The following is a 230,330-nucleotide window of genomic DNA, read 5'->3' as shown; positions in this document are numbered from 1 at the left end:
TGTCTACAGCCTATAGTACGAAGTTACTTATCGTACAAGTGTCATCAAAGTGAAATGAACCTAATGGACCTTCTTATAAGGCTTTAATTTCAGTAACTAAAAATCTGTAATACTGTGAATGAATTTGAGCTTTAAATCAATGTTCATTAAGTCTATTTTGCTTTGACGTATTGATAATCGTGCTATCAGGTTGTTGAAGAATTGTATGCAGTATTTGAAATTCTAGGGTTGCCTATTAAAACTGGCCTCAAGCAATGGATGTCTTCCGCAATGGAACCCATAAAAGCAATAATATAATAAATAGTAGATACTTTGCATTTACTTTGTCATAGGAATTCGGTGATTCAGTGTATAGATTGTATATTTACAAGAGTGTATTTGTGAAAGCTAAGTTATCTAGATTTAACAAAATTTTATGGGCTGAAAAACTCATAATAAAAACACTTTTAATTTACCAAAGTTAACATTACTGAAACTTGTTAAGATTATTTTGGAATTAAGATATTAGGGTTGTTAACGTTAGAAATATTTAAAAAAATACTTTAAATAAATAATAGTGTTGCAAGCCTGGCAAAAAAGAGTAGAAATTAATAGAGGCACCAATATGGCAACACGAATACGAGAAACGTAAACGTAACCATAACAACATAACCTTCAAAGCCGGCACTTTTGACAGCATAAACACTAACAACTGACAAGTTAAATAGTGTTGTAAGAGGTAAAAAAAGTTAGTTCCGTTTCTACACGTAGATGACGTTATTTATATGTAAGATATCAAATAGCTGTCAGAGGAAACTAAGGTGGCCTACTAAATGTATTTTTTTTAAGATAAAACATTAATTCCAATACCATTACTAGATCACTTAACTTTTCACAAACACATTCCTTTTGGTAGCAAATTAGAATAAATGTTGTTTCCCGATCCCAATAGTAAGAACTATGTTGTCACTTTGAATCACATTTTGATAGATAATTTTTGCCATAGACAATACAGGGTTGCCATATACTTAGCAAATTAATGACAAAATGTTAATGTTTAGAGGTATCTTTTTTCTTGCTTTCACCTTAAATAATGCGGATTGTAGTAACAGATAAAAAATATGTAAACGATAAATGGCGATGGCAGATACAAATGTAATTTAAAAATTATCCATTGCCAAATTGTACACAGACAGAGAAGGCATTTATAGGTTGCAATTATGTACACCTTGTGTCGCAGTAACCTTTTTTGAAAATTGTTTTCTAATCAACAATTTGTGTCTTCAATCCGTAAAAAATACTATAAAATAATAATATAAAAACTTTTATTAAAATTACAAAAAAGTATAAATTAACGCGAGTGTTGGCAACTCTGGATCGATTGGCAACGAGAGTTGACAACTAAGTATGTAGAATCTAGAATTTCAGAAAAAGTGACATAACTAAATTGATGTTGCATTTTTTCTGTTACTTTGTTTATTATATTTATCGATTTCAAAACTGAATTTCTCTATAGTGTACAGAAATACTTTTGTTCATAGACAAGAAATACGAAGGACCATATAATGTAGTTCGCGGATTGAACACGAAAATTTTCAATCAATTTTTAATAAATTTTTAATCCTCAAGTGAGTAGTTCTGAAAACAAAAACCTAAAAATTGATCTGAATGTTTTCTGTTATAAAAACAAAATCTTTTATTGAATAGGAGTTTTTAAAATGAAATCTCTACCAGTTTTAGTTATAATTTATTTTATTTACATTTACACCTGAAGTACAATTTAATTGATAAATAATATAATGTGTCCTTTATAATCTGTGTGACAGAGACAGCAATAAGTAAAAAATTGTAAAAAAAAAAAATATATTTATATGATAACTTATTTGTATGTGTGATGTTAGTATTGTGAAATGTATTGGTATAATTACCCGACCGCACCAGAAGGAGGGTAATGTTTTTATTGTAATGTTAGGTCGATACGCACAAATTTTAGAGTAGCGGTTATTGTGAATTTAAGGATATGTTTGGGGCTGTAGAGGGGTTAAGATTTGTTGTGTAGGTGTCTCAGACCAATTATTGTAAGGACCTGCCTCGCTAGGCGTTAGTTTCTGTAAGTTATATGATCTACGATCTAATGGGATTATAAAAACTTGTTTGTTCATCGGTTAAAGAGCTTGAATGGTGTAAAAAAAAACGGGAAAGCACTTCTAGTTTAGTATGATATATACACCAAATCTAAGCTCGTTTTTCTCAGAAAATGTAGGACAATTTTGTTCGTGAACATGGGTGCGATAAATTGGTCTGAGGTTGGTTCTACAGGCGAATTGAATAACTCAGTCCTGTTAACGTCATGTCATAGACAAATCATATACATGACACACACACACATATAGTGTAATAATACTTATCACACTGATAAACTCTTCACGTAATTGGCTATTACGGCACGTAAGTGACGATTTTTCTGGGAGCCAACCCATAAATTTGCCATTGTTATGCCATTGATGGGGTGAATGACGATAAAGGGGGCATGAGTTATGGAGATATTTTGAATCGGACGCAACATTTCTTACCCCCAATGCGGCTTCCTATGCAATTGGGTTTACCTCCAGTACCATGGTGTCAAACTAGAGTATTTGATTGATAAATGTATACATAAGTACCTAATATGAGCTTCACGGTATTTGACGCCGTAATCTATGGGGGTCATCTAAAAATCACGTTACATGTTATGATAGGAAGGAGGAAACGATTAGACAAATTTAAACCACGTGGTAAGTAGAGTGGATATCATATATACTAATCTTTTATGACAGACTAAAGTAGAGTAAATAACATTCTATATAGATAAAGTTATGGTATGTGTCTATTGCCTTTTATTTTGTTACCTCCACGCATTTCCGAAATAAAGGCCTTTGACAGACAGACAGAAAAACGGACAACAAAGTAATCTTATAGGCGGTCCGTTTTTTCCTTTTGAGGTACATACGTAACTCTAAAATTTTAAAAAAAAAGCCCATGAAGTAGAGGTTACAAAAATGTAATACCACATAAAGTAGAGTTTACACTGTCATTGTCATGCTAATGGTAAGGCCCTTGTAGAACCTCCAAAAACTATAGAATTTGAGTAACGTAATTCATAGACGGCCCCTTTTAGCCCTATTCAAGGGTAGTTTTCTTGATGTCAACCAATTTATTAATTAGAATGTTGATCAAATCAGAACCATTACTGATGTTCATTACGATTCAGTGTTCTACCGGACTGGTTGTGCGTTTGAAAAAAAATGTCATTTGTTCCAACCAATAAAAGGGTATTTAGAAATACCCTTCTGATGTTCCAATGTAACTGGGTGGGTCTAGAGTGATGATTTTTAACCCGGTTTGGTAGTTGACATAAAAGTTATTCGTAAGTTGGTTTTGAAACAACATAGTTTCCATCAAGAAAATATATAATTTTACAAACTAATTAGACATTTGTGTTACTTTTTTAATACATGAATATATCTTATTTTTGTTATTTTTCAATATTTTATTATTTGTTTATTGGCAAAAGTACTTATAGTTGGAGAGATGGCCGACATTTTTGGGTAGGTATTTAAGGCAAGCTGAGTTGACTAACATTTTTTTACAAAAATTAACCTGTAGCGTTTTTTTTTTGCAAAAAAACATCTTTTAGGCAATCTGAAATGTTATATCTTTAAATAAAAAATAAAAAAACTAAATAACGACAAACAATTAGACAAAATTTTTAATTTTTTTTAAATTTTTAAAGTTTTGTCCAATAAATTTTTTAAATTTTAAAAATTTACAAAATTTTTTTTTACCTACCCTCAAATGTCGACCAACTCTCAGACCATTATTTCTAAAAAATAATTTTATAATTATCTGAATACCCGCCTGATTTTATGACCATATAAATGCCATGTTTGAAAATATTTGTATTATTTATGATTTTACAATATAATTGCCTAGTGTTATTTGCAAATAGGTTCATCTAGTCATTATTACTTAAGATGTTGGATTGTCCTGATGTATTTGACTAATAAAACAGTTTTGAATGTGTTACTCGTATTAAACATTTTTTTTACAAAATATATCTTAAATATTTTATCCAACTGTTCCAGTTGTCTATGTTTTATTTTATGTTATTTAATACGGATTAAAACTTTTGAACGCATTCCATAAAAACAACATAAATTAACTCTACTGTTGACAATCAAAAATCGATAGAAACACTTTTCATTACAAAATGACTGAAGGAAGGCGATTTGGCTAGCGTTTATTCAAAGAATTTCTAGATAGTGTTTTGTTTTTATGCATTTTTTATTTATTTTATTTCTGCAAAAATATTAAAAATTCTATTTTACTAGTCAAATAACTTAAGTAAAGGGTAATTGGTTAGTGGAAATAGATTATTATTATCAAAATGGAACCAATCCTCGTTGTTTCATAAGCAATGCGTTTTTATACTGTTCTTCAGTTACCAAAATTCCACAAAAATGAATAAAATATTAGAATGTTTCTTAGAAATTTTATTTTTTCCTTTGTTAACAATCTGATTATATTTAGTTTTAACATATTTGTGTATACAATGCAATATATGTGCTCTATAATATGTTGAAGTTTTTTCTTTTTATATATTACATTTATATAATTACAACATAAGATTTCCGCTTATAAGTTTGTTTTATTTTATTGTTATCTTAATTAAAATCCGTTTTAATAAAAAAATAAGACGAACGCATTTAAAAGTTACGCTTCGAAACATTTAATAGTATTAAATTAGTAATCCCATAGACATTTTAGTGTACCATTGTGAATGTAGTGGTTTTAACAATAATAATATTATTAATCGTAATGTTAATACATTATGTTATTTTAAAATAAGTAAATTTTGTTCTTGTAATAATAATATTTATACTCAAGAGGCACAATTATTCGCCCTAGTTAATATGACGCGACTATATTAAAGTGGGCGGATAATTGTGCCTCTGAGTATATTATGAGAACATAATTTAACAATATTCAATGACTAGCAACACTGAGAGAATTTTTCAAGTGAGTCTGGACTTTTAGAGTTTGGCTACTGAAAGTACTAGAGTCTAAATTGAAATCACCCGGCAAATTAAAAAAAAACTCAGAGGGAATTCACAAAATTATAGTGCAAAGATTGAAATAATTCAGTTTGATACTTATACTGATGTGCAAATATGCACATCAGTTTTTATCAAACATTAGTAATTTTTTTTTAATTTGACGGACGATTTTAGTAATTACTTTCAGTATCCAAACTCTAATTCAAAATTAAGTCGGGATCATTATTAAATTCGGAATATTATAATTGAGTATTTTTCACCATTCTGTTTCGGATTTTGTATTCCAGGAACACTTGGAAAAATCGACCTGTGTATTTAATTTTTTATATGTAATTATTTATAACACCAAACACTAAGTACCTTTTTGTATAAAAAATCGTATAAGCGCAAAATCAGATACACGTAGTGTAAACTGTGATATCGGTTAAATAATACCATTAATATTAATTAATTACTTAAATCGATATTTCTGAATTTTAAAAAGAGATTATTAATTTGGCACGCTTGTTTTGGGCATTCCAAATAAACAAGGAAAAAGATTCTATAAAAAGAAAAACATGTTATAAAAAGTTATTTATTATTTCTAGCGTCGAAAGTCGGTTTTGAATATATATATTTTCATCCCGTTCTTCTTTCATGAGAAAGGAGTTAAAAAGAAGTGTTGCCATAAAAATACTTGACCCATAGAAATAGACAGAGCTATGGGTTGAATAAAAAGTAATTAAAAAAATACAGTAGTTATGACAATTCTGATATATGAATATGAATTTAATGTTTGCGCTTTTACGGTATTATATAATATCTTTTTTAATTAAATATGTAAGTAATGTGTAGAGGTTTTGTTGAATAAATGTCTTGTTTAAAAGCGTTCAGATTCGTTTTATTCAAGCATAATCGTATAATTTTTTTACCTTCGGCCATAACAACCTAATGGTCACGCAAGTGAATTCCATACATACTCCAAAAAACCAGCACTTGAGTTGAGTACTGACGGCCTCAGTGGCGCAGTGGTATGCGTGGTGAATTTACAAAACGGAGGTCCTGGGTTCGATCCCCGGCTGGGCAGATTGAGATTTTCTTAATTTGCCCAGGTCTGGCTGGTGGGAGGCTTCGCCGTGGCTAGTTACCACCCTACCGGCAATAACGTACCGCCAAGCGATTTAGTACCATACCATGCCGTGTAGAAACCAAAAGGGGTGTGGATTTTCATCTTCCTCCTAAAAAGTTAGCCCGCTTCCATCTAAGACTACATCATCACTTACCATCAGGTGAGATTGTAGTCAAGGGCTAACTTGTAAATAAAAAAAGAGTAGCTCAGAAACCAATGGTTAGGTTAGGTCCTAACCTTGATTGTAAGGACATTTTCATCTATTTATTCATTTATTTATTTACGTACACTTACAATATACATAAAGAGATACACAAATAATATATAAATAGCTCACATTGACTTATACGTACATCTATGACAAGTGCACACAACATTCACTAAAAAAAACATGTAGGTAAACAGTCAAATATCACACAAGGAACAAAAGAACAAGTATAACTTAACTTAATTATTATAGGAAAGAACTCACCGACAGATGATCGGTGAGCTTTTTTAAAGACATTATAAGAATTAAAAAATATGTCGATGCCAGCTATAGAACGAGATAATTCATTATATTTTGCGCATATACGAGCAACGGGGGCTTCTAAAATCTAAATCGGTTCAGTCGTTGAGATATTGTTAGGTATGTCTAAAGTTCTAATATACCTCACTGAAATTACAAAAAACAACAGGTTAGTAGGTACTCGTGGGTTGTATAAAATTAAATATTTGTTATACCTTAGATCCATACGCAAACTCGGAGTTATCAACATATAATTATAGGCTATATACGTAGGTATGCTACGTATAGCCTAAGATTATATGTTGTTAGCATGGTTACAGTGTATCATGTCGAGTGTGCGTTATGTCTGCCATTATTCCTGTAATATTTCGCACTAACAATACAGACCATAAACTTGGATTTAATGGACGACAGCCGGCATCTTAAAGCTTTGTGGCCAACCGGTCGTTGAATCCCAACAAGGGCGTATTCCACGTTTTACTAAAATATTATATAGTTTCCAGTAGGTACATAGGTATTACAAAAATAAGTTGATACTTATACTTACGTTCTCTAGTTACCACGTTAATATTATAAAGACAAAAAGGAGATCATAATTTTAAGCCATTTTGAAAGTGTCGGCTAACAAAAAAAATGGCACGATACGTTAGAACTAGTAGGTTTTTTTTTTTAATCTATAAGTTTAAAGGGACTTTTATTATAAATAACATGTCAGTCCCATCGTACCCTAATTAACAATGACAATGACAATAATAAAAACAAAGCTACTTAATTTAAATACGACAATCTTCAGTTGATATTACATAATATATAAAAAAAAAACTAATATTTCTAATCTTAATTAAAATGAAAATTTATCTTAATTATAATCAATCACGAGTTGGAGTACTCAAAAGATTATTTATTCAGAAATATCTCAAAAGATTTGAAACTTTCTGATGTTGGTTGACAAAGAAAGCTCACCAGGGCTCCAACATCGAACTTACTAACTCGATATTTCTGAATAAATTCTTCTCTTTCTGCGTTATACTTGCCACATTCCATTATTATGTGATGGACATCATCTATCGTATCACAAACTTCACATATGGCGGAAGGAACCTTTTTCATTAAAAATGCAAACTTCTTAGACGGATAATGTCCCGAACGCAGCATATGAGCTAACACTATGTATTTTCTGCTTAATTTAATACCGCCAAACCAGGGGAACCGAGGAGGCTGATATTGTATAGAACTAGTAGGTACTATTCTACTTCTACTACTATAGCCCCAAATGGTTAGTTCTAACGATACGTACCGGATATTTTTATCTGCGGGTACTTTTGAAAATCAACAAAATGTATGGAAATTACGAATTGTAGAACCTGTATAATTTGGTTTAGACCCATCCGGCAACTTGTGCCATGTTAGCTATTACTTCATATGGCGAGTTCTAACGATTCTCGTTCAAATTCAAAAGTTCGTAGACTGACACATAGATAGAAAGAAAGAAAGAAAGAAAAAAGCTTTATTAGAGAATTATGCCACACAACACAATTTGATAGCAGTTTTTTATTTCGGAAAACTATTATTGTGGGATTGGTGAAAAACAGGTTACTAATAAGTATAAGTATCTACGAGTACGTATCTAAAATTATCTTTTTCCATTCAAACATCGATATCTCAGCGAGAAATGCTCGTATCGAGATTTAAAAAAAACTAAATTAAATCTGAATAAACAAGCTATCCGGTCCATATGGAGGTTGAGTCGAAAAAATTTTTTCCACGTTCGTAAATTAAAAAAAAAACCCAAAAAAATTTCGAAAATTTTTTTTCGGTGGTTTTCTTATGATTACTCGAAAAATATTTTCAAAAAAAAAATTTCAAAGACAGATCCAAAAACTAAACACTTAGAGCTACAATTTGCTTTTTATTTTTTTGCTGTACGACCATTTTTGTATAAGTTACAGCCTGTTGAAAATCCCCCAAAAATTTGGATTTTTTTTCTGCTCCCTTAATTTTTGTGCATAGTATATATAAAACATAGTTGGGATAGCAACACCATTTGTAATGATGTTATAGCTCTCCAGTTTCATGAGTTGACCACAAAAAAGATATTATAAGGAACTTGCGTTTCCTGTCATCTAGGTATAACTAAAGCCAGCCGAATGTTCGACGAGTAGATAGATGTATTACTAGCATTGGCCCTGTGATTTTACTCGCTTAATATGGAAATAAAAAGTAACTAAATGTCTATTTCAGTTAATAAGCTCTACATTTTACAATGAACAAACACTGACTCCTTGATATAGCTGAATATTCCAAAATAAGTAAACGAATAAAATACTCTTTTAAATGTTGGATAGAAGCAAGCGTTACTACAGAAGTTAACTTTCATTAACAATTAATTATAATAATAAATATAATATTATACTATATATACTATAATTTTATTGAAGTTGACCTAAAAGCTCATTTAACAGTTCTTAAAAAATTTTCTTCTTATAAAACTAAAAAGTTCAGAAATAAACCGAATTAAGGATTTTTTGTTTCATAAATAGGAAAATCATGGACTACCTATTTCCATTCCACGCTTTATAGTTCTGATCAACTGAATTTATCTTAGTCGACTTCAGCAATATTTCAGACATTTAAACTTTCTCGTTCATAAAGCAACAGTTTTGAAAATGTATTCAAGTCGTAATGGGTCCGAGAGCATTAATTTCACGACTCTCGAGGGTTAATGGCGGGAAAAGCGACCTGTTGCGTCACCCACAAGTTCTAATACCATCCGTCCGCTTCAGTACATCAAACGCCATCTTGGATATCGCACGTCTCTCCGCTATGCGATACGCGACGAGAATCGCGTTAACTTCGATTTTGAATTTATTGAATGCGTATCATGACAGAGTAATTTTAAAAGTATAAAGAATTATACTCGTATCGTGATTTGGGACTATTGAAAAATACTCGTATCCGTAAACGAGTAGAAATTAATAATATTTCAAATATCACATTGACTGTTTTTATGAAAACTTTTTTTACAGTCACCCACTACAAAATTTATTACAAGTAAAGTTTTATTTCATTACAAAACTTTATTCATTAAAAATATACTTCTAAAAATCCTTGCGAGTCTTTTATTTGAGCGTGCAAAGTAAACGTTTCCTGAGCTTAAAAATGCTCTTAGTAAAGTTGTCTCGCCTCGTGTTTTTATCGTGTCTACTATCAGTTTGCGTTTCCAAACGCATTGTGTACAAAGTGGGGGTACTAATGGCGTCTAGGTTGGACTCCCCGTTCGATCTGGAACGCTGTGGCCCAGCCGTGGACATGGCGCTGGAGAAAGTTAACGAGAAGTTCCTCGCTCATCATAATGTCGAACTGCAAAAGGTGCAGGGCAGGTAAGTCTTTCAAGGACTGTTTAATCTTCATCATCATCATTATCAGCCGATGGACGTCCACTGCTGGACATAGGCCTCTTGCATGGACTTCCAAACAAAACGGTCTCGAGCCGCCAGCATCCAGCGGCTCCCTGCAACCCGCTTGATGTCTTCGGTCCACCTAGTGGGGGGTCGATTATTTAATCATTATCATCATACCAGCCGAAGGACGTCCATTGCAGGACATAGGCTTTTCGTCCGCTTGGAAAGTTACCATAAAGAAGGTGAATCAATCATAATAAATAAATATTTATTAGTACTGTCGCTGACTTTTTTTTAGAACTCTTAAAGAGGAACATTTCCATGATTTAATTTTATTATTTTTGCGTAACTGTAACTGTTTACGCAGTGGACGTAACGGAAACTTCTAAAGCAATATTTTTTTTCCGTTTTTGCTACATTTTTACTAATGCTTCGCTCCTTTTCAGGGATGAAAGTAACCAATGTGTTAATCCAGAGTAAAATCAATTTCCATTTCAAATTTCAGCCAAATTGGTTCTGAATTACGAAGTTAAAGAGCAACAAACATCCATACAAACTTTCGCGTTTTTAATATTAGTAGGATAATAATAAATAAATTATTGTAGTCAAGCGCAGGTTTATTTAGAATAAAAAAACACAGTTGTTTTAAAATCACAATAGTTCAGTAAATATACCTACCTACTTAGAGTTGTATGGAAAATACAAGCGAAGCTTTTTATCGAATCTGTATAAAGAAATGCAAAATATCGCCGAACATGTTTTGCGTTATATTGTGACATCCAAATCCATTACTATGATGATGACACCGGATAGTTTTATGTAAGCTTGTAAAAGCCTTGTTTGCATATCATTCGTCAAGTTTCCTTCGCAGTTTCCTTATACTCGTAGGTCGGTACTTTATCTGTAGGGTAGGTACCCCGTTTTTGTGTTTTATGACATGACAAAGAGATCATTATGATCAAGTCATAATGATCTCTTTGTCATGTCATAATATGTCATGATAAATTTTCGTAGATTTTAAACTACTATCAACTTTCAACTATACATAATCAGTACGTACAATATTTAATATTTATCTACCTTTACCTACCATCATCATCAACATTATCAACCCGGCTCACTGCTGAGCTCGAGTGTCCTCTCAGAATGAGAGGGCTTAAGCCAATAGTGAACCACGCTGGCAGAATTCGCACACGCAGAGAATTAAGAAAATTCTCTGGTATGCAGGTTTCCTCAAGATGTTTTTCCTTCACCATTTTCATTTAATTTCTTAAAATGCACACAACTGCAGGTGCATGCCCCGAACCGAATTTGAACCCACATCCTCCGAAATCGAAGGCAGAGGTCATATCCACTGGGCTATCACGGCTCTTATCTACACTAAATCCAAACTCGCCGTGCAATATTTATCAAAAACAAATTAAAATTAAAAATGAGGTCTTAAATCGCTAGTCGTTTTGCACCTAATAATAATTTTAATTAACTTGTTAATGAATTAATGTCAATTTTTAATCGACTTCAAAAAGGAGGAGGTTCTCAAGTTGACCGGTATGTTTTTTTTCTTTCTTTTTTTTTGATAAAAAAAATTATATTAATTAAATAAACATACAGGTTTTTCAAAGAGATGGAATTTTAGTTGACTGGTTTCAAATAAGATATCACATGAAATGGCTACGTACAGAACATTCGGTGGGCGAATGCGACTCGCACTTATCCGGACAGTGGACACACTAAAAAGGAATTATAGTAAATTCCTAAATGTGACTTGGGTATCAAATCCAGGACCTCCTGGTTATAAAACAAAGTACCTATACATAAGTTTTCATAAGGTCGTAAAAGGAACTGCATTTTTACGCGCACTTTAAAACAAATGACTTTCCATCTAACTTTGAAGGACGGTGGACATAAAATGTATGGAAGATTTTTATTCGTTATATTCGAGTCACGGCTTAACCTGCTCTATCTTTTAAGACACGTTTTACTCTTTTAGATTACGTTGCTTGCTTTACTTGTTTGTGATTCTATACTTCAGCCCTATCGAGTAGAGCTGTAGTATAGAAGTAATCTTATAATGGTTCTGTTTTTGTCCTTTTGTGATACGGAACCCTAAAAAATTTGAAATCATTGTCATTGTCCTTTTGTGGTACGGAACCCTAAAGAATTATAATACTTTGTTCTTCTGTCTGTCTCTTCTTATCGATGTTTTTGGAACACCTGGAAGTATTGAAATGAAATTAAAACCATATACCAAGTCAAAAGTCCTTTAAGCAGTGAAAAAATCAAACATCTAAGTTAACGTAAAAAATAGGGTTCGGAAGCCCTTACAAAAAGCCTGTCCAGTTATGGACGTCCATCGGCCTGAAAATGATAATGATATCGCAGTATATATTTTTTTCTCTGTTGTTAAGTACCAATTTGGTACTTCATAAAATTACGATCTAGCCTACTTATGTGACTAATTAGTAATAACTTTAACCTAAACTTATAATATATTATTATTATACTAAGATAATGTCCAATAACCTAATCTTAGTCTTTCACTAACTAAATACGTAAAGTCTTTAGGTCACTTTGTTCACGTGATCTTCCATGTTGCACTTAACACTACACTGTCACTAGTCACTAATCATTCATCATCATTATCAACCCATATTCGGCTCACTGCTGAGCTCGAGTCTCCTCTCAGAATGAAAGGGGTTAGGCCAATAGTCCACCACGCTGGCCCAATGCGGATTGGCAGACTTCACACACGCAGAGAATGAAGATAATTCTCTGGTATGCAGGTTTCCTCACGATGTTTTCCTTCACCAATTGAGACACGTGATATTTAATTTCTTAAAATGCACACAACTGAAAAGTTGGAGGTGCATACCCCAGACCGGATTCGAACCCACACCCTCCGGAATCGGAGGCAGAGGTCATATCCACTGGGCTATCACTGCTCTTAGTCACTAAACACTAACTCAAATGGTTTGGTCCGTTTATAATCGATTTTATTATTTCCGCAGCTACCCGACATGTTCTGGAGCCATAGCCCCAGGCCTAGCGGCAGACATGCACTTCAAGGACGACGTGATTGCCTTCGTAGGCCCGGCCTGTGCCTTCGCTCTAGAGCCCGTCGCACGGCTCGCGGCCTATTGGAACACACCCATCATCACTGGCATGGGGGATCAGGTAGGATATAGTTTTAAATAAACAAGAATTAAACACAAGCTTACAATCACTTTTCAAACGTCAGTTTATGTTATGATAATATGGTTATTAAGCCCAGTGGATATGACCTCGGCCTTCGATGCGGATGGCGTGGGTTCGAATCCAGAGACGTACGGCCAAGCGATTTAGCGTAAGATGTCGTGTAGAAACTGAAAGGGGTATAGAATTACATTCTTTTAAATCCATTAAACAACACGGTAACTAAAGTGTTCCTATAACTCGATTAAAACTTTGTCAAAGGATAAACTTTAATGTGATGAGGTTGTATTCAATTATAATATCAATCTATCGCGCCTTAGAGGCAATTTCTTTTTGAATGTTTCACATTTTAGAAGTTTGGTTTACGCAATAAAATTGATAATTTTTATTAAATAATAACCGATAATAGTAAGTGAATTTTTAAGAACCCTAGCACAATAAATCTAAACATATATAACTCAAAGGTGAAACATAAGATGACCGAAATAGTGATCTATGAACGCACAGCCCAAACCACTGAACGGATCAGGCTAAAATTTGGCACGCAGGTAGATGTTATGACGTAAACATCCGCTAAGAAAGGATTTTTATCAATTCTACCCCCAAAGGCATAAAATAGGGGATAAAATTTTGAATGAAACTTTTTCAATTTAAAACTGATTTAGCTGAAATTTGGAATGGAAATAGGTTTTTCTCTGGATTACTACATAAGCTACTTTTCATCCCGGAAATATCCGTGGTTCCCGAGGGATTCCCGGACGAAGTCGCGGGCGTCCGCTAGTATAACATATACAGCATAATTATAAACTTATTTAATGAGACACTGTGTTACCTAGGCCTGCCTAATTTACCCTGGAATTCATAGTCGTGTAGTGAACAATCCCCCACAAACCAATATTCAGTATTCACCCAGGGGCTGACTATTGAATCATCCTTCATTGCATTTCATAAACAAACTACTGGAGAGCCCCTAGGTGACTGGAGTTTCAAGCAAATGTTGTCTATGATTTTACATTAGATCTTTGAAAATTCTGTGACACAACCACAGAGAGACGTATTTTGTTAATTCTTTGACATTTTACAAAATAATTGAGTTTCTAATATTTTCATTTACTTTTTGTTTTTATTTATCGTAGTAAAATTTAATTCGTTCAAGTGTACAATAGATCAATTTTATCAAAAAGTTTCTTTCTCACAAGAAGGAGTTGTTTGAAAAATATTGAAGTTATGTGGACGAACATGATCATATACAAAATTATCGGCCGATGGACATCCACTGCTGGACATAGCCGTCTTGCATGGACTTTCAAACACAACGGTCTAGAGCCGCCAACGTCCAGCAACCCGCTTGATGCCATCGGTCCACCTAGTGGGGGTTCGACCAACACTGCGATTTCATCGGCTCTTCGAACTATGTGGCCTGCCCATTGCCACTTCAGCTTCACGACTCGCTGTGCTACCTATGTCAGTGACTTTGGTTTGTCTGCGGATCTCCTCATTTGTGATACGATCACGCAGAGAAATCCCAAGCATACTATTTACTATATAAGTAGTTTGATATTTCATACTTTTGTAATGTGGAATCCTACTTGAAATAAAAAAATTATTGTAAGAGGAAATTTGTTTATTTTACTCAAAACCACCTATAATTACCTGAAATAATTACAAGTATATAGGTACTATTATGCTGTATTTTCTTACAATTTATAGTAAGTGCAGTAAATAAATATAAGTGTAGCTTATCCTTAGGAATAGTGGTAAAATTGCATTTCACAAAGCTTTAGATCACATAATATTATACATTTATGAGGTAGGCTTGGCCCGGTAATGGGCTGATAATAATGAACCACACAGTACTTATTGCAATTCTAAAATCAAACCTATATCCTTTTGATACAAAGTTTAATTAATAACAACAATAAATACATAATTTACATATAACTTATTGTTATTATTGTATATTTTTATAGGGCCAGACTTAAATGAAAAATGCAGAAGTAAACATTTAATAATTATCTTTATTAAAGATGTGAATCAATAAATTTCATTCAATTAAGATTTGTATACATTTTCTATTGTTATGGACTTCAGAGTGAGTGACCACCTTACAACATACTGCACTCACTCCTACTACCTTGATATTAAATGCTGCTGACTTTTCAAGGTATGTGGGTCTTCCAATTACTGTGATCTGAAAACTCAGATTTTCAAGAACCAAAGTATTCTCAGTATTCTTGGTAAAACAGTATTCTCAGAGCTCATCACTGCTATTCTCTGCCATGATAGCCGGTTTCTTTAAATCTGTGTATAGGGTCCTCCGGGGTTGTTTATATGTATACCTATGCGTGACATCAATACAGCTTGACTTTTGGCATTTCTGTTATTTCATAGAATGCTTGATGGACTGCACCTGCAGTCTGAAAATAAACATTATGTTAGTTACATTTATGTAGGTTATATATTTCCTAAATCAAAACTAGATAGGTATACCTAACATTTATATAGGTTAGATTACAAACAAACAAACTAATTAAATTCTTCATCATGAGTATGTTAAGCATGAGTCTCCTCTCAGAATGAGAGGGATAAGGTCCACCACGCTGGCCCAATGTGAATTGGCAGACTTCACACATGTAGAGACATTGTTTTTCCTTCACTGTATGAGACATGTAGTATACATTTAAATTCATAAAATGCACATAACTGAAATGATTTGGAGGTTTCAGACAGCATTTGAACCTACACCCTCCGAATAGAAGGCAGAGGTCATATCTACTGGGCTATATGGATTTTGACCTACTCCTAATTTATCTATACTAATATTATAAACAGGAAAAATTTGTTTGTTTGTTTTGAATAGGATCTGTAACTACTGAACTGATTTGAAAGATTCTATCACTGTTGGAAACCTACACCATCATAATAAAAGGCAGAGATCATACATACCCACTGGGCTAATTGGTTTTATATCTACTTCTAATTTATCTTTACTAATAATAGAAACAGGAAAGATTTGTTTGATTGTATGTTTTGAATAGGCTCTGGAACTACTGAACCAATTTAAAAAATTATTTCACTGTTGGGAAGCTACACTATCCCCGAGCTCTATAGGCTATATTTTATCCCCATATTCTTACGGAAATGGGAACCACACAGGGTGAAACCGCGCGGCGTCTTCATGAACAAAAAATTATTGATAATGAACAAAGGTACGTACCTGATAACATCCCGTTTCATAGAATCGAAGTGCTGCTAGAATGTATAATACTAGCGGTATTGGTATTCCTCTTTTGGTCTTCTGTGTTCATTCTTCATCAAACAGAGGCATATTATGCCTAATATGAGAATCTTTCGTACATTCCATATCGCCATAGTATTATACTGGGTTTACGCAATTGCGAATATATATCTTGGGCACTGATATAACTCGCTGTTTATAACTTCACTTATAACGATCCGAACGTCCACTTTCTAATAAATAAATCACGAATAACAACAAAAAAAAATGCCAGGGGATGGTTTGGCTGACAAATATCGGTAATTCAGCAGTCAGCCGCCAGCTCCTGTCAAATGAGGGGTTTCTTTTGTCTATGAAACGCGTAGGGGTTGAATTCGACACATAGCGGCTGAATAATCCCCTTAGGGGCCCCCTACTACGACTATGAATTCCACCGTTAGTAAAAACTTAGAGCATTTATGTTTATTGTAGAGGTATGTAGCTCTGGCGTAGCATGTCTACGATTGGATGCTACGTGCGTAGAATTGCTACAAAATATCTACGAGTTATTTACTTTTACATTCCGTCGACATTCTAAGAAAATTCCATAATTAATAAGAACTTTTAAACCCTTTGTCGGTTAATTTATTAATTTCCCTCGGGCGTTCTAAATTTATAAGCCTAGGGTAGGAAGTTGAACGGAGCTTAACTTTGTGAATTGTTAAATTTGAAGAAAGTAAAACTAATAAGATAAAAACATTTTTTGACGACGAGCTACACATGTTAGTGACTGTATAACGAAGATATAATCTTTCTATCTATAATCTATAAACTCGTATTCCTCCGCCGTGTCTATCCGTCTGTCTGTTCGTGATAAAGTGAAAGACAAGTTTCATACAGTTTTCACCAATACGTAGTATCTCAGTGTGTGTTGGTTTTATGTGAATTCCTTGAAATATGTATAATTTTAGGAAGAATTGGAAATGGAGACGTAATAAAACAATGCATACTGGACTATTCCGCTTTATTAAAGGTCTAGCGGACGCTCGCGACTTCGTCCGCGTGGAATTCAGTTTTTCACAAATCCTGCGGGAACCATAGATTTTTCCGGGATGAAAAGTAGCCTATGAGTTAATCCAGAGTAAAATCTATTTCCATTCCAAATTTCAGTCAAATCACAAACATACTTACACACTTTTACACTTACACACAAACTTTCGCCTTTATAATATTAGTGTGATTCCATGCTGGCGAACTCGCAACCGTCTACTATAGCTTGGCAACTTCGTTCGTAACACTCCCGATGGTCCTCGCGGGCCGGAGCCGTGTAGCGATGAATGAGAAACCCAAGACTAATGCATCTCACTTCCCCACACGCAAGATTTCACCCGCACAGTCTTTCCCCCCGTCGCCCGCATATCATAGGAGTGTCATATTGCCAGACTATAGTATGATATATTTAAACTTTGCCTTCTAAATATTAGAACGTGTGGTATTATCTGTGGTAGCTTTTTTTTATTCTTTACAAGGTAGTCCTTGACTCACATGATGGTGAGTGATGATGCAATCTAAGATGTAAACGGGCTAACTTATTAGGAGGAGGATGAAAATCCACGTCCTTTTCGGTTTTTACACGATATCGTACCGGAATGCTAAATCGCTGGACAGTACGTCTTTGCCGATTGGGTGGTAACTAGTCACCCACCCAGTCACATTTGCTATCGACAGATCACGTGATCAAGATCAAGTTCATACAATTTTCTAGTTTTCGAAGCGTTAGCGATCGTAGAAAGAGAATCGACCTGCCATTTGGCTAGGGGGTAAATGCGTGCTGGCAGCACTTACTTGTCAGCTTTAATTACTATAAAATCTTTGCTAATTGAGTCCCGTGGTTCACATCCTAATGCTGATGAGAAGCTCGAGATTACTGTAATTGCTCCACAGCACAGTCGCTCAAAGGTCAATGCTAATGACATTTAACCTTCTAGAAACTTCTACTTTGACATATTACGGAGAGAGACAGTGTGTAAGTGAGTGATCTACATCTTTGATCTAGTAGTTAGTATGTGACTTCAAATAGGGTTGGGGTCTAGGTTCGGGGTAAATCTATGACGTAGATAATAATTGTTTATGCCAATGTCATGTAATGAGGGTCATTGTCGCACTATACTACAGCCTTTCTTGATGAGTACTGTTCACTAACAAACTTTAAAATTAGGGTATAAATTACTAGTCATTTCACATCTAATAATAAATATAATTAACTTGTTCTTAAACTAATGAAAATAAATTTAATTAATAAGCTTAGATCAATTAGATAAGGTTAATATATTTTAAATAATATTTTATAAACAAATTATACATAATTTAAAATAAATAAGTTATGAAACGACATGCATTTTATACCTTCATTTCTAATTTCTTTGTTGTTAAACAGTACTCATCAAGAAATATAGTGATTTTGTGCGACCTTCAGAAATGAATATAGCTTTGTAATGGTTTGAGGTTTTATATTGAGTAGATTACGAAATATAATAGAGAGCCGTGATAGCCCAGTGGAAAATACCTCAGCTTCCGATTACGGAGGTTGTACGGTCGAATCCAGTCCGGGGCATGCACCTCCAACTTTTCAGTTATGTGCATTTTAACGGCAATATATACGGTTGAATTAAGAAACCTCCTCCTTTTTTTGAAGTCGGTTAAAAACATCGTGAGGAATCCTGCATACCTGAGAATTTTTCTAATTCTCTAGGCGTGTGAAATTTAGCGTGGTAGACTAAGACCTATCCCATCTCATTCTGAGAGGAGACTCGTGTTTAACAATGAGTCGAATATGGGTTGATAACGCCTTTTGTATGCTGATCTCTTCCTAATTTGTTTTTATTTCACTTGTATTTGTCTTTGTGGTGTGCAAATAAAGTATATCTATCTATCTAATGATGATGAGATTACGAAATGGGAGTAGAAAAACCTTTTTACACTACTGCACCACCGTGTTCCCTCGAGTAAGTCGTTCCGCCACCGCCCGTGGTCAAGGGTACAAACAAATCAGTGTGAAAGCTGAGGAATGTTTGTCACAACGAACTTGGCATTGGGAGGAAATGAGATTGGATCGAAGTGTGGTGCACGAAAACACCTTGGATTGTATTTCAAGCGAATGACTTGTTTTATTTGCTGGCAGCTTCTCTGTTTACCTTTTCTAACCGACGATACACAACAATGTACGCAATTTAATTTAATGGTTTAGAACGCGCCTGAGACAGCCAGACGTACCTACAGTTAGGAGTTCCTTGAGTACGGATGGTATTTAAATTAATTATTTATTAAGCTATTGCATAGTTTTTATCGCGGGTTTTGAGAGCGGCGACTGAATCAAGAAATCTCGTAACGAAAATAAACCTAACACCCAAGCCGTGCATCAAGTTAACACATTTCGACGATAACCTAACGACTCTACTACTCTACTGTACAAGTGGTGTGAAAATAAGGGGCAAAATATATTAAACCAGAGTTCGATTCCAGCTCAACGGAAAGACATTTGTTATTATTTTTTATTTATTTATTATTTTCTAAAGAAAAAAAAATCTGCATAAATAAAATAAATAAATAATTATAATTGCATAAGTTGATAAAAAATGCTATGCAATAGTTTTAATAGCTTCAAAAAAAACCTTGGCTGAGATTTTTGTGGACTCTTCTCTGGCCTTCTTTTTGGAACTTTAATTTTAAGTTTTCGACTTCAATTAACACCATTAAATCATGAGATAACTGGACTTTTCAAAAGTGCTTGTAAATTAAGCCTAATCGAAATAAATGAAATTTGAATTTGAATTTACCGGGGCAGTCCCCGAGTGCCACACGTATTTTTTCATTATAAAAGGAGGTATTTCTAAAAAGTTGTTATGACAGCGATAGTATAAATAAAAGGGTAATTGTTGATATCAAGTTATGTCTTTGTTAGGCAGCGTGAACACTGTCACGCTGCTAGTCGCGTATTTTGTGCAATAATGTTTAATTATTAATCATAAATTGTTGTGTGGGTATGGAGAACATGTCAGGCAGCAAAGTAAATGTGAGTTGTTAGTTTGTTTGCATGTAGAGTTTAATTGTTATTTGTATTTGAAACAGCCGCCTTCGGAAGGGGAGTTGGCCGCTCCTGCGAGCGTCGTCAGTCGAATGCATAAACTGAGGAATTTGCGAAAAGACACACAGGTGAGTAAGAAGAATTTATAGCTTTTACGCAGTTTAGCAGTAACTATAGAGATAGAAAGCCTGTAATAGTCAAACCTTCGTGACTGCTACAGACTACTATTTCAGAATAAAATCTGAAAGTTTGTCCGCCCATGTTGCTACCTTTTTTTTTCTTTTAATCAGGGGGGGGGAAATCTCTTTGTGAGATACCCGACTTACTGGGGGACAAAACGGGTTATGTGGGACTTACCACTAAAACCCTGCATATTGTGATGCTCCGGGACCTCAGCTAAACTCGCCGGTGCAACCGCCTACTACTACGCCTTTAGTGCTCGTTTAAGAGTAAGAATATTTTATTTTATTTCAACATGTTTCTACCTACTATGGAATTTGGAACAGGTGACTTCGGGAGGTTTTTCGAGGGACTACATTTGTGAGTGTGTGTGTGAGTTAAAGATTAAACATTACAAGTAGCTTATAAAATAACGAAGGTCTGATCACGACATGCTCTTAGTCCATTAGGTCAAGTCTGCGCTACGTAAATAAGGTATTATTTGATTCGCTCTAATGAACAAAAACAACGTTGCATTCTATAAAGTTTCTTTATCAGTCTTTAAGTAGAGAATACTCTTTTAAAGCGATACGACAGTTTTAGGTACGATTTACGAGTAGAATGTTTTAGTTTACTTTATTTTGTATCCGTAGTTGGTTAAATACAATACGTTTTTGTGTTTGATGCTGGTACCTGCAGCGCAGTGTAGAGTTTTAACTGCTCATGACCCTCTTATTAATCAGGCGGATTATTTAATAATTACTAATTTTATATCCAATTAGTAGTCTAAAAATCTATACTATAATATCTTAAATGTTCTTTACTCTAAACAACATTCAAAACCAAAGTCTATTCTTCATCTGGAATCAATTAAAGAGTATGTATAAATGGAATGATCTTTGCAATTAGACATGGTATTTATTAGAAAGGGCCTACGACCTACGTATACGACATCTAGAGCTTTCATATAAGGCGCGCAAATCTCATATGAAAATTGTTTATTGATTAAGTAACGTAGTATATAATTTGTCTTATGGGTTATGCCACACATCGCAGGATATTGTCCAGTCATATTATTTAATATGACAATATTATGATATTATGAGCAAATTGTGTTGTGTGGCATAATGCTGTAATAAAGATTTTTCTTTCTTTCTTTCTTTCTTTCTTTCTTAGCCGCAAACATTGTTCAACGACAAGGGCAAGTACCCCACGCTGACGCGCATGTCGTACTGCCAGTGCCGCCTGCCGCGCGTCTTCACCAGCGTGTTCGAGCGCTTCGGCTGGACGCACGTCGCTCTGCTGTTGGACAAGTCGGATCTGTTCTCGCTTACCGTTGGTAACTATGCATGCAGATAATAACATTTGCCTTAGCCGCAAACGTTGGTCAACGACAAGGGCAAGTACCCCACGCTGACGCGCATGTCGTACTGCCAGTGCCGCCTGCCGCGCGTCTTCACCAGCGTGTTCGAGCGCTTCGGCTGGACGCACGTCGCTCTGCTGTTGGACAAGTCGGATCTGTTCTCGCTTACCGTTGGTAACTATGCATGCAAATAATAACATTTGTCTTTGAATCAAACGCGCGTTGACAGTATAGAGTAGTGCACGCGATTTACGCGCGTATTTTGAATTCGCGCGATGCTTGTGGACGCGATGTATTGATGTCTAGTACTTTGACAACGCGCGTATGAATTCGCGCGATACGACTCGCGACGAATTCGCCCATTCTGGACAAGGACTTAGCCGCAAACGTTGTTCAATATTTATATATTAGCACTTATTAAAATATAATTCTTCCAAAAGTTAGTAATGTGTAATATTAGTACATATATAATGATATATTTTATCTTATTAGGTAAAAGCCTAGAGTGGGGTCTGCGGAAGGAAGGCATTCTCAAAGCAGTTCGTGAGCTGGACGGCAATGAAAGCGAGTCCTGCGAAGCGCTGCTTAAGGATGTCAGCATGTATGCCAGAGGTAATAAAACTGAAATCAATTAAAATGTACTAGCGGACGCCCGCGACTTCGTCCGCCCTTAGACCTCCATAATCCGGCCCTATCGCAAATATATATTATATAAATATAATATAAACTACCTCCCTGCCAAAATTTATCTTTGTAAATCAAGAGGTCTTCGAGATTTCGTAATGAATGACCTTTCGCATTTATATATCAGGATGTAGGTATTCCACCGTACTATCATAACCTAATATGCATTGATACTTAAAAATATATTTGTATAACAAGCTAATGACGTGCTCTAAAAACAAGTATATTGAATAATAAATTAAAGTAGTGTTAGAATAAAACTTGTGCGTCTTCCAAATAAGTCCGCTTCCATCTCAGCTTTCATTCAAGATGATTAAAAAAACAAGGGTCACAGAGGACGCCTGTGTCAGCTAGTTTAGAAATAAATTGATGAAAACGTATCTATCTATTTCATTGTATTATAATAAATCCTCTTTAGTATTCCTACTTGAAACAATTTAGTTAAATTTACAATTAAGTTCATTGTTTACCTGAAGTAAGGTACGCTAAATTGAATTGTCTTGTAACCATTGTTTACAAGTCGCTTTTCAAAAGATAGACTGAGTTTTTGAATTTAATAATTTTGCTTCCAAACAGAACCTAGCTAACCAACAAATCCGAGTGTGCGTTAATTTAGGTTTTAAACGCTAACCTCTTGGAAATACATTTTTAATTTTAGCTCTACTAACGCAATACATTTTGTAAAATATAAAATCAGTTGAACATTAGACGGAGATCGGTAAACAGGATTTTCTTTACACCTTCTACTACACACGGCAAAAGGCAAAAGGTAAAAGGCAAAAGGACGACGGTAGGGTAGGGTTAGGGAAGAAGTAAATTAATAAAAGTCGAAGCTTGACTGGATTCACGAGTCGCTTATATAGGGTGCTCGTAAGTATTTCCCATAACTTCAAGGTTTTGACAAATCCACTTATAGGAGCCGTACTGCAGACTAACTTTTGTTTTTCAACTAAAAAAAACATTTTATGTTTTCATACAACGTAATTCAAATAATTCCGGTTTCCATGTGACACATCTATCGTTGCATTTTTATCAATGAATAAGTTTGGCTACGTCATTACTATATGGATGCTTTTAAGGGACTCATTTTAAGATTTGCAAAAGAAATATTATTTACTCCGAAAATATTCATTTTAGAACACATGTTCCTTGAACATTTTAAATAAATTTTTGTTAAAGAAACTATGACTAGACTTATGGGAAATACTCCCGAGCATCCTATATATAGAAGTTTATAAGTATTTAACGCAAAAACTACTGGACCATAATGTACATAAAACGTCTAAGGAAAAATCAAGAGCATTGGAAGCAAAGTTCAAAGTCAGCCCGCTCACTGGGTCGGCTATAATTTGATATGTTTGACGTGTAATAACTTTCATTCTTTAGTAGACAAGCCAATGTATTTGTTGTATTTTGATGAATCTTATAGTAATGGAATTACATAAATAATGTAATTACATAAATAATATGCCTTAATTCTCTGCGTGTGTAGGTATATGCAGAGAATTAAGAAAATTCTCTGGTATGCAGTTTCCTCACGATGTTTTTCCTTCACCGTTTGAGACGCGTGATATTTAATTTCTTAAAATGCACACAACTAAAAAGTTGGAGATGCATGCCACGGACCGAATTCGAACCCACACGTTCCGGTATCGGAAGCAGAGCTCGTGTCCACTGGACTATCATGGTTCTGCTATAATAATTATTACTCGTATAATTTTATTACCTTTATTAGAATTTAAGCTATCGTGAGTGTTATTCATATTAATTGATTATGAACAACGGCTAAAACTCACGTGTATACAACGTTGGAGTATGCCAGACTAGTTTCGAACGGGGCCCTTAGTCATGAGGTGGTTCTTGCAATGCCGTGTTTCTTAATCAATTAATATTTTATTTTTCCAATATCAATTTTTAACAAACTTTAAGAAACCCGCGTGATGTAATTTAGGTGCCTAGTTGCTTTTGTCGAGTAATACCAGTTTCTCCCGCAGTGGTAATACTAAGCGTCCGTGGATCTTTGGTGCGGGAGTTCCTCCTCGCAGCACACTCGCTCGGCATGACTCGTGGAGACTGGGCGTTTCTGGATGTTGAGATATTCCAGGTTTGTGTCCTCCTAGTACATAAACCACAAGTTTTAGACGGAATTTAGTTCTCTATCCTTGTAACTAAAATATTTGACAAACTTGCTTTGAAACTTCTTGACGCCAAAAGCCTCAATAGCTCAACAGTAAAGGTGCCGGACACACGCCAAGAGGACATGGGTTTGAAGCCCGGCTGCTGGACTAGTGTCGTACCCACTCCTTACATAGATTTTCCGACCTTGAGTAAATATATAGTGTTTGAATAAATGGCAAATATTTTTTTTAATAAAAAAAACTTGACGAAATGTGATGAAACGTATTTAATTTTCTATGATGACTTTCTATAATCGGGATCTGTTAAAAATTCATTTTTTAATTTTGATTTTTAATTTAATGTTGCTTAGTGTTGCTACCAACATTTTTTTCCATAAAAACAAAATTTGCCAGAAATTTATTTAAATATTGTCATGTTTATTTTTTCATTGAAAAAGAATACAACAAGAATAATTCCTTTCTCTTCCAATTAAGTGTCAATAGTAGGGCCTAGGATTCAATTTTCAGTCCACATAGTTTATTTAGAAGTTATCATAACTTTACCTCACTTGGGATGCCCGCGGAGCAAATAATTTCATTTGCTTGCTTTCCTGTAGGGATGACCCACATTATTAATGAACGAGTTTTTGATGACTTTCATTCCATACCTTAGAGACCAGTTACTATTTCCGTTATACGTTCTATTATTGTGTCGAAAATAAACCATAACTTGTCCTAACTTTTCTATTTATTTTTAATTTTATTTTTTCCCTGTAGTTCGTCGTCTTGTCTTAGCCGATTCAGCAACAGCGACTGTGACTTATGTACCCTTTTTTTGCGCGTAATGGAGCATAGATGGAATCCTGGAGCAGACAGGATAAGTTAGGCAGTGATCCTAGTTTTAAACACACATAGGACTAATGTGCATGTTTTAACTCTAAATCCTTTAGCCTGCAGGAGGAAGAACTGTGTCTTGGCATGGTCTGTCAGGGTCATGGTTGATCGCGAGAAGCTCTTACGAGGTTTTACTGCGAGTATCGCTCAAGCTGCCGACCGGCGATCCCTTAAACGAGTTTGTGGACATATAATAGAGGCTACGATTTTGTCAAGGATTAGGTATTTGTTTATCTTAAAGGGATGAAAAGGCTGCTCAAAATGACTGGGACAAGGATTCCGATGCTTTACTTATTTTTTTATTTAGCTTTGGTTATATTTATTTACAGACAATATGTAGGCTGATTTTTATAAAGATTATTTGTTTATATCAAAGGGTGGTTACTGGGCTGAGACTGGATGGGCAGTCGGGGACGATAGAGACGCGGTCGCGAGAGCCGCTTACGAGGCTTTACTGAGGGTCTCGCTCAAGCTTCCGACCGGCGATCGCTTTGATGAGTTTACAGACAATACATACCTAGGCTGAATTTGATAAAGATTATTTAATTTTGTTTATATCCAAGGGTGGTTACTGGGGTGAGATGGGATGTGTAGCTGGGGACGATAGAGACGTGGGCGCGAGAGCCGCTTACGAGGCTTTACTGAGAATCTCGCTCAAGCTGCCGACTGGCAATCGCTTTGATGAGCTTACAGACAATACATACCTAGGCCAAATTTGATAAAGATTATTTAATTTTGTTTATACCAAAGGGTGGTTACTGGGGTGAGACGGGATGGGCAGCCGGGGACGACCGGGACGCGGCTGCGAGAGCCGCTTACGAGGCTTTACTGAGGGTCTCGCTCAAGCTGCCGACCGGGGATCGCTTTGACGAATTTGCGGATACTGTAAGGATGCGCGCCAAGCAGCAATATAACTACACGTTCTCGGACGGAGAAGAGGTAACTAAATAACCATAAATCGAGTATTTTTTAACTTTATGTTGAAAGCAACAAAAACGCTTCACAGGAAACCTGCGACAAGCGTAATTTTGAACAAAGAAACTTTCATGAAAAATTTGCATTTTCTTTAGCTTTTAATTGTAATAATGTGTACCTACACATAATATGTAAAGTCACTAATTAGCAAATGTAGTTTTTTACTAACAATAAACCTATATGTATTTCATCCAGAAAAAATGTGCTTTTGTAGACCAGCAAAACTGCCGGTAAAACTTAATAACAATATTTTATTTTGATTTATACAATAATAGATTGTTAACGTAATTTTTTGTAAGAACAAAGCATTAAGCGTAGAATTTAATAAAAAAATATATTATAGCATTGCTTTATTATCGATAGGTGAACTTCTTCATCGGCGCATTCTACGATGGTGTATATTTATTGGGCATGGCGCTAAACGAGACCTTGACCGAAGGAGGCGACATTAGGAACGGACGAAACATCACTAGCCGCATGTGGGGACGAGATTTTCACGGTAACTATGATCATCTAAACATAATTCATGTGTTGATTAATATCTAGACATATATAAAAGCGATTAGGTCACTCATCACGAAGTATCGAAAAACACTTTCGAGTCGAGTAGTAGTTTAGGAGTCGTCCGCTAAGATCGGATTTTGTGACAGGGCCAGAATAAGGAGGTCTAAGGGTGGACGAAGTCGCGGACACTAGTATAATATAGAGATTTATTATATAACTTCCTCGTTAGTCAAATGGTTATCATATATGGTCTTGGATCATAAGGTACTGGATTGGATAAGAAATTGTCAGTAGCAGCTTGACTTCCCAAACTTGGCGGTGTCACATTCCCATGCGGAGAGCACGTTAAGGCAGGCGTCCACAGATCCTTATCGTTCGCATCGGACATCGCATCAAACGGATTTTAGCATTCTTTGTATAGGAAGTCATACAATTGCAGTGCGTCCACTGATCCGCATCGAACAGATTTTATCTACCGTAAAATAAAAAATCCATCAATCAACCAATCATCATTGATATGATGCGTCCGATACGTATGTTGCGGATCTGTGGACGCCTGCCTAAGGTTGAAAGTGATTTTCAGATGTTAATGATAATGACCGAAACCAACCGGCTATACAAAGTTAACCATGATCACCTTGTACGACAGCGTGGTGGGTTTGTGGTCTAAGTTTAATCTTTTATACCGAAAGAAGTACTATATTGGTGGTAGTATCGTTCAAATTGGTTGATGATGATATAATTGTTTTCATTGTTAGGCATCACCGGCCATGTGCGTATTGATTCGGTCGGCGATCGCGATGCTGACTACGCCATCTTTGATTTGGATCCTGTCACAGGAAAATTTGAGGTGAGAAAACGTTTTTAAATAAAAAAAGTACTATGACGCAATTTGAGGCAAACACAGACAAAAACTGAAGGCAATACATATTAACGTTATGAATCGTCCCTCAATATCATGTACTAACAGTTTAAGTGATTCGAAAGAGGTATTTAAAATGCATTTTGTGCCTGTAACAGTTTTTAGGGTTCCGTAATCCACAAGGAACCCTTGTAGTTTCGCCATGTCCATCCGTCTGTTCGCGGTTTAGCGCAGAGACTATTAATACTACACAGCTGTAAATTAGCATAATTATGTACATAAAAATGTGAACGAAGTCGTAAAATATAAGCTTGATAAATATTTTTTTAATCTCTCCTACATGTAAAGTGGGGATGATTTTGAAATGAATGAACAACAAATATAAAAAACAACAGAAAAAATAAATATTTAAATTAGACTCTCGTACAACAAACGTGATTTTTTTCCATTTTCATAGATGGTACAGAACCCGACGTGCGGGAGTCGAGCCGCACTTGACCGATTTGTTTTACAAAAAGGAACTAAGTTTCTCACAAAAATTATTATAAGTCTATTTATACGGTTGAATTTTGAATCCTAGCCTAGCCTTTTTTCCCTAGGTTGTGGCTTTCTACCACGGCCTGAACAGCAGCTATAAAGCTGTCCCGGGGAAGGCGATCCACTGGCCGGGGGGCAAGCGCGGTCCACCCCCGGATAAGCCGCGTTGTGGTTTCCTTGGAACGGACCCCATGTGTCAAGGAGGTAGATTAAAAATATTATATTCATTTGTATCTATAGCAAACCAACCTTCGAGACCCTTCGAAAATCACTATTAAAGATAAAAATTCAAAGGTGTCTGGTGAAGGTTTACCATTTTTTGGCTAACTGAGGAGATAATTTCTCCACATTATCCCAAAAATTATACTACAAATACGTCAACAATGGTCAAGTATGATTGGTGGACTTTTCAGACTTGATATCCTTCACCAAACTTCTTGGGCTCTACGGTATTTATTGTACCTATAGTAGGTAGTAACTTTTGGTAAACTCCCTCCTCCCAACTTGTATCAATAACGAGGTTATTAGAAGTTGTTACTAACTTACTGTTTTTTTACTGTTGCTTAATTAATAGTTATACAACATAACAGCCACAATGTCTTACGAATTGCGTTGTACATTGCCTCGTTCCGACGCTCAGAAATTTTCATTACCTAGTAACCCTACCAGAATCAAGAATTTTCGTAAATAAAAAAGTTGAGCATCTCATCAATATAAAGCTACTCACGAAAAACTTGTTTAGTAAATAATTGTAAAAATGCTCCACGGATCCTGGGCTAAGGGGTTGACATACTTTTGGCTCGAAGACCATTACAATTTTCAATTAAACTTTTGTTCTATTCACCTAGTTTACCTTTGCTTATCAAAGGGACGCTTAAAAGATCAAACCGTAATCATAGGATTTTAAAATCCTTTGTGATATAATTTAGGGACCTTGTTTTTGAATCGGTCCATACCATTACCGTTTCATACCTTTGCCAACCTTGAAAACTCTTAATGGTATTACAAAATTCACTTAATATCCCATTTCGTACAATATTACGGGACAAAAAGCTATAGAGAAGAGTGCGGGGTGTAAATTGAAATTTATCATTTCACGCTGCTCAGAGGCGCAGGCCGTTTTGATATATTGCTTTATTGGGCTGGCTGTTTTCCTCACTTTGGCGGTGACTGCCGGATGCGTTGCCTACAAGTAAGTATCTGATGTTTGTATTAAGGTTCAAATTACTCTTATAGGTTGTGGAGGAAAAAAACATGTTTGTATCTATACTTAGTAGACTGAACTTTTTTTAAAATTATTCTTTATGTAAGATCTCTTTTATTCTTTTAATCTTTTTAACACAAAAATGGAACCGACTTCAAAGACGTTTAGTTATTTTGATTTTATCAAACAAAAAATAATGTTGAAAGAAAACAAAAAAAAAGAATTTTCAAAGTTGGTTAATAAATGATGAAGTTAAGAGGTAACAAACATTACGTTAGAGGTAAAAAGACATACTTTTTCCTTCTTTCTAATAATAACATAATTCAACCTATACCTACCTCAACTGGTGACAGAAGAGCGGGCTCAAATTTTGCGCAAAGGATCAGCCTGGCTGTCCAACGCTGACATGCAACCAGTATTCTTCCCATCATTCCACGGCATGATTTGTATAGTAAATAGGACAAGTTAAGCTTACGTTTCCTATTGTATGCTTACTTACCAATAAAAATATTAAATTTTCGATTCTATGAGCAAACCGTAGTCCGCTCACACATCATAATATTGACAATAAAGTAGATTAAGGTTTCTTAAGTTGTCAGGGTACGACTTACGCCGTAGTTAGACTTTCTGTGATGACAAAAAGTGCGTTTTAAAATACATTTAAAATATTTAGATTATTTTAAAATAAATTATATTCGTAATTTTCAAAGGCTAATTAATACCAAAATGTAACACAATAGTTTTAGAACCTAAACACTGGTTTGGAAAATAATTTATTTTTTTTAAATTCCTAGACATTTCAATTTTCAGACATGTGCCCTTTTCGAAATTGTATTAATGTTCAACCAAATTTAATATCAATAGAAGTTTGATGATAATATAAGTGATATTACCGATGTGCCAGGCAAGTGCGTATAGAGGCTGAGCTGAACAATACGGCGTGGCGGGTGCGACCCGAAGAAGTGCTGGTGGAGGTGGGCACCGGCCTCGGTGCCAGCCCTGCGCTGCACAGCATCAACGAAGTACTCAAAGTGAGTATACAACACGGCGTGGTGGGCGCGGCTCTAGGCTGTAGAAAGTGAAGGGAGCACGGGCTTGGAGCAAGTCGATGTCGCTAGCTCCTAGGCAACAACACCCTTGTAAAAAGAGAGATGCCTGGCATCATTATCATCATATCAGCTTATGGACATCCACTGCAGAACCTAGGCCTTTTATAGGGGCTTCAAAACATCACGATCCTGAGCCGCCTGCATCCATCGTAAAACCTGCGACTCGCTTGATGTCGTCAGTCCACCTGGTGGGGGGTCGACTAACACTGCTCTTTTCTAGTGCGGGGTCGCCGTTCCAGTACATTGAGACCACAATGTCCATCGGCTCTTCGAACTGAACCCTGAAACATAACAATCGACATAGTGAGGATTGTGCTGTACGCGATCTTTGCTTGAAAAATTTCAAACATAATATAACTTTGTCGTTAATTGTGCAAACATGAGAAGACGACTCAGTAAAATAATGCTTGTTTCTTATCATGAAAAAATCCCCTCGCCAGAATCTATACTATATATATAATATTATAAAGCTGAAGAGTTTGTTTGTTTGAACGCGCTAATCTCAAGAACTTCTGGTCCGATTTGAAAATTTCTATCAGTGTTAAATAGCCCATTTATCGAGGAAGGCTATATGCTATATATTATTATGTAGTATTCTTACGGGAATAGGAACTACGCGGGTGAAATCACGCTGTGTCAGTTAGTTATACCAATATTACAATTATGGACTTTTATTTTTCGGGGAAGTCTTAAACAATTACTCATTTTTCATTCGAATTCAGATCAAAGAAAATGAAATCCATCAACAATGTTTTGTTAACATTTATAAAGCTCGACTTCGATGCGTCGTTAATTAATTTGGCGTAATTATTGTTAACAGTAATTAAGGTAATTGACTCGAATACGCCGTAAACAGTGTTTTTATTGTTTTTCGTCAATTAACCGGTCCGGCTTCAGCGGGTTGCGATGAAAAATGGCTTTTATTTTGCTAAAAGTATTGTATTTCAGTTTGTATACTCTCATTTTTAATTAATAAGGAAAATGCTTTATAGAATGTTTTCCGTTTCATAAATCCAGTAAATATTATTAGGAAACAGATAAAGTATCTTGTTTAGATTTAGGGAGGATAATGGAATAGTTAATTATAAAATACTAGCAACGTTTGCGACTTTGTCTACGAGAAAGTCAATGTAAGATCATTTTTTTTTAATTTTATTGTTTTACATTAGGTACAACATTTGAACAATAGTCACTAGTAAATAGTTCCATACAAACTTTCAACCTCTTCTAATAAAAGGGGGTGTCCCTTTTATACACAACAAAAAGTATCTTGTGTTCTGCTTGATAATAATTATGAATCCAAATTGTCCAAGTTTCATTTGAATTAATTCAGTGAAATAATAACAGACAGACAGATAGACAAAAATAAAAAGAAATTATATAAATCAGTTATTTTAAACTGTAAACATTTTTTTATGTCTTCAACGTGCAGAACTAGTCCGGTTACAGTTTTATTTTATTAGACTAGCGGATCCGGACTTTGAAAACTGCGGAATGCTTCATGCAAACTCCACCCAATCCACCCCCCCCCCCATTTTAGGGAAGTAGGGGGTTAGAAAGACACAAAAAATTGCCTATGTTACTCTCCATCCTTTCAACTATCTCCACTTAAAAAATCACGTCAATCCGTCGCTCCGTTTTGCCGTGAAAGACGGAAAAACAAACAGACAGACAGACACACACACTTTCACATTTATAATATTAGTATAGATCCGCTCGAGCGCCGTTCCTTTCTTTTCTTTTTGGTGATCCCTATCGTTTAATACCTTGAAATTAATTTCACCGTCAAATTCATCTTATAAATGAACTTCTTCATAACGTCTGGTCATTTGTATCTACGCAGTACTTATATGTTCTGTCCCCGTCACAAAAGGTAAAACTGGTTGAAAATGCCTAAAGGCATTCAGTTTCACCTTTGTACAATTTTCTTTTGTGAAATTAAAATGTAAAACAAACAAACAACAAAGGTTTGTTTTTACCAGACGTTCTTGGCGACCTTTTTGGTGCAGTTGGAACTGCTTTCCATTTTAGCCAATAGGTCCGGTATTTAAACTAGTAGGTAAATTTAGGATTTTATATTTTATAATTTATATGCCTTAGAGTTTTAGACTTTAATCTTGGCTATCTACCTACCGGTAAAGGCAAATTGACAAGCGATGTTGCGTAATACCAAAGAGCGAGTAGCTCTTTTAGCTCGTATCATATCAGATTTATCAGTTGACATCATCAGATATAGCAGTCAACACAAAACAGAAAATGTTAAAGCTAACGCTTAATAGTCGTGGCAGTCAATGAGTCAAGGGATAATTTTTGTGGTTGCATAAATAAACGCACTAGGGATAAAAGTAAGCCTGTTTTGAGTTTAAATCAGTAGTTTAGTCTCTCTGTATCTCCCTAATGTGGATGCTCTTTTATGACTTAGGCACCTTGGCTGTGATAAGTCATTGGCCGCGGTCGCAATAGCTTAGGTTAATCTGCAGTCAGATTTTGGCCAATATTCATGTTTCTTTTCACTCACGCACATACCACGCAACGCGAAAACTATACGTAAGTTGATCGATCAATCGTGCCGATGTTCATATGATTTCTTTAGACTTTAGTTAACTTGCGTTAACTAAGATCGTTGCGGCTACAGAAAGAGAATCGACGTGCCACGTGGCTACAGGCCCAGGTTGTGGCTGCCTTATTTGCTCCATCACAATACTATGTACTAGCGGACGCCCGCCCTAAGATTTCTTTAATCCCGCCCTTACCAGTATCGCTGGAAAAATTGAGTAACTTCTTCCGTTTTCCCAACATTTCCTTTGACTGCTCTGCTCCTATTGATTGTAGCGTGCTGAAAAATATACTATAACCTGCCCAGGAGTATGAAGAATAATTGCACCAAGTTTCGTTAAAATCCGTCTAGTAGTTTTTGTTTCTATAACGAATATACAGACAGACAGACATAATACTGATTGCATTTTTGCCATCAATATCGATCACTAATCACCCCCTGATAGAAGATAGAAGAAGATTAATAATTTGCTTGGACTGTTTGCAACCAGCTGTCTCTAGGTTGGAGCGCTCGCAGCTCTGGTTCTCTGGGCACGCCGGTGACCCTGACCCCCTTCACAGTCGGCCTGTACAAGGGCAACCGCGTCGCTGTCAAGAAGATACACAGGAAGAAATTGGATTTCAACAAAAAGCTGTTATGGGAGATAAAGCAGGTTTGTTCATATTTTTACATGAATACCCAAAAAAAAGTATTCAAGTTTAACGTTCGAGTATGACCAACATTTTCAAGGTTTTATGACCCTTGCTTTAGTTATTAAACTGTAATATACTAGTTATAGTTTGTCCGCTTTTTTTGATACAAAAATTTCATCATCATCATCATTAGCCGATGGACGTCCACTGCTGGACATAGGCCTTTTGCATGGACTTCCTAACAAAATGGTCTCGAGCCGCCTGCGTCCAGCGGCTCTCTGCAACCCGCTTGATGTCTTCGGTCCACCTAGTGGGGGGTCCAACACTGCGCTTTCCGGTGCGGGGTTGCTATTCCAGCACCTTGGGACCCTAACCTCCATCGGATCTTCGAGCCTGCCCATTGCCACTTCAGCTCTCGCTGAGCTATGTCAGTGACTTTGGTTCGTCTGCGGGTCTTCTCATTTCTGATTCGATCACGCAGAGAAACTCCAAGCATAGCTCGCTTCATCGCCCGCTGAGTGACTTTGAGCCTTCTAAATTCCATAGTTAGAGACCAAGTCTCTAAACACAAAAATGTATTTATTTGTTAATCCAGGGAAATATGTCTCAATTCCAAATTCCAGTCAAATCGGTTTAGTACTTAAGGCGTGAAAGTGTAACAAATATTCACAGTTACACTACCATCAAGTTTATAATATTAATGTGATGATGTGATAGTTACGAATGAAGTTAAAAGTTTTGCCTTAGAAGAGGCAAATTCTTCGAGGACTAAAGTTTGACTAATTGCAATTGCTCACAATTATTAGTTAAACTGGGACGGAGAAAAGCATCCATATCCAAATCCAAAGCCCTACGCGATCAAGTAGGGCTGTAGTAAAGCTGAGAAACCTTCGCCAGTGGTTCAATAAAAGCACTCCGTCGCTATTTAGAGATACTGTATCCAGGATTCAAGTTACAGAATGATCACCGATCTTCGTTAGATGTAGCACTTTAAGAAGAAGATTAATTTATTAAATTGTTTGTCGTAGGCACGCAACGTGTCCCACGAGAACACCGCTCGGTTTATCGGAGCTTGCGTGGACTGTCCCCTCATGTTCATCCTGACGGAGTATTGCCCCAAGGGTTCGCTGAAGGACGTGCTAGCCAACGAGGAGTTGCAGCTGGACTGGAACTTTAGAACTTCGCTGGTCCATGATATTGTGCAGGTAGGTGCATGTTTAGTAAACCATTAAGAAAGATCAGAATCAAATATTTATAAATCGCCTTAGCCGTTAAAAGATAAACTGATAAACAGGCAAAAGAAAATTTTATAATTATTCAAAACTCCTTAATGTATCTACAGTAACTTCCGTGCAAGCAAATATAGAAGATAAGTTAATTCTACATTTAGCAAGTTTTACCACGTTTTGATAAGTGTCGAATTTTTTATCAAATACTTATCAATGAGCCAGACAACCGTTGGTAGAAATTAATATTAAAATTGCATGTTACGAGTAGTTGAAGTTTCACAATGTTTACCAAATATGAGTATTACACATGTAATAAGGGTCATCGTCTATTAATAGAGGGAGAATCTCCAATTTTGAATTTGGTAAAACTGACAAAGTTTCTGTAAGACATAGTGTGACTTGACGGGTAGCAACGACAGTGACTGTAGCATTATTTTGTGGTAGAGGAAACACCTCGTGCAGGTCCCAGGACTTGTGACCTTGAGAGTAGGTTTAAAGGATCCTTTCAGAATGCATTAACACTCACCTTCCCTGCCCGACATGTTCTCCATGCCCACACTAAACTATTTATGATAAACGATAATTACAAAACAAAACATTATCAATTATTACAACACAAAACATTAAAGCACTTACTTACACTTACGCGACTGGCAGCGTGACGGTATCTACGCTGCCTAACAAACAACTGCGCTTAAGTCATCCCTCCATCCATCCCCAAATACCCTCTTACCTACTAATACTGATACCTCCCCTCTAAAATAACATAAATAATGCATGTTAATACCACCTGTAATCGACGAACTTTTAACATTAGGTAGATAACTGGTGTGGACAGCTTGGAAACTTGCATTTAACTCCTTATTGGACGTTACTGATATCAGCGGACCTCTCAGTTGAAGCTTATGCCTGTCACTCCGAAGATACGACATGTTAAGCTTTGTATCGACCTTTAGAGGATTAAAGTCTTAAACTATTAAACTAAAGCTGGAAACATGTGACATATTTCCATATAAGTACTTTGTTAACTATGAAACAATTTTGTCCTAGTACAAAAGCCCAGTGAGTATGAACTCTGACTTCGATTCGGAGGGTGTAGGTTTGAATCCAGTCTGGAATTCAGCATGTCTACCAATCCCCATTGGGCAAGCGTTTTCTATTAGCCAGAGCCCTCTCAATCTAAGAGAAGAACCGTGCTCAACAGTGAGCCGAATATGGGTTGTTAATGATGATGATGAAAAATTTTGTAGAGCAACAACCCGTGGTTGCCGGACCTTTGTCTTAGAAAAGCAGAAATTTTGACATCCCAAGATCCTACCATATATGTAATGAAAAGTCCAAAGTATCAATGCATCCTTTACAAGTAAATAATTAAAAAAACAAAAAACCCGACTGCCTAACCTGCTCGCACCTAGTCTTCTAGTTTACTGAAAACTTATTAGAACAAAGAAAGGTCACTATTTCACGAAGCTCGTGATGCGGCCTGTATCATTATTATGTATATATATACATAATAATGTATCTCAGTGTGCAAATCGAACAATAAGACACTAGATCGATTTTCGTCATATTTTCGTTTTTGTGATCATCCAACATAGTTATTTCTACGAAATGACCTTGACTACGCCATTTTACATCAAGTAGCAATGATGTTTTGTTTTAACATTCATCTAACATGAATATTTAAACAAAATTACCGTAAATAACAGTTTTTAGTAAAAATAAGGTTAATACTTACTACTTCCACTACTATACTAATGTAAGTTTACTTAAAATGACGATAATTATAAAATTTCGTTGAAAAAGCAATGTTAGATATTTTCAAAAACGAAAATACGATGAAAAATGATATAGTGACTGATTATTATTTATGAATAGTACACCGAAATACATAATAACCCTACTGAATAAATAATCTTTTGAGTACTCATGGTTACAATTAAGATAAATTTTCATTTTAATTAAGATTAGAAATTGTTTTTTTCTTATGTAATATCAACTGAAGATTGTTGTAATTAATTTGAGTAGCTTTGTTTTTATCATTGTCATTGTTAATTAGGATACGATGGGGCTGACATGTTATTTATAATAAAAGTCTCTTACAACTTATAGATAAATAAAAATACTGAAGCCACATGAGCTAGCCACTGGCCTTACGAGCCAATTGAATATAATACACATTCAATTACCAAGTATTTGTAATAGCTAAATAAACATGTTTGTACAAGATGATTGGCAGCAAATCTCTGTTTAGTATTTGTTATCAAAATAACCATGAACTTCGCGTTAATCCGTTCCAATCGCGCTCAAGGCTGGATTACATTGATTTTGTTGTTTGCTTATTCCTTTTTTCTCAGTCAACTTGGAAAATTGAAAATCCCAAGTTGATTTGAGGTGCTTAGTAATATATCACTAATAATAGTAATAATCAGTAGTACTAATAGTAGTAATAACAGTAGTATCAGTAATAGTCACTCCCATGATATGCGGGCGACGGGGGGAAAGACAGAGCAGCGTCGTACGTGCGGGGTAATGAGGTGCATCAGTGTTGATGAGTTCATGAGTTTTTCATTCATCGCTACACGCCCCCCGGCCCGCGCGGACCATCGGTAGTGTTACGAACAAAGTTGCCAAGCTATAGTATTTTAAGGTCAAAAATTGTTCATTATCGTTCCACTAGATTGAAAAGAATTTATCATATAAATATTTTTTTGACATTACGAGCTAAAACGCTGTCGGCCATGATTTTTACTACAACAAAAGCTAACCGAACTCAGGAGCTCTGTGTTAGAAACAGATGCATTACCGATTGTGCAGAAGAGGTACCTACTCGTAGTAAGGAACGTCTGAACGTTAGGGATTAGTTGCGAATTTCAGCGGTTGTGCTCTATGTCGTTTCGTGATTTTTAAGGTCAATTTTTACCACAAAAAAGCTAACCGAACCCAAGAGATCTGTGTTGTAAACAGAAGCATTACTGACTGTGCCAGAGGGGTCATAAGAAATGTCTGTACGTTAGGAAAACGTGAATTTAGGGATTACTTGCGAATTTCAGAGGTTATTACTTTATCTCATTCCGTAACCTTCGAGTTAATTATACCATGAAAAGCTAATAGAACCCAGGAGCTCTGTGTTAGAAACATAAGCATTACCGACTGTGCAGGAAAGGTACTAAGGAATGTCTGAACGATAGGGAAACGTGAATTTAGGGATTAGTTGCGAATTTCAGCGGTTGTTACTTTATCTCGTTTCGTGACCTTTGTGGTAATCCTTTTCGAATCAACAGACCGCCGACGCTCGGGTACCAATTATCTTTATGTTTTGGATTAATTGTTTACTTAGTATTTCCAGACTTAGTTTTGTTACTGCCTCCATTCAATCTATCTGCTTCCTTTTTAGTAATTATCTATACTAATATTATAAAGAGGTAATGTTTGTGAAGTTGTAGGTGGTAATCTCTGTATCTACTTTACCGATTTTGAATTTTTTTGTACCATTATTTGTGAGTGTGAAAATGAAAGCCCAATTTTAGTGCTTCGGTTTCTCTAAATTAAATTTACTTTATTAATTAATTAAAATTAGGTAAATCTTTACCAGATATTTTTATTTTATTTTCCAGTCTGTCATTTTGCTAACTAGGTTATTTTGGTCTAAATATTATAAAGCCTTGATTATCGTAAAATAGAAAACATTTGTCGTAATTGGTTGTTTTTATTATTTTTATTTAAGTAAATATTAATATGATGACATGTTTGTCTAGAAATCATTTATTGATAATATTCTTTAAATTAAATCCCAATTTTATTCCTACAACTTTTGTACGTTAGCTATGTTTTTACCCGACTACGGCGAAGCCAAAAGGAAGGGTAATGATTTTGGCAGTCTCTGTTTTTATGTATGCGTGTATGTTCCACCGTAGCGCCTAAACTATTGAATCGATTTAACTGAATGAGGTGTCAAAAGATTCGTAATAATTTACATATGTTTATAGTACAGTCTGGCAAGTTAGTTAGTGGTAGATGACACTCCTATGATATGCAGGCGACGGGGGGAAAGACTGCGCGGGTGTGAAGTCGTGCGTGCGGGGAAGTGAGGTGCATCAGTCGCGGGTTTTTCATTCATCGCTACACGCCCCGCGGCCCGCGCGGACCATCGGGAGTCTTACTTACGAAGTTACCTATATTAAGAATCTGGCCTATATTTCCTTCAAGAATTTTATAATGAATAATCATTTCCTATTTATTTCTATACCACATCAGCTTGAAATTAATAATCTTCTGTCTCTTAGGGCATGTGCTATTTACATAGCGGGTTAGGAGCGCATGGGAAGCTGCGTTCCTCGAACTGCCTCATCGATGGACGCTTTGTGTTGAAGATATCCGACTACGGACTGAACACCCTCTGCACGCCCACTGACTTGATTAAGGACGACGCCTACTATTTCAGTAATTATCCTAAATGTGTTTGTTCTTTAGTAGCAATTAGCTCAAGCTGTACGGTTAGCTATTTGAAAAGGTTTCGATGTTACATTTCCCTGATTCAGTTGAAATTGTCCGAGAAAATTAACAAATTCGACGAATTGTTATTTGGTAGCCTACTTAATAACGATTTTTGCTTTTAATATATTTTTTTCTAAACAGACTCCCAATAAACATTAATTTACGAGGATGTCAGTCAGAAGCCGGATTTATATTTGTCTGACGTGTCGTGTCGTGATACGTCAGAACAGAATCATATTATCGCCGCGTTGCAACGACTTGTGGTACGGACGGCTTCAGTGTGCTCGTGGCGTTCGAGCCGTCCACATCTCATGGGATAGGCGGGAAGAGTGACTTGAGTGGAAAAGGGGAATGTTAGATATCTGTCAAAGGCGCCGTTAACCCTACACACATCGTTCACAAGTGCGTGACGTCACTCAAGGTCATTCTCTGCCATTCTAGGGTCTTATTTTGGTTACAGTTTGATTTATTAATTAAGTTGTCCTGAAAAATGTGAATCATAAGCTTTGTTCGACATTAGTTTTGTGTCTCTGCTAAAAATCGGTATGATACAATTTGTATAGTAACATTTACACATAGGTGTTGTGACATGTCGTGATAGCTTCTGATGCGTTGCATACAAAATGTATGAAACCGATTCTGTTCTGATGCGCCAAAATATATACGGTCGAATTGAGAAACCTCCTCCTTTTTTTGAAGTCGGTTAAAAACACGACACGACACGTCAGCTAAATGAAAATTCACCTTTACTCTTACTTGATCAAAATTGGTCGACCTCGACCTATAAAAACAAAATATTTATTTCCTAAAACTAGAATCTTTTATTTTGTGAAGTTGGTCAAAAGTAAGGATCAATTTCAAAACACAATTCCATTTCACAAAGTTAGTTTAGCTCTCGAATTATCCATGCTTCTATCAAAAATGGCAGTGGATAGTTTGTTTAGCGATCAACCCAACGATAAAATCTTTGGATCAACCAATATCGGGAGGATAATTTACTGAAGATGAAAAAGTGGTTTTCTAAACGATAGCTTAGGTACAACTTTGTTTTTTAGAGAGTATTATTATTGGACTGAAAGCCACATAAACAGATATACCACATTTTATTGAGGTTCAAACTTTTTTTTTATTCCTTTACAAGTTAGCCCTTGACTACAATCTCATCTCATGGTAAGTGATGATGCATTCTAAGATGGAAGCGTGCTAAGTTATTATCCCTATTAAGGGAATGACAGATCTTAATCACGTGACCTGTCGATAGCAAATGTCATTTCTATACATTTTTCTAGTTTTCGAAGCGTTTGCGATCGTAGAAAGAGAATCGACGTGCAGTACAGCGTGTAGTACAGGGGCTGCGCTTATATTATTAGAAACGTTGATGCAAAACGTCTGAAAAAAAATGAAAAAAACTGGATGTCGACAGCATAGGGTTGCCATTTTTCACGACGTCTTGCGGTTCTGTGGTAGAAACGGAATAGAGGAACTAGATTGTAAAGTTCCTGTAAACACTCTCCAAAGTATATACAAAAGCATCGATCGTAGATCGTTAGATGGGCCCCGAAGCGTCGCGGAATTGTCATTGGTTTCACAAATACTTACGAATGAAAAGTAACAACTTTCTCATTATTCGTCGACTTGTGTTTTTACACTTCCAAAATGATCACAAAGGCATAATTATGGGACTAAACAAGAAAAAAAGCAGTAAAATATTTTTTTTAAGTCACAGCATGCGCTTGTTTCATACTAAGTTAAGATGTGCCTGCACGTCTTTGAGTAATGACGTTCTTTAGTATGTAGGGGCCCATGTAACGATTTATATCGATGGGTAAAAGTATATCCAGTTTTATTCTATATCGAACTTATTTCTAAACAAGGATTGAGATTTTAACCTCAGATTTCTTTAAAGTTAAGTCAACTTTAAACAGTAGTGATTAGGTCCTCTTTACTTTGAACAAGTTTAAATCTTAATCCATGTTTATGAATATGGGGTATGTGTTTTTAGGGTTCTTAGAATACTGTAAATCTTTTTGTATAGAACTCCTATGGACTGCTCCTGAGTTGGTAGCAGGCAGCGTCTACCCTGGTGTGGTGTCGTCCCTTAAAGGCGATGTCTATAGTTTTGGCATCATTCTTGAGGAGATTGTATTACGTGCTGGACCGTTTCATCATTATACTCCTGCTATGACGAATAAAGGTAAGTGCAACATAACAACTATTTCTTGTTTTGTTAAGTTAGGCCTTGATTTATTTAAATTAATTAATTCATTTTTATTATTATTTTACATAATCTATTTTCAAAAAACCCACGCCCACGTTGCGCTATGGGTGTTGTATGGGTGTATTGGGTAGTTTTTTTTATTCTTTACAAGTTAGCTCTTGATTACAATCTCACCTGATGGTAAGTGATGATGCAATCTAAGATGGAATCGGGCTAACTTGTCAGGAGGAGGATGAAATCCACACCCCTTTCGGTCTCTACACGACGTCGTACCGGAACGCTAAATCGCTTGGCGGTACGTCTTTGTCGGTAGGGTGATAACTAGCCACGACCAAAGCCTCCCACCAGCCACAGGGTAGTGACCCTGCTTTGTGCTAAGACGATTATGGATTCGATTCTCTCAACTGGAAAATAAATATAAGTTGAAAATAACTTCCCCAATAGAAATAGTGACTCGTGTATGTGCGCGCGAATCTCCACCATTTCGCCCAGTTGTGGGACTCGGAGAAGTGGGCACAGCGGGCGGCGCGGCGGCTGAACTGCTGGAGCTGGCGGCGCGGTGCTGGGCTGATGCAGCTGACGACAGACCCTCGTTTGACACCATCAACGCTAACTATATTAAGTAAGTTCACGGTATAATATCATCATCCTTATCGTGATCGTCATTAACACCGTCTTTGCCATCGCTATCGTCATCGTCATCGTCATCGTCATCGTCATCGTCATCGTCATCGTCACCGTCACCGTCATCGTCACCGTCACCGTCATCGTCATCGTCATAGTCATCGTCATCGTCATCGTCATCGTCATCGTCATCGTCATCGTCATCGTCATCGCCATCGTCATCGTCATCGTCATCGTCATATTCATCGTCATCGTCATCGTCATCGTCATCGTCATCATCATCGTCATCATCTTCGTTATCACTTAAGCCAATGGACGTACACTTTAGGACATAGACCTTTTAAAGGGACTTCTAAACACCACGGTCCTGAACCGCCTGCATCCAGTGACTCCATGCGACTCGTTTAATGTCATCAGTGCACCTGTTCGACTAACAACGCGTTTGCTGGTGTGTGGTCACTTTGAGGCCCTATAATTGTTACGAGTATTTCATCATACCAAGGTACTGGAATGACGACCCCGCACTAGTAAGCACAGTTTGGTCGACCCACCCACCAGGTGGACTGACGACATCAAGCGAGTCGCAGGGATTCGCTGGATGCAGGTGGCTCAGTATCGTGATGTTTGGAAGTCCCTACAAAAGGCCTATGTCCTGCAGTGGACGTCCATCGGCTGATATGATGATGATGATGATGATTTCATCATCAAACAACCTTCAAACAAGAGCAACGCTGCTTGGCAGCAGAATAGTATGACGGTTGTCACAAAGCATATTTTTCGACGAATGCCATGCAAGTTAAGCAATAATGTAGAAGAGGTCTCCCGCCATCGACGTTTCTAAAATATGTTGAATTTTAAATAAAAAAATGTTGGTTGGCACGTGTTATTTGCTATTCTAAACGTAAACAACGCGAGGGAGCTAGCTATCCGCTAATCCGCGCCTCGTGTATGTACGGATGTTTACATTCACTTTTACTGGAATGAAAATTATAAAATTATTATTCTCAAATCAAATCGAATAATTTACTTTGTCATACATTTTGGCTTTTAAACCGACTTCCAGAAAAAAAATCTATTATCCGCCGTATACTATGTATCGGGAACATTCATCGCATTCAATCAATTAAACGTCTTTCGGCGTTAGATCCGTTAGGTATGATAAAGGTATATTTGCAGAGGGTATTGCGATAATTTGATGGACGACTTGCTGCGGCGCATGGAGCAGTATGCAAACAACCTTGAGTCACTCGTCGAAGAGAAGACGGAGCAGTTGTCTTTAGAGAAAAAGCGATCAGAGGAATTGCTGTATCAGGTCTTGCCAAGGTAACTATAATATAATATATATAATCTTATCTCTTTTAACTTATCCACACGTTAATGCTTTTTATTTATAAGCAAGCGCTTGGCTCCAAGGTTGACAGTATGCGATGATGTAACCGATGGTGGAACGCGCTTGCCTAGAACATGGTTGTTCGCTTTTGACAAATCAAAAAATGTAGGTGGTAGGGTAAACGGACGCCGGGCATTTCATAACTTCGAAATGTGGATTAGGAATGAAGAGCCAAAACGCTTCGTACGCGTCCAAGAGACATCAACTACGTATGGATGCAGACCTCTACTATGCCTCGCAGTTGGTACGCTATGTTAAAGGTGAAGAAGGAGCTAGATCAAAAAGATCCTGGGCGCATTCCGAAATAGATCCTGTAGAAAAACGACAGACAGGCAATTTTACAGCGATACTTACTATAGTATAGTAATGTATAATGTAAAAGAGCAATGGTTGAGTTCATTGTCGGCCAATCTCATTGGTAGAGTCCGAACCATTGGTAGAGTCAGTCACTACAAACAAACCAGCCGTTTCAAAAGTCATTGTAAAGTACTGGAATTAAATGAATTCTGAATTTTGAATTTTACGAGTATTAACCGATACAAAATAGATCAGGAGTAATGTTCACACCATTCACCAGGCCAGTGGCTGAACAACTAATGGCAGGCGAAGTGGTTCAGCCGGAAAGCTTCGAGTGTGTGACGGTGTACTTCAGTGACATCGTGGGCTTCACCGAGCTATGCGCTGCCTCCACTCCCATGCAAGTGGTCGACCTTCTCAACGACTTGTATAGTACTTTCGACAGGATTATCGGATTTTATGACGTTTACAAGGTAGGCATTTAGATTTTTTTTAATCATCTGATTTACTAACCCACTACTGCTCAGGGATATAAAACATTTGTTATTTTTTGTTGAAAATTAACAGAACTTATGGAGCGGGATAAATCGTTACAACAGAAGAATAAATAGAAATATAGTCCACGTGCAACAAAATTTTGAGAAAGGTGTATTATTTTTGCATAGCAAAATTGCAGTTCTTAGAACATAAAAACAAAACCCTAACATAGGGTCTTGGCTTTATGACGATAACTTACTAAGTGTGCTACTATCGATTATATTCTTCCTTCCCATTGTAACGATTATTATGAGCAGGTTTATTTTTCCTTGACTACGCTGTTTTGTAGAAAATTTACATAAGCTAGTTTTTTTATTATTGTTTGGCAAATCTTTGTTAATAATTACGACGGTGGCGATTTAAGATAATCGTATATCAACATTAATTTTGGTCACAATGATTTTTAAATTAAAATATTTCGTAATGAAGGTGGAGACAATTGGAGATGCATACATGGTGGTATCGGGGTTACCAGAACGTAACGGCGATTTGCATGCCAGGGAGATTTGCCTGATGGCGCTAGCTGTGGTGGAGGCTGTACGTACTTTTGTGGTCAGGCATCGTCCGACTCATCGGCTCGAGGTTAGTAGAAGCTTATACATTATACAGCAATGTCAAAGCAGTGTAAATACTGAAGAATCTGATTTAACCAAGGTTGTCTATTAGGGCCACTACTTTTTAAAGTTTATATTAATGACAACAATGTAAAATTTAAAGAAAAATTACTAATATATTTTTATATGATGTTTTTGTGTTGGATTTTTTTTTGGAAGTTAAAACATACTTTTCACGTTAAAAATAAACATACGCAATTTGTTTGATAGAAAATAAAATTATTATATTTACACTACTAGGTGCGTGTGGGCGTCCACTCTGGGCCTGTGTGCGCGGGAGTTGTCGGAGTGAAGATGCCACACTACTGTCTGTTCGGAGACACTGTGAACACAGCCAGCAGGATGGAGTCTACTGGACACCGTAAGACCTGACGCTACACTATATAAAAAAGACTATTAATAATGATAGAAAAATTCGTATTTAACAAATTAATTTCCATGCCGAGATAGCCACACCGTGAGTAAACCTGCATACCCGTGAATTTTCTGCGTGTGTGAAGTATGCCAATCTACTTTGGGCCAGCATGGTGGACGATTAGTCTAACCTCTGTCTGAGGAAAATCATGCTCAATAGAGTCAAATACTGGTTTTTAATGATGATGTCAGTGAAATACAAAATGTTTCACATTGAATTCCTTTCCAGCTCTGAGAATTCATCTAAGCGAGAATACGCGAGCTCTTTTGGATCAATGGGGGACTTTCGTGGTGGAGAGGCGGGGAGAAGTGGAACTAAAAGGTCGTGGCCGCATGCTGACGCATTGGCTGCTCCATTGTTCGGAGCCCGAAGCACTTCCTATGGCTCAGAGTCCGCAACCAGCTCCGCAATATCCGATACTCTTCCCGGCTATACCACAGTCCACTATGACAATACACACGCCGTATTTAGTTGTGGAACCGCCCATTTTGGCTGCGTAAAATATCACTATCTATTGTATAAACACGTCACAATTAGATAATTTATATATATAAATACTGGCTGAACAGAATAACTGTATCCATATATCGCCTTTAGACTACTACTCGTATTTTGTTTATTTTAAACGCAATTTCATCATACTATCATCGATCATGTGTTTATGCCAAATACCGATAGTAAATTAAAGTCAAAGTCATTAAACGAAAATGCAAAACTTTTAGAAACATTTTAGAAACTATTAAACGAAATTATGATTGAAATACGAAAATAAGAGAAATATGTTCCAAACGATATCTAACAAAAAAATTAAATAAAGTAAAATCACAGGATAAACTTATTCTAGATCCTAAAGAAACTGGCTTTTTATCTTCCAAGAATATTACAACATCAAGCTTTTTATAGATTGCATTAAGTTACATAGCTCATTTACTTGTTGTAGCGCCTTAAGGCAGCGTTAATTAAAAATCTAACGACACGCTTTGAAATAAGATAGTTAGAAACAACGATAAAATCTGCATTTTGCAGCCTGCGAGCAGGAATGCTATCAATTAATCACTAGAAAGCAACGTTTAGTATTCCGGCTTCGGTTGTAAAGATGGAAAGGTTTGTTGGGTAAATATATCGTTGTTTGATTTATATAAAAATTTATATATCCATGGGCACAAATAACTAAATGATATGTTCCCATAATGTATTATAGTCAGGGATTCGTAGAACATTTTGTACTACTGATTACTATGTAGTAAATTCTTCGTAAGTCGCTTCATCTCGATAATGACGATCAACTTTTTTTCATTAAAATAAAAAAGTAGTAATCAGTTTTAAAAAATGTTCTACGGACCCCGGACTATTATGGTTTAAAAAATAAACCTCCAATCAGTTTTTGATTATTTTCAATTGCTTTACCTGCGAAATGTTGACGCATTTGTATGGGATTTTTTGTTATATACTTTATAAGTTAGCCCTTGACTACAATCTCACCTGATGATAAGTGATGATGCAACTTAAGGTGGAAGCGGGCTTTTATTAGGAGAAGGATGAAAATTCACATCCCTTTTCTTTTTCTACACGACATCGAAGCGGAACGCTAAATCGCTTGGCGGTACGTCTTTGCCGATAGGGTGGTAAAATAGCCACGGCCAAAGCCTCCCACCAGCCAGACCTGGACCAATTAAGAAAACTATAATCGGCCTAGCCGAGGATAGAACCCAGGATTTCCGTCTTGTATACCCACTGCGCAGTGGGCATGCCACTGCGCCATGGAGGCCGTTGTCGTTATAAATACATTAATGAAGGAACATGTACCTACCGTATATATTTTAGTCAATTCTAGATCTTTGTTGTTACTTTATGTGAAGCATAAAAGATGTACATACCTATATATTGCCTCGAAGATTCTGTCTGTTAGTTAAAAAAATAAAGAGTAGACAGTACCTATTAGTTAAAGTATAGTATGAACATGCTTTACTGACTATTTTTGTAGAGGTGAATTAAACTTTAGCTATTATATCTTCGATATTGTATTAAGAAATATTGAACAAAAATATTTTTGTATAAATATAAGAAATCATAACATTATTATTGTGAAGGAATTATACCAAGTTAAATCAAATCTTAAATAAATAAAAATAATTACTGTGCAAGGAAATGTATTATAAAAAGGTTAGAAATTATATATTTTGGATTGTATTTAATTATTATTTATTTGTCAATTACTGTCTTCGTTTTATTAGACTGTAGGAATGTAGATTGATGTGAAATAAACTACCCATTCTGTTATGATGTGATTTTATTTAACACTAATAAAGCCTTATAGTTTTAGCGAAAAATTAAGCTTCAATACAATTTTGTGGTAAGCAAATGTACAAGCAAAAGCACAGTATTTGCACTACATGCCAGGTACTAATAGAGCGGGAGATTAAATGATGGTACCTTCATCATTCCGAAGTCCTACCTTATGTAAGTATGCTAGGCCTTATGTAAGTTTTCACAGGCCATCAAAGGCTCTACGACTATAACTTGCAGTAAATTACATAAAATGCATAAAAATAGATAGATACAGCTTAGAATCAGCCTATAAAACTGTCAGTCATTACGTCATTGTCTTTCATTTGTTTAGTTTTAAACCTTACTATCTCTATTACAAAAACTATTGTAGACAATAGGTATCCAAGGAAAAGACAAAGCATACAACTTGAGACTTGATCAATAGTCAGCGGTGTACAATCAGTTGTTTTTAATATACTGGTTACAGGGACTTTCAACATGTCCTTCTCTATCAAGCCGCTTTCAATGAGACGTATCAGCCAAACTTGCAAAGGTCTTTTAAATGTAGAGTTTTTCCTCATCCAAATCACTAAGGGAATAGTCATTATGGAGTCCGGAAGCACAAAGCCACATTCATTGTCATTAATTCCCTGCGACATACAATATGCGTACACATATTCCAGAGGTATTGCGAATATAAATTTTTCCTCCCCTGCTAATACTGCACGAAACAAATCTTCATACTCAGTCTCGGGTACTACAACAAAGTTATCTCTTATGTAAGGATCATTGTCGAAATGGTCCAAAACGCCTGCCCTGCCACCGAACTTATAACCCTTACTGACTGCTTCTTTCAAGTCGCTGAATTGTTGTACATTGACCTCGGATTTTAAAGCTCCAATTAGAACACTTTGATATGCACTCCTAACAACGAATGTAAACCATATCCATAACGCTAATATATAAAAATCCCTAAATCGCTTCGGCTCGACCCGTATCGGTTGCCCCATTAATACAGCCCAAATTCTTATCACAACTCCATGTAATTTATCTGCGTTTCTAAAATTTCGATAGCAAAATTTTTTCACCGGACCGATATGCATTATGAATGGTATTGATTTCACAATAAAAATAACCAGTAAAAGTACTAGCCACAAGTATCCATTTAACGGTGACAAAAGTCTCCACCATATCGGCTCAGGTCGTAGAGGTGGAGTCAGCCACGCCAAACTAATTCGAAAATATGGTATTGAAAAATCCAATACACCAGTTCTTTCCATCCCAGGTAAGACTGTGTACATTGAAATATTTGAAAATCCTTTTAACACATCATCTAACGTGCCAACCGATTCTTTATTTCCATCAGAATCAATAGTTAGAAAATCTCGGTAGGATACTATTGGTGTAAAGTTTATTACTTTTCTAAGTAATCTTATTATAGATTTCTTAATAATTTCCAATGGAATTTTCTGCTCCGATGCTGGGTGATACAGTTTATTAGTAGATATATAGAGAGGACACCCTTGCATGTTACCCATTTTATCAGGGAATAGATTCTTCTGAAGAATTCCATTGTCATCCCAGAATCCAATGAGATTGGGTTCCATATTCTGACAACTTAACGGATTTTTGTATGGAAAGTAAGTGTACAGAGCTACCTTTTTGTTTTTGGTAGAGACTATAATTACAACGTTGGTAGCGTAGTAGCCCCATAGGAACCGATTAATACGTTCTAATCTATGCGGATAAGATAATAAGACGATCAGATAATAAGCCCCGCTGTGAAGAAACGTTCTTCCTTTTAAATCTGGTTTCAGTTTTCCTAATATCCTTATCAGAGAAAAGTATGATTCTATTATGAGAACAACTTGCTTCGGCTGAAATCCATCTCTCTTCTCCATGAGTACTGTACCTCCGAAAGATTTAATAAATTTACTCACAATTTCTTCCTCAACATCCTTCGATACGATAGCAGTTTGTATTCTGAAGTTAAAATTCTGATTCGCTATTTCAATTGCAGCTTCGATGATATGATCATATTTTATATTTTCATCGTCTTTATAAATAAGTTTCATGTTAATGCAGTTAACATATAAAAATATTGTAAATATTTTAATTCCAAGGGAGAACATGTCAGCTTTATAGGTTTCTGATTTAAACTGTACCAAAGTCAGAAAAATAACCATTAGGTAGAGTTATCATGATGGAAAACCGCAGATTGACGTTGCATTAGTGAAACTTATAAATCAAGCTTTGTTTTCGGAAAAGCTTTTTAGTCAGAGTAATTTGGCTTTAACCTTAATGGATGCAAAGTGGATGCAAATGACGTTGCATAGCTTGCAACTATTAAGATTAACGTAGGTACTAATAATAACTCATATTCGGCTCACTATTGAGCACGAGTCTCCTCTCACAATGAGAGGGGTTATCCTAATAGTCCACTGCGCTGTCCCAATGCTGATTGGCAGACCTTACACACGTAGAGAATTAAGAAAATTCACAGGTAAACAGCTTTACACACTGTTTGAGACACGTGATATTTAATGTATTAAAATGGACATAACTGAAAAGTTGGAGGTGCATGCCACGAGCAGATTCGAACCTACAACCTCCGAAATGAAGGCAGAGGTCATATCCACTGGGATATCGCGGCTCTATTGAAATAACGTAATTGTTTTTAAATTATATGATAAAGGAAGCTTAATTAAAAAACACAATTTAGTTAGATTAATAAAAATAAAAATAAATAAGCCTTTTATTCGGACCTCATTAAGGATATCTTACAATAGTATATACAATACAAAATATTTCATACATTTAAATACTATATCGTTTATACATTTAAAATTTTTCGTATATTTCGTTTTTATTTACTTTCTGTAGGTCCGTTTGCCAATCGGCAAAGGCCTCCTCCAACCTTCTCCATTCAGTTCTTTCTCTGGCTACTCTAGTCCAGGTTTTCCCAGCAACCTGTCTGATATCATCTTCCCATCTTTTTTGTTGCCTTCCTCTGTTCCTTTTCCCTTCTCTTGGATACCACTGTGTAATTATTTTGCTCCACTTGTCCTTTCCTCTGATCATGTGTCCCGACCACTTCCATTTTAGCCTTTTTACTTTTAAGGTCACATCCTGTATTTTGGTATTTTTCCTAATATTACTGTTTCTTATTCTATCTGCTCTTTTTACTCCCAACATGCTCCTCTCCATTGCTCGTTGGCAAATGGTAAGTCTATTGGCTATGTTTTTCGTTATGGCCCATGTTTGACTTCCATAGATTAAGATTGGTAGGACGCAGACATTGAATAATTTGCTCTTTGTTGCTATGTGTAAGTTTTTGTCTTTCATTACTTCCCGTAAGCCCCAATATCTTTTCCAACCGTTTGCTATTCTTCTTTCGACTTCTTTGTTTACATTATCTGTAGGTGATATCAACTGTCCGAGGTATATATATTCTTCAACATAGTCAATCTGTGACTCGCTTACTATTATGCTGCTTTCAATTTCATTGGTCATTACTTTTGTTTTTTCGGGATTTAATTTCAGTCCTACTTTTCCGCTTTCACATGCTAGGTCATTTAACATTATATTAAGGTCTCCTGCTGTTTTTGCGAATAACACAATATCATCAGCAAATCTTAAGTGTGTAAGTGTGCGGCCGTCGATATTAAGACCAAGATTTTCCCATTCAAAATTTCTGAAGATCATTTCTAAGACAGCGGAGAAAAGTTTTGGAGAGAGCGGATCTCCTTGTCTTACTCCTTTTTGTATCTTAAATGGTTCTCCTTTCTTTTCTAGCTGAATGCAGGCAGAGCTGTTTTTGTAGACATTTCGGATCAATCTTATGTATTTTTGTTCTATACCTTGGTCATTCAACGCCACCCAGATTTTCGTATGTAATAGCGAGTCGAAAGCCTTGCTATAATCGACAAATGCTATGTAGTATTTAAGTTGATATTCCCCATACTTCTCAATGATTTGTCTAACAGCATGGATATGATCAAGAACCGAGTATTCTTTTCTGAAGCCTGCCTGTTCTACTGGCTGTTGTTCATCAAGTTTTCTTTCAATTCGTTTGAGTATAATTTTAGCAAATATTTTATATACGTTGGACATCAGACTTATAGGCCGGTAGTTTCCGATATCGTACTGATCCCCTTTTTTGTACAAAAGGATTATATTAGATTCAGTCCATTGCTGTGGAATCGATTCTGAATTTGTGATATCATTGAAGATTTCTTTGAGAATAGGTGTTATTACCTGTTTTGTTTGTTTTAATAATTCGTTGCTTATTCCGTCTGGTCCCGGAGCTTTATCGTCTTTTTGAGTTTCTAGAGCGAATTCTACTTCTTCCTGCATGATACTGGGTACGGTTGACATTTCTAACATTTCTATTTCTTCTTCCACTCTAGTACATTCGTATAGTTTCTTGTAATAAGATGTAGCGATTCCTAAAATTCCTTGTCGTCGGTTTTCTTTCAATCTATTATCATCTTTCATCTGTACGATCCAGTCCTTTGTGTTATTTAGCTCCTTATTAGCCTTTTTTATTCCTCCTGTCTGCAAAATGTGTCTCTCCATTGTTTCCATTCTTCTCTGAGTTCTGTCTTTTCTTATACTTTCTTTTATTTCTTTGCTGAGTTTTGCTATTTTCTTTCGTCTGTCGTTAGTACTTTTTCCATTGATTAGGTCAGCTCGTTCATTAAGAAGATTGGTAGTTTTAGCAGACTTCCACTTGTCAGATAGGTCTTTGTTATTAGTCCTTTGTTGAATAGATGATTTGATTGTTCTTTCTAACCAGTTGTATTTTTCTTGCACTTGCATGTTTATTGTTTCTCTATTGTAGTCAATCAGCTTTGGCATAATGAAATTGGCTATTTGAGCTGTTTGGTATTTGGTCGGTTTTGTAAATGTCATTTTATTTCTCGGTCTTGGGTTTTTTGGCGGGTTTGTCAATAGTTCTGCTCGAATCATTCGATGGTTGGTATTGAAGTTGAAATTGCTTAAAACTTTCATGTTTGCGAAGTATCTGCTTTTATTAGTCATTATAAAATCTATTTCATTTTTTGTTTTCCCGTCTGGTGATATCCAGGTCCACATTTTACTTTTTTTCTTCTTAAACATTGAATTCAAGACTCGCAAACCATTTTCCTGCGCAAAGCTTACAAGCTTCTCTCCGTTTCTGCTTCTGGTCTTTTTTCCATATCCAAATGGTCCCAATACTGTGTTTTCTTCTGGTTGCCGTTCTCCAATTTGGCCATTGAAGTCTCCTAATACAATAATACTATTATAAGCATGGTCTTGGATTGTTTTATATAAATCTTGATAGAATGAGTCTACTGTTTCTACATCAGATTGTTCCGTAGGTGAGTATACTTGTATGATGGTCTTTGTACCCCGGTAGCTTAAGATTCATTAACGCTATGCGCTCTGATACTCCTATGAAGCTCTCCACGTAGTTTGCAAGGTGTTTTTTAATAATGAATCCAACTCCATGATGACCTGGGGTCGTTCCTATATGATATAGAAGGAATTCTGAATGGGAAATAATTCTTTCTCCCATTCGCCTTATTTCACTTAAGCCAACAATGTCCCATTTAATGCGTTTTAAAGCATACGTCAGTTCCGTGAGATTTTCTTCATTTTTAAGGGTAAGTACATTGAGTGCAGCGATGTATATTTTGTGTTTATGATCTTTTTTGTTATAAGTGGTGGAATTGTTATGTCTTTGTGTTGGAGGGTTGTGGTCTTCTTCCCCCACGAGGACCAGTCGGCTTGGGGGAGGTTTGTGCATTATTTTTTCAATATTGCCAGTTTTTCCGTAGTTGGTTGGGTTTTGGCGTTTGCCGATTGGTAATTGTTATTGTTTTTTGGTAGTTACATTAGAAAAAGAGTTCGATCTCGACCTCATCACATCGAAAGCATTCGTCCTGTTCGACTTGATTGAAGAAACTGTTTGATATTTTTTTGTTTGGGTATTGTAAGAGGAGGGTGAGGCAGATGATTCCCTTTTGTCCTGGCTATTTTTATTCTCTTTGACTATTAGTTTGTCATATTTCAAATAGGCTATTTTTCCATTCTTCCTCTCTTCAAATAGCTCTGCTTTTAGTTTTCTCCTCTTTTCTAATACTTCCTTTGAGTAATCTTAGTTAAAATTTAGTTAGATTACTATTTTTTTATTAATGCTTTATGTATATGAAGAGTCGATTGGTAAATTAGAAATGTATAGAAGAGTATTATGAAAATAATGTTGTTCAATTATATGTAATCCCGTAGGAGCTTACTGAGTATGAATCAAAATACAAAATAATCCAATAAAGCCGGTTTAGTAGATATCTCAGCAATGATTGAAGAACGAATGAAGAAAATAAATTAAGATAAATATTATGTATGGTATTTAGTGAAAGATAACATAATAAATTGTGGGTAGGCATATAAATGCGCCAGTTTAGTTTTATAAGCTACATAGCTAATACGAGTATATAATAAACTCTGACGAACTTAAGTGTTTTGTATATAATAACTCAGACGTAATGAGGTATCCGTATACCTCCGTATATACACAAAAAACAAGGCATCATAGAGGGATTTTTATTTAAATATTTAATATTATTAATAACATAAAGCAACATGAATTACAGGGTAAATCCTCAAGATTATATTAATTGAGTTTTTATTAGATTGTCTTTCCCCCATATATGTTTCCAAGCAACGCACAGCCAGGAATTACGTAAACAAACGACTTCCCATGCCTCGAGCCGTGTTATTGCGTTTAATATGGAATCCTCGTACTCTTTCTTATGAATTCCGTTCTTAATATACGTTTATTTCGTACGTGAATAATACAATTTTATAGATTAAGGTATTTATTTGATTGGATCATCGCATTATTGTGATACACGTGTAATTTGTTTGTTTGATATCGTGTTTTGTGAACTATAGTGGTAATATGAAAAACCTGTGATAGATTTAAGCAATATTCCGTATGAGATTGGATGTTAAAAAGATAAGTTGTACAATTTTATTAGTGTTAACGTCTTAAATATAAAACTTATGTCATGTACAATGTTGTACATTTAATAAATATATCGTGAATAAACCCACATTAAAATGGGTCATGATTAAAAAAAATACATCCGAGCAGTAGGTATGTCAAACGTACTTACAGTATGTAAAATTTACATATCATCAATTTAAATTTTTATTGAGGAATAAGAAATTCACAATAGCTATACAACTAACAAATCATGCCCTCCAAGTGGAAGGGACAAGAACGCTGTCTTCATTTCCGAGTTGGACGGTCAGCCTGGTTCTAAATATTTATGAATTTTATAAATGCATGAATTTAAATTGTGATCAACTATCCGTTTAAATTTAATATACTCGAGAAACTTAAGCAAACTTATCCTAATATCGACAAATCATCCCGACGTGGAATGGTGGTAAGGAAGGTTGTATTTCCACGTTTAATCGATCGACAAGTTATTTTGATGATTATGTTTTGATGAGCTATTTGAAAAAGTAGTTACTTTATGCTTCCGTATTGAAATTATGAAGAACTTGTGAAGTTGAGAACTTGGGAAACAGTTTTTGAACTATGTTGTTGATTTTGTTCCTGCTCAACGGCGCGAATAGTTATAGATTGCCCGGCAGCTGTGCGCTCGGCTACTTCTATGAGCCAAGTTTGATGGATTGCCTGGCTTGCCCGGGTAATACTTCGTTAGTTACAGCAGCTGATGGTGAGTTGATGAGTTTATATATGTAGTTAATTAAATAAATACAACAAGCTATTTGACGATGTAGACGTATTTGCCTTGTCCGAAGCCCAATATAAAAAGGCCATCTCAATCACTCTTCAAAAATTAAATATCCCTGTATCTAAGTAGTGATAGTGTCTTAAGTCTTGTCATTTTTTTTTCTTACCTATTTGTGTTTCGTGGATAGTATCGTTGTTTACATGTTTAAACTATTTTTACGTTTACTTTTAGATTTAAGAAATAATATGTAAATGTTAACTATCCCTAAGAAATAAAAATAAAATAAAAATAAATAAAAATAATTATGTATATATGTATTATGTATATATATAGTTTTCAAATCAAATCAAATCAAATCAAATATTTTGTGACTGTAAACATCTGGAAGTGAGTGACCAAAAAATTACCACTTTTGATTGTTTCTAAATTAGTAATATTTCGTATCTATTGACTGACAGCGAGTTACCCAATTTTTGTAGAATTACCCATATACAAATATTGGTGATTTATAAAATACTAATATTTGTTGCAATAAGTATTATTTATTAAAACTGATTGAAGCCATTTTTGAAAGGAGCAAATTGTTTTTCCTCTGAACAATAAACTTGAAATATATTAATTAATTAAACAGTACTAATTGATTAAAGTGTTAAAGTTATATAACACCATAAATAATATAGCCAATGTATATAATAATTATCTTACGAGTATTATTATTTAATGCCACGTTTAAAAGATATTTATGGAAAATATTAATTCTCCCTAATATGTTTTAAACATGACTGTAAACTGCTACTTAGCGAATAACATTATATCTAACCCAACTTAACCTATATATACTACATCAGGAGTAACTCTAAAATACCCAAAATTATAGTCTACATACGGCCTAAATTTTACAATCTATACTACAGCCTTTCTTGATGTTCTGTTTACCAAGAAACAAATTAAGAAATGAGGGTAAATCACTAATCATTTCACAACTAATAATAATTATAATTAATTTGTTCTTAAATTAATGAAAATAAATTTGATTAATAAGCTTAAAACAGTTAGATATGGCTAACATATTTTATATAACATTTTATTAACAAACCATACATAATTTATAATAAATAAGTGATGAAATGACATGCGTTTTTTACCTTCATATCTAATTTCTTTGTTAGTAAACAGTACTCATCAAGAAAGGCTGAGTATAGAATATAATTTAAATACCTTTTACTGCCAAAGTGCTGGAAGGTGACTCAGTATCGCTATGTTTGGAAGTCCCTACAAAAGGCCTATGTCTTGCAGTGGACGTCCATCGTCTGATATGATGATGATGACGATGACCTTTAACTACTCTTTAAGGGTTTGGCTGTTCTTGCGAGGAGCACAGTATACCGGTTGATGTAATCAGATGCAGGCCATGTAATATCACAGAAGTAGTTGCCTCTGATGGAAGGTCGTGTGTGCCAAGGCGTTGCCAAAGCTCTGCTGGCAGGATCTCCTGCAGAAAATGTCCTCGGGATTATATATCAGGTATTTGAGGTTATTTTTAGCTTTTTGAAATAAAACTTGTTTACGAAAGTTTGACTTGGGGAGTAAGCTTACGAAAAGAGTAATCGGGTGAGGTGAACGGTTTTGGAAGTTTTACTTCTGTCGTGTGGTTTACAGGTTTTTTTAATACACAGCCTTTGGTTAGCGTATTTTTCTGCAAGACTTAAGGTCTTGCTTCTCTCATGTCAGCTTGTTTGTTTCTTTTTTTTGTGTACAAATAAAGAAAAACAATTTAAATGCATTTAAAAAAAATCTGTAAGCCTACACCCAGTGGCGTGCACTCCATAGATGCAAAAATTCACTGCCTGCCCTATACAAACCTATGTTGGACCACAGATGTAACTACGTATAGTTAGACAAGTAATTTTCTAATTTTACTTATATTGCATACCCTTGTTAAAAACCTTGTGCACGCCACGAACCTGCTCGAGATGTTACAACATGATGATCAAAATCATGTCGTTGCTGCCTTCGATAATGAGATGATTTGTGTCTACAGGATGAGATGAAGGAGCTATTTGATCTCTACCATAGTCATGCTTTAATCTACCCATACTTCTTTTAAACAAACAGAATTTGTAATTTACTTTGTAGTTACACAAAATTTCGACGGTTCCCCAATGAAAGAAGTTCAGTGCATAAAATGCTCACGAGGTTTCAAAGCAGTCGACAACAGATGTGTGAGATGCGAGGCTTGTTCGTGTGCCAAACACGAGGTTATGGTCAAAGACAAGTGCATACCCAAGAAGTATGTAATGGACCGGCCAAAATACACTGAGAACCGTTTGCATCCAGATGAACTGTTGGAGATTGTGAAGCTGGAATATCTGTGTACTGTAAGTTGTCTCTTTAATAATTAGGTATAAAATAATAATAAAATAAAAAGCCTTTAATTTTGCACATAAGTAAGTGATACATCGTAAACTTATAGTAGATAATATGTAGAACTAGGTTAAAATTGTGCATTATAATTTTGATACAAAATGAACAAAAAAAATTACATATTTATTCTTTAGTTGCTTTAGTTTATAAATAAAATAAAAATAAAAATAGTGCGAACCCCTCTATTTAAGGGTGAATAATAGAATTCCTCCAGAGATGATCAGTAGTCTCTCTATCTTTGGCTTTTTCCTCCACTGTTTTCCAGCCGTCCTTTCAATGTCGTCTACCCATCTAGTTCTAGGTCTTCCTCTTATCTAGTACATACAGGCCCTGTCCATGCCGTCAGCTGAGCCGAGCCGTCTCTTTAATTATTATCGAATTATTATCAGTTTTAACAGCTCGCTATATAACGCCAGGCGATATGGAGGTTTACCCACCACGCTGTTCCAATGCTAGTTGGCAAGCTTATGGTGATAATGTTTGACTTGAGCCAACGCCGCGCGGTTTCACTCGCGTGGTTCCCGTTCCCGTAGAAATACGGGGATAATATATAGCTTATAGCCTTCCTCGATAAATGGGCTATCTAACACTGAAAGAATTTTTGAAATCGGATTAGTAGTTCCTGAGATTAGCGCGTTCAATCAAACAAACTCTTCAACTTTATAATATTAGTATAGATTTGGTCTATATTAACAACCTTTTAAAATAAACATCAAATCACTGAGAAATGTTACCTACAGTATGTTATCCACCAAGTAGGCACCGGATGACATTTGTTTCATAGAATCTCAATCTTCCTCTTTGCATTGTCGAAAGTATTCATTATCATCACTATCAACCCATATTCGGCTCCCTGCTGAGCACGAGCCTCCTCTCGGAATGAGAGCTGTTAGGACGATGCGGATTGGCAGATATAACACACGTAGAGAATTAAGGAAATTCTCAGATATGCAAGTTTTCTGACGATGTTTTTCCTTCACCGTTTGAGACACGTGATATTTAATTTCTTAAAATGCACACAACTGAAAAGTTGGAGGTGCACGCTCCGGACCGGATTCAAACCTACGCCCTCCGGAATCGGAGGCAGAGGTCATATCCACTGGGCTATTACGGCTCGGTATCGAAAGTATTACGAAATTTTAATTATAGAATGTTTCTTTCAAGAAATTAATTTTACATTTCTAAATCTTTTAAGTAGCATTTAAGTTTGTATGTAGTAAAATACATAAAACGTAATAAATGTTGATAAAGTTTGTAATGTTTTAGCAACAAGACATCAGAGCGTGTCGATCTCTAGCGAGTTGGTGTGTTAGAAACTTTTACACGCCAGAACTTACAGGGCCCTGCAGACTTTGGCTACAACCTAAACTGATTCATTTTAAAGGTAACAAAAGCATGTTTTTGATACTCGTACAAGTAGTACTTATGTATTTGCATACGTTACGAGTACCTTTTTGACGGCCTCCGTGGCGCAGTGGTATGCGCGGTGGATTTACAAGACGCAGGTCCTGGGTTCGATCCCCGGCTAGGCCGATTGAGATTTTCTTAATTGGTCTAAGTCTGGCTGGTGGGAGGCTTCCGCCGTGGCTAGTTACCACCCTACCGGCAAAGACGTACCGCCAAGCGATTTAGCGTTCCGGTACGATGCCGTGTAGAAACCGAAAGGGGTGTGGATTTTCATTCTCCTCCTAACAAGTTAGCCCACTTCCATCTTAGATTGCATCATCACTTACCATCAGGTGAGATTGTAGTCAAGGGCTAACTTGTAAAGAATAAAAAAAAACGTATCTACGGTTAGGACTAATTCACTGAAACTGAAAAGTGATGAGGAATTTTCATGCACTTTTATAATTAGATATCATTATACATAATTGTACTACAGAATAGTTTTAACTTTAGTTTAGCTTACTTTTATCTTGAGAACGTCATCTTTTCTCAAATCAAATATTTATACTAACACACCTAGGATAAAGTCGAGAAAATTAGCGGACCACATTAGCGAGTTCAATCAAACAAACAAACAAACAAACTCTTCAGCTTTATAATATTAGTATAGAAGTATAGATAATATTTCAAAGAGCTCAAGGAGCTCAAGAATATTATTGAAATCGTATTTCGCGAGGGTGACACCAAGGGCTTAAAATGCTTCTCAGAAAAAAAGGATTTACAATCTGCCATTTTTTCTGCTAAAAGCGAATAAATATGCGACTTGGGAAAAGGGATATAAAAATATTATGCCAACCGTTCTTCAACCCTAAAATATTAAAAGTTGCCCGGGCTATAGGAGCGACATAAGTCTGCTTTTAGGGAAATAACTTTTCTTGGAGGGTTTTGTCCTGGCAAATCAATAATTAAGTTAGCTCAAATTTCTAACAACATTTTTTTCCTGGAATTTTTACTTGAATAAGTAGGTTTAAGTTTAAGTTTAAGGTTTAAGTTTAAGTTAAGGTTTAAGTTTAATGAACAACGCGGTCAGTTGAAATCTACCGAACGGTATGTATCATACAATTTATGTAATTCTTCATAAAATACTTTGAACTCAACAAATAGTAAATACCAACAGTATTTTTACAGTAAAAGTAAACCAAACCATTTTTTACAACAATTTATAAAAAACTGGCAGACGCCCGCGACTTCGTCCGCGTGGAATTCAGTTTTTCACAAAACCCGCGGGAATCGTGGATTTTTCCGGGATGGAAAAGTAGCCCATGTGTTAATCCAGAGGAAAATCTATTTCCATTCCAAATTTCAGTCAAATCGCTTCAGTTGAAGCGGCGTTAAAGATTAACAAATATACATCTATGTATACAAACTTGGTTGGTAGGTAAATAGATACATTAAATTTCATTGTTTAAGTTTACATTTTATTTGTTTTTTAGTGTTTCCTGTATTACGGATCGGTAGCACAAAACAGAAGGATTTTTCCTTAGAACCAGGTCAAGTAAGTATTAATTATATCATTAAGGGTGGTTGTGTACGCCATTAATTTAGCACACAAAATATTTTACGACTATCATTAATGTGATTTCCGATACATTAAGGAGGTATAAGGATACTTTCTTATATAACATAATTATGTCAATTACTTTATAACGATTATTAATAAGTAAACCTAGGTATAAAGGTCAAATACTTAACTATACTATAACTTAACTTGTTTAACAATTTAACGGTAGGTAGATCAGAAGATAACAAGGTAACTATTAACCAACTGCCTAACCTGCTCACACTTAGTCATCCTCCTCGCGTTTTGTTTAGCGATTAATAAATAACATTTTTCTAATTGTAGGTTTTTTTAATATGGATATGATATTATACCATTTTCCTCTTGATGAGCCCTTGAATTTGATACTGATATTACGATATTCAAAAAGAAAATCACCTCGAGTCTTTAGCGCCTTACAGTCGGGTTATTAAGAGTAAGACAAATCTAACGATTATTAGAATTACGTAAATCCGTTAAGCGGTTTGGAAGATATGAGGTAATAAATAATATTACATAGGTACATACATACAGTCATAAACACATACTTGCATACATACATAAATATATACAAAAGCGCGAAAACATAACCCTTCTTGCAGTCGGGTAGTAAAATGTGGTCAAGTTTTAAGAATCGCTGCTTTCTGTATCCGACCCTTTATCCAAAAGTCAAGCAAATGCTTCTTTAAGTATTGGTTGAAGCTTTTCGCTATAAGACATTGACTGTAACGACTATCGGAACAATAACGGTTACCTCAACGTTTTACATGACGACAATCTCGTGAGCAATGTCCAAGTATTTTGATACTTATTGCTTTTCTTCAGGACACGCTAACTATTGCATTGGCGAAGCACACATATGATGGCGGATATCAAATTCTAATCGATCCACAAAAGACATTAAAAGCATGTCTTCCGCCTATTGAAATTAGAGTCGGTATGGATTTGTCGTAAGTTAATTTTTTTTTTTTTTATAATAACGTCTGTGTATTTGTAACCGCAAGTGCTGGAATGGCGACCCCGCACTAGTAAGCGCAGTGTTGGCCGACCCCCCACCAGGTGGACTGACGACATCAAGCGAGTCGTAGGGATTCGCTGGATGCAGGTGGCTCAGTATCGTGATGTTTGGAAGTCCCTACAAAAGGCCTATGTCCTGCAGTGGACGTCCATCGGCTGATATGATGATGATGATGATGATATAACTACTTTGATTGGCGTCTCTCGCGTACCTCCAAGTAATATAAGTTATATACGACTACAATTACGATCTTCTTTTATTACGATTAATTTATTAATTTTTAATTACGATTTTTTTTATTCATTACAAGTTAGTTCTTGTCTACAATCTCATCTGATGGTAAATGATGATGATGATGATGATGATGATGATCTAAGATGGGAGCGGGCTAACTTGTTAGGAGGAGGACTAAAATCCACACCCCTTTCGGTTTCTACACGACGAAACAAAATTAACTTAGTAAAAACTGTTACTGAAGTAAGTGTCCTACTTAGTAAATTAGTCGTATGTGAGCGTACATAAATATCGATCTGCAAACAATGTCCGCTAATTAAAAAAAGCTATTATTGTGATTATGTTTGTAATAGTTGTATATTTACTCATAAAACATCAACTTTAAACGTTGTATCTAATTGTTTTGTTATTTTATCTTTGTAGTACTAGATCCGGGGGAAGAAGTATACCCTAATCTGTTATATTTAATTGGTGAAATAAATGATGTTGACATCCTCTGGTCTTATGATAAACCTTGTATATATAAACTTTTTTCCTCTTTTATCCTAATTAATGATATTAAGTTGTAAATACTTTTAGATGTACAATTTTTTATGTAAATATATGTTTTATTGTATTGAAAATAAATGATTAGTATTTAATTGTAAATATTCAGTATAAGTATTCTATTTTATATTATTTCCTATCCTTTTCTGACCCTTTCTAAAATTCCCGTACCTTAAAAATTTCGAGTTTTATAATTAAACAAGTTTCCTCGTTTTAAATAACGAAAAAAAAAACATTTGTTACTGGCTCAATCGCTCGACGCGCGGAGCCATAGAACCAAGAAGAAGAAGAAGAAATAAATGATAGAAATATTGACATTGACACAATGATTGAAACATTGAAAAAAAAAATCAATTTATTGAATCTCCTTCCCTCATTGGTTAATTAAAAAAAAATGTACACTAGTTAATAAAATATACCCAAAATAATTGAAAATGTAAAGATTGCATGCTTTCACATTGCAACTGTGGAGTTGCAATGTGAAAGCCTAATACATATACCTAACCTCATCAGTTATTTAGTCGTCTAACATGTCAAGTGAAAGCTTATTTTATGCTTAAATTAACTGTACTAGGTTTCTTTTGATCAAGTTCATGGTTTCTTAGATTTTGTGTGAAAAATACACACTGTGAACATTTATGTCATAGAGCTAATAAATAACAGATGAGGGTATATATTTCTGATGCCGGATCTTAGAGCATTGTATTATGTCCCAGGAAACGAATTTATTTATCGTTACTATGAATTCCGTTACAGGGAATATAATATATCTACCCATTATATTGCCTTGTTGATTTCTATGGCTGCGATATATTATTGTATGAATTCTATTTCAGGCGCAATTGTATATATAATATAACGGAAATAAATACATCAGAAACCACTGATACATTTGAGTTGTATCTTTTGTCTGAAAAAACTTTAAGCCCACTTTCTGTTTCATTACGAAAGCCGAATGGTTATTACGTTAAGGTAAGGTGATTAAGTATGCTATTAAGTGTTATAAGGTTTATCTTTTCTATAAATCATAATAGCACGTAAAAGCGAGATTATTATACTCTGGAAAGTTTGTTGATGACACTCCCATGATATGCGGGTGACGGGGGGAAAGACTGCGCGGGTGTGAAATCGTGCTTGCGAGGAAGTGAGGTGCATCAGTCGTGGGTTTTTCATTCATTGCTACACGTCCCCCGGCCTGCGCGGACCATCGGGAGTGTTATGAACGAAGTTGCCAAGCTATAGGCTAGTATTATATTTTGTTCTAAGGTTTTTTTCGGTATACTCTTATACTACATTTTATACATATACTAGCCGACACCCGCGACTTAATCCGCGTGAAATTTAGTTTTTCACAAATCCCGCGGGAACCATCGATTTTTCCGGGATTAAAATAGCCTATGTGTTAATCCAGAGTAAAATCTATTTGTATTCCAAATTTCAGCCAAATCGGCGTTAAAAAGTAACAAACATCCATACAAACTTTTGCGTTTATAATATTAGTAGGATTATTATGTATACACTACGTTTTTATTAAATGTCTTCTTTTTCAGAACGACGCGTGGTCTACGGGTGGATTTAGAAAGTTCTTTCTTCTAAACAGATTTCTTTCTACAACGACAAATACGACCAGTGTGGTTTACCTGCGGACTTTAGATATACGTGTAATGTAATACAACTTTATCTTCATTTTACATATCTCAGTATTATTTTTACTTACATAAATCAAATCAAATCAAAAATCATTTATTTCAAGTAGGCTCAGTTTACAAGCACTTTTGACACGTCAGTTGACTATTTGTAAAGATTCTACCACCGGTTCGGAAGGCAGGTTCTGCTGAGAAGATACCGGCAAGAAACTCAACAGTTGCTCTTTTGAAAAGTCATACAGTATTATAATGTACAATTGATAACAATTACAATTTCTTATAGTTTTATTTCCTGTGTGAAGGTGGAAGCTGATCCAATGGCCTCCAAGCGCTTTTATCTTATTACCTTACATAAACCTCATTGATATTATCTGCGACATTGTATGTAGTCAGTTTTTGTTACTTTTTGTATCCCTCGGATGCACTTGGGAGCGTGTGTAAGAGTTTCGTATTCGTTTCTACTTCTCTCTATCTCTATAGTCTGGAAAGTTCGTTGATAACACTCCCATGATATGCGGGCGACAGGGGGAAAGCCCACACCGGTGTGAAATCGTGCGCTCATCATGTTTTTCATTCATCGCTACACGCCCCCGCGCGCAACATCGGGAGTGTTACGAACGAAGTTAGCAAGCTATACTTAGTATTTTGTTCGACAGATACTTGATAGAGACAAAACCGAAATACACTGTCTGATTGTAAGAAAATAAAATAAACTAATGCAAGTTTAAATAGATTACCTAGGGTCACTTATTCAGTTTGTAGTCAAAGGAAAATTCTATACATTTTTTTTTCATATAAGCTACCAAAAAGATAATCGAAACCACCAGATTAATGACATCGTATCTTCGTGTAGATACTATATCATTAATCTGTGAAAACAATTGCCGTATTCAATTTTCAAAATAAAGTAAATTTCTTTTTTTTTTAAACATTAATAAGTCGAGGTTATATGCATGAATCCACTTATGAATAAAGACTTATTTCCGATTTTATGAACTTTTTAGTAACAGATAAAAAAAATACTTTTTACGCTTTTTTCCCCTGCAGCTTGAAATGCTATTTGAATTTCATCCTCGCTTTCCAAGAGAATAGAAAAATATATTTGTTATAATTTTTTTATTTGTTTTAGTGTAAAAAGAGATACGTCAAAAGTAGGTTACCTTCGTCTGGGGTTGGCTATAGAGGCACAGTACGACACACCAGATTCTAGTATTTTAACTACAACCCTGAGAGTTGGACACGATATGCCAGAAGCAGGGGTGACTCAGGGACTGCAAGTAAGTTCATCCAGCTCATATTTTTTAATTAGTTACTTGGGAATGTAGTAACCTCGATGGTTCAGTGGTTATTTTATGTAGTTTCGCATAAGATCCTGCGTTCGAATTCTGTCGCGCTAACATGCGTTAGCGTTATTTGTTTTCCAACATCATAATCGTCATTTTGCCTCTTTCATGGACTTCTAAACGACACGGTCTTGAGCTACCAGCATCCAGCGGCTCCTTGAAACCCGTTTGATGTGTTCAGTCCTCCTAGTGGGGGCTCGACCAACACTGCGCTTCCCGATGCGGGGTTGCCTTTCCAGCACCTTGGGACCCCAATCCGATGCGGGGTTGCCTTTCCAGCACCTTGGGACCCCAATCCGATGCGGGGTTGCCTTTCCAGCACCTTGGGACCCCAATGTCCATCGGCTCTTCGAACTATGTGACCTGCTCATTGCCACTTTAGCTTCGCGACTCGCTGAGCTATGACAGCGACTTTAGTTCGTCTGCGGATCTCCTCATTAATGATTCGATCACGCAGAGAAACTCCAAGCATAGTTCGCTCTATCGCCCGCTCGCTTTTCAACATCATAATATTATAATGCTTGTTATTCCTTTTGTATTCCAGATATGGGGAGGAGTTGTAGGAGTTCTCATGGTGTTATACGGTTTGGTACAATGGCGCGGAGTTGTAAGAAGAGGGGGTTCTTACCTTTCTCTCGTTCCTCTGATAACTAGCTCTGTGTCTGATGCTTTACATTTTGTAAGTTTTTTTTATTTTTCAATGACAAGTTCTTTCGTGATTGCGATCTCACCTGTCAAATTCAGTTTTTCGCAAATCCCGTGGTAACCACAGATTTTTTAGGGTTGAAAAATAGCTTCTAAGTTGCTCACTAACCTCCTCTATCTAACAGTCGAAGTCCCATTTAAATCGGTTCAAACAGACAGACAAATGTTTTATTTTATAATCACAGACGGACACTTTATTTTTATATATATTGTATTTTTTGTTCAAGGCGCCGTTATTAGCGACGCTACACGCATTGACAGCTGAAGCCGGCACCCTCGGACTGACCTTGCCCTTATCACAAGCAGAAGAAGAAGTGATTGCAGCACTGGTCTACACTTGCGTATCATTGAAGGCACGTTTAGAACGTCGAGTTGACACTTTTCCGCTTTGTAGATGATAGTCTTTTTATTGCCAAAATTGCATATGACTGCGAACATTCTATATTCGTGAGGAAATCCCCATGCATAGGTACTGCCTTTTCGTCGCAGGGAGGGATTTTTCATCCCTAACCCCGATCACAGATGTTATGTCATTAATCTCACCTGTCCCTGTTGCCAAGTGGCACTCTTTCTACGATTGCAAACGCTTGTAAAATTAGAAAAATGTATGGGGATCTTGATCACGTGGCCTGTCGATAGCAATAGTCATTTCCATACATTTCGGAGAGTTTGCGAACGTAGAAAGAGAATCGACATGCTACATGCCTACGGGCTGATCTAGCTAAAGTTTATCTAAGCTCTTAGCAACTTACCTCCTATAAGCCTATGTGTTTCTCATTTATAGTACTAAAGATGTCTATAATAAAATTTCAGAGCCTCAAAATCCTCTGGATTAATTGGAACCAATGCCAATGTGATATATTCTTTGTTGACTGGTCCAAATATAATCCATCCATTGAAGGTATGAACTATGTTACATAAAGTAAACTTGTTAGTGGTTACTAACTATTAGATATCGACTTCATAAACATTAGGTACTTTGTAATTTTCAAGTTATCTCAGATGTTAGTGAAATTACTGCAATATTCTACTTATCCCAGCGGAAATATCCCAGCGGAAATAACCTTACTATATCCCAGCGGAAATAACGTCCGCCTTAGATTTTGAGGGCGTAGGTTCGAATCCGGGCCAGACATGCACCTTCAACTTTTCAGTTATGTGCATTTTAAGAAATTAAATATTATCACGTGTCTCAAATGGTGAAGGAAAAACATCGTGTGGAACCTGCATACCTGAGAACTTTTTTTAATGTATAGAGTCTGCCAATCCGCACTGGACCAGCGTGGTGGCCTAACCCATCTCATTCTCAGAAGAGACTCGTGCTCATCAGTGAGCCGAATATGGGTTTCTATTGAAACACGGGAAAAATTGTAGTAAATATCGTTTATTTTATAGAAACATCACTTAACGAGAAATCAAATGTATGGAAAACAGACCTGTTATTGAGAGAATGGATGTCTTTGCAGACGAAACGTAGAGTTTTACCTGGCTATACCGTTACCTGCACTTTATTAGTTTTACACGTAAGTAATATAAATATCGGAACAATGGGGATGATGACTAGGTTTCAATATATTGATTTTTATGATACATTCGGGTAAATAGGGTCAATGTTAACTAATTTATACATAAAAAGCAAAGATTGTCTGGATATTTGCAAAATAAATGAGATTATAAAATTTCAAAATCTATTAAAAATATTTTATCGTAATTAGATGAAAATTCATACAGTTTTAGCTTCCTTACATTAAATGTGACATTTTTTAATAAATGAACTATAAGCATAAACGCACAAATAACAAAGATATTAGTAATTTTGTTTGAACGCGCATACAAATCTAACGATCATTACATTGCCTATGACGTCATTATTTCGAGCCATTTTGTATGGGGCGTTTTTCAGGGATCCGCGGCAGCGCCGCAAATCTGACTCTTTAAATCCCTGTAGCTCCGAAAGTAACGATCGCAGATACCCGGTTCCTTTTACAAAATTGCTTTACTATTAGTATACTCTTAATTTATATACAATTAAAAAAAAACTGTCATCATCCCTATTCTTTTTGAACTCCTATTTCGTAATGTACTCAATATATAACCTCAAACCATATAACAAAGCTATTCATTCCTAAACAAAGCATTAATTCAATAAAACAATAATTGGAATTATACATTTAATTTAAAGTTTCAGCTGTTCTTGATTAATTAAGTTTCGAAGTTCTTTAGAAGTAATGAGAAATAAATCTGCGTCCAGTGTAAGTTTTCCTCAAACGAATCTCATTTATATAAACATTATATAAATATCTTCAATTGATTCAGTTTGTGTTTATGAAATATAGCCGACGCCCGTAGATTCACCCGCGTAGTTCCCGTTCCCTTGATAATACGGGGATAAAATATTGTCTATAACACTCACAAACAACCTGGCTTTCTAGTGGTAAAAGAATTCAAAATCGGTTCAGAGTAATCCAGAGATTAATCCATACAATACCACAAACTTTACATCTCCAATATGAGGATACTCGTAGTTGAGTGTATTTATTACTATTATTAGATATTAGATAAACAATACCACAAAGTGATACCATTTTATAATATTAATCATATATTATGAGTGTTTTTAAAAAAAAAAAAAATTTGCTCTGAATAGTCCAGTGGATATATGGCCTCTGCATGGTTCGAATCCGGTTCGGGGAAGCACCTCTAACATTTTAGTTATTACCATTTTAGAAATTAAATATCACGTGTCTCAAACGGTGAAGGAAAAACATCGTGAGGAAACCTGCATACCTGAGAATTTTCTTAATTCTCTTCGTGTGTGAAGTCTGCCAATCCGCACTGGTGGTGGACTATTGGCTTAACCTCTCTCATTCTGATAGTAGACTTGTGCTCAACAGTGAGTCGAGTCTCCGCTCAGATGACGCACTGAATATTACGTGGAAGAAAGAAAACCTTAGTTTTTCATAGACCCGGACCCAGGACGTGAACCCAGGACTTCGCGATTCGAAGTGACATAGACTAACCACTCGACCAAAGAGGTAATTTCTATAGATAGGCTGATGACAATGTTTTGTTTCTTTAGTTTCTATCACCCTGGCAGTCTTCAATACCAAAAAGTGCAGGCTATAAATGGGTTGTAGCCATGGTCACTTGGTGGTGTTCCTACACAGCTCTCCTTTGCACGCGGATATTGGTTGACAGATTGGTAGAACCATGTTCAACCAGGCTGGTCAAAGTGTGCACAGACCTTGAAATGTCGGTGCTGGTCTTCCAAGAGGAGTGTTATGCACATTATATTAACGGAAGGTGAGTAATTAAAAAAAATGTGACAAGCGTAATTTTTTTATAATTTCCACGGCAAAATACAGGGTGCTCGGGAGTATTATAACTTCAAGGTGTTGGCGAGTTCACATAAAGGAGCCGAACTGCATAACTTATATTTTTTACTAAAAAATAAAAACTTTATGTTTTCGTATAAAGTACCTAATTCAAATAATTCCGACTATCCATGTAATAAACGTTTTTATCTATCCTTGCATTTTAAAATAGGTAAAACTTGACTTTTTTTTTTTTATTCTTTACAAGTTAGCCCTTGACTACAATCTCACCTGATGGTAAGTGATGATGCAGTCTGAGATGGAAGCGGGCTAACTTGTTAGGAGGAGGATGAAAATCCACACCCCTTTCGGTTTCTACACAGCATCGTACCGGAACGCTAAATCGCTTGGCGGTACGTCTTTGCCGGTAGGGTGGTAACTAGCCACGGCCGAAGCCTCCCACCAGCCAGACCTGGACAAATTAAGAAAATCTCAATCTGCCCAGCCGGGGATCGAACCCAGGACCTCCGTCTTGTAAATCCACCGCGCATACCACTGCGCCACGGAGGCCGTCAAAACTACGTCATAATTATAAGGATGCGTTTATGGGACACATTTTAAGATCTATTTGCAAAAGAAATATTATTTACCCCGAAAATATTAATTTTAGAACACAATCATGTTCCTTGAACATTTTAAATTAATTTTCGGTAAAGAATATAACCCCAGAATTCATGGGAAATACTCCCAAGGACCCTGTATATGACAAATCTTTTCGCCAGTCACTAAGCCTCGCGACAACTCTATGAAAATCCAATCTTATTTAATTAATAGCTATTAGTAAGTGCGGATATTTAGATTTTACTTGTAGTTTTTGCTTTGTTTTATTTCAGAAACGAGAATTCGATGGATTTAAGGTCAATGACTCATCCCTTATCTTCATGTCGTGTCGTATGTGCACCTCAAGTAAGGTGCGTAAATATGAGCAATTAAAAAAATATTGAGTAGTCGTTTGGATTTTTTTTTAATTTTAACAATGTCAGTATAATTACACTATTAAAATTTTTTAAAAAAAGTCCCTCCCACACAAAAAGTCACTGCATTTGACATTTGAGTGCCCAAGCAACCGGTGGTCAGGGCTCCAGAATGAGGAACCTCCTCACTCCGGAGCCTTGCATTTCTTTTATTGTTATACCTAATTGACCATTCCCAATTTAGATAATGCAACTGATGTGTATCTGCGCATACGCCGCTAGCTTCGTTAGTAATAAACCAGTCGCAGTACGGGACGGTCTTTCATTTATTACATTGGCGACGAGGATAGGTTAACGGCACGTAAAGAACGCATCCTAAAAAATGTCCATCAACCTAAGAAGTAGGCGTTAAGCCTCATTAGCCTGTAATTACAACGGCAACCATTCCCTTTAGACCGGAAAACAGCCATGCCGTTTGCATGCAGCAGAAATATAATTTAGGGCGGCTTACCTTCATCTAAATTCCATCCTTCGCCACTGATACGCATGGTGGTAATACTTCCCCAAATGCTCTGTCTAAAAGTTCTACTACTGTTACTAAATAATTAATATCGGTATTTATTTTCAGAACAGTTTACAAAAAGCTCACAACAGCAGGTAAGTTAAGTTGGAAATTCGTTGTTAGCATACCATTGGCAGGAGGGTAATAATGTAATAATAAAAGGTATAGCCTAGAACTAGATCACTATTATAACTTTGTCATTAACTATGGGTCTCTTAAGAAGCCTCAGAGCAAACTAAATAAAATATTGATTCTTCGTGAAGAACGTCCGCAAACTAATTCAACAACCCTAAACTTTGAATTTATTTCAGATGATATAACAGAAGGGCATTCAAATCGAGAGATATTGACCCAATTTTTGGCTGCATTTTTTGAGAGAGTAAGAAAAACTTTAATTCGTTCGTTATTTTTTTTTTATTAAATGAAACGTTATTCTTTGTCGACATCTTTGCCGATAGTGTGGTAACTATAGCTTGGCAAGTTCGTTGATGACACTCCCGTGATATGCGGGCGACGGGGGGAAAGGACTGCGCGGGTATGAAGTCGTGCGCGCGGGCATCGCTACCCCCCTCCCATCCCGCGCGGACAATCGGGACGAACGTTGTTATGAACGAATTTGCTAAGCTATAGCTCCCCGGTCACCGCCAATGCCTAGCACTAAGCCAAAAAAATCCTATAAATTATAATATCGATTATAAAAACTTCAATCATTTTATTAATTCAAGGCACTAGATGGCTTAAACTGGGTTGCCAGTGAAAGAACAATATTGGAGAAGTTATTGGATGTGGAGTTCGTTGCCAGAGAAGGTGGCAACACTAGCATTCTTCTTTATGACGCTGACGTCACAACTCCTTCGTGCTTGGCTGTGACGTGGTGGGTAAACTCTTCAATTCGAAATTTGAATCTATGATTTCTAATGCTGGTTACAATAACCATTTCTTTTAAACTTCCATCATGATTATCAACCCATATTCCGCTCACCGCTGAGCTCGAGTCTCCTCTCAGAATGAACGGGGTTAAGCCAATAGTCAATAGCCAAGTCAATAGTCCACCACGCTGGCCTAATGCGGATTGGCAGACTTCACACTCGTAGAGAATTAAGAAAATTCTCTTTTGTTTTTCCTTCACCGTTTGGACACGTGATATTTAATTTCTTAAAATGCACACAACTGCAAAGTTAGAGGTGCATGCCACGGACCGGTTTCGAACCCACACCCTCCGGAATCGGAGGCAGAGGTCATATCCACTAGGCAACCACGGCTCTCAATACTCCCATACTAACATTTTAAATGCGAGTGCGTAAGTTTGTTTCTGTTGCCTTTTTACGGCTAAACCACTGAACTGATTTGGATAAAGTTTGGTATAGAGATAAATTGTACTTTGGAGTAGATCTTCTTTTTATCCCGAAAATCCATAGTCTATACCAATATTATAAAGCTGAAGAGTTTGTTTGTTTGATTGAACGCGCTAATCTCAGGAACTACTGGTCTGATTTGAAAAATTCTTTCCGTGCTAGATAGCCCACTTATCGAGGAAGGGGAAACGGGAACGGGAACCACGCGGGTAAAACCGCGCGGCGTCAGCTAGTAGATTTATAAAAAACAGATTTACACGCGATTTGAGTAGCGGGCGTCCGCTAATAAAAATATTACTATAAGTACCTAAGTTCTATTTTTTTTAACACAATTAAGATACTTTTCATTACAAAACTTTTTTTCAGGTGGGGTGAAGAGTGGATGCTAGCACCATTTGACGCTATGATATTCGGTTGTGTTCTAATGGCTTCAGAACAAACACTTTTAGCCGGTCTAGTTACATTGATAGTTTGGAAGGTAAATGTAATACCAGTTTTTGTCAAGTTATATAATAGGCATCGGCGAAAGGTTACCTATCTGTGGCCTGCAAATTTTCTTTCAGAGAGAACGCCCAGCCTCTCTAACCAAGCGGCACGTCGATTCTCCTTCTACGATCGCTAACGTTTCGAAAACTAGAAAGATTTATGGGAATGACATTTGCTATCGACAGGTCGCGTGATCAAGATCCGTCATTCCCATACATTTTTCTAGATTTTGAAGCGTAAGCGATCGTAGAAAGAGAATCGACGTGCCACTTGGCTAGAGGGGCAGGTTCTTTTCAATCAAGCTTCATCCTTTATCGTAGAACTCCCAAGCATTGTAGTAATCCACACTCTGTAGTTGATGTCCTTTGGATGCGTTTTAGCTTTTGCGAGGTTATGGAATGCCCTTACCTACGGTAAGATATCCCGACATTGATAGTGTAGGTAGGGAAAACGGTTTTCTCTACCTACAATATTGGTTATATTATAATATCGAGGCTGCTTGTGCCTACCCTGAGGAGCCTAAATCACAGAAGAAATTTTCCACTTTGTATAATTTGTACGTGTACTGCATACCCTAGTTAAAAAGCTTGTGCACGCCACTGGTCGTGAGTGATGGACGATAGTCACCTACTAGACAAACTTCCATCATTATTGCAGCCTTGGTATACCTAGTATGTAAAAATACTCCTAGATACTTAGCCCTAATAATACTTACCTATACAGTTAAATTAGTCAATGAAATATTTATACGTAGCACATGTTTCTCAATTAAATAAGTTTGATATTGATTTTTAATTATTACAGGTAATGGATTTTACACGAATGCTGTGTGGAAATTGGAATGTAAAGAGAAAAATTAATTTAACCAGTTGAAATAACAATCGACGTACCATAATGTAGGTAATAAAAATACATACAGATTGTTCAAATATTAAAAAAGTTTGCTCTGTAAAAATGATTATAAATATTTTAGTATCTGCTATTTTATTTATTGTGGTAAGTGGTAGTCGAGAAGATGTGACTAGTAAAGCAAAAGGTTACGATTATGATGAATCTGATAAGGAAGTATTTGATGCTAGTGAATATTTAAAACCAATTATAATACAAAGTACCAAAGCATTGCGACCAGAAATGGCAGGACCACTATATGATTTCATCGTCAATATTTGCGAAGTAATACTACAAGATTTTCAAATTCTAGAATACCAAAATATTTGGATATACTAAGCCGTAGTTTGAGAGGTTTGGGATCAGGGTTTTTAATGAAGAGAATGATCAAAAAATTCGCAAAAATGTTGTATAATCTAAGTCAATATAATGGTAAAGTTATAAAACCTAAAGTCGAATACTTTTTAGAAGTTTTTAAAAACCCTATGCCTAAGAGAAAGGAGTTAATTAAATTGTTAAATAATCTCTATACGGTAAGGGATGATATAAAAATGGACGTTTATATTTACCGTTTGAAACGATATGGTCGTAAGGAAAAAAGACGTATTAGCAAATTTACAACAGATATCTTCAAGGAATTAATATTTGAAACTATAAAAAATCAAAAGGAAGATGTCAAACGCGACCTTAAATTAAAATTTGCACTATCAATAATTGAATATTATGAATCACGAGTTTAGCTGTATAATAGGAAAACATGCTAGGAATAAAACGCCAGTAGGTAGGAATACTTTTCACGTGATTAATGTTTTAGTACTGAAATCTTGTTACGGGGTTATCTACCGTGAAATTGGAGGAAACAATTTCAAAGAAAAGAAAAAAAGACTTTGTGAAAATGATTGAAAGTCTAAAAATTATCGGTGTAATTTTACTTTTAACTGTAAATTATAGCGCTCATATTAGCATCACAGGAATAATTGATGTCCAACATCCTAACGAGCCTTTGTTAGTTCTTCCCTTTATGAAAAAAACTAACTTGAGAACGGAAGGGATTTTCGTGAGATTTCTACGTAACCTGTTAGAATTGCTGACGACAACGTTCCCTGAAAGAAAACTTCCGAAATACTGCCGAATTGTGAGTCATTGTGTAAACAAGCTAGAGTATAAGTACTCGAAGAAGTTAGCGAAGCATTTGTATCGTATGTCTCGAATGTATCGTGAAGAGGTGAAAGATGAGCTGATATTTTACAAGCAAGAGCTCGGAAAGGAACGGCATGCCCAAATGGAGTTTCTAGAAGCAATGGACAACATATTTACTCTGCAGGAGCACATACGATTCGATGATTACATTTATGAACTTAGGAATTATGGAACGGATGATATTTTATTCATAGACAGAGAAACAGAAATGGTCGTGAATAACGTAATGAAAAGTATCATGAGAATAAGTTCCAAGGATCGATTTGAACTGCATAAAAAATTGAGGAACGCTGTCAAAGAATTTAAGTTGGTAATGGAGTGAATTAATAAAACAATAGTACGTAATTACTTCAAGTAATTAGTTTTATTCCGAATCACTAACGGTAAAAAATCTAAATCTTTTCACCTCCTTCGAATCTACGCTACGTAGAGTTATAACGTAAATAAAAAGTAAATAACCTTTTAAAATCTCTCCTGAGTACAATCTCATCTGATGGTAAGTGATGCCATCGATGATGGAAGCGGGCTAGCTCGTTAGGAGTAGGATGAAAATCCTGATCCCTTTCGGTTTCTACACGACATCGTACCGGAACACTAAAGGTCGTGGCTAGTTTTCACCCTACTGGGTGGTAACTAGCCACGGCCTATGCCTCCTAGGTCAAATTTCATCCAAATCGGTTAAGCGGTAAGTACCTATAGCTATGAAAAGTTATAGACAGATGGACTACTTACGATCAACGGATACGAGCATAGATAATATGATACTACGTATACGAGAGACTGTGTAATTGTGAATATAGAGATACCTACAATTATCTCTGTGATTCCCCGAGCACAAATAGGAAAGACTAGAAGCTGGAAAAAATATTGTATACTTCAGCCATATCCAAATAAGTCTGTGGCTAACTTATCCTTGAAAATGCATGCCACATGGCATGCCATATATCTACACCAAAGATTTATCGTTCGGACTGCTTTAGTATTTTAGTCGAGTACGAACTTTTTGGATCTACCGCCCAAAAATTGTACGTACTTGACTGACAGGGGCAGCACAGATTATTAGGGCAGCTTAGCCACAATCATAGAGTACACACTTTTAATATTTACACAGATTAACAAACACATCGCATACACTCGTTACACAGAATATTCGATTACTTGATCGTTGTTTTGCTGTTCCGTCTGAAGAATCGATTCCTTTTAGTACAAAGATGTAATTAACTTACAAATTAAACGTAACTTTGTTGTTTAGTAAACTAGAAGTTATTAACCGTTTTTTATGACATTTAACTGCACAAACCGGCATTTTAAGAGAGCTCTTTACACGATGAAAACGATTACAATATTAAAACATCGATTCTATGGCGACAGGTTATAAATACGCGATAAAACATTGGTTCTTGATCTTTGACAGAGGGTTAACGTCTAGCGAGTCAGATCCTTTTGTAATTGGTCTGAACCCGCGAACCAAATTTATTAGACGTTGCCTGATTTTATACAGTTGCATATTTTATGGGCGATACCTACTTAAGGATAAACACTGTATGTTTCTCATTATCTAACTGCAGTCTGAAAATCTATTTTAATAACAACTTTTAAATTATAAATTATATGAAGATCGATTGAATCGTAAATTATACAGCCATAGACAAACCCAAAGTATGTTGGCAACATTAGCGTTATCGACAGAACAAATGAAATACGGCAACGTCACGCACAGCGGACCACAGAGTACTTTTTGCAGCGGAGCGGACTCATGAATCGGAAAGAGTGATTTACACATTCGGCGTTACAAATAATTTATTAAATTTAAGAAATTTAACTATATTTAGTGAATAAAATGGCAGATAACAAAAGGTGAGACTTCCAACACGTAAATTAATAATAAAATTAAGTGGTGCATGTATAAAATGTGGTTTTTTGTTGATTGTTGTAAGGGGACCAATATTCGAAAATTGGCTTGTCATCATGTCTTACATTACAGATCGAGATGATTTTTATGATTATTTTAAACATTATTATGATAAAATATAATCTGTTTATCATAGTATCAAGATGAAATTAAAGTTTTAATAATTTTATTTTTAAATTGACCTTTATTACTTACTACTGTTTTAACACCGGGCGTTTTAGTTAATTCCGGTGTATTTTGTGTAGCCCTGATGATCTTTCCACTGCGATCCTGCGTCGCAAGGACAGGCCCAACCGTCTGATCGTCGAGGAGGCTGTGAGCGATGACAACTCGGTGGTCGCTTTATCACAGGTTTGTTCTTTGTCTTTTTTCCAGCAATTATTACATCTTACATTTCGACCTGTTAAAATTACAATTGTGAGCGTGACACATTATAATTATGCTTCACAAACCGTACAAATTATAATTGGCTATTCAAACTGCATACTTTACCCATCATAATCTGACATTATAAGGCTACTAGCGGGCGCCCGCAACTTCGTCTGCGTGGAAATGGATGTAAACTTTCAACACCTATTTAATCCCCTTGATTAATCAAAATCCTTTCTTAGCGGATACCTATGTCATGACATGCCAAATTTCCAGCCCGATCCGTCCAGTGGTTTGTGAGTCAGTCACCTTTGAGTTTTATATATTTAGATTTTAAAGGCTCACTACAGGGTGAGAGGATATTAGACCTACCATGATACTCCAATGCAGGTTGGAGTGATAATATTTCATTCTTTCTTTGAGGCAGTGATGTAGCATCATAGACTTCTCCGCTCTGGACTGAGATATTAGATTTTTTTTTTGGACTCTGTTTTATCCCTTCCATGGACAATATGAGTCGAAGCCACATGAATTTCTTACTGATCACTTAGCTTAGCTGAGCTGAAATGCTTACGGAGCTGAAAAATTTTATATTGCATAATAATTACTAAAGTATGAATATTACAACCTTTTGCATAATTATCAGCAAGTAAACCATATAATACCTGCTTACCAGAGAATTTTTTTAACTCTCTGTGTGTGTGAAGTTTTCCAATCCGTGGACTATTAGCCTAACTCCTCTAATTCTGAGAAAAGACTCGAGCTCAGCAGTGAGCCGAACATGGGTTGATAATGATGAGAAACCTAATATTTGCAAGTAGAATTACAAGCCCATAAAACTACAATTGGCAATTTAAATGTCTTCTTTATCAAGTTGATATAACTTAGGATATTTGGAATCAACATATGGGACACTATGAAAAATGTCTTATTTTTGGAGGACATGTTAATTAGATTCTAGCTATTATCATTGTATTAGATGAAGTGGGTAGCCCTGCTTTCTGCATCTATTGCTGTGGTGTTGATTCCCACAACAGGAAAAATATGTGGGTCTCACTAGTGACAGTCAGTTAGACCCTAGAGACAGAAAACACAGCAAATGACATCAACCAACAAGATGGGCAGTTATAAAGCTAACAACAGGAAATCCTGGAGGAGGGTAACATGAGATTGAACAGAGTGAAACAAGACTGTAGGAGGCTAATGCCAATAGGCACTCTGAACTACTAGACCAATGGTGCTCAACCTTTTTCTGAAACGGGCCAAAAATACATGTCATGGTGTTGTGGGCCGCAAAAAATATATAAATAATTTCTTAGGTTTTTGCAATAGGAATGATAATAATGTTTTAAATTGTATATAAATCAAGAGTATTCTAATAGTATTGTCTCTGAAATCATCTACTACAGTGATAAGTACACTGAGGCTTCAGGGGAGCACTGTGTGTTTTTAAAATAGTTTAATTAATATCAGATGTCCTAGATGGACCAACAACAAAAGCCCGGGGGCCGCAGGTTGAGTATAGCGGTACTAGACATAATCTGGGAAACCTAGATGTATGATATATGATACTTGTAAATTTCAGAATAAAGGGCATATTATTTTTATATGTTTATTTTTTTAATATTATTCATTATTAATATCTGATAGTGATCTTGATTCAAACAGTAGAGTACACAACCCACATTAGAGCAGTACATCCTGTAAATTAGAGATAGATTAGTTAGATTGCAAAACAATTGAATTTATTTGAATTTGATTCTATGAGAAATCATATATTTGTAGGTTCTCTACATGCATTTTTTATTAGAAGTTTTTTTTTTGTTCTAAGAAATCTCAATACAAATAAAAAAGACATGTAATTTGTGGAACACCGTCATTAAGCTATGACATATATCGCCATTCCCAGAGAATAAAATGGTAACTGCCATTATATATGTTTTAGTATTATTTCATTTTTGGTATTACATCTACTCAATATTTTTCGTAATTTTTAAGCAGTTATTATCGAAGTTACAAAACATTACAATAGTATTCCAAGATATAGTCACTGGCATAAAGGTATAAAAATAAAATGGTAATATAATACATACTATGCCTTATATGAGACTATATGAAGAATTTTCGTGATAAGGTTGAGGAACTGTCATACATCGCCATTCCCAGAGAATAAAATGGTAACTGCCATTACAGATGTTTTATTTACCATAATGTATTCCTACTTCTTAGTATTGTAAACAGCCATACAATTGTCCTCCTGTACTCAAAATTTAAGACTTGATTATGATAAAATCAGTTACCATTTTATTCTCGTCCAAAATCTTCGGTTGGTGGCGCGTAATTCATCACCACTTGCATTTTATTTACCGTTTGTATCTGTAGGTTTTTAACCTACAAAATTATTGATCCATTCATTGGCATCATATATACATTTCCTCCATTGTCTATAACGCTGGTTTTTCTAGGATCAACCTAGGAAACTGATGGATTCTCACGATTTCATTTTCCTTTTTATAAGCATTTAATTGTCTTTGTAAAATCATTAAAATATAACCTTTCATCACCAACGTTAAGGGGATGCTGTAAGTTTGACTTGTGTTTTAGGTATTGTACCTTCTAAAAAAAATGGACCCATTATAATGTGCTTTTTTGTGTTTGGTAACTTACATATTTGATTCTCTAACCAATGAAGATCTGATAAGTCAATCTATAAATCGTAGATATTGGTGATTTTTATTATGATGAAAAATATCATCTCTGTATTATTGGCTGAGTTTCTGAATTTTTTTTTTAGGAGTCTCTATATTTAAAAATAAGCATTGGCTCTATCTCGACAGTACCATTGTGTGTGTGGGGGACCATTCATACACCTTCTGAGAAGTGTTGATGTTATGTTTACCGTTTTCGAGTGTAGCATAGAGATGTTATGTAGACACATACAATGTACACAAGGACACTATTATGTTACTTACTGTTATAGACTGACCTACTTTTCGCGGAAATCAACCAGCTTTTTCTGCTTGTTATTTATAGAGCTTAATGGATGAATATAATCTCGTAGTATGAAATTTAGACGCCAAAAACTGATAGGTCTTTCTACTTTTTTTCCCCACTGATAATTTCCGCATTATTTGTAAGTCTTCCTGCACACAATCTATCCATCTTCTTTTAGGTTTTCCTTTTAGTTGGTCTCCATTTTGTCATCACTTTTGGGCCTTTATTCAACATCCTCTGTATATGTGCCACTGAAGCCTTTGGGGCTTTTCAATGTCTCAAAATTGTTTCGCCTTTCACTAGCTTTTATTATTTCTAGTTCATTTGATGGCAATAGGTTCAATCTGTACTTCCTAGTGGCCCAAATATTTTGAGCGCACTGCTAATTTATTTTCTTATGTGAGAGACCACATTCACATGCATAATGTTACTATTTAATATGTCATAGAAAGAAGAATTTTCGTCTTATGTTTGTGGAACTGTCATTCAACGACTACTGCAGGCCACATAAAAGAACTTGGTTTCAATAACTATTAGACGCATTTTAAACTTATGTTTGCGGCGTGAACTGTGAGTTTAAAGATGGCGTAAATTCACGCTGTGAGTGTAGTTTGCGCGTGTTTTATAATTTGTAGTTATGCAATAGGTTCAGTTAGTAGTCACTTCCTAGTGGCTCGAATATTTTGCGCGCACTGCTAGTATATTTTCTTATGTGAGAGACCACGTTCACATGCATATGTTACTATTTATGCCATATAAATAAAGAAGGATTTTCGTCTTACAGTCGAGGAACTGTCACTCTACGACTATTGCAAGAGCTACGCATAAAAGAACTTGGTTTCAACAACTATTAGGCGCGCTTTACAATCTTGTCCGCGGCGTGAATTGTGAGTGTAGAGGTGGCGTGAATTCACGCTGTGAGTGTAGCGCGTGTTACTCAATTGTCTTATCTTACAGGCCAAAATGGAGCAGTTGCAACTATTCCGCGGGGACACGGTGCTGCTCAAGGGCAAGCGGCGCAAGGAGACGGTGTGCATCGTGCTGTCGGACGAGCACTGCCCCGACGAGAAGATCCGCATGAACCGCGTGGTGCGGAACAACCTACGCGTGCGCCTCAGCGACGTGGTCTCCATCGCGCCGTGCCCCTCCGTCAAGTACGGCAAGAGGGTGCACATACTGCCCATTGACGACTCGGTGGAAGGCTTGACTGGGTGAGTGGTACATAGAAAATGTTATGTTTTACTTCTTAATTGAGTGCCTCTCTTGACTAGGAACTTGACTTGATGGTCTAGATCATTGATTCCCAGGGGTCTACAGACGACTCGGCGGGGGTCTACGTTGGTGTGACATAAAAATGGAGTTTCACGGTTCTTAAGCGGGGGTCCACGAAATTTTATGTAGTTTCATACTGAATGGGGCGTTTCCTTAATAAAACAAGTTTTATGGTAGAGGTAGTTAAAAGTTTACATCGAGTTATACGCGGACGAAGTCGCGGGCGTCCGCTAGTTTTTATATAAAATTCTCGTGTCACAGTGTCAGTTGCCATACTTATCTGAAAAGGACCAATATGACTTATCTTAAGGAAGAGAAAAGGACTTATCTTGACCAATTTTAATGAAATTTTTTGTTTGTTGGTAGCTCTGAGATGTTATCTACTTTTCATGGCTTCTCTGTTTTTCTCACTTACAAACTATTTTTATTCCAATTGCTGGTTAGCCTATGTTGCACAGCACTGGCTAACATAAACAAAGTACTGAGCGTTTATTTCTTCTAAGAAATATTTAACAAAAACAATTTAAATTAAATTCCAAATTCCAAATTACTTAACTAATTAAAAGTATGCGGATACTTGTAAAGTAGAATCATGTAATCATTTATTTATTTATTTGGTCCACCAGTGACTGTCGCAGCATTTACACAAATACAATCTAAAAAAAACACAAACACAAGGCTCTGCACAATCAAATGAAGGTAGACACGGCATGCACATTTCCGTAATATTAAAATAAATTGACGATTACATTAAATCAGTTTACATAAGAAAAAAAAATACATTTATAACAAGAAAAGGAAACATTTTACAACTACTATTTGAATATACTATATAATACAAAAAATAAAATAAAATTGGTAAAAACAATAATAATAGATAGATACAACAATAATAATCATAATTAATAGATAGTTTGAAAAAATCGCTCAGAAAATCCTGTAAATTTTACAATGTCGATTTGCAGAAATCTATTTGAAGTGTACCTGAAACCGTACTTCATGGAGGCGTACCGGCCCATACACCGTGACGACACGTTCATGGTGCGCGGCGGTATGAGAGCTGTGGAGTTTAAGGTGGTGGAGACGGACCCCGCACCATACTGTATCGTGGCCCCGGATACTGTTATACACTGTGAAGGAGACCCCATCAAACGTGAGGTGAGTGTTTATCGTATTTTTTTTTTTTTTTTTATTGTACATTTATTGTAAACTTCAAGGGGATTGCAAGTGTTACCAGGGTTGGGCACAGATGCTCTGCCAGCAGGGAGTCCTTGATGATTAAGGGAGGGGTGCAAATGACTAAGAGTCTCCTATGAGAACCTCTTAAAGGAGGGAACCACTAATGACCACCATAGCTTGCACCATTACTTGCCACCATTTGCTCCTTTGCCAGCATTAGTGATGCGTTGGCATAAGTAACAAACAAAAAAATCGTCTAAACTACTTATTATTTGTTGACTACTTATGTGCATTTTAAGTAATTAAAAATCAGTCTCAGATGGTGAAGGAAAAACATCGAGGGAAATACTTCATACATGACGATTTTCTTAATTCTCTGGGTGCGTGAAGTCTGCCAATTCGCATTGGGCCAGCGTGGTACATTTTTAGCCTAACCCGTCTCATTCTGAGAGGAGACTCGTGCTCAACAGTGAGCCGAACATGGGTTGTTAATGTTGATGATGAACACTTATATCTGTTCAACATTCTCTTATACTGAAATCGGGGGACCTTATTAATATAAGCTTTATTATATACAGGAAGAAGAGGAGGCCCTGAACGCGGTGGGCTACGACGACATCGGCGGCTGCCGCAAGCAGCTGGCGCAGATCAAGGAGATGGTGGAGCTGCCGCTGCGGCACCCCTCGCTGTTCAAGGCCATCGGAGTGAAGCCCCCGCGGGGCATCCTCATGTACGGGCCTCCGGGCACAGGCAAGACCCTCATCGCGCGCGCCGTGGCTAACGAGACCGGTATGGACTACTATTATTTTTTTTTTAATACTCTTTATTTGTACACCACAAAAAATAAAAGAAAACAAGCAAAACAGAAACATAAGAAAAAGTAGAATACAAAAGGCGGCCTTATCGCTTAGTAGCGATCTCTTCCAGGCAACCTTAGGCTTAGGAACTTATTAGGACAACTGTAGGTGGTGTGTACGTAATAATAATGTACATTATACATACATACAAATAACTACACACTAATACATAAACCATAATACACAAATTACACAATAATTATAAATATAAAATAAACTAATATATATAATATATCATTATGTCGTATGATAAATATTCTAATAAAATAAAATATGTAACTAGTGACTAAGATAATATGTCTTAATGGATTTTTTAAACATGTCAAGGGATTTGGATTTCCGAATGTCGACTGGGAGTGCATTCCATAGCTTAATAGCACTATTGTCTAGTCTAGAAAACTAGTTCATTTGTTTAGATTAGGGTACAATCGCAACTGGCATAGCTCAGTGAGTCGCGAAGCTGAAGTGGCAATGGGCAGGCCACATAGTTCAAAGAGCCGATTGAAGTTGGGGTCCCAAGGTGCTGGAATGGCGACCCCGCACCAGCAAGCACAGTGTTGGTCGTCCCTCCACTAGTTGGACCGAAGACACCAAGCGGGTTGCAGGGAACTGTTGGATGCTGGCGGCTCGAGACAGTTGTGCTTGTAGGTCCATGCATAGGCCTCTTGCTCAATGCCGCCGCCGCCTTCAAAGTGATCAGAATGTAGCACGTACGATGTTATTTTTCGTTTTTTAGTTTATTTTCTGATTTTGAAGTCGACAGTCGACTGCCGTCGCCTGCCGCCGAGACGTCACCGACTGCAGTTTACTGCGGTCTTCGGTAGAGTTGCCGCTCGTGTAAATTAAGCCTAACAGTGATCTCTTCCTGGCAACCTAAACATAAATAATCTAAATATCCTGTGAGACGGGATTATGTAATCGCGTTTCTTGTAACATTATAGGTGCATTCTTCTTCCTGATCAACGGTCCGGAGATCATGTCGAAGTTGGCCGGCGAGTCTGAGTCCAACCTGCGCAAGGCGTTCGAGGAGGCGGACAAGAACTCGCCCGCGATCATCTTCATCGACGAGCTCGACGCCATCGCGCCCAAGCGAGAGAAGACCCACGGCGAGGTCGAGCGCCGCATCGTGTCACAGCTGCTCACGCTTATGGACGGTGAGATAATGAATCACAGAACATCTTTACAACTTATAATATTTTTTCTCCCATTACGGGAAAAATCCTCATGGACCGGCTTTCTTCCTTCCTTTTGCCTAAACAAACTAAGCGTATAGTACTTGTTGAGCTTACTTTGTCGTGGGAGACTAACATTCCAAAGGACCACAGTATAATAATAAATATAATAAAAGGTTTTTTATTCCCATTTAGATAGTACTTATCAGTATTTTAAAACTATTGTAACTTATCTATATATTAAATAATTAATTATGTTATGTACTAGTTAATAATGGGCCCCTTTGGGAATAAGCCTCCTCCATCTTTTTCCATTTGTCCCTTTCTTTTGTGAGTTCCATCAAACCTTGGCCAGCCACTGGCCTCCATCTTATATGGAGATGATAAAATGATATTTTAATAATGATCTGATTAGAAAATTGGCTAAGTAAAAGTATGTTTCTATAAGTAATTCTTCTAGGGCAAAATGTTCGTCGGAACATATGAATGTTTGTTACTCTTTTACGCCTCAACTACTGAACCGAATTCGCTGAAATTTGGTATTAAGATATATTATAGCCTGGATTAACACATAGACTACTTTTTATCCCGGAAAAATCCATGGTTCCCGAGGGATTTGTGAAAAACTAAATTCCACGCGGACGAAGTCGCAGGCGTCCGCTAGTAAATAAATAAATGTCTTCCCCAGGTATGAAGAAATCGTCCCACGTGATAGTAATGGCGGCCACCAACCGGCCGAACTCGATCGACGCGGCGCTGCGTCGCTTCGGTCGCTTCGACCGCGAGATCGACATCGGCATACCCGACGCCACCGGCCGACTCGAGATACTGCGCATCCATACCAAGAACATGAAGCTGGGAGACGACGTTGATTTGGAGCAGGTATGTTAGTAGCACCTAACAAAGCAAGTCTTAAATTGATCTAGTAGTACATGAATTTAAGACTTGCTTTAATCTATGTACTACCACCCACGCACAACGGCCAATCACAGTGCGGAAACGGCCCAGAAGAAAGAAGAAGAAGAATCTATGTACTAGATTGAAAAAAATTATATTGTTTTGAAATGCGATTACATGAAAATTTAAATTTTTTTAATACAATACGACAATATGATCCAAAACGCTGTCAGCCATGACAGTCTATATTTTAACCGTTTCAAGTTATGTTATCTAATCCTTTGACAAAAATATAAGTTAATAATTACTTTGACATTCAGTACATACAACAACATTGTGTCGTCACAAAATGGACGACATCAATTTTCTTTTTTTGAAAAATTTTTAAAAATAAATGATTTTTAAATTAAGTTTTATAAGAAATCCTTAACTTTATTATAATGATATCGATGTATTTCGGACCCTTATTCCATGTACTAAACACCGAGCAGAGTCCTGGATTCCTAATTTGGTCACAAGTCCAGGACTCTGCTGCTGTCTGCTCTGAGTTTTTCTCTATCATGGAATGGACCCAGACTCAAAACGGTGAATCCATGAAATGTTCGTACGTTCAGAATCCATTCGTCTCAGAAATTATTTTTTTTTATTGTTTATATTCAATTTGATAAGTCAACTGCCCTATTCAACGCGAATTGAATGTTTTCTGCTGTATATATTTCAGAAAACGAATAAATAAGACCCCTTCCATCACCAGATCGCAGCGGAGTCCCACGGCCATGTAGGCGCTGACCTGGCGTCCCTTTGCTCCGAGGCGGCGCTGCAGCAGATCCGTGAGAAGATGGACCTCATCGACCTGGAAGACGACCAGATCGACGCGGAGGTGCTCAACTCGCTCGCCGTCTCCATGGACAACTTCCGCGTGAGTTGATTTCTTTGAACGATCATCATCAAAGCCATTTTCTACATAAGGAGGCTCATCACAGGACCATGCCTTCCTCCTTATAGTTTGTGGATCTATATTTCAACAAAATCATCATAACTATTATCATTTTAACATTTTATGATATACTATTGTTGGGAAAATGTATTCAGAGAAAATGTCTATAATATAAGAAGGCTTAGATCTAAGGTAGAGCAGGTGTCCAAGGCTACTGGCTAAAACCCCTCCTATCGCCCTGTTAGCCGTGTACCCGCCTTTCAGCCTATAACACGGTAACATTTTTGTCTGTCTTAAGTTCTTGTTATTTTCCTCCTCTTTTCCTCCTTTTCCTTTTCCCTAATAATATCCTCAAGGAAATTACTGATAACATTCCAATTTTTATCAGATTCCAGCATTTTAGTTACCAAATTTTGTACACTAATATCGCCCACCTTTGCAGAAACTTCTCGTCTTTCATGTTCCCACTTTACGCAGTGGAAGATGGTGTGCATCGCATCATCTGTATTCTTACAGTACATGCATGTGGCATCTGGTCTTTTACCAATACCTGCAAGATAACACATAAAAACGCCATCTCCAGTAAAGCACTGTGTAAGTCGATATGTCATTCGGCCATGCCTCCTGCTGGTCCATTCTTCTATATCAGGAATAAGGCTGTATGTCCATCTACCTTTAGAAGATCCTTCCCATTCCTTTTGCCATCTCGCTAGGGTTTCTTTTTCAAGAGTTCCTGATTTTTCAGCGCTATTTTTTGTTCTTCGAGTTCTTCGATTTCCTCCCCTTTTTTGTTAGTCTTTGTCCCGCCCCAGCATGGGTGTTTAGCATTGAAGTCGCCTGTAATTATTACTCTCTTATTTCTTCCTTGTGCTTCAGCTATATCCTGATGAATCATATTTAAGTATTCTTTGAATTTCTCCACCGAACACTTGTTTGGGCTCATATATACGCTGTAGAGAGTAAATTCTGCGGTATCTATGCAAACAAAAGAAGTAGCTGTACGGTATGACCTAACTTGATACTTTTTACTGAAGTTTAAAATCATTGTATCAGAATTAACATCACAATATATATGCTTTCCCCTACGCTTGCATATATTTGCGTTCGGTTCACTGATAGCAATGAAATCACATAGTCTTTGAGCTGCGACAACATTGGCAATATCATGTGCGCACACACTCCTGTTCGCATTTAATTGCAAGACTGTGAATGTTCTGATCGTTTTCTACGGTCTATATCTCTTCTACAAGATTTAAGCGCATTTAGAAAGTGCTTGCATCTGCTACTTCCGGCAACGTGGCCCTGTTGTTTACAGTGTGGGCAAAACGGGTTTTCATTGCAGTCCTTGGCCTTATGATCAGTACCAGCGCATTTGCGACATTTACCACTCCTGTCTTCCCCTTTGCAATGAGATGCCTTATGATTGAAGCCCCAGCATCGGTAGCACCGTAAAATCTCAATTCTTTCCTGTACTTGGCATATGTTAAGTCCTATTCTAAGTTTTTCCCTGCCCAGAATTCTAGTAGAGTCCGTCTCTTCCAAACATACTGTGGCTATTTGGTTTCCATTCCTCATTGGTCTCAGTGATTTTACTTCTAGTTGTTCCTGATAGCTTATTTCATTTGTATTTACTAATGCTTCCTTTATGTCAATTTCTTGGGCGGCGGCGTCTATATCTCTTATATGTAGGATTTTCTTTTTTTGATTGTTATGAGCTGCAATTTTGCAGTTTTCCATTAACCCTTGTATGACTTTATCTTTATTAGACTTTTCTGAGAGCTTTATCATAATTTTTCCCGAATTTGTCTTTTTTACTCCTTTTATATGCTCTAGTGTGTCACTGTTCTTTAGTCCATCGTTCAATTTTTTAACTGTTTCTGCATACGTTGCTTCTCCATTATCTATAACTATTATATTTTCGTTAGCTACCTTTACTTTTTTTCCTTGTTCTCAGCGTTATCCTGAATTCCGTATCATGAAATATAGATTCCAGAATTTTCTTCATATTTTCTGTTCTCACCGCTTGGGGAGCGACTACGGTTATTTCCCGTACGTCATAGTCTATACTTCTCCTTTTCATTTCCTGGCACAAGTGATACACATCGCGTTGGGTTCTTCCATCTTGTTTGGTCGGATCATAGAAGAAAGCTGTGATGTTCTTTTCTCTGAATTTATCGCCATCGTTGGTACTAAATGTAGTGCGTTGCTTGACGGAAGTGAAATATCCTCCAACGCAATCTATCTTAACTCCCTCTGTAAGTTCAGGATGTCTGTTCAGGATCCTCTTACCCATCCTTGTCTGCCTTTCTTTTAACTCATCACAGAAGTATATAATATTTTCAGCAGTATCTTTCAAGGGATCTCCATATTCAGTCCGGGTATTTTTGAAGCTTTCATCAGTCCAAGTTAGGTCGACCACTTTTTTGAATTCTTCGTAGTTTTGAATATTTACCTGATTTAAATTAAATACATGTCCTTCTACTAGGCATTTAAAGCACTGCTCTACATTGTCCTTTCCTTGATCTTCAAGTTTTTCTTCGTACATTGTTCTAAGTTCCTTCAGTTCATTTTCTAGTTTCGCATATCTAGCATCTTGAGTCACCTTGTATTCTTGAAGTTCCTTTTGTAGTTCCTGAATTTTATGGGTATCATATTTTTGTCTTGTAATCGCTTGCTTAACTAGGCTAGTTATCTCCATTGAGAACTTCTTAACTTCTTTATGAACGTTTTTGTTGCTCCTTATAAAGTTATTAAGCTCATCTGTTCTTGCTTTTAGTTTGACAAGTTCTATTGAAGGCTTGATTTCTCCTAGTTGCTGAGCTATGGGACTTGACAGCTTTTTCCTTTTCTTCGGACGATCATCTAATGGCGGTGTGTCTCTTGTACAAGTTGGTTCATCATCGTCTTTCACTTGGGTTTTTTTATGCTCTGGTAGTATCTGCTGTTTTATAGGTGGAGTTCTTCTAATAGAGTCTCTCCTAGCAAAAGGGTCTCCAATGTTTTCTAGTCTTTCATTTTCCGTGTCGAAATCGTCTCTTTCTCTTTCTTCCATAAAGCGATAGCTGCCCCCCCCCAGATACGGTGGGGCTGACTGAAAATTCAGTGAGGGATTCTCCGCAGCGTAAGGCCGCTGCGGTACCCTCCTGGGGTACATATTTTTTACCATTCGCTTCCATTTTTGGCTGAGCTACAGCTTACTTTTTCTGTCGGGGTGAAGTCCCCTAGGCCGCGTCTTACTGGACTTAAGGCACGCCCATGCCTAGGTGTCCAAGGCTGCTCTAGTGGCATCTTGACAGGTTTGGCTGGGTGGGGAGAATGGCTTGAGCTAAGAAGGGGAGTGTTGACTAGTTTTAAAGAATGTTTTTAACCCTATATCCATCATTCACAAGCCAGGGAATTCGGACCCGGATAGTGACACATCCAATAATTGTGTTTTGTAAATCAACTATACATTTAAATAAAAATAGCCTTTATTCTCTGACTGCTTAATACATATGATATACCTAATACTATTATTTAATTTATACACCAGAGCAATCAGGTTGTCCTTCGACATAGGCCTCTCCAGACTTTTCCACTATACTCGATCTCTGGCCTTTCCTCGCCATCCTTTCGGCAGGTCATCCTCCCATCTCTTATGTGGTCGTCCTTGCCTCCTTTTCCCATCCCTGGGGTACCATTGCATGACCTCTTTGGACCATTTTTCTTTCGAGGATCTCAGCACATGTCCGGTCCAGCGCCACTTCAGCCTTTTTATCTTTTTAAAAACATCTGTAACACCAGTGGCTTTTCTATATATATACTATATAACTATACATTTATAGGTCATTAAACATATGTTTGTTTCCCTAGTACGCGATGACCAAGTCGTCGCCGTCGGCGCTGCGCGAGACGGTGGTGGAGGTGCCGAACGTGACGTGGACGGACATCGGCGGGCTGCAGAACGTGAAGCGCGAGCTGCAGGAGCTGGTGCAGTACCCCGTGGAGCACCCCGACAAGTTCCTCAAGTTCGGCATGCAGCCGTCGCGCGGCGTGCTGTTCTACGGCCCGCCGGGATGCGGTAACTTTCCATTATACACCATGAGGTTTCCTTTGTTAAACAGTCGTCGTCGTCATCAACCCATATTCGGCTCACTACTGAGCTCGAGTCTCCTCTCAGAATGAGAGGGGGAAGGCCAATAGTCCTCCACCACGCTGGCCCAATGCGGATTGGAAGACTTCACACACTCAGAGAATTAAGATAATTCTCTGGTATGCAGGTTTCCTCACGATGTTTTCCTTCACAGTTTGAGACACGTGATATTTAATTGCTTAAAATGTACACAACTGAAAAGTTGGAGGTGCGTGCCCCGGACCGGATTCGTTAAACAGTAGCCTGTCAATATATATATAACAGTATAGTCTATGTAAGACAAAATATTAATTTGTACAAACGAAAAGGAGATTTAAACCCACGTCTTACTAGACACAGGCATAAGTTAGTTATTTCTGCATATCGTCTCCAAAGAGTAAAAATTTTTTTTTACGTTTGGGTGTACTCTTCTATAATAAGATCCCCAAGACTGTGATGGACCTGCCAATGCATAGCTTTAAGCAATGTGTCAAAAAACATTTACTTAGTCGAGGGTACTACAACATTGATGAGTTCCTTAAAGATAAAAGCGCTTGGAGGCCATTGGATCAGCTTCCACCTTCACACAGGAAATAAAACTATAAGAAATTGTAATTGTTATCAATTGTAAATTATAATACTGTATGACTTTTTCAAAAGAGCAACTGTTGAGTTTCTTGCCGGTATCTTTCTTTTGATTGATTGATTGGTTTCTTAAACAAAAATCCCACATAACGTATCCAATGTATATTATACATTAGTGTTATAATGAAAAAAAAAAACAAATTACAATTAAAGAAGTTACGATTGTAACAAACTTCCATATTATCAAACACCTACCCATTTGCCGTGATGCTGCTGTGCGGCTCGTGAGTCCCTTTAAGGTCATTCACTTTATCCTAAACTAGGTCAAAGTTCAATGACTTCATACTTACGAAACAGAATTAAACAGGATGTTTAAATTATTTTTTGTTTGCGTGTGAATTAGTTTGAGGTAATTTTTAATGTTACTAAGGGTTTTCTTGTATTGGACTGTGTTTCCATGATGTACTCATGTAATTTGTCTTACTTGTTATTCAATATTTGGTCCATATAACAGTTATTTAATATTTCAACAGGTAAAACGCTTTTGGCCAAAGCTATCGCTAACGAGTGCCAGGCCAATTTCATTTCTGTGAAAGGCCCCGAGTTGCTAACTATGTGGTTTGGTGAATCTGAAGCCAACGTGCGAGACATCTTTGATAAGGTAATTTATGGTCAATTATTTCACAAAGTACATTATACAATAATAGAGCAAGAACTTAAGAACTTATTTATAATGTGACAACAGTCATCACATGACACAAAACAACATTTTTATTAAAAATAATACTTGAGAGGTGTTAGACACACTCACCCAAGTTATCGCTATTGCATCCCATCCCATCCCATACCACCAAATCTTCGAACATTCATTAAAAGGAACTTCGTTCCAAGGGTTCTTTTGGGTTTAGGGGGTCTTCTGAGGTCAGGGGGCCTTTTGGGGATGGAGGGCCTTTTGTTTCCCCCACTAGATCACCCGTGTCTGGGAGACTTGGAACAAGAGGACTCTGAAGCTTACAACTACATATTATATCAAAAGTAGGTGGGGTCTACCCTACCCTTCCTCAAGCGAGATTAAACCCAAAATACACGCAAGCGTTAAAGTTGTATGTGCGTGTGTGCGTTTACCTTTTCTTAGTTTTTTTGCCAGTTCACTATGCTGTAATCAGTATACGAGTAAAAGAACTTAGTAAATAGCAACAAGTATTTCTGTACATTTCCAGGCCCGGTCGGCATCGCCCTGCGTGTTGTTCTTCGACGAGCTGGACTCCATCGCGAAGTCGCGCGGCGGCTCCGTGTCGGACGCGGGCGGCGCTGCCGACAGGGTCATCAACCAGATCCTCACCGAGATGGACGGCATGGGCGCCAAGAAGAATGTCTTCATCATTGGTGAATAATTAGCCTACCAATACTGTCCAATGTGGGGTGTCCATGAGACAAATATTTTCTTCGAGACTGGCTCAGTCTCACTCTGCTTATAAAATTAATGACTAAATCTAATAAATCCAAATTCATTTATTTTAAGTGGCTACAGTTTGTTTTGTTCTGTCTTTTTTCATGATAGCCTAGTGGATATGTTAGAATCCGGTCCAGGTCATGCACCTCCATGTTTTCAGTTTGCATTAGATAAGAAGAAGATATAAGAAATTAAAAATTGCAAGTCTCATACAATGAAGAAAAAACATCGTGTGGAAACCTACATGAGGTTTTTTTGGACTGGGACCTTGGAAAAACCACAGTGCATGGCCATGAGAATTTTTTAAATATTAATGTGTGTGAAGTCTGCCAGTCCATATTTGGCCGAAATGGACTATGGCCTCTCATTCTGAGAGGAGACTCGTGCTCAACAGTGAGCCGAATATGGGTTGTACTGATGATGATGACGTCTGTTTTAGTCAGTTCCGTTGTTAAGTACAAAAATATTATCTATTTGCTTTTTTGTATTGTCTTTAGAAATGTTTGTTTCCCACTGCACAGTAAGCGTGTCATCATCATCATCATCATCAACCCATATTCGGCTCACTGCTGAGCTCGAGTCTCCTCTCAGAATGTGAGGGGTTAGGCCAATAGACCACCACGCTGGCCCAATGAATATTGGTACACGCAGAGAATTAAGATAATTCTCTGGTATGCAGGTTTCCTCACGATGTTTTCCTTCACCGTTTGAGACACGTGATATTTAATTTCTTAAAAATGCACACAACTTAAAAGTTGGAGGTGCATGCCCCGGACCGGATTCGAACTCACGCCCTCCGGAATCGGAGGCAGAGGTCATATCCACTGGGCTATCACGCATTCAGTAAGTGTGTGTGAGTGATATATAAATACGATTGGTCAGGTGCGACAAACCGGCCCGACATCATCGACCCGGCGATCCTGCGGCCGGGGCGCCTGGACCAGCTCATCTACATCCCGCTGCCCGACGAGAAGTCCCGCGAGGCCATCCTGCGCGCCAACCTGCGCAAGTCGCCCATCGCCAAGGACGTGGACCTCACTTACATTGCTAAGGTGATTATCACAAATCGGCCCGACACATAGAGGAATTAGAAAATGGAGATGCATCGCAATCAAATTCACGAACAAACAAATTTTCTGTCGTTTTTTGAGGGGGACGAGGTAAACTCACGCATCGAAAATATTTAACAACATTAAAAAATTTCTATGTCCATACACTACACACAACTATAAATTTGACTCGCAATACACACACGCGTAATTTTTACACAGACTAACTAACAAACACATTGACTGACTGAATGACTATCCACAGATTAAATACACAGAATATTCGATTACTTTTTACACGACGAAAACGATTACAACAATGAAACACCGGTCGGGATTATACTAGCGGGCGCCCGCGACTTCGTCCGCGTGGAACTAAGTTATTCACAAATCCCGCGAGAACCATGGATTTTTCCGGAATGAAAAGTAGCCTATGTGTTATAAATCTATTTTCATTCCAAATTTCAGCCAAATTGACGCAAAATTGACAATGTTTCATACAAACTTTTATCCTCCATTTTATCCCCTTGGGGGTAGAATTGATCAAAATCTTTTCTTAGCAGATGCCCACATCATAACATCTACCTAAATGCAAAATTTCAGCCCAATCCATCCAGTGGTTTGGGCTGTGCGTTGATAGATCACTATGTCAGTCAGTCACCTTTGAGTTTATATACCTATTTAAATGTAAAGAGATTGGATTTCGTGTTTATTTCAAATTATCGTTATATATTCGTAGTTTTACACTAAATAATTATAGTCCACATGGTAACATTTTTTACATAAGTAATTGTAATTAGTGAATGCTGTGATAATCTGTAATTAGCTGTGGTTGGTTGTCCTCATTAAAGAAATAAATAAACACTAAGGCGTGTGTGTGTGTGTGTGCAGGTGACGCAAGGCTTCAGCGGCGCCGACCTGACGGAGATCTGCCAGCGCGCGTGCAAGCTCGCCATCCGGCAAGCCATCGAGGCGGAGATACACCGCGAGCGCGCGCGCCAGCAGCAGCAGCCCTCCGCCGTCATGGACGTATGTATCTTTATTATTATCAGACTCAGACTAAATACATAAGGACTAGTATCGCACCCAAAGTCACGAACAAAATTTTCTGCCCTTTTCTAAGAAAAACGAGCTCAGATTTCATACATATCTTATACTAAACTTGCAGTTTTTGTTCGTTTTTTACACCATTCAAATACACAAAAAAGTATTTTTACGGAGCTCTTTAACCGACGAACACGATTACAAATATAAAACATCGATACTATAAAGACAGTTTTTATAATTGCATTAGATCATTGATCATATAATTTGACAAAAAAGTAACGTCTAGCGAGGCAGGTCCTATACAATAATTGGTCTGAGATCAGAACAGCAATACATTATTATCAGCCCACTACAGAGCCAGATCTCGTCTCCTTAGGATAGGAGATTTGGAGCTTGGACCTGCCACTCTCCTCCGGCTTTGCGGTAATAATGTTAAATTCATTTGAAATCATTAATACATTATTTAGCAGACTAAGGTTCGAGTTCACCGACATTCGTTTAAACATAATCAACCGTTTAAATAAGTTAAACGCCGTTAAGTCCAAATTTCCTGTTCACCACAGCTCATATGCCGGTTAAGGACGTAAATCGGGTGTTTATCTTAACCGAGCGTGGATACCTCGGTTAAGACGTCTTTGACAGACATAAGTGCAGGTTATGTTTTTGTAACGCTTGCTATTTTCGCGAAGATTACTTTCTCAACTACCAAAATGCAAAGGATTCGTAAACTTATAAAAGAGTTTATTTTTCATTTCAGAAATAATTCAGTTTCTCTCATAAATAAATCACTTCTTAGCTTTGAGGTTTTATGCCATTGGATGCAGGCAGCTTCGTTTTCGAAACAAAAAAATATAACAAAATGACAATCATTTATCAATTTGACATGGTACATAATAAATCGGTGTTGCCAATACGTATTTTTCTAAATCCCTACAAATCGAAGCAGAAACTCCCCAAATTGGGGAAAGAATATACCGCAATTTCCCATAAAACCCCCGCCATTTGGGGAATTCCTCGCAAGTTGGCAATGCTGTTATAGATAATAAATAAATTGTTCATAAATCGTTCACTCGTAGTTCTCCTTCGCTCGGTTTACAAACCAGAGTCAAAAAGCGTCTGGTGAACAGGAAAAAAACGCTCCTTGTTCAAACTATGTTTAATATTTGACGGGCCGGTTCTGCAAACGCCGTTTATATGAAAGTCGGTGAACTCGGGTCTTAGAAGTGGATTACAAAAAATAAGAAAACCAATGTCAAAATTCTTACAATATTTGCCAAGACAACTTAACTAACAAATCAAACTGTAACAAAAATAAGACCCCAATGGCAGAAAATGACTTGTGAGTGGAGTCACGCACTTGTGAACGTTGTGTGTAGGGTTAAAGATGTCTGATAGTTAATCAACACTCGTCTTTTCCACTCTAGTCACTCTTCCCGCCTATCGTAAGTAACCAACCAGTATAAAGAATTACACAACAAGAAATGCGGACGGCTCGAACGTCACGAGCAGACTGAAGCCGACCTTAAAACGAACGCCTTATTTCGCAAGTCGTTGCTGTTGTGGGGTATTGGGGAGACGAGTGAAACGCACGACGGTTGCCGCCAACCGATCGCTACCCCTCTCTAACTGGCAACAAGACGCGCCACCTAGCGTCGGTACGAGCCAACACGAGATCGAGCGACGTCATATCCGTCTCAGACTATTATTTCTTACTCATATGTCAGTATAAAAGTATACGATGGTCACTTCAGATGGACGAGGAGGACCCGGTGCCGGAGATCAGCCGCGCGCACTTCGAGGAGGCGATGAAGTTCGCGCGCCGCTCCGTGTCCGACAACGACATCCGCAAGTACGAGATGTTCGCGCAGACGCTGCAGCAGAGCCGCGGCTTCGGCACCAACTTCAGGTACTATCTCTTTGACTAGGTTTTTTTTTTATTCTTTACAAGTTAGCCCTTGACTACAATCTCACCTGATGGTAAGTGGTGATGCAATCTAAGATGGAACTTGTTAGGAGGAGAATGAAATCCACACCCCTTTCGGTTTCTACACGACGTCGTACCGGAGCGCTAAATCGCTTGGCGGTACGTCTTTGTCGGTGGGGTGGTAACTAGCCACGGCCAAAGCCTCCCACCAGCCAGACCTGGACCAATTAAGAAAACCTCAATCGGTCCAGCCGGGGATCGAACCTAGGACCTCTTTGTCTTGTAAGCCACAGCGCATACCACTGCGCCACGGAGGCCGTCTTTGACTATTCTATTACTACTCGCTTTGACTAAATCCTGAAGTGAGACGAGTAACTTAGCGAGGCGCTTTGTGTTGGAACTTCGGATCTACGGCCTACTAACTATAAACTACCTCCCTGCCAACTTTTTACGTCATGCTGTTTACGAGATTTCTTGGTAAGTGACCTTTGCTTTTTATACAGGGTGCTCGGGAGTATTTCCTATTACTTCAAGGTGTTGATGAATCCACTTATAGGAGCCGAACTGCATAACTAATATTTTTTTTAAGTTTTCATACAAAGTAATTCAAAAATTCCGACTATATAAAGGTGTGTGTTAGATACGCCTTTATCTATCCTTGCATTTTAAAATACGCAAAACTTGGCTGCCGTTAATTATAAGGATGTGTATAAGGGACACATTTTAGGTTCTATTTACAAAAGAAATATTATTTACTCCGAAAATATTAATTTTAGAACACATGTTCCTTTATTATTTTTAATTAATTTCTGTAAAAAATATAACCCCAGAATAGTACCGAGCAACCTGTATATATAGTACTCCGGTAGTACATTGTATTCAGACATTGTTATGAATATATTTTTTACGACATTGCTTTGAATGTTAATTTCTTGATTACAGATTCCCAGCATCAGGAGCGGCGTCAGGCGGCACGGGCACGTCGGGTGGGGACCAACCCACCTTCCAAGAGGAGGGCGGTGACGACGATCTCTATAGTTAAGTGCCGCGACTCCCCCCGGCAAGCTATCTGTGAACGCACCGGACGCTCGCTGCAGTTTTAGAACTGACGTTATTACATAAGAATTATCTTATAAAATTATACTTAGGAATATGTTTTGGGGCCCGTACGTAAAATACGACGCGTTTTTTGTTTATCAAATACGGATTATTTTTGTGTAAACTGAAATCGTAATTTCGTATTGAGTCCTCCATTTTCGAATATTTTAATTCAATAATGATCGATGTATACGTAAGTAAGACATATTAAAGTGTACTCACAGCCAAGCTGGACAGAAAGGTAATTATAGTGGGCGCAAGATAAGTTTGTGCGTGGCCAAAATCGGAACTATTCAAAAGTGCCGCCATCTTGTCGTCTATCTCTATCTATCTCTTGGCGGGTAAAAGAGATAACTAACCCTGGCAACATTATAACGCCGCCCCTACTTATCTTGCGCGCACTTTACTTGTTTCAAAGAGCTTCAATTTAATTAATTATTGAAATTGATTTTAATTATTTTATTTTTAAAATGAGATAAGTGGCACAAAACTATCTGAAAACGGCAATTATTAGCAGGTCTAAAACTAAAAATTTAATGAGCGTATTTTACGGACTGCCCCTTACGAATACATTATGGGTGTTTAGGAAGAGGTATCGCAAGCACTGGGCACCGTTTTGAAATTTATTTCATAGACAATAGAGGGCGGTAGTTTGACTGCAGCCTCGTCTCCAAATGAATATGTAAATGTATTTATTTTATAATACAATCATAGTTTGATTTGCTTATGTTTTGTTGTATTGTTTGGAAGGTCCCGCTCGGCCGGGTGTACTATAATATAAAGTAATTGTTACCTGTAATTGTCAGATCGTGTGCGCGACAGTCGGTCTGTGCCGACGTTACACAATACCGCAGTGATTTTTATTGAATAAAAGATTTTTTATAGTCCATTTGTGATGTTTTATTTAATTTCTCCTAGTTCCTAAATCTGACACATAAGTTGTAACCCTGTAACCCCCCTCTAGCTACGCCACTGCTTAGCTTAGGGGTTATAGTTGGGGCATGCGCCCTGGCAGCATACAAAACTGGCGACGGCAAGTGCCTTGAAAACGAAAAAAATGGACAATTCAAAACTCAACCGAGTAACTGCTAAAGTTAGTGTTTTATTACACTACCGAGAGTCCGAGACATAAATCTATGTTCCTATTAGACAGCTGCAAAATGTAGCACAAAAATGTGCCAATGCCTGTTGGACTCTCTCGGTTGCTCATTTCTTCTCTTACAGTGGAATTCATAGACGTTCGCGTCTAATTCAATTTTTTTTTTAATTTTTAGTTTAGTTTTAATTAAAACCATGGATTTTTCTGTGATAAAAGTAACCTATGTTCTTCTCCAAGGTTTAATTTGTCTCTATACTAAAATTCATCCAAATCGGTTCAACAGTTTAGTGATAATATTGAAAAATAAAATTAGTGCTTTAGATCACACGACTGAAATAAAATTTCTTTAGTTCTTTCAACGCCCGTTCGCCAATCCCGATTACACTTTTCGTAACGCATTCACCAGCTTACTTCCCAAAGAAGTTTTACTTTAAAAACTGCTCCAACTAAACTCTTTGAATGTTTCACTATGATTGACTTACGTTGACTTACCCAAATCAGGGCCCTGTCACTTACAATGGATATTTTTTGACATTGGATTTGACGATACACAATTTATTATTCATATTTTATTTTATAAAAAATCTAAAACGGCAATGCTTAATTTAAGTGAAAATTATTATCTCCGAAAACATTACTTAGAAAATGAGCAAGTTCCAACTCAGACTGTTATGAAAGAGAGGATGACACCAGCCCTCGCCAACGTATATTTTAAATCCATGACACCAAAACTTAAAGTACTTGCTGGCCTAGAACCACCACTAAAAGGTGGTGGTAGTGACTGGTTTATACCCCCAGAAGACTTATTAAAAGGGAGAGCTGTCATGAAACCTATAAAGCATGAATACCTTAGCAAGTTAGGATTCATCAGCATTGACAGGTTTGGCGACAAACTCGTTCAAGATCACCATAAGGCTATGGAAGAAGAGAAACGCAGGGTTCTTCAAGAAAGCGACGCTCAATGGAAGCTAACTGTAGAGGCAAGTTGTAGCAAACAATGGGACGAAACATCGAGGGATCAAGCTAAACAAAATACAGCGAAAATCCAACAAGCTTTCCATGAATTTAGTATGATATATACAACATCCATAACCAGTATAGAAACATTACTTTTTGATGCTGCTATAAAAGAGATTCAACGTGTCGAAGAAGAGACGTTTATTAAAATGTCTAATCAATACGCAGAACTTCTTAAACAGCAAGCAACTATGTTGTACGACAGATTCGCTATTAAAATGTCGAAAGAAAAAGCTAGACAAAAAAAGCAATTTATTAACACTGTTGAAAATGCTCGCACCGAAATGAGTACTAAAATTCATGTTATTAATGTCGAAAAACGTGTTGCTGTTGAAAAGTTGCGGATGCTTCTAGAATACCAAAACTTAGCATGCCAAGTATATGTAGCATTAAAAGAACGGGAAGAGTGCAAAAAACACATGGAACATTCCAAACACGAACATAAGAAAATTGTTAAAGTTTTAACAAAACAAATTAAAATGCAAGATTTCGAAATAAGACTTGAAAAGGAGAAGGAAGTAAAAAGAGAAGATTTCATTAAAGTATGGCAAAAAAAGATATGCCATGTTGTAAAAAAATTTCAACTTTTCGTTAAGTATTGCTTAAACAGTTTGCCAGAATACGCAGATTTTTTCTTAAATATGGAAAAATTAATGCTTTTACAACTTAGCGAGGCTATGGATAATCCTAGATCCGAAAGTATTTTTGTCCCTCAGGAATCGACGTTTCATGCTCCCGTTCCTAAGCCACATCCATTTTTTCTTTTCTGTGATAAAGGCTATAAACCGAAAATAGATCAAGATCTATGTCCAGAGCATTGCACATCCAGTGCATCATTGTTGCCAGTTATCGTCGTCAACAAACGATGTTTATACGCGGCTTGCGATAACCTTGAAACTTTCACTGAAAAAGTTAAACAATTCCTCGATGGCCACCGCGGAGATGACGATGACCTAGTTGATGATCATGACTACAAATTTGACATTCCTGTCAAATGCACATTATCCAATCAGGCACAAGAACTAAAATTAGAAAGTTCTTTGATGCAAGTATTGCAGAATGAATTGGCAATTATGGAAAACATGCGAATATGCTGTCTCTGTAGTATGTCAGTATGCAATTGTAAATATGAATATGAACTTGAAAAAGAACCTACGACTTCACTAAAAGCATTAAAGAATGATACGAAAAAGGCAAAAAAAGTTATAAAAGACTTGACAATAGCCAATGATTATGGTGAAGAAATTACTGAGCGAGAGGTAGAATTGGAACACGAACGGGAACCGAAATTAGAAAGTTATCTAGATTATATAATACCTAAACGTTGCAGGTGTCCAAAAAGAGCAAAAAAACATTTAGAAGAACATTTACCAGTTTACATGCGAAATATGTCTCCATTCGAAGAGATTGATCTACCTTATTACAAAACCTGTCCAGTTGATAGACTTAAAACTTTAGTGAAGACTGCCCAAAGGAGGCAAACACCATTACCCCCACCGAAGATTGAAACCAAGACAAGAGATAAGAGTACCCAATATTCAGAGCAAGAATGCGATTTTTTGTGTACATGCTTTTCTGATGAAGAGGTAGACAAAATATTCCAGAATGTATTAAAAGATTCCAAATTATTTGACCAAGGTAGTGAAAGTAAATTTACTGTTGTGGATGCATCACTATCTCCAACACACCTTCAAAAAAATGTCAGTTCATTCGTTCTCGACAGAGCACGTTCTCTGAGACGCTTGATGGGAGACACGACAGATTTAGGAGAAATATTTAAAAAACAAAAATGCGATTTTTAAAAGGCATTTGATTAGTTATATACATGTTAAGCATTCATTAAGTTTTGGAAATATTTTATGTAATGATTTAATTTGGAATCACAATAAAAAATGTAATAATTAAAAAATATTTACTTTAATATATAAAATTATAAATACCACTTTGCTTAACAGTGTTAAATTCATTTGATGTATAACTATGTCACTTCACTGACTGCCATTTGTTGTAAAAGACTCATAACATGACATAATCTCTCTTTGATTTCTTTCGTAGTTCTATGCGGCAATAACTCCCTTATCCTAATAAATACGAGTTCAGAGCCCGGTTCTCCTTTTAAAACTTCTAACATTGTTTTATCTTCATCGCGAGTCCAACTTTTATTTTCAATTTTTGGAACTTCTTCTTTAACTTGCTTTAGTTTTAAATCGTTAATTTCGACTTTATTTTGTTTAACTTTATGTTCATAATCTTTTTTAACACATGCATTTTTGTTTATACTTTCTTTTTTCTTCTGGGTTATTTCCTCTTTTTTAATTTTAGTTTTTTGATATTTTGCTTTAACTTTAGCATTATTTAGTGGAATTGTAATACACTCTTTTTTAGTGTTGCCATTAACGTCTTTGACATTTTTTGTGGGAGATTTGAGTTGTTTCCTCGATCTTTTCTGTGGAACTTTGCACGCACTTTTGATGTTTCTTTTGGGCGATGCGTGTTCAGAATCTGATTCAGGCGGGGATAGGCAATGATCGGGCGCAAGTCTCCTCGCGTGAGATCTATAGGGTTCTTTACTGAATGGATAGTTAACACAAGCGGTGCGTAAAAGTCTGCCGTGTTGAAGGAAGACTCTGCCGTGTAAGTACTGTAAATAATATTAATTGGCTTTATACGTCAGTTTAGATTACATATTTCAAAGCAACAAGTGATCATCATCATTATCTTTGGGCATCGTTTGTATTTGTTGCACATTAGAATAAATTGCTCATCTATCATTTTACCTTAAAACTATAGGCAGTTAACATTAGACGATTAGTCTGAACATTCGTTTCATATTCGTTTTTGGTCTCGGCACAGGTCACTTAGTGTGGAAACCACAGGCAATCGACTAGTTCGTTCTGTAATCATTTTTGCAAATAAAGACGTTTTTTTTTTCTTCTTAAAATGCTTGATCTCTCAAATTTCGAATATCTACTAATTTTTTAAACGCTTGATGTAAAAAATTCCTTATGTTATCTCTTACCTCTGAGTCTAGAACTTTGGCGTCTGTCTTCTTTGTGTCATCTTTGTCTTCAAACTCCCATACATCGTATCCCTTATCACATTCAAGAAAACTCTCATCTAGGACATCTGTGCCCGTCTCATATACACTGTAAACAATTCACTAATTTTTATAAGTTTATTCAGTACATATTTTTGTCATTACGAATGCTATTAACCAAAAAGTCACATCGATTTAACAGATGTGTTTTATTCATTTGTTTTATTCTTAGCAGGTTCAAAATTACCAATGCGTGTACTAATGGAGCCCTCAATTTCAATGTTATTTGTGTGTGTGAGACGATTGAGTGGCGTTCTATGAAGCTGGTTGCCTTTAAAATTACAAAACTCTTCGTTTTATAAATTATTACCATTAATTTCGCTCTGATTACTAGTTTTTCTCGACATGTAGGATTTAACTGAATGAACAATCATATAGATCATATCATGACTTAGACGACCTTTGCCAGACGTAGGCCTTATGTAGGAACTCCAAACACAGAACTGAGACGCTTACAAATAGAGACGCCCTCATATAGTCGAACCGCCCATCTATTCTGCATCTGCCTTTGGGTTCCATCAGGTGATGACTACTGAAGCAGGTTTATGTCGTTCACCAATGGTTCCCGAAAAGGAACAGTTTTCATGGCATGCCCTTGTCATTATGAAAAATATTGTGCATTGCAGTTTGCAGCTGCAGGTATATGGTATAGGTATGGTAGGTATATATGGTACAGAATTGCAATTGACTCTTTTTAGGCTGCATAAAGCAACACTGTCAAGGGCTATACAAGTTTTGTGGAGTCACCAACGAAATGTGATCTTGGCTCGGAGACCACAAGTGAAAGGACGACACACGTGGCGGCGGGGTCATCTTTGGGACCCCAACATCTCTCGACTTTTCGAACAAATTCTTATTAAAAACTGAAGCAAATGAAAGAACACCTACCTGTCAGGCGATCGTTCATCAGGGAACAGCGTCTTAAATATTTGCGTAAGTCGCGGATTGGAGCGCAGATGTGGCAGAACCCTCGTCTTCATGTCTGCACTGTTCCCACTGTTGATACCGGTTGTCGGGAGTCACCGACGAAATGTGATCTTGGCTCGGAGACCACAAGTGAAAGGACGACCCACGTGGCGGCGGGGTCATTTTTGGAACCCCAACATCTCTCGACTTTTCGAACAAATTCTTATTAAAAACTGAAGCAAATGAAAGAACACCTACCTGTCAGGCGGTCGTTCATCAGGAAACAGTGTTTTAAATATTTGCGTAAGTCGCGGATTGGAGCGCAGATGTGGCAGAACCCTCGACTTCATGTCTGCACTGTTCCCACTGTTGATACCGGTTGTCATGGCACGTATCACCTTCCTGAGCACCGTTGGTTTGCGACCTAATGATGTCTGCAAAAGAATTTCTAATTTTGTAATCAACTTAATTACCTCAATCTTATAACTTTAATCTATAATTTGCAAAGCGAATTTACGGAAGTCTTCTCAAAAATAATGCACCCTGTGATAAGGAGAGTCTGAGAGCAGAGAGGCATATTTAAATTTGTATGAAGGAGTGTTAAAATCTACGACAAATATATTATAGAAATTAATGAAATATATGCGCCTACTAATCCGTAATCCGTAATATAAAAACCGTAATCCTTCACGAACTACGAAAGGCATTCGTAATCTGTGACTACCGAATAATGATTAAGATTAAGAAAAGATCTCGAAATAGCTGAAATAGACAACTAATTAACTTAGTAGGGAAGACAGTGCAAGAAAAACTAATATCGCATCGTAATTTCCTTGTTAACAAGAAAAATCATTTCAAACCGTATTAGAAGAGATAGCAAGAAGCAAAGCAATCTCTTGAAGACGTTTGACGTATAATCACTAGACACCGCGCCACGAAAGAAGTCTCGCGGCTAAAACCTGCACTAAAATTGACAGCGCCTTACACAATTAATGACAATAAGACCGCCATTACCAAATGACAATGAGCGCCATTAACAGTGGAATTCATAGACGTTGTAGGGGCACTCCCAGGGAATCATTCAGTCGAAGTTAACCTCTATTTGTTTGAAAATTTGACACTCAGCGGGTCCCTTAATAATCCCCTAGGGTTGCCCCTACAACGTCTATGAATTCCACTGTAAGACGTTAGCGCCGCGTCTAAGGGACTTGTTTGGTGGCGCGTACGCCAAAACTGGCTTACAAGGCGAAATAATTCCAACAGAATAAGCTCGGCTAAAAAAAAAATAACTCCCAGCAACGAATAAAGATGGGACTATCTAATTCGTAATGATCATCTTAGCGAAGAATGCTCACACCACAAAAATAACAGCGCATGAAATACTCGTGGATTCACCATTATGAATCAGAATACACAAAACAAGAATCCATGGAGTGGCATATAAGGTCAAAGAATATGACAATCGGCCGGAAATATCAAGGCGATCGTCTTTTGAGTTTAAGATGGCAGTCTTTCGATGGATTTTACAGATAAAAGTATAAGTAACAGTAAGATATTTCAACTCTGGAACGTGTGTCCTACATTTACATGACAATGCTCTATTCAGAGTCGTGTCGAGATCGCTAACGTAAGATAAGATTCGATATTTTAAAATACCCATATACAGGGTGACCCATAATTAATGGATAAAACGCAAATGGTAGATACACCATACAAAGCAGCTGCAGCATTGAAAAAACTGATTCAAGATAGAAAAACTTGAAAAATCCGAAAAAAAATATTTAACTTAGTCACTGAAGAAGGAAAACTATTCAAATTAGTTTTAGTTTAGGTGGTGTATCTACCATTTGCGTTTTATTCATTAATTATGGGACACCCTGTATACCTGCCAACAAGAAAAGACAGTATTAGGAGTGGGTACAACAATATTCTAGGGGGGAGCGAATCACAACTCTTCACACTGGTCAGTCTATTTCAGTAGACCTTAGAAAATGGACGTCGAAGAGGCTATTCAAATCAAATACACTCATTTGAAATGCTAAAACTATATATAATTACGAAAATTAACAAAATTGTTAGAGATTTGCTATGAAAGTCCGCGTTTAACTGAACACCAAACAAACGAACTGATCATCAGCCTCTAAATTTCCTCTGAGCGCTGCGTTGACTCTCACTGACTCGTGCGCAAGTAATCAAAATATAATCAAAAATGAAAATGTAATCAAAAACGCGCGTTGTAATATTGGGATCAGTTAGGCTATTCTGTAATGATATTTTTATAACTCGCACTTAAGTTTTGAATTTACCTCTATCTCTCTCTGTTTAGCACGACACTATAGAATGAGAAAGATAGCGGTTAATTCGAAACTCGCACTTGCGAGTTATACAAAACATCGTTAGAGAATAGCCGTGCTGAACAACAGCACAAACAGTTTTTAAAACAGAATTTTGCATTTCATATATAAGTTTTATATTTCCCTAAACATAACTCAAGTCTAAGAATTAAAATTGCTGTGCAGAATTATAAGCTGATTAAGAAATTTATAAGCTATATGGATTACTTAATTAAAGTATAAATATTCGTTCGCTGTGCAAATATATTATTATCCTAGTGAATAAGTATGTATAGTTGAAAAGGAGGAGGATTTATATTGGCTTCATGGTGTAGAATGAACAACAAATTTATTTTGCTATTTACTCTGAAAATCAGCGAGTCTGTGCGGCGAGGCAGCCTCTTCAGATATTATGTCGACAATAGCAATATATATTTTTTGTTCTATGTAGTTAATATTAAAAGATTTTATAATCTGTTGTTGTTGTAGACCAGTCGACAAACTATGACCAGAGGTGTCTGTGGAAATTTTGACGGCCTCCGTGGCGCAGTGGTATGCGCGGTGGATTTACAAAACGGAGGTCCTGGGTTCGATCCCCAGCTGGGCAGATTGAGATTTTCTTAATTTGTCCAGGTCTGGCTGGTGGGAGGCTTCGGCCGTGGCTAGTTACCACCCTACCGGCAAAGACGTACCGCCAAGCGATTTAACGTTCCGGTACGATGCCGTGTAGAAACCGAAAGGGGTGTGGATTTTCATCCTCCTCCTAACAAGTTAACCCGCTTCCATCTTAGACTGCATCATCACTTACCATCAGGTGAGATTGTAGTCAAGGGCTAACTTGTAAAGAATAAAAAAAAAAATTAAATCAAAGTAAAAATGTAATAAAGTTACAGAAAAAGTAGATGGCCTGCCTGATTTATATTTATGTGCCACCCTGTGCCTGTGAACCTGAGTGATAGCTATTAAACCAGTAATGTTACAGGCAACCATTACCCTTCTGTTTACAATAAAGCTAAGAGTTAAGCCTGGTGGTTTTGGTGGTTTTTATTACTGAAGTATTTTACAGATACTTTCACTGTACCCGTTTACAGTGAAAGTTATCACTGTCAAAGTCTTTCTCTTGTCTTAATATATTTTAGTGTGGTCATAACCCTACTGAATATATAGCTTTGTGGTGTGCCAAATTTCATCCAGATCCATTTATCTGCTTCAGTGTCATGTAAACAAATATTTATCCATAAATCAAATAACATATAAATATATTTTTGACGGCCTCCGTGGCGCAGTGGTATGCGCGGTGGATTTACAAAACGGAGGTCCTGGGTTCGATTCCTGGCTGGGCAGATTGAGATTTTCTTAATTTGTCCAGGTCTGGCTGGTGGGAGGCTCCGGCCGTGGCTAGTTACCACCCTACCGACAAAGACGTACCACCAAGCGATATAGCGTTCCGGTACGATGCCGTGTAGAAACCGAAAGGGGTGTGGATTTTCATCCTCCTCCTAACAAGTTAGCCTGCTTCCATCTTAGACTGCATCATCACTTACCATCAGGTGAGATTGTAGTCAAGGGCTAACTTGTAAAGAATAAAAAAAAAAAAAATTCGAAAAATATAATGCAACTTACATGTAATAGCTCTATAAAAACATTCATTTGTGATAGCAAAAAGTGGTCCATAAATCTGCCAACGGATGCAGCTTGGCAGGGCTTCAGAAACAATAGGAACTCTTCCACAATATCCTTATGTGTAGCACCAAATAGTTCCTCCACCTTTTTATACAGATCCACAGGTGTCTCCTTCATTGGGTCAAATGTTCTCAGAATCTCTCTAAACTGTACAAAGTTATTTGTCGGTGACGCTGAGTGTGATGCAAACCTTGTCTGTATTTTTGTGTAATATGACCTAACTAAAGCTGAAAATGGAAATAAAAATCAAGCATAATGACATATTTTTCTGTCTTTCTGAAGCAATTATGTTCTTTTCTGTATGCCTGACAATGTTTATGCAAAATATCACAATGATTATCAGCAAATAATCATAAAAGAAATAAACAAACAGACATTAATGGAATTCTTAGCCCAATTCTATTGCCAAAAAGAGACATAATTTTGTACAGACTATGATAGTTAAAATCAGGTATGTTAGCGATGATAGGACAATGTTTTTTTCAGTTTTTTATAATATACTTAACCTGAATTTCCAGCAAAGTGATAAGCAATGTGTAATCTAGTTTTATTAAAAAATAATTAAACAGTTGAATTGATAAACCTCCTTTCCTTTTTTTAAGTTGGTTTAAAATATAGAGAAACAAAGAACAACAAGTGTATTGTAAATATCAAAAAGGTGCTTCATATACATGACAATAATAAAAACTTAATGCACGTAGCATTAAATTTTTTTATATCATAAAAGTTAATTTTATTTTACATCATACAAAATATCAAAATATGATGCTCAATGTAAATTTAAATATGAGGCCAGTGCTGCATTCACTAGTAGATTTTACATTGCATGATGTGCTGCTTAAAGTGTTTTCCAGATAACATGGGTACGGTGACAGTTGCCTTGTGACGTTCATAATACATACTATTATCGTAAATCACAGAAAACTTCCAAAAGTGAAACAAACTGTCACCGTACCCATGCTATCTGAGAAACATTTTAGGTGATATCATGAAATACATGAATTATTATTTGCTGAGGTCATATCAAGCTATTTCCTTGATTCCTTTTAACTCTGATTAATTTTAGGGGCAAAAAGGATTAAAGTGATATGTTAAGTATGGCATCAAGTTCTATAAAAAATACATTTGATAGAACGCACCAAACTTAAGATTATGTTTAAGCTGAATATACCATTATGGGGTCAAGGAAACTAGAAAATTTAATGATCTTACAAATTTTATCTACTACCTAATATACAAAGTAATCTTAATCAAATGTCCAATGTAGATATTTAGTAGGAGCTCAAAGTACAATACTAAATGCATTTATAGGTCATTGCTGTATAAATTATAATAGTATTTCATGTAGACTTTTTTATGTCACATCATATATTCATTTGAGCAATAGATGTTTTAAAAAAAACTCTTCATCATGTGAGAATATGACACAGATTTACTATAAATTATTAATATTATTGGCTAGCCAATAAGATCCAAGTCTAGTGCAATGTTTACCTGCTTCTTTCAAGTTGTCCTCAGTTTTTAATTTAGATAGCTCTCCTTTTTTATTGATATCCGTTTTACTGTATGCATTATTTTGTTTTTCGTCCAATGGTTTATCTTCTGTCTTCGATATAGGAGCCTAAAACAAAATAAAACTATCATAAAAATATTATCCACGAAACGAAGATGGCAGACATGGCATTGCAAATACGTCTAATTTAACGACGTTTATTTCACGAAATTTCGAGGATACAATCACAATTTTAGCGTTTTAAAACATGTACAATAATATAAAAACTACGTAAAATAATATGAATGTCGAATGAATAAAAGGAAACTCAAAGAAAGTTAACATTTAATAACACGAACTCTGACTCACCTGAGATTGAACAATGGTGTTTGTTTCACTATTTTGATTTAAATAACTTGTGCTGGGCACTATTTTGTTTCCGAATGCATCTTGGCTGTCCCTGGTAAATAATATTGGCATAGATGGAAGCATTTGGCAAGTTTAATTTTGTACTCGTTTTAAAATACACAACAAACAATCGTATCCACTTTGCGAGCTCTGTCGACACTTTTGCCACCAATTTTTAAAACACTCAAAATTCCAACATATTGAGCTTTAAGACGTAAATACTACAATTACTGTAGTTTACAATATAATTCATTATTTTTTAAATACTTAAACTTATTTGAATAACGCAGTTCGATAAGAAAATATTTTTGTTTGATTGACAACACAACACAACATCAGCTACGCGCGGGGCGGGAGACAACGTTCCAACTTCCAGCCTCCACTCTCGAGTCAAACGTTTCATTTTGTCAAAACAAAAAATATTAAATAATTACCTATTATTTAAAGCTTTGAACAGCTTAATAAAACTATATAGGTAGTAGATCATTTGAATACAATTTGATTTAAAAATATGCTCTAACAAATGGTTTTAGTAAAAGTTTAGGCGATCGCAGCGAATCAGAAAAGATAGAGCGCCAGTTTTAAAGTTTTGAACTTTTGAGGTAAACTTGAAAGTTAAATGACATCAGGTAGGTACCCATATATTTTATATAACAAATAATTACAGAGGAATTTAAAGGAAAATATTTAACAAGAAGTTAAAAAAATATATAAAAAAAATTATATTCTTATAACTATGAAAAATGTTTCGCTCTAACTAACTACTTAACTAGTAACTACTAGTGGATATACTATCATAGATATTTTATAAACAATATAAATCATTCCGTCCCCACTCCAAAAGGTTTCTGATATATCAAAAAAAAACTTAACAAAAAAAACATCAGAATCGGAGCTGTTTTTAAGGACTTCGAGGAAAAATGCTCTATTGATTCCACTTTACCACAGTTTGTATGGATGTTTAATAATCAATCACATCCTAACCCAACGACCGAATTTTAGCCTGGACATTTTACATTGCGACCGACGCGACGCGGAATCTAAGATTCTTTTTTTGAATCCTAAAGTCGTTTACTTGCTAGGTATTCGACCCGCACTAAAATCAATTTTGCTTCTCATACCTAAATAACTATTTCTGGGGATTTATCAACGATATTATATGATCAAACGAACTTCCAAGTGAAGTTCGATCATTATTATATGAGTTGTTTAATATATTACCCAAGTTGTTCTTTAATCTTTCATTTTGAAAATAAAGTAAAAATTTTCATTATTATGGTAAAATTATTTTTAATTTACATATTTATTTGGAAGTGCATTGTCACTTTAATATGGGCTATGTGGCAATTATTTACAAATTATTTCAAGTATTTTTTTTTTTGCTTTCAGTTAGTAAAAAAGTATTTTGAAGACTGAATAATTTTACTACGTAATGGCGCAAAGTAGCCATGTTTGATCGAATACAGTAGTACGTTTTTGTTAGTTGTTTTAACCAACTACTGTAAAAAAAATTGGAACCAACTTGTAACCGTACGAGGTAATGTCTGCTAATAGTGAGTCTGCGCCGGGGCACAGATCTTATGCAAGGCGATAGTTCGTTATGGCGATAGCACTGATGCTGAAAAAAGGGCAGCGAAGTATATAGTCTGTCTCCTGTATCCTCCTTGCGCCCTGCTTACCTAACAACAAGGTGGCCGCATGCCAGTTTCCCTGGTAGAAAGTCGTAGGTAGGTCGGCCCTCGAGGTCAGGGTCATCAGAGTTATTTCTAAAGAAAACCTTTTTCTCAATAGCCTTGTTGGCCTTAATCATCACCAATAAGCAAAAAATGTCCCATTTCTGGCACATTAATATTAATTGAAAAAAAAAAAAAAAATACATAAAGTAGGACTTAGCAGTTGCATTCTATTTTAAAATTATTTATGGTGAGAGTCACAAAGCAAGCGGCAAGCGTTGCAAACATTGCTTTTGAGGCCTTAACGTTGTCGTGACCTTTTTACCCGACTACGGCGAAGCCAAAAGGAAGGGTAATGATTTTAGGTTTACATGCCTTTTTTGATGGCATTGATGACTATGCACAGTTGTGCTGAAATATACTTTATTTTATAAGGCTTTAATAATTACGTCCAGTACAGAAGCAGAAATTTCTGCATTCAGCTTTGAGAATTGCGGACTTAACAATTTGTATAAATTTTCACCTTAATATCCGTGCATCGAATGTGCATCGAACGTGGATGGAGACGTGTATCCGTCTCTATGAAATTGTTTTATTTCTGGGTCTTAATCAGATGATTTAATTGAGGCGGGAGCCTTTGAAAGTTTAGGCTCAGTTAAGTCCTTATTTTATTCAGGGTTGTCGGCCAATATAGGCCTCAGTTTTATATTGTCTGGTACAACTACAAACGATTTCGAGGTTGAATCACGGCAGTATACGTTTACTACGGTATCTTATCTAAATAAGCTATTTTATTTCGAAAAAAAAATTTTTGCGGGTATAAAAATTATTTGTGATTGCAGATGAACGTTAAATCTAATTTAGACTGTACGTATTTTCTGCTTAGGTTATGGTTGAAAACTACCCTGGTTAAATTTTATAAATAAAATGTCAACCCCTGTCTATCTCTTTATAGTTTGGAGTAGGTATTATGGCTAACTTATTAACTCGCAGTTAATCCGAAGGCCCACCATTATCCTTGAAGACTCTCGGTCATTATATTTTAGCATATTATAACCAAACTCCTAGTCAATTGAAATGAATTGCAATAACTTTAAATACCGACAGTTTTGCCCAATGCCTCTTTGTAAATTGGAGTAGGTATTATGGCAAACTTAGAAACTCGCAGTTAATCCGAATGCCCACCACTATCCTTGAAAATTCGCGGTCAGCCCGGATATCTCCTTATATTTTAGAATATTATACCCAAACTCACAGTCAATTGTAATTAATTGCAATAACATTAAATACTGGCAGATTTTCCAATATCTCTTTATGATTTGGAGTAGGTATTATGGCAAACTTAGAAACTCGCAGTTAATCCGTATGCCCACCATTATCCTTGAAGACTCGCAGTCAACCCGGATACCTCCTTAATATCAGTTAAAAAATTTTCCATCCGTTATCCTTGAAAACTCGCAGTCAACCCGGATACATCGGATATTTTGGAATATTATGAAAAAAGTGAAATATTATGATTAATTCGTTAATCTACAATTATTTCCTGCAATGAAATACTTCACTATATTTTTATTCACTGGGACTGAAATATCATCGGCAAACACTTCACTAACTTTCTTTGTCGGACTATAAAAAATCTAACGAAGATATTTTCTCTTCCGATATTTTTCGAATCTTCACTGATCACTGATTTTACACTTTACCTTTGAAGGCATATGAAAATAAACTATATTAACGAAAAAAACTTCTTTCTTTCTTTCTTTTTTTTTTTGTAAGAGACGCGTGCGATAGTTACCGCGCACAAAAAAGGAATGAGAGATATCCAAGATGGAGGTCTGAGGTGGCATTACGAATAATAAGAAGTACTTTTTTGACTTCCTATTTTAATTTTCTTTAAAAATAGTGCGCATAGTTACCAACCAAATAAGGACACTACCTTTGTTTAATTATCATATATGAACAAGGATGCAAGGAAATATAATTTATACTAGTCAAGATGACACTAGCGCGTCGAAACTTATGTCCTCTCATTGTCTTAATTTCACTTGGTCGCATTGTCGTCGTCATCAACCCATATTCGGCTCACTGCTGAGCTCGAGTCTCCTCTCAGAATAAGAGGGGTAAGGCCAATAGTCCACCACGCTGGCCCAATGCGGATTAGCAGACTTCACACACGCAGAGAATTAAGAAAATTCTCTGGTATGCAGGTTTCCTCACGATGTTTTCCTTCACCGATTGAGACACTTGATATTTAATTTCTTAAAATGCACACAACTGAAAAGTTGGAGGTGCGTGCCCCAGACCAGATTCGAACCCACACCCTCCAGAATCGAAGGCAGAGGTCATATCCACTGGGCTATCACGGCTCCATTGCATTCGCATTGTAAACAACGAAATTTATTTAATAGAAAAACCTAAATATTGTCTATAATGTGCAATGCATGTGTGCGCTCAGTGGAACAAAAAAAAACGGATCACTTTTTGCGGTGATTTAGTAGGCACATAGCATATCTATAGTATAAAATTATTGGAACTTACCACAACCGTTTAGAAAACCATCATGTATCTCTTCGGTCCCGAGGAATAAAATGGTAACTGCCATTACGCGTGTTGTCTTTTTATTTCATTTTTGGGATCTATTAGTGCAAATACACCTGCTCATTTTTTTCATAATTTTTATACAGTTATTTTAGTTACGTAAGTAAGTTACGAGAATAAAATGGTAATGTAAAAATGTTATAATATATTTCTACTTGTTACTAAAGTATACAAGCATAAAATTGTCTTTCGGTACTAAATGAACCATATAAGACTGAATTATGATTAAAAACAGTTACTATTTTATTATCTTTTAACCTATAGAACAAACCGGTATGTGCAATATAAAATGGTAATTGACATTACACTCGATGATGATGAGTTTTCGGTAACATCTATGCTCTTGTCAATAAAGTTTAACGAATGCTAAAAAATAATCACTTATATGAGACCTAAGTCTTATTATTACTATTATTTATTTGGCACCAATCGTCAAAAATCGGTTTTGCCTGAAACACATGCTTTTTCAATTAGGGTTTTATTATCCGAGGCGATCTGTTCAATGCTCATCTTTCTCATCGATTTGGTAGGCCGGTTCCAGAAGAATCATCAAGAAATTCAAAAATATTTATTCGATACATATTTAAGAGCGTGTGGATAAGGCCTCTGGTCCAAATATTACGTTATTTTCAATGGGAAAGAATAAAGAAAAAAAATGCTTCATTTTAAATCATCCTTCTCGTTTCCGAGACATATACCTACACGATAAATATTTATTAAAGTACACACCTACACTAAGCTTTTTTAAATGGGGTAGATATTAAATTATGAATATTCAGTAAGTAAACAGCCCCTCTATTTAATGTAATAAAATAGGTACCTATTAGAGGGTTATGCATCGTGTTCCGAAAGGCTTGATAGCAAGGTCATTGCCACTAATAGGTATTTAGCTATTAATCAAACTTTTATATTTTACCTTTATTGTTTTGTGTACCGTTGTCTAGTAACCAAATCGATTTTCTTTACTTCGTTCCAATGAACGACGTGGACCCGTTGCATTGTCTGTTGCTTTCTCACACTAAACAATGAAAAACTTGATTTTTTATGGAAAATTGAATACATATTTCATTAATGAGTGAATTTAAATGTTTTTAATATATTCGTTTATTGTTTGGTGGTATAAATATTTTATTATGGCGTCGATTTTCCCAGCGGGGTTAAGGAACGGGGTAAGTGATCGTATGAAGTAACCAAGCTTTTTATTTAAAAGCTTGTCAGAGTTTAAAGCATTTAGTTCGCTTTTCTTTTTCAAAGTTGAGGTGGATTTAATCTGTAGCGTTTAGAATCGGTGAATTTAGTGATCTACATTTAGGATTCCTGTCATAGGATATTTTTGTGTCGTGTGTGTGACTATAATCGTAATCTCCATTTCTGTTATTTATTTTTCTGCCATTTAAATGTAGATATGCATTAGTAGCTGTAACCAAAGATTTTAAATACTATTAGATATGTTACTAGCATATCGAAACTGAGGTGCACAAAAGTGGGTCTAAATTAAATTTAGTCAACAACGAATGTTATTTGTCGTACAATGTCGAGTTATGTGTTCAGGAAGTGTAAAAATTATAAATATACATATACTTAAATAAATATATACTTAATATAAATAAACATAAAATTGTGCATGTGTGCAGTCAGTAGAGTACCTAAAGGATCACCTTTTGCGGCGATTTTGTAGGCACATAACATATCTAATCAACAACAAATCTTTGGCTGTAACGTTTTTTCATCGATTATTCACTTATTTTTAGAGGCAAAGGCTGTGAATATAGCGTAAAACGTTCAAGTACAATACCTACCTACGTAATATCTTGGGTACTGATCGATATAATAATAAAACCGACGATAATTTTAATAATGTATCATTGGATAAAACCGCCTTTGCGCAATACCTTTCATTGGATGTTGTTTATTGTTTTGCAATCTTTCTAACTAATATTGCTGAAAATTTATCTCCTCCTGTCTTAATAATTGCTTTCTTTTATACATTGAAATTTTAGTTTTCTAACGTTTTCAATATAATCACGAGTACGTATAAATCAACACGATACTTTACGCAGTATTCATTGTTATTAGGTAATTCTTGATTTCCGGATTTTATTAGCCTTGGTAAAAGGAAACTGAAGTTAACTTTCAGTTAGACGTAACATTTTAGTTTGCTATTGAACGTAATCTCACCTACTCGTTTATTATAAGTGTTAAACTTTATTAGCTATAATTCAGGACAAGTGTTATCAAATATACAAAATGGCTGACAAAAGACAAGATGGAAGTGGTTCCGATAAAAAAGACTATGGAACTAATGAAGTGAATATTGATGAAGTGATGAATAATCAAGACTGTGATACAGCGATTTGTGAAGCAGTAACTATTTTAAATATTTAATAACGAATTAAGGATTAAATTTTAAATTTGATAGAACTAGTCGTTACTTTACAGAATATACTTATTAATTTATTATTTCGATTTATTCTTCTCGAAATATAGGCCACCTAAGCGGCGATATCATCCTGCATCCAGCCCCTGTAGCCAAGTGGCACGTCGATTCTCTTTCTACGATCGCAAACGCTTCGAAAACCAGAAGAATTTATAGGAATGACAGATCTTGATCACGTGACCTGTCGATAGCAAATGTCATTCGCAATACATTTTATATATTCAATAACAATTGTATAATCTCTTAAGATACATTGCTCCATTCGCACGAGTTTTTTTTAACAGCCGTTAAAAAGCGTTCAAATACAACAAATGCATTCCCAAGCATATTTTTGCACGACATTTTAAAAGACGACGCTTTTTTCGAGCAGTGTTGCATTTTAAATTTTGGGCCTGACCAGCCGGACATTCGTAATGCTATCTGGCCACTGGCAGCCATCCCATCAGGCTACTTTGGCTATTCGCTCACTAAATGTAAACTAGCAAATGAACCGAACAGCACTCGTTTTACATTTAATATTTGTACGATAGACACTACAATTTTTTTCCATCACTCAATAAAGTTACAAAGTAAAATGTACTAAGTGACATTAGAACATTTTACTTGGGACTTTAGTCTCCGAAATACACCGACTTACCGATTTACTCGACTGTACAAAACCAATTTAGATAATTAATTTAGACAGTAAAATTTTATTCATTTATCAGTATAAGTCTCTACCTACAACTAGTTAAATATTTCATGTTGCACGACTATATAAATTCTAAAATGCCACACCTAATTCATTTCAATAGCTGCAGCTTATCCTAGCTACCTTTAATCATTGTTTTTAATCACGTAACGTAGTTCAGTTGTTTTGATTTAATCAAATTATAAAATACTAGTATACGCCCGCGAGTCCATTCTCCTAAATTAGCGTTTTTTTACAAATCCCGCGGATTTTCTGGAAAAAAAGTAGTATTTGTTCTGTTTCAAGGCCCAATTTATCTCTATAGCAAAGATCATCACAATCGGTTCAGCGGTTTGAAAAGGTAACAGATAGATGGACTTACTTTCGCATTATTTTCATACTTAGTATGAAAGTAATATAATTATGTATTCAGTAGGGTTAGACCCACCATATGGACCATAATAGTGGGTTCCTACTCTAATATCTAACCCAGCCCATTACAGGGCCAACACAACTGTAATATTTTTGCTTTGATCAGTCTGTCTGTCCAACGCGGAAATACAGCCAGTATTCTAGTCATGCCTGGTCCCACGTGGGCATAATTTGTAGCTATTACGGTAAGTTAACTTAAGTTTCTTACTGTATTCTTTCTTATTTTTATATTTTTTTTTTTTAGGTTAAGGGCCTGGACGCTAACCGCTATGCCACGAAAAAGACTGTTGCCCAGGGCATGCTGGATATAGCACTGCTTACCTCGAACGCTTCACAGTTGAAATATGTGCTGCAAGTTGGTCCAAAGCATGAGTTTTATATGCTACTTCTGGTTCTCATATCGGTCTCCATTATTTTGCAGGTAATAGTTATTTAATTCCTTATTTTCCTTACTTAATATTTTAAGCTTCTAATGCGCTCTGAAGTTGCAACACGTCAAATTATAGTACGACATAAGCCTCGTGTTCAGTGTGGACTCAATGTGTGGCGCTTGGTATTCGTTAGGTTAAATATTTAGGGTAGTAATCATATTTATTGGATTGCTAGGAATCTAACAGACAAAAAACGTTACGTCTTGAATATGTATTCTTTGTTATGAATACTTTACTATTTTTCTATTCTCTCTCTCATTCATTAATTTGTCCGTTTTTAAATTTATTAACAATGTAAATCTCATTCATTTATTTGTCCTTTTTTAAATTTAATGAATACAAAACACTATTAAAGATATTCAATATTTATGAATATCTTACTATTAATTATAAACTTGTGAAAAATAAATATAAGGTGTTAGGTTAGGTTAGGTTAGATTAGGTTAGGTTAAATATTTTGCGAATCAATGAGGCACTCCAAATTAATGTAGGTACCTACACAAAAATCCTTTTCTGGAATTCTCTATAACACTCAGAATCACCCCAAGGCACCTTTACCATCTTTTGAAAGTTAGACATTTACCAGGTAACAATTAATGAAAACCGTAGAAAATTAACAATATTTTGATTTTTTGACCATTCTTTCGGGTTTCCTATAATACCCCTACACTAGAGGAAACAAGAGCTAGATTATGTTTATGACATTATTGGTTTCGAGACGTTGTGGGTAAAATTAAAAGATTGTAGGTGGCGATGGGTCTGGTGCTTCTGACACTGAACTTGCTCCGAGACTGCAGATTCCATGAGCCGCAGCATCGTAACTCGGCGCTTAACATAAACTACGGCACCACTGCCACAGCTTTTGTTGTTACTGTCCTCAATATATTAGTCTCGGCATTCGACTCTTCACTTGCTAGATATCTTGAAATTGATTAAAAAAATGTTGTAAGTTTCACAAAATCTTGTCTTATAGGTACGGTATTTTGAGGTAATTTTGAAAATCAGGAATACCGAAAAAAAATTTGGTATACATCATTTTCCCATTACTAACTTTTTCTACAGTAAAATGTTGGAAAAAATAGATATCTATTGCAAATCTTGTGTTATTCTTATTGTCGTAATTACCCCAAAGCACAGTATTTAGAAAAAAGACTTTTTTTCAACAAACAGTTATTAGCAACAGTTATTATCAGTAAAAACAGTTATTGCCGTTTTTAATAACCAATTTCTGTTATTGACTCAAAAAACAGAACTAAACTTTCTGGAAAAACTTACCTCTGAGCTTAGCAGGAGTTTTGCCAATTTAAGAATTCACGTTAACAACGAATTTATTTGAGCAAAAGTTGCACAACTTATCAACAAAATATACGTTATTGAAAACGGCTTTTAATTTAGGTAGTTACCTAGTTAAGTTTCATTGACTAGGCAACTATTACTTAATTATATTTGTTTAAAGATATTATATGTATAAACTAAATTGACAAAGCAAAATATAATTACAAAATACGCTACCGCCAGACTAATGTATTTTACTTTGTTTAATACCTAAGTTTAGACATACGGGTCCGTTATACCTCAAGCAGGCATGTTGGCTTTTAATTATTTTAGCGGTAGTCTACATTAACTACCGCATTCATTCGTGATAAATTAAACCAAAATACCTAATTACTAATTACTAATGAATCAATGGCGCCGTTTGGGAAACTTCGCGATATATTTTCATCCGAAATTCCTTAGTGCCGGAAGACAAAAGTCTACGAACAGTGCGTGTTCGTAGACTTTGATGGTGATGACCTACGATTCTGAGATTTGGTTGCTAACTATGGGCCTCATAAGAAGGCTCAGAGTCGTGACGAAACGAGCTATGCTTGGAGCATCTCTGCGTGATCTAATCAGAAATGAGGAGATCTGTAGTCACGAAGTTGCTGGAAAGTGCGACTCCGCACTAGAAAATGCAGTGTTAGCCGACCCCCCACCAAGTGGACTGACAAGATCAAGCGACTCGCAGAGGTTCGCTGGACGCAAGCGGCTCTGGATCGTGATTTTTGGAAGTCCCAACAAAAGGCCTATGTCTTGCAGTGGACGTACATCGGCTGATATGATGATGATGATGATGCAATGGCACCGCAGCGTAGGGTTCTGTTTAGGACAATACTTAGTTAACCGTTCCTTACGCCTACGATGCGATTGGATCCTTACTACCTTTTATTAAGGACCTGTCTTGGTCAGGAGCATCGGCGTGAGGTGTAGTTGATATTCCTGGGTATTGTTTTAGCTTCTGGTTGGCTTACTGTTCGTAGTGATTGGTGGACTGGATCTGAACGATGACGCGGACCAGCCTTCAGCAGTCGTGCTCAATGACGTCATAGTTATATTCATATTCGTCATATCCGTTACAAACATTGTCATATCCGCTTTTGGTATCGAATATTCGAACAACCCGTTGATATTGGAGCGGTTGAATTATATAAATTCGGAATATTTAAGAAAAGCCAATAATACTGCTAGTTAATTTTAACATAAATATACTTTTAGGGAGGTAATTTTTAGATATGTTTAAAATTTTACCCTATAATTTATAATTGATCTATAAATAAGCGGTTTTTAAAAAATATTCATCTAAAATTAAACAGGGTTTCAAAATAATTTTAACGAACATACTACTTTGTTGTCGGAAAATCCATAATAGGGTATCAAAATATGTAACTTGAAAGCACATACTACTTTCTTATCGGAAAATTCCTAAGGATAGGTAATTAAATAACCCAAATAATTTCAAAAAATCTCTGTAATATAAGCTCAATTTGTACAAAAATAAACTTCTTTTAAGTATGTAGTATGTAAGTAATAAAAGTTGTGCATTTTTTGAGAATCTGTTAGTAAGGAATAGATAGAATAGAATAAGTAAAAAAAAATATACGAATTTTTCCTAGAATTAGACCATTTTTTAGATATTAAAAACCTTTTCTTGTTAATACAGGCGAGCGCGGGAATCCTGGCCTTAGTTATATCATCTATGGATGGAGAGAGTAGTTTTAAGAAGAAGAAAATTGCCGATTGGCTTTACCATATTTCCGTTGGACTTATGACAGGTGTAGTGTTTTGTGACGTCATCAAAATGACATTCGGCCTCGACCCTGCGCTCTCTGTAAAAGATTCTTATAGCAATGGCTCTTTGAATTTTTCAAATTATTTTTCTAGTAACTAAATATTAAAACAAATTTCTACTTAGTTAATAAAATAATCATAAAACAAAGTTCACGAATAGAAGTTTTGATGGTTAAAGAGTCATACACTTAAAATAGATACCTACTTAAATAGGAATTCATGATTTTGAGAGCATATAGAATTCAATTTAAATACTTATCTAATGAATATATTAGAATTTTCAAATGACTAGAAAATAGCCATATTTTTGGGACTCTTTTCGTATATTCGAGTGTTAAGTTACAGTTGGTTTTTTTTTTAATTATCGTGTGTATTTTGTATCATTATTAAATAAATAATTAGTCACCCAACACTGTATGATTATATTAATTTTAGTCCAAGTTTTAGATTTCTTTTAACAATATGATGTACGATTATAGAATACTCCGCGCCACGAAACAAGTCCAGTAGACGCGGCGCTAATGTCATAATGGCGTTCAGTGTCATTTGATAATGACGGTCTTAATGTCATTTGTGTAAGGCGCTGTCATTTTTAGTTCAGTTTTTAGCCGCGGGACTTCTTTAGTGGCGCGGAGTCTATAGACCTATTAAATTTTTTTTTATTTTTGTTGCACAACTTATTTTTCTTTTATTGGTTTCAGTTCAGTACTTACTTTTTGTTTTTTTTTTTAATTTTTATTTTTTTTTTACCCTAGGTAGTTTCAGCTGTAGCCGCCATCGTGCTTGGTTTAATTTTCAATATAAACCACCAGCCGCACCATCGCTCAGCTGAGATTTTGAACAACCTATCACTAATGTTTAAAGTTCTTAGCACTACAGTCAATATTATTATATCTATTTTCTATTCAATATCGTTTGATACTACATCACTTTAATTTTTTTACAATTTTAGGTTATATAAGTATCTCGTAAGACGTAACTGGTTAAAAAATCAAGCTACCTGTTTTTTAATAATATTTTTTTTAGAAAAGAATGACAGTTTTTTTCACTAAGTAATTCATATTATGAAAATTTTGTATTAACGGTTATTTTGTTTAAATATTATGTAGATAAATAAGGTACATATTTATTTCATTAATCTAATATTGTATTTGATTAAATTAAATATATTGCACGAACAAAAAATTGTTATAATATTAATTTGAGTTGTGAATATGTTAAGTTGTTATAAACTCAATAGGTAACTTATTGTTAGATTATATTAGTAGAATAATAGGTAAAAATTATAACCATTATTACGTATCGAATCTCTAATGTTAAAGTCAACAAAAGTGGGTAGTTAATAATATATTTGAGATAGTAAAATGGACACCTATACCTACATATTGTAGGATTTTTTAACTTTGATTTGTATTGATCAGTGATTAGTTTATGTGGCTTATGATTATAGGGTTCCGGGTTTCCAGACCTGATTTGGGTTACAAAATACTGAGCTATTATTCTTTTCATAGAATTTGAAATTTCTCAGTAGCTGAATTAGCCATTATAATAAAATAGACGGAACAGACCGAGAATTATTTGCGATTAAAATCTTATTGGTTCCGTTTCTTAATTCAGTTTTATGTAGACTCCTTAAAAAAATACTAGGATAACAATAGGATTATTGTTAGATATGGACCGAACAGAATTTATTTTTATTTAATTACCTAATTTAGTTCTTCGACCTTTTTTCTTTATTAATTTTTCTTCAGTTCTACATCTTAAACTCAGTAAATTTATTGTAACTAGATATTCAGGTTAGAATAGTAGGAAGATTTAAATGTAAAACTTTTTAATAATTAAATGTTTAATATTTAATTACCTTCGATACACAGCTAGGTAAGTTGTAATTATTTTAAAGATTTGAATACAATATTATAATAAAATCTTAAAAAGCAGATGTTTTATTTACTTAAAATTATGTACCTTTTTAAAATATTGTAAAAGGATTAAAATAATTAAAGATTATTGTGATTGTACAACTAAGCCGCTACAACTACAAAACGGTAAGTAAAAAAAACTACAAAGTACAAACACCACTTGGGTCATAGAGTAGACTGTAGAACTAGAATGTTGACTTGGGTTGTAATGTTACGAGTGAATTGATTCTTCCGTGTCCGAGATTTGTCTGTAGAGTCCGTCTTGACGTTGTGTCAATGTCATTGTCAACGTCAAAGTTATCGATATGTCAAACTCGCACGAAATTGAATTTGAAATATCAGTATTCAGTACCTGGGTTTTGCAATAATTTAAAAATTTAAATACACAAACGAGCCAATCAATACAAGGAAAAACTAACTTTATTTGGAAGTTGAGTCACAAAATTCCCACGACTTACCGGTTTGTACCTTTTTCCATAACTTATCTCGAACAACCTTCGCGGTTTTGTTGTCATTTGTGTCGGCGCATGTCGATAAAAAGTGAGTGGATGTTGTAGTTAGGTTGTTGCATTCAACATTAACGCCCCGTTTAGTTGTCCGTGAATCAAGACACGATCAATACGTGAAAATGGCTAGCGGCAGAATCGTCGTCTACGGTGGACGTGGTGCTCTAGGCGCCGCTTGTGTAAATCATTTTAAGAAAGCGAACTTCTGGGTCGCAAGTGTCGATCTCAACCCGAACGAGAGTGCGGACGTCAATATTACAGTTCCAAAAGACGCCTCATGGGTCCAGCAAGAGGAATACGTCGTGAACGAACTCGGCGCGGCATTGCAAGGTCAGAAAGTGAATGCTGTGATATGCGTGGCCGGCGGCTGGGCTGGCGGGAACGCGGCTAAGGACCTAAGTAAGCAAGCGGAACTTATGTGGCGCCAATCGGTGTGGAGTTCCACCATTGCAGCGACAGTTGCAGCTAAATACCTGAGTCCTGGTGGTCTGGTTGCATTGACAGGCGCTAAAGCCGCTTTGGAAGGTACGCCTGGTATGATTGGTTATGGTCTCGCTAAAGGAGCTGTGCACCAACTTACAAAATCTTTGGGTGCTAAAGATTCTGGGTTACCAGAGAATTCTCTCGCAGTTGCAATATTGCCTGTGACTTTGGATACAGAAATGAACAGAAAATGGATGCCTAAAGCTGATTTTGGTTCGTGGACGCCTCTAAGCTTTGTCGCTGAGCTCTTTGCGAAGTGGATGAAGGGCGAAGAAAGACCTCCGAGTGGCAGTCTTGTAGCACTTGTTACTAAGGATAATGTTACTGATTTGATTGTACAGTAATTTACTGTAATAGGTTGGAAATTGGCAGCTAATATCACAAATGCTATCATTAAGTATAACAAATAACTTAATCTTAAAATGGATATTGGAAATATGGTCAACATAAACTTTGTACCTACTGGTTGGTGTACTAATTGTTAAAGATTTTATCTCCAACATTCTATCTTGTTTTTTACATTGTCATTGGTTAACAAAAAATGTTTCATACACAAGAAAAATTATGATTAAAGTTTAATAAATGCTCTATTGAGTGAATAACTCTACTCAGAATACAAGGTATATAGCTTCAGTATACAAGATCATAATATCTCAGCAGGGTTATGATTTGCAGTATGGTTTTTTCAGTCTATGAGCAGACACATAATTATATATTTTGTATGGCACATCCTATAAAAAATATATAATTGTCAAATTTCTCATACAATTTAATTGTTGTTATTGATTCCTATTGGTTATTATTTTTACAATAAGTACATACTTAATAACTGATTTATGAATTCTTAAACAAGACTCAATCAGCATCATGTTCTTATAGATAGAACTTTAATATATTATCTCATAACTTATGGTTGATGTAATAAGAATATTATGTTGCATGTGCTATAATCAAAATTATTCTTAATTTATATGTTAATTCCTTGATATATGTACAAGTAAACTGTTATCAGTTTTTATAGTAGTATTTGTGGTATTGGCCGCCAATCAACATTAATTACCTATATTACATTTATCAACAAAGGTTATGAATGTTATGATGTTGGAATAACTTATCTCAAAAGTGGTGTACAATAAGTTTAGTTTATAAGTGATATATGCTTTGAATGTATTTTTTTAAACTTAGTTTTATATGTTGCATCAAATGACTTAAGGGAACAATCTCATAATATTATAGAAAACATAAAAATATAATATATATAAGAAAAATTTAAAAATATACCTATGAATGATGAAATATATGATATATATAATGTATACTCTCCATTATTTGAAAGTAGTTCAAAGTAAGCATATAGTATGTAGTGAAAACAAAATATTTAAATATTGGTGTGATATCTATATTCTATATTATAATAACTTTAAATGCTTAAAGCATTACATAAAACTGTATTTTTATTTTATTATTTTTTTATACCTATTTTAATAAAATATGTTAAAATGTTAATATCTGACTTTTCAAATGTTACTGAACTGTTTTGGCTGAAATTTGGAATGGAAATGGATTTTACCCTAGATTAACACATTTGCAGATCTATCTCAGAATATCTTTTTTTTTTAATTCTTTACAAGTTAGCCCTTGACTACAATTTCATCTGATGGTAAGTGATGATGCAATCTGAGATGGAAGCGGGCTAACTTGTACTGGACCGCTAAATCGCTTGGCGGTACGTCTTTGCCGGTAGGGTGGTAACTAGCCACGGCCGAAGCCTCCCACCAGCCAGACCTGGACCAATTAAGAATGTCAATTGGCCCACCCGGGGATCGAACCCTGGACTTCCGTCTTGTAAATCCACTGCGCATTTCGCTGCGCCACGGAGGCCGTCAAATCTACGGCTCCCGTGGGATTTGTGTAAGCCAGAATTTCAGGCGAACGGAGTCGCAAGCTTCTTATAGTTAACAAATAAAAGTATATGCTATAAATAAATGTGGTATACTCATATTACATAACCATTGAATTATTTTGGCTTACGCAAAAATGTTTTCTAATTAAATACATAATAATAGATTTGTTTCCTTTTTTTAAGTTGCCTAGACTAAAATATATATATGTTAATAAAGTTAGGTGGTTACCTGAACTCAGATTTTTGCGATCGAGTATTTAGATTTAACCAGATTCCATTGAAATCTAAAACATAGTAAATATGTTTTTAATTTATTACTTGTAAAAATTACCTACCACATTGAAAGTTGTTACGAAGTTGCACCTTTCACTTATCAATTATAACTTTCATTTTAAAAACGAAAGTGAAATAACTAGATCTCTTTGTTGGTTACGTAAACTACAAGAAATTTAAAACCTACCTTTTAGTATATAAAATTCAGGATTTTCTATATTAGGCTCTGTATTCTCTATTGTCGCTCTGTCTTCTCTGTTGTAGGTATTTTAAATTAATTATGATTTATTATTTTAATTGACTTAAGGTAAAGTATAACAGTATCTACGTTCATTGCAGTAGCGCCTGTTTAACCGACTTCCAAAAAGGAGGAGGTTCTACGTTCGACTATGTTTTTTTTTTATGTATGTCCAGCGATAATTCCGTCATTTGTGGACCGATTTTGAAAATTCTTTTTTTGTTTAAATAATGTTTAATTTATTTTACGTCTGAGTCTCACTGCTCTGTAATTTACATCAGGCGTTCTTGTTATACTAATAGGTATAATCATCATCGTCATTGTCAACCTATATTCAGCTCACTGCTAGAGACGAGCCTCCTCTGAGAATGAGAGGGGTTAGGCCAATAGTCCACCACGGCCCAATGTCGATTGGCAGACTTCACACAATTAGAGAATTAAGCTAATTCTCAGGCATGCAGGTTTCCTCACGATGTTTTTCCTTCACCTTTTGAGACGCGTAATATTTAATTTCTAAAAATGCACATAACTGAAAAGTTGGTTACCTTAGGTACCTCCAACTATTCAGTTATGTGCATTCAGTCGTCGAATCCGGTCCGGGGCATACTTAGGTACTGTACCCCGGACCGGATTCGAACTTACGCCCTCCGGAATCATGTCAAATCCACTGGGCTATCACGGCTCTAATAGGTATAGTCGGATGCAATCTTTATAACGTTTCCGGACATCGTGTAAGCTACGCAATATGAGATTTATGCAATGAGATTTTTCTTAATTTTAAAGGAATAATGGGTTTACAAAATATAATAAATAAACAAATAATTAAATATAAAATATTTATTGAGTCACTGTTTTCATTAGACTTAATTTAATAATTAAACTTACAAGTCTAATTGAGTGGACCTTATGTCGTTTAGTTCTAAATACAAACTAAACTACAAAAATAATAATTTAGTTTTTATTCTAATTACAAATGTATACCTTATCTTATTATCTATCTTATCTATTACGAATCTAATTTACAAAATGTGTTTTGTTCCAAAATAAATGATTGTACAAATAGGTATGTGTAAATGTATGATTTCTCTACGCTTTAACCAATTTAGTTTATATTGTATGGACCCGAGTTGGTACATAGTTGTACATAATATGTATTCTGTGGTAGTGTTTCTTTTTTCAAGAAAGTAAGTAAATAGGTAATGTATATATTTTCCATAACTCACTTGCTAAACTACATTGCAACTATGTACGAGTATGTAATTGCAAAATAAATGCTGATTTAAAAGTTAAAGACAGGAGTTATGGTGATCCTTTAATATGACGGCATTTGTTTTGGCTAAAATAGATTTACACATAGGTAAGCAAATTTTTATACCGATAAAATATAATTCCCACGGGATTTGTGAAAACTTCACGTGAACAGAGTCTAGATTTTTTCAGTATTTGAACCTAATGATAATAATCTCGTAACACTAAGGTAAGTGAGAAAGTTGATTGAGCTTTATATTTAAGTTTTCATAAAGTATTTTAAGAACTAAATATATCTAAAACTATAACATCATTTGTTTCATCCATTCATCTAAGTTACATAATTTATATAATTATGTTACATAATTTATATCAAAGAATTTGATCGTTGAGCACTGGCAATTTTCAGCAGTGTTGTGTGTTAGTGTTGTAGCCATCGATATACAATAGTCCCTACCAGGCGATGCTTCTGCGCTCGCCTAAACTCCCCGGTGTTGCCATAGTGGTCCCACATGGAGCTGGCACTTACTCAACACGAAAAAGAAAAAAAAATTGTCTCTGCGTGGCAACGAGACTTATTTTACGAGTAGGTATAATCTATATCTTGTTGTATATTTGTTGATTCTACATTATCTTCAATATTGTCAAATTTCTTGATCAAACAGAACATAACAGTCATATTGATCTTAAACCATATTGAACATAAGAGAATCAGAATCGGCTAGATGCTAGAAGCAAAATTTACTTTGGTCCGAAGGCTAGAAGCACCTTACATCTATTTTCTCAATAGTTACTTTCATATTAATACAGAAGTTATAAATATTTTCAACCCACTTCAAAAAAGATTAAGGTTTTCAATTCCGTTGTGCCTATAAAAAATTCTCAATACCGAATGAATTAAGGTTACTGGATATTTTGTATTTTTAACTTCGATAGCCAGATAAACCTTATTTTATACTAGCAGACCCGGTCAAGCTTCACTTCTCCCGTTTTCCCAACATTTCCCTTCACTGCTCTGCTCCTATTGATCGTAGTGTGATGAAAGTATACTATAACCTTCCCAGGAGAATAAAGAATAATTGTATTGTGTTTCTATAACGAACATACAGACAGACAGATTTTACTGATTGCATTTTTGGCATCAGTATCGATCACTAATCACCCCCTGATAGTTATTTTGGAAATATATTTCATGTACAGAATTGACCTCCCTCAGATTTATTATAAGTATAGATAGGTAAGTAAGAAAGATGAAAGTTTGTCAGCCTATGCCATTACCATAGATAAGTACGGTAACCAATTGGGTATTCCACCATTTTTTACACGCGTTAAAGGTTACAGACAACAAAGTGATCCTACAAGGGATCCATGTATTTCCTTATGTGGTACGGTGCCCTAAAATTTCTCCTCAAGCAATCATCCCACCACGGCTCTCACAGTGTTCTTCAGGATGTCAGTCACGAGTTCGGTGGTCCGTATGATCTTGATGCCGATCTGGTCGATCAGAGTGATGGCGGTGGAGTAAACCAGCGGCATTTCGTTGTTGGGCCGCAGCGTGTACCGCGTTGGCATCGAGTCAGCTCCAACGTTGGCCCAGGAGACGGGAGTTGGCCTGAAAATAATCACACTAATATTATAAAAGCGAAAGTTTGAGTTTCTTGCCAGCAGAACCTGCCTTCCGAACCGGTGGTAGAAGCTTCACAAATAGTCAACTGACGTATCAAAAGTGCTTGTAAACTGAGCCTACCTACTTGAAATAAAAAAAAAACTCAGAACCCAAAGTTTGTGTGTGCGTAAGTGTGTAAGTATGTTTATTCCTTTACGCTGCGGCTACTGAAGCGATTTGGAATGGAAATAGATTTTACTCTGGATTAACATAGGCTACTTTTCATCCCGAAAACATCCATGGTTCATTCGGGATATGCGAATAACTGAATTCCACGCGGACGAAGTCGCGGGCGGTAGCTAGTAGAAAATAATTAAGTAACTTTGTCCCAGTAAACCAAGTCCTTTGCTTAAATCTATACTAATATTATTGAGCTGAAGAGTTTGTTTGTTTGTTTGATTAAACGCGCTAATCTCAGAATCTACTGGTCCGATTTGAAAAATTCTTTCCCATTTATCGAGGAAGATTTAGATAGCCCATTTATCGAGGAAGATTTAGATAGCCCATTTATCGAGGAAGGCTCTAGGCTATATATTATCCCCATCCTACGAGAACGGGAACCACGCGGGTGAAACCGCGCGGTGTCAGCTAGTTAATAATAACATTTAAGGCTGGTGATGGACGGTGGTAAACCAACATAAAAGGGTCGGACTTTATAAACGTGAGTTTTTTACTTTCGTTTATGTCAAACTAGCAAACGCCCCGCGGTTTCACTCGCGGGGTTCCCGTTACCGTGAGAATACAGGGATAAAACATATAATACAGGAATACAGCCTCACATACACTCACAAATAACGTGGCTTTAAGGGATGCTGGCTCGATAGATTATTGCCGTGTGTACTCCTTGTGGCATAAGTTTTTCTTAAGAGGCACCTAAACCGAAGCAAATAAGTAGCTAGAATTAAAACAACGACGACACTATGTAGGTAAACCTAGAGATGTAATAAAGATTAGTAGATTTAATTTGTTTGGACTTTGAACCACGACTTTTGATTTTAGGTACAAGATAAAATAAAATTGAACGTAAAATTTAATGATGATTTTAATGATTTTAGGCAAGAAGTTTTCCTAATATAACTAGAATTTTTATACTAATATAACTGGAAACCCCGTTTTTAATTTGTAAATGGATTAATGTCATAATGTGCACTTTGGAATTTTTGATTACTGGGATTAGTTCTGCATCGTAAATGGTCAAAAAAGTTTTTATTCAAGGTTAGGTAATAAGGAATACAAGATAAATTTTATGCGAGCAATTAAATATCTGAATTTAAAAATAGAAGAGTAAAAGTCATAGGTATTTATTTGTGTTGTTTTTCCTGTATTATTTTATAAGTTTCCGTATCAAACAAAGAAACTATTATTATAGTCTGTCTGTCTGCCTGTCCACAATTGGGCACAGGGACGCTTTTTACCCCCACTTTAGGTGTCTTCCCTGAAGACTCATTACGGACCTGAATGGGGAATGATGATTAGGTTTGAATTTATTGATTTTTATGAGACATTTGGTCAATATTAACTAATTAACACATAAAAACCAAGATTGTCTGGATGTTTGTAAAATAAATAAGATTAAAATCCTGTATCGTAATTGGATGAAAGTTCATACATTTTAACTTCCTTGAAAAATTTCACGTTTAATGTAACGTCAAAATTTTTCATTATATATGATGTATAAATATAAACGCACAAATAAAGATATTTGTAACGCCCATACAAATCTAACGATCACTATGATCGATGACGTCATTCATTCGTGCTATTTTGTATGGGGCGTTTTTGAGCGATCCGTGGCAGTGCCGCACATATGAGAATGATCGCAGATACCCTGTTACTTTTACAAAATTGCTTTAATATTAGCATGTACTCCTTATTTATAAACAATTTAAAAAACTGTCATCATCCCTGTTGCAAAAATAATTTTTCATTTTTAGGGTTCCGAAAGTACCCTTAAAATCCCCCTCGCACACATTTTAAGGTCTGTCTGTTTCACCTAATGTACTGGACCAATCAAATTGAAATTTGGTACACATATCAATTATTATGACCCAAATATAGGGATGTATTGTGAATAAATAAAATTTGAAAAAGGGGGGACACTTATGGCGGGTAAGATGGAAAGTTGAAAAAAAAACTTTTACTAATTTCATCGTGTGATACATCAAATGAAAGGTCTTGATAAAAGGATTTCAAAAATATTTTTTTGGAATTAAAAAAAAAATACCTTTTAAGTTATTCAATGTTTACATTAACTGGTAAAAAATATTATGCATGCCACAAACACAGCGGTCAAACTTGTAACAACCCCTGTTTTTGCATTGGGGGTTAAAAAACTATAAAAACAAAGCAGGCTATATACGCAATATAACGGGTAACTACGGAACCTTACATTACATGTGGCACGACAGTCACTTGGTCAGTATTCTTTACAATGGAGAGGCTTCTAAGCTGAAAGCTTTCTCTTGTATAGTAGAGTGATTATCCAGTTACGTTTATATCAACGAGTGAAAAGGACCCAGACACTATTTAACACTTTATTTCTTTAGCCTCAGTTCAAAGGAGAATTTTAGAGGACGAATAAAGGCTCTATTTTTCTAATGGTAAGCTGTAGCCAAAGACAAAAGATGGAAGGCATAGATTTATAAATATTTAGGTAGTGGTGTCGCAGGATTCGTGCCCCGAAATGGGAGCCCTTGACGCATCGCTACGCTGCGATAAGTACGCTTGTGTGCGTGAAATTAACTTACTCGCAGCTCTTCTCTTACGCTCATTTAAACGAGTGAAAAGCTGGCCTTTTTAAGGACCCAGTCACTCTTTAACACTTAACCGTACAAAGGAGGATTCTAGAGGGCTACAAGAAGGGACAATTTTCATGTACTATGTAGGTTTTTACCCATGAAAATATTCATATAAACGACAGCAGAAGCCGGATGGTAAGCTGCAGCCAAAGACAGAGAAAGATGGACGTAATCGTTGGAGGAGGCTTTACCCCTAGGGGTCCAAATAGTGCTGTGGTTGGTAAAGTTTGCGCCAAACTATAGTCTGTGTTGCAAATTCACAGCGGAACAGAACGTTGCAATTTTCAGTACGCACCAAACTTCTAGTCCGCTGTATCTATTGAATACGTTCTGAGAAAAGTGCTTAAGCTCACAGTATTATATGTCAAACATCTATAGCCGCACGTAATAGTAGATTGTTAACCGAGGGTGGAAAGAATCAATTCCCGAGGTATTTAGACTATAGTCCGATAGAATTTTCCACCCAATACTCAGATCAAAACAACACTACTTTCCGAGTATGAGAAATGAAAAACCGATTTCTGGCGTGGCGACGCATGCCGGGGCGACGCGTCACCACGCTGTATGGGTATGGGTATATGGGTATATATATATACAGTCTATGTAGTAGTGTGTACGGTGTGGCGACGCGTCGCCATGTGCAATCGACTGTGCGATTCTCTCCCACTCGTACCGGCGTTAAGCCATCTCTCTCGCTACACTGAGCTCGAATACCTATAGTGTATACTCCGTAACGTACACAGTGTTGTTAACTTTTACAAAATAATGTCGATGTTTCTCATCTGCCAGTCGTCCCGTGATGGCTCACATTTTTTGTGCTAAGTCTACGCAAATTCTAGTGTTATTCGACAAGTCGCGCTAAGCGTTAATTAGTATTAAACACCACGTACAGAAGGCTATAGTAGTAAACATGCAATTACCTCCGCAGTAAATTGTAGTAGATAAGCCGTGCCAATTAATTTATAGGAAGACAGTTAACTTTATTACTTCGCACATTTATATTATAATTGTTTATAACTGTAACTATATAATTTATTATAATTATTTACAGAGTAGCATCAGGCAGTCAGTGACTCCGTTTAACGGAAATTCTGTTTTTACGGAAAATCTCCAGAAATGTAACAATTTTCACGAGTTCCAAAGTTCTTGATGATGCTGAGCTTACAAAGTCTGTTACTTTGATTAATTTAACTTGTAAAAACTGCATGAAAATCTGTTGATGAGGTCTGGAGATTAGAGCGAGCAAACATAGAAAAATACCTATTCAGCAGTTTGGTTACCTACGTACATATACTTATGTAAAAGTAAGTAAGCCGTCGTCGTTATCAACCCATATTCGGCTTACTGCTGAGCTCGAATCTCCTCTCAGATTGAGAGGGGTAAGGCCAATAGTCCACCACGCTGGCCCAATGCGGATTGGCAGACTTCACACGCACAGAGAATTAAGAAGAATCTCTGGTATGCAGGTTTCCTCACGATGTTTTCCTTCACAGATTGAGACACGTGATATTTAATTTTAAAATGCACACAACTGAAAAGTTCAGGTACATGCCCCGGTACGGATTCGTACCCACACCCTCCGGAATCGGAGGTAGAGGTCATATTCACAAGACTATCATGGCTCTTTCTTCTCTAAAGATTGACGTCTGGCTCTGTAATTAGCCGTTTAATTAATAAATAATGGGTTAAAAACCGCAATAACAAATTTTCGAGGCGGTCTTCTGTTTTCTAGACTTAAAGAAACCTCATGATTTAGAACCAAACATTTGAAGCCCAATGCTCTACCAATACCTATGTACCTACTACCTTGTTAGATACTTAATCATTTATCCTGCTTATATATCACCGTATTACCCATATAATTTGCGTATAAAGTATAGGTACCAGTATAAGTCGAAGATGACTCGATGGACCGGTATCATCACTTCTGCGTAATTGCATATAATATGTATGTACTCGCAATTATTGTACACTTCTGTTCATTATACCAATTATTGTATCAGAAACAATTACCTAACAAGTGTATATAAGGGGATAATTTTATACAGAGTGGAACTTTACTTCAGAAAAAAAAAACACATTCTTGCTATAGAATGATTTTTATAAATTAATGTTTTCCTGATAAACTTAAGTTAATCAGAATCAGCAGATATTACCTACTAGAATCCAGCACTATAATTAATAATAAATAACTATGTATTGTAAATTATAATAATGTATGTATTTCTTAAAGAGCAAATCTTGAGTTTCTTGCTGGCTCTTCTCAGCAAAACCTGCCTTCCTAACCGGTGGTAGAGTCATTATAAATAGTCAAACTTAAAGTTTCAAAAATGCTTGTAAACTAAGTCTAACTTGAAAAAAATGAATTTTAATTTTAATTCAAAATACATTATAAAAATAATATTTCCCATGTATAATTAAATGCATACCTATTATGTAGGTAGGCAGGCTTAATTACGAATTTTATCAAATAATTTAATTAATAATTTCAAAAATATGTAATACTTTAAAAAAAATAAATAAAAATACTTAAAATTGTAATCTTGTTAAAAAAATACTTAAAATTTTTCAATTTTGATCGTTGCTCCATAGTTGCTGCCATATACATATGATGTTTCTGGGTACAATTTGACAGTTTAAGTTCCCAATTCCTCTATATCTCTCTATGTCTAACACAATGCAAATAGATAGAGAAAGATAAAGCCAATTTCGATACTGTTAGTCTCGAGTCGAGTTATAAAAAACATACAGTCTAATTGAGAAACTCTTCCTTTTGTTGAAGTCGGTTAAAAACATCTACAACAAACTATTATACTTGTTGAGCTATTTTGGTTTTTAGATCTAGAAATTTCATCGATCAAGATCATTATTCGGCAACCTAAAAAATGCATTAACTCGTCATCTTTAAGAATTCTACAAAAAATATAAGTGCCATGTGCAAAAAAATAACAAAACCCGGTCATTATTATCAGAAATACATACATAAAGAGCTGAAGTAAAGAATTTTGACCCCGGTACTAATCACCTAATCCTAATTGCTTACTGCATATTCAAAAAACCATTTTCACTGTGAGTATATTAACATCTACCAAAATAGATTATATTTTTTATAACTTTGCATTCAAAGAGGTTCAAACACAAGTGATTAATTATTGTAATACTCGTATCGGGTTAATTTCGATGGCGACATTTTTGATGTTTCAGTTTTTTTACGATAACCAATTAATGAAGTGAATTGTGCAATTAAAAAAAAGCAAAGAATTTTATGCACATAAGCTAGGGCTACTTTTTAAACGACCATACAAATCTGACGATCACTATGATCGATGACGTCATTCATTCGCGCCATTTTGTATGGAGCGTTTTTTAACGTAGCAGTGCCGCAAATATGACCCTTCAAATCCCTGTAGCTAAGAAAGTAATGATCGGTTACTTCTACAAAATTGCTTTTTACTATTAGTATAGGTACTCTTAACTTATATATAATTAAAAAAACTGTCATGATCCCAATTCCATGTAGATGAAGAGGAATATAATGGTAAACAAACATGAAATAAATCCTACTAATGTTATAAACGCCAAATTTTGTATGGATGTTGTATGTTGGGTGTAACACCGCTACTACTGAAGCGATTTGGCAGAAATTTGAAATAGAGATAGATTAAAATCCGAGTTAACATATATACTTTTCATCCCGGAAAAATCCATGGTTCCCGTGGGATTTGTGACGAAGTCAACGTTCAACATAATTGTTGTCTAGTGTTTGTTACCTGGGTGGTATAGGCGCTCTCATAGTGGTGATAGGCTTCGAAGTCCTGACCGGAGTGGCTACCGTCGGTCGAGGAGTGGTCACCGCAGAAGAAGCACTGCCTACCATCTCCTCTTCGTCACCGAACCTGGAAATTATTCACGTTTTCATAATAAAACCACAAATAATTGTTATAAAGTGTGTTTTGTTCTGTTTATATTCTAAGTAATTATGTGTCTACTGCCAGTTATTGATATTTATGTTTTAAATAATTAATTATTTATTTCCAGTATATATTATTTTGTATATGATAATTATTATCTATGTTAATTATTTTGTGTTTGTAAGTGTTGTTGGCCTGACTAAATAAATAAACAATGTCAGCGAATTTGTATCACCATTTTTCATAATTATCAGCCTATTTTAACAGCCCAAGGAAGGAAGGATGTCTCGCACTGTAGCCAGGCATAGGGACGAAAACCCACCCGATGTCTTGCGGTGCGATGGTAAAAAGGCGAAGGTGAGGACTACGCGAGAAAAACCGCGAGACGGGTGTTAGTATTTCTATAATAACAGTAATACAAAAAACAACGGAAACTTACTAATAGGTATGTATTTTGTCAAATACGCAACTATAATACATTACAGTCATTAGGTAACATCTTTCACTATCGATGCACGCAATTCGCGTGGGAATTTATTGCAGAAATGCATTGTTAATGGACTATTGACTAAGTTTACCTACATTTGGAGAATGGCTATTGGATATTAATAAAAAAATGTAAATTCCATATTTAAATATAAATAAGTTGATACGATTTATAGCCTTTCGCAATTTCGTTGGGAATTTATTGCCTAATAATAGAATTATTATGATGACCTATGCTCTTCTCGGACCAAGGCGCGTTTGGAACCCTCGTAAACTTCAAGTTTTCGACTATAGTTACCACTATTAAATTGAATTATGACATAACTTGACGTTTCGAAAGTGCTTGTAAACAAAGCCTACCAAATTGAAATAAATGAATTTTGAATTTGACTAAATATGGTTCCGAGACTTGTTCGCTAACTTTACTCTGCTATGGGCATCATATAATATTTCTATGTTCTTGTTCTATGATGGTCACCCTAATATCAAACATATATAGAATCGCGATACATTTGTATTTTATCATTCCATTGCAACTCGATCACCTTGATCTAACGACTAATTATTGTTGGTTTCAGATTTCCTTTTGATTTATGAATGAATTTTTTTATAGAAGAAAATATTTCATTATGGAACTTTATTTATCTTTAGAGTACATTACACATTATATTTTCATTTAAATAAAAATATAATGTGTAATGTGTATAAATAAATTAATAAATTACGCAATATAAATAAAAGAATTTAATAAAAAATAAGTCTAATAATAATTAGCAATGAACGCAATTCATATGATTCTGATTTTAAAAAAATGTTACTCAAGAATACGATTGAATAGGATGCAGTATCTTTTGCCTATCCTGTAATGGATTTTAAAACAAATATTCTAAATAAAGTGTGGTAACACCTAGATACATAACAAATGGACTGGCGATGAACCAGTTTAAGGAAAACTATGTTTTAAGGCAGTACGCAATTGACGATTACAAATTTTTATTATCGTACGCACGCGATTTTCAGTTATTATCCAATTTGAATAATTGACGTAACGACTGCCATCTTGTGTATCTAGTTTATTTTATTTTGGCACGTCAACATATAAACAAATTGTGTATTATGTTGGCACGTCAACAGATTCACAAATTGTGTGTTAAGTTGGCACAATAACACGTTCAGTTATTGTGTTTAAAGTTGGCACATCAACACATTCAATTAATGTGTGTTAAGATTGCACATTATCAAATTCAGCTATAGCGTTTTAAGTAGGCACATCAACACATTCAATTAATGTGTGTTAAGTTGGCACATTAACACATTCAATTATTGTGTTTTAACTTGGCACATCAACACATTCAATTAATGTGTGTTAAGTTGGCACATTAACACATTCAATTATTGTGTTTTAACTTGGCACATAAACACATTCAATTAATGTGTGTTAAGTTGGCACACTAATTCAGTTAATGTGTTTTAAGTTGGCACATCAACACATTCAATTAATGTGTTTTAATTTGGCACATCAACACATTCAATTAATGTGTGTTAAGTTGGCACGTCAACCTATGACATCTGGATTACTTTAAGTTAGCACGCTTACAAGTTAGAGTCCTTTTTATGAAAGAATTCTCGAGGCTAAAACCTGAACTAAAATTGACAGCGCCTTACACAAATGACAACAAGACCACCATTACCAAATGTCAATGAGCGCCATTAAGACATTAGCGCCGTGTCTAGGGGACTTCTTTCATGAAAAGGATTATACACATATAGACCTTGTTCTTGTGAAATAACTATGAAACGCATTGACTTGACGTCTTATAGAGCTCATTCATAGACAAAAAGATGTGTAAATGTGTTGCGAGGCAATAATAATCTAGATATACCAGTATATTAGTGGTGACGCCATTTTTAACGATCATCTGCTATTAAAATATCATAATATAATATTTATCAAAATAATATTTAGCAATGCTACAGATACCGCTAAGAAAATTGCTTAATAATACCAATTGGCAACTTGTCTTTGATGGACATACAAAGGTCGAATTATTTATAAATTCAGTAAAAGTATATTTCAAAAAAGCAGATTAGAGGTCATTCGGTTATTTCTATCTAAAGGTAATCTGTCAGAAACGTTTAAAAAACCATTACTTTATCCTCTATTTTTTCACGGTTATGAGCCAGTGAGAAATGGTAAGGTACCTTACTCCTTGTCACTTATCTTATATTCTTCTTCTAGCTTCTATACTAATATTATAAAGAGGTAAAGTTTATGAAATTGTAGATAGTAATCTCTGGATCTACTAAACCGATTTTAAAAACGCATTTACCACTAGAAAGCCACGTCATTTGTGAGTGTCATAGGCTATATTTTATCTCCGTACTGTCACAGAAGTTTGAACTACACGGGTGAAACCGCGGGGCATCTGTTAGTATTAGATAAATAACAGTTATTTTAAAAGTAACGGATACTTGAGGGTACTTGTAAAATAACATAAATCATCACGTTTGATTGTATTTATTTACGGGTTAATGATGTTATCGTAGACCAAATCATTGTCCGCGAATGACAAGTCATTAGACTAATATGGTACTTGAGTTGAGTTCATTGATCGCATGCAGTCAGCATAATCATTTAATTTATGCTTCTATAAATATAAAAAAATAATAATGATAGAGCAGAGGTAAAGCAGTGGTTCTCAAACTTGATTGGAATTTCCTAACAAGAAGAGTCCAAGCTGGGACCCAACTCTTGCACGTCTTATAAAGTGGGCATAAAGTATTAGTAACGTTCAGAATCCCTAGTCTTTGTGGTCAGAAAAGTGTGGAAAATAAAGTAACTTATTTGGATGAAAAACTGGCATAACATAGATATAAGGTACTGAAGGAGTTAAATACTTTTACATGTTTATTAAGTAAAAATATATAAGTAAAATCTCAAATTGCCAGAATCAGAATTTGTCCAGTTTTATTATAGGTACAGATTTGTCGGGTTATTTTACGTTTCAGGCCTACTCAATAAATAACAGTTATTTTAAAAGTAACGGATACTTGAGGGTACTTGTAAAATAACATAAATCATCACGTTTGATTGTATTCATTTACGGGTTAATGATGTTATCGTAGACCAAATCATTGTCCGCGAATGACAAGTCATTAGACTAATATGGTACTTGAGTTGAGTTCATTGATCGCATGCAGTCAACATAATCATTTAATTTATGCTTCTATAAATATAAAAATAATAATAATTGGTATATGGTAACGCAGTGGTTCTCAAACTTGATTACAAGATAACAAGAAGAGTCCAAGCTGGGACCCAACTCTTGCACGTCTTATAAAGTGGGCATAAAGTATTGGTAACGTTCAGAATCCCTAGTCTTTGTGGAGAAATAAAGTTACTTATTTGGATGAAAAACTGGCCTAACATAGATATAGGGTACTGAAGGAGTTAAATACTTTTACAGGTTTATTAAGTAAAAATATATAAGTAAAATCTCAAATCGCCAGAATCAGAATTTGTCCAGTTTTATTATAAGTACAGATTATTCAGGTTATTTTACGTTTCAGGCCTATTCAATAAGTAATTACTCGCTGCCCAACTGTGTGAGTCATACTTTGGGAAATGCTATAGAGAAAAAAATGGACATTTTTAATATTAATTTGTAGTGTTTGAAAAAATGTAAGAACTCGTATAAGTACTAATTAATCGGGTAATTAATTAGTGTTATTAACAGTAGATAATGAGACAATTGTTTATAGTGATTGTAATTTTTATTATAGTACTCAATGATATTCTATACTAGAGATAGGGTACTAGCGAATCAAAACTGAGGCGGTCAAATGTGTATAATTGTCTTAATTTCTTTTGGTTGCTTATTTAAACAACGACCAACGAACGGTATTTAAACAAATAATACCTAAATATCGTCTACAATGTCGAGTGTGTATTCCGGAAGTGCAAAAACTATATAAATATATAATGGAATAATAATAATAATAATGATTTTTAATAAAGGTAAAAGCACCCAGTGTACATATTACATAAAAAATATAAAATAGTGCAAATAATAATATATAATATATATAATTTAATTTTTTTACAATTAAAAACGTACGTGCTAACTGGAAAGGTTAAAAGACTCTTCCCAGGCGTCATTCTAGTCCGGAGTAAAGACTATTTTCTTCTACTGACTATGGTCTTGATGCACAGATAGCCAATATGTAAACAAAGGGCTGGGCATCCCGTCACAAATAGTCTATAGAATGCTGTTACGCGCTGTTTTAAGTCTCTCCCAAAGATAAAATTGTGCATGTGTGCGCACAGTGGAGTAGCTAAATTCGGATCACTTTTTGTGGTGATTTTGTAGGCACATAACCTATCTTATATCTATAAAATTATCATTGAATAGCTGACGCCGCACGGTTTCGCGTTGTTCCCGTAAGAATACGGGGATAATATATAGCCTATAGCCTTTCTCGATAAATGGGCTATCTAACACTGAAAGAATTTTTCAAATCAGACCAGTAGTTCCTGACATTAGCGCGTTCAATCAAACAAACAAATTCTTCAGCTTTATAAAATTAGTATAGATAGTACTTATAACTTTGGCACGCGGCTACACTCGCGTAGATCCTATTCGTCCATCTCTGTGCTAAACTTAATTATTTCAGTCGTTTTGGAGTATTAAAAGAAGTAACTTACTTCTTTACACCTGATAAATTCCCATAAAAATTGCGTTTATAGATTTTCAAGAACCATTTCGAATTTTCCACGAATTTCATAAAAACTTTAAGTATTAAGGAAAACTGTATAAATAATCTATTCAAATCCGTCGAACGTCATCCGAGATTTCCTTTCATTTTCAAACCAAAAACAAGAGAATCTCACATATTATGATGAGTTTTTTTTTCATGTATTTCAAATAGTGGCATGCATTTCATAGATGCAAGAATGCTTTGCCTATACCCTGAGGAACCTGTATTTCATCGATTTTTTACAATTTGTTCATAGTACATCATCATCATCATATCACCCGATGGACGTCCACTGTAGGACATAGGCCTTTTGTAGGGACTTCCAAACATCACGATACTGAGCCGCCTGCATCCAGCGAATCCCTGCGACTCGCTTGATGTCGTTAGTATTGTAGATGTGATTATAGTGCATACCCGAGTTAAACATCTTGTGTATGCACTGATTGAAGAAGATAGAACATACCTGTTGAGCAACACAGGCTGTGGCGGAGTGGTGGTGGTCACTGGTCTCTCCGTGGTCGGTACGCTGGCTGGCGGCACTGGTCTGGGCGTGGTCAGCGGTAATATTGATACCTCGTTACCTGTGCAAAATATCTCTATATTAATATTACTAACAAATATAATACGGTGACAAAATATAGCCAGTGTTACTCTTTGATAATGTAGCTGTTAGATTTTCAAAGAGTTTTCAACAAACTAAAAATCAATTTATTAACTCTTTATAATATTATTTAAGATGACCCATTTCAAAAAACGAGGTTTTGATTTGGTACCGATGGTGCATTTTTTAAATTAGTAATCAAATGATGGTGGTGTGTTGAAAGGAGGGGCAATCAGGGGAAATTCGACTGCCTCCGTGGCGCAGTGGTATGCGCGGTGGATTTACAAGACGGAGGTCCCGGGTTCGATCCCCGGCTGGGCCGATTGAGGTTTTCTTAATTGGTCCAGTTCTGGCTGGTGGGAGGCTTCGGCCGTGGCTAGTTACCACCCAAACCCTACCGAAAAAACGTACCGCCAAGAGATTTAGCGTTCCGGTACGATGTCGTGTAGAAATCGAAAGGAGTGTGGATTTTCATCCTCCTCCTAACAAGTTAGACTGCTTCCATCTTAGACTGCATCATCACTTTCTGAGATTGTAGTCAAGGGCTAAGTTTATGTAGTAATGCATTCACAAACAAACAACTATTTAAAAAAATATGAAAACTTATGCTCTATTTATTAGTTTAAATTATTTTTTAATTTGGCGGGCGATTTCAGTCTCTATTTTCATAAGCCAAACTCAATCAACAAAATTATATTTATTGTTTCTTTAGAAAATGGATTACTTTTAACCAACCAATTTTGATTTTTTTTTTCTTTTAAAGAGTATACTTCCAGATTGGTCCCATTTAATTTTCACGAATATCAGTTCAGTACTTTTATGGTAAAATTAAAATAGCTGAAATAAGTGAATGAAATTGCCTATACTGCGGCGTTTATGGTCACTATGCTAGGACATACTAAAAACAGAGAAATTAAATTAACTTTGAAAGCCTGTTTGACATAGCACCGCAATCATAGGACATACTAAAAACAGAAAAATAAAATTAACTTTGAGAGCCTGTTTGGCATAGCACCGCCTTCAAACCGATCAATAGAAATGAATAGAAATGGTACAATATTATTTTTCGCTTTTTAGAGTAATGCATATATGAAGTCGGTTCAATTTTTCATTAAAATGATTTCATCATGTACCCAAGTAGATACGAGTATTTTGTATCTCACACTACTATCCACATCCACAACATTATAACTGTATAGTCTATAGTCTACTTTCTAAATAGAAAACTGTATCTAGTAAATAGAGAAAGGTCTGAAAAAGTGATATGATAACAACTGACCTTGTTGATATGACTTTCAATAGAACTTCCATTATTATAATTTTATGGATCTATCTTGTCTAGAATGTGGAGCTGTTTGCATTTATAGCAATAATGCGATGCTGTTAATGAATCCGGTTTAACTATCTATAGAAATACGTGGGATGTAAATATGCCTAGCTGCTCAAGACGTGGGCAATAAACGTACCCAGGACAGGATAAATGTAGATCTATAAATGTACCTATATCTAGAATATTCAACGAATCATTGTATATTGCATTTTTTGACTCGACTAAGTAACAATTTCTTTGACTGTTTATAAATTTTGGGTTAGTTGAGCACCTAAAAATGCTTAAAGGCAATAATGATTTTATACTATTAGATATTTAAAAATCTTATAGTAAATCTATCATGCCTATAGGTTTGTCACTAGCGCGTCGAAACTGAGGCGAAAAAAGGCGGCTAATTGTCTTAATTTTATTTAGTAGCATAGTTACTCGTAACAACGAAAGTTATCTAAAGGAATATTACCAAAATTTTGTCTACATGTCGAGTTGTGCATTCAGGAAGTGGAAAAACTGTATTTAGATAAGTCTAAATGTAAGTATATGAGTGCGCACAATGGAGTAGCTAAATTCCGATCATTTTTTGCAGTAATTTTATAGGCACGTAACATACTTAAGAGTGTGCAATATGTAATTTGGTGGTTACAAATGGATCTGGATCTCAGATTCTAGAAAAGTTAGGAGCCAGATATTTGGGTAAATGATATTTCAAAGTGTTAGCTTCGTTATGATTATACAAAATACACAATTTGTAAAACTTTTCTCGATAGTTTATTTTTTTGAATATACATGTTTTGCTCACATTTTGCTTTCAATCTCAGGAAAAGCAAACTTATTTTCTTAAATTTTTGTTTTGTATAGATAATTAGGTATATATCTTGAACATGGCCATTTTGTTTTTCGTTATGTTGTTTAATTTACTTGCAATTAGGTAAAAATGGTTTTGGCGCTCACGTCATAAAATTTGCGTCGCGCGTCAATTGCTCCGTGCTTTTCACTCACGTGACAGTCATAATTCGGCGTTTCGTTTGCGCTTCGAATTTTATCCATATCATACCGACGCGCTGCGCGCTCTTAATAGTATAAAATCGTTGTAAAAAAGGTGTTTTAAGAAATGTTACTCATGCAAAGTCTAGAATTGAAATATTAAAATCTGTTGAGGTGTCTATCTAGTGTGTCTATCAAACAAACTTAACATATCGCGATCGGCTAAGTAAGACTTATAATTTCATTCAAAATTGCGAGGAAATCGTTACTTACCTAGGTACTTTTATGAAAATGTCAAGGTCAGATGAGACTTCTATGTTAATGTCCGATTACTTAAATACCTATTAAATAAAGAGCTTTTGTACAGCTAATTGATTTTTTTTAATAGTAACTGATGATGGATTAAAATGGATAAACTTATTCTATTTTTTACCAACTCCAAAATATTTTGCATCACAATACTTACAATGATTTTTGTAACAACAAAAAAGTTTTTTTTTTTAATTGTAAAGCTTATTGTGGTTTCTAACTTAATCTTTTTTTAATACTGTTTTTTTAGTTAAAGCATTATACAATACATATAATAATACCTATATACAAAATCAACAAAAAAGAAAAATCCCAAGTTTTCCTTTTTTGTCGATTTTGTAAATATGTTTTATTGAATTTTTATAATCCATGCCAGCCAGTAATTAAAAAAAATGTGATACAAAAAATTAATTATAATCTTGGTACTGCTTTTGTATGAGGGTTTTAAGCTTTTTAGGTGTTTGATTTTGTCATCCTTTCTTATATTTATTTTTCTTATACACCAACCATATATATATGTATTTCACTGGAGCAAAATTTCGACGAAAATTTTGGTGCAGTCATTCATGCATTTTTTTTTAAATTCTTAAAAAGTAAGCCCTTGACTACAATCTCACCTGATGGTAAGTGATGATGCAGTCTAAGATGGAAGCGGGCTAACTTGTTAGGAGGAGGATGAAAATCCACACTCCTTTCGGTTTCTACACGACATCGTACCGGAACGCTAAATCGCTTGGCGGTACGTCTTTGTCGGTAGAGTGGTAACTAGCCACGGCCGAAGCCTCCCACCAGCCAGACCTGGACCAATTAAGAAAACCTCAATCGGCCCAGCCGGGGATCGAACCCAGGGCCTCCATCTTGTAAATCCACCGCGCATACCACTGCGCCACGGAGGCTGTATGCTTAGCCTAGCTTTATAGATCCTGGGTCCTATAGCTAACTATGAATGTATGATGGCGAAGGAAAACATCGTGAGGAAACCTGCATACCAGAGAATTATCTTAATTCTCTGCGTGTGTGAAGTCTGCCAATCCGCATTGGGCCAGCGTGGTGGACTATTGGCCTAACCCCTCTCATTCTGAGAGGAGACTCGAGCTCAGCAGTGAGCCGAATATGGGTTGATGACGATAGCTAACTATAGTACGATTATTAATTCCAGTCAGTAAAATGACAGGGGCAACTGTCACTGAAATGAAATGTCATTTTACTGACTGGAATTAATAATCTTACTAAGATTATCGTAAGATTATTAATTCCAGTCAGTAAAATGACATTTCAGTGACAGTTGTAATCGTACTTTAAGGTAAAACTGTTGATTGTATTGCCCTGGGAAGTGTTACTCTTTAGTCTATGGTTTTTCTCCTATCATCGAGGCCGTTTACTTGTCGTCAACTATTGTAGACAGGTTGGTACTATAAAAATACTGTACATTTTTATAGTAACGCGGATATAACGCATAGTCAGGGACAAAAAATTGTATGTTAACAATATACTATACATAAATAATAAACTAGATAAATCGTTCCTTAGTAAACAATCAGAACCTGACAAATAATTTATTGTAGGTACTGGTACATTACATTACATGTCCATTCAATTTTTCTAACATAATACCAATAAAAACACCGCCTTTATATTATAAAACACAATTGTTTTTTTTACGTGGGCTATGTTTATTGTGAGATGTATGCTGTAGGAGAAACCAGGAAAAATGTTCGACGTACCTTGTATTGCTGGCGCTGTCCTCTTTCCGGGGTACCCCTCTGTTAGTAGATAGCTGCAGGCTTGGCAATTTCAAATAATGGCTGGCACGATAAGAATGACGAATGTAATATTTGAATCACTTGTCTTATTCAGAATGTAATGATACTATGAAGAACGCCGACTTGCCGCGTTGAGCGTTTTTTAGAAGAAGGAGGCTCTTGTCTGACAAGCGACAGCTGACAGCTGACAGCTGACAGCGTGTGAGGAGACGTCGGAACAAATTTCCTGATTTGTGTCATATAAGTTTCTATACATTGTCTATACTTGTGATGACACTATGAAATTGAAAAGTCTACGGAACATGCCGCCGACCTTAAAATAACCCAGCTTATTTTAAAGTGATAGATTGATACATACATAATGAATGATAGATACCTGATTAAGGAATGAATGATTATATAATATAATATGATAAAATGAATATGATAAAATAATATATAGTAAATGATAAAGTATTTAGATGCATGAAAATAAATTATTCGATGGGCAAGGGACAAACCTTGACCACAGATCGTTTGACTAAAGTATTACCCAAGCGTACAGTTACGACGCGCGTTACACCGTCGACGCCAGGGTGAAGTTGGTGTACACGTGCTAAACGCCATTGCAGTGGCGGTAGCGAGTTGTCAATCAACACTACTACGGAACCCTCGCGGAGGGGTGAGTGCTTACTATCGTTGAACCATTTACCTCTTGGTTGTAGCTGCTGTAAGTATTCTACACTCCAGCGTTTCCAAAAATGCTGTACACTTTGTTGAAGCACTTGCCAACGAACAAGCCGTTTGGTGTTATTGTTAGAAAAATCGTATTCTGGAAGAGAGGTAAAGGGTTCTCCGATGAGAAAATGTGCTGGTGTCAGTGGCAACGGATCGGAAGGATCATTGCTTAACACACACAGGGGTCTTGAGTTTAGGACTGCCTCTATTTGGCATAAGAGTGTATTGAATTCGTCGTGTGATAAAGTAAGATTACCAATAACGCGATAAAGATGAGATTTCATACTTTTTACCGCGGCTTCAAATATACCTCCGAAATGCGAAGCATATGGAGGATTGAAATGCCATGTGATAGAAAGATCACTTAATTTTCGCTGAATATCGTTTTGATGAGATTGGTTTTGAAGATACTGGACGAGTTCCTTCAAATACCTGTCACAACCGACAAAATTTCTACCACAATCACTGTAGACATCAGTACAAATTCCGTGACGTGATATTAGACGACGTAAAGAATTAATAAATGAGGCAGTTGATAAATCAGGTACCAATTCTAGATGTACTGCTTTGGTGGACATGCACACAAAGACAGCAACATAGGATTTGTAAACACTAGCCCGACGCATTGGACTAGATTTTAAATAAAAATGACCGGCGAAATCCACAGCTACGTGTAGAAAAGGTCGAAGAGAACGTACTCTTGCGGCTGGAAGTTGAGCCATAATTGGTTGCAGTGCTGTAGGTCGAGTACGATAGCAACGTATGCAACGGCGTGTTCGCATGCGAATAGCATCTCGCGCTGATATAATCCAGTAATATTGAGAGAGTTAAAATTGTAAAGTTTGTGGTCCGACATGTAAATGAATTTTATGAAAGTGATCGATAAGCAAATTAGTAAAAACGTGTTTTTTAGGTAACAATATTTGATGTTTAGCATCATATGGAATTTTAGCGTTTTGAATTCGACCGCCGACCCTGAGAATTCCAGTAGTATCAAGAAATGGTTTTAGCTTTTGTAAACGATTAGAACAGTTTTTGTTATTTTTTATTTGTAATATATCATCTGAAAATTGATCATGTTGTACAAGTGAAATTACTCTGTGGAGAGCGAATTTGGTTTCGTGGACTGTAATTTGATCTGTAGAAAATGATTTAGATTTACGACATTTATGATAAAATCGAAAGCACATAGAAACTACTCGCAGCAGCTTTGACAGGGATGAAAATTTTTCTATGAAATCTAAATCTTGAGGTTCCTTTTGGGACACCAAAGTGTGTTTGCGACGCTCTTCATTTGTTTGTAAGTCTATGTGAGAAACAGGCCAATCACGTTGTGAAAGTTTAAGCCACGATGGGCCTGAGAACCATAGTTCTTGGTTCAACTGAGACGGCAGAACGCCTCGGGACGCTACATCGGCAGGGTTGTCTGCTGAACGAACATGTCGCCACTGTGAAGCCGGTACGCGACTTGTGATTTCTGTAACACGATTAGCGACGTATGTACGCCACTCATGAGATGGTGAACGAATCCATGCAAGAGAGATCGAAGAATCGCTCCAGGCATAGACATTTTGGAAAGGTAAAATAGTTCCATATGTTATGAGAACCTTTTCGATAAGTTTCGCAACAAGTACTGCACCACATAGTTCCAAACGGGGTAGAGAAATCCTTTTGAGTGGTGCGACTTTTGTTTTTGCAATAATAAGAAATGTGTGAATATTATCTGTGTGGTCCGTCACACGTAAATAAACACAACCAGCATATGCTTTTTTAGAGGAATCAGAAAAGCCATGAATTTGTACTTCCTTGTATGAAGGAAGAATATGGCGTGGTAAAGATATATTTTTGATAAGTGAGAACTCTGAAATAAAGTTAGCCCATAGCTCACAAATAGATTGGGGCGGTTGTTCATCCCATCCTACTCCAGATATCCAAAGTAGTTGGATTAAATGCTTTACAAGTAATGTTATAGGGGAAACAAAACCTAATGGATCGTAGATTTTAGAAATCTCAGAGAGCATAATGCGCTTGGTGCATTTAGGAGAAGGTATGTTAACATGATAAGAAAATGTATCTGTTTTAGGGTTCCATTGGAGTCCTAAGATTTTAACTGAGTTATCATCATCAATGCTAGATAAAATGAGTGCATCATCCTGATTAAGATCCTCTTTGCTGATACAAGATAAGAATTCAGAATTATTGGAAGTCCATTTACGAAGTTCAAATGTTCCTGCTCTACAAAGACCAGTCAATTCACGTTGTAATTTCAAGGCATCTTCCAACGTAGCAGCTCCAGTAACAACGTCATCGACAAACACGTCATTTAACAACACTTGGGATGCAAGAGGAAAAACTGATGATTCGTCCAGAGCCAATTGACGAAGTGTTCGTAACGCAAGGAAAGGTGCCGATGCGACGCCGAAAGTTACAGTACATAAGCGATATTCTTGTATAGGATCATCTACTGAATTTCGCCAAAGAATCCGTTGAAAGTCACGATCTTCATTTCTAATTTGAATGTAACGATACATCATTTTGATGTCAGATGTGAACACAATGTTATGAAGACGATATTTTAAAAGAACTTGAACAATATCTTGTTGAAGCTTAGGTCCAATCAACAGATTATCATTGAGAGAATGACCAGAAGTGGTCTTACAAGATGCATCATACACAATTCTGACCTTTGTTGTGGTTGAAGATTGTTTAACAATTGGAAAATGTGGTATGTAATAACAATTTGCAGTTGAAGGATTTCGAACAAGTTCCATATGTCCCAAGTCTATGTATTCTTGGAGACATTTGATATAATCAGCTCGCAACGCATGATTATTTGAGAGTTTTGACTCAAGTCTATGAAGACGTGAAAGAGCAATTCCACGAGAATCACCAAGAGGAGGTGCATTTTCTTTGAATGGAAGAGACACAGTGTATTTACCGGTTGAGTCTCTAGAATAAGTGGTTTGATAAATTGATTCACATAGAACCTCCTCTTTAGTGAGGGGCTGAGTTTCAGGCACAGATTCACTTTCCCAAAACTTTTGGATTTGCATATCCAATTGATAAGTACTAACATTCACACAAACTTGTGAAGGAACCGTTGATGATATTCGACCGTTAAGTAAAAAACCGAAGATACTATTGATGGCAACGGGTGTACCTAAGGGCCCTTTGATAATATTATGAAGAAGTATACGATCAGTATAATCCGATCCTAACAGCAACTCTATAGGTCGAGATGAACGCAATTCAGGATCTGCTAACGGTAAATTTTGTAAATGAGTTATAGTTTCGAATGTACTAGGAATTGTAGGTACATAACTAGTAATTTTAGGTAAAATAAGCGCTTCGATATAAAGTTTAGGTTCGGATTTGTTGTACGGAGTTATCTCGCACATTACATAACCACGAGGTTGGTTATCCTTATCACCTATTCCTGTGACAGTTGCACTCGTAGAAGTGCGAAACCGTTGAAGACCAAGTCGTTGAACACAAGACTCGGTTATAAGAGTCGCCTGTGATCCCTGATCAATTAAAGCGCGGATGACATTCGACTGAGAATTAGAATTGATAGGTTTAATATTAATTAATGCAGTAGTAAGGAGGACAGTTGAAGAATTTAAAGTATTTTTTGAAGATTTAGAAATTTCAGCAACTAGGTTATGTGTAGGATTGTCTCGTTGATTAGTCTCGTGAAGTTTAGTGTGATGGCGCTGAGAACAAATTCTACAGTTGTAACGCGATGTACACGAGTCAGTGTCATGATTTTTGAAAAGACAGTTTGAACAAACTTTATTTTCTTTAATAAAACTTTTACGATCTTTTAAATCTAAATTATGAAATGATTCGCAATTATTTAATGTATGAGATTCATTACAGAAATAACAAGGTCTTTTTGAGTTAGACTTCGTAGTACTATGAAAACTAACGCTGTGCGCGGGAGGCTTTGTATACAAGTTATTATTAATTTTAGAATTAAAATGCGCGCGAGTAAATGTTGGAGGCGTAGAAGAGACGATTCGCTGTGATGAAATAGAATGAGCTGAGCCGCCGACCATGCGCGCTGCAGCAGCGGGTTGGCGTAAGTTGCCGGACGTAGTCGCGAGAGGTGCACTATCTTTGGCGGCCGACATTACTTCTAAAGCCGCTAACTCTTTTTCAAGAAAATCAAGCAATTCGCTAACCAGTGGAACCTCGCTTGGCGTTTTTAAAGATAATTCAAAACGTCGACGAATACTAGATGGTATTTTCCGAAGTAAAATATTTAAAAGTGGAAAACTCCACTGTTGTACTGGAAAATCTAACGAATCTAAAGCAGTTAAATTCTCATGACAAATATTGATGATAGATTTTAAACTTTGTTTTAAGTTTTTATCATTAACTGGCTCAGCATCAAAAATTTTATCAAAGTGTTTTGTCGCGATGATTCTTTTATTTTGATAGCGGTTTATTAACACCGTCAAGGCGTTTTGATAGTTTGAATCAGTCACAGGAAAAGATTTTATTAAATTTAATGGTTCGTCACGCAACGACAATAATAAGTAACGAAAACGTTGAACATCTGATAAATCCTCGTTATCGTGGACTAAAGATTTGAACAAGTCATAAAATGCATTCCATTCAGTTACATCGCCTCTAAACGTTGGCAGCGAAATAGTAGGTAACTTTAATCTCGATGGAAGACTATGACATAAAGGTGTAGCTACATGAGCGGAGTTTTTTCTGATATTTATTTTTAAATTGTCCAATGCTATTTGAACCAGGTAATACAAATTATCAAATTTATCACGAATAGCCAAGTGGTCTTCTTGGTTAAACTCACCTTTTTTTGCAGTATGTTTTTCGATTTTACCTTGGATTGATTGAAATTGTTTCTTTATGTTATTTAATTCCCGAGATCGAACTCGAAACTCTGCTTCATTGTCTATGCAATCAGCCATGCGTTGGATACTATTTATACAAACGTCTCGTTCAAAGACTAATTGTATTAACTCCATATTTCAAAAATAAATATTTATAAATTGTTTAATTAGGTTGATATAGAAAAATAAGAACAAGAACGTAATGAATATTTATGTTTATTTGTCACAATTATGCTAAATATTTTATTAATTTGTGCGAAATATATATTCGATATAATATACCTACGATAATATCCTGTATGAAAAAATATCAAAAGGGTACGAATATCTAGAAAGAGATATAGATTTCAGATATGATAATAATCTGTACGAAGATACAGATATTATATAGCTCTGTACGAAAATACAGAAGCAATATATGGTACTATAGGAATCTATACGAATATACAGATTCGATGTCGTTCTGTACGAATATACAGTAACGATATTAAATATGATGATAATCGGTACGAAGATACAGATATGATATTACTCTGTACGAAGATACAGAAGCAATATAGGATATGACAGGAATCTGTACGAATATACAGATTCGATATCGCTCTGTACGAAAATACAAAAACGATATTAAATACGATAATAATTTGTATAAAATACAGATATGATATCGTTCTGCACGAAGATGCAGAAACGATGTAAGATTTGTGATACGATACGATATTTACCTACTCGTAAATTACGATTGGGTAAGAAATCGGCATGTAATGCCTGGGTGTGAATGTAGTATTGCGAATTATGTTATAAATATTTGTACGAAAATACAAATATAATTTTGTGATATGATGTGTAATTATGTATGAGTACGTAAGTAATGCCGGAGTATGAAACTAGTATGTTAAATTGTAATTACGTGTTACAATACGAAATATTGCGAAATGTAATATTTATAAAATATAATTTTAATGAATATTCATTACTCGGCATGTGTGACACCACCTTTATGACACGACGCTAGCGGTCGAAACGTGTACCCGCGTCGTGGTAAAAAGTTATTGAAAATTTGGAAATACGTAATGTTAAGTTCAAATATTGTTTTAATTAGTTAGAATATGGATTAAAAACACTGTACGCATAGGTATTTTCAAGAAATAATACGTAATAATTAAAATTAAAGAATAAATATGATCGGAATGCGGGTAGGTAGTCACATGAAAGATCGAATTTGATACGAAATAATAAGAATTTATGTAGAAATATAGTGCCAGCACAAGTATTTAAAAGCCATGGTAATTTTGATCCGGCTCGTAGGAATTTATGTAGGAGAAACCAGGAAAAATGTTCGACGTACCTTGTATTGCTGGCGCTGTCCTCTTTCCGGGGTACCCCTCTGTTAGTAGATAGCTGCAGGCTTGGCAATTTCAAATAATGGCTGGCACGATAAGAATGACGAATGTAATATTTGAATCACTTGTCTTATTCAGAATGTAATGATACTATGAAGAACGCCGACTTGCCGCGTTGAGCGTTTTTTAGAAGAAGGAGGCTCTTGTCTGACAAGCGACAGCTGACAGCTGACAGCTGACAGCGTGTGAGGAGACGTCGGAACAAATTTCCTGATTTGTGTCATATAAGTTTCTATACATTGTCTATACTTGTGATGACACTATGAAATTGAAAAGTCTACGGAACATATGCTAATCTGTGTCGTGATTAAATACAAACGTTTATTGGTCACGAGAAGTTTAGTACAATGTACATGAACTAATGAATAACATCTTACCGAAAAAAAATACGCAGCCGAAGTACTGTGGCCGAAGCGTTGTAGAGTACGTTAGGTTTTTTATTTTAGTCTTTAGGTTTTTTATTTTAGTCTTTTAAATACACCTAAAGTACTATTGTAAATACAGTTTGCTTAGATTTACTTAGCTAAGACATAAGATGTTTAGCATTCTCCCAATTAGATATTTGCAATGTATTTTACATTTACAAAATATCTTAAAAACACTTAGGAAAATATAAAAGACAATCCATGCCTACAGTTGTGGAGGTTGAGGGCCCAAGAACCATTGGTCAGGGCTCCAGAGTAATGAACTTCCTTACAATATGCGCCGTCTCAAAGATTAAAATCCTTTTTACATCCTTCAGCCAAGCGAAAGCTTCTTGTAAGGAGATGATCGAAGCTTTTCACTATCAAACCATTGATTGCAACGAATAACGGAAAAATTGACACAACATTTCACAAATCCAAACATAGAACAGTTTATACACACACAAAAAGTATTGAGTGAGCCTTAAAGGAGTCTTTAAAATATCATAATTCACCCCCGGAAGTCAGGGTTCCAAAGGTGCTGGAATAGCGACCCAGCCTCCCTAGTGGCACGTCGGTTCTCTTTCTACGATCGCTAACGCTTCGAAAACTAGAAAGATGTATGGGAATGACACTTGCTATCGACAGGTCACGTGACAACATCTGTCATTCCCATACATTTTTCTAGCTATCGAAGCGTTTGCGATCGTAGAAAGAGAACCGACGTGGATAGGGGGGCAGCTTCAGAAAACGCAGTGCTAGTCAACCCCGCAATAAAAGGACCGTTTAAATCTAGCGGGTTGCAAAGAACCACTGGATGCTGGCGGCTCGAGAACATTGATCCTGTGTTTGGAAGTCCATGGAAGAGGCCTATGTCCAGCAAACATCCATGAGCTGTTAATGATGACGGAGATAAACTTACCATTGCCAGATATGGTGTTAAACTGTTCATTGGCGAGGAATACTTCGAAGTATCTCGTAAAGTCGCCCGTAGGGTCCCACCTCGAGGCGAGCTTGGCCCACTCTTCCGGGTATTCGTATTTCAGTCGCTTGATTATCTTCACCGCCGTCTTCTTCTGCCTCTCTGTGCATCGGATGCACTTCGTTCTTAGTGCTTCTGGAAGGAGCCCTGCAACAAAGTAGAATTTGATTTAAAATCTCCAGTGATATTTAGTGCTTACTGTTTATAATATTCTCGTTGACGCATAATTTTTTAAATGACTTGAATTGTTCATTATCGTTTTATGTAACGTGTATCGTATATTTTTTTGACACTTTGGTCTATAGGTTATCTGTGACATTACATCAAGCTTTATTTACTAGTTTTCGACATTCAGTTTTTTATTAAAAACTATGACTTTATTAACACCGAAAGTAAAGTAATTATCATCTCAGTATTTAACGAGATTCCAGGAAAACTGTTGTTCCAGCAATTAGATTGAATTAAATCAAAAAATAGGTCAGCTTTTAGTTTACCATGTATATGTTTACTAAGACTATGACGTCACGAAATGGCCGACAGTGTTTTTGGCGTTTGAAAAATAGATAATAATCGCAATTTTAACTAAAATAGATAGTTAAAGTTAAAATTACGCTTTTACCATCCCCTCCCGCTGCGGGACATTTGAGTGCCCAAGCCAGTCGGGGCTCCAGAGTGAGGAACCTCCTCACAATACGCGCCGTCTCAAGAATCACTGCCTTCTGTATCCGACTCTTGATCCAACAGTTAAGCGAAAGGGCGAAAGCTTCTTATGATGTTGGTCGAAGCTTTTCGCTATAAGACCATTGACTGAAACAACTATCGGAACAATAGTAGTTGATTCAACATTTCACATGGCAGAAATCTCGTGAGCAAGGTCCAAGTACTTTTGATACTTTTTCTTTTCGGCTTTAACTAGATTAACATGTGGCATAGTAATATCACGGTTGTTGATTGTTATTATACACAGATGATGTTTGTCTCCTAGTGCAAGTATATTTTTCGCTCTTGATTGTGATAACGGGGATGGTGACTAGGTTTGAATATATTGATTTTTATGATACATTCGGGTAAATAAGGTCAATGTTAACTAATTTATACATAAAAAACAAAGATTGTCTGGATATTTGCAAAATAAATAAAATTATAATATTTCAAAATCTATTTAAAATCTTTTATCGTAATTAGATGGAAGTTCATACAGTTAAGCGTCCTTACATTAAATGTGACATTTTTTAATATATGAAATATAAACATAAACGCACAAATAACAAAGATATTAGTAATTTTGTTTGAACGCCCATACAAATCTAACGATCAATATGTACCTACCTACGACGTCATTAGTTCGTACCATTTTGTATGGGGCGTCTTTCAGGTATCCGCGGCAGCGCCGCAAATCAGACCCTTTAAATCTCTGTAGCTCCGAAAGTAATGATCGCAGATACCCTGATATTTTTACAAAATTGCTTTACTATTAGCATACTCTTAATTTATATAAAATTTAAAAAACTGTCATCATCCCTTGGTTGGTTAACCTATGTAGTTTCGCATCCCGAGTTAATGTGTTCGTTTTTTGGGTTAAAATACTAACCCATTTTCATTTCTTCTAATTTATGTTTAATATCAGTTCACAGCCCAGTCAACAATAAAATATTAGTTTTGGCAATTGATCCTTTAGATTTAAAATCAAAAAACATTTATAGTACATTTTTTTAATAACTGTTTAGTTAAATGGAAACATAAATAAGATAACAGGTAAACCAACATCTCCAAGATGTTTTCAGATAATAATAGAACTTATATCTTGTTCTCTTAAACGGCACGGTGAATGCTTGGCTGTGGAATGTTCTAAGTGGACTGGTCTTAATGGCATTTTGGCGCCATTTATTTTTCAATTATACTTAGAAGAGTCGAGAAACTCTTTGGCGTGAACACAAGACCAGGTTTAAAAATAGCTTGAACTTTTAGCGCAGGCTGTCTTAAACAAGGTAGAACGGACACCAGAGTTTATTTTTTCAAGATTATTACAAGTGTGTTCTTTTTTCTTTATTTTATTGGATTCTTATCAATTCGATTCATGAATATAAAAAAATAGATATGCATTAGTGTTCGGCTGTGATGTCCCGTCGATTCTAACTGCCGCCGCTAAGTTTGTCACCTAAATTTTTTTAAAAAGCCTTTTTTTAACTGCCCACTACATGGCCAGCTGGTCTATTCACTAATTTTGTCTTTATTATCAACTTATTAAAATAAACATCAAATCAACTGATAATGTCACCTACCTACTGTATGATATCCACGAATGGTTGTTAGTAGGCACCGGATGACATTTGATAAATATAATCTTAATTTCGTATATGTCAAATAACAGACGTCAAAGTTAGTGAATTAGCCTGCAAGCCTCCTTCTGTACAGGAGAGGGGACACTAACTTGGCTTTCTAGTGGTAAAAGAATTTTCAAAATCGGTTCAGTAGATCCATAGATTACCCCTACAATACCCCATTTCGGTTTCTACACGACATCGTACCGGAACACTAAATCACTTGCCGGTATTCTTTGCCGGTAGGGTGGTAACTAGCCATGGCCGAAGCTTTCAGACCTGGACCAATAAGGAAAACCTTAATCGCCCCAGCCGGGGATCGAACCCAGGACATCTATCTTGTAAATCCACAGCGCGTACACTGCGCCGGAGGCCGTCAAAATTTCTTAGAAGAAAGAAAAGCTCAGTATTATATACCCAAGACTCGAACCTAGAACCTCGTGATTTGAAGTAACATAACTAACTAGATCAACGAGACACTTAAAATCACGTGGGAGAGAAAAAAATCGTCTCTCAAATAGCGTGCTAATTATAATCGTTGTTTGCTCTAGGACATGCAAGCTGCAGACAATTTTATTGTCAAACTACAAAGCTACATCGTATATTATGGTCATTATCTCAAAGAATTTATGTACTTATTATTTCTAAAATAGAGTGTAAACTCAGACCAAGGCTAGCCTGTTGAAATAATTTGAAATAATACCATGCAAGCAACGATATTTTATACTATTGATATGTTACGTGCCTACAAAATCACCCCAAAAAGTGATCCGAATTTAGCTACACCACAAAGCGCACACATGCAAAATTTTGTGTTTAATTCCAATATTTAAGTTAATATAGTTTTTACACTTTCTGAACACACAACTAAACATTGTAGACAATATTTAGGTATTATTTGTATACCTAAATGACAACTAACATTGAGATTTGGAAATTTCCTCTTTTAAGCGACTCATTTTTCATTACTTAGTAACACATCTAACAGTATTTAACATCATTGATTGTACTATGTTTTGGTTCTGCGTATTACTGTTGAAGAAATATAAAGTTCGCAAAATACTATATTTTATAGACAGAAGCACTCAACAATATTTATGTATGCAATTGTTTGTAGCCTATCTGAACATGTCTATCTTAATGTTGGTTTTCATTCATTTTAAAATAAAATATGGAAAACCATGTGGCGTTCTTATTTAGATAAAACATCAAAAAGTGCAAGAAATGTTAATTAATAATAATTATAAATAGGCAAGAAATATAATAATAGTTGTGTGCATTTTAAGAAATTAAATATCACGTGTCTCGATCGGTGAAGGAAAACATCGTGAGGAAACCTGCATACCAGAGAATTATCTTCATTCTCTGCGTGTGTGAAGTTTGCCAATCCGCATTGGGCCAGCGTGGTGGACTATTGGCCTAACCCCTCTCATTCTGAGAGGAGACTCGAGCTCAGCAGTGAGCCGAATATGGGTTGATGACGACGAAGAAATATAATTATCTTCGTCTATTTTTTTGCCTAGTCCATAAAAACACCATGTTTTCTTTATGTGTATCTACTATATTTTTTCAACTTAAACCATATGTTTTCTGTACTTAAACCTAAAAAACACTATGTAATTGTTGTATAATAGTAATGTCTATAAAGTGGTAATAAGAAAATTAAAAAAAAATTGGGGTTCCATCCCTACATGGAAAGTGATAGGCCCAAGGCGTATTTTTGTGCATTACCATAGTGTCATTTATTAAATACTAGCGGACTCGGTCAAGCTTCGCTTTGACTTACGCCTACCCCTACCTCTACCCTACCCCTTTTTCTTTGCTATAAACCTCACGGAGCCCGAGACCTTTCTAACGAATGCAAAACCGTGAAAATCGGTTCGTGCGTTCTGGAGTTATAGCGTCAGGAAGGAAAACCCGACTTATTTTTATATTAAATATTAACATTAGTTAATTTTTTAATTTTAGTTTGATTGGCAATTGCATGATCAAGATTATGGCAAGTACTTTGTAAAATGCACGATTCCAACAAAAACGCATAAATAAAAAACTACATATTAAAAATTTAAAATTATCATTGGTGATTTTGAACTATTATAAAATAAAGTATTTTCGTAATTTTTTTTGTAACGTGCTGGACCTTATTACAAACACATTTTGAGGGCGATTTATGAGTTTTTAAGCCGATTTACGTGTGTAAAGTTTATTTTTATAATAACACAAGTTAAAAAGTTTCCTCTAGCGATCACGTATTGTTTACGTCACGCAGTTTTTATTATTCTTGGAGCGTCGTTTGTTCACAAATAATGGAGTAGGCCATTGTGACAGAGAATTTTAACAATTTCCTCGTTACATTATTCTTGTTGACAATAGTATGATCGGGTGGATCATCCATTCATTCGTCTACGTCATAATGTGACTTATTTCCTTTGTCGTGTCTTGAACTAAGCCTACAGACGTTCTTTTACCTGTTAGAGTGTATATAGACGGATTCATTACTACTACCACCTACAGCCAAGTTGTCATATCATACCAAGTTTTTGGTAGGCAACAAATTGGAGGCCATTGGATCAGCTTCAACCTTCACACAGAAAGTAAAACTTAAAAGAAACAAATTTTAATGATGTTAATTGTAAATTATTGTAGTATTGTCTATATTTTTATCAAAAGAGCAACTGTTTCTTGCCGGCTTATCTCAGCAGAACCTGCCTTTCGAACCGGCGATATAGAATCGTTACAAATAGTCAAATTGGGCGTTTCAAAATAAATGAATGTCGATTTTTTTGAATTTGGTAAGTACTTAATTCTATTATAGTTTCTTCGTATCTACCTACTGGTAGTTCGATTTAATTCACAGTCTAGCTATTTATCAATAAGTATATTTTATCCATTAAAAACATTTTTGAAGACGGGATGAGAGAGGTTAGGCTAATAGACCAATGCGGATTGGCAGATTTCACATACAAAGAGTTAAGAATATTCTCAAGTATGCAGGTTTCTTCACGAAGTTTTTCCTTTACCGTTTGAGACAGTGATATTTATTTTCTTAAAATGCACATAACTGAAAAGTTGGAGGTTTATGCCCCGGACCGGATTCGAACCTACGCCCTCCGAATCAAATGCAGATGTTATATCCACTGGGCTATCACGGCTATCATCGTTGATTGGTAATGGATAATTGATGTAATAGAAACTCAGACCAATTACAGAAGGACCTGTATCGCACTCATAATCACAAACAAAATTGTCTGTCATTTTCTGAGGAAAACGAGCTTAGATTTGGTATATATCTTATAATAGAAGTTTTTGTACGTTTTTACACATTAAACTACACAAAAAGGTATTTTTTCCGAACTCTTTAACCGACGAACACGATTACAACTATTTAACATCGATTCAATAAAGACAGCTTTTATTATCGCATTAGATCGTTGATCATATACTTTGACAGAAAAGTAACATCTAGCGAGAACCTATACAATAGTTGGTCTGAGAATAGAAACGACAGGAGACTCCAAACTCCAATAGGTATATTCTAAACAGGAAATTAGATGTAATCGTATCTCCAGTATCCTCCACCCACACAATGTCGCATGTAAATTATATTAAATATTTACTTGTTGGTATTACGAGTTGGAAAAAAAAGCATGAATACGAAGTAGGTGTATTCTTTAGACCATTAATAAATAAAATACGGTATCTTTAGCCGTGCTGTTTATTCTGGACTTTCTTCTTTTTAAAGAGCATTGACCATTTAACATGATTAATATTATACTTCGCGTGTGCAAAAAAATATATTGAAGTAGGTATGAGTTAGAAGAAGGTAGAGCCATGATAGCCCAGTGGATATGACCTCTGCCTCCGATTCCGGAAGGGTTTGGCTTCGAATCCGGTCCAAGGCATGCACCTCTAACTTTTCAGTTGTGTGCATTTTAAGAAATTAAATATCATGTGTCTCAAACGGTGAAGGAAAAACATCGTGAGGAAACCTGCATACCAGAGAATTTTCCTAATTCTTTACGTGTGTGAAGTCTGCCTGCCTAACCCCTCTCACTCTGAGAGGAGACTTGAGCTCAGCAGTGAGCCGAATATGGGTTGATAATGATGATTAATGAGTAAGGAGGTTTTTCATTACCGGACCGGACATGTACAACCAGAAAAATACTGAAAATGATGTAATACAAGACTTTTCAAAATTCATTTAGTTAATTTGTCAACATTTTTTTTATTATTTTATTCGTTAATATGAAGTAGGTTTACTTTTAAGTTTGAGAAACTTGTTCGTAGTTGCTCTTTTAAAATAACGACCATTAATATTACTTCTTGTATGATGATGAGTGCCCATCCAATTCCCTTGGAGCCTCCTTGTCATTAAGAGTTCCATCAATCATTCTTCATCATTATTCCTGTCATAAAAAAATAAAAAATATTACTCCACTTTCCATGGGCAGTGCAAAAAGGTACAGCCTATGAGAACTCATTACTTACCTGTATTTGAGGAGGAACTAACTAGTTGATCCAGTGGTTACCCTATCCGGCGTCGGTCTTAGGTTCGACTGAGATATTTAATCTTCCTTCTAAGAATAAAAATCATTCAACTCTCAGCCTGGAGTTGAAAAGGTGGTGACCCCCGTGCATCCAAAAACGCGTTAAGCTGTCGGTCCCGGTCATTATCGTTAATGATAATGATCGTTAAATAAAAAAAATCAAAAACCTGACTGCCTAACATACTCGCACCTAGTCGTCCGCCTCGCGTTTTTTGTCTAGCGATTAATAAATAATGTTCTTCTAATTGTAGGTTTTTTTAATGGCCATGATATACCATTTTGAAATTCTCTTAATGAGCTCTTGAATTTGATACCCATATCGCAATTTTCGAACAAAATTTTTTTTCACCTCGAGTCTGTAGGGTCTCGCAGTCATCGATTGGTTTTTTTTAACTTCTAGGTCCTGTAGTGCTCCATTAAAATGATAACAGTGTCTAACCCTTGTTAAAATCTTTGTGTACGCCCCTGCCAGTGGGAAGCAGAGGTAGTAGAAAATAGATTTTAATATACATCATCATCATCATCATCATATCAGCCGATGGACGTCCACTGCAGGACATAGGCCTTTTGTAGGGACTTCCAAACATCACTATACTGAGCCACCTGCATCCAGCGAATCCCTGCGACTCGCTTGATGTCGTCAGTCCACCTGGCCAACACTGTGTTTACTAGTGCGGGGTCGCCATTCCAGCACTTTGGGACCCCAACGTCCATCGGCTCTTCGAACTAAGTGCCCCGCTTATTGCCACTACAGCTTCGCAACTCGTTGAGCTATGTCGGTGACTTTGGTTCTTCTGCGGATCTCCTCATTTCTAATTCGATCACGCAGAGATACTCCTAACATAGCTCGTCCCGCCCGCTGTGTGACTCTGAGCCTTCGTATGAGGCCTATAGTAAGCGACCAAGTTTAATATACAACACATAGATAAAAATATTTCCGCTATATCCTAATTAGGCTCGTAACTGCGCGTCAGGGAGGCGTGGGAAAGTAACGTCTAAGAAAGAAAAGCATTGTTGCAAGCGCAGAGATGCATTGTGTTGTGTACATTGTCGTGGTTATTTGCAATTAACAGGAATGCAAGAATCGCCATGTAAAATATTTAGAAAATATTAATTATATTAGATGCTAATTAATACAACAAAGACGTATTGTATTTGATTTTGTAAAAACGAGAGTTGGTCGTTCGAGATTTTAGGTCTCTAATCCGACGAAAAGGCGTTTTTTTTGAAGGAGGATTAAGTTTTTTGATTGCATGTATGTAATATGTATACAATTATACATACTTATATATTTCTTTATTAAGCTCTGAAAACAAAACCCTAAACGGCGTGTATGGCATATATCAAAGAGGTAATACATCTAGTTATATCAACGGCAAATTTTTTTTAAATTTTTTAAAAATTACAATGGAAGAGTTTTGGCACCAAATCATAAGTCTCAGAATTTTTTTCAAAATCTACCTATCTACCAAATTCTCAAGCAGTTGGATTTATTATTATTATTATAAATAACTTTTTTATAGTCCATCATTTATGACGAGACAAATTACGTAATGGTTAATGTTTAAAAGTAGAAACCCGCTAATAACCCCACAAAGTAAAACATGGATGCTCAAGATCGAACTCCGGAACTCCGAACGTCGAACGTTAACCTATATATATATATATATATATATATATATATATATACCGCTATATGAAGTTATCACATAAATTAAATACATTCTGTCGTTTTAGTAGTGTAACAATTTATCGAACTCAATAAAAGGATAATGATTTTACCAAAAGCAAAAACCCATATAACGCGTTCTCAGTAGTAAATTTCGACCTTGATTTTTTAATTCTCTTACCTCTTATAACTTATATTTATCAGGAAATACCTAGTTACTATACAATATAAATAGTTGTTATATATTCCGTGCGTGGTCTCTCAACATTGGAATATTCCAAATTGGTTTAAAACTGGTTTTTATTTTCGTCTAAAATAATGTCAAAATATTTTGCGTTATTAAAAGCTAATTCCTATAAATTATACTTCGCAAAAACTCCTCCCCCTCTATTGGAAACATTCAAATAAAACTAGTTTGTTGTGTATTCCATTATCACAAAGTTATGCTAAGGTTAGTACTTTTTAGTTTACTGGTACAATGACTCTTTATACGTATTAATGTACGAGTATGTATCAGTGTGAGAGCTGTGATAGCCCAGTGGATATGACCTCTGCTTCCAATTCCGGAGGGTGTAGGTTCGAATCCGGTCCGGGGCATGCTCCACCAACTGTTCAGTCATATGCATTTTAAGAAATTGAATATCACGTGTTTCAAACGACGAAGGAAAATCATCGTGAGGAAACCTAAATACCAGAGAATTTTCTTAATTCTCTGCGTGTGTGAAATCTGCCAATTAGCTTTGGGCCAGGGTGGTGGACTATTTGGCCTAACCCCTCTTATTTTGAGAGGAGACTCGAGCTCAGCAGTGAGACGAATATGGGTTGATCAATAATAATATAAGTGGCGAAGAATAGAATTTTGATGAAAGTAAGTTGTCTCAAAGAATAAGAATTTCATACCGCTTGATACACACTCCGGTTTTTCGTACATCCATACATACATTACAATAATGAATATGTATGGATTTTTAAACGGTAACCCGGCGGGAATCTGTCTGTACAGACTCTTCACCTCTGATATGTATGTATAGTTACTAACATAGTTCAGTTCTAGTTTAGCTGTAGAGACTTTAAAATATCTATTTTGTGTTGAATTTATCCTTTTAAAAAGGATAAAAAAATCTTTCTTGTGTTAAATTGACCACGATTAAGAATAGAAAAAATTTAAAAAATCATTAAATCATCATGAAAGTCATTAAAATAGGGATAATTTAAGAATAGAGTCCACTATATTTAATTACTTCCGCTATATTGAATGCCTAACTGGTTATTTTAATAGATATATTTTGTATATGTCTGAATTAATTTCAACTTTCTGCCTTATATCACATTTCTTATTTACATAATAATATGTATCAATCAAACGAGTATGTCTAGACGTATATTATATCATTCTTTGTGGTTATATTTTCTAATTATATAACACGTATTTACTACTATGACGCGGTAACCGCAATTTGCAAAGGTTAACCGGTACAAGATGGGTATGTTTATCAAATTAGCATATATCATGTCATTTGAGGAACAATTAATAACAATATATTATGGATTTATGCATAAGCCCGGTTGATATTCATGTGTTATTAGATATCGTAATGGTTTCTTTAGATATTTGTATAATTATGGGGTTAAGAATTTTGTCAGGAATGTGCTGCCAACGGATCTACAGTTTAAGGCGGAATTATATTTGTCTGATGTGTCGTGTCATTTTGTATGCGACACATCAGAAGCTCTCACGATATGTCACAACACTTAAGGTAAACTTTGCCATACAAAATGTATGATACCGATTTTGTTCTGATGCGTCACGACACGACACGTCAGACAAATATAATTCCGCCTTTAGCCGGATTTATATTTGTCTGACGTGTCGTGTCGTGACGCATGCGAATAGAATCGGTATCATACATTTTGTATGGCAATGTATAAATCCGCCTTTAAGGCATAATGTCTTAAGAGCGCGCAGCGCGTCGGTACGATTTGGATAAAATTCGAAGCGCAAACGAGACGCCGAATTATGACTTTCACGTGAGTGAAAAGCACGGAGCGATTGACGCGCGACGCAAATTTTATGACGTGAGCGCCAAAACCATTTTTACCTAATGGCAAGTAAATTAAACAACATAACGAAAAACAAAATGGCCTTGTTCAAGATATATATACCTAATTTTCTATACAAAACAAAAATTTAAGAATAAGTTTGCTTTTCCTGAGATTGAAAGCAAAATGTGAGCAAAACATTTTGCAAATTTTGAAAAGTTTTACAAATTGTGTATTTTGTATAGTCATAACGAAGCTAACACTTTGAAATATCATTTGCCCAAATATCAGGCTCCTAACTTTTCCAGAATCTGAGATCCAGAACCATTTGTAACCACCAAATTACATATTGCACACTCTTAAGTAGCTCAGAAATATGTCATCGACGGATGTGCAAAATAACGTATTTTTCTGTAAAAATTAAAATTAATTGTGTATGACGGGAAATAGTAAATGAACGGCTAGATTGATTTCACTGATTTCTTCTATTGTGTTACTGACATAACAACGAGGATTATATTTTATTTGCCCTACAACGAACACAATCAGATGTTAATTCTATTTCAGGTCTTAAATTTGCTCTCCGAGACACAGGGATCTTACTACCTACTACCTTAACTTTACTCTGCTTAAACTGCATTGTCACTTAATAATGATTAAACACAAGCCTTTCGTTAAATAAAATATTTAAGAAAAAAAGTCATTTTGAGTGAGGTCATAAAAAAATTCCCACGATTTTTATCTTTGTAATAGCAAACTGACAGTTTACTGACATTGATACATCTGAATAAACCTTTATTATCTTTAATTGTGATTTCAATATTTTCCCCGTTCTATGGTTTAACCAATAATGAATTTTGATTAATTTGTAAATGTTCTACCACAAACGATGTCTCTGATTATTAATTTATGATCTGGCATTTCCTAATTAACCTTTTGAAAATTCTATAAGAATATAACACAGCAAAATTACTTAAAATTTTAAAGAACGCGTTGATGTCTATTGCTTAGAATTTCTAACCTGGCTCTAGCATATCATATATAGTGTTCAGGTAGAAACAAATATGATAGGTATTTATTACATACATCTGTTCTATTCTACATAATTTCTGTTCATCTACTAGTTCTATGATTAAGAAAGATTAGTTAGTTTGTAGGTTTATTTCGGATGAATTTATAACTTCTTAACCGGCTTTGATTAAATTACTAACAGACTTATTCTTGGAGATTTAGATGTCTAGGCTTAACATACGTAGCAAAAAAGTGAAAAACTAACCATTTCTCGAATTTGATGAAATGAAATATCGAATGAAAATGGTAAACTCGTTTTAATCGAATCGTTAATTTGTAAAGTAAATCTACATGGCGTTCTGCATCCTAGGTTGAGGTTATACGGGGTCCTGGAGTGTAACTATAACCTGTGTGGATTAATTTGACACTATTGGCACAAACATCCATAAACTCTTCATTCGAGCCAGGTGTCAAGCTAATCTTGACTTGACTAAACACTAGCTGTATGTAATAACTTCGGCCTGCGACTTCGTCTGCTAGACGACTAGAAAATCGATGTTACGATTATGTTTACGTGATCCTTAAAATATAGATAACTATAGCTGACACCGCGCAGTTTCACCCGTTTGGTTCCCGTTCCCGTGGGAATACAGGGATAATATATCCTTATAGCCTTCCGCGGTAAATGGGCTATCTAACTCTGAAATGATTTTTCAAATCGGACCAGTAGTTCCTGAGATTAGCGCGTTCAAGCAAGCAAACAAACAGAAACTCTTCAGCTTTATTTAAGCTTAATTTCAGCTTCAGCTTTAATCAATTTACACAAAATCTAATCTATTGGTGAAAACCTCATGAAAATCCTTTTGGTCTTTGAGTTCATCGCGAATAGACAGACAGATGTGGTGGAGGACTTTGTTTTATATATGTTAAATAAATGAAAGCCTTATTGTTTGCATAAGTTCAGTGAACTAGCTATGGCGTGGCCGAGATATTATCCAATGACCTCAACAAACGGCAAAGGCAAAGTAAACAAATAATGAGCCACCAAGCTTTGTTTTTTTTTTTTTTTTAAAGGTATAAGCGCCGTGCCGTTGTATTGAGGTACCAGTATAGCTAACGAGTATGTACCTTACGACTTACAATGGAATTCATAGACGTTGTAGAGGCACCCCCAGGTGATCATTCACCCGGTGAGTGTCAAATTCTCAAACAAATAGAGGTTAAATTTGACACTCTGTGGCTGAATGACCCTTGGAATTGGAATTGAATGACGGCTTGGATTTACAAGACCTGGGTTCGATCCCCGGCTGAGCCTATTGAGGTTTTCTTAATTGGTCCAGGTCTGGCTGGTGAGTGGCACCTACCGGCAAAGACGAACCGCCAAGCGATTTAGGTACGATGTCGTGTAGAAACCGAAAGGGGTGTGGATTTTCAACCTCCTCCTAACAAGTTAGCCCGCTTTCGTCTTAGATTGCATCATCACTTACCATTAGGTGAAATTGTATAGACCCTTGTATTGTATAGAGTCAAGGGCTAACTTGTTGAGAAAAAAATAGTTAAAAAAAAATTACGTCCCCATAACTTTCTACTGATGACTAATTTTTTTAAACGGTTTAGTGGGTTGAGTTAAGCGTGGAAAGTAATAAACATACACATTATTAGACTCGACTAGAGACATCAGGATTTTTGTGTTTGTCAAAGATCTTCATTAAAGCTGATACTAAATCAATGTGCACTAAGAATTGGAGTTATGTTGACCTGGTGTGTGGCAGTTTGTTGAACTCTTACCGGTTTTAAGTTCCTCCGAATATCTGAATGTCATTTGACAAATTATAAATATCTCTCCAAGTTCCCGTGCCAATGTTCGAGCCAATTCATTTATTAGGTAGATACCTACCTCTCTGCAGTGGCTGATATACAAATTTGCCTCCAGTAGGCTTTTAAATTATGTGTATATAGAGTAAGTAAGTTAAAAAAAACATGAAGTAGGTAAAGCGACGAGACACTGTGAACTATGAGTAAACAACTTAACAGTTTCACCCGTTAAGCTGTATAAAGATTGTCACTCACCGAGATAATTTTGTTGTAATGTTAGAATTTATCTATAAGCAAAAATAGATCAAATCAATCGTCTCATTACAAACAGATTATTAGCTTTATCATCACACCATATGATGGATGTTTACTGCTGTACACTGCGTTTTCTGGTGCGTGGTCGACATTTTAACACTAAGGACCTCAACCGATCCAGCTTATCGCCGCAAAAAACACAGAAATTATTTTTAAGCAGTACTATACCATTAACAATATATAGAGTGGTTATGTGGTTAGTTTAAACTAGAGGTGGTGCGAAATATATTACACTAGTAGACGCCGCGCGGTTTCACCTGCGTGGTTCCCGATCCCGTAGGAATACGAAGATAAAATATAGCCTATAGCCTTTCTAGATAAATGGGCTATCTAACACTGAAAGAATTTTTCAAATCGGACCAGTAGTTCCTGAGACTCAATTTCCTGAGGTTCAATCAATCAAACAAACAAACTCTTCAGCTTTATAACGTTAGTATAGATTAGAACTAAGCACAAATTAGAAGCTTTCGTGGTTGCTGTAGGATTTCCAAGGTGTTTGAGTGAGTGTATAAGTGCCAGTGAGTGAGCAGTAGTGTTAAAATTTCACTGATAAAAGGAGATGGTCCAAAATTGTATGGAGCCCAGGATCAGTCATTGTACCCTAGCGGAAATAAAAGACAATATTTTTTTAAACTATTTTTGGTTATACAAATCTACGAATTTACTTTAATTCTCTCGAAATAATATTCATTATCTCCCAAGAAATGCAACATTAATATTAATATGGGTAATAATGGCGGATAGATGACGTTTTCAATGCATTAGTCGATTTGACGTTTGCTGTCAATTGTCATGTCATAGTTGCTCTATGGGCGCTATCTTGATATAACTCAAAAACTTGGGTTTTTATATCATTTATTTCTTTTTATTTAGTTAGATTTATTCACTTTAATAAATTTTAATACAATCCTTGTATTTTTAAATTTTAATGATACGGGGTACAAAAGTGGACCTAAAATGGACCATCTCCTTTAACCTTGCATTGTTACATGCTGTTACATACGAATGCGCCTGGTGAGTGAACAGCTTTAGTACAATATCCATAATAGGTAGGTACATAGTAAATACTGTGAGTCATACAGTTAACTGTATTTTGTACTAGTGTAACACTTTGCCTATCTATTTAATACATATAAGTAACTAAGTGAGTATTATGAAGAATGGTCTATTTGTTACACCTACACTCTATTGTATACAGTTGTACAACAAATAAAATAGAAACTGGTCATCAGTTATGTAGTTATCTTTAGTAATGTTATACATAATATCTTAATCTTCTTCATCATTTACAATCCATGTTCATTTCACTATTGAGCTCGAGTCTCCTCTCAGAATGTGAGGGGTTAGGCCAATAGTCCACCACGCTGGCCCAATGCGGATTGGTAGACTTCACACCTAGAGAATTAAGAAAATTCTCAAGTATGCAGGTGCACAATGTTTTTCGTTCGTCTTTTGAGATACGTAATAAATAATTTATTAAAATGCACATATCTGGAAAGTTAGAGGTGCATGCCCCAGGCCGGATTTGAATCTACGCCCTCTGAGTCAAAGGCCAAACTGATCCTTTGCGCAAAAAATTAATTAGCTCTTCTGTCACTAGTTGAGGCTATTAGCCGCGGTGAAATGGTTTCGAGATTTTTTTTGGCACTGCGACTCCGTAGTTCAAGGGTCTCCACGGCAAAAGGACCAAATGTGTAACTCACTCAATTATAGCTTGACAGTGTTTATTTACTATGCGGACAAAGTCACGGATGTTCCCTAATTGTAAATAACGTTTTTTTTATTAGATTATTGGTGCGATAAACGAGGTAACGGCTTTTTAAACCGACTTTAAAAAAAGGCGGAGGTTCTCAATCCGACGCGCATGTTTTTTTTTCTAATGTTTGTTACCTCACAACTTCGTCATTTATATGACATAAATTTTTGTTTGAAAAAGTATACTTCTAGATTAGTCCCGTTTCATTTTCATGAAAATCGGTTGAGTATTATTGTGTTAAAATCAAAATAACTGAAGTTCGTGTTTGAAGTCGGTTCAATTTTTATGTTAAAAAGATTATTATTAGTTTATTGGTGCGATAAAAGAGGTAACGGCTTTTTGTACATATTAATTTAAATAAGGCGTAAATAAATCAAGGTATTCGAGTTAAAAGCTTGAAATTAAATATTTTCAAGGACAATCCAAACAGAATTGGGCCCAATTTCATAATTGATCTTATTATATTTCATCGTTGTGCGATTTATAGGTATTTTATTGCAAGCCAGCCCTGTGAGCAAGGTTATTTTATGGGTAACCGCAGACACGCGAGCAAAACCACAAACTGTAGCTAAGTGTACACACCTACCATATGTACACTATGTATAGAGTATAGACAAGATACGGTCAATACTTACTACACCGGTAGTACAGTCATCTTGAAATATAACATAAAATTTTTACAAAATTTCATTTCATACTAAAAAAATATTTTTTTATTTTTTACTCGATTTTACAAATTTGAGTGTGTGGAAGAGGCTAATTATACTACTAAATCGATTGAAGGTAAAAAAAATCTCAGAATGCATACCTATAACATAAAAAAAGTTTGGGAGAATGAACGGTGAAATTAATAGAAGAACTTCTCATGCAAACGTTATCAAAACAGGATTTACTATTTTGATAGTACAGCCAGATATTTATTTAAAACACAGTTCAACACAATTTTATTAATTATGCTCGCGTCTTCTTAGGTGCAAATATCACGGAACATTTATCACTTTAATTCAGAAAATTAGCCAAATTATTTTCAAATTTGGCCAATATTTTCTCTTTTCTTAAAAAAATAATTAAAAAGGCATTATAGAATGGGTACGACAACAGTGCGACGACCAGGTATTTAATCGTATTCCATCGGAATTGAGTCATGCTTAACCCTTGAACTTTTATGAATTACCTCGTTAAAGATATAAAGCGTTAAAATCTAAACACTTCAAGTGTCATTGGGTCCAAAAGTTCAAAGTGTTTAACTTTAAAATAGTTTCCTAATCATATTTGCCATCTCTAAACATTCTATTCAATGATATGAGTGTCTATGCTGATGACCACCCACAAAATATTTGACTAAAACTGTTTGATTTCATAATACCGTATATAAAATTTCATTTTGTTTAGCTTTTCTGTTTGTACCAGTACAATAATGATAAATTGGAGAAAAATATAGGTATTTTAGTATCTTAATGTATTTTTTATTAATTGAAACTTTTTACTACTTATATTATACTTCGCCAACTGTACTTATAGTAAGAACAACAAGCATAATTAACGGCGTTCTATTTTATAATTTAAATTTATAATTTTATATGCGGTTAGGCTAAAAACAGACAATAGCATTGAATCAGGAGGTCCAAGGTTTGAAATTGAACTTTCTTTATTTTAGGACATTTTCATTAGCATCTTTAAAACAACAATATTTAAAAAAAATGTAAAAAATAACATAAATAAATATAACATATTCTCTGTTTTTAAACATTACAATTTTTGCTTTTCCTTCCAAAAAGATGAAAACTTTTACAAGGTCACTTGTAAAAGTTTCGCCTTTATAATTTATGTATTCTGTGACAAGGTTAAGGTTGCTAAGGTTGCAAACTACGTATTTAAAAAAAAATTAAATGAAAATAAATGACAGAAAAAATATGAATTCCATAAATATAAATAATATTTTCCTTTCCCTACCAAAAAGGCGAAAACCTACAAGCTTAAGGTTGCTAAGGCTGTTAAGAACTATTCCCAGTCTAGGTTGAATATACTCGTAGTTAGGTAGGTGGTTTGTAGTTATCATTTACTACATAATAGTTACAAAGTACAGCTCTACCGGACGAACAGTACTGCAAAGTGCTTTCCGTTATGATGTCATCATGACCAATTACGATTGTCCCGTTCGTTTCTATGTGTACTGTACAATTGCTTATATATTAGTTGACTGTGGTGGACTGATGACATCAAGCGGGTAATAGGGAGTTCCTGCATGCTGGTGGCTCAAGACACTGGTGTTTGTGGAAGTTCTATACAAGATGCCTTCTTTATTCTTTACAAGTTAGGCCCTGACTGCAGTCTCACCTGATGGTGAAAATCCACACCCCTTTTGGTTTCTACACGACATTGTACCGGAATGCTAAATCGCTTGCCGGTACGTTTTTGCCGGTAGGGTGGTAACTAGCCACGGCCGAAGCCAGCCAGACCTGGACCAATTAAGAAAATCTCAATCGGCCCAGCCGGGGATCGAACCCAAGACCTCCGTTTTGTAAATCTACCGCACATTCCACTGCGCCACGGAGGCCGTCAAATGCCGTCAAAGACCTATGTCGAGCAATTGATGTCCATCGGTTAAGGATAGTGATAATGCACTATAGCACTCTGCACTTTGCCTCTCGCGATCCAGTTTACCATCAAGTGTAGCAGGAAATTTAGGGATGGACAGTAAAAAAAATTCGTAAGTCGTGACAGTACCCATAACGACATTTCGATATTTTTATGTTCACTTCTTCCCTATCTTTCTCTCCGTAAGAAACATTCTCGTACTTCAAGAAATATTCTAAAAAAAGTATTAGCGAAATCGGTTCAGCCGTTCTCAAGATTTGCGCTTAGGAACACATTCAATATTTGTATTAAACATATATCAATAATTAAGGAGTATACTAAATGTCTCGTCGACATTTGACAGTTAATATATGCCTCTTTGGATGAAGGATCAGAAGAAATTATTGACATAAAAAAATAAAAATTAGTAGCAAATAGGAAGATATCGGTGCAAATCATTAACATTTGAAAATGCTCGTCTCTTACGGTTGTAATAAGTCAAGAGCAACTTGATGGGCTTAAGCTCAAAATTCCCTGTTCTAAGTATAAATAATATATAAATAAGCTTAGTTTCATTGAGATCTATTAAAGGGAAATCAAGAAGAAAAGTTTAAAATAACGAATCCTGTGCGGTTAAAGTCATAGTGACTCTGTTAAGCGTATTTACATTTATAATGAGACTACGAATTACTGGCTCTCAATATTTGTCCTTAATCCATGTATTCTCGCAGTAAAAATAGCGTCTATAATTATTTTTTGTAGTCATAGATTAAAAACTAGTGTTCCGCCTTCAGTAGCGTTTCCTGTCCGTGCGTTCGCTTTTTACCTTGATCTTAAGAGAACCGCGATAAATTAAAATACCTCATTCTAATTCTATCTTACTCATATGCAAAAACTGAATTGTGTGCATAGTTTGTTTTTTAATTTTTTTACTAAACAAGTTCCGTGGCTCAAAAGTAAAAAGGAACCCTTAATAGATTACTTTGTTGTCTGTCTGTCTGCCAAGATGCTTGGAGAATGCGTGGAGGTATCAAGTTTAAATCGTATACTCAAATCTACGGCATCGTAAAGTTGTAAAAATCAAACTTTTAAGTGTACATATAAAAGGATTCAGCATTAGACGCATATTTTGACACTCTCAAGGCCAAGGGAATCAAAACTCACAGGGTAGGTAATTCTTGTTGACCTAAAACTATGAAATTTGGTAAACCATCCATAAAGACGACAAGTAACTCATATACATTTGTAATTAAATCTTAAAAAAACAAGGGGTCTGAAATTTGGGAATAGTTCGGCAAAAACTACGCAATGTGATTCAAGAACTTACGTACTGACAAAGTGAACAGAAACCTACGTATTGACAAAGTGAACATAAACCTACGTACTGACAAAGTGAACATGAACCTACGTACTTACGAAGTGCGGAACCCTCAGTGGGCGAGTCCAACTCGCACTTGACTGGTTTATTCGTCGTCATCAACCCATATTCGGCTCACTGCTGAGCTCGAGTCTCCTCTCAGAATGATGAGAGGGGTTAGGCCAATAGTCCACCTCACTGGTCCAATGCGGATTGGCAGACTTCACACACGCAGAGAATTAAGATAATTCTCTGGTATGCAGGTTTCCTCAAGATGTTTTCCTTCACCAATTGAGACACGTGATATTTAATTTCTTAAAATGCACACAACTGAAAAGTTGGAGGTGCATGCTCCGGACCGGATTTGAACCCACACCCTCCGGAATCGGAGGCAGAGGTCATATCCACTGGGCTATCACAGCTCTGCTGGTTTATTCACCTAATTGTTTTTATTAAATTACAAATAGGCGTTTAATTACGATGTCACCATCAGATTTGCTCGCTCGCAATCGGAAACAAGATTTCGTGTATCAAGAAGATTAAGATTTAAACTTGACCTACTTGGTGTTATTTTAAAGTTCATTTTCGATTAAGGTCTCATTGCCGGCGCACGAAGCGGAACGTTTGTGAAATTAGAATCAATAATATACAATGTAGGAATTTAAGACACGGCTCTATAGGAATTAGTGACGCTTAAGATTTGTAAGTCTTACCAATTTGTTAATAATAAACATGCTAATGAAGAGTATATAAAAGGAGATGGTCCAAAATTGTATGGAGCCCAAGACCAGTCGTAGTACCCTGGCGGAAATAAAATAAAACATTTTTTTTTTAAATTTTTTTTGGTTTTCAGCCCAATATAACCTCGGGACTAGTTATCATCATCATCATCATATCAGCCGATGGACGTCCACTGCAGGACATAGCCCTTTTGAAGGGACTTCCAAACATCACGATACCGAGTCACTACTGACTGACTGACTAGTCAACGTCTCGGGAAATATACTCATAGTGCACAAATATATACCGACTAAGGTGCACTCTCCATTCCTCGATTCTCGCGGTATGATCAGCTGTTAGAATAACTTGGTTTTCGCTGATCAGGACTCACCTGGACCTCACGTCATATCCGTCAGTTATCCGTTGCTGAAGGATCTACGGGTCAATGATAGTAGCCTCGTTCTCGTTCCCTTGAGAATACGGGGATAAAATATAGCCTATGACGTGGTTTTTTAGAGGTAAAAGAATTTCGAAATCGGTTCAGTAGATCCAGAGATTACCCCTTACAATACCACAAAGTTCACCGCTTTATAATATTAGTATAGATATACTTACATAGATGAAAGTTTTCTACGGTCTACGGCCTATCGTCTCATGGATCGCCCGCACAGAATACTAATACCCGGCCTTGATTTATGTGTGTCACGCAGCGGGTCTCCAGTGAAAATGTAAACAATACCCGCATTGGCATTACCAAATCCAGATTTCTAGAACATTTCACTTTTTTATCACAAACGCGGCTGTAATCTGTGGTAATATTGTAATAATACTATATTGCGCATTGTATGGATTATACTCACGGTATAAAATGAGACAAACGTAGATAACTTGTGTTTTTGTAGGCATAGGCATTCGCTGGAAGAAGGCGGCTCACGAAGGTGATGTTTGGAAGTCACTACAAAAGGCCTATGTCCTGCAGTGGACGTCCATCGGCTGATATGATGTTGATGATAATGAATATTACAAGGTTAGGTTACAATAGTTATTTTTCTGATTGTATAAGTGCCCTAGGCTCCTTAATGGAACCTCACCGGGGGTTTTGGGCGAGCGCAGAAGCATCGCCTGATGGGGTCCGAAGGCAGAAGCAGAAGAGATGGGTGGAACGACTCTAAACGTCTCTGAGACTCGGACTTCAGCTTACAATAGCGTATGAGATAATGCGACCCGAATCCATACTTCTATTTTATACACTATCAAAAATAGGAAAGATTTTTTGTGAGAGTGAGATTTGAGAGAGTCAATTCTAAAAATCCTTTCACCAATGTGCTAACACGTATCTATTAGCGACAACGAGTAGCATAGGCATAATATTTCGTATTCCCATAAATGGGAATGATAACTAGGCGAGGCGTTCGCTAGTAAGTACATACCTATATCGAAACTAAACAATTCTATACATGCTATTATTCTAAATGTGAAAGTAAGTCTGTCTTTCTGTTACCTTTTCACGGGTAAAGCTGATCCGATTTGGTGAGTTTTAACCTCCTCCGTGGCGCAGTGGTATGCGCGGTGGATTTACAAGATGGAAGTTCTGTTTGATGCCCGGCTGGGCCAACTGAGGTTTTGTTGATTGGTCCAGGCCTGGCTGGTGGGAGGTTTCGACCGTGGTTAGTTACCACCCTAAGCAAAGACGTACCGCTAACCAATTTAGCGGTCCGGTACGATGTCGTCTAAAAACCGAAAGGAGTGTGAATTTTCATCCTTCTCCTAACAAGTCCGCTCGCTTCCATCTTAGACTGCATCCTCACTTACCATCAGGTGAGATTGTAGTCAAGGGCTAACTTGTAAAGAATGAAAAAAAATACTCAAAAGTATACACAGCGTGGTCAAAATATTAAATGAACACTTTGTTTCATAATAGTATGTGATTGTTATTTTTTAAGCATTTGTATTTTAAGGTCAAGTTTAATAATGTAATGAGAGGTTTTCGGCCAGCGCCGGGTCGCTGTAATTGTATAGTATTGTATGTTGTTCATTAGTTTTAATTGGCACAGTTTTACAAAACAAAGATACAAGTTTATTTTTTTGGTCGCGATCTTAATTAATTTACACAGTCGTAAAGTTTTTTTCCAGCGGCCTCTTGGACTCAGTGGTTAATGGATAATGATGACTTGGATTCGAATGTTGGGCTATAAATTGGTTTACCACGGTAGGGTGGTAACTAGCCACGGCCGAAGCCTTCGACCAGCCAGACCTGGACCAATTAAGAAAATCTCAATCGGCCTAGCTGGGGATCGAAACCAGGACCTCCGTTATGTAAATCCACCGCGCCACGGAGATCGTCAAAACTTTTCAATATCAGTCCGAATTGAGAAGTCTGGAATATACTCGTACCTATATATGCCCATTCCTCGAAGAGTATGTTGCCTAAGCATGAATCTGCTCTCAAAATTAGAGGGGTTAGGCCAATAGTCCACCAGGAGATTCATGCTTAGATGCCAATAGTCCACCACGCTGGCACAGTTACGCATCCCAATGCGCATTGGCAGACTTCACACACGCAGAGAACTAAGAAAATTCTCAGGTATGCAGGTTTCCTTACGATGTGTTTCCTTTACCGTTTGATTTTTTAAAACATAACTGAAAAGATTCGAACCTACGCCCTCCGGAATTGGAGGTAGAGGTCATATCCACTGGGCTATCACGGATCTGTTGCCTTCAGTGCCGGTATTATTAATAACATTTGTGGTCATAGATATACAGTTAAGCATTTTATCCTAAGCCCACCAACCCGCTTTGAAAGCGGTGGCGAATCTAAGCTCCCAATATCTTCACTTATAGGAGAGAGGATTTAGCACTGTGGGCAATTAAATATGCCGATGAATCCAATGATCATGAAGGTTTTTCTAGTATTCTAAGAGCATGTCTTTCTAGAATATGTTTATTAGGTAAACGTTACAAATATATTTAAATATATAAATAATAATTATCTGCCATAAATAGTCGATTGTTCTTATGCATTCAAAGAACGAAGAAATTAGAGATACAATATGGAAAAAAAGAGCTAACAGAATAATTAACTTCTCAATTTAGGATAAAAGAATTACTTTCAAGATTAGCCAAAACAGACAATAAAAAAAATAAAAAAAATTGGCCCAATGATTGGCGGACTACACACGTAGAGAATTAAGAAAATCAGGTATGCAGGTTTCCTCACGATGTTTTTCCTTCACCGTTTGAGACACGTGATATTTAATTTCTTAAAATGCACACAACTGAAAAGTTAGAGATGCATGCCCCATTCCGGATTCGAACCTACGCCCTCCGCAATCGGAGGCAGAGGTCAAATCCACTGTGCTATCACGGGTCTTTTCTTGTTAGCTGCACTTCAAATATATGTGATTTTGATTTTGCGTTACAGTATTATTATTAATTATTAATTCTAATCATTATGTTCCACAAATTTCGTAAGGCACCACTTATAAATATCAAATGCCAAGCAGTTTTTAATAAACAATGATTTAAAAACAGTATCCAAGGCCAGAAGACATCATGCGTTACATTAATGACTTACCTAAGTTTACGGTAAAAATTCATTACATCTTGGAGATAATTGTAAAAAATGACGTACAACAATATATTCCTTTTTGAGGTAATTTACAAGAAATCAATTTCATCATAGTACACACTTCTATTTCATTTAATAATTTTAATTGTAGTAGAGGTTTTGCTCTACTTCTTGTAGAAGTTTTTTTTTTACAAGTTAGCCCTTGACTACAATCTCATCTGATGGTAGGTGTAGACGCAATCTAAGATGGAAGCGTGGTAAATTGTTAGGAGAAGAATGAAAATTCACACCCCTTTCGGTTTCTGCACGACATCGTACCGGATCGTTAAATCGCTTGGCGGTAGAGTGGTAACTAGCCACAGCCGAAGCCTCTCACCAGCTAAATAAGTTCATACGTCAAGCCTATATATATTATTGAAATACATCTATCCCTAGGTAGGTATTTTTCTTTGAGGAAAAGTTAGGGCTTGGTTGCGATCTGACCTAATGTTAACATATGATACAGTCGTTAATTTAGAAGAGGTGATTGACCCATATTCGGCTCACTGCTGAGCTCGAGTCTCCTCTCAGAATGAGAGGGGTTAGGCCAATAGTCCACCACGCTGGCCCAATGCGGATTGGCAGACTTTACACACGCAGAGAATTAAGAAAAATCTCTTGTATGCAGGTTTCCTCATGTTTTCCTTCACCGTTTGAGACACGTAATATTTCATTTTTTAAAACTGAAAAGTTGGAGGTGCATGCTCCGGATTGGATTCGAAACCACACCCTCCGGAATCGGAGGCAGAGGTAGGTAGGCAGATATCCACTGGGCTATCACGGCTCTCATATATATATAAATAAAAATAAATTAATAAATATGTATTATAAACCTGAAGAGTTTGATTGATTGAACGCGCTAATCTCAGGAACTACTGGTCCGATTTGAAAAATTCTTTCAGTGTGAGATAGCCCATTTATCGAGGAAGGCTATATATTATCCCCGTATTCTTACGGGAACGGGAACCACGCGGGTGAAACCGCGCGGCGACAGCTAGAATAGTATAAAGACGTATTTATTAATTTAGTAATCAATTCAGTTACGGAAGTGGAGGTGAACTTTTTATGGGTGTTCTAGTTTTGTCTGCCTATTGTCTGGTCGTAAAGACGCCGGAACAAACTGCATACAGCAGTCATCCCCTCTCACACGAGTGATTGACTTTCACAACACCAAGCATCCACGATTTCGCCAATGGAACAAGAACCAACGCAAATGGACTGGAACTTTATAACAAGCCGATGTAACGCATTATGTTAGTCTGTTCTACATTTTGATCTTTGGCTAGAATTGCTAGAATTCCTATACAATTCTAATCCTTATAACTTTGATTAAAGCCTTATAATATAATATTTTGTGTGAGTGTGAACATGTTTGTGTGTCAAGACTCAACTACTAAACCGATTCCGTTAAAATTTCGAATAAGCGAAATTATCCTGGATTCACACAAATTAATCCCGAAAAAAGCGTACTTGCGTGATTTGTGAGAAACATATTTTTTTGCTGAAATCCTACTAATATTATAAACGCGAAAGTTTGTATGGATGTTTGTTACTCTTTAACGCCGGTACTACTGAAGCGATTTGGCTGAAATTTGGAATGAAAATAGATTTTACTCTGAATTAATAACACATAGGCTACTTTTTATCCCGGAAAAATCCATGGTTCCAGAGGGATTTGTGAAAAACTAAATTCCATGCGGACGAAGTCGTGGGCGTCCGCTAGTAATCTATATTATAGTCAATTGATGACGCTTCTTCCGTCTCCCCATGGACGTAGCGAAAGTGTAAAGGCGTGTCTTGTTAAATTCAGACCTTAGTTAGGACAGGCCTGGCGCACTCCGCGTTTTAGCAAAAACGTACAAATACATGGTCGCACCACCACAACAGGGCGAATTCAGGCGAGCGTCGTCGTTCGTTGAATCGAATGTACTTGTACATTATGTATTCTGTGGTTTAGATTAGGACGTTCTGACAGAATTTGTAGATGAGTGTACAATATACTTATCAGTAGCCTAATAAATTGGGACCCGTTGCGTGTCACTATTAGATAGGTACATATAAATATATGTAGATATTTATTTCGTGTAACTATATGGTAATAATCTATGTATATAGACAAAAATTTAGATAAAAATTTGTAGAAATAAATGTACAAGAGTTTGCAACTTACTTGAGATGATCACAACATACTTAATTAGCATTAATAAGATTAGATAAAGTATCTGCTATTTACTGACTCAGATGACAAATGAGTGATCTCACGCATGGCTCCAACTAAGGAGTGGTTATTATCTATGAATGAAATCTTTTCTTTGTCACGTCCTGTAATAGTTAGATATTAAATAAAAAGTATCTGACTCTCTATTTACTATTTATTATCTATTTACTGACTCAGATGACAAATGAGTGATCTCATGTTATGCTGAAGAGTTGTTTGATTGTTAGTTTGAACGTGCTAATCTCAGGAACTACTTACTGCCCCGATTTGAAAAAAAATCTTTGAGTGTTTATAGTCCATTTAACGAGGAAGGCTGTAAGCTATATATTATACCAATATTTCTACGGGAACGGGAACCACGCGGGTAAAACCGCGCTAGCTAGTTATCTATGAATGAAATCTTTCCTTGATCAAGTCCTGTAATAATACCTACTTTAGAAGTTGAGACGAACTTTCTGGCTTAGATTTTAGGTTCAGTTTTTAGGGTTTTGATCTAGGAAGTTTTGAATGATGGTTTATTTTGTAGTTTATAGGTTTTAAAGTTCAATAATATTATTCAGTCAATTACCTACATATTCAACCAAGGCAAGAAGGTTATGTCGGACTTCAACCGACTAAAACCCCACGGTGTTCCGACTCGCTGCCTGACGACTGAGCCACGGGAACATTTCGTAAACTACCGCAACCCAGCCAGCGACACTCGTAAATTGAGCTCTCCTGTAGTTTTATTAAGATCGCTTAGGAAACACTGAAAGCGTTAACGACTCGAGGACTTATCTCCGGTGGGTGACAGATTTGGGGATATGTACCTACTCGTATATTATAAAGTTTTAACCACCGTCAAAACTATATAATATTTACATATACACCTTCCTACTTATATTTTAGACTGTATCATAAACGATATTGTATACTAGAGACGATACTTGTTCATCAAAACTGAGGCAGATAAAAATGTGCATAATTTTCTTAATTTCATTTAGTCACTTATTAAACAACGAAAGTTATTTAATCAAATAATACCTAAATATTGTCTACAATGTCGAGTTGTGTGTTCAGGAAGTGTAAAAACTATATATACCTACTTTAATATACAATGTAAGTAAACACAAAATTGTGCATGTGTGCGCTCAGTGTATGTATGGCATGGCTAAATTTTGCGGTGATTTTGTAGGCACGTAACATATCTATAGTGTAAAAATATATCGTTGTGTATCATAGTTTAATATCAAAAATCGCAGTCAAATACCAGCTTTTAATAAAAAAATAACATGGGTATAAATAAATTATGATAATAATTATAAAAATCACTGACACACTTTCTTCTCAGTTCATTATCACCTCATTAATAATGTGTAGGTATTTTTGCGTTTAACAAGTCTTTATGTTAATGTATACACTGCCACTAATTATATTGCTTAATATAATTACCGTTTTTGCGAAAGTTTCCAAAACTATTAAAATTGTAAGTTTTTTAAAAAATATTTTAAACAATTTTAAATATTTATAAAATAAAATTTTCGTGTTTCTTACTAAATTTATCCGAAAAGGCTGGATTGATTTATATGAAATTTCGCGTGCACGTCGGGTAGTTTTGAGAATTGGCCAACATCTATTTTAATATATCTATTTTTTATTTATTATAAAAATTATGTATTTGGCGAAAAGAGGATTTTTTTAAATATAAAAGAAAATCATAATCACATAATCAACATCGTCTATGGGAAACACACCTCCCTTCCTTACAGGAGAGATGAGTTCGATGTAGGAGCAGCCTGGTGGGTTGAAGCTCCACATCCCCTCTTTTATAAGGAGGAGGTCTGGCCCAGCAGTGGGCTGTTACAATAGGTTGATAATGGTTTTATACTAGAGTTCGTAAAGTAGCCTTGGTATCAACGATATTTTATAATATTAGATACGTTACGTGCCTACAAAATCACCGCAAAAAGTGTGCTCCGCCACATGCACAATTTTGTCTTTACTTACATTAAATATTTATGTATACATATTATGTTTTTGCACAACACACTATTCGACATTGTAGACAATATTTAGGTATTACTATTAATAATAATAATATTTATAAATATATCTTTATTTGTAAAGGAAAATACACATAAACGTAAACAATAGACTTATTACTAGTAAGTATACATGCATATTAAATACTAGCTGTTCCCGTAGGAATATGGGGGTTATAAGTACATAGCCTATAGCTTTCCTCGATAAATGGCTATCTAACACTGAAATAATTATTCAAATCGGACCAGTAGTTCGCGAGATTAGCGCGTTCTATCAAACAAACAAACTCTTCACTTTTATAATATTAATATAGAGATAATATCAAGAAAAGAGTCGAATTCAAGAAAATTAATATGTTAAATGTTGCACTAATGAGGTATGAACTATGTATAAATAACTTAGTTCTTTTTTACGCGACTAAAAGAAATTAAGACAATTGAACGCATTTTCTTGCCTTAGCTTCGACGCGCTAGTGCTATATCTAATACTATGAAATATCATTGATTGATAAATGAATGTTAGCGTGAATTAAATCGTTAAGATACGCAACAGTTACTCAATTTAATTAATTTATAATAATGAGTAATGAATAGAAGCATATAATTTACTGTAATATAATACCAGAATTTTACAAACCTGTTTGGAATAATTTAACGAATTCAAATGCGTTGAAATGTTCAGAACCAGTTACTAATAAATATGTGTAGAAGGTTCAACGTATCTATGATTTCATAATAGACATTATGAAGAGTCGTGGCGCAGTGATATGCGCTGTGGATTTACTTGACGGAGGTCCTGGGTTCGATCCCCGGCTTTACCTAGATTCTTGTAGAGAATAAAAAAAACATGCTACAGCGGACGCTCGCGGCTTCGTTCACGCTAAATTCAGTTTTTTACATGTCCCGCGATAACCATTTTCCAGAATTGAATATGTTGCTCACTGACCTGCTTTATTTTCCCGTGAAAGATCCATTCAAATCGGTCCAACCGTTCCAAAGATTAACCAGGACTAATAGACTGACAGACAAAAATTTAAGAAAAGTTGCTTGTGTTTATTATTGTACAAGAAATCGAAAAAAAATATTTTTGGCTTCAGTATCGATTGTATAATGCCCTCCAATAAAAATTTTCAAAATACGTATCTTCAATGCACAGAATTTGACTTGTTACAGTTTTATTATAAGTATATATTAAAATAACTATAAGCAATTGAAAATAAATTGAAATTTCATGCACACAGTTCGATTTTATTTGAATGCGTTGCTGTATTGATCTATTTGTGATAAGTACTTTTTTTTTACTAAATAACAATTTCTACAAGGCTTACCACAGATTTTAAGTGATAAATCATTGTTTAAATAAAAAACACTATATTAGAAGGTTATATGGTAAGTAATTCCTTTTTAAGAAATGTAAAAAAGATGTAATTCTATGTTCGGTTGCTTGTCTAGAATAAAAAAAAAACAAATCACATAAACCGACCTCGTACGTTTTCGAAGTAATTAAAAAAAAATCTAAGAGCAATAATGACACTCTCATCTATTTTATGATGTTCGGAAATGAAGATTGGTACGAGTTTAATAATAATGAACCTTAGACTTCACGTTTTGGTTATTATAATATATGTTTCGTCCTTGCTATATTGAAATTTTGCACTTTAAATGTGAATGTGGGTTGTGAAACTTTAGATCAATTTGAATACGAAATGTTTAATTTTACGTATTTAGGCTCATTCTAGAACATTTTGTTGAAGGTTACTTACATTTTTAAATGGATTAGGTAGCTTCTTATGTCGTAGATGAATCTGAAATATAGGATTATTGCAAAAAATCCAAGACGTTCGTACAATTTTTTATAATAATAATAATAATTTATTTGCTAAAACATGCACCGATACAATAAATACAATGGTCCATACATGTTTTGCCACGAAATAGGCGTGCAAATATTTTAAAAAGAAGTAATTTTACATACATAGTTTACTGATTGAGATGTTTACAATACATTTATTTCTAAAAAGGAAGGTTCTGTATTCGCTCCAAATATACTCATAATTATGTATGTATGTCCGTTATTTTCTAATATTGTACTGATCTATTTTATATGACCATTGTCGTACCCACCTTGCACAAGTCGATTATAGAGCTTAAAAATACCTTTTTTTTGTAGTTCAATGATGTAAAAAACGGTTAACAACTCCTAGTTTCGTATTAGATATGTATACTTTAAGACAATGACAGACTACTTTGTTCGTGAATTTAGGTGCGATACTGGTCCTTTATTAATTGGTCTGAGGTATGAATGGATAATGTTCCTCATTCATATCAAATGATATCAACATTCACGGAAAGTTTCCTAGAATGGTAACGAACGACCTTTCCACCTTGTACGGGTAGGCAGGGTTGTTGGGTGACACGAAGCTGACCTCGACATTACCCTAATATGATTACCTATTAGGAATGAAAATTAGGTAACCGCTTAGTTGGAACTGATTAACTGTTTGATTGATAGTGACTAGTCTATGTCATTTTGTAGGTATAATTTGGGTTTGAATACTGGGTCTGAATTTAAAATTTTGAGTTTTTCTTTCTTTACAGAAATTTTCAGTAGCTGCCTGCAGGTGGGAAATGGGGATGATGTCTAGGTTGAATATATTTTGATGAGACATTCGTGTAAAGAAGGTTATTATTAACGATTAATAATTAATACACAAAAACAAAGATTGACTGGATGTTTGAAAAAAAAAATTTGATTGTAATATTTCAAAAAATTTTCATCTAATATAATTATATGAAATTTATATATTTTTAGCTTCCTTATATAAAATGTGATATTTTTAATTAAATTAAGTATTACATAAAAACACAAATAACAAAGATATTTGTTATGTGAGTTATCGTTTGAAATACAATAGTATAAAAATAGGACAGAAATCCAAAATTCAATCCAGTTAAAAAATCACGTTTTTGAATTATAGTTTGGAGCACAAAAATAGCGCAGAAATCCAAAACCAGTTAAAAAATCACGTTTTTTTTTAAACAATATTTTAGTGTCATAGATTTCAAAATTGGTATTGGGTTTTTATATCTTCCCAATAAAGTAAGTAGTTATGATCATAATATGTATTATATCTTCCTAATCTAATAAAAATGATCATTTTTCCTCGTAACTTCGTAAGTAAGTATACATAATAGCTAATATCTAATAAAAGTAGGTACTTGTAATAATTTAAATATAAAATAAATTATACAAGTAATATTTTATTTAAATAATAAGTATAAACCGTAATTATATGTCTAAGACTCTGAACATTTTAACAAGGTAATTAATTTGATTTTGTTAGTGTATCATTTACATTTTCTGCTCAAAGTTCTAGTTTATCTCTTTACCAATAATCCTAAGTTTAGCCGTAAAAAACGTAAAAATGTATAGTTGTTTTTTAGACATAATATTTTTGTATATATTTGCATATGTACAAAAATATTATGTCTATATATTATATTATGTATATATATTATCTATAAGTAATACCTACTTAGTAAATCAGACATATTCAAGGTTTAATAATATATATACATATATATATATTATTAAATACTCCTATATAATTAAAAAATAATTCCTAGTGTACAAGTAAGTATCTACGTCAGTATTCGACAATCACAAACGTCAATAAAAAACGAAATAATGGGTTCTCATATGCATTTTACATATATTTCCTTACCACAAATAGTCGTAAATATAATCAAACTACACAATGCTAATTTATTTTGAATAAATTATTATTTATCTCCCGTAGTCTAGGAAACAACTTAATAAAATTATTAATGAAAAGAAAATGACAATCGGTACTTAATTTTTCACACGTCAATAATGCACAGGAGGACAACAATAGCTTCAAATAAAAAGGAGGTCTTTTAAATGTCTTTAAAATTAAAGGCTATAAATTTTAGGTTTATTTTTCAATTACGACCCTTATTATTTAATAGGTAAACCGATTTTCCACCGTTTATAAATAACTTTTGTGGTGATGTTTAAGAAAATTGACGTTTTTAAAATTTAATATTTATTAATTTCCATATTCATTTAGATATGTCAAGTTTGTCTATTTATAGAGACAACCACCAATTTGGAAGGCAGGTTCCTCCGAGAAGAGCCGGCAAGAGTTCCTCTTTTAACATCATCATCGTAATTAATATTTATAGTGTTCTTGCATTTTCTAAGAAAATTCTAATGTGAAACAATATTTTATTAGGAACATTTGCCGTATCTTTTAAATATGACCAATATTCCTGTTCTCCTACAATCAGTTGGTGTCTCTGTTAGGAGTGGGTTTGGACTATTGGTGGGGTGGGTGGTGGGGTTGAACGATCTCTCATGCTGGGGCCACACTAACGGGAAACGCCGTGAATTAAGACATTAAACCATAGTGTATCCACGATTTAACGCGTTAATTTTCACCGGCATTAAAAATGGTGTTAGGCGTTAAGCGATAGCTCGAGTATCGGTACATCATTAACGTTACGTCGTTTAAGTGAGGCCATTGCAATATTGCATTAAAAATTAATGCCTTAACAAACGCGTTAACGGGCATTAACGTTTTCCCTTGGTGTGGCCCCAGCATCAGTGATAAATCTGGCTCGTTTTCCGTGAAGCTATTGAGGTTTAAAAACTAATCGGCCATCGGACAAGTCCATCGACCTTTTAAAAATATTTCGGAAGGAACCGTTTGACAGTTCTGTCATCAATACGCGGCCGTAAATTGCTCTATTTCCAAATTGAACCTACTTCTGCTACTAAAACTACTAAATTTTAACTTTGAAACAGCCATCTGAAGATTATTTATCTTGTTAAAGATGTCCATGAGGATATTTCTCCCTACAAAATAATTCCAAAACAGCTTTACTATTTACCTAGTAAATACTATAACGAATTTATAAAATATAATAGTTGTTTCTCTACTTCTATACCTCTATGGACTTATACTGTATCTCTATGGACTTATAGGCAATTAAGATTAGAAGAAAACAAAAAAGTTTTGTTTATAATCTATTATCAGTATTGAACCCTAAACAAATCCTAAAAGTAGATCGCTTCGCCATTAATATTAAAATCGCAGCTTATTGTTAACAACAACACAAACTTTATCTAGAAAAATCACTCATACTCTGAGATTTATTTTTATCCGCAAATTTTGAAGAAAATATTATAATACTCACTTTTCAGCGCTTTTCCTTCAGGCGTGCACCTTTGTCCATTAATCAAACAGTCGACATAGTTCCTCACTAATCGCTTACTGTTAAACAAAGCGTCCACATCCAAATAATCATATCTCGCATCGTATTTAGGCATGTTCCTCATAGAATCGATGTCTTGTCCCATCACTGTCAATACACATACACAGCACAACACTATTAACTTCATTGTTTACAACCTTTTTGGTCGGAAGAAAAATTAAAAAAAATTAATTTTAAAATTCGAATTGCTCACATATCTCGACTTAGTTTTCGCGCCGTCTGCGTCGGCTACATGCGTGCGCGCACTTCGGTACTCTGTGTTGTTATGTTATTGAGAGATCGTTTTGCCGGTATATGATAGGTTGAATGTCTTGAGATAACTGGCGTCCTGAAATGAGACAGGTTCCTTTCAAGGGCTTGTTTAGATACGTCACAGGTTTGTTTAAGTCTGACAGTATTGAAAATATAGTACATATTTGTACCTAATTTTTTTTTGACTTTCCCCCTCCAACTAAGAGAAAAGGAAAACGCATTTACTGGACGTAGCGTCATTATCGTTAATAGAACCTGTGACTTCTTGCACTTTTGTCCATCGAAAACCGTTTTTTAGATCCGGTAGACTATTTTCAAAAAAATACGAATTCTATTTTAAACATATTGACTTTAAGCACTTTCAAAATAAGTTACACCTGTAATGAATGTTACCGTTATGTAATACCTGTATAATCTCTGTTTTGTATTTTTGTAAGTCTATATTTTAATTTCTTAAAATGTAAACAACTGAAAATTTGGAGGTGCATGCCTCGGACCGGATTCGAACCCACATCCTCCGGAATCGGAGGCAGGTGTTATATCCACTAGGCTATCACGAATCTCATATATAAGTTTCATAGTCCTATGTTTAAGACTAATTACAGGACAGTGCTGGATTTGAAAAAGAAAAGGGGTTGAAAAATATAGTGGTATAAAGTATATCGACAAAATATGCCTTCCTTGCATATACCTAATTATTCACCTGACTTGATATCATGATTATTATGCAAGGTTACAGAGATCTTATGATTAAATATTCGTGACATTTCTTTTACGTATAGTTTAAGACACTACCGTGTTATTAGATTTATGTCAATTGTATACAAAGTGTAGGTACTAGTAGATACTTGTAATTTTCTGTGACGTATAGGGGATATACTTATATAGATAATAGTATTGTTAAGGGTTATCTTTAGGTTAAGTTTTGTGTTTATTTCAGTTTTTTTTTTATTGCGGTTTATCGTTGTGGTATTTTTATAGTTACGGAACATCGTAACATGCGAGATAAGTAATTGTTTTCAAATTGATGTGCAATCATCCAATTAGTGTTTAGGTGCCTATAGACAAACTTGTAAAAATGCCATAACCTCCAAAAAAACACAACATAGTGTAATGAAAATTATTAATAAATAATCCTAATATTACTCTTTAACGCCGCTACTACCGAACCGATTTGGCTGAAATTTGGAATGGAAATAGATTTTACTCTGGATTAATACATCAGCAACTTTCATCCCGGAAAATCCATGGTTCCCGTGGAATTTTTGGAAAACTAAATTTCACGCGTATTCACGTTGCGGGCGTCCGCTAGTTAAATTATGTATTGGGAAAAAATATTTGTTTTGTTTTTATAGATAAGTAATAACAGGCTTGCGCTTGACTATAATCATACTTCGTATTTATACTTTAATTACTCAAATTCGTTTAATGGAGATATCAATAAGATACGTATACGTATTTGTATATCAATACCTATCGATTTTTTCGCAGAAATTGGTGGAACTTCCCCGTCATAAAGTGATTCTTTATAATATTTATTATTTAATTTAATAATGATTGTGGAATTCGGCTTATAATGACTCGAGTTTGAATAATTAGTATTATAGTCAAGGACAGGGCTGTAGCTAGGAAGAGCAAAGGGGGGTACCAATAATATTTGTTGTTATTTTAAAATGTTTGTTTATTTTTATTTTTTTCTTTTAAAAATAAAGACACGGTATTAGATAGATATATAGGTATATAATTGATATAGCTTCGATATTAAAATATGTATAGATTCTGATACTTACGTGGTAGAATTAGCTAATATAATACTATGATTCATACATAACACAAACAATGAATTCTTATTATTTTAATGTAAATCACGCACTCAATACAAGTATTTTATTTATTATTTTTAACTGTTTTTTTTCTTAAGTATTCAAAGTATGTTGGAAATAAAAATATAGCAGAACATATCTTTTATCTTTATTTGAATATTATGCGTTATTAGTGTGTTGTGATGTAACTGCGAATGTTATTCTTTATCGCAAACTAGCTGGCATATGAGGACGATTTGTGCGTAAATGTTTTATTTTATATACATATTCAAATTCAAAAATCATTTATTTCAATTAGGCTTAGTTTACAAGCACCAGTGAAACGTCAAGTTATAACATGATTTAATGGTGATAAGTAAAGTCGAAAACTTAAAATTAAGTTACGAGGGCTCCAGAGCGCATTGGTCCGAAAAGTCCACAACAAACTCAGCCAAGGTTTATATTTGTTTTTTGACCACCTTTTTATAAGCTTATTTCGAAGAAATATTATACCATAGTTATAAAGCTCATTGGTCCAGAGGTTAGTTTACGGCTTGGAATCATAAAGTTGGCACCTACATGGTTCGATTTTTGGGTGCGTTAATTAAATATTAAGTTTTAGTTTCTGGGTTCGTTAATTAATTCATCAGGTTTTTTTTCAGAAAATGGGATATGGAACTTAGACCCACTCGCTGTCCCAATGCGGGCTTAGAATCGTTGACTCTGTAACAATCATATTATGTTAATGTTAAAGACCGAGGACTAATGTCTTGCTCTGCGAGGCATGGAAGTGTACCAACCCTCTCACTCTGTGCTAAAAATTCCTTGAAAGAAAATCTCAATATTTCATCGCTGGACCCGATCACGAAACCCCGAATCTCATAATTCCCTAATAGACACGGAAAATCAAGACATAAAGTTTCCGATAATAATAATATTGGGTAACTCAGTTTTAATTTTTTTTTTCAAAAATATTATAATTTTTTAAACATGACCAATATTACCTTGCAATTAGTCGATTTTGGGAAAAAGTAAGACAATAGTCCAGCGGGTGGGAATCGTTAGTACGTATCGGTGTGAGTTCGGCCCCTTTACTGTGGAGCTATTGGCGTTAAGTTTTTGTAAATGTTATTAATAAATGCCCATGTGTCAGCCCTAATTAGTATGTCGGAAGATCAATCATACCCGTCACGGATTAAAATTACGTTTGTAGAGACAAACGGAGATGACTCGATATAATTATAATGTCTTCGTCGGTAAGGTTCTATCTACGTGTACATACATATAAATACTCGTATGTATCTGCATGCACGTACAAAATAATGTGAAGCATCTGAGGCAAACTTGGTACCTATTAATTAATTCTGCTTAACACTGAATACTTTACTACGCTCCATGTTTCGCGGAACTCACTTTGGGAGCCGCTGATTTCATCATCATCATCATCATCATTATCAACCCATATTCGGCTCACTGCTGAGCACGAGTCTCCTCTCAGAATGAGAGAGGTTAGGACAATAGTCCACCACACTGGCCCAATGCGAATTGGCAGACTTCAGACACGTAGAGAATTCTCTGGTATGCAGGTTTCCTCACGATGTTTTTCTTTCACTGTTTGAGACATGTTATTTTATTTCTTAAAATGCACCCGATTCGGACCGGATTTGAACCTACGCCCTCCGGAATCGAAGCAGAGGTCATATCCACTGGGCTAGCACTGATTTAGAAGGTAGTATTTGTTTTATACTACTAGTAAATGTAAGCAAAGGCCTATTGTACGTGTGCAGACTATTGTTTGTGTGCAGTCATACGGAACCCGCTAAGGCGGAGCGATGTTAGTGATAGAGTAGGTTTACTGTAATATATTCTGTGGCAAAAACTATGTCTTTTACCCGACTGCAAGAAGGGTTATGTTTATCTCGCGCGTATCTTGTATGTATGTTTGTATGTATGTATGTAATATTCTTTATTACCTCATATCTTCCAAACCACTGAACGGATTTACGTAATTAGGATATCGTTAAATTTGTCTCAATAACCCAAGTGTTCTTAGATAGATGAAACTAAAAAAAAATAACAAGACGACTGTGAGACGCTATAGACTCGAGGTGAAAAAAAATTCTTTTTCTAATATTACAATATGGGTATCAAATTCAAGAGCTTTTTGTGAGGATTCTGAAATGGTATATCATAACCTTAACCTCGATTGGACGTATAAATTATCGTAGGTACTTTGTAATAAACGTAATAAATAAATCCGAAATTAACCATCTATCGTAAAAATAAAACAACAAGCCTTTTAGTAAATGTTATCACTAAGTATACAATATACATGCATAATTAATGCAGAGAACTTAAGGGATGATGGGGACATAGAGAGAGAACGAAGAGTTCTGTCAGTTAGGTGTGTAGGTAATATGTTTTCCCGCAGATTTGCTCGATGTACTGATGAAGTTAAAATAACGCTTTTTAGAGCTTACTGTCAATAGTTTTACTCGAGTGGTTTGTGGATGACATATTCACTGAAGTCTTCATAAAATCCCCGTACTCTTACGGGAACGGGAACCACGCGGGTGAAACCGCGTGGCGTCAGCTAGTCGTACCTAACGCCAACGTGTCTATTGCAAGCATCGGTCATTATTCACTGACCATACAATTGCCATAAGGCAAGCATAACGAATTGATGTATTTGCAATACCCATCTACGGCTACGAGATAATCATCTTCAATGCATGCTCAAACCGTTTTGTAAAGATATAGGAAAATAGGACAAAGCTTTGAAATAACAGCAATAATGTCATCCCGACTAAATAGCGGTCATGGCTTCTAATCTATAGACTAACCACACAATGCAAGAGATATTTTAGTGCCGTTTTTCTAATAAACTGCCACATGAAGCCAAGCATGTCTCTCATTTTTGCAGACTCGAAAGTGATTACAAAAATAAGTAAACTAATATCGAACAAAGGTTATGATTCACAACATTTGTCAGGATAACTTAATTAACAAATCAAACTGTAACCAAGACCCTAGAATGACAGAGAATGACCTTGAGTGAAGTCACGCACTTGTGAACGATATGTGTAGGGCACCTTTAAAGGCACCTTTAAATAATTAATAAATTTAATAATAATAAGGGTTAAAGGCGCCTTTGACTGTTAACAAACACTCCCCTTTTCCACTCAAGGTACTCTCCCCGCCTATCCCAAGTAACCCATAAAGAATTACACAACAATAGATGTGGACGACTCGTAAAATAATCCTACTTACTGATATAAACGCGAAAGTTTAATTCCGCAACTACTGAACCGATTTGGCTGAAATTTTAATTGGAAATAGATTTTACCCTGGATTAAGACATAGACTGGATCCCGGACTAATCTATGGTTCCCGAGGGATTTGTGAAAAACTAAATATCACGCTGACGAAGTCGCGGGCGTTTGCTAGTATTTACAACTAATATAATTGGTCAATTTCACGGAACAGAAGTCATTTTTCAATTCCGTGATTATTTTTGGAAGTGATAAAATATTTTATTACGTATATATATTAATTATTAGTTGTGACCTATGACATCTATTCATAACAGGTATTTTAACTTTATTCATAGCATGATTTAGTTTCCAGGAAAACAAAATACCGGAAAGCTTCTCGGAAATTGCAATGCCATCAAAACCAGAAATTTTATACGATGCATTTTTATGCATATCGAATTAATAATTAAATGATTGACGCACTTGATGATAAGTGACCGCTAAAGTTTCATCTCGCGTAGCTTTAACTTATAACCTACCATACCGTATACCATATTTTTGACGGTCAGTGGGATGCGTGGTGAATCTAAAAGATGGAGGTCCTGGATCCGATTTCCAGCTGGGCCGATTGAGGTTTTCTTAATTGGTTCAGGTCTCGCTGGTGGGAGGCTTCAGCCGTGGCTAGTTACCACCCTACCGGCAAAGACGTACTGCTAAGCGATTTAGCGTTCCGGTGCGATGCCGTGTAGAAACCGAAAGGAGTGCGGATTTTCCTCCTCCTTCTAACAAATTAGCCCGCTTCCATTTTAGATTGTATCATCACTTACCATTAGGTGAGATTGTAGTCAAGGGCTAACTTGTAAAAAAAACTGCTCACAGGATATACCAAGTTTATGTATTAGTGTGTAATTATTTGAATGTATTTTATTTTATTTATATAGCCTGCACTCTCGTGTTTTGCATTGTCCTAAGCCCAAGGTTGCCTGGATGAATTCGCTATGTAGCGATAAGGCCGCCTTTTGTATCCTACTTCTGTGCTATATTTTTTCTTTCTTGTTATTTGTTTTTATTATGTTGTGGTGTACAAATAAAGTATAAATAAATAAATAAATACCAGCTACTGTTTATCTAGTTCATAGACGATTTCTTAACCCAATCTAGCGCTGTTATAGATACAAGATGTTCAAGAAAGCATAGTAGAGATTAACCCGCGGTCTGTGGAGCGTGCCCACAACAAAATCAGGCTAACTGCTTTTTAATGATACGAGTATGTAATGTTACCACATGATTTTAAATCTCCATGTAATATTGATATCAAAGAATAATATTGTTCGACTTCGGTACTTATTTAACAATTTCCTTTTCGGTTAAACAGATTCGTATCTGTATAAAATATTTTTAACAAAAAAATTCGACCGACTTCAAAATCACAATAATAAACTAAAAAACGAAAAATAACATCTTATGTCCTACCAATCAAATATATAATCACTTTTAATATATACTTGTGATTTTGAAGTCGGTTGATGATGAGGGAACCTGGATGGATCTGGAATTATATTCATTCAAACAAAAAACGCCGAGTGTAAAATACCGAAACCGCACCCCAGCCGGCCTATTCACTAACTTTGAGTAACTTTAATGGATATACACGAAATTTACCAACTAGCAGTTATTCGCAATTTTTGAATTTTATGTCACGTAATCACTATTCACACTATTGCTAACTAATCAAAATTACAAACCAGTGTGTTTGATAAAAATGCGGTTGTTATTGCTTTGATGTTAATTATATGAGGTGGCTTATAGACCACAGTTAGTGAATAGGCCAACCGGTCTGACGGACCTGTGTGCAAAGCTTATGGCTATTTTGACACACAACACTTTTGCAACCCTACTTGGAAATTTTTGTAAATGCCCAATTACGCCATAGTTAAATTTGTAAATGGGTAATTAAAATGTTTAAAGAGCTGTCTTGATATTCAAGCTGTCAAATAAAATAAAGTAACAAAAAGAGTAATAGACCCCTGTCTGTAACCACCGCGGGGGTCCGACCACCGACCATCGTACTGCATAATTAGGTGTTATTATAAATTACAAGTTGATTAAATACAGGTCCCGTATACATGCATTGCTAAATTGAAATACTGTATTATTGAAATTATACTTTACTAGCGAACCTAGACAAGCTTCACTTTGACAGTCATTCAAGCAACCGATTGATGACAAATAGAGTTTTAGCCACTTAAAATAAGACTTTGGCTGGTGGGGGGCTTCGACCGTTTCTAGTTACCACCCTACCGACAAAGACGTACCGCCAAGCGATTTAGCGTTGCGGTACGATGTCGTGTAGAAACCCAAAGGAGTGTGGATTTTCATTCTCCTCCTATACTAACAAATTAGCTCGCTCAGGTGAGATAGTAGTCAAGGGCTAACTTGTAAAGAATAAAAAAAGAGACTAGCCTATTTTCCAACTAAATTCCAACACTATTTTCCAAGCAAAGTGTAAACCTTTCGATGTATAAATGATAGAAACTTCAAGCGTAATGACTTTATTTTACAATGAGTTAAGATTTTTTTCAAATATTTATGAAAAAAAAAGAAATGAAGAAAACTTGACAATTCTGTGTGACGCGAGCTTTTAACGAATAATAACAAGCCAACACCACAGTAAAACCAATAAGGTCAACCAAATTATGCGTTAAAAATAACTGGTCCAATCTGTGAGGCATTCATAATGCGCATACGTTACACAGATTTTAGGTAATTATACCCTAAAATCTGGAAAAATGACGCATTAATGTATTACTAATTTTTTATACAAAGCTTGTACTTTTTTATTCTTCGCTAATTTAACATGCAATAACATCAAGTAATTATAATATAATATAAGTAAATAACTTTTAAAATCCTTAAAACAGGTAATACAATTCATTAATACAATTTTTATCTTGTACTTAAGTTTGCTAATCTTGATCTATAAATTTTTTGAATCTATTGACCTCTAAATTAATATTTCGTGTATTGTAAGACCTTAACTTTAGAACGGATTTTATATTTGGTTTTATGATACCTAACTAAGAGATGAATCATTGTTATTTCAAAAAACACTATACCGACTCTAGACTTTTAGGTCTAATATTATTAGTATTTGTGATTGATATAAATAACACTAATATAACTTCACTACTAAAAATATTAATTAATAAGATACACTTAATCACATGTGATACAGAGCCGTGATAGCCCAATGGATATGACCTCTGCCTCCGATTCCGGAGGGTGTGGGTTCGAATCCGGTCCGGGGTCAATGCTGCCAGGGTATCACGCTAAACATTACTTAATTTGACCATGATAAATTATTTGCTATCTACTTACAACTTCAAAGAAATTGATACCAATCAATCATATTTTTATGGTTGCGTGAATAGTCAATTAATATAAAGCATATTATTAATTACTGATATTAATTTTAGGGATGCGTATCTAGAAATACTAAAGTAGAACCGTTTTAAAATCACGTTATTCTGTCCAACCTTTCGACTGAAACTGGAACGGTCTTCAAATACTAAAAATTTTATTAAAAAAATACAACCGACTTCAAAATTATAAAAATGGTTTTACTAAACTAAAAAGCGAAAAATAATATCGTATGTACTATGCGATCAGTTTGAAGGCGGTACCAAGGTAGGGCTGTGTTAATTAAAGCCGTTTCTGAAAGAACTGTCTGAAAATCCTAAATCTTTATGATTAAACCGACGAATTGATAACCTCCTCCTTTTTTTGAAGTCGGTTAATAAAATCAATTGGATTTAAACAAAATAAAAATATTTTTACTGCCCTTTTTAGTAAATTACCCATCTATCTAATTGTAATTATATTAACATAACAAAAACAGAAAAATCGTCAATAAACGGGGATGTTAACAACTCCACAATGTACCTATACCTAGTTTTAAGTGCTCTCAGCCACTATGTCTTATTTCCTTATTATAAATCTATTCTTAATATTATAAAGCTGAAGAGTTTGTTTGTTTGGTTGAACGCGCAAATCTCAAGAACTATCCGATTTGAAAATAACAAGATCCGATTTGAAAAATTCTTTCAGTGTTAGATAGCCCATTTATCAAGGAAGGCGATAGGCTATACATTATTCCCGTATTTCTATGGGAACGGGAACCACGCGGGTGAAACCACGCGGCTTCAGCTAGTCCCAAATAAATATATAAATTAAAATAGGTACGGAACCGTGAAAGCGTTGATATAAACTCATTTGTTATGCTCAATGTTTTAAATATCTAATGACATGCGAAATATCAACAACTTACGAAACTTTCGCTTGACCTTCCGGCGCGCGACTATCATTGACGGAGCTACACGGTTCTTAATCCACTCATATGGTGTCAGAGATAACAAACCTTTTTGTAATACTTTAACAGGGAGATAATAATAACACATATTTTCTCCACTTTATGAATATACAGGAGCCCGTGCAAATTTTTTATATTACACTTTACATCAATATTACTTTATTACACAGTATTTATCTCTATATATTTTTTATATTTATTTGAATCAATGACGCGTCTGTGCTAAGTAATGACCTTATTCGTGTGTAACGATGCAATTTAGGTGGCATTGTGTTAACATGCAAGACGTGCTGACAAGGATTTTTAAACTTCTAATAGTGGCGGAAATATAAATATTATAATGAGCACAAGCGAAAATACACGAATATAAGCCCCCTTACACACGTAATTAGTAAGTCATAGTATGGACTGTTTCACTTCTATGGGCACCCACTTTAATCCAAGCAAGCACCGATAAATTGTCACACGACCTGCACGCCATGTCTGTGGCGGACCGATCCAGACTTAAATTTAGATTTCCAATCTAAAACTAAGGATACCTGGATTATAAAAAAAAGCACAATAATTTCTCCAATATTTTTATATAGTTATTTTGACTAATTTTAGTTTTAAAAGATTAATTAATTTATTTTTTCAATAAGGTTATCAACTTTGAAAGCTTATTAATTTTCTCTCATTCGATATTTATTTTTGAAAGTGTTTAGCACCCCTGACTTACGTTAACGGTGTTTGACATAGAAGTTAAGAATAGTGTAAAATCGAGACGCGAACGTTATACAACGCACCTATTACGGCTGTGATGTAATATGGCGTGTCAGAAATTCGGTAATGTCTTCGGTATTACCGGAAACCGCTAATACGAAATTGATTTTATTTTGTAACAGAAAGGAAATTGATGTTAAGTAGTAGGTCAATCATAGGTTCATAATGGTTATTAATCTTACATAATTATACATTAACTAAATATCAGATAACTTAACATTTAACAACTGTTTCCGATACCTATCTCAGAAGTGACAAACCATTTTACATATAACAAAAAAAATTGTAAATTTATATAAATACCAAAGTAAGAGAGAGAAAATAACAATAATAAATCCTCTCTTCTATCAGTTTAAGGAAGAAAAGTCGTCAAAAATGGTCAAGAGCAATGTAGAGCTCATGCTCTAGCTAGCTTATTTCTAATCGAAGTAGAGGTAGTAACTAACTTTAGTTTGAACATTGTAGATTTATTTATTTCTCGTCCTGCATAATATCTTAAATAAATCGAATTATTTTATATTAGATTAGTTTTTTTTATTCTTAACAAGTTAGCCCTTAACTACAATCTCACCTGATAGTAAGTGATGATGCAGTCTTAGATGGAAGCGGGCTAAATTGTGTTAGGAGGAGGATGAAAAACTGAAAGGGGTGTGCCTTTCGGTTTCTACACGACATCGTACCGGAACGCTAAATCGCTTGGCGGTACGTCTTTGTCGGTAGGGTGGTAACTAGCCACGGCGGAAGCCTCCCACTGGCTAAAAGTTGCTATTAAGCCAAGGGTAAGCCAGCATGGATTAATAAGCCGTGATAGCCCAGTGGATATCACCACTGCCTTCGATTTGGAGATAGTAGATCCGAGCATGCACTTCCAAAATTTTAGTTGTGTGCTAAGAAATTTAATATGACGTGTTTCAAACAGTGATTTTTTTGCAGAGATCCGCAGAAGAACCAAAATCACTGATATATCTCAGCGAGTCGCGAAGCTGAAGTGGCAATGGACAGGCCACATAGTTCGAAGAGCCGATGGGGTCCCAAGGTGTTGGAATGGCGACCCCGCATCGGAAAGCGCAGTGTTGGTCGACCCCCACTAGGTGGACCGAGGACATCAAACGTTTTGCAGGGAGCCGCTGCTCGAGACCGATTTGTTTGAAAGTTCATGCAAGTGGACGTCCAGCAGTGGACGTCCATCGGCTGTTAGTGATGATGATGATGATGATGATGATGATGATGATGATGATGTGAAGTCTGCCAATCCGAATTAGGCCAGCCTATAAGCCGAACCCCTCTCATTCTGAAAAAATCTCATGCTTAACAGTAAGCCGAATATGGGTTAATGTTAATGAAGCCATGGATATCCAATAAACAATGATTCCATTCATTATTTTTTGCCGTGAAGATGGTACAATCATAAGTTACTCTACAGATCGTCTATTCTGATGAGCTATGACGTCACAGTTGTCGAGATATTAACATTTTAGCAAGGTTAATCGCCGTGTTGTTTCCTTGTTTAGAATTGTTATTCCATAATTGTATTCGTAACTGTAGCTTGTACTGTAATATAGTAGAAAATTCCGATCCTTTTATCTCGTACTTAATTGTTGCTTTTATAACAAATTCTTTTCTTTTTATTTTTCATCCGACTTTAAAAAGTAGGAGGTTCTCAAATAGACGCGTATATTTTTTGTATTTTATAAAAGTTTTATAAAAGTATATCAGCCCATAATAAGGTCAAGGGTTCTGCCTATGGCAGACAAATAGTTGGTACTATTAGATAATGGTAAAACAATGCCGCTTTGAGGTAATTGACATATGCCGTCCAAAAATTACAGTTAACATTTGTGTAAATAAATAATTATAGTAATGTACTGCTTAGAAATTACGGCATAATGCTTAGAGTTATTTTCTGATATAGTGACATCCTTCTAAGCGGTTTTCACGTTGGTTCATTTCACAGGTTAATTTTGTCCATACAAGTCCGGACATGAATATATTTGTCCGGACATGTATATCCAGGAAATGAAATTTCTCGTGAATCATCATAACGACCCATATTTGGCCTACTATTATTTTTTCTTTTTTTTTTAATATTTACCCTTGACTACAATCTCACCTGGTGGTAAGTGATGATGCAGTCTAAGATGGAAGCGGGCTAACTTGTTAGAAGGAGGATGAAAATCCACAATTCTTTCGGTTTCTACACGACATCGTACCGGAACGCTAAATCGCTTGGCGGTACGTCTTTGCCGGTAGGGTGGTAACTAGCCACGGCCGAAGCCTCCCACCAGCCGAGTTAAGCATGAGTCTCCTCTCAGAATGATAGAGTTTAGGCTAATAGTCTATCACACTGGTCCAATCCTTCGGTCGGCGGGTTTCTCTATCCAGTATTGATGACTTAAATAAAAAAAAAATTTACTCACTAAAACTGTATGAGTCAAGTAAATAATTAATCCATTTTAAAAACATATTGGCTTAAATAACACTTAATACATTCACTTTGAAAAATAACTCAATCAAATAACTTATTCGAAAACACCGCGTTGTGTTATGAACCGCGGTTAAAAAATAGCTGCCTTGCAAAGCACGACAAAGGAAAATTAGTATTATTGTCCTAGGTACTCGATTCTTGGATTTCATAACCTTACTGCAACAATGGGTTGAGTTAAATTACTATTGGCATATAATAATTAATTTTACATTTATTGTAAACGTTTACAATAACATAAAATTGGAAATTTTGAAAAATCCCTGAATGTCATGAAATTATTAATTACACTCTCGATCAAGTTTCTTTCGCTGCGCTTTCATTTAAGACCCCACTCGAGTATATTTGCAGAATTCGGGTTTTCTTCCCCATTTTCATTCCCCACAACGGCTCAACCGATTTTCATCAAACATGTCTAAGAACACTCGCGTATAAGTTACCTTTAATACAAAAAAAAACTAAATTCAGCTATTTATATATACTAGCAATTAAGAAATCGCTTCATCCGTTCGGGAGTTATGGTGCCACAGACAGACTGACACGGCAAATTTATAACACCACTCTTTTTGCGTCAGGGGTTAAAAAAGAGACAGTTTGAGAATTATATAATTTGATATGGGGTTACGATTGATAACTGAGGCTTGATCAAGTACAGTTTGTGTAAATGCTACCTATTTCTAAAAAATCAGTTAAGCCGTTGAAAAGTTATGAAAAGGTTACATACCACAGATATAAGAGGTAACTAGATTTATAAAGTGTCAATTATTTGTATTGAAACCAACGTACCCAGGGGCGTTTAATATTTAGTATTTATTTATTTATTATTCTTCAAAAAACACATTTAAATTAAGCCTAACCAAAGTGCAACACAAACCACAGTTTTACCGTGCACAGGTTATTATTATATATTTACAATATTTAGGAACAAAAGTAATTAACAAACAAGAGGATAAATACCAAGAATAGTCATTATAGGGTAGTTAAATAAAAGTGTGAGTGAACCGGTGCTGCGACGCTACACAGGCTGTCCCAAAAAATAATTCTTAAGTTTCCGCTTATGTACGTTCGTGAGTATATTAGAATCTTTTAGAAGATTCTTTACCGCATCCGGAAAATCGTTAAAGATTGTTGGAACAATATATTCCAGCCTTCTCTTACCATACCCATTTATGAAGTTCGGTACATACAATTTAGATTTTTTTGAACTTCTTAGTTGTTTATTGTATGTAATTTCCTTCAGTTTAAGTTTTATTTGAAGATACTGCTCTGTTATTACGGAATATTTTGTTTTTACGTCTATTGGCATTAATTTACAGTAAAAAATGAAATATGTCGCCTTTACTTTAGAGTTGAATATTATTTATTCCTTTTGTCACAGAACAAAACAAGACTGCTGGTACATGCGCGGACACGCTTGCGATGTTTCGCACACCCGGGTGTACGCGGGCCACGCCCCCTTGCTACCTTTTAGCGTTTTCTGTTCAGTGTTACATACAGACATAATGAAAAACAGTAAAAGTAGTCAGAATAGTTTCATAAGGCATCTAATTGTCGAGATTAGTTGAAAATTCGATTCTCGAAAAGCGGGGTTAAATCAACATCTTACCTACATATGACGGCCGCAGTGGTATGCGCAGTGGGTTTACAAGACGGAGGTCCTGGCTGGGCCCATAGAGGTTTCTTAATTGTTTTAAGTCTGGCTGGTGGGAGGCTTCGACCGTGGCTAGTCACCACCCTACCGACAAAGACGTACCGCCGAAACAGTGCGGGTGTGATTTTCATCCTACTCCTAACAAGCTTTCATCTTGGATTGCATCATTACTTACTATCAGATGAGATTGTGGTCTAGGGCTAACTTGTAAATCGGTTACTGTTTATGTACGAGTGTCTACTCATACAATAGATATGATTTAAATATTTCAAACATTGAAGGTGACCAACAATCTATTGCAACAGGTAGGTATCACAACATGTTACGAATTCCTTGCCCCTCCAGTGAGTACCTATGACAGTTTATTGTATTATAGTTATTATACTGTTCCACATGACGACAACTCGGGGAAAGCTGTAATGGAAAAATTCACATTGTTGTCGTTAGTTCGTTCGTTATCAACCCATATTCGACTCACTGCTGAGCACGAGTCTCCTCTTAGAATGAGGGGTCGCTGGCCCAATGCGGATTGGCAGACTTCACACACGCAGATAATTAAGAAAAATCTCTGGTATGCAGATTTACTCAGGATTCCTTCACAATTTGAGACATATTTCCTAAAATGCACACAACTGAGGTTGGAGGTGCATGCCTCGGACCGGATTCGAATCCATACCCTCCGTAATCTGAGGCAAAACATATCCACTAGCTCTCTTACTTACTCGGGAAAAGCTTTAATGGGAAAATTCACATCGGGGTACTAACAATCATTTCAATCAATGTTTATAGCGAAATCTTCGACTAAAACCAGAAACATTCCTTTGACTGTTGGATCAAGGATCAATAACGCTTTCTTTGTTTTTTATATCTCCACAGTGCGAGACTCGAATTCGTCTCCACCTCTCTCTGTCTAACACGATACTAGAGATAGAGACGAATTAGAAACTGACACTGTTGGTCTATCGTGTTATAAAAAAAACGAATAGCGCTAGCGAGAAACTTGTTAAATGTAACACTTCGCCATTCAGTATAGGAAATTACAAAAAATAGATTGTCTTCACTGAAATAATAAAAACGAGAATTTGTGTTTTTGTTAGAAACTAATTAGGCTTCGAATTCGTCTCCGCCTCTCTCTGTCTAACACGATACAAGAAATAGAGACGAATACTACCGAGTCATAAAAAAATATCAAAATCGGATTACTCAGTAAAAAGTTACACGTGTTCATAAGTACATAAAAAAAAATAAGCACGTCGAATTGTTAGCCTTCTCTCCGTTTTTTGTCGGTCGAAAAATCGTTATAGACTCTAGCGTAAAACTTGCTAAATGTATCACTTCGCCATTAAATGAGATTATAAAATTTCAAAATCTGTTAAAAATCTTTTATCGTAATTAGATGAAAATTCATACAGTTTTAGCTTTCTTACATAAAATGTGACATTTTTTAATAATGAACTATAAACATAAACGCACAAATAAATAATAAAAAAAACAAAGATATTAGTAATTTTGTTTGAACGCACATACAAATCTAACGATTACTACATTACCTACGACGTCATTAGTTCGTGCCATTTTGTATGGGGTGTTTTTCAGGGAACCGCGGCAGCGCCGCAAATCAGACCCTTTAAATCCCTGTAGCTCCGAAAGTAATGATCGCAGATACCCTGTTCCTTTTACAAAATTGCTTTACTATTAGCATACTCTTAATTTATACACAATTTAAAAACTGTCATCATCCCTATTATGTATTTGTTATCGTAAATCTCAGAAACTAAAAACTATTAGTCGAACTTGATAAATCGTTTTTCATCGAATCAGTCATCTGGTTAGTAGAAGGTGTCACGTATTCCACGTGAGTAATGTATTTATGAATGACACAATAAAATTGTAATAGGACTCACAGATACTTATCGGATTTACCTTGTCACAGAGTACATAATATAGTAAGTGATGCATACTTTATAATGCAGGCGGTATTTAAACGTCCGTATCTATTTTTACCCGACTGCAAGAAGGGTTATTTTTTTCGCGCGTATCTTGTATGTATGTAATATTCTTTATTACCTCATATCTTTCAAACTGCTGAACGGATTTACGTAATGAATATATCGTTAGATTCGTCTTAATAAACCAAGTGTTTGTAGATATTGTGTCAAGTTAAAAAAACCAACACGACTGTGAGACGCTATAGATTCGAGGTGAAAAAAATTTTTTTTTTTCGAATATCGCGATATGGCTATCAAATTCAAGTGCTCATCAAGAAGATTTTAAAATGATAATTCATATCCACATATTAAAAAAAACCTATAAATAGAAAAACGTTATTTAAAAATACGCGAGGCGGATGACTAGGTGCGAGCAGATTATGTTGGAATTTTTTTTTTTTTAATTATTAACTTGTTCTTACTAGTGCATAGCCTGATCAACAAACTTATGCATGCCATTGCCTATAGCTTAAAAAAAATTAGGTACGTCTGGCTATCTCAAGCTCTCAGTTCATTAAAATATATTATTACATGTCTAACATTTGAAATAAACTCTAATAAAACAAGAAATATTAGGGTTTTGTAAATGCGGTTGATCCTAAAAAAGACCATAAAATTATACGATCTATAATACCTACACCTACCACTTAAAGTGTGGTTATCCATCTAAAAATATCATGGACATTATAAAATCAGAATAAGAAATACAAAGGTAATAAAAGGTGATAATTAAGTTGTATAAAGAATTTTTACAAGTCACCTTGTAGAAAGCTGAAGAGAAAGTTTGCAAGTCAAGGACCTTTCTCTCACACACCTACTTACTTTCATTTGTCATATTATTGAGGTAGAGGTCAGGGGTCTTAACCGTAATTAGGGGTCAATTTTAGATCTTAATTACTTTACCTGGCTCAGTGACATTGTGTGTACCACAAGTGTTAGCTCAGTCAGCTTTTAATTGTAGTGCTGTATCAATTTGTATTTGTTTAAAGACAGTTCTATTAGTAATTAATTTGATACCTCCTTCCAGTAAATACATCACAGTCAGATCAGTTTTCGAAGCCATTTTTCGTTTTTTAGCGAAACATAGGTGTTATAGAGATTTAGAAGTCAGTTAAATGTTATTATAAATTTTTATATGTTTCAGTTTGAAGCCGCCTTCAAATTGATTAGTAGGTAATTAACGACAAAGCAGTAGAAACATAATATGAAGTTATTTATCGCTTTTTAGTTTATTTTTTTTTTATTATTTAATATTTTTTTTCGATTTTCCAATCTTCTGTATGTAGTTTTCGCTTAGTACAGGTTAAATTGGTGATGCTTAAAAGAATCGCTAATATTTTTAACGGTGAAGGAAAACATCGTAAGGAAACTTGCAGAGAGATTTCTTAATTCTCTGCGTGTGTTTTCTTAATTCTCTGCGTGTGTGAAGTCTGCCAAACCGCATTGGTGGACTATTGGTGAAAAACCCCTCTGTCCCCTCTCATTCTGATAAGAGACTCGAGCTCAGCAGTAAGCCAAATATGGGTTGATAATAAATACATAACTAACATTTTTTACAGAAATTGACAATTGTACGTAGTCATCTCAGCATAACGCACGCAATCTACTAAATATGCATCACCGGCCTGTCATGTTTTCAATAAAATATTATTTTTCTTGTATAATTAATTCTACATAATAATACCGTGTATTTAATAAATAACGCGATGTAGCACGTACAAGGTACATTATATTAAAATTATTCTTTTATGTTAATGCGCAACGATTATTGAATATTATAAAGATATTTTAATTCCTCAGCGGGTAATTTATTTAAACGCAATGCAAACTTTATTTGCTCGTCGGAATTAATGAATTACACATAAGTAACATCAATCATTGTAGGTTTATCTTTAAATAGGTAATGGAGATAAAACAGCCTTCAAATCCATCTCCTATAAGAAGGGAAGCCTGCTGGTCTATTCACTAATTTGGTCTTTATTAACACCCTATTAAAATAAACCTCAAATCAACTGAGAAAAGTTATCTACCTACTGTATAATATCCATGAAGGCTTGTCTGTAGGCACGGGATGACATTTGTTACAAAGAATAACAATAGGGATGATGACAGTTTTTTAAATTTTATATAAGTTAAGAGTATGCTAATAGTAAAGCAATTTCGTAAAAATAACGGGCTATCTGCGATCATTACTTTCGGAGCTACAGGGATTTAAAGGGTCAGATTTGCGGCGCTGCCGCGGATCCCTGAAAAACGCCCCATACAAAATGGCACGAACTAATGACGTCGTAGGCAATGTAATGATCGTTAGATTTGTATGGGCGTTCAAACAAAATTACTAATATCTTTGTTATTTGTGCGTTTATGTTTATAGTTCATATATATTAAAAATGTCTCATTTAATGTAAGGAAGCTAAAACTGTATGAATTTTCATCTAAAAAAGATTTTTAATAGATTTTGAAATTTTATAATCTAATTTATTTTGCAAATATCCAAACAATCTTTGCTTTTTATGTATAAATTAGTTAACATTGACCTTATTTACCCATGTGTACACCCAGTGTATCATAAAAATCAATATATTCAAACCTAGTCATCATCCCCATTTCGTATATGTCAACTAACACACGGCAATGTTAGTGAATCAGCCTGCAGGCCTAATAATGGGCCGTCCGAATAGGCTGATAATGATGATGATGATAAAAGATGAAATAGTGTTAAACCTTGGGTAGATGCTATCACCACGATTTCAGCAGAAGTAGAGCTCTTCGTGAAATATATTGTACGAGAAATGACTGCAGCAATGCTTATTATGCTGCCTTGAAGCATTGCTGTCCAGTGACAAGTAAAGGCACATGCTTAACATCTATGTCTCAAGTTAGAGTTCAGGGCGGCGTATTAGGTATATGGCGTGTTCCGTTTCATATGTTATGAAACCTTGAGAGCTGAGATGACACTACAATTTCTATTGAGAGTATTTGCGGTTTCGGAGTAAAACCTAGACGATTTTCGTTCGGAATTAAAATTAAAATGATAAATGCGCGAGGGGCTTATGAACCCTCGATCGGGACAAACTTCGTTTTACTGCACCCATTTGAACTGGATTGGACTTCTACTAAAGGATGGCTTTTTTTCATAACGTGGCTATATTATTAGGTATCATACATGCATACTTCTGAATTACACATATATGAGGTTCTTTATTCTATAAAATCAATCAATTAGTTTTTACGAGGAAAACACGCCTATTAGCGTTATTTGCATATCACCAAGTAGCAAGCTCAGGTGTGGGTATTCGATATAAAACATAATAAGGTTTTCCCCTATGGTTATACGTAATGGATTATTTAATAAGAAATTTGACGGCGAACAAGATGATTAGATGAAGCACTTAATCTCTTAGAGGAAATTCCACAGTTAACGATTTTGTTTGTAGACATTATTTTGGCTTATATTGGCTCATTTTTTGCGCAAAGGATCAGCCTGGCTGTCCAGCGCGGAAATGCAGCCAGTATTCTTGCCACCATTCCACGTGGGCATGATTTGTATAGTTATTAGGATAAGTTAGCTTAAGTTCCTTATTGTATTCTTTCTCAATAAAAAAAAAGACATTAGCCAACAGAATCGAGAAATTGGAAATTTAAATCAAGGCAAAATAGGCCACTTTATGCCAGTGGATTCCTAGTATGTAAATTATAGTTTAAGTAGTAGTATAGTTATGTATTTTAGTTACCGTGCAAAACGCGTAAGGAAAATTGTTACTTTACGAAAGATAAAATTTAAGATAACTAAAAGATAACAGATAAAGATAAAGTAGAGTATGCAAGGTTTTCTTAAACATAAAAGACATCATTTGTGAGGATGCCTCGCTTGCAACCCATTTCCAAGGGTTACAACTTTCGAAGGTTTTGCGACATAAGGAAAAATCCTTACGTTTCTATAAGTCTGGCAGGCAATAGAAATTCTTGACATAAAACGAAATATTGAGCTTTTAATTTTTCCTATAAATAATTTCTCAGAAAATTTCTCTAATCAGAACCTGTAGCCAAGTGGCACGTCGATTCTCTTTCCACGATCGCAAACGCTTCGAAAACTAGAAAAATGTAAGGGAACAGACAAGACAGATCTTAAACACGTGACCTGTCGATAGCAAATGTTATTCCCATATAGTATCGCTATCAACAATATGGGTTGATAGCGATACTATGCGGCTAACTGCTGAGCTCGAGTACCCTCTCAGAATGAGAGGGGTTAGGCCAATAGTCTACCACGCTGGCCCAATGCGGATTGGCAGACTTGACACACGCAGAGAATTAAGAAAATTCTCTGGTATGCAGGTTTCCTCATAATGTTTTCCTTTACCGTTTGAGACACGTGATATTTAATTTCTTGAAATGCACCGGATTAGAATCCACACCCTCCGAATTTGGAGGCAGAGGTCGTATCCACTGGGCTCATCCCATATAGTATATGAAGTAGATATTGTTCTGTAACTACGTGTGTAAAATTCGATTGTATTGGTGAGTCTTTAATTTGTCTCTTTCTCTTCTCTTATCTTTAATATGTCTCTTTCTAAGACGATATTTTAAGTAGAGACGAATGCGAAACTTACGTTTATTGAAACTTATTGAGTTGTAAATACATCTTTATTTAGAGATTTTAAATTAAATCGCGAAAAATAATCATATTATACACACAGGCGGAACACAGTTTATCATGTTTAAAATACCTAACATTCTTCTTTAATATTCTTTTCTTAATTGGTCCAGGTCTGGCTTGTGCGAGGCTTCTTCCGTGGCTAGTTACCACCCTACCGACAAAGGCGTACCGCCAAGCGATTTAGCGTTCCGGTACCAATGTCGTGTAGAAACCGATAGGGGTGTGGATTTTTATCCTCCTCCTAACAAGTTAGCCCGCTTCCATCTTAGATTGCATCATTACTTACCATCAGGTGATATTGTAATCAAGGGCTAACTTGTAAAGAATATTTATTCATCAGGTGCTTTCTTCCAGCTGAAGTTTGGCGGTCATATGTAGAAAACTCTTCCGGTCTTTTGCAGTATTTTTAAGCTGTGTATATATTAACTTGGTCCACTCTTTGACATCATCTATCCACTTTCTTCGCTGTCTTATTGGAGCACGTTCTCCAGGTATCTTACCTTCTAGGATCAACCTAGGAAACTCATAGAGGGATCCCCTTTGCAGATGCCCTAAAAATGCGATTTTCCTCCTCTTAATGATTGTCATGAGGCTTCGGTTACACTTGGCTCTTTTTAAAACTTGATCATTCGAGACGAAGTCTTTCCAGTATGTAAAAAAAAAAACACCTAACAAGTTAACCGTTCCAAGGAGGCAGTCAAGCGAGTAGCTGCAGCTAATATAAGTGGCACAGACGAAGCCGCGTGCGCTCGCTAGTAGTCCATAAATTCGCACCGTGTTTACTTAACTGACAGGCCCACCCACTGTTGTTAATCTTTAGCACCATCAAATAAATATTGCTTTATGAATTAGGCAATTGTATGACTTTTCTAAAGTGTTTATTAGGCTGTCAACTGTTTCATGGTTCCGTAAACATTTTTGATGTGAATTTGTTTACTTTGGACACTTGGGAGGAAAATCAGTGAACTCGTGACTGGCAAATAAGCTACATATTGTATGTGTATAGCTTTATCATCATCATCATGATTAACAACCCATATTTGGCTCACTATTGAGCTCGAGTCCCCTCTCAGTATGAGAAGGGTTTGGCCTTAGTCCACCGCGCTGGCCAAATGCAGATTGGCAGACTTCACATACGTGTTTTTCTTTCAACGTTTGAGACACGGGATATTTAATTTCTTAAAATGTATACAACTGAAACGTTGGCGGTGCATGCACGGTGCTGGATTTGAACCTACACCCTCTGAATTGAATTTCCTCACTGTGTTTTCCTTCAACGTTTGAGATCGTGATAAATAATAATTTCTTAAAATCTGAAAAGTTGGAGGTGCATGCCCCGGACCGGATTCGAATCTACGCTCTCCGAATCCACTGGGCTATCATGTCTCATATCATTCTCTATAGCTTTATATTATTTATTAGCTGATAGTATCAGCTAATTTCTATGTTATGGCACATAACATAGAAAACGTTAAATCTAACGCTTTAGTAAAATTTCTGTGTTTGAGAAATTGAGGATAAGTATGAGTATTTTGAAGAAAATACACTGAATCTTCATACTCAATACTTACCAATATATGTAATCTAAAAATCAATAATAATGTTAGCAAAGATAGATACGAAGATATATTCTCTTCTGACTAAACTAGACGTGCATTCTGACAGCATTTTGTTATTCCACGAATACCCAATATATCAGTTAACCTTTACTTACCAACCTACGTGTATTTAGTGTGTAGCCTATTTATTATAAGAGGTCAATGGTGTACGCCCAACGTATTTGCATTCTATGACTAAGTAACGCCTAATTCGTGCATTGTTTTCTAACATGATGTTAATTGACACCTTAAAATAGTAGCACGCTAATTTGGGAGGGTATGGATTGCTTAACTGCCTCATTGTCCAGTGGTTACTTAGCCTTCATTCGGATCTCTAGGTCCTGGGTAGCTTTACTGTAAGATACCGACGTTTCACCGCAAATGTCTATTTATCGTGAGAGTAGATGTTTATCGCTAACTATGGGTCTTATTAGAAGGCTCAAAGTCACTCATCGATGTGATGCGATGCGATGAACCGAGCTATGCTTGGAGTTTCTCTGTGCGATCGAATCAGCAGAGATCAGGAGATCAGCAGACGAACCACAGTCACTGACATTAGCTCAGTGAGTCGCGAAGCTGAATTGGCAATGGAAAGGCCACACAGTTCGAAGAGTTGGTCAACTAGAGTAGAGAGTAGCCTCAAAGGTACCTACGGGTAGAACTTGTATCTCTTTCAAGTTAGCTCGCTTCGATCTAACCCAAAGGCTAACTTGTCATGGGATAAAAAAATGGCCGCAATCGAATGTCTCTGCAGCTACCAATCAGTTAACTCTAGGTTCTTAATAGAACATGGTGAGAGGTACCTATAATAAACGGCAGGTACCGGCTGGTCGGCATCAGAAACGATATTTTGATTAATTACACAATCAATCATAATATCACACGCGAATCAAATTCTTACAATGGTGTATTTAAAGGAGATGGAGTCCGAGTGGACCTGAAATGGGCCTGTATTTTTTAAATTTTACAAGGTACAAGAGTTTGTACCTTGTAAAATTTAAAAAATACAGGGTATTTGTTAAAACCTAAGTAAGTGAATAAATGTAACTAAATAAAAAGAAATAAATGAATTAAAACCCAAGTTTTTGAGTTATATCAAGATGGCGCCCTTAAAGCAACTATGACATGACATTTGACACCAAATGTCAAAACGACTATTATAACGTCATCAATCCACCATTGTTACCCTTATTAGTGTTGTATTTCTTGTGAGAGAATGAATATTATTTCGAAAGAATTAAAGTAAATTCGTAGATTTGTATAATCGAAAATAGTTAAAAAAATATTTTCTTTTATTACCGCCAGGGTATGACTGATCCTGGACACCATACAATCTCCTTTAGATTGAAAGTAGGCATGCTTACATCTTTAAATGTTAATTAAAACGAACTTAGGTTTCAAATATACAATTTTTTGATTACCGTTAATATCTGCTAATCTGCGTTTCGAATGGTGTAAAGTCTAGATGGTATGATTAGTCTAGTCTAGACTGCATAATATTATCTTTGGGTCAAGCCTCAGCAGGAAAGAGCAAATGGCACGCAATCACTCAGTGCTATCAATTTACTGTTGAGTGATTTGTCTTAACAACGATTGTACCTACATGACTAATTTTGTAAGCTTTTATTTATTAGTGTTCAATGTCTGGGTCATGTATATGAACTATTTTCTAATGTCCGATTCAACCTGAGTTTAGAATTATTCGTCCTGAAGTTGCAACATTCTGAATTGCTCAACTCCGCTGGCATGTGTTTTTGTACACACGTATCTTATTTTTTGTTTATTTCGCACTAGCTGACGCCGCGCGGTTTCACCCGCGTGGTTCCCGTTCCCATAAGAATACATGGATAATATATAGCCTATAGCCTTCCTCGATAAATGGGCTATCTATCGCTGAAAGAATTTTTCAAATCGGACCTGTAGTTCCAGAGATTAGCGCGTTCAATCAAACAAACAAACAAATAAACTCTTCAGCTTTATAATATTAGTATAGATAGGCACTAAATACATTTATATATTAGATTTAGTCATATTTAATTCATTGCGTAATTTTCATATCTTGTAGTAATAGATAGTAATTTATTAGGTAGGTACCATAGAGCTGATCTTATGTTGAAGTCGGTATGTGGTCATAGAAACTTCTAAACTAAACAAGATATGTCTATCGAGTCTTAGCAAACGTCTAGTGTACGTGTTAAAACATCAGGTATTTAAAAAAAAAAAAAAATCTTTTCTCCACTTAAATTATTTCCTACGGCACCCATAATTTGATTATTCAGCTTCTGCTTAACTTACTAAATTTTATTTATAAGTAGTTTCCGTTGAAACGTGAATTACAAAATTTGATGTAACCTTTAATATTTTGTAATGTAATTATTTATTGGTGTAATATAGTATCGAGGAGGCTTATGGTTTAAGCATGTTTGACAATTGCGTGAAATATTGCCATGTTGCGTCGTGTTGCCTTTGTAAACCAAATTCAGAAAATAAGGGAATTCCGGTAATCGTGCAGCCAAATATGCAATATACCGCATAATTTTACAGCGATGTAAATGTTATTTATTGTTTAATTATTATAACATTTACGTCATAAAATCAAGTTTAACCACAGTTAGTTTTACCATGCTTAACAAAGATTATAATCGTATGATTTTAAGAAATTAAATATCACATGTCTCAAATGGTGAAGGAAAAAACATCGTGAGGAACCCTGCATACCGGAGACTTTTCTTAATTCTCTGCGTGTGTGAAGCCTGTAAAGTGGACTATTGGCCTGCCCTCTCTGGGGTGGGAAAGACGGCCGCGTGGCGCAGTGGGTAGTGACCCTGCTTCCTGCATCAACGGCCGTGGGTTCGATTCCCACAACTGGAAAATATTTGTGTGATGAGCATGGGTGTTTTCCAGTGTCTGTGTGTATTTATACATTATAGGAGTTTTTATATAGTATATAAATGTATATTAATATTAATATATCAACTATCTTAGTACCCATAACACAAGCTACTCTATATACTTTGGGGATAGATAGTGATGTGTATTGTTTAAGTATATTTATTTATATTCATATATTTTTGTCTCTCATTTATTTATTACTTCTTTTTTTTAAATTTTTAACAATATAAGTATAAAATACAAAATATTATTAAAAATTTATAAAAAAAAAATCACCCTCCCGCTGCGCGACATTTGAGTGTCCAAGCAACCGGTGGTCAGGGCTCCAGAGTGAGGAACCTCCTCTCAATACGCGCCGTCTCAAGAATCACTGCCTTTTGTATCCGACTCTAGATCCAACAGTTAAGCGAAAGCTTCTTAAGGTGTTTGTCGAAGCTTTTCGCTATAAGACCATTGACTGAAACAACTATCGGAACAATAATAGTTGACTCAACATTCCACATGGCGGTAATCTCGTGAGCAAGGTCCAAGTATTTTGATACTTTTTCCTTTTCGGCTTTCACCAGATTATCGTCATGTGGAACAGTAAGTAATATTAAATATATTTATTATTAAAGAATATAACCCCAGAGTTATGGGAAAAACTCCCAGCACCCTGTATACATACCTACCATACTACCATAATACATCTACGTATTTTTGAATTACCTTCTTAATTTATAATACATGTTTTATATTGTAAGCATTGTTTTATGCTCAATAATCGTGTAAACGAAATAAGGTTATTTCTGAGTTTTGGCTCAAAACCAACCGCTAAACAGTTATGAAAATATTAGCATTAAAACAAAAGAAAATTAAGTTCATTATCTTGGTTGGTATTCATGTCGTGGGGTGATTTTTCAATTTTGACTGTTGTTAAAATATGGGGTCTGAATTTTAAAAGCTTATGATTGTATGTATATATATGTTGTAATAAATGTTTGCACAATCATCATCATGATTAATAATTCATATTCAGCTCATTGTTGTGCAGGAATCTCCTCTTAGAGTGAGAGGGGTTAAGCTCGTACACACGACACGCACGAAAAGTTTGTATGTATATGTATAAATATGTATCTATATCTAAAATTTGCACAGTCATCATCATCATTAACAATCCATATTCGGCTCATTGTTGAGCACGAATCTAAACTCGTCCACACGATACGCACGGAAAGTTTGTTTTGTTAGCAGCTGCGCAAGTCGCATGTACGGGGTCACTTGGACCCCTGTTGATTTGAACGTGTTAAGAGTGTGCAATATGTAATTTAGTGGTTACAAATGGTTCTGAATCTCAGATTCTGGAAAAGTTAGGAGCCTGATATTTGGGTAAATGATATTTCAAAGTGTTAGCTTCGGTAGGACTATACAAAATACACAATTTGTAAAACTTTTCTCGATAGTTTATTTTTTTGAAAAATACATGTTTTGCTCACATTTTGCTTTCAATCTCAGGAAAAGCAAACTTATTTTCTTAAATTTTTGTTTTGTATAGAAAATTAGGTATATATCTTGGACATGGCCATTTTGTTTTTCGTTATGTTGTTTAATTAACTTGCAATTAGGTAAAAATGGTTTTGGCGCTCACGTCATAAAATTTGCGTCGCGCGTCAATCGCTCCGTGCTTTTCACTCACGTGAAAGTATTGTAGAATTGAAGTACTCACGTCAAATATAATTTCGCCTTAAGGGAAAAAAAAACTTAGAGAATTCTTTTTTAAAAAATATATTAAATTTACGTATAAAAAAAATACTGTTTCAGTTATTGTACAGACAGATCAGAGACAAAGGTTTACTTTTTTACACTTAAATAGCTTCCAAAGGTCGTATGCCAATTCTGTCAGCCAAGCGTTTGGCGGAGGTCATTTGAGACTCTGGATACTTTATGGTGCCTCTTGCGTGCGTGACCTTTGCATTGTTCCTTTCTTTGTCGCCCGGCGCCAACACCGGGAGTGAAGGATCAACCTGGAAGTGTAAAGAAGTGCATATTTAAACGTACTTCTTGTTTTTTTTTTTATCGTCCGGTGCATAAAAAACGTTCAAAAAGTTCACTATAAGTGGTTGATGGTACTCCTTATGTCATCAGCTATCTGCCAGTGTACTGTCAAAATCTGTTTTAGAGATTAGCCAACACAGACAACTAAAAAAAATATTGTATACCTATAGTTACATTTATATACATTTAATGAAAGTTGTTGATTTAAAATGACAAACAGATAATTTAATTTTATTTAAAACTAGCGGACGCCCGCAACTTCTGGACCTCTCGGAAAATCCGTGCTCAGCGAACACCACTAATTATTAAATACAAACTACCTCACTGCCAAATTTCATCTTTGTACGACAACCGGTTTTGAGATTTCGTGATGAAGAATTTCGCACTTATATATTATGATATTATATATATTGCAATATCTACCTATATATAAAATAGTAAGTAAAACACAAATGAGAATTACCTGTAATAACAATGATGTCTACAAAAAAGTGATGCAGATAGTCAGAGAACATAACCTTATTGGTCATACATTTACTCCAAAAGGTGACAGACCATATAGAATAATAATAAAAAATCTACATCATACAACTCCCCAAGAATACATAAGGGATGCTATAGAAAAAACTGGCAACAAAGTCAAGGGTGAAATTATTAATGCCAAATATGGACCAGAAAAAATTCCACTTTCTACATTTTTTGTCAACTTGGAGCCTGGACCAAACAATAAAGCTGCCAAGGAAATCAAGCAAATCTACAACACGATTGTATTAATAGAAGACCCTAAACGCAAAAAGGTTATACCTCAATGTAAACGTTGTCAACAATATGGTCACACCCAAAACAACTGCATGAGGCCGTACAGGTGCGTCAAGTGCGCTGGTGCACATAAGACCACTGAATGCAGTAAAAAGGATCGTAATACCCCTGCCAAATGTGCTCTCTGTCTCGGTGATCATCCAGCTAACTACAAAGGCTGTAACGTCTATCTGGAAATTCAAAACCGTAAATTCAATAAGAATAAGACTAGCAAGATTTACAATAAAACATACACACCTAAGGAATCACATCCAGGAACAGAAAATACCAAGGAAGAACTAGATATAGGAAGCCAAAAATACACTAACCGTGATACAGACAATACTTACAATAACAAAAATCATAGAACACAACCAAAAGGTATAACAAGAACATATGCACAAGCTACTGCCAACAAAGATGTCACTAATCTAGACAAACTAGAACATCTACTCACAAAACAAGCTGAAAAGCTAGATATACTCATCCAACAAATGAGCACTCTTATGGGCTTGTTAACCACAGTCATTAACAAACTAGCCAATTAATGGCTCTCCGAATAGCAGCATGGAACATAAATGGCCTTTTAGGGCGCAAACTAGAATTATCAACGATAATAAATATAAATAAAATTGATGTCATGCTCATAAGTGAAACACATCTCACAGAAAATACAAACTTTTCGCTACAAAACTTCTGCGTGTACACAACAAACCATCCTGACGGCACAAGCCACTGAGGAACTGCTATTCTCGTCAAAAAGAACATCAAGCACAATGTTGCACCGTCATTTCAAATGGACTACTTACAAGCGACTACTATATGTGTACATGACAAAGTTGGTACTTTTAATATAAGTGCTGTGTACTGTCCCCCAAAGCATAAGATACTCGAAACAAATTTCACAACCTACATTAAATCCTTGGGCCCAAGATTCATAGCGGGAGGGGATTGGAACGCAAAAAACCAATGCTGGGCTTCCAGGCTCACTCTGACAAGGGGTAGAGAACTAAAGAAATCAATGGACAGAAACAATGCTAAAGCACTTAGCACAGGAGAACCCACCTACTTTCCTGCAGATCCCAATAGAAAACCAGATCTTCTAGATTTCTTCATCTACAAAGGATTTACAGAACACTTCTTGAATGTAGAAAGCTGCTATGACACATCAGATGACCACTCACCTATTATTGCTACTGTCAGTACGACAATAATTGAAAGAACTCCTAAACAACATCTCTTCAATAAAAAAACTGACTGGTCTGCTTTTAGTGAATATGTTAATGATCACCTTTACCTAAACATACGCCTAAAGACAGAGGATGAGATTTAAATGGCAACAATTAACTTCACAAAATTAGTGCAGAAGGCATGCTGGCTGAGTACTCCAGAGCTAATAACTAAGAAAACAGCACTCCAAAATGTACCAATGACAATAAAGAATAAAGTACTCGAAAAAAGGCGTCTAAGAAGAAAATGGCAAACTCAGAGAAGACCAGAAGATAGAACTAGACTTCATAAAGCAATATTCGACTTAAAAACTTATCTTAAAGACATTGAAAATGAAACACTTCAGAACAAGCTAGAGTATATGTCACCGACGGGTAATAAAGAGTACTCACTATGGAAGGCTACAAAGTCGAGTACATGTGCGCAGACTCAATCACATCCCCTAAAAGTAGATGGAAATATCTGGGCAAAAACAGACTTGCACAAAGCGGAGGTGTTCGCCAAATACTTGGAAAAAATATTTACGCCAAACGATAGTGACGAAACTTACAACAATGAAACGGAGATTGATAATTACTTATGTAGCGACCTCCAACTAAGTCCTCCTGTCAAAAGTTTTACTACGGCCGAAGTTTTGAGAGCCATAAAACATCTCGAAAATAGAAAAGCACCAGGCTTCGACTTAATAACCGCAGAAGTCCTTAAAAATCTCCCAAAAAAAGCTATTGTCTTTCTTACAACTCTCTTTAATGGTATACTAAGATTGTCGTACTATCCACAGATATGGAAAATATCAGAAATAATCATGATTCCAAAACCTGGAAAAGATCACTTCTTGGTATCATCATACAGACCTATCAGTCTCCTACCTTTGTTGTCGAAGCTGTTCGAAAAGTTACTTCTGCAACGATTAAAAACGCACATATCAAAAGAAGCTCTCATACCAGACCACCAATTTGGATTTAGGGAAGGTCACTCGACTGTCGAGCAAGTACATAGAGTGGTCAATAAAATAAGACAGTCTCTCGAAAAGAAAGAATATTGCTCGGCGGCCTTTTTAGACGTTCACCAAGCTTTTGACAGAGTGTGGCATAAAGGCCTACTATATAAAATAAAAAAGGACTTCCCACACAACATTTACACTCTGCTTAAATCTTACTTGGAAGACAGAATATTTCAAGTCGTGGAGGGCGAAGACAGCTCTAAGTTTTACGAAATCAAAGCAGGTGTCCCGCAAGGATCAGTGTTGGGACCAGTGCTCTATACCCTGTATACTGCTGACTTGCCTGATACGCCAGGTATCCTCACAGCAACGTTCGCTGATGACACTGCGGCGCTAAGTAGTAACACAAATCCCAAAGTGGCATCACAAAAACTTCAGAACCACCTAAATGACATAGACCAGTGGATGCGAATTTGGAGAGTCAAAGCCAGTGCATCCAAATCTACTCACGTCACTTTTACACTTAGACCCGAAAACTGCCCAGAGATAAAACTCGGTAAAGAGACTCTACCACAGAGCAACGAAGCTAAATATCTAGGTTTTCATCTAGATAGAAGGTAAACCTGGCAGGCTCACATAAAAAAGAAGAGAGAGGAGCTCCGTATTCGCACTACATCCTTAATGTGGTTACTCGGCCGCCACTCCAGACTGTCACTCAACAACAAGTTACTCGTGTACAAAAGTGTTCTAAAGCCAATCTGGACGTATGGCTTGGAGCTGTGGGGCACAGCCAGTCACTCCAATATTGAGATACTCCAGAGATACCAGAACCTAGTATTCCGCACAATACTAAACGCCCCCTGGTTCACCAAAACAGCAGACATGCATGAGTATCTTGAAATGCCGACTGTCAAGGAAGAAATAAGAAAGTACGCCATAAAACACAAAAGCAGACTACAAGAACACACAAATAGTCTTGCCAAATTGCTTATCACGCCTGGTAAGACCAAAAGGCTAAAGCGATCCACTGTGGATGAATTATGTGGTGGACAGTAATACCCGAAAAAAGGACCATAACACGAAGAGTCACTTAATGGAGTGACCTTTAACTAGAAACATGATCTGCTATGAAAAATTCAGTTTATAGTCAAGCGACTGATCACTGATAGATGTAACTGAACACAAAAAAAAAAAAAACCTATATATAATTGAAAGTATTGTGGGTAAATTTAATATTTTTCATAGAATTTATAAATAAATCCGTAACAGGCCAACTGTTTCTAGTGCTGGTATTAACTGTTATCAGATCTTCGTTTAAAGGACACGAACATAACTGCATACATCTCTCTTAAGTTGAACTCGAGCCAAAAGAAAGTTTGTCACCGTTCCATTGTTCTATTGTAAATACCGTTTGAGGTAACAGGATGTGGTATTTTTTTGACCTACATTTAACATCTTACATATATATAAAAATGATTTGACGTCCGTTAGTCTTACTTAAAGGTCGAGGCTTGACCAAAAATATATATCTTATATAAAAGTAGTTAAAGCCAAAAATATAAACGGTAATTTTGTATGGGAATTAGAGACGTGACGAAGTCCAGTCAGCTACATACAATATTTAAACAAACTCTTACAAGAAAAAAAACAATTTTCAAAATCCTACTAATATTATAAACGCGAAAGTTTTGTATGGATGTTTGTTACGGTTTAACGCTGTTACTACTGAATTTGAAATGGAATTAGTTTTTACTCTGGATTAACACATAGGCTACTTTTGAACCCGGAAAAATCCATGGTTCCCGCGGGATTTGTGAAAAACTGAATTCCACGCGGACGAAGTCGCGGGCGTTTGCTAATAAATGAGATGATAAGAGGTAACAAACATTAAAAAAAACATATGCATCGAATTTTTTGAAGTCGGTTATAAGTAAATCGTAACAGAAGGCATTAGAAGGTAGGTTACACGATTTTCGATTATGGTGGAAAATATCCTAGCCTAGAAATAAGAAACGTACAAAATAAATACACCTCAAAAGTAAATTTTTATTATTCACGTATCACAAATAAAGTACCTGATCAATTTTCAGAAAAATTTTGTTTTTCACGTATCACAAATAAAGTATCTGATCAATTTTCAGAGTTTTTCAGAGCAGTCTAGATCTGTTGAAAGCTTTAATAAAAACGTAGAGTAAGGAAAAGTTTTTCAAAAAAAATGGTCCAAAATTCGACGCGAACGAAGTCGCAGGCATCCGCTAGTTTTGTATTAAACATCATTTTTATTTCTAACACACTTACCACCTTCACGGTCTCATAAATAATTGCACTTTAACATTAAAATGTTGAGCGTTTAGAATATGTTTGCATACGAGACATGGCATTATTACCTACGTTGATTGTAGATTACATATAAAGTAGTATTAAGTAGCAACTGAGACGTGATTAAGACCTGCCTTCGATTCCGAGGGCGTAGGTTCGAATCCGAGACATACACCTTTTCTTAAAATTCTCTCTAAATTTTTTTCTTATAATGCACACAACTTTGAAATTAAATATTACGTGTCTCAAACGGTGAAGAAAGACATCGTGAGGAAACCTGCATACCAGAGATTTTTTTTAATTCTCTACGTGTGTGAAGTCTGCCAATATGCATTGGGTCAGCGTGGTGGACTAAGGCCTAATCCCTTTCATTTTGAGAGGAGACTCGTGCTCAACAGTGAGTCTTCGCCACGGAGGCCGTCAAAACTCCCTTTCCTTCCTTTCCCCGAAGCCTTTGGTTTCCTTGCCTCGCCCTGGCTTACCGGTTCCAAGTTCCTCCAGTGCTGCAAGCAGTCAGCGATCCTGTCTCCGAAGCCAGGAGCGAAGCATTCAGGATTCAGAGCCACGAAGCATTGGCCCAGGTTGGGTGGCTCGGTTTGCGAGTGCGACCATTGTGGTACATTGTGGGTTGCGCGGGAACCTGTTATAAAAGTTCAATTTGTGGTCAAAGAATCTTTATTTATCACTAGCTGACGCCGCGCGGTTTCACCCGCGTGGTTCCCGTTCCCGTAGGAATACGAAGATAATATATAGCTTAAAGCCTTCCTCGATAAATGGGCTATCTAACACTGAAAGAATTTTTTTAATCGGATCAGTAGTTCCTGAGATTAGCGCGTTCAATTAAACAAACAAACAAACTAACAAACTCTTCAGCTTTATAATATTAGTATAGATATAGAATCTTTTTTTTCCTTTTATTACTGGGAAACAAAATAAATGAACTTATTAAGTACCTATTTTAAAAATCATCTCGAAATAACCAAGCTTTTTCGTTCTACCTACATAAAATGATCATTATTAACAGCCGATAGATTCACTGCTGGATATCGGCCTCTTGAAAGGACTTCGAAACAAAACGGTCTCGAGCCGCCAGCATCCAGCGGCTCCCTGCAACCCACTTGATGTCCTCATGATGATGATGATCGGACATCATCATCATCATCATCATCATCATGATGCCGATCAGCCGAAGGACGTCCACTGCAGGACATAGGCCTTTTGTAGGGACTTCCAAACATCACGATACTGAGCCACCTGCATCCAGCGAATCCCTGCGACTCGCTTGATGTCGTCAGTCCACCTGGTGGGGGGTCGGCCAACACTGCGCTTACTAGTGCGGGGTCGCCATTCCAGCACTTTGGGACCCCAACGTCCATCGGCTCTTCAAACTATGTGCTGATCGGACATCACGCTGAAAATACTGAACGAATTGAAATAATACTTGGCTCAATTTGAGACCATAATACGAATAAGGTTATAAGATACTTTTTGTCGAAAAAATAAAATCAGAGGAGGTTGAAATAGGGGCTGAAATTTTAAAAGGAAAGTCCTTCATTTTTCAAGTTACATTTGTATAAATTTTCTCGTGTGTACCTATCTATACTTATATTACGATTATAAAGAGGAAAGATTTGATTGTTTGTGTGTTTGCATTGAATATGTTCTGAAACTACTAAACCGATTTGAACCGAGCGATACTAAAATTCTTTCACAGTTGGGAAGTTACACTATCCCCGAGTGCTATAGGCTATTATTTTAATCCTCAAATTCCTACGGGAACGGGAACCACACAGGTGAATCTATACTAATATTATAAAGCTGAAGAGTTTGTTTGTTTGTTTGATTGAACGCGATAATCTCAGGATCTACTGGTCCGATTTAAAAAATTCTTTCAGTGTTAGATAGCCCATTTATCGAGGAAGGCTATAGGCTATATATTATCCCCGTATTCTTACGGGAACGGGAACCACGCGGGTGAAACCGCGCGGCTACAGCTAGTTTAATAATAAAAAATTAGTATAAAGCTAATGGGGTAAAATAATTTAAAATTACCTGAAAGTCCACTGCACAATACTTCTACCATAGCGCTGAGACAGTAACCTTTGTAACCGTTGGTCTTCTCCAGTCCGCCCAAAGGCAACAGTTTTCCAGCATCAAACGCCTGTCAAAAATATATAAGCAAAGTTATAAAATACAGGACTTGCTAACCATTTTAAGAAATATTTATTTAATAACGCCAGCGACACACGATCAATTCAAGGATATCGGTCAAGCATGTAGCGCTCTGTAAAAGTAAATAAACCGTGACCTTAACCATATTTCGGTTTTTTTTTAAACGCTAAACGTGCTGCAGACTTGACGGCATACTTGATCGTGTGTGTTGGCTGGCTTAACAACTATATAATTATAGAAGAAAATTAAATTAAATCTATACTAATATTATAAAGATAAAGTTTGTGAGGTTGTAGAGGGTAAATTCTGGATCTACTAAACCTATTTTGAAAATTCTTTTACCAATAAAAAGCCACGTTATTTGTAAGTGTCGTAAGATATTTTATCTCAGTATTCCCACGGGAACGGAAACCACAGCGTACTAGGGTAAACCCGAAAAGCAATGCATCTATATTATTAAATTTTGTTTCTGTTTTACTTTTTGTTATGGAATTTCAACAAAAAGTAAATAAATCTATACTAATATTATAAAGCTGAAGAGTTTGTTTGTTAGGTTGGTTGAACGCGCTAATCTCAGGACCTACTTACTGGACCGTTTTGAAAAATCATTTCAGTGTTAGGGGACTTTTCCTATTGATAGCTTACGCTGCGTAAACGGTTAAAGTTTAGCAAAAATCAAGTGACAAAATTGTAAAAGATCTAAAAAGCCCGCGACAGTTCTTGTGGGATTGAAGAAAACCACTGAAAAAACCACACACGGACGAAGTCGCGGGCGTCCACTAGTAACTATATAAATATAACCAAAATAAAATATCATACCAACTGAGCGTCTGTAGTCGGCTCGCAGTCCGGACCCAGCGCCCATCCTTCCGGGAGCGGCTCTCCTTTGCGAATTTGCATCTCTACCTGAACGAAACAACTTCAATTTATTTTTGGAAAAATATCAAAAATTCAAAAATGGAAACTTCATTTATTTCAATTTGACTCAGTTTATAAGCACTTTTGAAACGTCAGTTGACTATTTGTAAAGATTGGACCACCGGGTTCGGAAGGCAGGTTCTGCTGAGAAGAGGCGGCAAGAAACTCAACAGTTGCTCTTTAAAACAATCATACAGAATTGATGACAACATTACAATTTCTTATACTTTTATTGCCTGTGTGAAGGTGTAAGCTGATCCAATGGCCTCTAAGCACCTTTATCATTAAGGAACTCATCAATGGAGTAGTAATCTCGCCTAAGTAAGTGTTTATTACTTACATTACATTACTTAAAGTTGTGCATTGGCAGGTCCGTTCATTAATTTATTTCATTTAGGCTTAGTTTTGTAGGCCGTCATTTAATGGTGGTAAGTAAAGTCGAAAACTGAAAATTAAAGTTATGAGGGTTCAAGGGAGGAGTCAAGATCTTTGTAATACCACAGTAAATAGATAACGCTTAGTGAAAAAGGTTTTTTTTTTAATTTTGGTCATTATAAAAAATATGACATCTTTGAAATAAGACCAATATTCCTATTCCCCTCCAACTAGTTATGAAAGACTGTATTAGGAGTGGGTACGACAATAGACCAACGGGGCGAGGATCGAATCACCACCCCTCTGTGAGTGAGTGAGTCCGACCGCTCTAACCGGTAAGTTATTAAGGCTTTAATAGCTCAGCGGTTAGAACTTCAATTACCTTGCCCATAGCAGCAGTGGTCGTCGCCAGATCGACCACAATGGAGTCACCACCCGTCGCTGGAGCGGCCATCGAGATAGGATTGGTTCCCAATGTTCCCTGGAAATTTAAATACGTATACATTTAATTAACTGCCTCGTAGGTCTAGTGGTTAGCTGGATTCGGATCACTATGAGATCACGGGCATAATAAGTCACTATGAGATTTCATTTCTCTAAGAAATTTTCAGTTGAAATTTCAGCCCGGTGTTAGGAAGTTGGTAGTTTTACACCCTCGTGCCTCGGAAAGTACGTTAAACCATCGCATCGGTCCTTGTCATTATCTTTATTATTATTAAACCTGGCTACGAAACATAAGGAACTGGCATAAAGACAGTTGAAAAACTTTTCCGCCGTAGACAAGGAAAAGTTTAAAAAGCTGACCGTCAATCTTCAGTAATGGAGAGGCACTCTAAGAAGATTTAAAAAAAAAACAACGAACATCTGAGCCGGATCCGATCGATGCATATACTAAGCTCATTATCATCATATCAGCCGATGGACGTCCACTACAAAACGTATGTCTTTTGTAGGAACTTACAAACATCACGATCCTAACCCGCCTGCATCCAGCGAATCCCTGCGACTCGCTTGATGTCGTCAGTCCGCTTGGTAGGGGGTCGGCCAACACTGCATTTTCTAGTGCGGGGTCACCACTTACGTAGAGTAATTTTTCTAGCTGACATAAAAACCAACAGTCCTTAGGTTGGTATCATATCAATATAACCTTGAGATATAAAATAGTTAAAATACACTTACCTGTTTCGCTCTAGTGGGTACCAAGATAGGCGAAGAGTTAGTAAATGACATGCCAATAAGACCTTCCTTCTCTGCTTTCAAAGCCCAATATCCAGCCATACCATAGTGGTTGCAACCTTGAAAAATTTAAATATATTAAAAAATATTTCCTTGAGTTTAGAAATAAACTTCAATACGTTTATTGTAGCACAAACTGCCATATCTATACTAATATTATAAAGCTAAAGAGTTTGTTTGTTTGTTTGATTGAACGCGCTAATCTCAGGAACTACAGGTCCGATTTGAAAAATTCTTTCAGTGTTAGATAGCCCATTTATCGAGGAAGGCTATAGGCTATATATTATCCCTGTATTCTTACGGAAACAGGAACCACGCGGGTGAAACCGCGCGGCGTCAGCTAGTCTCTTTATACGTTAACTTAAGAGTATTTCAAAACTTGGACCGTAGACCGAGCTAAAAGATCTTGACAGACAGACAACAACGGTACCCTAAAAATGTTTATTATATCATTATAGAAACTCTTATTATCTTGAATTGTTTGTAAGAGAAACTTCTCAAGAAGTCATTGTTCGTCATCTAACTAAAGAAAAAAATAAGTCTAGAGATGGGACGAGAAAAAGGGTGAATACAGAATACTAGTTACGCAAAAATCACCTATTCTCAGACGGAATTATTCCCCTTTAAAAGTTACAAAAAAAGTTTCTGTGCAGGTAAAGTCGTGGGCGTCCGCTAGTTTACAAATGTAATATTTACAAATTGTAATATTATTTGGCCACCATTGTATTACCAGTACCTAGTCATTACAGTGATTCATGGTCCTGGAAAGCCTTCATTTAAATAAGGTCATTTTGTTTTTTGTCATTAACAATAAATAAATATACCTATTAGTAGTTGTGATTTGTGGTTTCAAATAACACTACGGCACGTCTACTTACAAAACAATTTCTTAACTATGCTCTAGTTGTGCCATTTTACTACTATCGCAATTCGCAATAATCAGTATCTACGTGCGTATACTGAAATCTATTTCTGATTGCTTATCAACTGTTTTAGAGCCTCAATAGCTCAAAGGTTAAGGTAATTAAAGTGTTTTTCAGATAGCATGGGTCGTCATCAACCCATATTCGGCTCACTGCTGAGCTCTAGTCTCCTCTCAGAAGGCGAGGGGTTAAGCCCTTAAGAGAGAGTTTAATAGTCCACCACGCTGGCCCAATGCGGATTGGCAGACTTCACACACGCAGAGAATTAAGATAATTCTCTGGTATGCAGGTTTCCTCACGATGTTTTCCTTCACCGATTGAGACATGTGATATTTAATTTCTTAAAATGCACACAACTGAAAAGTTGGAGGTGCATGCCCCAAATCGGATTCGAACCGACACCCTCCGGAATCGGAGGCAGAGGTCATATCCACTGGGCTATCACGGCACTTAGCATAGCATGGGTAAGTTGACAGTAATCTGTATGACGTTCATAATACGTACCTACTATTATCGTGAATCGCGACAAACTTTCAATAGTGAAACAAACTGTCACCCGCATCATCCCACATGAAATTAACTGTAGTAAGTAAGTACTTGAGAGGTTGCAAGTAACAATACGTTATTTAATTATAAATAAAAATTTTCAGGAGGTCATAGGAGATGTCATATGACAATCAAGTAATAAAACATTTTGAACATAAAATAAAAATTAGACATTGAAAAGTAATCTTTGCTCACAGCTGATGTTTACTTTAAAATATTCACCGGTTACGGTTACGGTACATGGTTAATGTACATATTATGTTTTCTGTGTCGCAACTTACGTTTAACAGCCACCCATCCAACTCCGCACTCTTTTGCCTTTTTGATTGCTAGCGCCATGGAGAAGTTTCCAACGGTAGCGCCCAGCCCATCGCAGCCATCTACCCACGCTGTTGCAGCTGTCTCCTTCAGGATAATAGGCTCTGCGTGAGGGTTGCACACCCCTGACTTCATATCGTTTATGTATAACTCTGCAACAACATGTGACAGTGAGTAAAAATTACAGATCCTCCATAATTCACAGCCTAAGAAATAATGTATCTGCGTAATGGTTTCAAACCCCTGACTATATGTCATTTATGTACAACTCTGCAAAATATATGAAACAGTGAGAAAGAAGGATTGTGGTAACAATTGGTCTGACTTTTTAGACAGTACGAGTATTTAAGTCTCAGTGTAGCAGATATTAATAACAATTGGCCATGATATCACAGTCTAGAAAATAATGTATTTAATCAGTTTTTGCAGAAAATCAATAAACACCGGGTGTGGTGCACGCTATGTCTGCGAAAAGGCTGATAAATGAGCACTCACCGAGTCTATTCATGCCGTGGCTGTAATCGTGGCCAGCAGATTCTCTTGCATGAACCTCTGTGCGTCTCTTGTCTGCGAATAGGCTGATAATGATGGCACTCACAGAGTCTATTCAGTGGCACCGTGGTTGTACCCAACGTTGGCTCAACGTTGACATGTGCACTCGCCTCAGTAGCGGTGCCACCGACCAGCAGACTCGCTTGCATGACCCTTTGCGCTTCTTATACTCTTGTCTGCTAATAGACTGATAAATGAGCACTCACCAAGTCTATTCATGCCGTGAATATAGTGGCCTACAACGTCGGCATGCAGCAGAAGGTCGACGTGGTCATCGCCTCCACTATCGGTGCGCTACCGACCAGCAGACTCTCTGGCATGAACCTCTGCGCGTCTTCTACTATTGTCTGCGAATAGGCTGATAATGATGGCGCTTACCGAGTCTATTCATGCCGTGGCTGTAATGGCCCACAACGTCGGCATGCAGCAGAAGGTCGGCGTGCGCCATCGCCTCCGTCAGCGGTGCGCCACCAGCTAACAGACTCTCCTGCATGAACCTCTGAGCTTCTTCCACTCGTACCTCAGGCATGGTGGATACTTTGTCTGCGATTTAAAATCAAAAGTCATCTTAGACCGAGAAGAAAACCATATTTTATTATATCTTGGTATTTGGTAACAAGGGTATGTGCCAATACAGGTTCGTAATGAGTGATCAGAGTAGGTAACGCATTTTTAAAAATTCATTATCATCATATCAGCCGATGGACGTCCACTGCAGGACATAGGCATGTAGGGACTTCCAAACATCACGATACCGAGCCATCTGCATCCAGCAAATCCCTGCGACTCGCTTGATATCGTCAGTCCACCTGGAGGGGGGGTCGACCAACACTGCGCTTTCTAGTGCGGGGTCGCCATTCCAGCACTTGGGGACACCAACGTCCATTGGCAATTGTCCGAATATAATATGTTAAACTTCTTCTTAAAAAAGAGCATACTACGGTAGATTATAAGCACCAGTAGGTATTTACTTAATGAAGTCAAATTAAATTCATTTAATTCAAGTAGATTCAGCTTTCAAGCACTATTGAAACGAAAGGTTTCGCTCTGTCTTACCGGTTTTGAAAGGGATATTCGCAACCGGTAAAAAGAGAAAAGCCGGCAAGAAACTCAGCATTTGCTTTTGAAATAATCGTCACAATACTTTGCAGCATACATGCAAATAACGAAAGAAGTAGGAAAGAAGGAAAAAACGTTTATATTAAAGTTGTGACACATTACAATGCCTTAGCACTATTGTAATGCCTGAAGCCTTAACCACTTGGGCATGTCAAAACCAAAACGCTCGTAAAAGCAACAAATTTTTAAGCAATAGAAATTAAATATCACAGGTCTCAAACGGTGAAGGAAAACATCGTGAGGAAACCTGCATATCAGAGAATTTTCTTAATTATCTGCGTGAGTAAAGTCTGCCAATCCATAATGGGCTAGCGTGGACTATTGGCATAACCCCTTTCATTCTTAGAGGAGACTCGAGCTCAGCAGCGAGCCGAATAGGGG

The 230,330-nt window shown here is 35.9% G+C and overlaps 10 protein-coding genes and 1 long non-coding RNA gene across 14 annotated transcripts in view; 6 read left to right on the top strand and 5 right to left on the bottom strand.

Annotated features, from left to right (window-relative positions):
• Positions 1-15,282: 15,282 nt before the first annotated feature.
• Positions 15,283-16,961, bottom strand: LOC128199228 (uncharacterized). The gene is made up of 2 exons (XR_008251886.1): positions 16,502-16,961; positions 15,283-15,701 (listed from the first exon to the last, which is right to left on the bottom strand). It is a non-coding gene; the product is annotated as an uncharacterized LOC128199228 (long non-coding RNA).
• Positions 16,962-22,112: 5,151 nt separating this feature from the next.
• Positions 22,113-47,138, top strand: LOC112044098 (atrial natriuretic peptide receptor 1). Its single transcript, XM_052887801.1, has 19 exons — positions 22,113-22,281; positions 22,600-22,719; positions 24,786-24,895; positions 26,553-26,741; positions 27,141-27,276; positions 28,040-28,131; positions 28,743-28,887; positions 29,785-29,872; positions 30,789-30,933; positions 34,041-34,202; positions 35,211-35,387; positions 39,698-39,854; positions 41,944-42,102; positions 42,571-42,748; positions 43,915-44,073; positions 44,718-44,910; positions 45,404-45,556; positions 45,829-45,949; positions 46,232-47,138. The coding sequence occupies exons 1-19, from the start codon at positions 22,167-22,169 to the stop codon at positions 46,501-46,503; spliced, it is 2,871 nt and encodes a 956-aa protein (XP_052743761.1). The 5' UTR covers positions 22,113-22,166; the 3' UTR covers positions 46,504-47,138.
• A 4,113-nt stretch (positions 47,139-51,251) lies between these two features.
• On the bottom strand, positions 51,252-53,092 carry LOC128199241 (uncharacterized). Its single transcript, XM_052887933.1, has 2 exons — positions 52,132-53,092; positions 51,252-51,400 (listed from the first exon to the last, which is right to left on the bottom strand). The coding sequence occupies exons 1-2, from the start codon at positions 53,090-53,092 to the stop codon at positions 51,252-51,254; spliced, it is 1,110 nt and encodes a 369-aa protein (XP_052743893.1).
• A 2,463-nt stretch (positions 53,093-55,555) lies between these two features.
• LOC112056746 (uncharacterized) lies at positions 55,556-74,514 on the top strand. Its single transcript, XM_052887932.1, has 16 exons — positions 55,556-56,007; positions 57,379-57,549; positions 58,162-58,403; positions 59,716-59,898; positions 64,781-64,896; positions 66,006-66,153; positions 66,764-66,898; positions 67,152-67,277; positions 68,280-68,447; positions 70,004-70,227; positions 71,132-71,223; positions 71,841-71,869; positions 71,995-72,153; positions 72,500-72,648; positions 73,496-73,607; positions 74,420-74,514. Exons 1-16 carry the CDS (start codon positions 55,866-55,868, stop codon positions 74,486-74,488), a joined length of 2,265 nt encoding a protein of 754 aa, XP_052743892.1. The 5' UTR covers positions 55,556-55,865; the 3' UTR covers positions 74,489-74,514.
• A 2,881-nt stretch (positions 74,515-77,395) lies between these two features.
• Positions 77,396-99,446, top strand: LOC112055397 (transitional endoplasmic reticulum ATPase TER94). The gene is made up of 15 exons (XM_024095481.2): positions 77,396-77,560; positions 77,861-77,966; positions 81,936-82,189; positions 83,216-83,408; positions 84,008-84,218; positions 85,228-85,440; positions 86,147-86,340; positions 87,110-87,274; positions 91,145-91,352; positions 92,522-92,649; positions 93,209-93,374; positions 94,324-94,493; positions 95,382-95,519; positions 97,289-97,443; positions 98,404-99,446. Exons 1-15 carry the CDS (start codon positions 77,544-77,546, stop codon positions 98,501-98,503), a joined length of 2,418 nt encoding a protein of 805 aa, XP_023951249.2. The 5' UTR covers positions 77,396-77,543; the 3' UTR covers positions 98,504-99,446.
• Positions 99,447-100,254: 808 nt separating this feature from the next.
• On the top strand, positions 100,255-102,486 carry LOC128199204 (uncharacterized). The gene has a single exon (XM_052887660.1). The coding sequence runs from the start codon at positions 100,255-100,257 to the stop codon at positions 102,475-102,477; it is 2,223 nt and encodes a 740-aa protein (XP_052743620.1). The 3' UTR covers positions 102,478-102,486.
• An 87-nt stretch (positions 102,487-102,573) lies between these two features.
• Positions 102,574-110,966, bottom strand: LOC112055400 (uncharacterized). The gene is made up of 6 exons (XM_024095485.2): positions 110,556-110,966; positions 110,189-110,315; positions 108,635-108,921; positions 104,937-105,112; positions 103,695-103,821; positions 102,574-103,316 (listed from the first exon to the last, which is right to left on the bottom strand). Exons 1-6 carry the CDS (start codon positions 110,676-110,678, stop codon positions 102,654-102,656), a joined length of 1,503 nt encoding a protein of 500 aa, XP_023951253.2. The 5' UTR covers positions 110,679-110,966; the 3' UTR covers positions 102,574-102,653.
• A 5,655-nt stretch (positions 110,967-116,621) lies between these two features.
• Positions 116,622-122,837, top strand: LOC112055401 (ninjurin-1). 2 transcript variants are annotated; one of them, XM_052887802.1, is made up of 4 exons: positions 116,632-117,229; positions 118,649-118,825; positions 121,816-121,927; positions 122,699-122,837. In XM_052887802.1, the coding sequence occupies exons 1-4, from the start codon at positions 117,113-117,115 to the stop codon at positions 122,773-122,775; spliced, it is 483 nt and encodes a 160-aa protein (XP_052743762.1). In that variant the 5' UTR covers positions 116,632-117,112; the 3' UTR covers positions 122,776-122,837. The 2 variants fall into 2 exon arrangements, with proteins under 2 accessions (XP_052743763.1, XP_052743762.1); XM_052887803.1 differs by lacking the exons at positions 121,816-121,927; positions 122,699-122,837 and adding an exon at positions 121,111-121,774 and having other exon boundaries at positions 116,622-117,229.
• A 1,348-nt stretch (positions 122,838-124,185) lies between these two features.
• LOC112055399 (dihydropteridine reductase) lies at positions 124,186-126,110 on the top strand. Its single transcript, XM_024095484.2, has one exon. The coding sequence runs from the start codon at positions 124,491-124,493 to the stop codon at positions 125,193-125,195; it is 705 nt and encodes a 234-aa protein (XP_023951252.1). The 5' UTR covers positions 124,186-124,490; the 3' UTR covers positions 125,196-126,110.
• A 1,977-nt stretch (positions 126,111-128,087) lies between these two features.
• Positions 128,088-189,035, bottom strand: LOC112055398 (uncharacterized). The gene is made up of 5 exons (XM_024095483.2): positions 188,679-189,035; positions 155,425-155,631; positions 142,596-142,713; positions 136,748-136,873; positions 128,088-130,125 (listed from the first exon to the last, which is right to left on the bottom strand). The coding sequence occupies exons 1-5, from the start codon at positions 188,881-188,883 to the stop codon at positions 129,930-129,932; spliced, it is 852 nt and encodes a 283-aa protein (XP_023951251.2). The 5' UTR covers positions 188,884-189,035; the 3' UTR covers positions 128,088-129,929.
• Positions 189,036-216,214: 27,179 nt separating this feature from the next.
• Positions 216,215-230,330, bottom strand: part of LOC112051824 ((2R)-3-sulfolactate dehydrogenase (NADP(+))-like) — a 25,065-nt gene continuing 10,949 nt past the window's right edge. For 2 of the 3 annotated variants that reach the window (XM_052887765.1, XM_052887766.1), the window contains exons 2-9: positions 229,209-229,373; positions 228,242-228,430; positions 226,435-226,550; positions 225,638-225,736; positions 224,782-224,868; positions 223,843-223,951; positions 222,273-222,430; positions 216,215-216,469 (exon numbers count right to left, since the gene is read on the bottom strand). In XM_052887765.1, the coding sequence (XP_052743725.1) occupies positions 216,311-216,469; positions 222,273-222,430; positions 223,843-223,951; positions 224,782-224,868; positions 225,638-225,736; positions 226,435-226,550; positions 228,242-228,430; positions 229,209-229,359 (1,068 nt within the window). In that variant the 5' untranslated portion in view covers positions 229,360-229,373 and the 3' untranslated portion in view covers positions 216,215-216,310. Of the gene's footprint in view, positions 216,470-222,272; positions 222,431-223,842; positions 223,952-224,781; positions 224,869-225,637; positions 225,737-226,434; positions 226,551-228,241; positions 228,431-228,773; positions 228,795-229,208; positions 229,374-230,330 lie in introns of those variants that run through there. The other variant, XM_052887767.1, reaches the window with a different exon arrangement.

Source organism: Bicyclus anynana, chromosome 20, assembly GCF_947172395.1.
Source record: "Bicyclus anynana chromosome 20, ilBicAnyn1.1, whole genome shotgun sequence".
Classification (NCBI taxonomy): domain Eukaryota; kingdom Metazoa; phylum Arthropoda; class Insecta; order Lepidoptera; family Nymphalidae; genus Bicyclus; species Bicyclus anynana.
Note: the sequence above shows the minus strand (reverse complement) of the source record. Positions and strands in the feature narration are given on the sequence as shown.

Excerpts from the sequence above, each read along its gene's own strand:
- LOC112055397 (XM_024095481.2), top strand. Across the intron at positions 83,409-84,007 it reads GAGACCCCATCAAACGTGAG|GAAGAAGAGGAGGCCCTGAA; the intron begins GTGAGTGTTTAT and ends TATTATATACAG. Across the intron at positions 84,219-85,227 it reads CGCCGTGGCTAACGAGACCG|GTGCATTCTTCTTCCTGATC; the intron begins GTATGGACTACT and ends GTAACATTATAG.
- LOC112055399 (XM_024095484.2), top strand. The coding sequence starts at position 124,491 with ATGGCTAGCGGCAGAATCGTCGTCTACGGTGGACGTGGTGCTCTAGGC.
- LOC112055398 (XM_024095483.2), bottom strand. The coding sequence starts at position 188,883 with ATGAAGTTAATAGTGTTGTGCTGTGTATGTGTATTGACAGTGATGGGA. Across the intron at positions 155,632-188,678 it reads TGAAGGAAAAGCGCTGAAAA|GGCTCCTTCCAGAAGCACTA; the intron begins GTGAGTATTATA and ends ACTTTGTTGCAG. Across the intron at positions 130,126-136,747 it reads AGAGCGCCTATACCACCCAG|GCCAACTCCCGTCTCCTGGG; the intron begins GTAACAAACACT and ends GATTATTTTCAG.
- LOC112056746 (XM_052887932.1), top strand. The coding sequence starts at position 55,866 with ATGTTGTTGATTTTGTTCCTGCTCAACGGCGCGAATAGTTATAGATTG. Across the intron at positions 66,899-67,151 it reads TGTCTGATGCTTTACATTTT|GCGCCGTTATTAGCGACGCT; the intron begins GTAAGTTTTTTT and ends TTTTTGTTCAAG. Across the intron at positions 70,228-71,131 it reads GCACATTATATTAACGGAAG|AAACGAGAATTCGATGGATT; the intron begins GTGAGTAATTAA and ends GTTTTATTTCAG.
- LOC112044098 (XM_052887801.1), top strand. The coding sequence starts at position 22,167 with ATGTCGTACTGCCAGTGCCGCCTGCCGCGCGTCTTCACCAGCGTGTTC. Across the intron at positions 28,132-28,742 it reads CTGTCACAGGAAAATTTGAG|GTTGTGGCTTTCTACCACGG; the intron begins GTGAGAAAACGT and ends TTTTTTCCCTAG. Across the intron at positions 28,888-29,784 it reads CCCCATGTGTCAAGGAGGTA|CAGAGGCGCAGGCCGTTTTG; the intron begins GATTAAAAATAT and ends TTTCACGCTGCT.
- LOC112055400 (XM_024095485.2), bottom strand. The coding sequence starts at position 110,678 with ATGCTTCCATCTATGCCAATATTATTTACCAGGGACAGCCAAGATGCA. Across the intron at positions 105,113-108,634 it reads TTTTTATAGAGCTATTACAT|ACATCATTAGGTCGCAAACC; the intron begins GTAAGTTGCATT and ends ATTCTTTTGCAG. Across the intron at positions 103,317-103,694 it reads CCAAAGTTCTAGACTCAGAG|TACTTACACGGCAGAGTCTT; the intron begins GTAAGAGATAAC and ends TATTATTTACAG.
- LOC112055401 (XM_052887803.1), top strand. The coding sequence starts at position 117,113 with ATGGCTGACAAAAGACAAGATGGAAGTGGTTCCGATAAAAAAGACTAT. Across the intron at positions 117,230-118,648 it reads ATACAGCGATTTGTGAAGCA|GTTAAGGGCCTGGACGCTAA; the intron begins GTAACTATTTTA and ends TTTTTTTTTTAG. Across the intron at positions 118,826-121,110 it reads CGGTCTCCATTATTTTGCAG|CTTCTGGTTGGCTTACTGTT; the intron begins GTAATAGTTATT and ends GTATTGTTTTAG.
- LOC128199204 (XM_052887660.1), top strand. The coding sequence starts at position 100,255 with ATGCTTAATTTAAGTGAAAATTATTATCTCCGAAAACATTACTTAGAA.
- LOC128199241 (XM_052887933.1), bottom strand. The coding sequence starts at position 53,092 with ATGCAAGTGCAAGAAAAATACAACTGGTTAGAAAGAACAATCAAATCA. Across the intron at positions 51,401-52,131 it reads GGTGGCGTTGAATGACCAAG|GATGTGACCTTAAAAGTAAA; the intron begins GTATAGAACAAA and ends ACCAAAATACAG.